This window comes from Copadichromis virginalis, linkage group LG7 (assembly GCF_057382275.1).
Source record: "Copadichromis virginalis isolate Kocher_CV1m ecotype Utaka linkage group LG7, C_Virginalis_male_GT1.1, whole genome shotgun sequence".
Classification (NCBI taxonomy): domain Eukaryota; kingdom Metazoa; phylum Chordata; class Actinopteri; order Cichliformes; family Cichlidae; genus Copadichromis; species Copadichromis virginalis.
The window spans coordinates 52,779,332-53,067,689 of NC_140624.1; the positions used below are offsets into that span (position 1 = coordinate 52,779,332).

The following is a 288,358-nucleotide window of genomic DNA, read 5'->3' on the forward strand; positions in this document are numbered from 1 at the left end:
TTCAATCTCTCAGGTCGAGTGCAGAGTCAGTACAGACGTGCATGCAAACTGTAGTGATGTCAACACCAAACTGAGACGCTGTATGTATGTTTTTCTTTTAATTTGCCACCCCTTTTTTAAAAACTGGCCTGGATTTTTATGTTTGGGATTTGATGTCCACTAAGCTTGAAACACAACACAAACTTGTGTTAATCCAGGAAAGGGCTCTAGTCGTCTGACTTCTGTGAAATAAATGAGGTAGTAGCTTCAGTTTAATATTCTGATTCATCTCCCTCTTTTTTTATATACCTCACTGAGGTTCTTCTGCCTTTAACTCCCAAAGAGCCCCCCCCCCCCCCCCCCCCCCCCCCACACACACACTTCTAACGGCTGTCACACCAATTAGAAATCCTAGGTAATCTTACGTCTAGTCATTAAAATCCAGTCAGACACTGGATGCAATAATGTTCAAAGGGTGCTGTGACAATCTCTGAAATATGAAGCAACCTTTATTAGATTTCCACAAGGAGGATTCCGTCAGCAATCTGTTCTCAGGATTGTGTTTAACCGCCTACAGTCTGTTGTCTCCACATTAGAAATATATATATATATATAATCTATGATCTGCTTCTGTTTGGGTTGCAGCGGGATAGGAGGGTTTGCGCTGAGGTGGAAGTGAAGCAGTAGGCGGTGAGGCGGTGGCACATCTATCGAGGGCAGGGCGATACTGGGGTGGAACGTTGCCCTGGAGCGCGCCGCACGTACCGAAGGGACGCGCTGATTGACAGTCGGAGGCACGGAGCGCCCCGTGCGGAGCTCGCAAGCGGAGCACGCTAATCTCACCGCAACACGTCTTGTCAACGGCATTGTGTGAAATTCCCAGATAGATCAGCCTGGCGCAGAAAAGAAAAAGAGCAAGAGTATCCGTCCAGCGGCTCCGTTATTGGAGGGTTTCTGGAGAAGTGGAAAGGACGCGGCGGCTCTGCAACTCTCTCCCCATCTTCTCTCTACCTGTTCAGTGATAAGTGGAAACAGTCTTGGCCAACCTGGCGCCTCAAAGTGTCCGGATAACGGGAGTGGGTGGACGCAAAGGTCAGAATGCACCAAGCAATCTGAGCGAACAAAGATTTTTGTCGATTTCTTTTTGTGGACTAAAAGGACTGCGCTTGGTGCTTGATCAAGATACATTTTTGGGGGGAGAGGTTGCTCTTTTTAAAAAAAAAATTGTTAAATGCAAAATAATCGCGTTTGTGAATCTGTTTTTAATTTCCAGGCGATTGTAATAGAAGAAAACTCTTTCTAATTGGAATATTGGATACAGAAGCAGGAAAGTCTGGAGGAATTTAGTCTAAGTTCCCTTGGTGCGTAATGTGTGCAAGTGCCACATAAGTACTTTTGCCTTGTCCGTTTTTCTACGTCCAGTACCCCCATTTTTCTTTCTCATGGAGTAGGCTGAATCGCAGGTAAAGACTTAAAAAGAGTGGGCTTATTCCCTGCCGCCCCGAAACACAGGCGGATTCGATGCGCCGATTCTTCGTGTGATGGTAAATGACCGATGGGGAATCATGAACAGCTCTTCTGAACTCGAAGATGGAACTCGGCATAAAAACCAGGTATGTTCCGCACATTCTCCACTCGATCTGTGGGCTTTTTTAAATTACTACTATTATTATTATTATTATTATTATTATTATTATTATTATTATTATTATTATGAGGAGTGGTGCATCTGCTTGCTGCAGTGTTACCACGCTGAATTTGGTGATGTGCCTCTCGGGCGAATCACTGCACTGTAGAGACAGAAGCTGCAGATGAGCTGTTATTCCCGACTCCCCGAGCTTTAGCACTTCTGTTCCTGTCATAATGTTTCAACCCACCCGCGGATCACACGGTCCCCACGGCTACTTTTTATTTATTTTTTTATTTTAATGTGTCACAGCGCGCGAACGTGTTAGTTAGCCCTACTTAGAAATACATTAATTAAGGGGAATAGGTGAAAATCACTGCAGGAGATAATTGCGCATCTCGGCTGCATCCTCACCACATATTGTCAGATTACTTCGGGCTGCAAGCTGCTCGCTTGTCTGAAAATCCCGTTTGTCTTGTTGAAAATGCCGAAACTTGGCGCACAGACATCCTCCCGACAGTCTTGAGTTCAGCCTGTCTCCCGCTCGGGTGAACTGGGACAGGGTCGGACGTGTATGGTGTTGCATGCACGAAAGGCTTACTTTGGGGAATAGTCAATGTGTTTTCACAAGGTCAGTAGAGGGTTATTGACAGCCAATGAGAGAGAGAAAGAGACAGAGAGAGGAGGCGAGAGAGAGAAAGGTCTCCTCGGGAACAAGGGATCGGATTTCGGGGCACTGATGCAGCTTGTGGCCTTTGCAAAACACACAGAAAGGAGAAAACACACGTTTTCCTTTCCTTGTTTCTAAAAATGTAGATGGCTTTTAATAAGAAATGTGAAAGTGCTGAAAAGTTCCTCAGAGAAATCTGAGACAGTAAGAGCAAATCTGACGTGAGCCTGCAGTTTGGCGACCTTTCCATTGCTGACGCACCTTTGATTTGTTTCAAAGGAAATCAGCTCACATAAATCGCACAATAGATTTTTTTAAAAATATACGACAACATTATTATCCCAGTGAGACTAATCAATAATATGTGCTTTTAGAATGTTTTTGTTTTGTTTTTTGTACTGTGAATTGCGAATGGTGCCATTCCAATTGTTAGAAAGACGCTCGACTTTGGCACATTTCTAATACTGCTTAGGTGTTGGATGTGTGGCTTGCTGCTCTCCTGTAGATTTCAGGGCTCAGTCAGAGTCACTTGCATGGTGGCACTGTGGGCCTGTGTTTGAGTCTTGCTGCACGAGTATGGACTGATACCGAGATGAGTTTAATGTGTTGTATGTTACAGCTGGCAGATCTTCATGTAACCTGCTTATAAGTGAAGTCGAGGCCAGCGTTTTATTGCCTACAAGCTCCCCTGTCTATTTTATAAGCACTTAAAGGTCACGTGAACACCAGATAGCCTGCCCTGGGTTTTAATGTGTTGAGTGTGTGTGTGTGTGTGTTCTGCAATGCTAGCCTCTCTGTGTCTGATCAGTAAACTAAACTGAGGTTGGGGGGGTGTTGTTGATGAATGAATGAAAAGTGAAGAGTCATGTTTAGATTTAAAAAAGAAAAATCTGAATGACTCTAATATTGTGAAAAAGCCGAATGTTATCCATAACTTCAACACTGGGTGAGAGGAGATGTTGTGGGAAATAAGAATGCCTAATGCTCCAATCTGTCCCACTCCTCCCTACATCAATCTGATCTGTCTCTTTCTTCGGCACTTGTTATGTTACTATCACACACAGGCAGACATAGCCATTCTCTCTGCCACCCCCACCCCATCCCTCTTTTTCTGTCAGCCAGTCTCTCCCTGCAATCTTTAGCAGTAATACCAATCTTTTATCTCCAGTCTCGTGCTATTGACACAGTCATTTCAGACCCAGTGGGGAGGGATCAGGTAATAGAGATCTCTTGCGGTCTCTGTTTGTCTTGATATTACAAAACATCGCCTGGTATTTGTCTGGTAACTCTGCATATTTGAGTCGTTGCTGTAGGTGGGCTGTCATCTGTGCCCTTTTGTAACAGATGGGTGCCATTTAGAGAAAAGCGGAGATTCAAGTGCGACTTAAAAACCGGCTTTGAAATCTTCGCCAGATACAAAGCAACTGTGTGACTGTGGCCACATGGTTGGATGTGCTATTAACTTGGGAGAATTTCAATAGCGGAGCATTCATATTAGGCTTTTTTGATGAAAAAAGTCAGAGCTGAGAAAAGTCAAGGCAAAAAAAACAACAGAAAAACAAAAACAAAATATGATAAGAGCAGGTTGCTTTGGAATGAATACACATCCCCAGAGTAAGAGCTTTTGGTCGCATGCAGTCCAAATGATGAAAGCCCAAAGGACTGGATGATGATTATAGGAAAACAGAACTTGTTTTCAGTCATTTACATAATATCAAAAAGGTATCCAAAGGACAAGGAAGTGAATTATCATGTGACTCCTGAAGCCAATGACCTGCTTAACTGTTAGGATTTAACCTCCATTTTCTCTCACGCTCCGATGAAAGCCGCTCGCCTGAATCGTTAACCTGTTTGCTTACATGGCTGGAATGAATTGATGAAATTGTGATTCATCAACTCTCTGTTTTAAGTTATGTATCAGTTTTACATTTTTGTAATTCAACACTGGAATAAGAAAGGTTTTGTTCTGTACAGAAACCCCATTGTCCTGTAGGTCTTCTTTTGAAAGGTTAGCTATTCTATTCAATTCAATTTTATTTATACAGAGCCAAATCACAGCAACAGTCACCTCAAGGTGCTTTATATTGTAAAGTAGACCCTAAAATAATACACACAAAGAAAGACCCAACAATCATATGCACCCCCATGAGCAAGCACGTTGGCAACAGTGGGAAGGAAAAACTCCCTTTCTATATCAGATTTATAGATTTGTATATTAGTTACTGTGATGTGATTCTTATAGCAGGTTAAGGGGCATTTTCTTTTTAAATTTCATAGTGTGATATAAGTGCATACACATGTGCTAACACCTATGGTATATATAAATGTACTGCACATAGGATATGTCTGTATATTTCTCATCTTTACCACACATGATGCAGAAACACGCACACAGTACAGCTTTAAAGGGAGATAAGCCCAGTGGGGTTGCCCACTTGGGCTGGAGATAATCAATAACATTCTCTAAACTTTCCAAAGCATTGAGGAAAAAAACCTTTTTGTTTATGACTAGAAAACCATGGAATATATCTGACAGTTTGTCAGCTCTTACACCCTAAGCTTCACTTTAGAACCACAACCAACACAAACTGATCAAAGTCAAGAAATGGAATCAATGAGTCAGCAAAGCGTGTAACAATAGTTAGGAAGTCTATCTATCTCCAAAACATCATGAAGGAAAGCTATATGAAGGAGGAGGATGTGCAACACATACATGCAAAGATATGTGCACACACACACTATGTTTATCACACACAAGTATCAAAAACAGACTCAGCAGCAACCCATATCACAAATTATGTCGACACCTCTGCTGGTATTTATCAAACTGCACTAACTCACTTAATTAGATGTTGTACCCACACGCAACTGTGGCACAAGAGTCAGGCTCTGTAGCACTTCATGCACACACTGATTTACGCCTACAGCAATAGTGGAAATTTTTTTATTTCTAAGTAACTGTGTGATTATTTTATTTCCGTCCTGTACATTAAACTGAAGTGCCCTGAAGTGAGTGCAATCACTAAGTAATCTTGCTCATGTACTAATGGAATATGTATCATATGTATTTTTTAAGCACCTTAACCTCAGTTTTTAATGGAAGGGAAACGTGCAATATCTTCTGGTCAATGGGAGGGGGTGTGCCAATCAACAGTAGTCTCATCCTTGATATTGCTCAGTAGCATTCAAACATAATGAAGAAGTTCCAAAGTGCCTTTAGATTTCTGGATAACAGCACAACACGATTGCAGAGTGGCTACTCCATGATAATAACGACAAGCAGCTGTTAAGAGGCAAATGATGGTAATCTTGATATCTGCAATCACAAAGCACGCTTCTTTGCAGCTCTGAATCGTTCAGGTCCCGATTTATAGCGTTCATGTGACGAGTTCAAAACAGTAATGTGCGTACAACTGAGAAGCCATTTACACTCGACAAACAAACACATGAAATTGCCATGATCACTGTACAAAAATGGTAATTATTCTTTTTTTCCATATAAAGAATGCGTGAAATGGCAGCAAAACCTTTCCCACATAGCGATCAATACAGAGAATTATTAATCTCCTCTTCTCTGTAGAGCCTTTTAAACCAAAAGCCATAATTAGTGAAAAAGAGTGAAAATATAGATGAGTGCAGCCTGTAAAAAGTCAGCTACTTCCCAAAGGATTTGGTAAAGACCAAAAACATGACTAAAAGAGAGTCGTGGCTGTACTTACATTCCCCGCTGCTAATTAATGATCAAATTAAAACTGCTGGCATGCCCACAGTTAGCATACTAGCTAGGATGATAGCTAGGATATGCAAAGATTTAACATTTATTAACTGTAACAGAAAGAATTTGCAGTTGTCATCATAGTTTAAACTTTTACTCGCTACGGCTTATTTGTGTTTAATAGGGCAGCATTTGCGATTGGAAAATTGCGGCCTTTCATATCGTGACTTTGATTAATTGTTCGGCCCTAATAACAACGCTACACTGGAAGCAGACACATGTGAAGTATATGTTCTATACAGCCATGCCATGATACTTTAATCATCAGCATAACAGTATGTTGAGGGCTGAAGATTGTAAATGCATGCCGTCTCCGTGACAGATGTGGGCTTGCTGCTTCTGTGGGTACCCTTGTCGAAATAATGAACCTGCTGAGCTGGCCAGAGGTATAGGAGGCCATGTGGACTGGAGCAAAACAGAGCAGAGAGACTTCCCTGGATCACTGGGCCTGTGATTTCCCTGTGGGGGGTCTTGCTGTGGCAGGACTACAGCTCTAACAACCTCGGCCTTGGTCTCCCCTGCCTTGCTCTGGCTTGGCATCGAGGAAGCACCTGACACCAAAGGGCTTCGTGTATTTGTCACATCACCGATACGGATACAATAATAGCTACACATTCTGCTTTCAGTCAACTTCAGCGCATCAATTACAATGATAATGTGGAAGTTGCTTTCTCTGTCTTTACATGTGGGCACTTTTGTCTGTACTGTAAACATCTCAAATTAGGCTGTGTTAAGAACTGTACAGTACATGAAAGTACTTATAGTTTGACATTTTCATGCGAGGGTCTATGCATGTTTCTCTTGTGTGATGACTTACTTTTATCAATCCTTTCAAACTTAGTTGGGGGAGGGGGACAGAATAGATATAGTAACTCTATTTATCAAGAAGAAAACAAAAACAGTCCCTCGGTGTCACTGATTTCACTTTGCTCTTCATAGCAACATCCCCTATAAACTGGCGCGTGTACTATAATGAATTTCAAAGCCTTAATTTTTTGCTGTTTCTCATCTTCCTGTGGGTACGTCTCTTCTCACATAAATGCTTTTCTAATTGCCTCTCTCTGTTTTTATTCTTTGTATCGGTGCAATATCAGCTTCCTTCCAGCTATAAACACATCCATGCGCTATAGATGCTTTCCATTGTTTTAGTATTGTTGAATTGTGGGTTCAAAGCCTAAGTGGTTCACAGGAGTGTAGGACTATTGTTAGAATGAAGGTATGAATGTGTGAGAGGACCCTGTGTGTTGGTGGATCAAAGAGGTAATGAGCCATTACTGTCAAGTTGTTATATAAGTGAAGAGTGCTTTCTCATAGAAAGTGATTGAGTGTCGTAATGGAGCGGCATGCAGTTTTGTTTAGGTTTCCGACACAGACAGAGCCATTTTGTGTAGCATCCCAGCACACTCCATGGTTACAGCAATAGAAATGGTCACTGTTCAGCTGCAAAATACTGAAGGGTCATAATGAGCAATGAGGCCAGAGGTGGCCAAAATATTGGTTACCAAATTGCTATGGAAATAAAAAGCAGATGCATGTTGTTTTTTTATATTTTTTTAATATTTCCAACTTTTTTAGTTACAAAATGGTTGTAAACAGATAGTCTTAATATGTTGAGTTATTTTTTTTAATTGAATAAAAAAAAATATTTATGTATGTATTTCAATGTAGAATGTTGGTGGTTCAGTCCCTGAAGAACCAGAATCCAATCCAATCTGAACCCCGAGCTGATCCTGATGCGTTCATCGGACTCTGAATGTGTGTCCGAATACTGGATAGGAAGTACTTATGCAGATGAGACATATTGTATAAAGCCACTTAAGCGCTTAAGTACTCAAATGGCACTATATAAGAACCACTCCCATATTTGGAGTTTTCAAAATCCAATACATAGGCTGTATTTTTTCAAAATATTGGTTTATGTGTAGGGATGGGTATCGTTTAGGTTTTATCCGATACCGGTGCCAAACCGGTACTTTTCAAACGGTGCCGGTGCTTAAACGGTGCTCAAACCGGTGCTCAAACCGGTGCTTAAAGAATGGAGAACACAAAATTGGTCCAAAAACCTCTCATGTTCAGCTGTTTTTTTGTAAAAAGATAACAATGTTAGCCTTTTCTGCAGCTATAGGGGATTTATGGCATCACTCTGGGCTGGAAGCAGTGCTTAAACAATGGAAAAAACACAAACTTTGTCCAAAAACCTCTCATGTTTAGCTGTTTTCCACTTTTTCTTTGGTCATTTTAGCCTTTTTGGCCAGGGTGAAGGGAGTATCTGCCATCAAACAAGAAGACAGCCGCATGTAACTACGACGGTGTTTGCTAGTTCACCTTACATGCATTAATGTAATAACGTGGTTAGCCTACTCAACGTAAATTACACACAAACAACATTAAGCTACTCACGCAGAGAAGAACGGCTGCTGCTGCCATCATCATCCGTCATCATTTCTGCTACACTGGCAGGGCTAGGGGCCAGGACTCTCTTCGGGTTTTTGGGGGATGTTGCTAACTCCGGGTCCGATAACAGGCACCACACCCGCAGTAGATGTGCTCAGTGTGAGGTCTCGCAGCAAGCTATCAAATACGCGCATTTTTCAGCTTTTAAAAAAACGCTATGCGTCGCCAGGTGTTTCATCAGATTCGAGGTGTTACCTCTTTGCACAGTATCACAGTATCAGCTTAAAGCACTTGTTGCAGGCTGCTGAGTTTGCATATTTTGCTGTCAAGTACAGCCAGACTTTTGACCGCTTGGCCTTGGGCATTTTTAATCTGTAGCTCTGCTCTAAAAGAACGTACGTACCTGGACCCGCCTACTATCCTCAGAAACGTAAAATGATTGGCTAGAATCTAAAGTGTATCACAGCTCAGGAAAAAAAAAGCACCTAAATAAAGCACCAAAATGTGCGCTGCTTTTCGGTCTGGTTACTACCGTTTATGTCAGAACCGGTGCCATCATGGCACCGGACACCGGTACCCATCCCTAGTTATGTGTATTAAGTTCTTACAATAATGACATAAAGATCATCTTTTTTTGTTGTCATGACAAGTCGTATATCACTCATGTCTTATAGTCTGCTAGCATTAGCTTGTTGTTATTTTTGTGGTGTTGAAAACAGAGAAGTTGCAGAGCGCCTTCTGATGGATAACTGTGTAATTAATTTTCAATTTTCCACTGTTGTAAATGCCAGTACCAATATACTGACAAATAGATAATACACAAATACAACCCTATGGTTAAATTGTAATTTGGCTAGTTCATGGTAGGATTAAGATTATGAGTCTGTCTCATGATTGTGTTTAATGTTCTCATGTTTCCTACTATTTTTATAAGTATTTCTGTCATCTTTTGTTCTAATACGACGTTTTTGTAAACAAACTGCTTGTTGGTAAAAAGTCCAGGAGGGGCATCTAGGCGATATTCAAAAAGGACATAAAACAGGTCACATCTGGAATGCCTGCACCATTTTTCAAACAAGACTACAGATCCACAATATTGGTGAGCTAGTGGATATTCAGAATAGAAATGTATGCTGGGATGCGTAGCTCTATGAAGATAGGCCTTTGCTCATCTGAAGGTTAAACATGGGAACTGCTTTCCTGTGTGCTTTTCACCCCTTATTTCTATATTTTTTCTCACTTTCTCAGTGTATATATTTCTTATTCACATGAATGTGCAGACTTTCAGATCTCTAGTGCTGCAAGCTGGCCAACGAGGCCTTCGGAGAAAAAAGAGCCATTATCCAGGAAGGACAGGAACACAAATGAAAACAGAATTTGATGAAGAAGAATGAAAACAAGACCTAGAGTAAAGAAACAAAAGAGTAACCCAAAGTGGAGTAAAAATGACACAGGAGGGTTGGAGCGAATGAATCATAGACAGTCCCAGATCAGTGTTGCGTAGACAGCGGGCTAGCTGGGGGCACATGTACCTTTGCAAGATGACGCAGATATATTCCAGCTGCTCAAAATCCCACGTACCATCAACAAAGGGTTGTTATCAGATATACCACACATTGCTTTTGGGGAGGGAACGCAGTCTTTTTCCACACAGTCAACTCTTGGATCAGTTACAAGGCTCATTGCAGATGCCCCAAAGCATCACCAAGGGCTCACTCGCATTCAGGAAAACAGCTGTAATAGGGAATAACTGTACCTAATTGATTCATGGTTCTGGTGATTATGTTGATTTTGTGCACTACATACGCTTTGGGTCAAGTGTGTATGCCCGAAGGTGCACGTGACTCAGTGTACTTGCATGTCCTTAAATGTGTGTGGGCAAACACAACGTGTGTACATGATGATGATGATGGTGGTGGCCTGTTGTATGTTTTTGAACAGTTGTGAGAAAAAGTAAATGCGAGCATTAAGAAAGAGGCCAAGGTTACTCTCTACCAGCCAGAGCACGTATTGACAGACCTGTCAACAAGCTGACCTGATGGGTAGGGTTTTACAGTAGAAGAGCTAAGAGTCCAGGAAAAGACTTGGGGGGAGAGGAAAGCAGGCAGGGAAGGACATGAAAAGTACATCTGTTGGACCTTTGCTGGTCCTGCAGCATATGTTGCAAAAAAAGTCATGAAGATTAAAAAAGGAACACTTTAAAGGAAAGAAAATGTTTTATTTTATTCCAAGAGACTATAATATCACTAATATGCAGCTGATCATTCACCTCCCTGCTAATTCAGCATTAAAAATGCATTGGAAATCACCTGTGAGAGGCAGCAGAGCGAGGCAGATGAGAGGTGTGTGGAGATGGGAGGAAAAGAGTGGGCTAGATGTGAAACGAGCGGTGGGGTGAGGGATGAGAGCGATGCAGCGTGTGCATGTATTACAGAGTTCAGTCATCGCAGAGGACAACTAGCCGGGCTCGTTTCCCTGACAGATTGGACCCTATCTTTATATCTGCAGTGAGAAATGTCCAATTTCCTCCTGGCGATTTCAATGTAAGAGTTAAAGAGCTCTGTTCATGTCACGCTAGCGTCTTGATAAAATAGAGATGTGAGATTAGGATCCTTCTTTTAAGCGAACATACATCGCTCCACAACACCACATAATGGGCTTTTTTTTGTCTTGATGCTCCCTCATCATTAATCAACTATTAAATATCATCACACATGGAAGCACACAAAACAAGTCACCTACGCATTTTTCCTTTCTGATGCATCAAACTAAAAATGAAGCCTGAACAGTGAATTAATTGAGCGAATTCATTTGAAAATCTAGTAAATAATTTATGATATACAGGGAAGTTTAATCAAGAAATCCATCTGCTGGCCACTGGACCTGGAGCAGAAAAAGCATAGGAGAGCAGGGGGTAAGAGGATGATAATGCAGTCTTAACATAAACTAAGCTGAATATGGAGAATGCCTCGGAGCAAGCCACAGCTGATTTTTAAAATAGTAATGCTAAAGAGTGTCATCTCTTCCTGTGCTTGTGTACTGGGGGCCTCTTTTTACTGCCAGAGCACACGTGATCGAGATACTTTGCTCTCTCTCGTGCAGCCATCTCTCCAAAATCACATTATTGGTTCTTCTCTGAGCCAAGTAAAGGCAATTCCACAGCAAACCAGCTTCATATATTTACCTGCTGATGACTTGCTTAAGCTAACGGAGGAAACATAATAGCGTCATTATGGGCCATGCGCCATCAGATGTCTCAAGGTTAATAGCAGCATTAATTGACAACAAGGATGGAGGCTAAGAAAACCTTGTTCTAATTAGGTAGTATTCTTGACTTATGAATTGGCTTGGAAATGTAATTCCTTATCTATTCAGTTAAATGTGTCAGAAAAAACACACTCAGTGGATGGTTAATAGCCACCGACTTTTTTTTTTTTTTTTTTTAGTTTCAAGGACCGGCTTTTACAAGATAATAAGAAATGAGAATTAATTAGATCCTGCACCAAACCAAGCCCAATCCCTTCCTTTAAAATGTACATCACATTTTCTGCAAGGATGGCACTGACCGCAAGCAGTAAAGCATCTTTGGTATCAGTCATTAATAGTAGAAGAGTTCCCGCTAACTATATTTTAAGTCAGTTATGTTTTACGTTTGTGATTAGTAGGATATGAAGAAAACACCAAGAGAGAGGTTAGGTGAGTGATATGAGTATCCCAAAAGGTATTGGAAGTGAGAACAGTTTTAGGAGAGGAATAAAAAATAAATAAATAAAATAGATTTGATCCATGAAATCTATCCAGGACTAATCAGACACAGAGGGAGGCAGGGGGGTATGCAGAAATGTATTTATTGCAGCTATCCAATTAAACAGTTATGACAAACTCATGGCTAATGTATTAACAGACTTATCCACTAACATCCATTATTTATTCATCATCAAAAATTCAATCTGGCAGACTGTGTGCCATTATTCAGATGTGCTGGGGGAAAGTGGCACATTTGAATAAATGAGGATTGTAGGCCTCACTCCCATGGCTTGTTGTTATTCCAAAACCCTCCTTTTAAGTGATTCAAACATTAAATCTGTCAAAAAAAATGTAGGAGAATGATTGTTGTTGCGTTTTGTTTTTTTTTAAAAATCCCTCCCTAGCCCACATAGCTGGATTTACTATATCTTTGGGAAGAAACATATTATTGTTCTCAGCCCATTTAAAAAAAAATCACACAGACACAGAGCTGCTGAAATGGGCTTTGTCATACATCATCTACCTTGCATTTTTTTAATCACCAAAAAGAAAACCATTATGCTTTATGTCAACTTACATCTCATTTCAGAGCAGTTTTTGAGCCCCTCGTATGGCTTCACTAGACAAGAGCATAATTATTATATGTGGTTTGTCTTGTCTCCTTTGGTGAAATTCTGCACGTCTCTGCAATACTATATCCTGAATGTGATTGGATATGGAAATGTTGAGTACTGCAGACCACTCGTTCTGCTGATGCTGTGGAATTTGGCATCAACAGAACGACATATTCCTCAGAGAAACAAACACTCACTCATGCAGACACCTACTGTGCATGAAACCGGACACACAGACTCTTTAGTAATGCAAAACATTACAGGAAAACCAGCTACAGTAAAATGTACACATCTAAAGCTCGGTAGCTAAAGCAGCTCGTGAATGGACACAAATATCCAGGAAACAGCAGATAATAGGCATAGCATTCTGCAATATTCCTAATACTCAATATCACATGCAATACATTTTGACATGGAGTCTGTAGTCCGTAATAAGCTTGTAATGTTAATGCTTAGCATGGACCAGCAAGTTCATCTTGGACTGACTCACTTTGGTTGATCTGGCTTCACTGAGCCTAGCATTAGGTGCTCTGAATAACTAACATCACAGAGCAGGCTGTGTTAGATTTAGATTTACCTATTCAGCAAAAACCATTTTCATGTGAAAGAGGTAGAAGTACATAATTGCAAACTCCATTATGATAATTATGAACAAAGCACCGGGAAAATGGTGTTATAGTTACACACAAATTATGATTTGACATTTAAAATCTGATCTGCAAATATTTCCGATGGTCTTCCTGTCAGTCCTGTGGGAATGATGACTGTAATTTAATCAGTAGTGAGCTGCTGGTCTGATCCTCTGAAGTTAACCCGGTCGAGAATAGCGCTGGGATGACCTTGGTGATCCAACCTGGAAGACCAGGAAACACTTGACCCCTGTTTCAATCCAGGGGGTCAGTGTTGACATTGTGGAGGACTATAAATACCTTGGAGTACACATTGACAATAAACTGGACTGGGCTAAAAACACCACAGCACTTTACAGGAAGGGCCAGAGTCGTCTCTATTTTTTGAGGCGACTGAGGTCCTTCAACATCTGCCAGAAAATGCTGAGGATTTTCTATGAGTCTGTGGTGGCCAGTGCGATCCTCTATGCTGTTGCATGCTGGGGGAGCAGGCTGAGGGTCGCAGATGCCAACAGACTTAATAAACTGATCCGTAAGGCCAGCAATGTTGTGGGGATGGAGCTGGACTCCCTCAAGGTGGTGTCGGAGAGGCGGATGCTGTCCAAGATAAAGACAATGTTGGATAACACCTCCCACCCACTCCATGACATGTTGGTCAGTCACAGGAGCTCGTTCAGTGAGAGACTGAGATTACCGAAAAGCACCACTGAACGACACAGGAAATCATTCCTGCCTGTGGCCATCTCCCTGTACAATGCATCCACTTAACACACTGTTTGCTGCTACAGCTACACATGTTTCTTTTCCAAATATTTATTTATAAGTGACTTATGTATGTATGTATGTATATATATGTATATATTGTACTATTCTTAGTTAGCGTATTGTCTGTCTTGTCTTAATGTTGGTTTAAAATGGAGCACTGTAACAAAAAATAATTTCCCCCAGGGATCAATAAAGTATTCTGATTCTGATTCTGATTCTGATTAAAGTGAGACATCTGTGTGGCAAAGGTAAACACGAGTTAAGCTGATAGTTTGCTGATAATCTTCTCTGTGTGTAAAGTTTACCATGTTACCTTTACCTTTACCTTGGTAACACAGTAGTAAAGGAAAGTACCACTTTTATGAGCTTTCATGAGCAAATATCTGCAGACTGACTCTGCACATATTTGCTCATAACCTTGGTCATATGGGATGAACTGTTGAGATCTCACCATAAATGTTACAGTTTGTCTTTGAGAAACCATGACTTCATAAAAATTAATTCAACTCTATGATGCATAAAAACAACCAGCTGGGCAGAGGTTTTGTATTTTCTTGTTGTGTGAAAGGCAAGCAGTGTCCTTTACTGGCATTTTGTCTGACTTGGCTCTCACAGTGTGTATTGGCGTAGACTTGATAGCCACCTGTAGAATAATTGCAATCTAATACAACATCCATACAGGAAATAGTATAAATAGTTTTCAGGCTTTTAATGTTAGTGTTTTGTTTAAATTGTGCCAGAGGGGATTTTATTATTCTCTGCTGAAACTGATGTCTTAGTTTTGTTATTCTGCTGGAGTGCTTGTTATTTTATCCAAGGACTTAGAAGATGTATGGCCCAAACACTGCAGCATTCAGTCCCTGACTATCAAACAGTTCAAAACAGAATCTTAAGACTATCTTTGCATTCTCTCTGAGCATTATCTGCCCTCTATATCCCCCTATCCTTGTGTTTTTAGTATTATTTAATTTCATTCATCTATTTTTGTGTCTCATGGATGGCATGTAAAAGCACAATTTAAAATCTATACACTTGTAAAAGTTTCTTTTTACTTTCATCTTGACCTTGCTTTAGTAATCTTAAATTGACATTTTCCAGACAAGCTGTCAGATTATCAGGTACAAGTGCTTCCAGTCTAGGTTTGTGTGATATTGTAAAAGCCTTTAGAAAGTCTGTCAGCACAGCAGTGTCTCAGCCATTTGTCTGCCACCTTTATTTAAAGTTTCCTTACAGAATCACTAATGAATTAAGTTTACACGCGACGGAACTGGACTGGATCTGTGACAGCCCTCTGTCTTGGTCAGGGCATGATGTGTTACGGCTGTTTGTTCATTTGTGTTGTCTGGTAGGCAGAGTTAATCAGTACAACAGGAAACACCTGGCCAGTCTTCCCAGAGCATTTAAGAGCTTGGTGTCTCAGCTTTTGCTCCATCTCTCCATTCACCCAACACCATATTATTTGTTTTGTGGGCTTTGGCCTGGTTGTTTAAGGTTATCACAACATCCAAAGCCATATATATTTAACATTCAATCACCCATCCAACTAGTGTTACGATGAAAACGCTGATTAGCACACCTCATGAAGCACGATGTTTGTCTACTTTATTTGGTTAATAAAAAGGTAAATTTTGGTTTAAGTCATTTCTCTCCTATTATTTGTCATGGCACTTGACTAACTGTGACAAATTTGGGGGCTCGTCCAGGATTTGAACCTGGGACCTCTGAACTGGTGGCATCATGTTATTGGTTGGGCGGCTTTTGGCCTGGTTGCTTTAGGTTTTACACTAAACAACACATACCTAACATTCATCCGCCAACATTTTTGGAGAGGCTCCAGGTTCAAATCCCAGATGAGCCCCCAAATTTGTCACAGTACAACTAAAGGGCCATGACAAATAATGGAAAAGACACTACTTGCACCAGAATTTAACAATGTATTAACCACATTTAATAGAAAACTATAGTACTCCATGAGGTGTGCTGATGTGTTTTATCAGTTGATAAAATGAAATGAAAGCCAAAGCAAACAAATACCATGGAGTTGGGTGAATGGAGAGAAGGAGCAGGAGCTGAGACACCCAGCTCTTAAATGCTCCAGGGAAGCCGGCTAAACTTTTCTGTCACATATCTAACAGAAAAGTTTGAAGTCTGGTGTTTTTATAAAAGATGTAGGGTTTGGAGAAAAAGCAGCGAAAAGTAAAGAATAAAACTGAGAGTCTATTTCTTTTTTTGACAACCCTTAATTTGCGACTAGACTGTAGCATAATTGTCATATAATCACAGACAAGTCTTGAAAATTGTTCTTTAGCTAACAGTGTCTTTCTTTAATTCCCACCATACTTTGAACTTATTTTCTCTCTCGCACAGCCTCTCTCACTTGGGGAATGAAATCTGGCAGCCCCCTCACAGGCTCCTATAATGTGCTAACATAAGAAATCAATCAGACTCACACTATTTCTACAGCCACTCAGCTCACATTGATTTATTGCATGTGTTGAAGATGCAGAGAGAAACTCTTTAGCACTATGGGGCAGGGTGGTCAAGAGGAATGGATGTAGGAGAGGAGGATGAAGGAATGACAAGTTTAGGAGAAGAGATGGTGGGGGGATTTGGGGTCACTAACCTTTGTTCTGACAGACTGACTTTTAACTCCAGGGTTAAGGTACTGCCTTCATCAGCTGAAGAGAAAGTGATGATTGTGTATTTTCTATTTTAGGTGGCTGTGGTGTTATTGCTGTGGGGATTTCTGTTACGTGGGGTATAACAGTTGCTTGTCAGCTTGTAGTGAGACGTGTCAGGGGTCACAAAGCTGCAGTGGCTTAGATATCTTCCATATATTATCAATAAATGAACCTGAGAAACTTATAGAACAATGTTCCTGACTTCCCTGTCTAATGGAAGAATTCTGCCCTAATAGCATTTGTTTCTAATCCACTTAACAATTTAACTTGATTCAAGTCTTGGCATCGAGTGTGTGTCATTGATGCATGAGCATCACTGGGAAAATGTGATAAAAAAAATGACTCCTATCTTTGAAACAAAATTATTACTGTATTAAAATCATAATCTTTACCTAATATACTTTGCAATGGCTTTTTGACTGTTGTCACTGATCTGAGGAAAATTCAGTTTTGACATTTTTAAGCTCAAAACAAATTATTTTGCCATTACTAAAAAAATTATGACTCATGCAGGTGAAGGGGAGGGAATACCTCACCAGTAAGTTATATACACCTCCCGAGTGAAAGGCTTGTTTATCTGTTTTGTGAAAGATGACTGTCTTAGGGAGAGACAGAGTAAGTAAAAGCTTAACAGCAGCTTGGTATATTTATATCATGAGCATACACTTAGAGACACCAAAGGGAGTTGATGGAGATGACGAGTGAAGTGGATTACTGAGATAGGATGGCACTATGGGGAGAATGAAATCATATGTTTATATTAGGCTTTCATGAAACACATAAGCAGGAAAACACACGTCATTTGTGGCCATATGCAGCTCCGCTGAGTGGCTGTAGGCGTCTCTCTGCTGGGGCTGCGAGGCTGATGGAAGGGGTTAAAGAGAAGATTAAAGTGATAATGTACATCTCTAATCCGCAGCACATTAGGAGGGCAAAGAGGCAAAAACTGCCTCTGACCACAGAGCCTAACATAAAGAGCATGCATCAGTCGCCATCAGGGTCAGCTGTCACCATGGTAACAGATTATTCTGAATAATTGTGTGCCATATGCGCCTTGTCACAATTAGAAGTTGGCTGTGAGCCGGGCCATGGGTCAAATGGTGATCAGGGTATTAGGGGTGGTGGCAAACACATCCCTCTACAGTGTTTATTAAAATAAAGTTCAGCTTGCTGTTCACATCTGTCACAAGCCTCACAACCCACTCTCTGCTTCAGAGCAGATTTTCTTAGAGCTACAAGCTACAACACTTTGTTGCTGTGGCTTACTCGAAATGTCACTGCATGCTGTATGTATTGAGCTTTCAATAGTTTTTTCCCCCCTTTTATAATAGATCTTCCAAAATGAAAATCTGGAAATGAATAAAAATGGATTTATGATTTCAGTGAGACTACTAAGCTTCTCGAATCAACTTTTTAGCAGACTAGCGAGGAAAGGAAATGACTGTGTGAAGACAGTGCTCAAATGTAAGCTGACAGAGGCTCAAGTAAAAAAAAACAAAATTGTGTGGTGTGTTCTCCCTCCATTAGGAGTCCAGACATTTTAACTCATCACTGCAGTTTTCCCACCGGGCTTATACAGAGAATGCCTCTGTTCCCATAAGCCATGTTCACACTAGTGCAGTGGGAAAAGCAGCAACAAGGTGCAAAGTGGTTTATCCATTATAGTGAATCATTTATTTTGACACTTCAGCCCATGTGTGAAAAGTCATTTAGAGTGAGATACTGTGCTTCCCTGTAAAGCATAAATCCCCAAATCACAATTAATTAAAATAGAAAAGCTGGTCATCCAAATACCATGAAGTAATGCAGCTGAGTTCCTTCTTGGTAACTTAGAGCGTCTTACGTTTGGCTCATTTTCCTAGCCAACATGTGCCATCTGAAACTTAACTTTCTCAAGTGACCCGTGACGATCTCTATTCACATCGAGTTTCTACATCTGATTGTGAATTTGGCACTAAACAGGAATCTCCAGGGAAGTGCAAAATGTGACAGCGGCTTAATCAGTCTTAAAACGCTCGCAACACCTCAGGCTTGTTACTGCAAGCTGTCAGATTGCATGAGTTGCACAATGATACTGCTTTTCTCTGATCAAATTTGTCACATCATGTCAGGCTGGATCATAAGGTGCAGGCGCAGTCGACACATTTAGGAAAGAGCCTAGATGTGTTCAGACAAGTCACTTACATTTAAACACCAATTAAGCCTCGTGCACCACTCTGTAGTCTATTAGATTGTCACCCATCACTATTAAGAGGTACTTGAAAGCCCTCTGGCATTCTGGGAAAATAATTACATTCTTTCTGCGTCATAATTACTGCCTTGAAAGTGGCTCTTTCAAACACTAACAAAGCAGGCTCTTACTCTTTCTCCGTCTCCCCATTTCTCTCCCCCCCAAGGTCTGCCTTTCTCGTCTGTCTGTTTTCTCCCCAGACACTAATGAAGCACTTTAATCTCGTAACTCCAGAGAAATTGTCAGCAGAGAACTCCATTAATTAAGTTCTTGTGTGTCTTCCTTTTAAAGTTTCCTTATTTTGAGAATGGGTCAAATCTATAGGTTTGCCACCTTACTGTTGTTTTGAAATTGGAGAATTGGCATGCTGTAAGGACTGCATCGTCTTGTTTAATTAGTCAAAATTAAACTAAGTTAAGTTTTTTAATTTGATCCATTTGATTTCCAGTTGCCAGTCTTAACTCAAGTCGATGTGTAATCTAGAAACTCATATTAAGATTTGTTTTTGCTAGCTAACAGTAAGCTAGTAGCATTAGGATACCATGTGGTTATTTTCCTGTCACTTCTGAACCTACACTAGCCCTTGCAAGAAGTTGGTATGAAAAACCTGCCAGACATGAGGTGAGTTTGAGTTATTATATAGTTCTAGTTCAGTAAATACAGTGAAAAGCTTGTCTGCTACTTCCTGAGCATGACTGATGTCTAGCACTAGCTAACCACACTCAATTGGTCTGTTTATGCAGTCACTCTACATTTATTTAGTCCTTGCCGTATTCTGACTGTTCATTTGGAGTACTTTTTTTGACACAGCCCTAGTTCATTCACAGGAAAAGTGACAGTTGTGTGACAGTTCCTATTACAAACAGCCAGAGAGCAAGTGTGCTTCTGCTCTCATATTTGTCTGCTTCTCAGTCCCAAAGATTCAGGCTGGTGACTTTTGATCCAAGTTTTCAGAGTAATGTAAAAGGAAAAAAAGTGCTCTATTTCAAATGGTGTGGCCTGCATTTCATTTTTTCCACCTCATCACTTTTTTTTTCTTATTTGAGCACTAGCTCAAGTAAAGTAAAATATGCTAGGTTGCAATTCGGATTGCATTAACTGGCTTCAGTAACTGTTAATGGAACAGCTTAACAGTACATAGAAAAAATTGTTGTATGCAGTGTTGTTCCCGGATTCAAGTGCAAATAGTTATTTCAAACCATATTGAACAAATGGGATGCTTGGATATATCTAACAGGAGTTTTGCAACAAAAACAAATCAAATTCACCACGAGGGAAAATGTCTTACCACAAATCAGAACACTAATTTAGTAAGATTGTTATTATACATGAACATAAATATGTTATATGGTTAAGAAATATATTAAAACATACCACTAAAAATGTTAAGGGAACATGTGAACAACATTAACTTATTTTAAATGCAATATTTAAAGATTTGCTGATTTTGGTTTCCACTGGCTCTTGTTATGACTTTTGGTTTTCAACAAATTATATGTCAGTAAAGATTTTTTAGTTTGATTATTTAACTCATCACAATTTTTGAGCAGTATATACTCCATACCAACCCTGGGCAAGCCATTAGGGTTTTACTTTATTTCCCATTTTTCACTAAGGTGGGTACTACTGCTTTCCTCGTGGAGTGGAAAACAGTGCTTGCAGCGCTTTTATTTTTGCTGCAGCACTGTTTTATGCATAATGCCATTGCTTTGCTTTGTTTTGACTCATTGCTAGGGTATTGCTTTACCATGCAATATGTATTTGCTCGTAAGACTATTCCTTTTCCATTTGTTTGCCCTTTGATAGCTTTAAATCTAAAAATATGCCCTTACTGATGCTGAAACTGTGTCATTCTCAATAAGTTATACAATAACACAAACATTTTCCTGTGACCGATACTACACCTTATAAAGGCAGCGATCAAACCCCCGCACTCTACATGAAGAGCCCCTTAACGATGCATGCATATCCCCATTCTGCAGTACGTGCTCCACTTATTGCCCATAGCTTCTGAAGGGTTATTGTGCACCGAAATTTAGAATGTTTCCATTACAGTAAAGGCCCTATTGACAAAATTGCTTTGGTATTTATGAGTAGTGCCAGCAGCAGTACTACTGTGTTTGCTTTCTGGGAAGCTTTGTAAAGGCTAACAAGACCGAAGCCAGTAATAATCTTTTCACATTCACTTTTGAGGAGGGAAAATCAGATTTAGGACTCCAGGAAATTGACCTTAATGAACAGGTGTGTTCACACATACATGATCATAGTCGAACACAAACACATACTCTTTTCTAATGCAGAATATTGAAGAAGTTTGGTTATTTGTTGTAGAGGATGTCACTTTCAAAGAAAATGTGAAAAGGTACAAATGTCAGGGAGACAATTAAACTTAATGGGTATATCTTTAACAACAAATCTGTTCTTTAGATCTTTAATAAAAAGATATTATAGCAACATATCAGAAGGTACCTTCTGTAGTCTTACAGTTATTTATGTTATGATAAATAATACGAGTTACTGTCTACACTTGTGCTGGAAGTAACTCAGTAAGCATTTCATACTAAAACCTAACATCAATATTACAAGATGTTTAAGAAATACACTGTTATCCACTGTTAAGGATTGAAAGTGAGGTCAAGGACTCACAGATCTTAATAATGCCCTTGCTGTGCTTAGTCTTTCTCAGTGCAAAAAGCATAGAAATGCAAGTCATTGCACTTGATTGGTTAACATAACATCCTATTCTTAAGTAATATATCATTATAAAACCTTGATAGAGTTATTAAAGAGCAATTTGGTTTCCATACACTAGCATTAGCCATTTTTTTACAGTTCTTCTGCACTTTAATGAAAAGAGTTTCTATTTTACCTCTTAGCACAGTTTTCATATATCAAGCTAAGTTGCAAAAAAGCAATAGCAGACGTGATTAGCTATAGAGTGGTGAGCATTTACTCCAATGTGTACAGTCTAGCTTTTTTATGCCTGTCTGATTTTTCTGTGATTTTCCAATGATTCAAAATCAGAATAGAAATTCCTAATACGTAGAGCACAGATTATAAAGTTTTGAGAAAATAATATAATCTTCTCCAACTAAAAACAACAAAAATGATTATGCTACAGAGTGCTAAATATAATAAGAGATTAGTTTATTTGCTGTGTCTTCATGGTAGGCCACAATGATTTGAAAGGAGCAGCTCTGTGTAAAGCTCATGATTGATGAAAATGGTGCACTTTCTTTGGATTCCCTAGCTAATGACTCGCAAAAATATTATATTTCCCTTTTCTGAGCAGTTTATATGTATATACGCATATATTTTCTTAATTCTGCTGGTTGTTGATGCTGTATTCCTACTTAGTCGGAGACAGAACACAGGGTCAGACACATTTGGCATATGTGTTTGGCTGAAGAGCCAATGGTGTGAAGCTACCATCTGTGGGATTATGACTGAATGCCTCTAAGACAAATCCTGGCTAGAAATCACAATATTAGAGCAACGTAGAACTTTGGTTGGTCCCAGACAGCCACTCCAGACTGATTAGAAAAAAAATCCCCAGGTAAAAATAAACTTAAAAAGTCATAATAAAATGCATAATATAGTACCAAGGCCTAAGGAATAGTTTTTATGATAATGTTTAAAATGTTTTATATGGTCAGAATAGTATATATAAAATATACAGTATAAGTATTTATATCTCCGTTGGGCTAAAGCAAATATGTAAATTGTGCTGTAGCGCTTTGTTTAACATACAATATCCGTATGTGAATGTTAATGGCTTATTTGAGGATCTGTGACCTTGTGTAACTGTGCACGCTACACAAACTCTAAATTCGGAAAAGACAATATGCTGCATCAGCTAAAATGAATGCATGCAAACACTGCAAGAAATGTTCTTCACCTTCAAAATAAGACAGCATGCAGAGAAAGAAGAGGAAGGAGAGGCCAGCAGGAGAGCAGGGGGATGAGTTCAATCCTAAGAGACAAATCACCCGCTCTACCCTCCACTGCCTGTCCTTGGAGCTCACACTGCAATTGGCCACACAGAGACTGACTCTGTCACCAACTGTCCCTGAGACGCACACACTGGAATGCAAAAACATATCACTGCAGCCACGATTATAAAGCACGCAATCACCGTAAGGTCAGAACGGCTTCTTTGTAAGCATGAAGTGAAACAGCAAGATTGAAAAAGGGCTTTCAGTTTCAAAAGGCATATATTGTTACCTCTTCTCTCACAGGTTATGTGAGACTAACCAAATGGAGACAAAATATGAACTTTAAGTAAATATTTTACATCTACTTTATGTCTTGTAAGACCTATATGTCCTATGCTGTCGTTTAGTGATAAAAAAAAAAGTGTTGCTTGCAATTGTTAAACACATAAAGCCTATCAGTATGAGGTAGGGAAATATTACATATTGAATGAGAAATGTGTCAAAGCAGTAAGTTTCAAACATCTTAAAGAGTTTTTAATAAAATAAAATGATTTGAAATTTCTTTAAAAATCATGTCTCTACCATATGGGTCTTTTTTGCAGACAGAAAACATCATATTTCAAAAGCTCAACCTACAATTTTTGCAATATTATGTTAATTTTCCGTGATTTCTGTGAGTTTTCTTCGACTTCTAAGACATTTCAACTCATAATTTTCACTTTTCTCTTTGATTTTTTTTGTTCCATGTCACTGACATCCCCTCGTTCTTTAAGTTTTTCATTCCTTTTTCAGAACAAAAGCAACCAGGCCTTGCTTTGGTGATATGATGACAAAGAAGACAGTGAATGTGAGATTGGGCTTCACAAATAAACCTGACTTGTCTTGACTTGAAATTAAACTTTAATGTGCAAGACGCAGGTCAAGTAAGGAGGATTTGAGCATGATTGCATAAAATGTCAAAAACATAATGCTCATGCACATATGCACATCAAGAGGGGTGTATTCTATTGGAGATTATACATGCACCAGTCATGCTTTGTTGACAGCAACAGCATCCTAATTGCACACACAAACACAAGAATATCTTTGGTAAAGGCACACCTTCACCATTCAATAAATTATTGTGGAGTGAAAAGGATAGATTTATAGTGCTTTTCCTGTTACTCTCGTCAGGAATAATCAAAATAATTCTCATCAAGGACTCCTCACAGCTGAACTTCACCAGCTTGCTTGTCTTTCTTCGTCCTTTCTACTCCCACTTCAATTTTTCTCTTTGAAATTGCAGGCCACTTAGAGTTGTGATTGCTGTTGCAAGAACAGTTAAGTGCACAAGCACAATCATGCAAGGACAAGAAACACACTTACCTGGGCACGCAAGTACACTCCTACCTGGATGCACAAGCACATTCACTGATACCCTTATGAACTTCATGCAGACACACACATGCGCACGCACACAAATAAGACGCATCATTAAAAAGCAAGATGAATCTCCACCCCACAGTGTTGCTACTTTAATAGCAGCGTGATAAGAAGGCAGACACTTCCTCAAATAGGCAAAAATGAAGAGCTGCGTCTCCTTAATGTATACATTTGCATATATCACTACGTGTAAACCGTACAGGCACTCATAAATAATACATGCATGTTAGGGATACTGGTGGCCTGCTTCATGGTACAGCTACCCTGCAGAATGACTAATGACTGTAGCTCAAATAGCACTACTGGGTCCCCTTACTTGTGTGTGTGTGTCCATGCATGTGTGTGTCTGCCCATCTATCTCTCTGTGTATGTCTATGTTTGCGACTGCGTTCGCACAAAGGGGGTATCCTACATCTTAAAAATTTGACCTTGGCAAGGAGATCAGATTTTGATGCTGATGGCACAAGACAAATGTAGCGTTTGCTCCTTTACTCGTGTTAGAGGATATGTGCATGCATGTGTGCGTGTGTGTGTGTGTGTGTGTGTGTGTGTGTGTGTGTGTGTACATGTATGGCAGTGCACGAGTAAAAGATGTGATGGTTGAGTGCTATCGGGTGGCAAGTGGTCATGTTCACTCTCTCTCTGAGGGGATGCTGTGCTGCAGTGGATATTGGTCTTCTAATATCCACAAAACTATAGTTGTGCCATCATAAAACACACAAAACCATTATTTTAAGGACACCAGCACCTAATCAATTTCACCCTGCTAGATATTTGTTAATATGATTACTTCCATACATCTTCAGTCCTGCATAAATAACAATGGGAAGGACAAGATCCATGAAAGATGGATATTGGGTGGTGGTTTACTGGGACTCAACAGATAGCTTAACATTTGGACCAGTGACTGGGTACAGTAAGTTCTACCCCCATACTGACACTCTGGCTGACTTCTGTAAGTAGATGATGATAGCAGATCATCTGCAGACATGATACAGTGCAGCTTTGGGGTGTCTTTTCTTTTAGTTAAAGTTGGAAGCTTCCTTTCATCTCAGGTAAGCATCTGTAAGACCATTAATCATCATTATTCTGGCAAGGCCGGCCTCAGAACTTGTTGAATTTTAAATGTAAGTCCCTGAATTAATGATTAGACAATGTTTATTTTGTTGGGTTGTGACATTTGAATCCTCAGAGAGAAAAAAAACAAAACAAACCCTCAAGAAATAAATGACCGTAAATTTAAAAAAAGAAAAGATTCGGATTAACTCCCATTTAAAACAGCCCCAAATTATCTTTAAAATCCAAGAACTTAATGAGTTCTTTGTGATTTTACATTGCCATATTTTAATGTAAAATACACTCAAAAATGATTCAATGCCCTCATAAACAGGACGCAATTGTGTGAGTAAAACACAGCTGATACAAATGTATATAAAATCAAAAGTGTATCTATTCAGATAAATAATCATTAAGGAAAAAAAGCTTCATATAGACTGAATGTATATCAATCAAGTAGATTTGTTTTGATGAGATTCTGTTAAATGTAATGTTTTACATTGTATAATATATCTACATGTAATCAAATTACTTTAAGTCATTATTTTGGGTATTAATATTTCCTTGTGGGTTTGGAAAATAACTTGTTGAAATAACTGCATGAATTGTTATTAAGGTATTAAAATGTTAGATTAAATGTATATTTTTAATACTAATCTGTCTCATTATAGATTTCAAGGTGTATTATAGTTTATCTTCTTAAGATCTGATTACAAGCTAGAGAACATCACAATTTATTTTGGAGGAATGGCACAAATTTATACACTTAGTCATTATTTTATCACTAATAAAGTTTCCGTTTGGTTTTGAGTGTTGTTTGGTATAGCAGTGTCTACAGAGAATGCACACTTAAGTAGATAATCTCTTATATGAAACACTGCTGAACTATGTAAGGGCGTTCACCCCTACACAATATCCTTCTGCTTTTCATCCTGCTTTATATACCCCCTTTTTCTGCTTTTTTCATCATTCTGTCCCCTCATTTACCAATCTGCAAGTCCCATTAAATGATTTGTAAGCCCACAAGTGAATATATGCAAAGCCTCTTTTACTCCATCAGCTTAGTGAGCACTAGGCTAAAACACACCTTGCTAAAGTCCCTGTCACACAGTCTCACGCAAAGGTATTCTGCAAAGCGAACTAATTATCCCAAGAACAACACGTTCACACAATCCAAATATTCTTAGATAGACTGGGGATACTGGCCTAAAATATTTATATTCACACACTATCCATGCACTCATGCAAATACATAGGTACGCTTATTGAAAAAGCACACACGTACACATTCAGGCACGCCCAGGATAAGTCTGAGCCCTCTCTGTCTTATCGAGACGTGCCTCATCAGATAGGATTCTGCTTGTAAGGTCCAACCAATAAAAAGCCCAAATATTCCATTAAGTGTAAATCCTCTCCGCTGGTGGAGCTTGTGGAGTCAGTTTAGGACTAGACAAACACTGCCAAGCAGTCATGCCCAAGCTGGGACCACTGCCAACAAGAAGCTCCACAGATATTGGTGTGTCACTGTGGGGCACGTGCGTATATGTTTGTGTGCACGGGCAGCATGAAACCCCAATGTGAGCATTAGCAGGCAGGGGAATGAACAAACTAAAGCTCTGATCCATGCTGCTCAGTATAATGGAAAGGCAGAGTCTCAGGAATCTAAGTGGGTTGCAGCTGCAACACATAAGCTTTTGTTCTGTGTGTATGTGTTCACATGTGATGTTTTTATAAATTTTTTTCCCTTTTGCAACAAAACTGGGAGTACACGTTGTGCCCATGTGTGTTGGTGCACACAAGCATTTACGCATTTTGTATACTCACAACACATTTGCCTGCTTTTTATTACTAAAATGAATTTGTAAGACACACAAATTCAGTAGCTTTCACTCTACTATGTAGCTGATTTGTTAGTGCGTTGGTCATATCACTGTGGAGTCTGTGTTTATTTAGTAACGCAGCTCTGTAGCTCTCTGTGTACTGCACAGACAGCTGCAATGTTTTAGGCAGAACAGACATAGATTTCTATCACTGACCCTAAGGCTGCTCATTAGAATTCTGCACACCTCTCTCAAATCTCCCGCTTCCCCCATCCACCCACCCTTAACTTTTTTCTCTCTCTCACTACCTTCCTTTATTTCTTTCTTGCTGTCTTACACCCTGGAAATGAATGCTTAGAGCAAAAAGGTGAGCTATTGGTTAGCCGAGATAACAATGACTGTGTGAGTAGCATACGCGGCAAGTCGCAGCTGACAAAACATACACAAAGGCAAGCAACGCTGCACAACTGCATACATGTAACTGCTGTTTGCATGTTTACAACATGCACTTTCACAGCTACTATATTTGAAATATTAACATTAAAAAGCTCAAGGCATCCATCATACCTGCATTAATCTGAGAGAATTATCAGCAGTCTCCCAACTTTAAGTGGATTTCAAGACTCTTTTAAGTGTGGCTTTTTCAGAAGGCCCACACAGTAACTGTGTGGCTTTGTATAGCTGCCACACTTGCCCCCCATAAGCAGCCATTTCCACATTTAGAAAGCTTAATGTTTAGAGATTTCTCATTTGAGGTCATAAGCCCATTGCTCCAGAGTTAGCCATATTGAGCGTCTTGCTGCCACCAGCTGCAAGTGTAAAATGTGTATTCTGTCATTGGTTGACAAGTAGTTGCCCGAGGTTGCCCATATGGAAAAGATATATATAAATCTTATAAAGTTTGTATCTGTCTTGTGTGAAACTTGTATGAAAAACATACAAGAGTGAAAACAGATATAAGATCCCTTGAAAAATTATATAAATTGAACTTGTATTTTTTGGATACTTACTAAAACAATATATGAAAGTAATGAGAAAGTGGCCACTTTCACGAGTAAAACCTTATATGATTCACTATATGGAGTAGGCCACATCTTATGCAAGTCTTTTATAAGTTTTTACTATTTCTTTTCCATATGGTTGTTGACTGACACTAGGTGAAATTGGTTGCAAACTTATCTGCAATCACTTGCAAACTGCTAGCTAAGCTACTTGAAAAAGTGGACTTTTATTTTGATGGGAAAAGTTCTCTGTGTCTATTTTGTGTCGCACTTTTCACAGTTTCACTACAACCTTAAAAGTAGCTGCTCAGTGTTTTTCCACGTTTGTTTTGGGGGTTTTTTGTGGACTTTGGATGACTGTGCCAATCTCCGACCAACCAAAGCAATTCCAAAGAGGCTTTTGCCACATCTTTCTTTAGTGTCAGGGAGTCATTGACTTGTCAGCAGATGTAGGTGACTGGGGCTTTTAGCAGTCGATTTCCCAGCAACTGCCATCAACCTCCAGCAACCACTCACCAGCTGGTAGGGGAATACATATTTTTCCCTGATGACCAGTGGTTTTTAGTTGGTTGTAGATGGGTCTCTAGGTTTGTGTGACTGGGGCCTTAATCACTTGGCCACATGTTCAAAAACAGAACAAGTTAATGGTATGTCGTTAGAAGTCATGTGTCTGCAAAACCACCATATGAGTTATGAGCATCACAACAGTCAGACAAATCAAGTTAGCTTAACAATTAGCACACAAATAGTTCTAAGGCCAAACCAGAGGTAAAAAATGAGTGTGGGAGGGTGGACATGCCATGTCTGCTGAATATAAGAGTCAGTGGTTCTTTGCCAAACCAAAGCAAAACTTAACCAAACCCAACTTACTTCACCCCCTGGTTACTGAAAATTACTACAGCTCTAAAGTGATCTTATAATACTGCTCATAACAGGTGTAAAGACATATAGTCTTAGTCATATAAATTCACTAATGAAAATCTTATGACACCAGGCTTGGATAGAAAACTCATTTTGATATATTAATTGCTAATGTTTGCTGCATCCATTCTTAAGTACTCAGCTGGGATTGGGGATGTGTGCTTTTGTGTTGGGGTTATTGTCCCTAGCTAATTGAGCAATTCCAGTGGGGGAGGAGTAGTGTTTAAGGTCATGGAATAACGTGGTCTCTGGAAGCAGTTAGAAAGCTCACACTTCCGTAATTACTCTGCTTTTATCTGTGTAGCAGCTAGAACCGCTAGACAAACACACATATAAGCAGCACTAGGCACATACTGTATCCTGAAGCATGTTCAAATTTCACACTGCACACATTTACCTGTATGAATAAGTGCTGCTTGCACACAGTGTTTTCCCCGCATGCAGTTAATTAAAAGTTACTTTTTGATATTTTCTATTTTAGAAGAAACTCTGTCCATGATTTCTGGAAATTGAACCTGTCATAAAAACTGAATTTAATGATACGTTTGAGATGTAAAGGAAACGTTTGAAAAGTCATGCTGAATATTTATACTGACATTGGATTGGGTAATGTGGAATGACAGGATGCCACATCACTTGATGGAAATGAAAATGATGAATCTACTGTACAGAAGGCTGAATTCGGACATCCCGAAAATCAAAGTGGAAAAATGATGCAGCAGACTCCATTTTGACAGACCTGAACAGTCTGAGGTGCAACCTGGCAGCGTTGGACGGCCTAAAACATAAAGTTCCAGAGGTGTTCGATTAGATTTAGGTCTGGCGAGTGTGGGGGTACAGTCAATTGGTATCAATTCCTTCAATCTCCAGGAACAGCCTGCACACTCCTACCACGTGAGGCTGAGCATTGTTGGACACCAGGTGGAATCCAGGACCCACTGCACCAGGATGAGGTCTGACAGTGGGTCCAAAGATTTCATCTCGATACCTAATGCCAGTCAGGGTGCCGTTGCCCATTGGCTGTAGAGGTCTGTGCGTCCTTCCATGGTTATTCCTCCCCTGATGATCAGTGACCTACTACCAACCCAGTCATGCTGAATGACGTTACAGGCAGTATAACATTCACCATGGTTATCCAGACTCTTTCAGGTGTGCTGAGGGTGAACCTGCTGTGATCTATGAGAAGCACAGGGTGCAAGTTTTGGCACCAATTGTGGTATTCTATGGCAAATGCCAATCTGGTTTCATTGTGCTCTGCAGTGACCATGAAGCCCTTTAGAGGATGTAGGTTCCTCATAAAGTCTTTTTCTGATTGTTTTCTCAGACACATTAACACCAGTGGTCTGTTGGAGGTCATTTTGTAGTTCTGACAGTGATCATCCTGTTCCTCCTTGCAAAAAGGAGTAGATGCTGGTCATGCTGATGGGTTAAGGACCTTCTATGGCTCTGTCCGGCTCCCTTAGAATAACTGCCTGTCTCTTGAAATCCCCTCAATCCCCTCAAGGTCCAATGTGCTAGGACCTTTGCACCCTCTGTACGGTCCAGATTTCAGCTCACAGTACCAGTAGTGACACTGGCCCTAGCCAAACAGTCAGAAGGGATGAGGAGGGAAAAAGTCAGTGGCCTCCACCTGTAAAACCATTCCTATTGTGGGTGCTCATTGTTACCCCTCTAGTGCACCTGTTTTTAATTTCATTAACACCAAACCTCTGCTGCCAGATCAATATCCTACAAGTTTAATTGACTTGATGCTAAACCCTGATTAAAAAGTATTCCTTTACTTGTTTTCAGGAGTATATATCCAAAGCCTGTGCGTCTATGCATGTATGTGTGTGTTTGTTTGCATGTGCACGCATGCTTGATTGCACATGTGACTTGAACAAACGCCAACACTAGTGGCCCTATCTGTTTGTCCCATGCAGACGTTCTGTGAATGTGTGCCCAGCTCCTCTCAACTCAAACATCGCTGGTCAGATTCAGAAACAGCCAGGGAGACCCCAGCTAAGGTAAGGCCCCGTTATCACAACATGTACGCACATGTATACTTGAGCAATTTGTCTTTTTAACTGGTTGAATTTACACAAATCAAACAAATTATTTTGGCTAGAGTTTGAATTAGATTTCTGCAGAATAATATGTAAGTTGATATGGGGACTAGCAAACACTGAAGTGGATAGAAATGGCTAAATAAAAATAATCCAAACTGATATAATGTATAATATTATAATGACACAAATTAAATCCCCTTATTTCTTCCTCTATACTACGTGCACTGCTGTATACACTACCATCCACCATCCTCCTTTTTAGTCAAATCAGGGGCAGACATTGAATAGTTACTTGCTCACCTGTGGAGGAGATTATGTTTCACCGACAATTATTTTTTTAATCACCAGCCACTATCTCACTCCTTTAGAAATGAATCGTTGTGTGTAACACATTATATTTTGCCACTGAGAAGCAGCAATTGCACAACCTCAGCTCAAATACCCAGACGCACAAGAGGAAGATGGATAAGACCCTGCAGATACTCTGAACTGAGAGGGGAGGTCATGGCTACACTGGGAAATGGAGCCTGATTGTATAGCAGATTATAATGAAGAAACTGCACTGAATGCTGTTATGAGTCAGATTCAAACCGCCAGTGAATGAAAGGAGGGTGGAAATGGTGAACATGACTTCTTTTAAAACCAGTCCGTGCATGCCAGTTTAGCTTCAAAATATTTTTGTACCTTTCTGCGTGTATTAGTTTGGCAGCTCCAACGTGAATGTCTTCTGTGTATACATCGATTTGTGTCAGCATGTGCGTGTTTGTGTTTTGAGAAGAGGGAGAGAGGACGAGAGAGTGAGGATGCTTGGAAGAGTTTTGCTAGTTTCCTGCTTATCTAATGAGCAGGCAAAACCTTTTGTCCAAGAACTGTCTGCCAGTTCTCCTGCGTGGGAGGACATCATTTCCACAGAGAGGAATTCTCTCTAATTCTCTGCCTCTTCTTTCCGATCTATCTATCAGAATTCCCCAGTTCTCCTCTCAAATCCCATGGTGTGGCTTGAGTACAGAAAGGAGAGGACGTGAAAGTCAGCCACTAATTACAGAGTGGTCTCCTGCTGTGAGATCGAGAGTCTCATTTACAAAAAAAACCTAACTGTTAAGAGGCTGCTTGCATCCTGTTCTCACTGTCATTATGCCACTACAAATCTCAACCTGAGGTGGGAGACCGCGTACTCCAATGGGGCATGAAGCAGGTTGCTGTTTCATTTCATTTTTTACTGACCATCAAAACACAATGCAAAAGAAAATCTCTGGCTCCAGAAACATTTTGGTTGGTTAATAATGCATAAAAAAAGGTTAAATTAGCCACCTTTGTTTCTAAAGTGGAAAAGATGCCTGGTTAGTTAATTTCTTTTTACACTTGCTCTGTTTTCTATTTCTTTTCTGTTGTCTTATCCCTATGCCATGTTTATTACTGGGAACATTGTTTGCCACAGCACAATAAAAAAATAAAATCATAAAATTATAAGATCAACTTAACTGAATAACCACCTTGTTGTTGAGCCAGTGCGTTTCTACAGACCAAAATATTACCTGTAAACAGAAGAATGAGTGCATTTCCTGTGATTATTCTTCTGTTGAAAAATAAATAAATCCTCATCCTGTACTTGTTTGAGCAAACATCCTATAATGACACATAATTATGTTATTGTTAAGTGACCTCGTCTTTTATTGACATTGTAAGTTGTAGGAAAAATTGACATCCAAAGCAGTAGAACTTCCCAGGAGAAAAAAGGCCTTAACAAAAAAAAGTCAGCAAACCTTTTAATCTTTTTTTTTAAATTTGATTTGATGGAATACGTGTGTGGTGAAGTGTGGTTTGTGCAGGGGTGGGGTGGAGCAGTGGGTAACTGCCAGGGTATCCAAAAAGAACTATAATAAAGCACTGTTGACTGTGACACACTGAGTGAGTTGTGTCCTGTCTTCACAACATGCAATTTTGATGATTTTTGGTAATGGTTCAAAAAACTTTTCAAATAAGTGTCTATGGGCATTTCGAGATGGTGCTGAGTAACACACTTCTACAAGGACTGTGTCTCTATCAGTGAACTGAGAGGTTTTCAGCAGTATTTCAGCAAATGCTTCCCAACAATGCAGTGTCTGTGGGCAGGAGGGTGAAATCTGGATTGACAGATTAGCAAAACACAGAACTTTAACACTGAACTGCACTTTTGTTGATTCATTGTTGTATTCATAAACATGAAAAACAGATTCTGCAGTCACGTTAGGGAAAATGGTGGTTTGAGATTGCAGCAACACCAAAGTTACTGCAACCATGTGCAATGAATTTGTGGTTTTGTTGCCCTTTGAAAATGTTTCTTTGAAGACGAACGGCAGGTATGTGTATGAGTGATCAAAGCAACTTTGGTTCATCAAACCAGCAATAGAGCAGCAATAAGACAGACTCAATAAGACTGAATTAGATTAATAACACTTAATAAGACACAGAGTTGAATGTTAGATAGCAAGCACTTAGATGTAGAAAAAAGTTCTTATATAAATGTGTGTGAATGAGACATGTTATATGAAGTGCTCTGAGTGCTCAGAGTAGAAAAGCACTATGTAAAAACCAGCTCATTTACCATAAATGAACTGGTAAACACAAAAGTAGAGATTCCTAAAAAAATAGGATTATTGTACAACAGCAATTTCATGGCAACGTAACATAGGCACGTTCTTTTATAGAAACCAGTTGGCAACTAGTTAGGTCGAGTTGGGAGTCTCTCCACATTTATATATTATATGCCAATTAAAATTGGCATATAATATAATTATATTATATTATATTATATATAATATAATTATATTATATTAGCCTTAATTTTTCAAGACTAAATTATTATTACAGATTCGATCATTGTCTAGTTACGGTTCAACATGCATGAAACACATCTACTCCTCTGTGTTCTGAATATGTTTTAATGTATAGAGGTCTGCCTGTCAGCATAACTATGACTATCATATATCTTTTCCATTCTACGTTAATAATCAGTGTGCTAGCAATGAATATTTAGTGTAGTGCCAGTGATAGCTTTCACTGATGTCTTGGCCCGCTAGCGATAGTACTCAGGCAAACCGTTCTAATGTTACGTTGCTGTCATTCTGCAGAGCAAGGCCATTATACACATTATGTACGACACAGACACCCCTCTGCACACACATCCATAGACACAGCCAAGCCCAGTGAGTTAAAATCACTGAGCCGCACCTCATACAAACTGGAAAAAAGAGAAACACAGTTTTGATATGTAATGAAAGATTTTAAGGTAAATTCTAAGTATAGTCATAAGGCCTACATGTTGAATTAGAGCAAGCAAACGAAAAAAAAAATGCTATGTGCAGTATTATTCCCCTGGAGCTCATTTCTACGATGATGTATATGGGTGAAAAAATAAAGCAATGCGCCAGTTTTTTTTATGTTCTTTTTCCCAAAAAAGCATTATGGTCAAATTATGTAGGTCTCCATGCAACTATGTGTCCATGTGCAAATATGCAGTGAACATTAAGTGGCATAAATGTGTGTAGTGTATCTAGTGTCTAGTTGTACAGTATGCAGTATGTTGCAAAATATTACATATTAGGACATAATAAAAAATTATCTGGTCATCACCAGCTCTTAAATTAGATAACAACAGAAGACACATTATACGGTCTCATTACTTATTTAACTAAAAAAAAAGTACATTTGAAAAATTAGTACACCAGAAGATTCAGAACTTTTAGCAACAGTAACTAGATGGCTTTAGTCTGTCACATCATTGTGGAGGAATTTGAGCCCATTCATTACAATGTTGTCTGACTTTATTGAGGTTTGTTGGGATTCATTTATGCACAGCTCTCTTAGGGCCCTGCTATCCAGTCATTAAGTGATGACGTGACGAATCCTACTTCCGGGCCTAAAGTAGTCTGCGTTTAATATGGCTTTTGTGTTGTTAACATGTTTAATGCTTTGTATTTTCTTCTATTTAATCTCAAAAAGCTCCTAAAACAGTCAGTGATCACTGTTGACCTCCCTCGGCTTTTATTACCACTAATCATTTATTTAAGCTCAGTTTTTAAAACCTTAGGATGTAACTACAGCCCAGTCCATGCAGCAGTATATGAATGACTAACCTCCTATTGTGGATGGATTATCTCAGTTGTTCTCCTGGCTGAAGTTTGGTCCTTTTACAGCATCCTGCCATGCGATTACATTTGTTCCTGACCACCGAGAACACTAACGTTAACTTTTATCGAGTGGGAAAAAAGTTAGCTTGTTTATATTACGCTAACATAGCTGAGTCGCTAGCGGTCACATAGCACATCATTATATACTAGCTAGCCAAACTTCAGTAACCCTACAAACGTCACTGCTGTTTAGTTTTCTGTCTTCATTTATGTTGGAAGTGATAACAGAGCTGTACGCTTTAATTTGTTTCCAAAACCCCGCAGTCTTGACATGCTATATTGCATTTAGATAGAAGCTAGCGAGCTAACTTCCTGCTAACTTCTAACTCCGTTAAATGTCATAAATTCTGTTTTCATTGATGCCTGGATGTTAAACTCAATTGTTACACCTGGTAGAACAGAAGTCTGATCATTTTATTAAAGATGAAAGACTTTAGACAGTTTTTCAACTCTCAGTAATGCCATAGTGATTGTTTGATATATGGACCTGCAGCAGAGTTTAGGCCCAGACACGGCTAGTGACGTCAGACTTAACGACCGGATAGGAGTTCTGTCAAGTTTAGGTCTGGACTTTGACATCTTGGTTCTGTTCTTTTTCAGCCATTTCGCTGTAGATTTGCTGGTGTCTTGGAAATATTATTATTATTGTCCTGTTTGCCAACCCACTTTTGCCCAAGTTTATTTGTCACACAGAAGCTCCCACATTTGACTCTAGAATATGTGTGAGTTCAAGGTCAACAAGTAGCTCCGCAGAGCGGATCAGCCACTAACCAGAAGGTCAGTGGTTCGATCCCAGGCTGCTCCAGTCTGCATGTCATTGCTCTCCAATGCATCCATCGGAGTGTGAATGTGTATGAATGTTAGGCACTTAAGCTTAGAATTGCTTGTGTGAATGAATTAGCTGCATAAAGCGCTTTGAGTGCTCGGATAGAGTAGAAAAGCGCTATATAAGAACCAGTCCATTTACCATTTAACTAAGGGACTGCAAAGTGCTCAGGTCCTGTGGCTAAAAAAAACTAGTCCGAATCAACATGCCTCCACCACCATGCTTGACAGCTGGCTTGATGTGTTTATGCTGACATGCTGTGTTTGGTTTTTGCCAAACATATTGGTGTGCATTAAAGCCAAAAATTTCCACTTTCATCTTGTGTGTCCAAAGGAAACAGCTTTGCAAATGTAACCTTTTTTTTCTATGAGCATTATAATTTATTGAGCTAACTGAGGCTTAAAAAGTCTGAGATGTAGCGCTTTGGTTTTTTGTGGTCCTTTGGAAATAGGCTCATTACCTTCCCAAACAAATGGGGAGGATATAAGACCGTAATGAAGTAGCAACTGTTTCTTAAAGATCATTGCTAATGTCTTTCTTCCTTGGCTTTGTGTTAAAACACCTGAATGCCTCAGACCCACAAAACTGCTGCTTTTACTCAAGTGCTCACACTTTTTGATGATTAGTTAATCAAGTGTATTTGATTAGCAGCACCTGATTGCTTCTTACCCTCTTAAAGCAGTAAAGGTTTTTGTTTTTTTTCAGTTCCTGCATTTTGGCTAATTTTTGGTTAAATAAATAATGTCATAGTGAAATATGTCACATGTTGTTCATCTGAGAGCATCTTTTTTCCCATTTCAAAATCTGCTATGGACTTTTTTATTTTGTCCCAATGTGTAAAACCTTACTATTGAAAGAGGGTGTACTTTCTTTTTACCATACCTGTACACCAGTTAACACCCTTAACCTACTAATGTTGAGATCCTCATCATTTTTACCTGTCAGGGCATGGTTGCCCATGCCCTGTAGGATGATGCCTTATAGCATGTTCTGAAGCATCCCATCCCTCTGATGCTAAATCAAATTGGGTATTAGAAAGTATGGAGGCCTGGTACCCTCTGACACTTTAGCTGTCAGTAGTTTTAACAACATTGTTTATCATTACATCTGTACAGCAACTCATTTTAAAAAAATTTACGCAAGAGAGTTTTTGCAGCGACAGTGATCACACACATGTGAATGGTATCTCAAAAACAAAAGCCACATTAAGGTGCTTTAGTAAGCAATGATTCATGAAATTTCACTAAATGTAATCAACAGATTCTACTGGAGACAGGAATTAAAAAGAAAATAATAAAATAAGCCAAGTGCGGTTGAAGTAGTCATATTGGTTGTGTGTCTTGTGTGCTTCAGGTTTACAAAATTGGCATCCCATGTACACCTGCACATATCCAGGCAGTAACAACGTTTTATGTCTTCTATCCAAAGACTGTGGGTAAACAAAGTTGATAGGAGTACTTCCTGCACAACACAATTGATTTTCCTCACATTAAAAGAACTGTAAACCTCTCTCGTAAAGCAGGCCATTAGCTGTCTATTAGTGTGCTTCGCCGTGCTTTGTACAGCCAATTTACATATTAATGTGCTCACTCTCACTTTCACATGCTAACATAAACCAAAGCCCACATACAGTCATTGAGAACAAAAAAAAATACAGACTGTAGAAAATAAAAAACAAAAATCACTTAGACATCAACTGGTGATTCATTTGTTAGAAAGATATTGGGGAGCTAGGAACTATTAATCATTCATATAGGCGGGCCATAGTGCTTTCTCCTATCCATTGCTTAACCTAAGTGGGCCATCATAAAAAAACATTTTATAGCCCAATTATTGAAGACTATGTTACCGGTACAGTTCCTCCATTTTTTCTCTAAGTGGTTTCTGCTCATTTATTTGCATCCGACTGGCCGTCCACATCGTCTTTGCTTTACTCTTTCTCAGTAGCTCCAATTTCTTCATGTTTTCTTGTTTTCTTCTCCATGTTAGAACTGAAAAGAAGGAGCTCTCAGGTCCCTGAGTGGTTTCCAGACATGTATGAGGCTAGTATCCTCCCCCACACTGCATCACCACTCCAATGATAAGCAGGGTCTTTGGACAGAAATTGTCTCTTTGAGTTTTAATAAGGCCGACAGTTGATGGGATCTTTTTTTTTTTTTTTTGCTGCATAAATAATTCAAAACTACACTTTATCACGGAAATATGGTTACATTACTTAAAACTATGGCCCCGGTGATTGAAGAAAGTCATTTCTTTTTGAATAACTCAGCTTTTTTTTAAATGTCATTTTTGGTGTAATTGCATTTACTTTTCTAAAACATACCTTTTCTCTGCCTACCTTTCTCCCTCTCTTCTTTCTGACTTACAGAGGATGAGCTGCAGCTACCTGCTCTGCACTATCCTTCTCTTCGTGGCTGTATTGCTGGCTGTCACTGTAACTGGCACCATCCTTTTCATGAATCACTATCAGGCTCCACCCATGTCTGATGGCCTACCCCACATTTCTACCAACCAGGATGAAGCCAATGCCCTGGTCACTGTTGAGAGAGGCGATGGCTCTCGCATTAACATCTTCATTGACCCCAACTGTCCGGATTACAACAGTAACTTTATGCGACTGGAGGGTGTGCAGACCTCATTGCTCCACTCACTGACCGACCACGACTCCGACTTGAAGTCTGTGAAAGGACAGGATCGGGCTCTGCTTGTCAGTCTGGCTGAGGAGGTGGCCAAGCTGTCAGCCCACGCAGGCCAACTGAAAATGGACTATGAATCTCTACGCAGGGGGCAGAGCAGCCTCGGGCAAGACCTTAACACACTGCAAACGGAACAGGGACGCCTCATACAGGTGAGACGCATAAGCAGAGAAACATTCCTTATACCTCAGTGTGATGTAAAGATCAATACCTCTTTCATCACAGCTTTTAGTTGAAGTATAAATATATGAAACCATCCAGAGTAGTAAGCATCTTCAATTTTTTTGTACTTATTTTGGCACATAGAAGATTAGAAAGGGTTTTATTTCTTAAGAAGAAAGGGAAATTCATGCAGTTTGTGGGAAAACTATCAGTTTTGATTTGATTGTTTGTTTAGTTGTTGTTGTTGTTTTCTTAATCAATGAACCAATTTGTGAACTGTATTTAAAGCAATGCTCCTAAACCCTTGGGCAACACCCAAGTCCTGACTTTAAGTACTGTACTGAGGTGTTCAAGGACTGGATTGTGACACATCTATCAATATGTATCGATTGTGACACCACCTTCAGGAGCGTGAGACAGCATTGGACTTTCTGGTGTTATTTAGTTACTTCCTTTTCCCGACTAGAGAATCCAAACACCATCACTGACTAATCAAATGCCAAGTAGACTGTGTCAATTTCTTTTTAGACTGTTAAAGCCAAATAACAGCTAATTTGAAGTGCAAATAGGGCTCATGTTCCACTGGGTACAACTCGCTCACTGTAGTGTTTGAAGACGAGGTCACGGGGGGAAGAAAATGCCCATCATGTTTCAAGAAACAGCAAACACATTTGCACATTAATGCAGTAAAACAACATAATGTTTCCCAGTGTGTAAGTCAGACTGAGCATTGGATGTAAACATAATTAGACACCTTTTAGTTTCGACTGTCCACATTGATTTATTGATGATACATTTCCCAAATGTGCGTGGAGAATCTTCACACTACATGGTCTTTTAATTTTGGCCCATCAGGCTCAGTCTCTCTACTCTGCAGTAAATAGATTTCATAGCTGCCAGCCATATAGCTCAAACTACTGAATTCATTCTGCTTCTGCCAGTCCCCCTTTCTTTTTCTTTTTTTCTTTCTTTTCTTTTTCTTTTCTTTTTTTGTTAAGCCAGACCTTTAAAGCTCACAGATCAACATTGTATAAAAATCACCCAGAAACTCCCTAGATGAGTCTGCTCTGGACCTGTTGGCTAAGAAAACATGGGTGCTGATTGAGCACACAAAGAGAACGTAAAACGGTCCATTGCCTTTGCTCCTGTTAATTTCTGGTGTGGGTGGCATCGTGCAGTGGGTACTGAGGCTAAGTGGAGGTGGTACTAGCAGCTTAGACAGTCCAAGTGATTGATTTCCTCTTTGGAAGCAAGGCATGTGGTGCGGACATCCGCTGTTTCTGCCTGACACTGTGGTGTGACTATGTGATCTATGGGCCACCTGTGGCCAAGACGTCTGATTTATACGATGACACAGAGCTGACTGTGCCAGTGTTAGTAATGGCTCTGTGTGCACTGCAAGCCCCCTGAAGAACAGTTTCACCCAGCTACATAGGGAGAGGCCCTTCCACATCACCTGATGTACAGGGAAATGTGATTGCAGCGGGTTTAGGACCAATCTTTTTCGATCATTGAAAAACTGACATTCATTTTTCACAGTAAGTGCTTGCAGCCTCAAATAGAAAGGTACGCCAAAGCCCCCGTATTTGCATCCAAATAAATCACTGTGATGGGAAAGGCTCGTGAAATATAGGGATATAGCAATGAGGCAATACATCCAGCTCATGGTCAGGTTTCAGCACCAGCAGAACACAGGCGGTACTTCTCGTTAGTTCAATTTTCTTTCCTTAATTTGAAAAACGTAGCTAACTTTGACAGCGTTTACTGTGCTGTAGTGTTACTCTAATCTAAAAACTTTAATTGGGAATTTAAGATTTAGAATTGTGAGCAATGACGTTTTGACCACCTGATAATGAATGCACATATCCATAACACTTTGTTCATTAGCCCATGTTCACATTTTAGATAACTGATTATTTAGATGTGCGTGCATAACAGGCTGCTAGCATAACACATCTGGAGCAAGAGCAGATGAACTACAAGCTAGGCAGTCGAAAACTCTGCAGTTCTGCCTCTGAACACTTTTGCTGAATGTTTTGACAGATTTCTCATGTTCCCACCTTTACAAGCAAAAGATCTGTTGCATTTGTGACAACACTGTCGGCATCGACTCTAGCAAAGTGCAACCGCACTTTTGAGCATTTCATTCTCTCCTCCATCTGCACAAAGACCAGGATCTGTGTGGTATGTGCGAGACAGAGCTCCCCTCGCCCCTCACATGCAGGCTCTGAGAGAGATAAAGAGACAACTGTCCTCAGGATAGGGAACAGGGGAAATGCCTTGGATTAATGGCTTAATCAGTAACAGAGGAGGTCAGATAAAATGTGAAAGATAACTTTTATGTACCAATAGTAAATCTATTTTCTTAATTTTTTCCAGTATTGAAAATAATACAGATAACATTGGAGCTTACTGATACTTAAATCGTTTTGCCCTGGAGCCTGTTTAATATCAGATTTCAGTACCCATTCCCATTTAGCATCATATTTTTGCTGCTGATCAAATACAGTTGTTAGGATAGAGTGCCACTATTTCTGTTGTTTTTAGGCACAAATAATCATGGTACCCTGTTAAATTAACACTCTCTATTAATGTTACAGACAGGCAGGAATGATAATGTTAGCTGCCAAGGCTCCAATGTTAACATTATTGTTTTATTACTGAGCTGTAGCCTTTGGCAGCTACCTTAATGATAAAAGACAGCTAATGTTACTGTCAGGCAGTTGCGAATGGTGAAATGAGTAAAATTAACGTGTCCGTCAGCCAGGTTAACGTTAATGATAACTATTTAATACTTCAGTGTTGTTGAAATGGGAGCTTTACTGACCTCTCAGAATTCCTCATGAAGAGTAACTCAGTGTTATGAGCCTCAGCTACTTCAGCTGCCAGTGAGGGGAGGGGCTGTGCGCCTCACTGCCCACGGTGGTGCTATGTGAAGTTGTCCGTTAGCTGGAGGAAGAGTAGACTATCATAAATTAGTATCTAAACTGGTCGTCCATTAGTATCTGAGAGGTGATTTTTCTTTGACAACCCAGTTGCTTACTTGTTCAGAGTACGGCAGTGAGTATTCATTTGGAAAATATTTAAGGGCCATGAACAGAACCCTGGTGGACTCCAGTTTGCTTCATTGCTGAAATTCACATATGCAGTGAGGTGATGCCTATAACTTCTAGCTACAGCTTCATTCAGACACATGTGATTTATTACTTTCATTGGTGTGGCCTCACCAGCCTCAATGCTATGATGTTATAACAAGCCAGAATGAATACTGTCAGAAAGGTTACATTTCTATTTAGGTCTTTATTACACATACACATAAAGGTGTCACACCAAATTACTTATCTGTAGGTTTAAGCTTTACGTACTAAAAAATATAACTATAGTGCTTAATATTCTTGCACCCTTTTCTCAAGCACCAACTCACTGATTTTGCCTTCTGTCATTTATATAACATAGTTGTACGCTGTAACTGAAGATTACACTTCTGGTTACCGCAGGGACCAAAAGTCAAGCTAACTTTTTAGTTCTTATTGTAAATTACCCAAGTCCCAAAGCACTCCAGTGCAACACCCTCACACTACTGCAGTGTAGATCTTTATTTCCTGTGAAGTGTTCTTACCGTTAGGGGTTGTCTCCATTAATCTTTTTTTTGTATTAAGTTAGAACCTGTCAGCAGCGGTATGAATTACATTAAACATTTTTAATGTATTTTATTTTTAGATCTGACCAGCAGTGGCAGCCCTGTGCATAAGCTATGATGTACAAAGTAACCGTAAAAACTGAAGGCTATGGCCCATTAACAGAACTCCAGCGCCCACAAAATGAGCCTAAATATAATGTTTGGCACAATATATGACTGCAAAAACTCAATGAGGAAAAAGCAACAAGGAAGAGTATGACTTGCTGATATCCTTGAACCACAGGTCACAGTTTAAACTGAATTATGTGCCTGTGGAATTTTAATGTTGTTGACAAGCAAAACTCAGCAATAGAAAACCGTATTGCTCAAGATGTTCATTAAAGTTGATGCAAGTACTGTAAATAGCTGAGGAGTTTAATATTTTCTGCCAGAAATAAGATTTAAAGAGCTTGAAAAGCTAAAGCCTCAGTCACAATCAGTAAAACTAAGACTAGTAATTGGTTGTTTATTGATTGTGGAAGGCTGCCAGCTGTCGTTGGATCAAATCAGCTACAAAGAAGGCGCCACACTAAAATCCTCCTTGTGATTCGGTCTCTCACAAATTGCATAGATGACACTTAACTTCTCATGAATATGCGTTAACTAACAACTGAGCTGTAGTGAAATTTGAAAAAAAAAAAAACATAACTTAAACTGGAAATACAAACTGTTTTCTTTTATAATAAACATTTTTCTTTTCCTCCTGAAGCCAACATGTTTCATAAAGGAGCAACTTTTACTTTGAAGGCAAAATGGCCTTCATTTCCTGCATAACACTCTTTATAGTTTCACAACTGCTTAGCAAGTAGGTGTGCATATGCATCTTTGTGTCCAGTTTCACTGAGCTACAGCACTACAGCAAGCAACTGGTTCCCACCACTTGTTAACCGGTTGGGGAATGCACATTTTCCTAGGAAAAGTTGGTTTCCAGGGGGTCGCTGACTGGTCTCTAAGCCTGTGTGACTGGGGTTATATTAATTTAATAGATTACAGTTACCAACCAGTTTCTTGGTCTGTGTGACTATGCTCTATTAACAGTAGGTATTGATGACTTCATAAAAAAATCAATTGCAATTAACAGTTTAAAAGGAATAAGGAAAATGTATGTTTTAAGAAATAATTGAAACAATACAAATGCTAAGATAACCTTTATTAGTCCCACACGTGGGAAATTTGTTAATATACCATATTAAGCTTTTAAAAATATCCAAAATACAGTCAGTAACAATAGGTCATTTGCCTCTAACATGAATGGGATCATTTAATTCAGTGGATTAAAATTAGAACTGATGACTGTTTTTGTTAAATCTAATATTTTGTAACAAAACACAAGACATCATGAATTTCTAGGACTGTGGAAAACAACTCTGAGACAGAAATGAAATGCAGTACTTATTTATGCATGTGTGGGCCTATTTCGCAAGTGAGACTTAGGACAAGTATAGCAGAGAAATGTTGAAGAGCCATTGCACGTCTTTATTTCATTAACAGTGATTTAATGGCATAGCTGGGCTCTTTGCACTCCACCCCAACAGCAAGCTACATATAGAAAAAATCTAAATCCTTATCAGATATTACTCATATTTGATATGAAAACATCCTGTTTATGTATGAAGGCTCTCTCAATCATCAGGGTAATCTTTTATTCATCGTTTCTTTGCTTCAGAGGCCTCATATATCTAGAATCGCTGACTGTTTAATTAAATGGATACAGGATAGGAAGAGGTCGGCCTAACATTTATGAAACACTTTAATACAGCGAATTAAGTCAAGCCCTTGTTGATGGTCAATTTAAGCACTGCTGAATTGCTTTCACATAAGATGTTGGCATATCTGTGAAAAGTATATGTAACTTTTTCCCCCTTAAAAGATAAAATGATTATTTTAAAACTGCATTTTTGTGTTTACATGGGTTATCTTTGTCTAATATTGAAAGTTGTTTAATGATCTGAAATATGTAAGTGTGACAAAGATGCAAAAAAAAAAAACAGGAAAGGGGACAAGTACTTTCTCACACCGTAAACTCACAGGCCTGTTAACTAAAGATATGTAGTAAGTACACATGTACAATATGATACGCAAGATTACATTAATTTACTTACGCATAAACTTTTAATTGAACATTTGCACACATCATATGCTAACACACTTATTTCCCATACTATAGTATAGTAAATGGTAAATTGTGAATGACAGACAATTCACAGACAAGGTATCAACATAAATTACAGCTGACAATGATTATGCGCCTTAGATGTGTTACAGTAAGTTACAGGTGTTTCCTTTTTCATTGGAAATACTTTGTGGAACCATTTGTATACTACCCCGGTTGTCTGCAAATGAACTGTCACTGATTACGCCGCTTGAGCGCAAAACAAAATCTTAATATTTTCCTTTTGCATTTTAGACCTGTTTGAAATTATATCTGAGGTTCGGAATAGACAGATATGGCTGAGAGTTTCAATTATTTCTAATTTGCAAAAGGAGAAGAGGGTGACTTTGTGAAGTGAAGATGTCATATTATGCAGATGGTGACTAAATGACATTTTGTAATTGCCCTTTCTAGCCTTGCTGTGCCTCTCTGTTCTGTGACTCGGCACCCCAGGGATGAGAACGGACTCTTTATTGTGTTTTGCCACAAAGTTTCAGCAGGTCAGCATTTAAGTTTGCAGTTTTAAGAAACAAAGCATCAGATGAGAGTGGATTTTATCGATGGTGAGAAGCAAAGAAGCTGATTTTGAGTGCGAGTGCACTGCACATTATCGTCTGAATTGTGTTAAGCTCTAAATAGGAACACTTACTAACAATTTGACTTTAACCTTGACTCATGAAACAAGGCTCCATGTGTTGAGTGCTGTGGTGTAACTGATTTTGTAAGACTGTGCAAAGGCTGCCTAATGAGAGGTAATTACTTCATGATCCTAATTGATGTGTCAGTCAAGGCTTAGCATTAAGACCACAGACAATCCTCTGTTTTTGGTACGTACAAACAAACAAACAACACCAGTAATAATGTTAAATGTGCACAAAAACAACATTTACAGGGTAACTCAAATCTTTGATAATTTCCCTACCTTTCTCATTTTTAAAAATGAATTTTTCTGACCACACAATGGGTTTGTCGTCAAACAATCAAGATGTGCTTGAAGTGCAGACTTACAGCTTTAATTCAACGGGTTTAACAAAAGTATTCCATTAAACTTTTACATGTTACTGACATTTTTATATGTAATCCCTCATTTTTAAAGGCTCTAAAGTAACTAGCCCTCCTTCACAAAAGTAAAGAATTGCTTTGCATGAACCAACTAACATCACCAAATGCTGTTTCCTCTGTTGAGAAGAACTGCAGCCACTTTCCATTGCTGTGTGTTTGTAGGTCTCTTTGAACTGAACTGAAAAGCTCGAGCCATTGGTTTAAGATCAGGTGACTGGCTTGCTTACTGAAGAATATCTCATTTCTTTGCCTTGAGAAACTCTTGGGGTTGCTTTTGCAATATGCTTTGGGTCATTAACCATTTGTATTGTGAAGCACTGCCTGATCAGTTTTGCAGCATTTGACTGAGCATTGCCCAGTACACCTTTGACTTTATCCTGCTATTTCTAGAAGCAGTTTCATCATAAATATATTCTAGTCACAGGTTCAATTGGCAACCATGACTCAATATCATAAAAGGGTTATTCTTAACCAAAGAAACAATTCTGTGACCCTGAAATAACAATCTCTCAAGCCTTATTAAGAATTTGGCTATTTAGCTGTCTCTCTGAATTTTTCACCCTAATAATGGCCTAACTTCCCTCCCTGTGGTCTCTTTGGACCTCGTATTGATAGTACCTGTCACCAGTCACCAAATCAAGTTCAAATCTTTAAATTAATTCTAGCTCTTAATATATAAAGTCTTTGTCTGTCCACACACTCCTTCTAGACAATCAATAGCTGACCAACCAAACTTGCCACACAGGTTCATCTTAGACCTCTGAAGGTTTTTCTTGTATCTAGTCTAGGTGTAGAGTAAGTGATACCTGTATGGAAGGCATGCGTCTTCTTCTTTTTTTTTTGCTTTTAAATTAAACACAGCATGCTTATACAGATTCAACTTAGGACAATTACTACATTTAGCATTTGTGAACTTATAAGCATGGAAAAAGGAAGAAAAAAGAGGAGGAAAAAATATAGCAATATTAACTAAATAAAGAGTAAAATAAAATAAAATAAAATAAGAAAATTCACGCGGGGTGTGAGGCATGAATTATGAGCAGTTCATTTTTAAGAATTCTAGAAATGGCTGCCAAATCATACAAAAACTCGCCAGTTTCCCCTTTCTATCACTTATCTGTTCCACCCTGGCCACAGACACCGTCTCATTAAGCCACCTTTTAAAACACGGGGCCGAAGAAGACCGCCACTGTAAAAGCATACGTTTCTTTGCCACCAGCATGCCCATTGTAATTATCTGTTTTTGTGAAAAGGAAAAAGATTCGATTGATGCAAATGATCCAAGTATAGCCAGTGTACCATCAAGTGGTACTTTTTTCCTAAATTGGTTTGAAAATCACGTAAGAATTTGGCTCCAAAAAGCTTTCAAGACAGGTCAATGCCAAAATAGATGTGCAAGGGAACCTTCACCGATATTACTTGTATCACATAAGTGGGACACAGAATTATAGATCCGGTTAAGTTTAAGTTTAGAAAAATGTGATCTGTGAATGACTTTAAACTGGATTAATTTATATCTGGCGTTTATTGAGCCTTTCTGAATATTGGTAAAAAAGTTTGACCATTGGTCCTCAGACAGAGGAACGCCGAGGTCTTCAGCCCATGTACTCCTAATTCAATCAGAGTCAACTGGGATTGTAAAGCACTTGACAAACTGAGATATCAGATGTTTAAAATCTGCTTTCCGAATTATATCAAAGTAAGTATGACTTAGTGGCTTCAGCGGAAAGTCTAAAAAGTTTCATTGAACAAAAGGCATGCGTCCTCTTTGCACTGACATGGAGGCATGCATGTAAATGTGTTTTTTTGTTTGCAACTTTGTGTTGTGTTTGTGCGTGAGTTAAACCCCCAGTGTCACCATGATATTATTTCATTTTAGGTTGCTGTGCCTCAGAGGTGTGTTGCATGGTTATTGAGGGCAGGGAATGGCCACTGGGGTTTCTAGCTAATGCAGTTTTAGGACCCAAATATAGCTGCACAGACATACGTTTGATAGAAGATTCTGAATCCCCTATACATGTCTTTGAACACTGCAGGTCTCGGTGTGTGTTTGTGGGTGTGCATGTGTGCATTTGGGTACAGGTAAGATGAAAGAGAGGGAATGAGATGAGGATTGTGTCCGTGTACAAATAACAGCCAGACTATTTCTCCTGTCTGCACAATATAGTGTGCAGTGTTCTCAAATGGAGCTTAAGTCCTGGCTGTGCATACACTTTGGCCAACTAGGGCAATGTGTGAAAACAACCTTTCTGCAATGAAAAGCACATTAAGGGCTGCAGGTATGTGGCCGTGGCAGATCAGAGAGGTTACACTGATCTTTGCAAGTCCTAGCATACATATTCATCAGCATCCTTCCCACAGGGCTCTTTGTGTTTCACAGCATAGTTGATTGCTGGGAAGCATTACCAACACATATTCTGAGTCCAACCTGGAAAAGAGCCAACATGAACGTGGTAAAATACATCGAGTCTTGCATTTAACATACGAATCCCAATTATAGAAATTGGACTGCTAGAAATATTCAACCATAACATCTAGATCATCCTTGAGAAGACAAAGGAGGAATTTCAAAGTCTGCATATGTAACATTGATTTTACATTGGAAAAGTTCAGAGAATATAACATTTTAGTTTGGGTTTATGAAGCGGGTAATTATAAATGCATCTTTCAAAGCTACACTGTTAAAAAAACATCCTAAAACAACGGTAATATTCCGGCAGCTGGGGCGCCAAAATACGACCGTAAAATAACAGAAAATAACTGTTCCATAAAAATACGGTTATTTTCAATAATGAAAATAGAGTTTGTTGCGCTAATTTGACATGGGATTCTGCCTTTTCCAAGTGCTTTTAGACATTAAATTAGGAACATTTTTACGCGATCAAACAATGAAATTACCTATAAACAAGGTCACTGAATGTGGAAATATGAATCATAATACGTAAATGTACAGAAATATACAGTTAGCAGTTGGTTTAAATAATAATTGATTGCATGCCCTGGGACAGACTGACAGAGGCGAGGTTGCCATATCGCTCCATCGGCCCCTTTGGCTATCACTAGTAGGCGGTAGGTGAAGAGTCTTGACCACGGACACAACGACGGCGAGTGTCCGAGCCGGGGCGCGAACCGCCAATCTTCTGATCACATGGTGAACTGCCAACTCTTGAGCCATGAACGGCCTAACTAGCAACGATAATAATACTTATGTGATGTAACACAAGCTTATAGGGCTCATGTTATATACTTTTCCATAGCATTACATTTGAATTCAACAGTTCAATCTTTCAAATAACGGACAGATATTTGTGAAATCATGATACATTTGTGAATGTATTTTAACAATCTAAATATGCATATGTACAGACAGATACATTTAATAATCATGACAATTATGTTGTATTACATTACAGTGATTTAACGTTAATTTACATTCAAAATGTGAAGTTAAAGTCTATTTACGTAACTTTAATGATATTCTAGAAGAACAGAGCATTACTGTAAAATGCACAGTAAAATGCCTTCATATTAGAGTTTTTTCCTACGGTCGCAGCGTTACCCACAACCTTGTTGTTAGTTCACATTCATTGGCCAATGCTTAGCGTCATGTTATTTATATTAATTGCAATTCCTACCTCTACATTTCTTTTTTCAAAATATATAATTAGCACAGCGTGTCCGTGCAATGTTTTACATTGTGGCATGCAGAGAAATCTTAACAAAGTAGCTCACAGAGAGAGATTGAGCTTGTTATTTAACCCCAAGCTGGTAGGGGGAGCTCCTTATTAAAACACTTACCGGTGCTACAATGTGCCTCAAGGTTCAACAACAGCACAACAGAAGTCACTCATGGTACAGCACTCTCTCTACAAAACAACAACTGTCAGTGACTCTGCACCACGGCGTAAACACAACATTCAAGATAACAGTTAAAAGTAACGTAACCATAAACAGTAGAACAAGAACATCTAAACAGCAGCACATGTCCCAAGGCATGATGGGAGACATTTCTGGATGTATTTTTACGATCTAAATATGCATATGTACAACAAAATATATTTAACAAACAAGTAAATTGTGTTTTATTACATTTACAGTGATGTTATGTTATTTTACATTTGACGTGTCAGATCACAGTCTACTTATGTAAATGTAATGATATTCTAGAAAAACAGTACACAACTGTAAAATACACAGTAAAATCATTTGACATTACTATTTTTTGGAACAGTGTAGACTCTTCAGTCCACTTTGGTAGTGATGAAATTCATAAATCTTCCTTATGTAGCTGTATCTATAGTTGTACTGACAAATATGAGGAGATTAAAGGGAATGGCATTATTTCATTTGAGGATAAATTATGTTACTGCACTTGGACTCTGCACCTGGTTAGCTCCTGCCTTCCAGATAATGTGTAGTACGTGTATTGTTTTCACATGGTATTTGAATCCAGTGCAGAAACCACTGACAGTGCACACTTTTCTGAAGAGGGGTTTGTTATGCTGCCAGAGTGTAAATACATTTCTGTCAGGAAACAGTCTAAGTAGCATTGCTATTCCATATGCATTAATTCATATTTGGAGGTATGGCTCTGTTCTGGGACTCCCCAGCTGTTCTATTTGCATTTGTAGAAAGATTAAGTATGGGAGAGCACACACCTCCTCCCCCTCCATTTATGGACATGGAAAGCAGGAGGCAAAGATAGATTAAAGACACTGAGCATGAAGGTGGAAGTGGGATTGCAAAGGGGCTTGCCTGTATGCAGGTTGATGAGGCTTAAATAGCATTAATCATTTTATATTTACCATATCAGCTAATGTTGGCTGGCACTGACATCAGCTGATCTGCGGGGATTGCTGGCTGAGCTCAACTCTGCAGCTTGCCAGAACTAATGTCATGCTCAATTGATTGTTTATAACCGAATAAATTCCAGCCCTTAAGAGGGTCCAAAACTGATTTCTTTTATGAAAACTTCAAGAACCACATTTTACCTTAAGACTCACATTCAGTTTTACTATGCATATCTAAACAGTAATGTGTATGACATGTTCAAAAAGGTAGAAGAAGCCTGGCTGTCTAGGAGGTAGTAAAAAACCCTCGGAAAGCTTTGGGAAATGGTCTGAAGCAATGTGCAGAGTAGACAGTTTAAAAATGTTCAAAGTAAATAGAGACGACTGGCTTGTGTGCATTTGCATTGTAATTACGAGTGTAACGCAACATATATTTAAGTGTTTTTCTCTGTCATTCCCTGTTTGTGTGTTGCAGCTGCTGTCAGACAGCCAGATCAACATGGTGAAGGTAGTGAACTCGGTTAGTGATGCTCTTAATGCCATGCAGAAGGAGAATGTGGGTCTGAAGGCACGTGTCAAGGCTGACTTACAAAGGGCACCAGTCAGAGGTGCCCGCTTCAAGGGCTGCTCCAACGGTAAGAGAAATGAAGCATGGTTGGACTTTATGTATCTGTCCTGTGGGCTTGGATTCTTATACACTCAACAAAAATATAAACGCAACACCTTTGTTACTGCTCCCATTCCCCATGGGATGGACGTAGAGACCTAAAATTCATTCCAGATACACAATATAACCATCCCTCCTAAACAGTGGTCACAAATCAGTCCAAATGTGTGGTAGTGGGCACATCTGCCATATTGAAATAATCCATCCCACCTCACAGGTGTGCCACATCAGGATGCTGATCTGACATCATGAGTAGTGCACAGGTGTACCTCAGACTGCCCACAACAAAAGGCCACCCTGGAATGTGCAGTTTTTTGCGCTATTGGGGGTCTGGGGACCCAGAACCGGTCAGTATCTGGTGTGACCACCATTTGCCTCATGCAGTGCAACACATCGTCGCATGGAGTCTATCAGATTGTCAATTGTGGCCTGTGGAATGTTGGTCCACTCCACTTCAATGGCTGTGCGAGGTTGTTGGATATTCGTGGGAACTGGTACACGCTGTCGTATACGACGGTCAAGCACATCCCGAACATGCTCAATGGGTGACATGTCCGGTGAGTATGCTGGCCATGCAAGAACTGGGACATTCTCAGCTGCCATCTGCCCTGAACAATGTGAACCATGATTCATCCGTGAAGCGCACACCTCTCCAACGTGCCAGACGCCATCGAATGTGAGCATTTGCCCACACAAGTCTGTTACGGCGACGAGCTGGAGTCAGGTCAAGACCCCGATGAGGACGACGGGCATGCAGTTGAGCGTCCCTGAGATGGTTTCTGACAGTTTGTGCAGAAATTGTTTGGTTGTGCAAACCAATTGTTCCAGCAGCTGTCTGGGTGGCTGGTCTCAGACGATCTTGGAGGTGAACCTGCTGGATGTGGAGGTCCTGGGCTGGTGTGGTTACACGAGGTCTGCGGTTGTGAGGCCGGTTGGATGTGCTGCCATATTCTCTGAAACGCCTGTGGAGACGGCTTATGGTTGAGAAATGAACATTCAATGCACGGGCGACAGATCTGGTTGACATTCCTGCTGTCAGCATGCCAATTGCACGCTCCCTCATTGCTTGTGGCATCTGTGGCATTTTGCTGTGAGACAAAACTGCACATTCCAGGGTGGCCTTTTGTTGTGGGCAGTCTGAGGTACACCTGTGCACTACTCATGATGTCAGATCAGCATCCTGATGTGGCACACCTGTGAGGTGGGATGGATTATCTCAATATGGCAGATGTGCCCACTACCACACATTTGGACTGATTTGTGACCACTGTTTGGGAGGGATGGTTATATTGTGTATCTGGAATGAATTTTAGGTCTCTACATCCATCCCATGGGGAATGGGAGCAGTAACAAAGGTGTTGCGTTTATATTTTTGTTGAGTGTATGTAAGGTTTTCTTTTTCTTATATTCTGTTTTTACCTTTGTCTCTGTACATGTAATGTATACATCGACACATTTGACCTTTTCAAACTCTATTCTGCTCCCCGTCACGATCAGTCCTTCTCTTCTTCCATCTCCACCATTCATCAAAATTTTATTCCACAGACGTGCGTCTACCATCGGTCTTCCCACATATTTATTCAATCCAGCATCTCCTCGTGATATCAATATGTTTCTCTGAGCTACATCTCATCCACCTCATCCACATTATCCACTGGCCTTGGTAGAGATGTGGATTTTTTTTTCTCGCTCTCAGCATGAGAGATGACTTGCATGGCCACCGGGCTGTGTTGCTGAAAGGCAGAGAAGGGCCTGAGGCATCATCCCATTGGAAGGCTTTCAACCAGGCATAGTACACCCAGTGGCATCCCCCTGTTGGATTTGCGCTGTCTTAGGTAGCCAAGGTCACAGATTGAAAGCTGCCCGTGTATAGCGGGTACGATGCCAGAATAAAAGAGCAACCATTTGTGTCTTAGAGGTACAATTTGAGAAGGTGCAGGTGTTTACATAAATCTGTAGACATAAAGAAGTAGGCATCGTCTAGGAATTGCATAACAAAGGGATATTTTGAAGTTCAAGTTTTGCTTATGCTCTAGAATGCTTTATAAAAAAGTCATGACTAATATTTAGTATATTTATTATATACTTTAATATTAATATATTGCAGGCTTGTAACATCATCAACCTAACTGTTGCAGCTGAGTAAGTTCTCCTTGATGCTGATGATGGGTTTCTAAATTAAATCCAAGTACCATATTTATTTATTTTTACAAATATAACATATATACTGTTATATTTTAGGTAAGTGGGTCAACGATGTTCAGAATTTTTATATTTAATGTATCGCATTTTACAAATGTATCTATAATACATTTAATATAAATACTAATACTTAACAGTTATGGTAAATGGCCTGTATTTTATATAGCGCTTTACTAGTCCCTAAGGACTCAATTATATTGAATTATAATCAATTTGATCTGGAATCCATTTAAGCGTCACTGTTAATTGGAAAGCAGGTCTTTAGGTTGAATAACACTATTGGAAACATTATATATTCTTTAAAATTTAATCTGTGACAAAATTCATAGTCAAAACTCAGAAACTCACAGTCAACTCAAGGTTCAGTTCAGAGGACGCCGCGCTAAGGCTCTGTCCATGGCGCCGAAGGTTTTAACCAGTGTGCCAGTATATTGTTTCATGATGATGGCAAGAGTTGTCATCCAACAATATGTAATACACTTCAGTTTGGCTTTAATCTACTGTCTCCTGGCTATATATTAATGGCAACAACATCCGAGACAAAAACATTAAATTCCCCTATTCAGTCAGGAGATCATTAGTCAATTTATGAGCCGCATTGTCATAGTCCTGTGTCTCCCACCGAGCCGGCATCTCCACCCCTGGGAGGGGCCTCAGTGTTCTGCTGATTGCTCGCACCTGTGGGTAATGAAGCCGGGGACTCATAAGGCCAGCACACTCAACCTCTCTTCGCCAGATTCTCAGCTAACCCTACCACGCACCAAGTTGCCAGACACAAATCTCCGCCAAAGAGCTCCAATCCGGACGCTGGACCTCCTGACAGTCCCACGGGCTGTTCACCCGACTCACCTGCCTGCCTCCCTGCCTCAACGCCAGTAATTTCGGACCACTCACCTGGCCCACTCACCCCTTCATGCCACTACAGACCACCCACGGCAAGTACGCAGTACTAAGGAAGATTCAGAACGAATAGCTTGCCCGTATCTCTCCCGAACCATACCTGAACGTCTGTACTCTATTTACAGTGACTCTGACCCTTGCCCTGGACCCAGTTTGACTCTCCCTCCAGCCCAATCCCCGGAACAGCTGTTTCCACAGACCAACAACCAGATTGCTTTCTTAGCCCAGGCTGCTTAAAACCCTTTTGGTTTAATTGTGGCATTTAGCACTTGTTAAAGTCACATCCCAGTTTTCCTGATTGTGAACACTTACTGAGAAAACAAAAGTTGTCACTGAAACTACTTACGAGCATTTGAGTCCTTTCCCTTTTGAGGCGGCCTCGGCCGTGACACGCATAGATTTCCCCCCACTCAGTTTGAAGGAAAAATACTTTCAAACTCTAAAGAGTCAAAGAGAGAGAGTCAAAATAAGACCCACAAGGTGCTATTTATTCGATAACTTCCATCATATTAAATTGTACATGTATTTGCGTTACTGTGATTATGCCTGTTCAAATTAAGGAGTCATCATGTACAAGGTATATGTTTTTCCTAATTCCGTTTCTGGTTTACATCCAGTACGGGGTTGTAGTGATGATTACATCAGCCCTGTTGTGCCTGCTGGAGTAGCTCGCAGGCTGCTGCCTCTCTCCAGTTTTCTTACGGTGGAGCCTAAAAACAGGTGTTGAGTTCAGTCAAATATTTGTCACGCGTTATCGCTCATTATTAATAGTTTTCCACATGAGTAATTTCACCACTTTGCATAAAATTTACCAATGCAAGATTTTTTTATTTTTTTTTTTGCTAAAAGAAAAGTTTAAAGCCAATTTAAAATGTGCATACATTTTTATGTTGGAAAAAAACATTTTGTGTTTTGGGACTCACATGCTTTTTGGAAGAAAGAAGAATACAGTCTGCAGATATGCTTCATGCCTGAATGTACTATTCTTTGTCCCACTGATATAAGGGAATACAGGAGAATTATTTAATTTATTTATTACTCCTGTTTACTTCATCTATCATTTAGGATGAGCGTTCCAGAAAAATTCTGGTGTGTGTATTTCCAACAAATCTTTCCCATAACATAATATATGTTAGATCCTGTTAAAAAAAGCAGAAAAATGACCAACTCTTGTCTTAAAATTGGAATAATAGCGTACCATAACGCATAACTGTCATTGCCTGTAAGGGTGTAGGCAATGACAGTTTGACATCAAAGCATCTTAAAGCACAAAACGTCTGTTATAGTCTACCTCTTTTTAATAGCGCCAAGGTATAGAGTATAAATGCAGAGTAAAGATAATTAAAATACATGCTTAGAAATCCCATAGCACTGGTTTAGTTCACAGGTTGAGCAGGCAGCCATATGCTGGGAAGCTAAACTGTAGAATCTCGGGTTTAACTTTTTTCTTTTTAACTAAAGAAAAAAGGCAGATACCTTACACAGCCATTACTTCAGTGTCTCAATGACATTAAGACTTGGATGTCTGTTAACTTTTTTAAATTCAGTGATAAAAAGACAGAGGTGATGGTTTTTGGTAGCCCCACTGAGACCCCCAATGTGTATGTAGATTCCCTGGCCCAGTATGTTAAGCCAACTGTCACAAACCTGGGGGTCAAAGTGGACTGTGATCTGAAGTTTGATGGTAAAATCTAGCTTCTTTCACCTCAGGCAGCTGGGAAAAATAAAGCCACGGCAGCACTTTGAGACAGTGATCCACGCCTTTGTTAGCACTCGGCTGGATTACTGTAATGCATTTTATATTGGGGTCAGCGCTTCACATATTAGTCATCTACAGAGGGTGCAAAATGCCGCAGCTCGTCTTTTAACTGGCACTCGAAAGTTTGAGCACATTTCCCCTGTTTTAGCTTCATTTCACTGGCTGCCCATTTCTTTTAGGATTCATTTTAAAATTCTTTTATTTACTTTTAAAGCCCTCCATGGCCTAGCCCCATCGTATCTCTCTGAGCTGCTACAGCCTTATACACCCACCCGCTCTCTCAGGTCAGCTGATCAGCTGCTCCTGAATGTACCCAGGACTGGGCGTAAACTTAGAGGAGATCGTGCTTTTGCTGTAGCAGCTCCAAAACTGTGGAACGAGCTTCCTTTAGAGATTAGACAGGTCAGTTCTTTATCTGTTTTTAAGTCACTCTTGAAAACCCACCTTTGACACCACGTGAGATGTTGGTTTTTATTTTTATTTCAGTTGTTTTTAGGTGATTCGATGCTGTTTTATCTTGTTTTTGTTTTAATATAGGGCTGTTTTAATTTTATGTTTTATGTGTTTTATTTATTTATTTGCTGTTTTCTGTTATTCTATTGTTTTAAATTATTTTCTGTACAGCACTTTGTTCCTGTGCTGGGTATTTTAAAGTGCTTTATAAATAAAATTGGATTGGATTGGATTGGATTGGATTAATGCTGACATGGAGCCTTGTGTTGCGTTTCTTTCCCCACCCACTCACCCATCATCTCTCTCTACCTGCTTTCCTGTCTGTAACTGCACTGTCTAATAATGGCAAAATCAAAAATAATTAAAAATAAAACCGCCTGCCCTATATTAAGAATTTTACAGGAGTGGAAAGACCTAAAAGAACGTCTGTCTGTTATTTGCTTTTTAATTTATTGCGATGTGAAATTTTTGTGTATTTTTCAAGTTAAAAACACACACTCACACATAGTGCTTCACAGAAACCTGTTTTAATGGTGCTTAACTTGTAGCTATACAAATGTCAAGAGTAGAAAAGGCATTCATGCTAACTGATTGACCAGCTTCAGGGTTCAGCACCCTGGACAGAGCTTCACATACTGAACCGACTAGATTCTTTGAAAGGATGTTTAAGCTTGAGGCTCCATTTTTCCGTGCTTTTTATGTCACTTTAAACAGGCATTAGTCTTTTTTTCCTTTTAAATCTGTGCCTATTTGGTGACAAGGAAGAAAATGAAAGAAAAGAAAAACCTCTTTGTATGTGACCTCTTTCAGATGGTGGCACATCTTGGTATTTGATGCAGTATAGTATTTTATTCACACCGAGGAAGTTTTTCAGCCTACGCTGTCATCTAAATATGTAATATGGTGAACCGTAGTCTCAAATTAATGTACATACTGATACTGCAGTTGATGAGCGCGGCATCTTTCACCAACTTAATACCAGTAGTCATCGCACTGCAGCAGAAATGATCTACAGTTGCTAATTTCAGACTTGCTGTGCATAATTTGAAAGCATGACATATTAGGAACTTTATTAATTAAGACTGGTGTTAAGCATTTTTCTAAATGTCACTCTACAGAGGCAGACTCCATGCTCTGCAGACTAATCATCTAGAGCAGTGTGCAAGACGACTTCTGATATTTTTACAAACAGGACAAATTTTCAAAAGAAAAAAAAAAGTGCAGGATTTTAATAGTGGGAAGTTGAAATTTAGTGAAACTTTAGTTCCTAGTTCTTTTCTGTTAACAAACAATAAAACCGCATCTTTAAAAGTTACTAACTTATTAAATTTTGGTTGGTAGAAGATGGTCCAGGTGGTTATTGTAGAGTGGTAACTGATGTGTGCAAGTCTTTGTAGAGACAAAACATTGTGTAGTGTATTTACCAAGATTATTTGCTTCACTCCTGCTTCACTCAGTGTTTAGTTTTGTTTTCACTTGCTGTTTACTTTCACCTCCACTTACTGTTTGGTTTAGCATCATAATCTCCAGAGGGGTGTGCTGTGAAGAAAGTTCGACATTACCAAGGATATCTTTTCTTTATCCTGGCTTCACTAACCCTAATATATTTTATCAGGCTAAGCAGTTACACACAGGCAGTTATCAAGCCCTTGTTTGTCAGTCCAAAAATGGAGCTCATTCAAATGAAAGAGGTAGTCTTGGCAGCATATAACAGTCCCAAACTACAATACTACAATATGACAATAAAACAAAGCAGTGTATTAACAGTGCTGTGTGAACGTTCATGTGCATTTAGCACTTTAGTCCTTAAGAATGGAAAAAGCACTGCTATATTAATAACGTCTTACATGTTAGTAGCAAGGAAAGCCAGCCAAATTGCAGGCTGTGTAAGTTAATAGACTTATCAGTACTGCAGCTCCATTATTAAGACACAGGGGAATCTGACAGATTACAATTACGTATTCCATTAAATTAATGTTTAGATGTATGTAAGACAGTTGTAACATTATTCTTTCAGCTACAGCCCCAGTGGTGTTTAAAGGTCTGAGAGCAAGTGAAAAAAAATTAATAAAATAAAACATAATTTAAACATAAGCTTAGACTGCCTTCCAGTTTGGCATAAGTTGAAATAGGTATTGAAATGGGATCATATGATAAGGCTCAAAGAACAACAAAAATGTTTGAAAATTACTAACAGCAACCAGAGAAAAAGCAGGGTAAAGTTGGTGGTCAGAATCTGTATTTCTTACTGATTTCCCAAGACTGAGCTCTTATATGCAGTTTAGGTCTGCAACATAAATGTTGCCTGATACAAATCCTGCTTCATAGCACAGGTCTCTGCTGAAGTTTCACAAGATCACAATGTTTACATTTGGAAAAATTGAGAATACACATAAATTATGACGTTAAAACCATTTAACTTTGGCATTTATTACAATTTTATTGTTAGGAATACAATAATTATTCATTAAAGTTGCATTAACTGTAAATTTACCATCTAATAATAATGGTTATCATAAAAGTAATGCTAGCCACGCTACGTGCGTATTGCTAAGTCATACACAAAAGAAGGAGCCAGAAATTCAGGTCTGAAATGTTTGGAATTAGTTTTTTTGTATAGAAGCTGCAGAACAAATTAGATTACTTATTGTCAATTAATTATTAATTTTTAAACTGGTGTCATTAAAAATTTGTTGTTGTTTTTTTTCCAAATTTGGGATAAATGCAGTATAGCTTTTCTGATCTTATCCCATAACTTCATTAAAAATTTTTACAAGAGGTACCAGCACAACAAAAAGAACTCATTTCCAACTGAATCCATCCTTTTATGCAAGCTCACTGCAACATGTTAAAAAGCAAAGAGAAATGCAGAGGATACAGGATCTTTTTGAGCAAGGAGGTAATTTAAAAAAAAAAAAAGACATGATTGCTCTTCGCTTTTTAACATGTTGCAGATATGTTCATGGTAGGCTCCTGTTTCTCTCTTATTATTTGATCGATTTCTTGAAGAGGAAGAGGGACGCACATGTGACCGGTCATTACTGAAGCTCACCCTGACTCCATCTGCTTATTCCACATTCCTCCTAGTAATAATGTATTCAGCCTCTCTTCCAAGCTGCATCCAGCTCCACCTGCTTTGCTCCTGCACCTGTGCTCCCAGAAATTTCAAAAGTAGAGTTTGGCACAATGCTGTGAACCAGTAGGCTTCAAAATAGCTAAATGGTATGTTTACATGTGCTTATAGACTATAAATATGCTCTACATTAAGCTTGTGAAATCCTGAAATGCAGTTTGATGCTGGGTTTTACTGCTTTTAACCCCTAGAGTTACTGTCAAGATAAAGTACATCAAAGCTGCCGGTGGTAAATCAGTGTTTCTTCTTTTTTGGATTGTTTTGGGGTTTGTTTGGTTTTTTTTTTCCTGTGTGTGGAGCAAAAACATCTAAACTAGGATAGACAGCAAAACAGCACCACAGAGCATCAAAAAATGATTTTTTTTCCACCTAACCACCCATACTCGTTAACTACATTGATTATTTTTATTATTACTAGCATTAGTAACTCTTGTGGTGGTTAAGTCCAACTCCAAAAATTTGGATTTACATACTAAATGTTAAAACCAGATACTATAAAAGTTGTGTGTGCACATATTTTATGTTAGATTTAATAGATTTACATGCAGTCTTTAGGCAAAAAGTGATCTTTGACTGGCTGTGTGCCCATATGTAAGTTCTCATGTTGAAAAGCAACAGAAAAGCATATGTAGTACATGTACTAGACAGACCTGTTGAACCACATTTTAACGCAAATATTCATATAACCAATCATATAACAGCAACTCAGTGCATTTAGGCATGTAGATATGGTGAAGACAAACTGCTGAAATTCAAACTGAGTACATCTTTTTGTACATCTTTTCCATATGGGTGTGAATGTTTTAATAATTCATGTCAGTACTGTTTGCTCTATATTCCCAAAAGAACATATTAGATTTTCAAAGATATATGAATGCAAAACTGACAGCACTGAAGTCCGTCCCTGCATGCAGCAGGGTTTCTGATCAAACCGCTCTATTAGTCCTGCTCTGCAGCTCTCAGCGAGCTCGACTTGCTGTATTGTTACACGTCTCTACTGCATTAGACGCCAGTGTTGTTTCAAATCCATGGCTGGGAATATTCCCCCAACAACTGAACCAACTGGAAGCTTACATTTATGGAAAAACTATAGTGGTTACTTTGCCGCTAAAATAGATTCAGAAACCAGAAAGTCGATATATTGTACATGTTATAGGCAATGGTACATTTTAACATTATAGGTAATGTTTCTAAAAGATCTGTAGAGATCTGGGCGACATTATGTTTTAAAGTTGATGAGGTAGATTTTTTTAAAATCCTTATAGTAATAATCAACAACCACATGATCACCTAAGCAACTCAGAACCCTGCAAATGAAGCAAATTTGTGCCTACAAAGTACAGAAATGCTATAAAAGACATTCCAAAAAGTTTTTAAGAAATGATTGAAACAAATTCTTTGATTGAAACAAAACAAAGAAATAGTGGGCAGGAAATGCAAAGCAAAGACTCCTTAATGACTGCAAAAAACCTGCAGGAAGGTTTAGCTGACACAGGAGAAGTGCTACACCATTTCATTATGCAATTTCAGTGCATTGACAAGGTTTACATGGATGAGTCACTAGATAAAAGAAAAAAACCTACAGTCTCATCGCAGATGTCTGAAGTATGAAAATCGTCATCTCAATAAGCCGTACATGCTGTTGATAAAAAGGTTCTTTGCCCACAATCATCAAATATATTTAGAGAAATGTTCTTCTTTGGTGTTTTGTAGCAGACCTTCAGGACTAATTGAAAAATGTATTCTGATAAATCTAAGTATAACAGTGCAAATTTTAAATTAAGAAACAGAGATTGAAAGGAGGCTGGCTAATTCAAAACAGGTAGATGATCCAAAACTCACCTCAATATGCTGAAACAACTTCCTGAGCTGAAGCTTTCACAGTAACGCTAAACATCATTAAATGTTTAGCGTTAGTGAGACTGAAACACAGGTTTCAGTCTCATTGCCAGAGGTGTATAAAGTCAAGCACGCGCATGCAAGTCTGCCTTCACAAAAGAGCTTATTGATTTGAAAGCGATACTGAAATTTGATGGCACAGTTGCAACAAGTCATTTGGTGAAATTTGTTCTATACTAGACATTTCTTGATCAACTAAAATTTTAAGTGATGTTATTGCAAACTGAAATCTTTTTTTTTTTTGCCTGTCCCGTTTGGCTCTTTTGCCATCAGAATTGTTGTCTAAAGGCAAAGAAAGATGCCCAACGGATTTACTTTACCAAATGGACCGTCCCAGCCTTGCCGTAATGGTCTATTTGATTCACCTTTTATTGTTTATTTTAGTTTTTATTTTCACTTGCTAGAGATGGGACAGACTTGAATGAGGAAAAGAAAAGGGAGAAAGAAAGAGGGGGAAAAAACAGCAGAGAAGAGGGACGGGGATAAAGGGCAAAAAACAAAAACCAACAAAATAAGCAGACAAAAAATACATAAATCAATCACCTGGATCACCTGTTGAGAAAGAAAAAAGAAAACAAGCATTTAACAAGAGATAAACAACATCATGATGATCTATGGGAATATAACAGTAAATACTAAGTGTTAAACATTATTGTGCAGCACGTAAGATCGACAGCGCACAGTGTGCTTTAAGGTAGGAGCCAAAAAGGGTGTAGTTTGTGTGTGTGAGCACCCGTGTGTACACCTGTGAGCATGAACACACTTGTTTTTAAAAGGTTCCTTCATGTAATAATCTGCTAGAGGGTGTGGGGAGCCACAGCCCCGTCCTCCAGGGCATGAAGCAGGTATGGAGGAGATCAAAACTCCAGACATCCAGAGGCCCCCAGAACACAAGAGACCAAGGAAGACCAACAGAGGGGCAGCCGCGCCACTGTCCCAGAAAGAGCTGAGGAGAGTCCCAGATGAGGGCTCACTCAGCAGCCGTGGAGCAGAAGCCAGGAGGGGTTGCAGTGACGTGCCCGTGAGCTCCACCGGCAGCCAGCTGTGCCAGAGTGAACGAGCCCCAGGCCGAGCCAGCTCCCCCGCACCCCCACACTCCGCAACCCGCCAGGGAAAGGGGGCCCAGGCCCATCCGGACCGGGGCCCAGTACAGCAGTGCCGCCTGGCCTCACAGAGCCCGGGACAGCCCACCCGACCCCACCACAGAGAAAACTGCACCCACCCCGTCATCCACTCATGTTCCAGACTACATGAGACAATAGACGCCCAGGCTGAGATCTTCCTCCACCTCTCCTGTATCTCCCCCTCCTCCACCTCTCCTGTATCTCCCCCTCCTCCACCTCTCCTGTATCTCCCCCTCCTGCAGAGTGAGGTCCTGAAGAGAGGAGAGCTCCTGCAAGATGTAACAACCTCCCCCACCAGTCGAAGAGCCCCCCAGGTGGCTCGATGCACCGGCGGCACCCTGCGCAAACTGAAATCTTATAAAAACTACAGAAACTGCTGAGTCCCAAACTCTTCTGGCATTAACATCAGCACAAAACCTGTGCCGGGAGCTTTGTGATGCCTATGGCCGATCTGTAGATGTAATGTGTAGACGTCCCAGTACTTCTTCCCATGTAAGGTGGTTCTGGGTAGATCTGATAAAACTTGTGTGTGAGTATGTGTAAGTGATCTGCAAGTAATGTTCTTATTTATTCCAAAATATGCTTGCATTTTGGAATATCTAATGGGGCATTCCCATGACTCATTAGACTGATAACTTTCTGTGCATGCCACAATTACTGTTTAATTTTCTGCGTTTACTAAATTAAAAAAAAAAAGTAATTGCATTCAATGAAAGGGCCACATATATATCTAATGCAGTGGGGTTGTATTTAAAAAAATAATTAACAGAACATGTAATTTGATGATAGATGCGCAGACATATGCATACAACTATAAGACATCTAAAGTTGTGAATGTAAAGCCTGTGTCACTAAGTCTTGGAGAAAGATTTGAAAACGAGTGATTCCCATTCATTTATTGCTTCCATTGTATGCTTTTGTATTAAATATCTTGCAGCCATAAAGCAGGTCAAGTAAAAGCAGACCTAGAGTGTAAGTGCAATCAATGAAGGTGTTACTTGGAAGGAAATTTTCTCGGCTCTAAGGGATGATTAAGCTGAAAAAGAAATGACTGTGTTAGAGAATTCCTAAATAGCGACTCTTCTATCGAACCTAGACACCCCCAGTTTCCAGTAATGAAAAGAAGTAGGAAATGTTACCATTTATGTGTGACGGTGATGAAAGTTCGGATCTTATTAGCCGAGGCTTACACGGAGAAACTGAAAAGCTTCGGGGAGAGCAAACATTTCCTATCATGTAGGGTTCTGTAAAAAAAAATCTTGTATGGTCTTTTTAAGAAGTCTCCTGGCTGTTTTAAATTCAGGGGTTTGACCCGGTGAAGGCATAATCTATAACACTGTCCTCATCACAGAGTTTCTCTCCTGCTTCCTGGTGAATAGATTTTGTATCCCTTGTGTAAGAAGGGTTTCTCAGTCACAGACAAGGGTGCTACTATTCTGCTCTGCTGTGGCTTACAAGCTCTCTCTGTCACTGTCACCTCTCCTCTTCACTAACTCATCTCGAATTCTGCCTGTTATATACTTCTCTCCAATCTTTCTGCCTCCTTGTCTGTTTTATATCCCTCAAATGTATATACCTCCTCACTAAGATATCCTTCTTTTTCTCTAACTTCCTTTTGATTATTCCTTTCCCAGCTACTTGTATTATCTCGCATCACGGTGCTGTATATCTGCGCTCCACCCTCGTGTCTTCCCAGCTTCATTTAACCTACTTGCTTTTCATATTTTTCCTCCCATGATTTCGTCTTTGACAGACTTACAGTGTGTTTTGTTCCACTTTTGTCATCCATCACCTGCTCGTCGATCTCATCATCAATCTTTTTTTCACAACACTCAAACTGTTCCTTTACAATTCCTGTGTCTGTGTGTCAGTGGCAGTGCCTGGATTTAAATGGAAGGCAAAGCAAGACTCGTGTACAAGTGCATGCTTTGCCTTTGAAATCCATATTAGAGCCAATTTATTTAATGACTCGCTGTTTTTGCATGTCCCCAGGCTCACGTCCCCGTGACTGTGGTGATCTGTATGCCAGTGGACAGAGAGAAGATGGCATCTATTCTGTGTTTCCTATTCACCACCCTTCAGGCTTCCAGGTCTACTGTGACATGACGACAGACGGTGGAGGCTGGACGGTGAGTCAGAGAAAAACACACTTTTGTATCACAGTGAGCACACACCCACACACAGCTTTTAACCCCTGTGTGTCTCTCCCCGAGGGAGCAACATTCACTCTTTTGGTGCGCTAGGGTAGTAATCAAGATGTATTCAGGGAATGCAAGGTACTAGAAGGTCATTTTATTAGGTCTGCTTTTTAAAATCTGCATGTATGAACCGATTACCTAACCCTTGTCTTGAGGGAAGTTTTGCAATATTTTTTTGGACAACGATGGACTTATTAAATGTTGCTGGTTAAATATAAAGTTAACAGTTACTGGACGAAGCAATGTGTGCAATATGTCATGAACACCTTGAGATTTTTTCAAATTTGGGAAAGTCTTTACTTTAAAAAAAACTGATTATAATTTGGTGGTTGAAGCATATATGAATGAAATATGAAATATAAATAAAATATATTTTGTGCCATACAGTACCATGCAAACGTCTTGAGTCACCCCATCCATCCATCCATGTATTTTCCTCTGCTTATCCAATTCAGGGTCGCAAAGGGCTGATGCCTTTCCCAGCTGCCCCCCTTAATTCTTTATGATTTCCTAAGGAGTCGAAATTCCTTCCAATTTTGTTAAAGTGGTCTTGTGCAATAGTTCTCCACACTTTCTGAAGGCCTTTCAAAGTCTTTCTTTGGACATTACCTGCTTTTTAAATTACTCCAGTAATTGTACTTGATCTTTTTGTTGTTGGTGTTAGCTACTTAACACTGATCTAAGAAGCATTTAAGCATAAAAACATCACCTAACTCAAGGGATGAACCGCTCTTGTGCATACACATAACATACAACAGCAAAGAAACTATTTAAATTGTATTGTATCTTTAGGTACTTTTTACTACTGCAAAAACACACAATCTCTTCCCAGTTTATTAGCTGAATCTCCTAAATATGACAAAGGTAACGTAGTTTGACAGGTATAAGATAACATTTTTGCACTAACAAGCTGATTCCCAAAGACCTATTGGCTGAGAAATGTCTTCGCATGATTTACAATGTGTCCTTAAAAAATCTGAAAAGAGTTGGAGACAAAATATGATGTGGCAGTTCTAAAAGAAACTAAGTACAGCAGATGAACAGGATCTCACGATCATGTCCATAAGAAACAGGAGAAAATCCAGCAAAGACCTGAGACATGACTTGATAGAAGCATCCATCTACTTTTCACTGAAGCCTCATTAGAAATGGTGTCAGTGGAAGGGTGTCAAGAAGCCATTTTTAAGGAAGTAAAACGGGCGGGAAAGGCTGACATATGCCAAATTACACAAGAACTGGACTCAAGATCATTGGTACCATGTTTTATGGAGTGATGGGCAATGGGTGGAATTATGAACACAGAAAAGTCTGATTGGCAATGGCTTCATTTTTCAGCATGACAAGGAAGTCAGAAGAACCCACAATGGAACAATATGAGTCATGGATTGGCCTCGTCAGAGCCCACCCCTCAACATTATTATTAAAATTGGAACAAAAAGGCAGCAAACATCCCTTTAAAAGGCTTTGAAGGTCTTCAAGAAGCCTGGAGAACTGTTCCTGAAGACTACTTAAAGAAAGCTGCCTAAGAGACTTCGCACTCTGTTGGCCTGATATATATATATATATATATATATATATATATATATATATATATATATATATATATATATATATATATATATATATATATGCTGTATATCAGCGTATATTTGCACAGTACTGTAGCTCAAGAATTTTCACATAGATACATGTCTAAACTCTGGTAAAATTATGAAGTTGTGACATTTTATATCCAAAAGTATTGTCTAATTACTAAAACAGAGGTTTCCTGCTCATGATTTGCTTTTAATTTCAAAAACATAATATTCGTGACTCATAATTTAGGTGACAATATCAAATGAATAAAGCAGAAAAGGAAAGCCAGTATTACAGGGGCAGTCACAGCAGAAGATGATGACACCTTTTGTTTTGTAAATGCTCAATAAAGGTTAAGTAAGTGCTGTCATCATGAGTAGAGATTCAGATACTCTTTTGCTTTGCCCGTGCTGAGATTTCTTGTAGAAAAAATACAAAGAAAGCATATTACAGCATCTGACTTTATGCGTAATTCCATTCGCTGTGCATCAAACTCACCGGAGAAAATGTTTTCATTATAGCTGACAAATTCCTGCACTGATTGTGTGTTTTTCGCTTTGTAATTCTTGCAATCTTGTCTTTGTACAGTAATATTTTGTATTTAATTAAGAAAAAAAAAAGAGATATTTTTGTTTCCTAAGAATGTGGTTTTTCTTTGATCAAATACATGTCAGCAGTCTGGCCTTGTTAAAGCAAACATCACGGTTTAAGTGAGACTGTATACTGGATGCACTGCATCTTTGGGGAATGAAAGACAAGCGAGGTGAACAAACATTTACACAGGGATGTTTGAGGTTATATTTGGAAGCGTGGTTTAGATGTATCTCACACAAAACACACACGGAGGCACACGCACACACTCTTACTGGTTAGAGCCATTTATGTCTATTTGTTCTAAAGCATAATGTAGCAGCTGTCAGGAAAGCAGAGCAGTTTTTAATGGAGGACTAAGACTCTGAAACTGAAGCTGCACAATCCAATATTTTGATATATAATAGGTTGTGATACTTGTAAGTAAAACCAAGAGCCCAGTTTTTCAGCTCTGTCCCATGTATTTGAATGGATAGTTAAAAAAAATCTATTCAATGAGCTGTTAAAGAAAAAGATTTCTGCTTCTCGCAAAGTAACATAAGCAGCATTAAAAGTCTTCTACATCCTTTAAGGGAATAATTAAATCTCTCCCATTTATAAAGGTTAGGGTGCAATGCTGCCTTGCTTATTCTTTTTTTTAAATGGATAGTTAAAACTCCTTGAAGGCTTTCCTCCTGAATGTGTGCAGAACTTTCAAAGGTTTAAAGGAGAGCGCACAGTTTCAAACCTCCAAACTACTTTGCTCGCAGTCTGTGGCTGCAATCACAGCTATATTGTCTGCATTTTACGCACTAATTGACTGTTTATACTGGCGGACGTATTATGCCGCTACAGTCATTATGCACATTGTCAAGCTTAATAAGGAAAAGAAGCACAGCAAAGGCAAATGTAGTCTGAAATAGGTATCCTGTTATACTGCGTCTGAGTTTGCTTTCCACATCCGCGACAGTGACATAAGCACATATAAAATATCAGCTCAAGTCGCTGTTTAATCGGCATGTCAGTGAATTGTGCGTGCATGTGTGTGCACTTGTAAACCAGTGACTAACTGCGTGAGATAGGCAAGGTCGTACCCTCCTATCATCAAATAAAGCCAGACTGTCAGAGTGACAGAGTGCTTAGCCCAGCATGATGGAATAGAGCTACATACCAGCCTGTCAGTGGATAGCAGCTTGTATGTGTGTGTGTGAGTGGGAGGGTGTATGTGTTCGTGTGTCTGTGCATGAATTACTGTTTGTGCATTAAAGCAAGCATACTTCCACAAAAACAGTTTCTGAACGTGAACGTGCTTTCCTGTCAGAGTTCCCGTCCGTTTTCCGAAAGATGCAGCAGTGTCAAAGTGAGCAGACTTTGCGTATGGTCCTATAAAAGGATTAACAGCTCCGATTGAGGTGATAATATAGCAGTTACTGATCCGGCCTGGTGTGTTGAGCTGATTGTGATAACGCTTGAGCCTCATTAAGAGATCAGTGTGGTGTGATCCAACTGGGGCAGGTAGGGAGAGGAGATGCATGGTGAGTTGAGTGGCTTAGTGCCTGTCTGACGGCTGAGCTTAAATAAGGAATGAGCCATATGCTGCCACCTCATTAGCATACTGACATACTGTAGCACTGTTGCAGAGGCTGCTGCAGACACACTGAAAGATGAGCAGGTTACTCGCAGAAGGGAGGGAACAGAGGAGAGCGAGTGGGACTCGGAGGAGACAAAGAAGGGAGTGGGCTTGATGAAAACATCAGAATCCAAAAGGGAGGAAGAGTGATAACAAGGATGCAGGGATTTAAAAAAAATAATACCATAAGTGAAAAGGAATTAGATCGCTCCCCGTACTTTGAAATGGATAATTCAAATGCAATCAAATGTTTCTGTTCTGCAGTATTTGCAGTGAAAAGGTGACCTTTAGGGAGCCTTGTTAATTGTACAGCTGTCTTACATAGATTTAGATGTCAGTCAGCAGAGCTGTAGCATCAGTCAGTGATGACCTTTAGAAGAATGTGTTTTCAGGGTCTGTTCACTTGTCTGTACCTTAATACAGCAGACAAATATGTTCACCGGATATCACCAATAGCAGTTCCCATAGTTAATGTGTGGGTTCGCCTGGACGATTTCTGTTTCATTGTTCTAATAGCACCCTATAAGATTTGCCTTTAGAAAAAAGGGCAAAAATTAGAGACCACCAGCTGTTTTAAATGGCAGCATGTTCAAAGAAAATGTGTTCCATAATGCCATGCATGACTCATAATCAGACCAAACCAACACAGCCACCCACAAAATCCACTATTTCTAACATCACGAATCTCTTCTGAAACTATACATTAATAATAACACATAGTTAAATTCTAGTGTCTACTTTTTCCATCAAGCTGTCCACACTATGAAGGGTGATTTTTGCAATAATCTGGTTATGAGAATAAAATATTGGTACTGTGTCAAACTACAAATATGCTGTGATAATATTAGGATACACATATAATTAATTATAATTATAATTAATAAAACAATTAGGGTGGAGTTTACTGCAAAACAGAAATGGGAGATAATTAAAATCACAGAGGATAATTACAAGCAAAATTAAAAGCATATTTGAAAATAAGAATGAGACAGTTAAAAATTGAACTAAAATTAAAAGGTTAAAGAGAAAAGATGAATTTTTAATTGAGATTTGAAAACTCTTAGTGAAGCAGTGTTGATCACTCTAGGATATAAGGAATTGCATTAATCCAGCCTGGGTGTGATAAAGGTGTTGACCACCTTTTCAAGGTTTTAAAAGAACAGAAGGGTTTGGCTTTAGCTAAGAGTCTTGACTGAGAGAAGCCAGCATTGACGACAGATTTAATCGGCAAATCTAATTTGGGAGCAGAAGTCAAGATTATAACAAGGTTCTTTACATGAAGTTTACAGCATGAAGTTAGAGATCTGAGGGATGGAGTCAAATTTGTGAACTGAGCTGCCTGGCAATGAACAGGGTTAATAAAAAACATATAGGATTTTGGTTTGGTTTTCACTGAGGGTTAGAAAATTCACTGACAGCCAAGTTTTAATCAAGTAACGCCAGTTTTTTTATTTTTTTATTTTGCGCAATAAAAACCAAAGGAAAACAATGCATTACATAGCTAACAAATTTGGGAGCCATTGCAGTTTCAGGAACCGGATGCATTAAAGCTGCGGTCTCGTTACATACAGGAAAATCTCACTTAAAATAAAAAAATAATAAAACAAAAACACACAAGTGTGCAAAAGAAACAGCCAGTTTTTTCTCTGTTGGGTCTTAATGGCTTAATGTAGAAGCCTTTACCTTACAATAGTCCCCCTGGGGTGACTGCAGCTGTGATTTGGCCATTTATAAGTAAAACTGAATTGAATTGAACTAAATTGGCTGCTTGCAAACTGCAGATGCTGTAAAGTAGGTTGTAACGTGGTGAATACTTAGAGAAAGGTTTTTGTTTGTTTGTTTTTTTACTATAATTAAAACATGTAATAACTGGAAAAAAAACAACAGCCTTTTACACAATCAATAAATAAAGAGTTTAGAGACTGCATGGGAAAAAAATGGCCGTGTACCAGGTTGATTCAGAGACTGAGATAGAAAATTGTAGATAAAGACTAAATGTAGGGTTTTAGTAACTGTCAAGTGAGTAGAGTGGTGGTACCTTTATACGAAAGACAAATCAATAACTAGAATAACATGCTGAGTTTTCTCGACTGTAAGATACTATGCAGAATATGAGTTTCCCGCACTGCAGGGAGTATCCTCTATAGCACGATGACTCATATGTCAAATAGATATAAATGTGTTTTTTCCATTTTTTTTTTTAAAGAGAAGACGCTAAACAGGATAAAAATCAATGAGCAGCAGCAAAAAAAGATGTATCAGATCAAATCTATGTTGATAAATCATAATGATATTGTTAGTCAGAGTTAACATACTAGTTTTGACAGAGGTGCGCATCTTGGATAGGGCTGGTATAGTACACAGTAACCACCATTAGTGTATTTTAGTGCTTGAAGAGAAGAGAAGAGAAGAGAAGAGAAGAGAAGAGAAGAGAAGAGAAGAGAAGAGAAGAGAAGAGAAGAGAAGAGAAGAGAAGAGAAGAGAAGAGAAGAGAAGAGAAGAGAAGAGAAGAGAAGAGACATTTCATGCAGGTTGATGTGAATGGTTGTCAGAGGAAATTGGTCAGTATTTCCTCACTGCCATAACTCATGCCCCAGAGACTGTTGGACAACAGAGGTAGGAGGGATGATGGCAGATAGGACATAAAAGAAGAAAGCTGTCATTACCTGCTCCCAAAACACACACTCAGCACTCATAAAAATAAGTTATGAAGTGTTCAACTATCTATACAAATAATCAAAGAAACAGAGATGCCTGTACATATATATATATATATATATATATATATATAGCCAGAGTAATCCTTTGGGCAAGCATTGCCATCTGCAAAAGGGTGATTTCAAATGCCATTTAAACACATTCTCACGGCTTAGGGTAATGTCTTCTATTATTACTATTTTATTTGTTAAAAGGAAGGGCCTAAAAATGACCACAGCATAAATAATTAATGAGAGTAGATATATCAAAGTGCTCTGCAGGTCTGCATTATCAAATGGTGCTTTTATCGAAAGCACTGCAATCACTCTCAAATATTCAATTCAGCTAAGAACTGAAATGTAAAAGTTTTTGAGATTGAATGTACGATTGTGTGCATGTTGTATCACTCCTCAGGAGGCTTAGAGTGCCTTTTTGAGCATGTCGGAGGCGACGCTATAGGCTTTTCAGCATCTCTATCTGACTCGCAGGTTCTTCAATATTTCATGCCTGTTAGTTTATTGGTTTGAAAAATAAAGCAAATCCAGGATGGAAGTTTCTCCAGTTGTTTCATATCTCTAAATGATCTGTAAGGCACAGAATTGAAAACCTACGAGTACAATCTCACTTCTGTTTAAAGCATGCATTTTTCTTTTTAATGTTTAGTTTGCACACTCAACAGTCACTCTATCCAAATTCAATTTACTTTTCTCGACAATGAAGCAAACCTCTGTTTTCACCCTAAATATCTGACATAAAGAAATAATATCGTGGTGCTGAGACAGAGCATGAGCTGTCCACTGGACGCATTACAGCAGGCAGAGTCAGACATGTCCTTTAGGATATTACTGCCTTTAGGCTGGGATGAGTGTTTTTTGGGAATGGGGAAGGTTAGACGGCTGTGGGAGAGATGCTGCACAAACATTTGCTAATTCTACATTTCCTATCTGAGCAAGCACGCGAACAGGACTCTTGATATAGCTGCTGCTACCGTTTAATGGAAAAGCCTCAAGCCTCATCTCGAGCCACTTTTCATTTCTTTCTGTTTTGCTTGGAAACACATAGCAATACATGAAGTAAGGCAGAAACAGAGGTCGTACAGCTTCTTTAAGTAGTCTTCAGAATTTTCAAGGACATTCAAAGCTCTTCTTTGAATGTTGGCTCCATTTTGTTCCAGTCATTGTCGTGATGATCCCACACTGCTTCAGTAATGTTAAGGTCCGGGCTCTGGGGAAGCCAAGACTGCTAGTGTCCCATCGTGTATTTTTCTCTTCAGGTATTTTACAGCATTGGCAGTGTGTTGAAAGCACGAAAAATGAGGTCACTGACAATCAGATGTTTTCCAAATGCTGGATCAAAATCTAATGGTACTTTCATGGGTTCATAATTCAACCAATTTTAACAACGTATCCAACACCACTGAATGTAATGTAGCCTCAATCCATGACAGCCGTCACTGTGTTTTACAGATGGCTGTAGATGCTGTTTCACTTCTCCCCTGACCTCCTCAGTACTTACAGAATTTTCAAATTTGGATCCATCACTCCGTATGACCCGTTGCCACTGATTTTCAGTCTAGTTCTTGTGTAAATTGGCATGTGTGCACCTTTTCTGCCTGTTTCCCCTTCCTTATGAATGGCTTCTTGACAGCCATCCTTGCACTGAGTGAATAGTAGATGAACCAAATGAAGGGCCAGATGTATTTCTCAGGTCCTGTGTCAGGTCTTTGCTGGACTTTCTTAAGAGCATGACTTTCAGATAGTGTTCATTTGCTGTGTTTTTTTTTTTTTGTTTGTTTGTTTTTTTGTCTGCCACCTCTTGTTTTGTCCTCTAAGGACACACTGGATGTCATCTTGAGTTATGGCAAGTGTTTAGCTAACAGCTCTTTGGCAATTACCTTGTTGGTGCAAACTGTGCAAGCCTTGGCATTCTTCATAGATATAACTAAAGCGGTGGGAACAAATTATGTGTTATTACAACAGACTAAAACAGTTTCATTCTTTGTCTTTTTGGCGCAGGTTTCTGTCGTGCAGACACAACAATAGTCCCTCCTTGAGTTAGGTCCATTTTTATGCTGGAATGATTCAGAATTCAGTGTTAAGTGGCTAAATAACAAATTTCAAATGACAAAATAGAAAAACAACTGCTTTGTTTTTTTGTTGGTTTTTTTTTTCTTTTAATAAATTTGTTTTTAGCTCTTTGAATGCAAAATATAAAACAACAAGGGCTGGCTTTAGACTTTTGCACAGCACTTTATATAAGTAAAGCTTATACTGGCTTTAATAAATAAATCAGTTTTAGCTTCTTGTATCTTGGCACGCGCCACACCAGTGTGATGCTAAATCCCAAAGTCTTGTACTGCCCTTGAGCTTTGTCTACATGACTTTAGAAGAATGTTTACAAGCCCTAGCAGAGATCTACCTGTGTTAACCCGGTTTCTCTTAATCCTTTCACCCCACCCAAAAAAGGGAAAAACAGATTTCTTATTTATATGATGTTTCTGAAATCAGGTTACCCCTGCAAGCCAAGAATAATCTTTTTTACTTAAGCACATGTAAATGCAGAAATATGTGTGTAAGCAGGAGTGAAAAAATAAAAAATAAAATAAAAAAATGCTTGTGGATTGTGTTTGTCCTTCTGTTCTCATTTGCTGCTGCTGTGTTTGGAGCACATCTGTCTTTCTGATAGGATTATAAAACATTCAACAGCAGATGTTTGCACTCCTCTTTGAAGATAGCAATTGTGCAGACTGTTGTGGATTTATGAGTGCTTTCATCAGACAGTGTTGAATTTGTCACTATATCATCAATATTCTTAACAATGTAATCAAACTGTTAGAAGCTCCTCTACCAGTCTGTTTTGATCCATCTTATGAAAAGGAGCACGGAGCTGCTTTTGGAGCTGATTTTATTAGCATCAAGTCATGTTTTGTGTATTTATTTTATTTATCTTATTTTCCTCCTGTCTACATGTCTATCTTGGCTATTTCCACATTGTGTCTGTTTTCCATAAATGCTGCTTTAAAAAAAAAAAAAAAAAAGATCATTCCTGTGTGATTCAGTTTGCCTTTATAGCAGATATATTAAGCGCTCAGGAAGATGTTACCATTTACCTTCAGGTAGTGAGCAGAGCAAGTGACATCTGTTGCCAAAGCACCAAACATATAAACATAGTGTGCTCACAGCATGTAGCCTATATGCCAAGAGCTAACAAGCTATTGGCATAATGCCTTTTTTCCACCCAGTCACATGCCAGACTGTAAATCTCCCAGAATCAGCTTTTGAGTGCTTGTGTTGATTCTTCCCTGTGTTCTGGTCTGTCAGTCAGGGTGTCCGTCTGTGCACGCTGCAGGCTCCCAGTAGTTGACAGAAAGCCTGCTGAAGAGCTTAAGGCAGCTTGTTAAGTAGCCTCCATCTACTGCAGAGATTACAGGGAGCTTAATGTAATCATGCCTGTGCAATAGCCCGTGTGTTGGGTGAGATGGTCATTAAGGAGTGGAGATTTGCTTGTTAACGTTGTTTCGGCCATTGTTTTTTTGTTTGGTTTTTTTCACTGCATTTCTTGTTTGCCTGTTTAAACGGTCCTCCTAAAACTACTGACTGTATTTGCATAGAGCATTTAGATGTTGGCCTGATGCTAGTCTTGATTTATTTTTTTATTTTTTTTGCATGTGTGTGTGTCTGTGTCTAGCCAGTGGCTGCAGGCCCTAAACCCAGAGTCCCTAAATGCAGGGGTTACTTTTTTTTCAAAGAGGTGTCAAGTGAACTTGACTTTTACATGTCTAATACTTAAATGATGTTGATTTGGTGACACAGACACTCTGACAATACATGTTACAGGAGCTGCTGGCACCCTCAAAGCTATTTTTCTTCATCTGTACAGCCTTGTAAATAACTGCTCCTCAAAAAATAAGGAAAAAAAACAAGGGAACAAAGATCCACTCCACTGAGTTAACAAAAATACAGCTGTTGCCACTGCAATTCTGACTTGTACCCTGTGACATACTGTCATAAACAAAATAATACCCTGTTAGTATATCCACAATCCAGCTATATATATGTGTGTGTGTGTGTGTGTGTGTGTGTGTGTGTGTGTGTGTGTGTGTGTGTGTGTGTGCACCTGGAGACAATAATAAACAGCTCAGTGCCATAGCTGATTATTTTCTCTTTGGAACTACAGTGTACTAGTGGCAGTCTCAAAATTTTATTCTAATATTCCTAAGGGAAGAATCCCATCAAACTTGTGTAGGTAGGGCCAACTTGTCAGAGTTGGCAATCGGGAACAGGTTTATTTAACACAGGCAGCTCAAGGCTCATATTATCCATGTGCACTGTTTCATTTCAGCTCAGTGCATTTGACTGTCATTCACAGATGCACTATTTTCTCCGTCTGTGGTGTGTTTGTGTCACGGCAGAGCTGTGTGCTACCTTGCTGTAAGTGCATTAATAAAAGCTTCCAAACATGGGTTTATCTGTCTTAAGGCTTTGTTTGAGAATGACAGTTTTGTTTAGACTTAACAGCTGGCACCTAGGTCTCGTCCGATGTGGTGGAGGGACTGTGGATTTTTTTTTTTTTTTTATTTTACTGCCTGTCCTCTGATTTATCAGAATAGCCCCCTCTGTGCATTTACAAATCAACGCTGGGTTTCACTGCCTTTTAGCAAAACATATAGTTTGACGGCATGGACTGGCAATTCCTATAGCTTGCTCGGGGAGTCTTCAGATGAAGGGAAGAGAAGTGAGCCTTTATTGAAATAAATAAATAAATCAATAATGCATGAGGGATGAACCTTAATAATCCATTCAGGGAACTTGATTTATAACAGTTACTTACTTAAAGAATTGATTGTACTATGCTATGATACTTTTGGTTTTTTTGTCTCAAGTTTCCTTTAATATTGACTTATTGTTGTGATCCCAGCCTGTATTCACAGTGGGCTTTGTAACTTCGCTTTAGGGTGGTTATATACTTTATGTTGTGTTAGTAAACCCCAGCATCCGTTGCTGAACCCTTTAATAAAACTGCTGCTGTATCATAACTGCAGTTCTCAGTCTGTGTACGGCGGGAGCACTGCCTGCCCCTCACCCACATAGAACAAGTCAGCTTCTGACCTTAGCAGAAACAACTTTGATGTCAGGTACAGCCCTCTAGCCAGACATTGTGTGTGAGGATTTGTCATTTGGGATGTTAAGCTGCATCCTAGTGGAAACTGTGTGCGTGTGTGTGTGTGTGTGTGTGTGAGCGTGTGAAGAGGCATACACTCTGAACTGGGTGACTGATTCCATTTCCTGTTTTTTGAAGGTGCGGATGAAAAGCTGTGGGGGTTTGGGGGGAATTTTTGTGACACAAAAATTCTTTTACAATGCGTTCTGACACAGTGCTGACCAGTGTTCGGAGAAAGTTCTGCATTAATGATCATAATGTAGGGATCAGAGTAGGGTTGCCAACTCCCTGAAAAATAAATAAGGGACACCTCGTGGCCAGGGCCGGGCGACCCAGTTGTCTTCACCCTTCCCAGTGTGGTAGCTCTTTTTTTGTGTGTGAAATTATTTTTTTAACCCTTTGACTTGAATTTGATTTAAGTAGATGTGTATTCTTTGTGATATGAACACATGTGAAACAAATGATCATTTAGCCATTTATTTTTAGCTCAAAATGACAACATTAACACAATAAAACAGGTCTCCTTCTTAAACAGAAGCCTGTCATGCTTAACTTTTGAGAATATAAGTAAATCTTTCTTTAAAAGAACTCTGTCCTGCTTAACTTAAAATAATAGAAAACAATAGAAAGAAAAACATTCTTGTAACAGTGCACATTTAGTGCATTTAGTACAATTGGCTTAATGCTAATCAGCTGCTCCTGTTTGTAAACCCGCTTGTTCCCATGATTACGCATCATAACTCATCATCATTATTCATCTATGTATTACTTTTATGTATTAGTCATCTATTTGTTGTAATCATCTATCCTTACAGTTGTTTATTACACAAAATAAATTATATTATCACACTTCTGGCCACATAGCGCTGATATTAACGTTTTCCAGCCAGGTGTTTTCCTTTTCCCATTCTTCCCTTTCTCTGAGGGGAACAAACATTGCTGCTCTAATGCTGGGCTCACACTGTGCGGTTTTAGGCCCATTTTGAGCCGATTTTTGAGTGATTGGACCGATTTTGGCCTTCATCGTGCCTCGTGTAGTATACGTGGGGTAACGAGAAGTGATTAACACCTCACGACCAACTCCCGATCATCAATCGCTCGTGAGGGTGTCACCACAGCCGCTCACACTGCTCGCGCGCAAACACGTAAACGTTGGTGTAAAAGATGGAGCAGCACGGCTGTGCAGCGTGTGATCTGGACACAAGCGATGGAGGCACACAACCGTGAAAATAGTTGGATTTACATTGCTGCTCAGTCACAGCTGCCCGATCAATGTTTTTCATTAGCAATTTAGCAAAGTTGATGGTGGTGGTGTGTGTGTCTGTGTGAGTGAAAGACGGAGAGAGAGAGCGCGACAGATTTTCTGTTATAACCTTCATTTTATGGAGGCACAGTGTTTGCCCAGCTTTAGGTGTACTGTCGTCCGAGACTTGCACCGCCGTGTCGGCGTTTGTTTCCCTGTTGGCCATGCTTCTTGTTGTGGTCATCTGTTGTCTTCCGGTATTTTCTCCGTAAGCGACCTTTCCTTGACCAATGAGATGAGCGGTAATCTGAATTGTCATACTCGTAAGTGTGCTGTCAGCTCATTGGTCACAAAGCAGGAGAGGGGCTGGGAATTATGTTTTCAAACAAAGCGTTAATTCCATTAAAAGTTATAGACTACTTTTGATTCTCACTGTATTACGGGACAAAGTGCGTCCCTTATTAGCTCAATACGGGACGTGTACTTTTGTTTCGAAATACGGGACGATTCCGTATTTTAAGGGACGGTTGGCAACCCTAGATCAGAGCAGACAGCAGTCAGTCACAGCCTCACTCAGACTCTGTGTGCATGTGGATGAGTGAAGTGTGAGGTGCTGAATTTAGTGCTGGATGCTATAAATCAAATCAGGGGAGTGAAGAGCTCCACTAGGATGGATGATTCATAGTGCGAGGTCCAGGAACACATCAACAGGAGAAAACATATTCAGGATAAAGAGGCAGCTGACCGTCACTGGCCTCAAATTTCTGCACATTCTTTACTCAGACATGTCAGCGATGAAAGAGGCCAGAGACAGAAAGTTTGTATTACTCATTGACTTCAAAATTAGAGTGGGAATAGACACATTTTTGCTTTTATCACCATGAAGTAAATGTTGATTGCTAAATTTAATGGCTATAGAGTTAAAAAAATAAAAAATAAAAAAACACCAATGGCATTTAGATTGGTTCCCTTCGAGTCGCTCTTTCACTGCGCAATTATATCTGACACCAGGTACTCAATCTCCTGGGAAAATGAAGGGTCGATTTTGCATCCAAAACAGACAGCGCACTTTGTTTATATTCTCTCCAGGTAGTGGAAATGGTGGAATTTGTAACAACCTGTTGAATTGTTTAAACTTTACCTGGTAAAAGAGAAAAGAGCTCCGTAGCTGGAAAAGACAGTGAAGCCGAGGAATCAGAGTAATGGGAACAAATGTTGACTGTAACCTATTTAACACTCATTATGTCATAATAGAACACAAATGCGTTACAATGGCTGGAATATATATGTAAAATAAATAAGTACATGAATATTTAAACTCATTGGTTGTGTTTAGAAGCAAATTAGCAGTGTTTCAAATGTATCTGTACTCATACAGACAAAGGTTCAGATTGACTACACGATCAAGCACCCACTTTAACATCTCTACACATTTTTTTTTCCCCACTCCAAAAAGCCTCGCTTCATTCCACCTCCCAGTGTTGATCAGTGCCTTTCCCTCCTCAAACATGTGAAAGAAAATGATTGGTGTCTCTGCAGAGGTTCATGTCTCCAGGGAAGATACACACACAGAGAGAGATTCTGACCTTCAGGGTCAACATGCAATTAAACCTCAGATGGGCTCTCGAGTCTTACAAGAATACTGGCTGTGGAGGGAGACATGGCTAGCAAGACAAGAATGTTAACCCTGATATGAACTGAACTGCTTGTTGGTTATCCTGCTTTTGTAGAGTACTGCTCCACGTGACCACTCACCAATGCTGCAGAAGTGATTCACAGTATCGGGGTAGCTGGTACACCAGTATCTCTGATTTTGTGTCAGACAGCAACCCCTGAATTACAGAGCTAGTGGGAAAGGTTAATGAAGACTCGAACATCAGCTCCAAGGATGGCTGCTGACCTTTTGTATAGGAGCTAACAAAATGAATTCTAAAGCAGTGCCTTCATTTCACCCGAGCAGTTTTTCCCTTTATGTTTCAGTGTCAGCGGGACAGATGTTTGAAAGCATCGTCATCGTTGTATTTTTACTCAGTTGTATATAGTATTTGTATTTGTATTCTATTTTTATCTTATTGTATATTTATTTTATTTTATTCTACTGTATATAGTATTTTATTTTATTCTATTCTGTACAGTTGTGTACTGTATTTATTCTTATTGTATTCTAATTTTTGCCTCATAACTTTTGCACTGTCCACTTCCTGCTGTGACAAAACAAATTTCCCACGTGTGGGACTAATAAAGGTTATCTTATCTTATCTTATCTTATCTTAAATCTCTCATGTCTATCTTTTATCCGACATGTGTGTTATATGTAAGCATGTAAGCAGCTAGACAGATTTCATTTGAGAGGTAACGGGAAAATAAAAGTCATTTTTTTCAACGACACATTTGCTTCACTGCTGTAACACAAAATACCACAATTTCTATTTTTATTTATTTATTTTTTGTACATAATTTACATTATAAGCCAATGTTACAGCAATTAATATCATTTTTTTTCAAAAGTCTTTATCCTGTAAAGCCTTTTTTTAATGAGTGAAAAGTTTTGTTTTTTTTAAAAAGGAGAAACTTGCAGATTTATTTTTTCATTTGTGTAATTTTTGCGACATCTGACATTTTTGTGTAATTTATTCCCGTTTTTCCAGAAAACAAAATCACACTGATGATGTAGAGGTCTGGAAATCTCACAAAACACATGTATTAAACATGATAGATTTGGTGTTACAGGGTTAAATATTAGCTGCTTTTGTATCAAATGTAAGATGAACATTTATGAATATGAGCTCGGGTTATGTATAGTAGCTCAGGTTGCAGATCAGGTTTTCGTGGATGACAGTTTGATCTTCAGCCGCTCCACTTTCAGAGGTTTCCTTTGACCACTAAAGTTGTTCCTGATAGCAGGTCATCTGCCATGCATGGCAGCTGTGTCACCACTGGTGTGTGAATTTTCCAAGCTATTATTTCAAGTAAAAGTTCAAACTTTCAGAGTCTTGGAAATGCGGAAAACGCAGCTTAAATCCCAGAGATTACATGTCTGCTATTTTCAGACAGCTTCCCTGCATACGCTTGACACCATGTGGTAATTGTAGTAAGCAGAACATGTTAACACAACATGACTGTCATTAACTCCTTTCTGACACAAAATGTACAATATGTGTTAATAATAATAGAACTGAATTATAGTGCATTTGCCATCCATCCATCTGTGCTTTCAGCTGCTGGGATGTGGAAATGAGCTACACTCTAACCCTGTGTATGAATGATTAATAATATTATTTACAGTCGAGACAGTATTTGGACAGTTATATGCGCAGCAGTGGAGTGCCAGGTTTCAGCTTTAATTTTAATTTCTGTTTTGCATCAATATTTAACAAAGTGGGTGGTAGTCGTGGCCCTTTAAAACACATGGAACCCAAACTGCAAGGGTTCAAAATAAAATTGGACACTTGGTTATTAAATCTTTCTTGGAGAGCTATCTGTCATTTCAACCGTAGTTCACAAACCAAAAACTGCACACATGGCTCATGGAGAGTTTATTTAGAGTTGCCATTCAGACTGAGGGGGAGCTGTCTGTGAAAAAAGCTCTGCCTTGCTCTCTGATATATGTGAAGACTGTCATAGCGAGAGGCAGGGTACACCCTGGCCAGGTCGCAAGTCTTTCACATTTAATTCGTGGGGTTGAATTAATGAGCTGCATTAACTGTTTAGGCATCTGGGGCTCAAGAATAATTAGACAGTTGACAGATAGATTTAGATAGAGTTTTATGCCCAGGTGAATTCCAAATTAAGAAGACAAAAGACCTGGAGTTTATTCCAAGTGCTGAACTTGCATTTAGTTACTGTTCACCACAACTCTCAATATGAGGTCCAAGGAGATGTCGATGCAAGTGAAAACCCAAATTAATCTGTTAGAGGGAAAAAAGTTTAGGAGTCACTTTAAAAAGGCGTGTGATGGAGATCAGGGATTCTGTTACATTTCCCAGTATCATTATTATTATTATTAATTTAATGGGGGACTGATACAAAATTATATATTTTATTTTTGGTAGTATTATTTAAGTGATAGTTAGTGGAAGGTGAAGAAACGGGGGGTGGCGGTGTGTTAATGTCAGTAGAACTTACCTGTAAGAGTAGAAGGAGTTCAATCACTTGCTTATGATGTCACGGTCCTGGGTCTTATGACCCAGTGTTTTGAGTTTTAGTTCATTTTGATGTTTATAGTTTATGTTAAGCCCTTCAGGTTTTCTAAGTTCATTTGTTACCATGCCTAGGTGATTTTAGTTCTTATTAATTCCCCCTCGTGTTTCCAACCCATGTTAAGTCTCCCCTGCTCTTCATGTGTTTCATGTCTGTGTCTTACGTTGTCAAGTTCTGGTTGTCATGTCTGCGTTTCATTATGTTTCCTGTTTTATTTTGGAAGGAGTCATGTGTTCTTGGTTCTTTGTATTTAGCTTCACTGCTCCTGTCATTAGGTTCATGTTAGTCAGCTGTTTCCTCATGTGTCTCCACTTCCCCTGATCACCTCATGTGTGTATTTAAGTCCTCTGTTTTTGCATGTCATTTGTCAGGTCGTCTGCTCATCCATGTCTCATCTCCAGGTATCTCTGGCAGTTCACTATGCTTAAGGTTTTTTCATGTTTAGTTTTAGTTCACCCAGTTTAGGTTAGTGTTTCGTGTTCACCTATGCCCTATTGTTTGGTACCCTTGTTTCTAGCCTCAATAAACGGCTTGTTTTGTTAATCCACGTCACGTTTTGGTCTGCGTTTGAGTCCTCTTCTGCAACACATACAGTCTGCCCCAGCCAGACTGTGACAGTTGAAGCATCTGGCATAAACCAATGTGCAAGGCTAGGGGAGGTTAGGTTAAGATGTTTCTGATAAATATAACTGATTAAAGCATATATGTTGTTGAACTATTTATAGGAATGTACTTTTTTACTAGGCTTTACTACCCCAAGACTTGACCTGAGGTAGATAGAGTACTGCTGCTTTTCATAGTGGCTGGTATGTGTTGTGTTTGTGAACACTCTCACTCTTGTATTCAGCTATTAAAAGGTTTCTGGTCAAGGTTTGGGTCAAACTACTGTAACTCTTGATCCACTAGCACAGTCGAAAAATGTTAACGGCTCTTGAAAGCATTAACTCTTTTTCAGTGATATTAGCGTCATTGCGGTTATCCCAGACACGGCACCACAGAAACATGGTGAAAAGAAGACAAATGTCTCATAAAATGTCTGTGTTCTGTAGAGCTCCATCACAAACACTCACACTACTGTCTCGCAACCAACCTCCGTCTTTGCGGTGCTGCTGTGACACTGTTCCTGGGTTTCCCGTAATCACCCTATTACCACTGAAAAGCACAGAGTCACTGCTTCGAGGAACTGTTGGAACTCTTTCAATTGAGCAAGTGGTTCAGGAGTTAAAGAAGTTGATAACATATTGCAAAACAACCATCTGACACCCGACACAGGTTTCGCTGTAGAGGGTTAAAGACCACAAGTTGGTGAATGACTTTTATCTGAACTCCATGCCTTTTTGTTCAAACCACAAGCAACCACTGGCTAAACTCAAAGGAGTGAACTACCCAGTGCATTAACACCATGATGTCTAAAAGATGGCAAGAAGACAGATAAAATGGATGATCGCAGAATTCTTTCCTTGGTTAAGAAACATGTGTTCTTCAATCACATCAAACACCAAAAAAACATATTTGTCAGAAATTCCATGCCTACATTCTAGTAAGAAATCTCACCTTCTCTGTCAAATATGGTGGATGACAGATTTTTAATATTTAGCAGAAAAGGAACATAAGGTTAAACATAAGGTCAAGTAACAAAAGTGGCTGAATGAAGGCCGAGAGAAACTAAATGCTGAGGAAGAGCTAATGGTGGCTACAGTAAAGGTCAGGGAGAGCATCACCATACAAAGATGCAATATCTGTGGGATATGATTTAAAAATTTAAAATAATTTGTGATGTAATTTAAGATAGGAGTCGTGTTTAGGCACAACAGAGACTGTACAGTGCACAGTAAAGAGAGTTAAGATACTTATCTGAGAATCTTGGTCAAGTTGTGCAAGTTCCTGGCTCACACGTTGAACGGCCACTTCAAAAAGTTAATTCCGAGAAGGTTTCTCATGAGCAGGACCAAGAGATCTCGCATTGCTATCATCCACCTGCAAAAATCACTGCCATTGTGGGAACAGTCAGTGATGATGGCCGGGATTTGGGACATCGCCAAGATCTGCTGCACTCTGCACATTGAGGATTACCAATGGTGCATGTGTCAGAATGCTGAAGGCAGGAGTTCAGATGACCTTTGACCAGCTGGCTTTGGCTTCTCCCAAAGGCTAAATGCTGCCGTCACAACCCAAGCAAAAACAGAGGGCTGGACGGGCTCTTTGGAAAGAACTCTTGGAACAACCTCAAAGCCGTAAATTAAATGTTTTTTGCTGTCTATGACATCTAAGACAAATAAAAGGCTGGCTGCACTAAATAAATGAATAAATAAATAAAGAACACATCACTCCTACTAGTGGCAGTCAGTCACACTGCTTTCATACTAATTAGTAGATTCAGAGTTATTATAAGCAGCAACATTTCTTCATGTCATCTTGTGGAAATTAAGAAGTGCAATCACTGCCATCATTACTGGCAGCTGAGACACTTGCTCGATGGTCTAATGTGCCACAACCAGAGGAAAGACAGTCTTATGGAAGTGCTGATACAAATCCCTTTGTTTCACTTTGAGTAAATGGTAGTTTCAGATCTATGCAGTCCTTGCAAAACAATGAGCTACACTGTTTATAATGCATGTTTAGAGGCAAAAGAAAAAAACAGCTGTTTAGTTTCTACTGAAAAGAGGATAAACAGTGGCTATGTTGCATGAGTCTTTATTTTTCTACTTTAAATGAATCCCATGAAAAGAAAAACGATGCTGTTTTATTGTGAAATATGTATATTCTTGGCTTAAGTCGTAAGCAGTGACTCTGTAAAAGTTCTGTTAGCTCAACATTAAATCACTCACTGTCCTTTAATAATTGTTGATTTTATTTAATGATTGACAGAATGTTTTTTTCTTTTTTTACTGTAAGCCCATAGAAAAAATCATAAAATGTTTTGAATGGCTGTAAGGAAGGTCTTTATGAGTAGGTAAAGCTGTAAAACGTATGTAAATGCATTTTCCAAAGTCATCCAGTGGGACAGATTAGAGTCTTTGGTGGACCATGTGTTTGATATTTCTGAGCTATAGTGTTAGAGCTCCTGTTTTATCCTGCTTCAGTACAATGTCTCAAACACTTTAGTGTCACATAGTATTAGGAAATGATCTAGTCTTGTTAAAAACAAATAATAATAATAATAATAAGCGATTAACTGACAGACATTTTTAAAGATTTTTGTTTACAGCTTTATGTAAGTTATAGCAATAAATAAATAAAAACCCACATTTCCATTACTGACTTCAGATGAACTGGGGCAGCTACCAGTATTAGAGAACATATCAATCTAGAATGGGGAGAAAAATTCCTGCAGTGATAAGTGATGATGATGATTCAGTAATGAAGATTAAGACAATTTTGTAGACAATTATCAGGATGAAGATGATTAGGACGTAACCGTCGCTCAGCAGGGTTTCTTTGTCTGTGCGGATGTTAAAAGCAAACATGGCTGTTGGTGCCATCTGGTACCTTGTGGTATGCTTGGGAATTAGTCATGCTGAATATATACTGTCTCAGGGAATTTCTTTTGTCATTTTGCCATTTACATGGTCTCCATCTGCATGCATTTCTCTTCTGAAGCACATTTCCAATTTCCTTTCATCTTGGGCCTGATGCTTGGGATGTCAGCACTTGTAATAGATAGAGTGTTTCATTTGGCGCTACAGATGCTGCACCCTCACACATGCATATGGCTAAGCTAAATCGCTAAGTATCTGCTAAGGTTTTCCTTGTTTCTCATACTGGAAGGGATGCTATAAAAAGCTCATCATATAATTTCACTGTGCACCACTGTTTTTAGAGACTTTTATGATACGTGGTGAAAAGCAATTTCATCTTTCTGTGTGTATTTAGAATTATCATTTTATGAATATCATCTCTTTTCTGGGATTTTTTTTTCTTTTCAATTACATATGCAGATTCCCCTGCAATTTGATTCAAAGTCAGTCAAGATTTAATGGATTCCTTTTATTATCTTCCGACAAATTGCCTTTTTAGTGGGAAGAGTGTTTGCATTATTCATTTGTGAAAGAGCAAGCATTTATGAGTTCATTTAGTTTAGTTCTGGATGAGCTCAGCGACCAACAGAGGGGCTCAGAATGAGTCATCACAATGGATGATGAAGCACACCGCGTGTGATGAATCTCATCTGACCCCTGAACTCTTGTCTTGCTGTCTTGACTGTGTAGGTGATTCAGCGCAGGGAGGACGGCTCAGTCAACTTCTTCAGAGGATGGGAATCTTATCGTGAGGGATTTGGCAAGATCACCGGAGAACACTGGCTGGGTAAGTGGCTCAGGTGTGTGCGTGTGTGTGTTCCGCAATGTATGACTCATGCGCAAGACTGCCGAGGATGGTGAGCCAAGCTCGGGGGAAGGAGAATTCACACAGTATATAAATGTTGGTCATCTTGTGAGTTGACAAAAAAGTAAAAGAGAGAAAAACACTTAGTCATGTCAGGTGATGGAGCAAGATGAAAGAGACACCCAAGAAGAGGCCGACAGATAGAGATGAGTTTGACCCTTCATAGCATCAACAGAGCAGCAATAGCTGTATTACTGACAATGAAAAATGCTGCGGTAACAGAGAGAAAGAACTACAAGGATGTTTTATTGTGATAGCCACTCAGAACAACACAGGCCAAAAGACCTGCAATGCAATAACAATATTTTTGGTTTTTCATATGCCAAAACACACAACAGTGTAATTATTATTGCAGCTTTTTCAGTGGTCACCGTCTGCTTAAAACAAGTATTTTTTCAACCAGCGCCTTTTCCAAATCCTTATATTTCTCACTGGCAGCCAGGCATATTAGTCTATGCCTCCCCTTAAAACTTGACAGGCGAAAGAATGCCAACAAAAGAATTCATTCGACTGTGAAATTATCGACTTTTCCGAAGCCAAATTCTTTGCCTTCACACCACTTCTCATTAAATGTGCCAAAATATTTCTTTGTGGGGAGGGGGAGTTGCGAAGGAGGATCCATGCACATCATGGTCTAAAAGCAAGTTTCTCACAAGGATGAGGGCAAATTCGTGATAGCTGACTAAATTAGAAACATTTCCGGCTGTAGAATTAAATTCTGTGGCGACATCTAATCACTTTTTTCGCAGTCATAGTCAGCGTCTTTATAGGATATCAGTAATTGCTACATGGCGTCAGCTCTTAACATCAGCCAAAGTCATTGTGAAACCTATAAAGTCTTTTTCCTATAAATCTGTGTTTTTATTAAAAAAAACAATATGTCATCCATGGAGAACAGTGACCTGCTTCGTATATTTTCTGAGTGCATCACTAATTCTGAAAAAAAAAAAGGGCAGCTCATTTTAGAAAGGTTGAGCAGCCAGGTGTTAATGAGCTATCATCGTAGTAAGTGCGGGTAACCACCTCACAACAGTTTGCTCAAGTTCAGACTGGCAGAGTAAGTGGCGCTCGAAGAAATCTATTTGTGTAAAAGCACACATTCACAGTCAAGGTCATGGACGTGCTTACCACAGCTGAGATATTCTGCCATCGGCTCTCTAGATTAGAGCTCTCTTCACTCAAACGCACACACATATGCACGAAAGAGTAACACAACATAAGCATCTGTGGGCAGCTCAGCTTTTGTACTGTAGATTAATTGTAACGTACTGTAAATGATTTTTTTCCCTTTGTGCCGCAAATGTGGCTCGTGAATCACAAGGCCCAGAGGGTACCCAGAGTTTCTGCCCATTTGTGCTCTAAATAGAAGCGTAATTTACAAAATGAACACCATTTAGTATCAAATTCATCTTTAAATTAGCAACTGAAACCATAAACTCATAAGGAAAGCATAGACTTCTATCGATTATGATACATGATGAGTGTCAATAAGAATTAATAACTCATAGTGTGTAAATAGGCAGCACTGCAGACCAACAACATGATATGGGCGTACGTGGTTTTAGGCACTTCACCACCTCCACGCTATGTCCTTGCTGGACATAGGAATGCTTGTGTGTGGTTCACAGCTTTTGCAGAATTTATGTGAATTAATGGAGATCTAGGTCTCTTTGCTGACCTGAGGCCATTACAAAGCGCAGCCCATAAAAAAATAAAAAAATAAACGTGGGTAGGGATCTGGTGAGATGGCACACAGTGGAAGTATAGTGGGAATATGGAAAGCTCAGGTTTTAGCAGACTGAATTTGAATGAGGCTACAAATTACTTTGAACCTTTCAGCACAGCCTTGGTCATTCAGGCTGGGCTGTTTTCTAGTCACCCCCCCCCCCCCCCGATCATCGATGGCAAAAATGAAAAATGGATTCATGCTCGCCTGGAGCCTAAAAAAAATCATTGCAACTCCTTCCTCCGAAACCAGCACTGCTCACAGCTACCACCCACCACCTCGGAGGTTTTGTACATTTCTCATTAGCATGAGTTTCATTGTATTTACTGAACTACTGATAGTATGATAATAGTGATAAATTTTGGAAAAATTTTGGATAAATTGATATAAATATAAATATAAATATAAATATTCACCAATCCAAAGAAAGAGTGCAACAGCCTTTTCCACTTGGGATTAGCTCTTTTTCTATTTATGACAAACTGTCATTCACACTGGTGATTTGAAACAATCTGCTGACTGAGTTTCATAATGACTGTCGAGTTTTATATTATATTATTTATGTTACATTAGCATTTGTCTCTTGATTCTGTTGTATTCTTTAAACCTTCTTTACACTGACGTCAAACATCTGTAGTTATAAAGGTACAGTTAATGTCAAAGTAAAAGATAACTAATAAAATTTATGCCTGACAGAAAAATGCTTCCCACATGTTGTGTGTATAAAGGTAAAACCAACATATTGCTGAATAAACTCCCGGAGGAGTAAGTATAAAGAGCATAAAACTGGGTCAAGCAATTCCATTGTCACAATCAAATCTATTAGACACCTGGTCGCCGATGCTGATGTAGGCTTGTCTACCTGTAATATAGGTCCTGAAACAGTTTAACGTGGTCCCAAAGGAACCAACCTAGTTTTCCAGATGGCCTATTACAATAACAGAACTTGGTCTGCAGTGTCAAACCCAGCATTAAAAGTATAGACAAACGATCTGTTGTCACAGTCATGTCTTCTCTCCTGCCTCCACTTCCTTAAAGTACACCTAGAATAATTTTAATGTTTTACTTTTTCTTTTGAACAAAGAAAATATTATATAACTTAAAAGCTGTGTAGTAGTAGCTCAGGAAGACACTTTTGCTCACATTGTTAAGGATGTGAAGGTCTAATTGGAATAAATCCCAGAATAAGCTTGCTCAGAATTACATTACATACAATCTAAACACTCCAAGTGAATGATTTAAAGTACGTAAATGAAAGCATTAACAACTTTCCAAGTGTTCTCTTACATATACATGCATCTGCATATTTTATTGTTGAAATGAGCATGAATTTGTTTTGGTTTCCTCGTCTCTATTAAAGAAAACAGAAACACAACATTCTTGAGCAGTACTCATTTCATTATCCAGTGGAGCTTAAACTGCTTAATCAATGACAAAATGGAATTCTAGTTTTTGGTAACTGCCTGTAAAAACAACAGCTTTTCATTTCTTTTCATGCAACTGCTGGACTGAATTCCAGTTATCCATTTATTAATTTACAATCAGAGATGTATGTCTGTGAAGGTTCTCAGTCATCCAGGTCATCGTAGTCAAAGGAGCTTGCAAAGAAAAGCGTCTGGACTTCTTTAACTTGCTTGAAGGCATTTCACCTCTCATCCGAGAAGCTTCTTCAGAGATGTACTGTTCCTAATACAATAACAATCCCGATACCATTCAGTGCTGGCTTAATGTATCAGCTCAAGGTATCTGCAGATAATGGATAATGATCTGATATCAGTGTTGATCTGATACCAGTAAGCTGTAATAATAAGCTGTAATCCATGTAATTCAGCAGGCTTAACTTGGATATTTATTTCCTGACTTGGCAAATAAAAATATGGCAAATAAATATATCCAAGAATATAAATGTGCTAAATGCAGTATAGAAAACAACATACTATAAAACTGAGTTAAGTGGAAAGCTCATTTTCACCAATATCCTATACCACAGCGTTTAGAGTTCATGATCAGTCCATTAGCCAATTCAAATATAAAATCGGTGCACCCCAATTTAAAATAGATGTTCATTCCTTTTATACTGCAACCCCTTTGCAGCTTATATTTCACTAATCAGTGCACATTTAAATGTCCCTGCAAGAATAATCTGTAAAGCAAGAGGCATCTCTAAGAAGACACTAATCTGATGTGGCAGCTGGTACACAGAACCATCTGAAAAGTTGTGCAGAGCTGCTTGAATAAGAGCAGGCACACAGCGGGCCATTTGGCCAAAAGTCCATTTACAGTATCACTGTCTACCGCAAGCTGATAAAAAACCAACCACGTCAATGTACCACAAGGCACAGCGTGACAAAGAGAAAACTAAAATAAAACCACAGTTAGGATTTCATTAGATTACTTTTTAGCATGTTAGATTGCATACAACTGACACTAGCAGGATTTTATTTATTTATTTTTCATTCTTATTTCAGAAAATGTAACTTTGGATGGTTAGTGGTTTGATACCAGCTCCTCCAGTTTTCATGCTTAAGTCTTCATAGGCAATCCCAAATTTCCCCTCATTTACTAATAGGATTAAAAGAAAAAGAATATATATAAAAGTCCATTTACCTTTAACAGTTGATTAGATAAACAATCTGCCTTTTATCAGATTTAAGAAGATGCTGATTGGTCCAACCCAACTGTGGCTTTCCTCGTGAATACAGCTCTGAGAATCCAGCTGCTTTGTCATGTAAAGAAACTGGCAATTATAAAATCACAAACTGTATGATGCAGAAACTTGTACTGCTCTGTGATTTTCAACATTTCTGAGGGGCAGAAATACATCAGGAGATGCAGTCCTCTGTTTGAGACTTGGACCTGTATGATACCTGCTTGCCTTGGCTTTATACTTCAAGGAGTGTGTATTAAGAGAAGATAGAATCAGCTTTTATATGAGAAAAAGTCAGTTTTATTGATATAACAATGTAAAATCAAATCTGTTGCCCTCACTGTTAAGCTCTTTCCATTAACGTTAAGCCATTTTATCCACCGCAGGAGTTTTTCCCTGTTATTTTGGCGAGTGTTTACATCCTGCCACAAGCTGATGTGAGTGCTGCACTGCAGTGTGTGGCTGCCCAGATAGCCAGTATGAAGAAGAAACCAAAACTCTCTTCTCATTATTTCAGGGGATTTTAACAGAGCAAATTTCAGCAAAGAACTGCACAAATCCACACAGTATATGAAGAATCCCACTGGGCAACCTACTGTCACGGAGTATTAAAGGATGTATACTGCCCTGTTCTTCAGCAGCTTTTAGACCCTCTCATCACTCATCTTCTTTCGGCTCACAGGCAAAAGATAAAGTCTGCAAAGCCTACAGTAAATACAGTGGGGAAATGGGTCTGATGAAGCTTAGTGAGCATGCAAAAGATGCACCGCTGATTAACTAAAAAATCAAAGCTCGTACCTCTTCCTGGCACCAAGCCATTCAACTGCACAACTTACAGCTCCAGCTAATTTTACTTCACGTGTCCTTGTGGTGACCAACTAGCTCCAGTCACAGCTCTGCAGCAAAAATAATCAAATACTCAAATTCTTTCTCCAAATTGTTCTATGGGCCTGCCACACACATGTAATCCTGCATCACAGGGTCCTGCCTCACATCTGTAGTACAAGTCGGTGTAAAGCACATCACAAGCCCTGTGCCGGGTTCACTTATCTTCTAGGTTTTAAAAAAAGTTGACTACTTAGGCAATGCTTAGAGCACTGTTCATAATTTTTATGCATCAGTCCCAGTTCTTGTCCTGGCACTCCCACTGCTTAAAATTCACTCCCGCAGCTTGCACACAATGTTCCACTTCAACCTTTGGATCACAAACTTCCATAACCCCCCCCCCCCCCCCAAAAAAAAAACAGGATGGAGTGAAGAGAAAGTAGGGAAACTTGCATCCAGTTCTGGCATTCTCCAGGGATGTGTGTTCTCCTCACTGCTCTTTTCAGTGACTACAACTGTGGGCACACTGGTCTTATCTGAGACTCAGCTTTCACCACAGCCTTCATACTTCACACTGTGGCTGCCATGAAAATTTCTCGGTTTAGACCAAGCTGTTCTAGAGGGGACTGTTTACACACTCCTACATTGGCCTTGTCCCATTGGATTTCCAAGCATTGCAGCCCACCCACACAGATGCACCGTGCTGCTCCTTCCTTTTTTTTCCTGCGGAGATGCTGATCGCTGTCACCGCTGTCACAATACCCGCTTTCTGGCGAAAATCTGTCTGCCCCATCCTGCAGGGAGCACATTTAGCCCTTATAGATTGTTTTAACCCTCTGATGCATAGTGGTCACTGGAGTGGACAGCTACTAAAACGTACATATCTCTTTAATGCATTGGTTTCTATGGTGGAACTGCATATTAGCCTCTAGAGTGCTCTCTGCTGCCATGCTCCATTGAGGTCAATTCAGTGTTCAGTTAGTGCAACTGCAAGTAAATTTCCTCTGAATCAAAGATGGCAGACAAACTGTCACCCCTGCCGACCACTGCTGGCATATCCTGTCAATCCTTCTATGCTAAAAGAGCCCAACAGGTAAAAAAAATATGATGATATGCAGTAACATCTAGGGAAGGATATTATCTGTTTGGAATAAGAAATTGTTATGTCTAATATGTAGAAAACTACAATTAACCATGTGTCCACTGTAGTGGACATCATGCATTACCCACTATATTTTTTTAACATAAGTCATAAATTGTCTCACTGTTTTTTGGGACTGTTTTGGTTATAATTAAGCATATAATTGTTACATTTATAAGCTACTCATTTAAAATATATATTTCTGTGCAGATCAGCTGTAGTTTGAGTTACTATAATAATTATTTTATCATATTTTGTAGACTTCAAATGCAGCAAAGAATAAGGCAGCGTACAGAATAGTCCAGGAAATTCCATCCAGCTCCAGTGATGATGATTTCATTGATGAGTGCAGTGATGAGGAGTTCAGTGATAAGTCCAGTGATGATGAGAGTGGCTGCCAGAGCAGAACAGAGACATAGGAACTACGGATGATGAAGACACAGACAGTCAGGATGCAGAAAGTGAGAACGATGAGGGGCAGGATGAAGAGGAAGGTCAGTATGATCAGGGAGCTGTGGGAGATGGGTACATGGCACCTGATCATACTCAAGCCCGCAAAAATATTTGGAAAGTCCAAGACAATGACTTGGTTGGAGACTTGCCTCCTTTTCTAGGAGAGTGGAAATTGAATGTGGAGGGGAAGGATCCCATAGATTTCTTCAGACATCTGTTTCCAGCAGATCTAATTGATAATATAACATACAACACCAACTTGTATGGGAAAGAACTGTCAGTAACAAGAGAAGAGATTCTCCCTCCAGCAATGCAAAAGAGGAAGACCCAGTGGGACCCCACAACCCGTGAAGTGGAGAGCAGTCACCAAAGTAGCCTGTGAGGTCAGGTTTGCCACAGGATATCACTGGCCCCAACTGACCGAGGTGAAAAATGCAAACAGGTGCCATGATGTTGTGTGCACACGGAAGACCAAATACATCTGCATGCAATGCTGTGTGCCATTGTGCCCTGGATGCGTTGCAAACTTTCGCACAGCCTAGGTGTGATGAACATAGAACTGTTTGGAGATGCAGAGACTAAGATGTCAGTTTGTGTTTTCTTCCAGCATGCTACTAAGGGCTTGGTAATACTGTCCTGCATCGTTATAGAACTGTGTAGACTCAAAAATGTTTCTCTTGTTGGAGATAGTTTGCCATATTCAGGTGTAGGATTCATAGCTAGGACTGTTGATTGGTTTTGTTATTTACGTCTAAACATTGGGGCCTTATGAGTTGAAAGTTCCAAAAAAATTGCTGAGATGTTTTTCAAAGGATACAAGCAAACAAGTGTTTGTATATTTACAATAGAACACAAGGTAATTAATTTTTACAGTAAATTCACAGTATTTCATGCTAAGTGCTCAGGCGCATGTAGTCCACTGGAGTGGACAAGTTTATAACTTTATAAAAAAAACATATTTTTGAAAAAAAAAGAGTTAAACATTTTTTTTCATGTCCTGAGAAGAATAAAAGCACTTAAGAAAAAAATCTTGACCAAGGCTTTCATAATTCATGCATCAGAGGGTTAATCCAAGACAAAAATGTTAATGCAGTTACTCAGCTGTTTAATAAGCCAGCTGTAGAAGCTGTGAGCTGAAAATAAGCTTTATTAAATTCCTTCTTTATAAAAAAAGAAAAAAACAGCTTCAGCCTCAGGCTGTTCGAACTAAAAGTGGATGGTAATGTTATGGATCGTGTCCTTGTTTCTCTGACAATTTATGTTATATCTTATAACAAGAGATGCAAATCAGAGTCTGCAAAGCTAGAATTTAGAGCAGGAATTATTACTGTGAGATATTGTTTCACATAAATTTTGGCTTAGGGATTAAAATGGTTACTCATGTTGAAATAGAATGTAGGGGTCTGACTGTGCAACTATTATACACAATACGGACCAAAGTACTGAACCTCCTACACAATACACCTACAGGAGCTGGTCGGCCTTATAAAGCCATGCCATGAAGCTCCCAGCACAGTTTTTGTGCTGATGTTAATGTCAGAGCAGATGTAGAAAGAAAAGTGATGTACAGCAGTGATGTGATGCAGCACTGGGGTTCCTAAACACACTACTTGGAGTCGATTGTAGTTTTATTGTTATGTAGGGAGGAAATTTAATGAACTATCGTCCACGCTAAAATTCAGTGAGCGCTTTACAATGACCCATTCTTTCACGTACGAGATCAGAAGACTTTGAAGACTAAAGGCAAAATATAGGGGGGTTTCATTTGCAGCAAATTTATGAAAATCTAGGAAGAAATGAGGCAAAATGTCAACAATTTAATAAAAAAGAATGAATTATAATAATATTAAGATACAAATCAATGCTATTTGCACTTTTAAAAAGATGTCTGAAAAGAAATGTTTTCAGAAATTCGAGGATTGCACTTTGTAGCCTCAGCTGAGATTTTTATTATTATCTTTAAGCACCACTAAATTTGTTTATTCCAAGTATTCTATGAGCCTTTATTTCCTAAGCACGCCCAGAGAATGTCACATCATTTTTGCGATGGTCCCCAGCAGCGCGAGCGTAGAATTTAATAAGACCCATGCATCTCGACTGCTCTGCCTGGAAGTCGTCCTTTATTCGAAGAGTGCCTTGTTGTGATCTAACATTCCTTGGTTGCCTACCTCAAGATACACTTACAGCAGCCACTGGGAAGAAATTAAAAAAAAAATAAAGTATTTTTTTCCTCCTCTACAGTCCTTTCTTCTGTCTGTCACTAAAATTGCACGCAATTCGAAAATTGTGTGAACCACTTTACATATTGCTCACCTTTAACGAGTGGGGCACATGCAAGTGCTGTAATTGAACTCTTATGATCAAGCACTAGATGTTTGTTACATATATATAAAGCTGCATTCTAGTGCCTCTCAAAAAACAGAAAATTCTTTTGCCTAGTTTAATTAAAAAAGTAAACTTCAACATATCTCATATTCATCGCATGTAGAGTAAAAAAAAAAATTCAAACCTTTTTTTTGTTTGAATTTTGATGATGATTGTGGCTTAGTGCTCATTAAAATCGGAAATCCAGTATCTCAAAATATTTCATGAGGGTGAGAAAATTACTATTCAAACAGTACTAATACTATTTATCTCTCGGTCTAGTTCAGTGCACACAGCCACAATCACGGGGAAGACTGCTGACTTGACAGTTGTCCAGATCACAGTCATAGACATGTAAGCCACAGAAAGTTCATATTAAATGTAATGTAAAGATAACTGGAAGCTGATGAAAGGGAAGTGGATGGTCAGGACATTTTTATCTTTGAGAACTTGGGAGAGCTTTACAATGACTGCATTGAGGGTGGTGTCAGAGCATCAAAAGCTACCCCACACAGAGTTCAGGAGCTGGCTAAAACTGTTATATAGCTATTATCAGCCCACTCCAGAAACAGACATTCTTAGGGATAAGGACAAGAAAAGAAAACTTGACTGTTTTCCATTTGGAAATCAAGGTGTCTGTAGGAATAGTGGCGAAGCATTGTACATGGCAGCGAATACTTTTACCACAGACTCTTAAGCACATATGCCCAAGACACAAAACAAGGAATTTATAGACACACTGTTCACACACATTCAAGCATGAATGCAAGAATTGGGGAGCATGATTCACACGGTTAAAGTATTACACCCATTATATTCAGTGCACATCTTCACTTTTTCTACCTACAGTATGTCCCAGTTTTTTTTTTCATTCCTCCTCATCTTTTTTCTTTCCCACACATTCGTGCATAAGCACGTCCTTACACACAGTTATCCTCCACAGCGCGCATGTATCACAATGCTGCATCCTGAAGCTTGTATTTACATTCTCATCACCCAGTAGAAAATCTAAAGGAGGACTGTATCAACAAAGAGAGCACAGCTCAAAGAACATCACTATTCCCATGAGGATGACAGCTCATTTTGCTCTTTGTGTGTGTGTGTGTGTGTGTGTGTGTGTGTGTGTGTGTGTGTGTGTGCGTGCGTGCGTGCGCGCGCGTACTTTTTCCCCCACCCATCATTTTGACTGTGGACAGTTTCTTGCTGTTGCAATAAGCCAGGGAAGTTTTCATGGGTTTGAACAAACATTTGATCAACTAATAGGGACAAGTTATAAAGCTGGCCCTTTTCTTTACTTTGCACAACGCTGCAGTCCAAGACGGAACTGGAAAGGTCAGGCAGACAGCAACTCCAATTACACTACAAGTAGACCTGTTCTGAGAGAAGCTATGAACCCAGATTGCAGTAGATCGTTTCTTCAACTCTGACAATCTGTCAAACACTCCAGTCATGTGGTCCTGCATCTTCTCTCAGCAGTGGTAGGGCTACTGACAGCAGCAAGGTCAGGGGTCAGTATCTCCTGCTGCCCACCAGTTAGTGGACAAAGGAGGATGGATTGCTGATTGATTGTGCTCTGGAAGATTTATTGCTCCAGTCTTTAACGGATACGCGACGCCTTAACCTCATTTGAAGTGAAGGGATTTTGGCTGGACACCCTACTGTGCCCATGCTCATGAAGCAGATTATATATTTAGACATTAAAGGAGTTAGATAGATAGTAAGGTTGAAAAAATGTACATATAGGTGTTGAAATAACCAGAAAAGAAAACAAGCGTCGATCAGAACAGCTCACAGTGGAGGAAGAGAAGAAAGCAGTGGTTAAGGAGGAAAATCCAGTGGGTTGTGAAGATGAAAGAGACGTATAAAGGGAATTAAAAGAGAGACTAAAGCTGAAAACTAAGAAAAGTTAGATCAGATTTTTTTTCTTTATAATGAACAAAGTTAATATTTGACTGCTCCCAGAATTTCACCCCTATACAAATGCATATTCTTGCCAGGGGTGTTGCATTGCACAAGTAAAATACGCATACATGCATAAACATAATGTGCATAAGAAGACGATTTGAAACTACTGTACCTTACAGGAAGGTCGCCGCTTAGAGAAACTCTCTAGAAGGCTCTACACAGTCTACCCCTGAACTCTCACTGTTCCCGTTAGAGGGAATAAATAGCCTCATTATTCCACCAGGCGCTCACCATCCATGCCCCATGTGTCGCTTCCATTGTTTCTAAAAAAACTCCTTTTGCATAGCTGTGAAAACTCTTCATTCTCTCTGCTTCGCACAATAGCCCCCATAACCATACTGTATGAATGATTGGACATTAAAAATGTTATATATAATTTGCCATTTGTCTTTTCTATAATGCAGAACTCGTCGCTAGATGATTTGTTCTGCCTGAGGAGGCAAATCTTAAATTCAGAAGCCTGCGTTATTTACAGCAGGTGACATTTAATCCTCCAGTCTCCACTAAGAAACAAGTTGCCAGTTTATATATAAGAATATATTAGTGGGATTTTTTTGAAGACAACTATGAGGTAGTTAGCTGTTAACCTTTCTGTGGTTCATTAATCAAACACTATTGTGTTTTGTTTTTTTAGTGTATTTTTTGTATAAAGAAATAAAATTTTGTTTGCATGCCATTAAACGATAATAAGCACAGTGAATCCATTTATCACTCCCACCTTTGGGTAAATACTCCCACCTTATAAACACGGTATGTTGTTCATCTGTAATTATTGTTAAAAGCCTGTAGCTTGTAGCGTCATCATTAAATATACCGACACCGATCGATTCATTGCATGAAACAAAATTGGAAATGGAATTATATGGTGAGAAGCTGGGTCCTCAAAGACCTTTCCGTCACTGTCATTAAGGGGATCTATTCAGTAATTCCTCAATAAAATTTTCAATCGTCTGAAAACACAAACAAATTATTTTCACATGCGGGGATCACTCATTATTTAGCTGAGGTGTTCTTTGACTTAGGGTGTGCCTTGCATACTGCCAAGTCTTTAAAAGCAAAACAAAAAAAAAACATCTGACCTGGCCCATCATACAGTTGTTACTCCCAGATTTGTTCCCACAACAGTAATTTACTGAACAGTCTGAGGAACCTTTACTCTTAATTTCCCCAGATCCTAATGTCATCTTTGTCTTTTCCCGATCAGCCCAGATTCACACTTTATCATTAAAGAGTCAGGCATTTGGAATTATGCAGAGTAATGCTAATTCTATATCCACTAAGTCTTTCGCAACAACATACGCATTAGAATTCTTACTTTGATCACGTATGGATGAAGCCGAGTGTTTTTTTCAGTGCATTGTGCAGCTCTTTACCTCCAGTATCTGCCCACCAGCAGTGGGTCTGTGTTTTTTACTGCCATTGGCTTTCTACCCTGCAGATTTCCTCCCTCCAGCCGTACCCGCTAGTAATTATATTCCAGAAAACCATTTCATGAGTTAGTACAACCACGGCAGTTTGCTAACACTATATTTAATTCCTCACTGTGACACATTGTACAATTTTAAGAGTGTTTCTGCAACAGTGTTTCATACAGTTGCTGCCATAATAATTGGCTCCATATGAAAGGGGCTTTATAAAGTACATGTATTACTTTGGTCCCTAACTATTCACTTAACACTCGGAAAGAAGAGCATAAAGCCTTGGAAAGGTACAATACACTTAAAATGCATATACTGCGCTAGATAAATGATGTCTGTCTCAGGTCATTGACTTGTGTCTTTTAGTGTGGGTGTGTGGAAGCTCTGTTTTGCCTCCTTCGTAGCCTTCAGTGTGCTCATTGAACTGACTTACATTAATCTCTTTCAACCAAGATGTTGCGTTTCAGATCAATGTTTCTCTCTCAGTATTTAAGCTGTACATCTCTCTGTAGATCCTTGTCCTTTGGAATTACAAATCATTTAATTCATACTCAGATATTTGATACTACTCACTTTTATATGTATGTGATGAGCATGTGTTTCTTGAAACCTCAATTCTAGCTACTCTGCATTTCTTGGAACACACCACTTAGACTACATCTTGCAGTCTACTAGGAAATCTACTACAGTTATACAGGTATGAGTACATTTGCATTTGTGCGCTAAATGCATTTCAATGCATGTTGATTAATGTGGCAGCACAAGCTAGAGAGTGCAGTTCAACCCAGGGGATCTGATTAAGATTACTCTGGAACCCAGCTGCCTGAAAATACAGTGAAATATCATATGATACCATATCCCATATGACAAAGGGAAATAAAGACTACAATCCCCTGCAATCTATTATTTAAAACACTTGTAAGTGTTTTCAGTTAAAGCTCCTCCAATACTGCGTTCATATTCAATCAATTATTCAAGAGTATGATTCCTCTTCAGTGAGTCTGACATAGTGATGTTGGCTGTCCGGGGAACCAGTCAGCCAAGCAACCGAGGCCTTGCCAATCACTCCTGACGCTGACACAATGATGCTTTGGCCTCCAGCTCTGCCTGTGCTTCCTTCAGGAGGGTACACTGTCTCTGATTGGTGCAGCTGTACCCTGGCAGACACTCCATCTGCACAAGATTGCAGTGCTGAAGTGGAGATAGCTGCAATTTGGAGCAATTCTCCCAGTAATTTCGATATGTATGAGGACGATAGCTATTCGAGCTCCTCTCCACAAGACCCAGGTACTTTATTTGAAGCCTCTCTTTACCAGCCTACAGGTATATTGCTCCACCTCTCTACTTGTGCTGGTACCAGAGTCTGGTGTGGTCCATGCAGCACAGAAGGATCTTTAAAAGGGGGAAGGGATTTTTTACCTTCCAGTTGATGTACAATCTTTATGAGCAGAATCTGCTCATAAAAGAATGTCGAACGAGCACAGATGGGACGATTGAAAATTTTATTGAGGAATTACTGAATAGATCCCCTTAATGACAGTGACGGAAAGGTCTTTGAGGACCCAGCTTCTCACCATATAATTCCATTTCCAATTTTGTTTCATGCAATAATTCATTTCATCATTTGTCTTGCTTTTCTTGAGGGCTTTCAATTAAAAAGCACATAACAGCTTTCGAGTACACATAGCCGTGCGTCATTGTTCATGCCTGGTCAGACATTAGACAACAGAACAACATATAGATTAACAATTTATGAATTCAAGCACTGCTTCAACTCCTCTGAGCCAAGATAAGCACACACTTCTGCAGGGTCTCATCCTCGCTTTGCGCTTGTGCATTGTGAACAAGAGTCTAAATAAGGGAGGAGGCTATGGTAACTGTGAAGAGTAGGTTTCTCTCACTGAATTAAACATATGTCAGACAGTCTAGTGCTACTTTAGACAGTAAGGGTTCCTGTCTCGTTGAGAATCTCTCGATTGTCATTATCTCATCATTAACCGAGAACATTCTTGGGAATATTCTGCATCTATAGCACTTTTGTAGGTCAGTATCGGTCATTATGCAAACTTCCTTTAAAATACCTCAATTTGGCTTCTGTTTTAGCCTTCATTTTCAATTAGGCAGGGATTTTTTCTTTTTTTATTTGCTTAACGGTCAGAAAAAAAATCTTTCTGTCCATATGACAACTGAGTGCACTGACTTCTTGAAAAGTCAAAGATTTCTAATGGCGCCTGGTGCTTAATTAGCGGTGACCTTTCAGCAACCTCATTACAACCAAACAGTGCTGGAGGGTCTGAAGATGTGTTGCCCTGTTGGACACTTTCCCTCTCAAGCCTCTCATTACTTTGACCTTGGAATCAGAGAGATGCTTTGCACAGTGCCCATGCTTAGCCCAGAATTGTGTCATGTGCATCTGATCAAAGCTTTCATTTCAGTGGCGTTTCAGTAATCTACTCCATGCAGTTCATGCTTTGCTGAATAAGAACCCTCTCTCCCTCCCCGTTACGCTTTCAGACGCTTTTTCTTCTTCTTATCTAATACAATCTTTCTCCCTAGTTGGATTTCCTCCTATTCATTCTCTGGGCTTTAAAGGGACATATCTGGTCTTTAAGTCTGATGTCACTAGCCGTGTCTGGGCCTAAACTCCGCTCCAGGTCCATATATCAAACGATCACTATGGCATTACTGAGAGTTGAAAAACTGTCTAAAGTCTTTCATCTTTAATAAAATAATCAGCGTTCTGCTCTACCAGGTGTAACAATTGAGTTTAACATCCAGGCATCCATGAAAACGGAATTTATGACATTTAACGGAGTTAGAAGTTAGCAGGGAGTTAGCTCGCTAGCTTCTATCTAAATACAATATAGCATGTCCTGACTGCGGAGTTTTGGAAACAAATTAAAACGTACAGCTCTGTTATCACTTCCAACATAAATGAAGACAGAAAACTAAACAGCAGTGACGTTTGTAGGGTTACTGAAGTTTGGCTAGCTGGTATATAATGATGTGCTACGTGACCGCTAGCGACACAGCTATGTTAGCATAATATAAACATAATATAATATAATAATAATATGTTAATAATAATAATAATAATATAAAGTTAACGTGAGTGTTCTCGGTGGTCAGGAACAAATGTAATCGCATGGCAGGATGCTGTAAAAGGACCAAACTTCAACCAGGAGAACAACTGAGATAATCCATCCACAATACGAGGTTAGTCATTCATATACTGCTGCATGGGCTGGGCTGTAGTTACATCCTAAGGTTTTAAAAACTGAGCTTAAATAAATGATTAGCGGTAATAAAAGCCGAGGAAGGTCAACAGTGATCACTGACTGTTTTAGGAGCTTTTTGAGATTAAATAGAAGAAAATACAAAACATTAAACGTGTTAACAACACAAAAGCCATATTAAACGCAGACTACTTTAGGCCCGGAAGTAGGATTCGTCACGTCATCACTTAAAGACCGGATATCTGTATAATTATATAATAAATAATAAAGATCATTTTGGCAGCATAATCCAAAACTGACAGTTTACAGATATATGGTATGGTATGTGTCGGGGGGGGCACATGGGTGGAAAACGGGGTAAGCTTCCCTAGAAGGATCCTAAATAAGAACAAATCAAGGTCAATTTTCAATAAATTTTCAAAGAGCTCACATTTCCTTTGAATGTACAAGTAAGAAGGACAATAGCTGCTGATATAACTGGAAATATTGTATATTAAAATAAACAATTAACAAAGTCCTTTACATTCATATACCCATATTGTATGGTAGTGAAGTTAAAAATTAAACTACAACTGTAGTATATTATAGTAAATTACATTTAAGCTCACTTTTAAAGCTCAGAGGAAGGGATTTTTTGGTCTTGCTTAATTTTGAAGTTAACAGTTTCAAACTTTGTAAAGCATAGTTTCAATCTGATTTGATTTTGAAGCTCAACTCACTAATTCCAAACTTCATAAATGTTGTGCTCAGAGCGTTAAATGTCATTTCAAGCTGTATAAATTTACAGCTTTTGATTGTTAAACTGTTTTGCTTAATTTACTTTTGAAATACCAAATCAAACCTGATAGCGTAAGTTAAAATCACAAGTTATCCATTTCAAAATTGATGTTACTTTGTGTCAGGGATAATTAAACTGAACATTGTCCAACAATATTGGGTGTCACATATCATTTCCATCACATGCTGTCATGCTGCCACACGATGTCATCTCCATTACAACACAAATTTCGGGGGAAAATGTTCGATAAATAACACAATTGAGAAAATTATATGTTGTAGTTGTGAAACTTTTGCAAGAGGGTATATGCAAACATATATAAATAAACTATAACCATAACTGCGCAATTTTTAGAATATGCTATCAGAAATTATATATTATTTAAATTAATTCATCAAAGGAAGTTTTTCTACACTATGTGGAAAAATGAAACATTAGGTATGTTAATTTCAGCGCCTAATTTCAATGAGTTTCACAATTTTGGACTGCTTGTTAACCTGTATGTGATCTTTTAAACATCCTATTTAGCTTGTTAGAAAATTGCATCTTCCGCTGGAAAACCTTAAAGCATTATTCTTGTGTGAATACTCCGCACCCAGTGGATCTTCATGCCGTCTGTTGCCAGTCCTTCCTGTCAAGCTGGGGCTGCTCTGCTCATTTTGTTTTACCTGAGAGCACCTCTAAATATTAATGTGGTCTTCTCCTAGAATTACATCCTTGAAGGCCTGCCAAATCTCTCAGCATTTGTCTACCTGCCTCTTTTCCTCTCCTCCACCTTCCCTCTGTGTCTCCCTTCACCACTCTTGGCTCAGTCTTTTCCACCCCGAAGGTTAATTTCTGATGATATCAGATGTGATGGGTTGTTGGCTCTCATTCTTCTCTCTCATGATTTTATGACTTTAATCTTGCCACTTGAGCAAAATCCTTTCCTTTATTTTGCCCGGTGGATGGCATTTGGAAGTGTTTAGTTTCACAAAAGCGTGAGGTTGAAAGCAAACCCGAAATCTAATACTGACATCTATGTGAGGTGGATAAATTAATCTTATGTGACGCGAGCCAACATTAAAATCAGCATGACTTCAGAGATTTAAATTTGTTGTATCGCAGCGTTTTACCTGACCTTCTTATCAGTAAAAAAAATGAATCCCGTTTAAGTCGGATAAACAAGCGAGCTGTCTTGGCTGTGGCAGGGACCTCAGCAGCAATTTTGAAGATTTATGTTTGGCACTCTCATGGTTTGGGAAAAATACATCTGAAATGGTCCAAAAGGATAACATTCAGCCTCCTTGCACACTAACGCTGTCCTTGAAATACTCTGTGAAGTGAAGTGCTGTGAGTAAATCAAAGTAAATTTAAAAAATTAAACATCCTGAAAGAGCAAACAACCAAATGAAAACAAATCATTAGGCAAATAAACCAAAATTGTAATGGAATTGAAATTCACAGACAAAAAGGTGGAAATGAATAGAAAAACAAAACACCTTAAATGAAATAAATGAAAGCAATAATGAGCAGAATCACAGGTAGTCATCCTTTGCCTTAAGTGTTAATAAAACAATACATTCAGAAATCAGCAGAGGTTCTGCCACTGTAGTAGCATTTTTTTTTTACCTCCTTTCCTTGTTAAGTGTTTAATATGTTATGACAAACCATGTCCTCCACATACAGTACACTTAAAGTGGTGCATGTTTAGTATAAAAAGTTGATGGTACAGAACATTTGGGATTTTACACAATGCATTTTTTTCTAAAAACACAGAGCTAAAATATAATGAGCATCACCCATGGCCGGCCTAACGCTGTGTGCATTCTAATGATGTTAGTTCTTCTGTTACAGTTCAGATCAGTTTGTGTGCCTCAAACCAGAGAACAGTAATCCTAATTAATCATATCCCTGAATAACCCGTTATCTACACTTGTGCCATCAAAGGCACTAATTCCCTACTGAATGGCAGTCAAACCTATGGCACCTTGCTTTCACTGCTAGCTCTGCTGACTTATAGGTGTGCTTGATCTTCAGCTGGATTTTAGTCAGAATGAATTAGTTGGGAAATGGCCTATTAATTTTAAGGTCACTGTCAGACAACTGAGTGTTGTATTTCTTGTCAAAAAAAGGCCACTTTTAATTTCAGCAGTTAGATAAGGAGAAGAAAATGCACGAATAGTCTTTTTTTTTTTTGCTGATACTGCAATGAAAATGAAATTGCAAAGTGATATTTGATATCTGATATTCTATTTACATTTAATTAGGATAGGATTAGTTCATATAGGCTTAGTTGGTCAAAAATGTGTTAACAATAGCACCTCTGATATTGAAAGTTACTTCTTTATCCATGTGAATGCTAACATGTGCAATAAGATTACTATCAGTAATCACAGGCACATGTATTATTATAGCAGACATTTTGACATCCTTGTTCTGTCCTGTGTTTGGTCTGCATGAATTATTCTTTGAGCAAGTGCAATGTTTTATGCATCACATATCATATCAGGATCACATGGATCTTAATGGTAAAACTGTCACGGCGAGTGCGGTGAGCCGTGTGGAGGCAATGAAGGAGGATCCAAACGCAGGCAGTCATGAAGGTGGTTTATTGAGCATGAAAGTAAATACAAACGGCAAAGGGAGCTATGACTAACTAGACTGGGAACAAACTAACTACAGAACACGAACCTGAACATGAGCAGAAACACTTAGCGGTTGACAGCAGGGAAACACACAGATGACGCAGGGTGGAATACACAGACGGACCAGCAACTACAATGACGGCAGACATGACTTAAATACACAGAGAATCACAGGGGAATTACACACAGGTGGTGGACACAGCTGGGAATAATCAACAAGACGAGACAAAGGTAAAACTGAACACACTCACATGAGACGCAGACCATCACAATAAAACAGGAACAAGCAACCATCACACTAAGACACAAACTCGACATAGAGAGACAGACAGAAAATGGCACATGGAGCTAGACAAATACTAAGCAGACACAACTGAAGAACAAATCCTAAACACCACAGAAACATGAAACTCAAATAATAAACATCATCATAATCAACACTACAAGAGAACAAGAAAACAATCCCTGATGCAAACTAAAACCAAAACATAATAAAACTCAAACTACTGGGTCCGACGGACCCAGAACCGTGACAAAAACACTGTCATGAAGTAAAGGAAATAAGCACAGAGCCAGCCAGTAATGAAGTGAAATAATTATTACCTATCTTAAGATTATAAATCCTTCTGTTTGTGTATCAGACAGTAACAGTATATGAGCTATGTATTCTTAATGCACTGCTGATTGCTACGGTTGCTTGGTTGAACTATAGCGGAGAGGTTATTTGGATAGGAAAACGCCATTAGTTTTAATCAAGACTCACTGCCATGACTACATCACAGTACATCATTGTGACCTGCCAATTAGCTTTGCATCTCGCCTGTTACACCTTTGCCTGTCCTCATCTATTTAAAAAAAACATACCCAGTCATTAATAATAGTCATGATGAGAAAATGCATTGGGTGGAGGAAGAGCTTTGCGAAACAGACAGCAGTTTGCATTGGAAGAGCTCCAAATCAAGCTCGCTAGCAGTAGCTGAACCATACAATGCAAACATGCAATTAAACTGTTCAAGCTACATTATAAGCAACATGAGCAGACTCGTAGCAAAGTTAGTGTCTTACTGTGAGCTGTCACTAGCAGCAGCGGCAGGTACTCATTGTTTTTCAGAGATTTCAGCAGAGCTCAAATACAGAAGTGGAGATATTTGCAGTTATGGTGGCTTCATGTACGCAGTAGGAAAGACAACATAAGTAGACATTAACATGATATGAAGGAAATAAACAAAGAGATAAAATCTTTGGAGACAGTAATACATGCCATTATTACGTCTTGGTTTGATTGCTGGGTCGCACTTTGTGTTGGAGTTAGCCCTTCTTCCGGTTGGTTCAAAATGATGCTTTTTGATTGGGAACACATAAAAAGAAGAGCACATTACACATGTTCTGACTTTGCTCCACTGTCTGTGAACTTTAGAGTCCATTTCAAGTTCTTGTATTTGTTTGTAAATCCTTAAATGGTATAGCCCCGCCTTACCTCAGCTGCTTTACCCCTGCACTCCTGTCTGATCTCTCAGATCATCTCACTATTTGCTCCTACATACTCTGCACATTAGACGGTCACCTACGTTGGCCAATTTTAAAAATTGAAATTGTGTTATAGTTGTTTTTGTAGTTTTTTATGATGTTCAATTTTATTCAATTTTGTGTGTAGCACTTGTGCGGCATGGTATGGTAATCATGTAACACCACCTTTGTCATTTTACTGAAAATTACCAATAACATCCCAACATTTTGATATGGTAATTATAACTGAGAGCTACAAGTTGCAGTTCAAACTATTTACTAAAAAGTTAATAAATGATTAAATAACATGAAAAATGGGGAACAGGTTAGATAACTAATTAATCATCTGTTGACTGTCAGTAAATGTTAGAGAAGTAGTTTTTTTTTTTTGTTTTTTTTTAAATGACATCAGAAACAGCAGTATGCGACATTACGTGATGGCAGAGCTTCAGTTCATCCTTTGTCATTTTTTTTTTTTTTTTTTTTTTTTTTTTTTTTATTAATAAATAGGACAGGGGGAATGAATGAGAGAAAGAGGGGGAGAGAAAGAAAGAAAACCAAAGGGGAGAAGAGACGGTGAGAAGGGGGGGGAAGAGAGAGAAGAAAAAAAAGAACTCCTGGGTCACCTGTATGGAGGAAAAAAAAACAAACAAACAAAAAAAACAAACAGAGGAGACAACAAACAACAAAGAGCAACATAATAATAGAGAAAACAAAGCACCATCACAATAAACTAGCTAGTCATAGATATCAATATTTACTAAGTAATAAACGATATTGTGCAGCACGCAAGATAGACAGCGCACAGTGTGCTTTGAGGCAGCAGCCAAGAAAGCTTTAGTCCACGTCTGTGAATACCCATGTGTGCATACCTGTGTGGATCAGCATGCTTGCATTCCAAAGGTTTCTCCATGTAATGATCTGCTAGGGAGTGTGGGGGGGCCTCAGCCCCGTCCTCCAGGGTGTGAAGCGGGTATGGAGGAGATCAAAACTCCAGACATCCAGAGGCCCCCAGAACACAAGAGACCATGGAAGACCAACAGAGGGGCAGCCGCGCCACTGTTCCAGTAAGAGCTGAGGAGAGTCCCAGATGAGGGCTCGCCCAGCAGCCGCGGAGCAGAAGTCAGGGGGAGTTGCAGTGACGCGCCCGTGAGCTCCGCCGGCCCCCAGCTGTGCCTGAGTGACCGAGCCCTAGGCCGAGAGGCCGGGGGCACCCCACCTCCAAAGGGGCCCGAGCGAGCCCCAGGCCCCAGGCCCCGACAAGCGGCCGCCAAGGAGTGAGCCGGTGTGTACCCGGACGCCCACCCCCAGACACAAAGAACCACCAACACACCGACACCTGAGGGAGTCCGCCACCGGCAGGGGAAGTGGTGGTGGGTGGAGATAGGCCTCCAAACCTTGGAGGGCCTGAGGTGTCCCCAGAGAGGTGGCGTCTGATACCCAACCTGACATATAGACACAGACATACAGGCACACACAGACACAAACATCCATTCCCACCCTCATGCTCTCATATGCACTCACTCCACACTCAACCAACGTGGAGACAGACATAAAGAGACGCTGTACACACAATCACACTCCCCAAGCGTACTCTACAAACCGGGTCTAGGTACCCTTGCCCCTGGAGGGGGGAATTGCACCCAGACCCAGGTGGTGTTACCCTTTTCCCTGCGGTGGGGAGAGGCAGACCACCCCGACTCCGCAGCAGCAGGGAGGCCCCACACCCCAGACCGCAGTCGGACGGCCAACTCCTCCTACTAGCCCTCCCGCTCCAGCAGGCCGCAGAGAATGGGGGTGGGAGAAGACTCCAAACCTCCCTCCACCCGCTCATTGTAGTGTTGATGCATATGTGTTCTAAGGTGCAATTAAAACCCAGGAGGGCTTGGAGCTACCTGCCAAGGAGCAGCAGGCAAGCGCATAGTCCCTCCTGCTAGCCCTCAATGACTAAGTGTATTTAAAATTGAGAGGTGGGCAACGACGTCAGGGGTGAGGTGTACACCCTGATGGTGATTTGGAGAGAAGTAGTTTTTAATACACAGTTAAACATGCTTGACTTTTGTCAAATAATACTAAAATAATAAAAAATAATTATGAACAAATTTGGGGAAAAATATTAATTAATGTTACAGATACATTATTTAAACATGAGGTAAAAGTAAAAAATAATTGGTAGACAGATTCCAGTTTATTAGCATAAAATTAGATTAAATAACAATCTATGCAGTATTTGTTGTGTTGGATCAGAAAACTAGTGTTTCGTTATTTGACGACATGGTAGGTTTTTTTGTGTGTGTTTGTTTGTTTTTCCTGTCTGTTGAACATATAATATTAATCCTGCATGATCATTTGTTTAAACCTTTAAACTTCCTCTGCTTTCTTGCCTGTGTGTTTGTTATATTCGTTATATATACAGTTCCTGTTTTATCACACGTTATACTGAAACTGATAGCAAACCATTCTTAAATAGTTAAATTCTGTATTTGCATTTTGTTTTACTTGTACATCATTGAATACCACTTCAGTGGTATCCCATTAATTTTCCATCATGTGCATGGCAGTAGTACTTGCGATCAAGTTAGTCAGCAACCACTAACACACACCAGAGATTTAAACAAAAAATAAAAAGATGGTAATATCACAACTGGCTTTTATCTGTGCAATTTAGAAAGACCAGCTGATTTATATTATAATATTTTCACATTATGCAACAAGGTCACTTTTAATATTGCTTTTTGAAGCAGATAAAAAAAGACCAATTCCCACTTAAAACTGTTTTACTGCAGTATGAGATGCCCCTGATTGAGAAAGAGAATTTTAAAGTACACATATTTTGCAGCGGATTAGCATTTAATTATACGTTGTATTGGAACACTGCAATAAGACTCTTTTGCTCATCTCTGCCACTCAACAGCTCTGTTGGGCTGCCAGACTAACAGCATTGCCACCCGTCGTGATCCTTCATTCTATAGCTTTGTGTGTCAACTCTGCCTAATTAAATATGACCCTTGACCTTGAAATAGTAAGAAATATCCTCCCAGTTTACAACTTCATTTAGTGATGTCACGCTTCAGTGTCGAGTGTCATGGATTAGCAGTGTAATTCTTTTTTTTTTATGCTGTCATCCTACAAACCATTTATCGATTCTGCAGAGCCACATCTTCACACCTGCAGCCATGCTGAACCACCTCCATCTGCGGGCACCGCGAGACAACTTCCATTAAAGCCGCAGAATTTAATTCAGTGAAAATGCTGGAGGTCTTGAATATGCGGCTCAGTGAGCTTTTGTCTATTCAGAAACCCATAAGACTCAAAGGAAACAATATGTATTAATAATATATTGCAAAATGTATCTATCTTCAAAGATGAAGCAAGTGACTCCTAGCAGCAGTAATGAGGGCGCTGTGGGCAAAGTGAACAAACATTCCCAAGATCATTATTCCCAAGTTAGACTCAGCCTGGGGAACGCTACCGTGTGTTTGTTGCTGAATAAATAGTACTACTGAAGTGTTCGTTCAGCTAAAGAATATTCTGTATTCACTCTCGAAATGCTTTTGAATATTGTTAAATCAGGCTCATGTGCACTTGTTCGATCGGTTAAAAGCAGGGTGTGTGTGTAAGGCTTCTTACCAAGCCTGAAAGATCTAGGACCATGTTAGCCCCCACGTTTCAGACCATATCTCATTTGATCTAGAGGCAGTCGGAACATCCAAAAATATGAGTGTGTAAGGGGAAAAGATTTTCCACTTTCCAGTTCCAGTATAACCAGAGAACATGTATGAATTAGCATACATTTTTAAAGCGTCCACATGCCATCTTCCTGTTTATGATAAATAATATCAAGTTTCTAGAACAACTGACTGATTCGAATTTGCAAGAGGAAAGTTTTCAAACAGGCAAAGCAATGTCAGAGGTGTGACAGTTAATCATAAAATTCTTTTGCTTTTGTGTCCCACCAAATGTCACAGTTGGCTCGGAGGGAGCAGCAAGTCAGAGAGTTCAGTGCACACCTGTCTCTGTTTTTCTCCCTCCACTCCTATCTTTTGATGACAAGGGGAGAACCAACGATAGCAAGCCCTTTGTATTCCCTAAGAGGAGACGACAGCAAGCTTTTTCACTAGACGCGTGTTCGCAAACCCTTCAACCAGCCTAGCCTCTGATGGCAAAGGGCAGAAGAACTGTCCTTGTGGCTATGGAAATAACCGCTCCTCTTCGAGCGTCCGCTCCCACCCCCAACATCCACAATCTCTGTAGAATAAAACTGCTTGACAGGAAGAATAAGGAAAAGACAGCGATGGAGTAAAAGAAAGACAACATGAGGGAGGGGTTGAGTTATCGTGGGAGGGTTAGAGGAGGAGGAGGAGGAGGAGGAGATGGAAGAGTGCTGCTCCTTTTCTCCTTTTTCTACTGAAACAGTCTCAGGAGCTGCCCCCCAGCAACAGAGGGAGAAAAGCATGATGAATAATTAACTTCGAGAAATGTCACAAACGGCAGAGAGAAGTGTAATCATTCCTCTGTTGGGTTTAGAGATCTGGGGGTTTTTTTAAATTCTTTTTCTTTTATGCCCCGTAGAGCTGCGTGCACGGCACTGAGACTCTGAGAGCAGGACTTTAACCCTAAAAGCATCAAATACATTCCCCTACACATTTTTCAAATAAAAGGAAATAAATCATTAATATTTAGCCCTTTTAGCAAGTATCACAAAGGCATCTCACAGAGGTCTTCTGCATTTTTAATCAAACCATTGATGTCAGTCTCATTAGCTCTAAAATCACATTTAGGGAGCGAGAGCCTCTGATGGTAATGGTTTAATCAATGTCAGGAAGGCTTGAGCTTTGCTTCCTTTTAGTTTGGGAGAAGCGGAACATGCCCTCTCAGAATGAATAAAAGATTTAAAAAAAAGACAAATTATTGTCTTCATGTTCTAAACAAGCTAAATTTGTCCTATATCCCAGAAACCTGTTGTGAAAATGAGTTATAGATTACCATGACCTAGTTTAATGAGGTATTGCGGGTTATATATATCATTTCTATTGTCATTTTCATACATTTATCGCCAAAGAGGATCGATAGCTGGCTTCCATATTTGTGTGTTTTAAGTTTAACGTTGGTCTGCTTTTCATATATTTAGCAGAGAAGACTCTTTCTCTTCTGTTTACCTGATGTGCAGTCAGCTGGATGAAGATGTTAAGGCGCAGAACTTTTTAGCTTTGCAACTTTGTTGGTAAAGACATTGTGAAAAAGAAATAAGGACATCGATAATTGAAAACCAAAGAACGCTTATAGATTGTTCTTCCATCATTGTGCAATCAGGCACACTCTAAATGAGATTCCCTGTCAGTAAACACATTGATTGTTCAAAATAAGAGGATTTTGCCAGTATTATTTGTCCTCTTTTCATTACACAGAGTAATTATCCCTATACGGGTAGTTTTGTATAATGTAGAGATCCATCTTATGAAGAAAGGTTAAGGAACATTGCTACTCATTTATATTGTGTTTGAAGCGCTGGATAGCATTAGTAGGAGGGGGTAGATTACCTCACCAGGACATTTTTCTAGCATCATAGAAGCTGGTATCGATGTCCTTGCTTTGTTGGTGATGGCGATACTTTCAGTAAGCTCACATTCATTTCTGATATGCAGGAATGTTTGATTTAAACATTTATAGTAAAAGGAATCAAAACTTGATGTTATCCAAGGTGGCCTTGAAAGGGCTGTAACTTTTGAAAACACCAGCAAATAGGAAAAATGCTGCAAAAGTTCACAAAAAAAAAAAACAAATCACAAAACACTGTATTTGTGGTTTTTTGGGGGGGAAAGACAATAACGTGTCTCACAACCGTGACAAGCTAATAGTAAACACCTAATAGCAAATATGTGTCTACAGTAATAAATAAATCGTGATTAAAACACACATTACCTTGCTTCTTTTTCTGTCTCACAACAGCAAAGAATCCTCTGCTTCTTTTAAAAGTGCCTTGGTGCTTAAATCCTTTTCATGCGTTGTTTCTCTCATTTCTACAGCTGTTCCGTCACATTAATGTCTCCCCAAAAACACTTCCATTGTGTCCATTGGTTTTTTTTCTACTTCTGATGTCTCTTAAAGTTTTGTTGTTGTTTGTTTTTTGTTTTTGTTTTTTTTTTTGGGGGGGGGGGGGGTTGTGTCTTTTACTGTTTCTGTTGTCTTTCATTAAACTTCCTGCTTGCTTTTCCAGCATCTTTCTGTTTGCTGCTTTTTTTTAAAGTTGCAGTGCATCTCACCTCTCAGGGACAACGTAGTACAGGAGCTTTCTATGAAACCTCACTAACAGGACTAACCAGTCTACCCTACCTTGTTATTGGTGTTTGAAGTAGGAGAAAGTTCCACATTGGACTTATAGTATAACTAGTGTAATTTCTTTTTCATGACTACATCATCCAGTTTGTCTAATGTTTTCTGACGTACCAGAACATTTTTGAATTTCTTTTCCCAGCCAACTCTGTTCAGTAGCGCAAAACCAAGAGTGTACTAACAGACAGCTTGTGTTCTGTTGGTAATTTGAAATGTTTTATATTTAAATAGAATAGTTGTCAGTCTGTCAGTCCACCACTTTAGTCCAAACTGAAATCTCTCAGTAACTATCAGATGGGTAGCCATGAAATTGGTACACATTTCAATAATGCCCAGAGGCTGAACCCTACTGAATCTTGATCTCCTACGTTCTTCTAGAACTGCTATCATATCTGTCCAGTACTCTGTTTTGTGACCAATTAGGACAAAGATACAACTTCCCTCACACCCTCGGGTGACAGCTGTACATCCACAGACAGTATGGCTGCGTGACATAGAAACATATAACTGCTGATTAGTGATACCTGAGTGACTTGGGTTAGGTGCCCAGCAGGCAGCCTGTCACTCAAAGTGACCGCATCTCTAATAATGCAAAACTTTAAGACTTAAAATTTGGGGTTTTGGAGGGGTGTAGCCTATCCCAACTGTCATAGGGCAAAAAGAGGGATACATTCTGGATGGGTGAGAGAAAACCATTCACGCTCTCATTCATTCTCATATCCACACCTAGATTTACCATTTAATCTAACAGATATGTGGGAGAAAGCCAGAATCCCTGGAGAAAACCCACACAGCGAAAACATGCAAAATCCACAGAGAAAGGAGCTTATCCTGTATGTGCATTTAAAACTAGGACACTCTTGCTGTGCAGCAACCGCTATAGCTGCAAACAGATGAGCTCGGAAGCATCATCCTTTGTGGAGGTGACTTTAGCAGAAAATGTGTGTACTATGTTAACATGTGAGTCTACGGAAGAGCAGGTCGCCTATGGTCAGTCGAGCAACTGCAGTTTTTTGGCATTAGCTTCATTTTTCAGCCTCACAGGCTTCCACAATGTAGCACTACCAACCTTGACCTCACCGATCTCATTCCGCTTCTATACAAGAAAAGCAATTCAAATCTAAATATTTTACTGGCTCTGAAATAAAATCATTTTGTATCTTTTCTCTTTTTTTGGCATTGTTATAGAAAACCACATTTATTTTCAGCTATTTGTACTGAAGATCTAATTATTGCATTTCCCATGTATATATACATGGGTTTAGTCTCTGGTCAGTTGTAACATTTTAATATTAACGGGCTGCAGAAAGGATACAGTACATCAAAATAGATAATGATATGCCACTATAGCTAGAACAAAGGGAACAAAGAAAGCATGCCCTAATTGCTCGTGTGAAGCGCGCAGGAGGACAGGAGGACAAGTTTTCTGACTGCCTCCTTTGCTTCTCTTAAATGGCAAATCAGCGAGAAGAGAGAGAATCACTGCCCCAGCAGAGCAATCAGCATGTTAATACTGAAGCAAAACACCTCAAAATCCTCCCATGTACCAGAATCCATTTTTAAATAACCTAACAATAACATTTAATTAACAGAGAGAGTTACACCTGAGCATTTAGATTTTAACCAAAGAAGTCTCTGTTGTTATTTCACTTGTCTTCCTCTTTAATTATTCTGAATTGGAGTCTTGCTGAGATTCTCTGGGGCTTTAATTAGGGACTGAATGAAAGTTATGTAAATACAGTTGGAAGCCGTAGAGTCTTTAAATAGAGTTGTGTTGCATCTGGCATTCCCCCCACCTGAAAGAGAAAACATCCTAAGTCTTTCTTTTGAAGTTTGTCAAATCACTCTGGGGTACTTTTCCCTTAGGTGTTTGTGTGGATTGATACTTTTTCTCAAAGGGTTATGACACAAAAAATATTTCTGTGAATGTGCCGGGTTTTTCTGTCTGAAGGCATGTAGAAAACAATTAATGTGTGTCGCGTTCTCGCTGTGTTTTTACTGCTGTGTAATCCCGAGCATTTGTATACTCGTATAAAACTTTTAACTATTCACTGGAAACCCGCACGCATGATGTTACCTGCCTATGACTGTATTAATAACTGATTCTCCAGCTCCAATTTGCTGATCTACTGTGAAAATGAAAAGAACGGGATCAACCTCCCATTGGGCTAGATTAAATCCAAACTAAGTGCCTGGGCCCAGACTGCGAGCTTCTGTCTCTGAATAATAATGGGTTCTTTCAGCTGTGTTTGTCATCAAATTAGCCCTCTACTTCAGTCGAGGCACTCTCAGAGAGCAATTCTCGACAGCGATGGAATTCAAATTAGGCCGAGTCAGTTTGAGGTTTGTAAGCTTTAAAAAGGAGAATGAGTTTCATTTGTGGAGGTGATGATTGCCGTAGGAGGTAAAATGACAGTGTTTAGGTTCATAAAAACAAAAAAAAAAACATCTTCCTTCCTCTGGTGAAGTACCTTTAATGGTGATTTTGAGTCATGTTACGGGACAGACAGTAAAACAAACCCTAAACCAGAAATTGTAGCCTGCAGCATGCTCCACATGCGCTAAATCCAACTCTTATTCCAAACCATAAAGCCTTTGAAGCTCTTCCATCGGTGCATGCACTCATTTCAATTTTTTTTCCTCTCTCTTTTTATTCTCTCACATAAACACTAACAGTACAGAGTACACTTATAAGCATAGCGGAGGATGTTTTACAAACTCTTGAGGCAAAGTTCACTTTTGTTTGTCTTCCTGCCTTGTATTTGGTATTAAGAGGACCTAGACAGAGTTCTTCCTGCTTCTCTGTGCCTGACACTGTGTAACTTGTAGCTTTGATCAGCTCAGGAGAGGAAAACCTGCACTGGGAAGCGCCATCACTACAACGCAGCAGGGAGGACACGTAGAGCAGGAGGGGGCAAGGAAGAAGGGAGGGCAACCCTGTTTTCCCTCTGGCACTTTCTGTCTTGCATACGTTCGTTTAAGGGTTTAGCGATAATTAAAAGATCCATCCGGGGGATCGGGAGAACGATGACAGGCATGAATCTAAAACAGCTGAAAGGGTTGAACATGGACTGTGAGTTTATAAAGAGGTCTTTGGAATATGTCTTGGATATGAAAGCAATACACAAACTTAGAACATATTGACAACTTAAGATTTTCTTGAAACTGAAAATGCTTTTTGGATGCTATTTTTAATTTGCAAAGAATTTCCAATCTAGTACATTTCTTCCTTTTGGTTCTGAGCCTTAATGAGCTGGGACTTCACACGTCAGTAAAATCAGACTTAATCTGCGCCTCATGCCCAGTTACACGTATTGATCTGATTCTTGCTTTAGATAAAATTGTGTTCATAATAGCAGCTTATTTTTTGTTAATACCTCCCTCACTTTCTTTTTTGAATATCACAGATTTGATAAGAATTGAAATGATTGCGTCCCTGACATCTGAGAGTTTAAATAGTGTTTTATTAGTGCATTTGGAACAAATGTAAAGCAAATTACAGTCATGTGAAAAGGACTCTATGCTGGCCTGTGAAAATGTAATTACACCCCATGATTTAACAGCTTCTAGAACTGCATTTGGTAACGACACCTTGACATTCATTTACTGTATGACTCTATCAGTCTCTCGTTGTGGAGGAATTTTGTATCACTCTGCTTCACATCATTTCAGTCCACTGAGGTTTGCTGCTGGTTTGGTTTGAGGTCTGGACTTTGACTGGGTCATTGTGACACCTTGATTCCTTTCTTTTGTAGATTTGCTGTTGTGCTTGAGATAATTGTCCTGTTGCATGACCTAATTTGCCACAGTGTGAGTCTTGACTCACATGTGAGTCTCGAATACCTCACTGACTGCAGACTGTCCAGGTCAAGTGGCAGCGAAAAAAACCCAAATCAGCACCCTTCCATCACCATGCTTGACAGTTAGGCTACGTTCACACTGCAGGCGAAAGCGCATCAAATTTTTTGACCCTATGCGACCCATATCCGATCATGGTATGACAGTGTGAACGGCACAAATCCGATATTTTCAAATCCGATCTGGGTCACTTTCGTATTTGGTACTGAATCCGATACATATCCGATGTTTCAGAAAGCGACTGCTGTGTGAACAGTCATGTTGCATTAAATCCATCTTTTACGTCACTGACACAAGACAGACGCTAATTATCAGCGCCGGAGAAGCGCCAGATAGGACATTGCGAACGCTTCCTGGCCATCCGGTGAACCTGCTGGGAAGACAACGTTGGAGAAATGTTAACGTTTTATTTGTACTGCATAATCTGCAGATTCTGACAGAAATCTGCAACTATCCTTTGAAGCACCGCTCCTCTCTAAAACAGCAATAAGGATCATTAGTAGGTTATTTACATCATTATGTAATAACTTAAAGCAAAAATTGGGAAACGTGAAGTCCGAAGTCTTTATATTAAGGGCCATCAGTCAAACGATATTGTTTGCTCTGGATCTAAACAGAGCGCGTTGTGTGTGACATCTTCTTTTGCGCATGCGGGCCGCTTTGAGCGTTCACACTGGAGCGCGTTTGCTGTCGCATTTTATTTGTAGCGTGAACGAGCAGACAAAAAGATCGGATTTGATCAAAATATCGGAATTGAGCATTAAGACCTGCAGTGTGAACGTAGCCTTATTATGAGGTGTTTGTGCTGATGTGTTGTGTTTGGTTTTTGCCAAACTGGGAGCTGTGTATCATGACCAGACCACAGACCTCTCCACTTTGGCCCGTCCAAAGGAAAAGTCTTGCTGAGCCTTGGTTGTTCAGTCTTCATATAATTGTCCTGACATGAACTTTAACATTTAAAATGTCAACTGAGGCCTGTAGAGTCTGCAATGTAGCTTAATGATTTTTTCCAGTTTCTCTGGGACAGTCAGTCCTTGGAAGATTGGCAGCATCAACACATACGTGAATGCTACAGATCAATTAATCAAGTGCACCTATGATAGCAGTAAAGGTGTGCTTAGTTTTTCTCACAGCATCTTGTGAAAAAGTACTTCTAAAAACAACTGTGGGTGAGCCCAGGATTTACAAATCTGTATTTTTCTATCATCCAGGGAGCAGCGATGTTGTGAAATTTGCATTTAATAATGCATCCTTTGATGATGAAATGATAGGTTTATGGCTGAGTATGCTTGTTGTCCAAGACAGCAAGGGGAAATAATCTAGAAATTGACTTACGGGACATTGGTACCCTCTTCTTTTGAAGAAAGACGATCTTCTCCTCTTAAAGTAAGACACTGTCCCGGATAAGGCTGCCCAGCCTTGCAAGCACATGATAAAATACAAAACGCAGCCTGTCTGCTTTGAGAAATCCAGGACATCGCCACCTTATCTGGGAGCCTTCAAAATAATGTCAACTGGTAATCAATAGACTTTGGTGATTCAAATGGCTTAAAACCCATACTGAAAAGTCAACATGCTAAACATAAACACGGTTCTTATAAATAAACCAATATTATCTTGTGATACACGAACATGATTAATACAATTTTGAACTACACTTGAAGCGGGGTCAGTGTCTGGTGCCATTCATTCAAGAGGAGAAACGCTGATGGATTCAATAGATTCAGCTGGGTTCTCTAACCTCTAAGCATTCAGCAGTGTGAGCAGTCCACACCCACACAAAAGAAACTCTAATCTTGTTTTGGAAAGAAACCCTACACATGCAGGGAGAGACTCTAAATGGGACAAAAACCATGTTACAGCTTATTTCCAGAAAATGTATGGCATTGAGAGGCTGCTGAAATAGCTTTATATTGCTTGCTGAGAATAACGGCAGTACTTGGTAATGGATTATTTTGGTCTGTGTCTCGCTCTTTTTTCTCCCTGCAGGGCTAAAGCAGATCCATGCCCTGTCCATCCAGGGGAACTATGAGCTACGTATCGACCTGGAGGACTTTGAAAATAACACAGCGTACGCCCAGTATGGCACCTTCGGAGTGGGCCTCTTCTCGGTGGACGCCGATGATGACGGATACCCTTTGACTGTGGGAGACTATTCAGGCAATGCAGGTATGTGCTGTGTACTCAGTGAACTCATTAAGGCTTTTCTTGGAAGACATACTGTGCACTCTGATTAGTATACACCATATTTGTTTTGCACATATTATTTTTTTCCCCTTCGTTCAACCTAATGGCAAACACAGCAGTGTGCGAAAGTCCAGCCAACGCCCCTCGTATTCTGCATTCCAGCAAATATAACTGTGCATTATTTTTGCAGTGCAGTAGACGTGTCCACTTGTTAAGCTTTGCAGAGAGTGCTCAGAGTGAGGGACTGCTAGTGTCTGTTTCTCTGCTCACTCATCATGAGATTCAAGCCAGCTACCTGTCACCTTAATTAAATTACTGCCGTGCTTGACCTGCAGCGTAAACAAAAAAGCTGCCATTGAAATGAAGAAGCAATTTAAAGAAGCTTTGGGGAGCAGTGCTTTGAGAACAGACAGAGAGAGAATGGGGACAGATATGAGAGCGGGGAGGAGAGTAGTCGATAAGAAGGAGGGCGACTGGAGGAAACTGGGATGGGAGAACTAGGGGGACAGGTGTGGGAGAAAAAGAGGTAAATAAAAATGAGGATAGAGATATTTAAGGGACAGAGAAGGCAATGAAGCGAAGGAGGAAGAGAAAAATGGGTTGTATGTATGATGGGGATGGGGGGGTGTTCCTCCAGCTATGGCTCTGCTAAAATTCCTGTAAAACTCCAGGCCTGTCCTCTTCAAAGCCTGACCTTGAACTCGTTTGCCTGCTGGACATTTGAATCCAGTCAAATTATGGCTACTCCAACTCTCTCGGGATAGTCACACTCTCACGTCAGCTTCCCCCACAGCAGCTCTACTGTTATTATTAGTAGTATTTTCCATAGCTCTGGCTGCTTTTGATCAGCAGACAGGTGCTCGTTTCTACTGGGAGCAGCTGGATCTTAATGGGCATCAGAGGAGGCTGCCGGCCCCCAAGCCACCCAAGTGGCATCCTCTGCCTTGTAAATGAGCCTGTTTTTGCGCCCCTCCCCCACCCTTCCCCTTTTCTTCCTAGCTCTGGACATCATTGTACTGTTGACACCAGTAAGCATTTTTTTCCCTTGTTCTACTCCCCCACTATCTAATTTCTCCTAACATCAAGCGGCACACAACGTGAATATCAGACATGCCTGTCAAATTATTTTTCCTACCAAGCGGTTACCATAGTAATGCCAAATAGCAAGTGGACCAGGGCAAAGTGAGAGGGTAAGAAGCTGTGCGGCCACATCCTGGGCAATTAAGGGCTGTTTGATGCCCTGACGAGCTGTTAGGCTTCACCTGATGACTGGTGAGCACTCTTTCATTCTGCTCACCACTTTATCCCTCTATCCATTTCTAGTCACAGTGTGAAGCCTGCTTTTTTTCCAAAAAAAAAAAATTTTGAAGGGGCAAAGAGTGGAGGAAATGTATGGGGAGTTTATTGGACATTATGAGCTCTTTCAACATCCATTTGCAGGAAACTTTTGGTCTACCGCAGCATCTGCAAGGGCGTTACTTTCATTTTCCTGGTGAATTTACAGCAGCGGCTCGCAAAACAGTTGTCAGTGTGAGAGGATTTGCCAGTAATAAATCTTTAAATAGTCAGAGCGATATTTTCAGCTGTGTGGATCAGATTGACCTTTCAGACCACTATTAGGTCCACTTAGGTGATGCAACTTGGCTGCGCCACATCCCTGCAGTGGTCTTTCATCACTGCCATAATCACAATGAGAGGTTATGGGAAAGAATGCCCTCTTATAGAATAAGTACGCTTTTAAAGCTCTTTGAAGCTGTTACAAAAGTTACATTATTATACTAAATTTCTTAAAGTGGACAAAATACCCTGACTTAGCAAAAGACTGAGGGGCAAGATGTAGGGGTAAACACACACCACATAAACAAACACAAAGACATAACCGGAATGAGGGCACAGAGGGCAAGGGGATGTGAAAACACTCAGACCTCGAGGGAGGGAAGAACAATATGGCCGTACCTAAAACCATGACATCAACATATGTGAGACAGACCATTTAGTATGTCTCATGTATCATCTGAAAAATTTGTATCCATTAACAACCTAATGAAATAATGAAATCATTTGGGGAGTGTTATTAAAAGGTCGCCACAGAACCTTTGAGTAACTGCCTACAAAGCCGTCTGACCTACTGCTTCAGCTAATGACAAGAAATACTCAGGAGGACACTGGAGCTGTATTTTTATTCCTTTATCTCTTTCTCTCTACAAAACAAAAAAAAGAATAATTGGAAAGTTATGAGGTCTTTTGAAGTTAATCGCTTGTGTATATGTCTAATTACAGGTTTCTAAACCAAGAATGTTCTGATGAAAGATGTAAAGGAGATAGCTATTATTTCAGTAACACTTAATAATATATACTTTACTAAGAGAGTAAATCCCGATGGAATTCAATGGAATTTCACTTTCATTTATTTGAACAAAAATGCAATTATATTTACCTACAAACACAAACAAGTTCGGTTTTTGCAGGAAACAAAGACATAATTGTAATGTAAGTAAATTTAAGTACTATGTGGGTAATTTTGAGTTGATTTCACTTCTATGGTCATTTAGCAATGAAATCAGATTAATTATGTCACATCATAAATATGTTATACTTTTTGGGCCACGGGCCATAATATGGAGGGTTTTTTTTATTAAGAATTAATTAAGAAAAAACAGGTCCCATTAAAATATGGGGTCTCGTGACATAATGATGGGGAGAAACCCTTTTTTAACAATGACTGTTCAAACATCCTCGTGTCCTGTAAAATATCTGATAGTTAGGCAAAGTTTTGCCACCACATAATACAGTCCGTGTTCCAAAAGGTACAGTGTGCTTACAATGTACGATGGAAAAAGTGGCTGTGGGGGTGGCTGTAGCTCAGGCGGTAGAGCAGGATCAGTCATCTACTGATTGGAAGGTTGGTGGTTTGATTCCCGGCTTCCCCTCGTCTGCATGCCAAATATCCTTGGACAAGATACTAACCCCAAGTTGCTCTCTGATGCATCCATCGGAGTGTGAATGTTAGTTAGAAAGCACTAAGAAAATTGTGCTTGTGCTTATGGGTGAATGCACTAGTTGTGTGAAGCGCTTTAAGTGCTCAGAAGAGTAGAAAAGCGTTAGATGAGAACCAGTCCATTTACCCAAAATGTTCTTTGTTTTTCCCACAAAATTACCAAGAAATGATGCAGTACGGAAAATGTTCTAACTGTGCGATTTGGATCGCGTTTCTTGTAAAATACCCAGAACTTAAATTTACTTACAGTCTAATTGTTCCTCTGTTCCTTCTAAAAACCTGATTTGTCACCGCATTATTCTAGTATTTCTACTTTTAAGTATTTGTAGGCAAGTATAATTAAACTGTAATTTAGTTTAAAAGGCAGTTTAAATTTCATTTAATTACAGTTGAATTACACTCTTAGATGCAGAACATATTTTTATGAAGTTACAGATTCATCTATGTTGTTTTATTCATTAACTTCAGTTATACGACTATTTTGTGTGTACTGACACATTCAAATTTAATTGCCGTTCTTTTCTTTTTTTTAGGTGATTCTCTGTTGAAGCACAATGGAATGAAGTTCACCACCAAAGACAAAGATAACGACCACTCGGAGAATAACTGCGCCTCCTTCTACCATGGCGCGTGGTGGTACCGAAACTGCCACACCTCCAACCTTAACGGCCAGTACCTGCGCGGTCAGCACACCTCCTATGCCGATGGCATTGAGTGGTCCTCCTGGACTGGCTGGCAGTACTCCCTCAAATTCTCCGAGATTAAGATACGCCCGACCCGCGACCCAGAGAATAAATGAAACTGACACGAGAAGGAAAAAAAAAAAGAAGAAAATTTTCAAACATTATAAACCACAGTTTCTGACAGCTTGATGGAGTTACTTGTCTCGATATTGTTTATTCACTAAAACGTGCATCTTTGACTTTAGTTGACTCTGCTGTTTTCTCGTGATGTCTCTCTTCCATTTTTTTGCTCCTCTTCCTCGCTCACTCAGCTACTAGTCACCCTGGCTACCTTAATCCTTCCCGTGGTCCCATTCTTTGAGAAATTAAATAACCCGGACGCTCTTATTTTTGAACGTTTAGTTCACAAAAACAGCTTACCAGAGCCCTGAACCAACAACAGTCCACTGCTCCGGGTCTGTCAATGTGGTCCAGCCCCCCTCTGAAGTAAAATGGGTCCCCTGACATCAACCTGACCTAACCTGTGCTGACATGGCACTCAGTTCCACTGCCCACTCCTGTAAAATATGTGAAGACAACCCCCGTTCACAAAACATGAAGACAGAATATGGAAATTATTCAACCCCGCAAACCCCACCCCCACCCTCTGCAAAGAAACTCTCAAGTTTTACCAGGGAGAAGGGGACAGGGCAGTGGTGCACTACGTCACATTTACATCTTTGATCTGTCCGAATGAGCCCCGGCAGGGAAAGTGGCGAGAAGTATGGGCGCTCCGATAATGAGAGCGAGACGGAGAAAATGAGGAAACAATTTGACAGGAGCTAAATTGGTGGAAGGAATGGGGGGGGGGCAGAGTGAATCAAACTGGGGAGATGAAGTAGGTGAAGAAGAAGAGGTGCAAGAAAAGGATGGGGGGGAAAAGAAGAGACAGTGGAGGATGTCATTCATCTGACTTGGACCATTAGGGAGCATATTGGGCACTTTGTCTGATCTGCCTGCCAGCTGAGTACTGGCCAACTGATGCAGCACTCACAGATGGTAACCCAGCACTTTGTGTGTGTGTGTGTGTGTGTGTGTGTGTGTGTGTGTGTGTGTGTGTGTGTGCGTGTAAGAGAGAGAGAGGGAATGTGTGTGTGCCTGAGACAGAGAGAGACAGACAGACAGAGTTCTCTAACACTCAATTTCCTGTCACGGGTTCAGTAGAGCATCTCGATTGACTACAATGTTTAGCACAGAAAGACTAAGCATGATGCACGGCTGGCTTACCTGCACTCTGTCCAACTAAGTAGCTGAAATACGCCTGCAAGGGATGTAACGAATTAAAGCAGGAAAAGACAACAACTTAGAAGAAACTGATGGAGCCACTGAAAGAGACCCGAGGAAACTTCACGCCCCCCTTTCTTGTTTGTCCTCTCTTTTGTACGTTTTTTTTCCTCTCTCTGTTGTTTCCAGATGATTATTGTGGAATCGGTTTGTGCGATACGGTTTTATCTTGTCATGCAAACGGAGCGAAAGATGCTATAAAATAAGATTTGACGCTCTCAACCGCCGTCTTTTTTCTTCAGAGTCATGGCAACATCCAAACTGCCTACAGAAAACAAAGCAAAAAAAGAAAAAAAGATGAAGTCAGTTTAAAAAAAAAAGGAAAGAAAAAATTCACAGCACATGGGCGGAAAACAGTGCAATCCCGATTTTTTTTCCCGTCTCTTTTTTAAAGTCGGTGAATCAACTTTTTTTTGGATGTAATAAAAGCTTTAAAATATCTGTAGATTTTATTGTACAGTGTGTATGACTTTTAGAGCATGAGAATCTGTTTCTTACTATGCTACAACACAAAGAGAACTCAAACACATAGACTTTACAAAATCCACTGGTTCAAAAAAAGAAGAAGAAAATGCAACATGTGGAGCAAAATAACTTTCCCCCCCTTCTTATAAAATGAGCAAAAGGTGGGGAGTGGCGCTCCTTAGGCCAGATCCAAGTGAAGAAGAGTAACATGATTATCCCTTAAGCACATGCCCGCTCTAATCTGCAGCACAAATTTCAGTCTTTATGTCAAAGGCACAATGATAAGAGTTTTTTGAACCTCCTCAGGCACAATAGCTGCCTTGCTGGACATTTGCGACCTTTGTGATTACTTGGCTTTGGAGAGTCACTTGGAAGCAGTTTTGAATCCGTGCTAAAGGGTGTCGCTCCAGCTGACAGTGAGTTAACGTGTAGCACCGAGCAATGTTGCACTTAATACCTCTGACACTGGAACAGCTGTGAGTTTTTCTGTCATCCCCGGTGCTTTGATGAAGGATCCCGTTTCTGTGTGTGTTTCTGCTAGCGCCTCGGCTGTGCACACGCGGTATATGTCACGTCGTGGTGGTGGACTCCTGCCACGTCTTTTCATCGAAGAAGCGCCGAAGACACGTTACACATGCCTGCAGATGTTATTGTGGCACAGAGTGTGCGGTGCGCTATTGTCAATTCCGAGACAAGCTGGAACTGTGCGGAGTCGCTCGAGGAGAGGGAATTGGACCGCTCGTTGAGTATGTGTGCGAATCGTGAGTATGTGCGTGTCTCTTTGCCGGACGGAGCGTCGGTATGCGTGAGCGCAAGCGTGCATCTGCAGTGTTTCTGTGTGTACACGTATATGCACATGCGTCGGTTTGTACACGCCCAACGTGCATGAGCCAGACAAGAGAACAGGAGGCTGGGTGTGTCTCTCTGTGGAATTCTGAAGTAATGTGATGCCTATGTACTACATGCCTCCCTCGCTATTTGTGTTGATAACAGAGAGATTTACATAATTCTAATAATGAACTATTACTTATTGTGATTGTGATCCCATTAAAATGGACACCACCTTCTTGGTACTGTGTTGAACTGCGCTTGTGCCCTCGAATCCTGACAACCCGCTCCCGAATTCTCTGTTCGCCTCAACATGACTTTGTGCTCACTGTATACGTTAGCGCTATGTTTCCCTTGTTATTTAAGTGTAAAGACATGTATTATTTGCCATGATGATCCACCACCCCACCCCTCCTTCCCTCTGTGTTAAAGGCCTTCATTGTCACTCTTTGCTGCTGCAGCTTGCTAAGTCTCCGATGGAAGAGATGATAAAAGAAGTGAAATCAGAGGCTCTGATAATTCCCAGTTAACCCACTCATTACAGAGTATCCGCACCCTCTCCATCGATCCGCCACGTCCCCAAACCCCTTTCTTACTTTGTACCTCCTTAATTGCCTTAGCCTGTGCTGCCAACCCCGGCTCCTAAATTCCTCTCTCTGCTCTTTCCGCTCCTAACTCCTATCCCCTTTATTGCTCTGTTTTTCTTCCCCTACTCCCATCTCCGCTCTCCCAGCCCGCCCATTCCTTCATTCCCAGCGCAGAACTAACTATGTTTTTCTTTTTTCCTTTTATTTTTGGTGAAGTACTATAGATTGTTTTGCTGAATCTTGATACTGTGTTTTAATGTTCTTGTCAACATTTAATAAACATTCACATTTTATAAATGGAGCACACGCCGAAGCATTTGTGTCTCTCTCGCTGTCTCTGTCTCTAGCAGCGCATCCATACACATCTATAGGCGTGTGGTTCTGTGTTTGTAAGAAGCATTTAGTAGCCTTCTGCTTGTCAAAAGAAAAACTTGTTAACGTTTTGGAACATCAACCACGATAAAGTACCACAAAGCATGTCCTTGGTTTTGAAAGGTAGACTAAGCAGACAAAGAAAAGAAAAAGAAAAAGCTTTGGGTCTCTGGGGTCGAGCCACGTAGTTATAGCTTTGCTCGGCGAGGGTTTAGATAATATCAACTTTCAACAACTTTTCTGCTGCAAACTAAATGCAGAGGTAAATTGAATTTTTGTTTGTCAGAAATGATGCTGCAGCTATTTTAGAGTTGTTCCACAGAGTTGTTCCTTGGGAAAACTAAAGAAGACCATCACCATGCTCCATCAGGACATATAACTGCATGACTGGACATTGGCCCCATTTCTAGTATAAGTTCCAAGTTAGTTTTAGCATTAATTTCACATAAGCGTATACCTAAGTGCACGGAATGATCCAATACCTTGTGCAAACACCTTTAGCATTAATAACTTGAAATAACACATAGATTTCTGTATGATTTTATCAAACTCTGACATCATTGTGGAAGAAAGAAAAAAAAAACTCAAAGTACAAGTTTTCTAATTTATTAAGCATAATAACAGTGACTGTCTCCTCCTCTGTTCAGCATGCCAAACAGACAAAGTGCACCACACCCAAACAGTAAACACTTTTATTATGAGACACAGAAACAGAATATTAATGTCATTGTTTAAACTTTGGTTTAGCCTTGGCTTCTTCCCTTATATGGAGCTGGACCCAGTGCTTGGTTCATCTTATACTTTCTTTACTGGACATCTCCCTGTAAGAGAAGAGCAGAAAAACAACCCCTCTCTAGACACAGAACCTGGTATCGCATGGGTATGGCGTTCTCTTTCAACACTCTATTCTATATCACTTATTTGTGTAATAAAAGATGTGACATAAATGTGATAACTGATAAAATGTAAATATGTGATATGAGGTGTTTGTGTTATCTAAAATAATGAGGTATATTTGTATTAAAGATAAAAAGTAAATTGCTAACAGTTTTGGCCCACTCTTCTTTACAGGATAGCATCAGTTTATTAAAGGTACTGAGGTAAGTTGGTGAGGATTTCCTGAACTTTTCTATCAGTGAACATTTCCTTTGTTGCTTCGATTAGCTGCTGTTAGGTAGCATTTGTGAAACTTTCTTTGAAATGGATCTAACATTGTTGAACTCAGGCTCTTAGCAAATAAAGTCTCATAGAATCTGAGAATGTAATCAAAGTGCATATCGGAGGAAAAACGTGATTTTGATTTTCAGGAAAGTTGAGCCTAATATTAGCTGCCTTAATGTTAGCAGGTCTGATCTTTTTTTCTATAAAACCTGTATTCTATATTTCTATAAAAATCTACAAAAACTACTACTGTTGAGAGGATAGTGCCAGTTTTTTAACACACCCAAATGCTTCACACCTGCCAACTGTCAAAATGTCTGCTTTAACAGAGGTGATCACATTTGCCAGTGGTCAGTTAATCAAGGGCATTTGGTTATTAGCACTTGGCTGCTATTTACTTCTTAATTCCCATGGAAGCAGTAAGTTTGTGCATAATTTTTCACATGACTGCATGGGTAGAGTAGCCCAAACATATTCAGAACAAATTTAGAGAGAAACATTCAAAACTTAGATCGCTGGAAGGACAAACATAATACAATTTGATAACAGCAAACGAGCAAGTGATATTTTCAAAGGTTGTATTGTGTGTAATTTTATTACTGCTCTGAAGAGCCGAGTGAAATTGTGAAAATAACAACTAAACAACTAAACAGTAACAAAATAATATTAGTCAGCTTTATCCTTCACTGGGCTTTCAGGTCTTTGTCCTTCGGCTCATTTTTAACTTGGTTTGAAGGCCACAATAACAATGTCTCATCCTGTTCTACGGCAGCTCAAGATCAAAGTTTACTCTAAACACTACATATGACTAATATCCAAATTCAGATCCCCCCTGTAAAAACGCATCATCAATAGAGCTCTTGATAAGAGGAAACCTCTAGAGCTGGAAAATAAAGCCAACGTGGAAGGGGCAAAAATTGCAGGTGGTGCCGCTTGAGGCTGGCTCCAAAAGAAGTCAGTCCCCACAGACTCCCCAGAGAGTTAAAATGTCTAAATTTTTATATTTTTATAGTATTAAAAGCAGATTTACAGCCTGGTGAAATGACAGTTGTGGTCTCCATAGTCTCCACCTTCATAGCAAGTGGATAAATGAATAAGGGGCAAAGACATGTCAATTGACAGGTGTCCCAACACAGGCAGCTGGAGCGTCTGCTTGGCCTCGTTAACAACTTGGAATCTTTAAATTGGACCAGTAAGTGTGTGCTGCTGTTGCCTTGTGGAGCATTTTTCATTTTCATGCAGACCATCCTGGGAAGTTTGTCCTACAGTTTTAATTGAGTGAAATTCTAGTGTTTTATCAGTTTGTTCACAAATTTTCCTCTTTAGTTCATCACACAAATGCTTATCACAAATTTATCATCTGAATTTTAACGAGTTTAATTATTTGTGTTTATTTCTTTCTTTTTTTTCCCAATGGAGAAACAATCTCAGACTCTCACAGTCACAGCATCCAATTGTCCATCGTGTAGTGAGCACCATCTCTTTGGGGGAAAATATCTGCCCTTTTATCTGCATTGCTAACAGTACCTGTGTTCCATTTGGTGCTGAGTAGGTAGTATAGAGTGGGGGTTTAGTCTCTTTTCTATTACAAAAATATATATAGCAACTTCCTTTTTAGGGATATAAAGGTTGCTACAAAAGTGAAAGGGCATAAAAGAACACAATGAACTGAAAGATGCTACATTTTCAGCTTATACATCTTCAGAAACTGCAGTGAGACAGCCTGTTGACAGCGTGACATTTTCGACAGAAGGAGTTTATTTCGTAATTTCACTGCCATTAGCAGAGTACCCATTCAAAATGTCCCTGTTAAGATTATGTGGTTTAGGTGTATAATTAAAAAAAAAGCCTGCTGAACAGAGCTCTCTACTCTTTACACTCAGCACAAAGAAGGAACAGGAATTAGCTTTAAGAGCAGAGCTATATAATCTCATAAAACAGCCAAATATAACTTCAGCATTTTATCCCCATTTTTACATGAGCAGAGTAATATTTAGTAGTTACTACAGACTGTAATGAGTATGATTTTACAGGATGCTGCACTGTATATAAGGCCACAGTCACACAGGTATAGAGAAAGCTTGGTAATTACTGGTAACTTTTACTTTGAAGGCCTGGTAACTACTGCTTGTTTATTCCCTAAGCAGTTGTGAATCATTGCTGTTGGTTGCTGAAAACTATTGAAAACCTACTTGTGAGTGCTTTGATGACTAGCAGATCACCCATAGTTTGTGTGGATGAAGCAGCATCTCACCAATCTGTCACCGTAAACAAAGACTGTTTGCCTTCAAATTAAAAGTTGTGCTTTCTGAAGGTGTGTTGGTTTCAACAGTAATGCAGACATTTTGCTTTGAAACCAAATGTTCTCCATTTCTGCATTGCGTTGAACTTTTGAACCCCTTTAGCTGTACAAGGCTGATGGAAAAGGACAACTTTTTCCAGCTAGGGTTTGACAAAAAGCAGCATCTGGTATCTTACAAGCACTACAAGCAATTGCCACAATCTACAGAGCCCTGCAAGGGACTTTTGCGCGATCCTGAGAAAGATCCTGCATTTATCGTACTTCAATAGGTACCCGTAAAGTTATCCAGGGTACTCCAGCTAGCTGTTTATGTATTCTACCAACCAAGTCCACCAGGTCAGAGTACACTTTGCCTCAAGTGTTTCAACTGGTACTAAGAAGTCTCTTCAGATGTCTCTCACTTATATAAAAACCATGACCTGGAAGTGCATGGACTTGAATTAAAAACTCTCTGCGGGATCTTCAAACCCACAATTTTTTTTTTTTTTGGGGGGGGGGGGAGGCTCCGTAGAAGTCTGCTAACAGACAACACAATCACAAAGGGATTTTTTGGTGAAGCAGTCTCTTTGTGATTATTACACCTAATTAACCTCAAACAACCAGTCAGGAAACACACCAGGGGTTCCCAGAGGTCAGCCAAGCTCTATACATGTGTGATTGAGACCAAAAAGAAGAAAGATTTGAAAAGTGAAGCCAGTGCAGCCTTCAAAATGGGATCTCACCAACCAATGAGTTGATCACAGTCATTGTTGGTGCTTCAGTCTTTTATATACAGTGTTTGCAGCCACTGCTAAGGCATTTGTTCTGTCTCCTCCCCAGAGGGAGTGAAGAAGACAACTGCAGTATCAAACAAATGGCTGAAAGTGTGACGATGACTGACGATGTCACTAAAAGCTGTTGTGAATGAGCCGTCATTGCCAGTGTCAGCTGAAAACAAGAGTTGGTCACAATATTAGGACGGCTTTATCCAAAGACCTCATTTCAACTGCTCTACCTCCTTAGGCCCTTAGCAATGCACTCATGAAGGATGAAGCTGATCGGAGAAACACACATATCCATACAGACAGATACTCCTCCCTCGAGAGTTAGATGACAGCGGTAATAAACATTTCATATCCTGTCCCTGCTCACTTTGGCACCAAACAGAATTCCTAACCAGCTAAACATAAATAAAGGATGCAGAACAAGTCAATGAAATTAACTGCTACATGTTAATTTGCACTTCTTAGAGCATTTAGAGCAATTATTAGTGAAGCCAGTGGGTGAATAATTAAATTTAATTCTCTCAGTAAGATCACACACTACAGTGTAGCATAAATATATCTCCAGTGTTGTTCAATTAACATATTGCTACTGTTGTCACCAACCAGTTATTTCAGGACTTATCAACACTGACATTACTTTAAACTTTTATAATGTTGGCCCACAAATAACATTTATGCATTAGTTTGTTGTCATAAGAGAAAATGTTTATTTTCCATTTCTCTCCCATACACCGCACTAGCGTGATGGCTAGCATGTAAGAATGGAAGACTCTTCGGTTGTTCAGGCATCACTTCTTGCTTGAATGATTTTATTGCCCTTATTGTTTTCTGTTTCCTACATCTATTGCTTTTCACATTTTGGCTGTGTCATTAGAGTCTGTATCCTTTTGTGCGCCACTGAAACATATTACTCGTTGCAGCTCTAGCAAACATCATGGAAAAGCAATTGTCTTGCATTTAATTTCAAGTAAAGTTCTGTTTCCTGTTGAAAACCCCACATGTGAAGTGAGTTCTCATACCATGCACATGGAACCAGTGCTGTAATAAGAAAGCCAGAGAAACCCCTGACGTTGAACAATCTTCTATGGATCCCGGGGGTGTTTTGAAACTGTGCACCTCGATTGCATTTCAGTTGTCTGTGTGTATAGCACATCTACTAATTACCCTGAAGGAGTGTGAGCTGCGATAGGGAGGGTGTCTGCTTGAAAGACTAGCAGTGGGGAAGGATGCCAGCCTTGTGATCGATCTCTTCAATTCATAGCTTAAAAGACCGCACATGATGTCAGGGACCGAGTTCTTATCTCTGGAGAGCCACTAGATGCGCGAATACATTCTCGTCTGGCCTTGACACAGCATGCTCACTGGTGGCGTCGTCTATTCAAGCTGCTTCAAAAGTGCCGAATTGGCAGGGAAAAATGTGGCTTGCTTATTTGTGAGGCTGTGTCAGGTGGTTTTAAATACCGTTTTTGCTCTTCCCACAGAGATCAGTCAATGAGCGGTGATGCAACATTACTACTGTTTTGTGCAATTCAGCTGCTATCCTGTGCAATTTGAGAACTTCCTTCACTTGAAGCCTGCTGCATACTTTCATTTTCTTTTGCAAATGCCCACTGATTGGCCTTACCTTAAACAACTACAGCATTGTCCTGTCTCATTTTTAATCTTAGGAATGGACAAAGCCCATGTTATTTTTTCCACATCAGCTTTCATTGTGGATCACAACTGAAAAGACCTGTTAGAGAACTGTCCACGGAGTGCATTTAGTGCCATTCTCTTAGCAAAATCCAAATCAATAAAAGCACAGGGTGGCAACGCAGAGGTAAGAGGCGTAAAACAAAACACAGTAGTCATTCTGTAGTTATTTTATTTTACTGTGGCATGAGAATCTCAGTAAGACTTACCAACATGCTTTACATCTCCCATTTATTTGAGAATAAAAGCATTCCTTCCCTGCATATCTTTTTAATATGGTAGCAGTGTAAGCGCACAGATGAAAGCAGAGCCATTAAACCCAACTAAACGCATGGCCACCTGCCTGAATGAGAGCATTGTATTAGTTCAGGCAGAGCACCCATGTCATGCTTTGCTAATCTATCAGCTAATCGCTAATCTCAGGGCTTTGCTATTAATAACAAAAAAGCAAAAAGAAAACTGTTCAAATGGCGAGTACACTGATCGTTGCTGCTGCTGCACTCATCCTCCTGCACAGTAAAGCTTTACCTACACATCCCTAATGCTAAATTTGATATAGTCTATCCAGTGGCTCTGACACTGACAACACAGTATTGTTGTTGCCCTGGCTTCACTCTGTGAACACCCATGGGGGATTTACATTACAGCCTGCCTATATCTTCAGTGTGTCTCCAGAAAGGCAGGGGAGCAGCTTACAGGAGAGCTATGAAAGTCAAATAGAAATCTGTTGCCATTTTCTTGCTATAAAAAGGCTTCATCTTTTGGCTGCTGTCTTTCTGACTGAATTAGACGCATCTTTTGTCTCGTGTTTTCGTTTTAGAAATTCTACCATTGTGCATCAGCAGTCATTATTATGCAGCCAAGAAACGCCACAACAAATGCAATACATATTAAAGCAAAAAAATAAAAAATATGCATAAAACAGATGCACAGATTTGAGCTATTTCAATGGCTTTGCACAGGGAATCTGCACAGTCTGACAGTGAAAAATTATTCAGCCTTTAGATCATAAAAACTTAACAGTAAGATGGAAAAGAGCAGAGTGCATGCCATGTTTAATGTCTTGAAAAAGCCTGGTCTGGTCTTACTATAGTTTTTTTTTTTTTTACAATCATGCCGTGTTTCCTTAAATCACCTACATTATTTCCAAGCTGATTTGGAGTCATTTGTATAAAGGATCATTTAACAAAATCAAACCAGACACGGCCAAGTTGGTCCACATGATGTGGTGCTTTTAAAGTGGTTTCCAAAGTCTCACTAGTTGAGTCATAGCTGGAATTAGAAATGTGACTGATATTATGCTGTCTAACGGTCTTGTATTTTGTTTTGTTTTTTACAACATGGCACAATTATCAATGTACTGCAAAGCAGTTTCAATGCAGACAGGTAATTATGCCTCCTCTTCTCATTATATTGATTGAACCAATGCAATGAGTAACACTGAGTGGCTGCGTTAGTGCTTTTCGAAGACCTTGTAATGAGAATGTGTTGATGTTTTTTTCAGAACTTTGAGGTAACTATTTGAATTTGATGATCTAATTATATGAAGTAAAAAAACAGTTACATTACTGTCACCTTCAGTCTAAAAGCAATAAATAGTCATCAGATAACAATGCATACTGAGGAAGACATGAAGGCTGTTTTTTGTTGTGCATTGATCAGATGCTTACAGAACTAGCTACTGTGGTTCGATTATTTTTTTTCCTATTTATATCACAAATGCTCCTTTGTTGTCAACAAATGTTGGTAAGCCAGCAACCGTCACCATATACAGTTTGACATCTGAGCTGCAGATGGAAAAATGTTTTAATTTGGAAACAGTTATGTACACATAACAAAGAGGAACTTCCTTTTGACATTTTACACTTTTATTTTGTAAATCCTCGCCACTGTGATTAATTGTAAAAATGAAGAATACTTAAAAAAAAAAAAAAAGCTCATTGTTACATACACCCTTTTCAAGACTGTACGATTTCAGAAGCATACATGGCATATTCTGTACTTAATAACTACAATATACTCAATTCACTACAGCACTAAATCACAACAGATGTCTCATGGCGCTGTATATTTCAAGGTAAAGACCCTACAATAACACAGAGAAAACACACAAAACAATTGGACGACCCTCCTTATGTACAAACACTTGTTGATAGTGGGAAGGAAAAACTCCAGTTTAACAGAAAGAAAGAACCAGCAGAACCAGACCCAGGTGGTGTGACCACCACTATTTTTAAACATAGTCTCAACTCTCTTGGGCAAGCCTTCTTTAAACAGCCTAAAGTATTCTTCAAGAATAGTTTTCCAGACTCCTTGAAGGACATGTTGTTTTTTGGATGTTGGCTGCCTTTTGCTCCATCCTGATGATCCTACACTGATTCAAAAATCTTAAAGTCCAGGATCTGGGGAGGCCAATCCATGACTGATAGCTTTCCATTCTTTTCTTTTTCCGTCCACGTATGTTTTAAGGCAGCGGTCTCCAACCTTTTTTGCGCCACGGACCGGTTTATGCCCGACAATATTTTGACGGACCGGCCTTTAAGGTGTCGCGGATAAATACAACAAAATAAAACTAGTACCGGTACCGAAAAAAAGAAGATTTATTCATAACACACGTGAAAAGACCCAGGAAAACCGAGTTGACAATCAAAACGATAACAAAATAACGCTGAAAACCGATAAAAACCCTGAAAACCATACATTTCACACCTGAGCCTCAACTCTCGCGGCCCGGTACCAAACGACTCACGGACTGGTACCGGTCCGAGGCCCGGGGGTTGGGGACCGCTGTTTTAAGGCACTGGCAGTGTGTTTGGGATCGTTGTCATGTTGAAAAATGAAGCTATTAGCAATCAGATGCTTTCCAGATGGTATTGCATGGTGGATTCAAATTTGACGGTACGTTACTGCTTTCAAAATTCCATCAATTTTGACAAGATTCCCAACACCACTGGAGATAATTCAGCCCCAAACCATGACAAACCCTCTATCATGTTTTACAGATGGCTGTAGGCACTCACTGTTTGTACCTCTCTGACCTTCTCTGTACTGATGATGATTTGAACCAAAAGTTTCAAATTTGGATTCAGCACATTTTTACTAATTATATTTATCTCTCACTTCTGTGTTAGGTCTTTGCTGGATTTTTCTTTCACAAGGCACAAAAATGCCTTATTCAAGTACTCTTGAAGTAGTATTCAAGAGCACTTTAGTAGCGGTGCAATCATGTTTGGCTCCATGTATGAAAATATAAATAACATTTTAAAAATACAAATGAAAATAGCAGTCTACTTTGGACTACAGTGGCCCCGCCTGAAACATATTCATGAATTCAAATCAAAGTGAAAATTAGCCTGTTGACTGCTGCAGACAAATACTTTAATAAAGGTTCAGTAAACCTGAGAAATGTTGTCAGCCAATCAAACACACACTGTGCTTTAGTACTTTTTCTGAAAACTCACTTTGAAATTAATTAAAAAGCATTGCCTATGCAGTGACAATAACAGCTAGACTAGCTGACCGAATAACCTGATTGTATGCTTGCATGTAAAAACTAGGAAGAGTTAGATGTTAGTGTGATGTTGTTTTTGCACAGCTTTCTAAAAATGGCTAACAAAATGATAAAATGTACCCACATAACTGCACTAAGCCAGCAGAGATTTTTTGTGAAGTATAGATAAATACCATGACATAGAGGGAACAATGGACAGGGAATCAATCCCACAGACGGGGTTAATTATCCTAGGCCGAAAAACTAGCCCTCTGCAGACCTCAACCTTTCCCCTGGTGGAGCCAGATCCAGAGCAAAGGAGTAACACAATAGCACTCAATGCACAAGCAGTTTGTGTGTGCAGCCAGAAAAGCAGAGCAGATTGTTCAAAACTGGCTTCTCAACTAAACAAGACGGAGAATTTTGTGGCTGCTTCTTAGCCAGATGTCAAGGAGTGTTATGAATACATCCTCAAGGAAAATATGAAGGGAGTCACAGACACCCGTCCCGTTTGCTGGTTAGCTAGAAAATTATTGTGTGAATCAATATGAGCCACTGATTTAATCCGTTAAGAGAGCCGGGGTTAGATATAATATGCGCACGGAACAGAAAGAACTTTTAACGGGTTCAATTTAATTTAAGAAGAAGTCTGTTATATTAGAAAGGCTTACTCCATCTTTTTTTTTTTTTCAAATGTTCCAATATGTGAATCGTATAAATACTGAGTCAACTAAGATTTTTTTAAAGAAAGAAACTATTTTATTTTAGCAGTTTTACATCAAACAAGCAAAATACGAAATTATCAAACAGGTGTGAAATAAACTGAAAAAGGTGTGGAAAAAACAACAACACAGAATCACATATAACAGCTGGAATTTAGCAGTTTTGCTTTTTATAATTTTGCTTATTTTACCTGCTTGCTGTAGTTTTACTTTTTACATTCTTATCATGTGCAAGCTGGGCAATTTAAGTTAGCAATGTCATTCACTTATTCATAAATGCAGATGTTAAAAATTAGCTGTTATATCCATCAACCCCTTTTCTCAAAATTCCTTTTATGATAATCTTTCTGTACTGCAGCTCACCAGAGGCGTTTCATCATGCCATCGTCCTTTGAATCCTACATGAAGAGTTTCAATGATGTGTACGACAGAACAGTGACAGGGACTTACTGTAGTGATTTTCCTTAGAGCAGGAGCAGAAACTGTCTCTCTGGCCTTTTCTCAGAGCCATGGTTTAATTTTATTTTTAATTTTTAAATACAGATCTTTTTTTCTCCTTTGCAGAATTCACCTTGCTTTTAGCAATGCTCTGGGCATGTCAGCACCTTAATTGGAATGATAATACAAAGAGAGAATAAGAATGGGTTGATGAAATACTGAGGCAATACTGAGGCTGGTTGTTTTACTTTGCTTTACCTGACAGACATCGTTCTACATAAATCAGAATCATGAAAGCATGATCCTTGAATTTGTGATCTGACTGACTATTTCTCATTTTTTGACAGCTTTAAAGCAGCACGCAGCAGAGTTTTTCGGTGGGAGCTCATTTAGAAAAAAATCCAGCTTAGAAATATTATACTGTAATACATTTGAGACCCATATTATTCAGCGAAACAGTAGAAATTGATCCCCATTATACTTGCTTATTATTATCAGTTAACTGGGCCTGGACTGGAGCAGTCACTGAATTAAATTGAATTACTAATATTTTTCCAAAAGTACTTTTTTAATATTTCTATTGATGATAATTTCGATCTGGATATTCTTTAAGACACACATATCAGGTCTCATATCTACACCGTAAAAAAAAAAAAATCCTAAAAAAACAGTAATATTCCGGCAGCTGGGGCGCCAAAATAATACCATAAATTAACAGAAAATAACTTTCCCATGAAAATACGGTTATTTTCAGTAATGACAATACAGTTTGTTGCCCTAATTTTACATGGGATTTTGCATTTTTTAAGTGCTTTTAAACATTAAATTAGGAACAATTTCAGTCGATGTGTCCTTGGGCAAGACACTTCACCTACCGCCTACTGGTGATGGCCAGAGGGGCCGATGGCGCGATATGGCAGCCTCGCTTCTGTCAGTCTGCCCCAGGGCAGCTGTGGCTACAACTGTAGCTTGCCTCCACCAGTGTGTGAATGGGTGGATGACTGGGTGTGTAAAGCATCTTGGGGGACTAGTAAAAGTGCTATACAAATACAGGCCATTTACCATATTTATGTGAATTTAATGATATTCTAGAAGAACAGTACAAAACTGTAAAATACACATTAAAATACTTTTATATCACAATTTTTTTTTACAGTGTAGAACCATCCTCTCATTAAACCTGTATTGCTAATAAATAGCTAACCATAGACTGTATATAAAAGATGGATATAGTCACATGTTGGTTTGGAACAATTTTTACACGTTTTGATATTTAGAAGCTTTAGAAAGTTGTAGCTAGAAATCTTATATATAAACTCCAACAAGGTGATTCTCAAAGAAAATCTGTCAAATCTTGTCATGGTGTGCAGTGGGTCGTAAAAAAAAATCTGAGGATACTATTTGCTTGAAGCCACATCAGAAATGCTCTCAGTTGAAGTGTGGCTTTTGCGCCACTGTTAAGAATTCTTAACAATGGTGTCTTGAGGGAGAACACGCTAAGGTTTGCCGATTACACAGGACTGAAAATCAGTGACAACAATTCTATGTAGTGATGGACCCAAATTTGAAATGCTTGGTTCAATCTGCCATCAATATCTAAAGAGAAGGTCATGAAAGAGGTACAACAGTGACCATCCACATCTGTAAAACACAGTGGAAGCTCTCTCATGCATTGGGGCTACGTTTCAATCAGTGATATTAGGGATCTTCTCAAAACTGATGGAATTATAGCACACAGAAAAGATCCAACATGTGCTACCTTCTGGAAGACGTCTGATTGGCAGCGGCTTTATTTTTCAGAACCAAAGTTCCCAAATACACTGCCAGTGCAGTAAAAACTTACCTGGATAGAAAACCACACATTGAACACTATCAGTCATGGACCCTCACACCCCCACCCAGAGCCTGGGGCCCAGACCTCAACATTACTGAAACAGTGCCAAATCATCTTGACAGAATGGATGGAAAAGCAGCCAACATCCAAAGAACAGATTTGGAATATCCTTCGAGAAGAAATATTTCTGAATATTAGAAATGTGGGGTGCCTCAAGACTTTTGCACATTGGTGTAATTCCATTAAAAATCCTCGAAAAGGCATCAACAGTGTTAACACTATTGAGAGATTTATAATCTGAAGGAAACACACCTTTGATTAGTCAGTTGCTAAGACATAACCACCAAGAAACAAGTTGTACATGGAAAGAATTGATAATAACAACAACTTCTCACGTGCAGAGATTTAAAAAATACATTTTAAAAAAGCAGGTTGTTAAAGTTAGTGATTGAAGTCACACAAAGCAGCTGAGCTCCAGTCTGTCACTGAGTTGGAGGGTGTAAGGAGCAGATTGGAACGACTCTATTACATCACTTCCTCTATTGCCTCCCATTACACTAACGGAGGACACTATCACAGAGACCACATAACCACACAGCGTAATAATGTGCTTGAGCGAAGCCACCCATGGGGTTGATTTTAGATGGATGGACACTTACCAAGTTATTCTTGTATTATTTTCAAAAGCTTTAAGTTAGTTCTGAATCAGCTGCTGTGAAAACACATATTATTAAACACCCCTTCAATTCTCCTGGAGAAAGGGAGAGTTTCTCTCTCAGAGAACTATTACTGCAAAGAATGCATTCCACCTGTGCCCATTCAGGCTCCCTTCAGATGAAAGGGCAAGGCAGCCTGACCCAGTTGCTGAACATCAAGCTGAACCTTCCAAACAACAGAAACTGTGACATCCTCTCTACACAAACACAACTAGAAACCTTTTTTTCTCAGGGTCCAGCTTTGGCAGCAGCTGTGACAATCTCTATAAATGAATGCTCACACCATGAGTGACATTGAGAGAGAAACCGAACAGTAGTCATTCATCTCAAATGAGCACTCAGACATGAAGAGCACCAGAGAGCAGAGCGGTGCTGGGTTAGAGATCTCGGCATTTTTGGCAGAAAGTTGAGCACAGTTCAATTTGATGCAGCGAGGAGCAATTTAGTGCTGTCACAGTCAAGTTAAGCTCACGGATGGGCTTCTATATAACTTCTTAAACTTCTGTTTGTTCGCACCACTTTACGGATGACTCTGTTCAAGAGTAAGGAAATGGATTTTGGGTTAGAGTAAGCCTTCTGGTTGTGGCATGTATGGGTGTGCCATTCTCAAGGATTTAGACTACCTGTGCAACCTTGTTAGGGTCCAGGTATCTCTTCATGCTACCAGGAGTGAAACTGACTCCAACAGAATTTGATTCATCTCCAGATGTAAAAACCATTCCTATTTTGGGGGTTTTGTCATTGTTGCCCCTCTGGTACCCCTGATGATGAAAACCAAAGCAGCTGAAACTAATTAACAACCCCCTCTGCTACTTAACTGAACAGGTCAATATCCAGGAAGTTTAACTGACCTGATGCTATACTCTGACTAAAAAGCATTCCGTTAATTTTTTTGAGCAGTGTATTTGGTTCAGATGTATTTTAAGTGTGCTGCTGTATAGCTGTACACATAAAATACTTGAAGAAAATGCAACAATCAAAGTAAAATATATTTAGGTATCATCAGTTGGACCTGTGGCTGATTGCAAATTTGAGCACAATTTAGTAACTGCTAAAAATAACCAACCACCTTGGAAAAATAGCATTTCTAATTTTACTGTATTCTGTAAAGTGACAAAAAGCTTTCCATTTTATTTCCATCAGATATTTCTAAATCCTCACTTGCGCACAAAAGAACATAAATCTCTTTCTTCTAAATACATCCTCTCCTCTTCATTCCAAGTGAAAAACAAAAACACCCACAGAAATCTCGCTTCTAACCTTAGCTGAGATTTTTTTGATTTATGTAAGACCCCACTACTCATAATGAAAATGTGTTTTCAGGGCATTTATTGGTCTTTATACTTGCAATGTTACATCTTTGTACTGCCGCAGAGAAAAGTTAGAATTAGACGCATGAAGCTGTTTTGGTGTCGCTTTTTAGTGATGGATAAAGCTCTTGTACCAAGGTAGAGCGTTATTTTTGTCAGACAAGAGTCTCACAATCTTTCAGCGCATTCTGTGTCAAATAATTGTCCCTCCATGCATCCATCCACATGTGCCACTATGTGCAAGACATATATTATGCGGTTCCCCTTCTCCTGCTAGGTATGTACAGCATATGTGAAAATATCTCAGGCCAGGCAGCCTTGTCTCCGTGTCCCCATATCTCCATGGAGTGTGACATTATTGTACGTTAGGCTAATTGATGGTGCTGCCAGGTAGAAGGTCCCAGTGGGGCCTTGTGGGAGCTGTGGAACTGATATCCTGCCTGACAGACACAGGCAAAGGTAACCTGGAACCTGCTTATTACTGGTGACACCTCACAAATATGGAGCACTGGCTAATAACTAAGTAGACCCCATGAGAGCCTTTGATGGAAGGATGTTGGCAGGAGATTTCAGCTACAAGGCTTTTATTCAAATTTCAAAAAAGGCTCTCACTTTTTGGCGGGTATAAAAGGGTGAACTCAACTTCTACTGTTTAGCCTAAATGGTTCTGGACTGGTCCTCTAAAGAAGTTTAAAGGAACATACTTGAGGTAAGAATTCATGCAGACTGAAAAATCTTACTAACTATTTACTGGAATAGATTGTCAGTAGTTTATGGACAGAAATTTCTCTCCATGGTAGTTGGTCAAAATGTTTTCCCTTATTCTCACATGAGGTGTGATCAAAATATTTTGGGACCCATAAAAATTAAAAATGGTAAATGGTCTGGTTCCCCTCTTTGTCCATTGCATCCAGTAATTTTCCACTACAGGCTTGTGTTATATGGATGTGTTATTTTCTTTCAACACTCTATGTTAAACTGCAAAATGTAAATGTGTAATAGAAGATAAAACATAAATGAGATCATCAAAGATAAAGATACATGAGGTATATTCCCAAAAACCCCAAATGATTAATAGTTGACCTGCTCCACCTCCTGAGCTACAGCAACCCAAAAGTGTAAAACTATTTTTAGTTTCAAGTTGGGTAATCATCTCCCCTTCAAAATCATCTTCTTGTTCACCTCCAAACTATTTTTAGCAGGTTTTCTATTTTTAGATCAGTTCCTGGGAGTCCTATTCTGTCCCCTCCACGACAGTATCTCCCCGAGTAAGTCGAAATGGCATCTCCAACATGATTTTCATTTTGGGAAAGCGTTGAAGTCCTGCATTTTCAATGTGTCATGTTCCAATGAAAAGAAAATAGCACACACCACATTTCAGGTCATTTCTATTAAAAATCCTCCCACAGACATTTCAGGACAGTAAAGCTTTGTGTTGACAGTCTCACCCTCAGGGTTGTATTACTGTTACACAATTGTGTGAATGTCAAAAAAAACCCAAAAAAACCCCAAAATGTTTCTGGTTACACTTGTTCATAAAGTCTGCTTTCAGTTATGGAAACTGTGGACTGTTCAACTGAAAACAGCTGGGTTTAAGTCAGAGCTCCAGCTCTCATCGCCAGTGATGACTTCCATGCAAACGTCATGTTAGTTGAATAAAAAACGTTGGGAACAGCTTATAATACAGCTTAATGTCAAGGCAATTAAATGGAAAGTCCTGGTATTTTATTTGAAATTAGCCCTTTCACGCATAGTGGTCACTACAGCGGACAGCTATTCAAAGGCTGTTTTCTTGTATTTGTGTCAGTGTTGATGGTATACTTGCACATAAACCACTACATTGGACACTGATGTGTCAGTTCATACCCTGCCACCCACTGTTTAATGTTACTATAGACATATGACGCGTTTCATTGTAATTATTGTTATTTAACCCTGTCATGCATGAATTATGACAACCTCAATCAGGATTTTTATTCATCTTTTCATGCCTAAAGATGAATAAAAATACTTAAGAAAAACATCATGATTGAATGTAATGATTAAATGTAATGAGGGTTTGATGGTTGACTTTCCATCTTGAACTATATTATAGTGTTATAAGAGTTTGAGCTTTACTGTAGACAGAATCATATAAGGAGAAACTGAGCTGGGATCTGAGCTAGGAGCCTACCAGAGAGAACTCAGTATTGTGCGGTTTTTTAAATAAGGCTGTTTGGTCTGCACACAAGCACCTTGTAGCTCATTACTGATCAGGTGTCACCATAGCATTATTTTTCCAGTGCATCATACAATGTGGAATACGCAGTTCTAATAAAAACAAATGAGCCCCTTTCTCAATTCTAAGGTTTTACATATTACGTCTTTACCAAATATTAAAATTAGGTAAATAAAACTTCAGGCATATTACGCTGTTTAAAAATAGGGAAAGAGTAAAAAAATAAAACACAAACAACCAAAATTTAATAAAGAATGAATAAACTGTGTTATTATTTATTGACGACTAATACAAAATGCAGAAGCAGTGTGTGAAAAAGTAAGTAAACTCTATGACTCAGTAACTTGTAGAACCATCTTTAGCAGCAACAACTTGTAAATAATTCTTTTCTGTATGACTTCATGAGTCTGTCACATTGTTCTGTAGGAATTTTGGCCCATACTTCTTTACAGCATTGCTTCAGTCCTCTTTAGTTCACAGGATTTAATTTACACAAAACTCTCTAAAGGTCCCACCATAGCATTTCAGTCAGGTTAAGATCTGGATTTTGACTGGATCCTTGTGACACCTTGATTCTTTTCATTTGCAATTAAATGGAATGTCCTGGTATATTTGCTGCTCTGTTTTCGTTTTTTGATCTTTGTCCTATTTGACGACCCAGTGCTGGCCAAGCATTAGCTTTAGCTGACTCTAGGATACTTTGGTATACACAGGAGTCCACTCCAGTGACATGTGGAGACTATTACAGAAAGGCAAGCAGAGGTAATGGTATCCCTCAACCCCCACCTCACTCCCCACTTCCTCCACTGTTTAACATGACAAATTCGATCAGAATAAAAAATACGATTTTGTGCTGCCTGTCTTTTATTCTTCTATATGTACTGACAGCCTCCTTCAGCTTGCTGCACGTTTCCTGAATTCCGTCACCTTTCAGCACTCATTCCTGGCTAAAACATTGTAAAACATTAAAACTTCTATAGTTTAATAAATATTTACTATGTATCCAAATATTTAGTATTAGCTGACATGATGAGTGCTGGAGGAATTCTAAGAAGCATTACTGGAAGATTAGCAAATAAAACCCTGTGAAAGCATCTCATTACACATGAAACGATATTATTGGCAAATTGTTACTGTGATATAAAATTATATGTTTAAAATATGGCTGAACTGTGACTACTATCTGAAAAAAAACTGCTGTTAAGGAGCTCAGAAAAACAGACCAAAACCTTGATTTAACAAAGCATAGTATATATATTTATAATAAATCACAGCTGAATAGAATAGAATAGAATTCAACTTCATTGTCATTGCACATGTCACAAGTACAAGGCAATGAAATGCAGTTTGCATCCATCCAGAAGAAATAAAAGGCATAAGCAGTGTGTGGGTTAGTTAACTGTATGTACCTACAGGGGGATTCACAATATTAATGAAAAGTGTTGGCAGTGTTTTAGCAAATCAGCTGGTTAAAATTTGTATATTTATTCAGCCGAGTGATTTCTCAGACATGTTAATCAGAAAGTGCTGTCTGAGTTCAACTTGTCTGTTTTATTAAACCAAACATTTTCAGGGGTGACCTTCCCTCTCCATCATAAAGGCTTTATTTACTAGTGTAGATAACTCAAAGAAGCTCATCTAGCTGCAGCTCTTTTCCACACAAAGTGCAGCTCCTAACTGATCTCAGAGCAGGGACAGCAAAGCGATCAGCAGCTTGTCTAGTACACTAATCTCTCATCAGCCTCCTGACAAAGACCAGAGTTTTATTCACAATGCACACGTGCAAACAACCAGAAAAAGCTAATATGCTGTAATATGCTGGCCTCTCAGCTTGACAAGCTCAAACCTTTTGTTAGCAGGACAAGGACATGCCAATGAAACGAGACATGCTAGAGATAGGAGTAATGTAAAGAATGAATGCACACAGGCAAGAAGCTTTAAGACAGCACAGTGTGAGATTAAAGTAGAGGGTTCGCTTTCACTTTGGTTTTAACTAATGTCAATTTTTATTTTTCCCTAGACGAGCACTGCCTGCCTTGCTTGTACTGTAGAAATGCCACTGGTTTACTCCACGACTACCACATGCCCAGATCCTGTGGCTGCAAAACAAGCACAAGTCAGCACTTTTCCATCACCTTACTAACATGTTTGTGCTACTATACTGTGTTTGGCAAGCATTGGGATTGGTGAAAGTCAAACATGTCCACAGATATTTCCATTTTGGTCTTGTCTTTTCAAAGAACCTTCTTGCGGTTTGTACTTGTAACCTCTGACCTGCAGAGTATAGCAGATGTTGTTTTTCTAAATACTGCACAGCATTGCCTGACCTTGGGGTGAATTCCCTGGGATGTCCACTCCTGGGAAAATGGGAAACTGTTTTGAATAATTTCCACTGGTGAATAATCTTTCTAATTATAAAATGATGGTTTGGCAATGGCCTTTTAATGCTTCACAGATTGATGCTCCAGAGCAGCAATCTGCCAAAACCTCTGCTTTTTAGAAGTGCTCATACTTGCTGATGATCAATTTATCAACCGCATTTGATTAGCAACAGTTGTCTGCTGCTTACCTTCTTAGTTTCTGTGGAATTAGTACGGTTGTATTTAGTTTTTTTCTAAAATAAAATACTGTGTAATGTTTCATTATTTTGTCATTATTTTTTTAATATCCAGAATTAGAATTTTAAGCAAGTGTGCTGACTCTGTCAAGGTCACCTGAATCAAGGTGGGATTTGGGTTTAAAATGAACAAGTTTTTTGGTGAGTGGTTTTAAAACTGAAGAAGCCTCTTGAAAAAGTGAAACATCTTCACAAACCCAAAAAGGGAGTCAAGTTCTTTTCAAGAACTCAGGACTAATGTCAAGAAAAGAAAATGCACAGATAAGATGAAAATCAAACATTCAATATTCAACTTGCTTTATTCTGCGCATCTTATTAACAGTCTCTGAAGCTGAAGTTAAGTCACTGTGGGGGGAAAAGACTAACATAGGCATCACATTTTTCTCACAAAGGTTCTTCCCACAGAGAACAAGGACTATTAATATTCATAAAATTAGCTTGAAACCAGTTAGAAGGATATATCTGAGCATGGGATGGAGTGAATTTCAATGAGAAAGTGCAATTGTAGTTTGATAATGAATACATGGATACTGATTGAATTTACCGCAGTATGAGAGTTCCTGTATTGTTATAGTAAGCAACAGAGTCACACAAAAAAAGCCATGCGTCATTAAAAGTGAGACATCTTGTAGATCCTAACTCGGTGGCACTTACACCACTGTTAGTGAGAAGCAGATATTTTTACTAGCCTGATTAAGTACCACTATGTATGTGTGTGTGTGTGTGTGTGTGTGTGTGTGTGTGTGTGTGTGTGTGTGTGTGTGTGTGTGTGTGTGTGTGTGTTTAATAACTGACATCATTAGGGGATGAACATGTACACATGGAACCTTAATTTCCCCTTTGCTTCCAGCTACATATGGGACACTGCAACAAATAATAAAGCAATAACTCAGGTAAGCTAATGTGCCAATTGACTCTGTATTTATACAGCCATAATGTGCATGTCAGTAACCATACAGGTACATGTAAGTTTCCTCTTTCATGGAAAAAAGCTGATATTATATATTAGAATTCATGTGAGGAATCATATTTTTTCCTCTGAAGCAAATTGACCTCCACTCCTGTGCATCAATCATCAAAATCAATTTCAACAAAGTGTGGCTAAATAAGACCTGCAGCCAAAATGTATTCAAACTCCAAAGCATAACTTCAGAATCAAAGTGACACTTTGTTGATCCGACTGGCTGTATGCAAAAAAAAAAAAAATGCTAAAAAAGATGGGCACGCAGCTTGTGTCAAACATTATGCGCACATGAAATTATTTTTGATGTGTACCAAATTAATTCACCAGAAAGTCAGTGACGAGTATGCTGCAGACTTTCCAACTCTCAACTAATTTGTGTTCAATTTCCCTAAAAGCTAAATTTTAGTAGAAAAACCGGAATGTTGTATGTGAATGTGCTCACATCACTGATCATAAAATTTAACCAACACATTTAAGATTTTACTGCCCTTGTGAAGGTCAATGACCCATCCCTAAGACTTGTCTCTGAGGGGTAAGGGGAGGAAAGATATGCATTTGGGGACTGCTGAAAAATAAAGTGGTGATGTATTCAGAGGTGGCTGCCAGCATCTTCTTCTGAAAGTGAAAGTCCTTACTGGTCCTCCTGTATATCCCAGATGAGAAGCTTTCCCAGAATTATTTGGCACTGTATTCAAATGTCAGCACACATCTTATCTTACATTATCTTTTAATCCAGATTTAAGTATGCAGCACAGCATCAATGACTTTATGGGGCCCTTTACAGAAAGAAAGTTTACAAATCCCCTGTATGAAGCTTGGTTATGGGACACATTTGATCTTAGATTTTGTTATGTTATCTGAGGCTGTACAACATACCTGCATTTTCAGTCACATAAACTGCACAGATAAAACCACCAGCCAGATATGCTTCAAAGGTTTTGTGACTTTGTCCCTGATATAAGGTTTAAAGCTTTTTGTACGCACATACAAAGTTACACAGCTGTGTGTCTTTGTCTGCAGCTAATGTGGGAGCGCTAAGGGTGCGATCAGTGTCTCTCGCTGATCCCACCAGAGCACTTAAACAAATACACGCTTACCTACATTTTTACAACATTCCTGCAACCACACTATTGAAACTGTTGCAAACCTCAACTGTGAGCATGCCGCAGTGCAACAACGTGATTAGCTTTAATGTCCCCCGGTTCGACTGTTGGAAAGCAGATGATTGGGTCTTTGAGGGAAGGAGTGGGACAACCACGTCTGGCATTACAGAAATTTCCCATAGATTTCTGTTTGGTTTTCTCTGAGTTCTATGTCCCCACTTTTGCTGTCCTTTTTAGTAGATTTGCAGGCTGTTAGATACTGTTTTCCTTTCTCAGATCCTACTTTTCCTCACCTTTTATTCAAAGTCTCTTTCTCACTCACACATACTCTGACACAAACTCAGCAACACTTTGCATGCCTTTGAGTCTGATGTGGGATATTTAATACAGCAAGTAGTCACACTGCAGCGGGTTTTTATTTTGGGGTGTTGCTTTCATGTGTTTCACACTGGTGTTACCTCGCTTTTTATGACAATAAGAAGTGAGCATTTCAGCAGGTTTTACAGCTTAATTCAGATACACTTCAGGCGTGTCTCTTTATTTCTGGTCACACAATTGTGGATGATCTCTTTGTTGCATCTTTGCAGAGAAGTCAGATTCTAAGCATCATAATTATACTCAAATCAATAATACACTCAAATATGTATTTTTTTTCTGAAAACACCACTTTAGCTGTCACTTACCACAGCCATTTGCAGATGTAGTACTGCATTGTTCTTCCTCTTCAGGCTTTATTTCTCTGTGTTTTATGATAAGCCTCTGGATTGTGAGATTGTGGCAACCCTCCACATAATTCAGTTTTATTCGCATCATGGTACTTATTTGTGAGTTTGGTTTTAGTTTATGAAACTTTCCAAATGTTTCAGTTCACATGTTGGTAAGTAGAATGTCTTTCATCTCTTTTTTAAAAATCTGCAGATCTTAGCCCTGTACTTTACTCTGACTACGGTAACATTGATCTCTGTTCCTGGGTCTGAAACACAACCTACCAATCCTGATACACCGCTGAAGTGCTGCACGTTGCACGCATGTGTCCACTTTTTACACATGCGTGCAAGAATGTAGGCTTATCTTTTTACATTGGCTTTGCTGATTAGAATCTACAGAGCAAAAGGAGATAAAGATGATCCTTACGAAAGTGCTCTATGGATCTGTACACTACAGTGACAACCTCCTTAATACCAAGAAAAAATATCAGCAGTTGTCTAATGTAAATATTTTTACATTCAGGAACCAATTGCAAAGAGTTGCAGACACCAACTAGTCGAGCGTGCCACATGGTCTCCAAACGGTTGCAATCCAACTCAGACTGATTGGAGTCATTCTGAGGCAATTATTCTCAGACTGATGAAGGTCTGCAAACTGTTACTGTGTAACTTATAAACGATTGCCAAAACACTGCAATCAGTCAGAGTCAGCCTGGACTGATGAGCACTGCAGTGCGCCTTTTAACAATAGGGGATTCAACTCATCGCCAAGTGATTGCATTCTTGTTCCTACATAGAAGCAAGGTTGTGGAGAGTCTCTCATTTTCCAGTTAAAACAGCAGCATACTGCAGCACCTACATTGTTATTTGTGGAGGTGTTTCTGTTTCAAATGTGTGAGGTTCTGGCTGGACAATGAATTTAAGAAGTTCATATTGATATTTGTGTATGAAGACAGCAACAGCTTTCCAAAAGCTGGCAACATCTCCATTAATCACCATAATATCACAATCACACATTGCACATAACTGCCAAGTTGACCAATTTAAAGGCAGACTGACAGCAGACTGAGTGTCTTTTTGCTTATGACTAAAGTCTGGGGGAGGGTGTGCATCTATTTGAATGTAGCCAAAAAATAAAGAGCTCCTTGCTGACTGAATTTACTGTATACTAATATACTATACTATACTACTTCTGCATTTACCTAAATCTCACTACAATACACTGTTAAACAAGAGTATTACATGTTTGCTGTAACCAGGTATTACCACCCACAGCACATTTGGCTAGCACATGGCTAATTACCATGAAAACATATACCTGTTTTTTCAATATATACAAAGTTCCCTTTTTGCTGTCATAGAAAGTTTTCAGACGTACATAAGCACATAAATGCTTAAACATTCATTTCACAGCATTTCACCACAAAACTTGGCTATCTTACCAACTGGAATTAGGTACAGTGATAAACAGCCCTCTGTACAGTGTTCACCTATATATCCTTATTCTGACCTCATGCACTTCAAATCATTTTTTATCCCTCTTCTTAAAAACTTCCTATACTCGGTCTTCAACACAAGACCACAGATGATAAATAGATGAATAAATCCAGCATCAGTTTCAGAACCATTATGCACTCATTGGTGTTTTTGTGTCTGTGAGCTGGAGATAATAGTAACACTTCTTATTTCAGTACGTACAAAATGCTATAAAATACAAAAAATAGAGGAAGGGCATGTTTTAAAAAAGGAGTAAGATAGGGAAATTATTTAGGTTTTTTTTTTTTTTTTTTAAAGGTGTTAAAATCCTTCCCACCCCTGGCAGCTGCTCTTTAGCTAGCTGTAGTAGTATGGTGGTTTGTAAATAGCAGAGATGAAATGCTTCATATTTTACTTATTAGACACCCGTCTTTTAAAAAATGACAAGTTTCCTAACTATAATTTGAACACCATCAATACTCATGAAAATATACAGTTGATCAAAGAAAGTACTTTCTTGGTTGATTTACGAATGCTTCTTCATACAGCTTCCCAGTTTCTCATGCAAGGGCAGGGAAAACACTGAGTTCATAATTCATAATTCTTAGGTTATCCCTTGTTAGTGAAAGTGATAGTGTTGCATTCTTTGTTACAACCATCCCCGGTCTCTTTTACATTCTCCGGTTACATAATGCTGTGAGTGTGAATGTAGCCATCAACAGTGCCCTATCACACATAAAGGAAAACTCAACAACATCGTGAATTTCTAGATGGCTTGATGATTGTTGAACTGCGCTGCTCCCACAGGCCTCGTGGTTGTTCACCCTAGAGGTTCTGCAACTGTTGCACAAAGGTGAGTTAAGCATAGTGATCAAGATGCAACACAACAAGTGTCATGGTCTGGGTGTGTGGCTGTGAAATTCCATTGAAGGTCTGGACTTCCCTGGTATCCAGGGGCAGATCTAGAGAAATTTTCTTAGGGTGGCATGAGGGTGGCAAAGAAATCAAATGGGGTGGCAAAATCAAAGCCTTTTTTTCCCCCCAAACACATATGCAGGTGGTTACATATGGTTAAAATGATTCAAATGCAGTAAGTATACACGTTTTTCATATAAATATAGTCTATAACTTAATTATTATCTGTAGCCCACATAATTACACACTTTAGTTACATAAAACATGTAAGTTTTGATGTTATGTACTGTATAGCCTGTGTAATAAATAAATATGTAGCCCAATAATGATAAAATCCAGAAAGCTACACAACATTGGGCGGTTCATTTACAAACACAAGTCTAACTTAAGTTTCACGCTGTTTTTTGTTAGACAACAATCACATTGTTACAGCTTAAATTACACAAAATGTCAGAAATCTGCACTGTCATGAACAAAAATGTAAACCTAATTTTTCCTGATTTGTTGGATTAAACCACTGAGGTCTGAAATACAACTGGCCATTTTTGACTCCTTTTGAGTTTACGTTTGTATTTCACCCTCAGATTGTTTCATTTTATTTTTTCCCACTTGCCTTGTTTGGTATCTTTTCAGCTCAACTGAATTTAGTTGTTTTTTTCACTGACATACTGCATTGGTACTACTATTACTATTACTGATCTGAAATCACACAAAGAACTTAAAATTCCCAAACACTCCCAAAGCTTTTCCCTCTTCCTAAAAAACCAAATCCCACATGTTGATTTTTTTTTAATTGGTCGACATGGTACATTTTTCCACCAATGGAAAGAGGTGGCTTTTTCTTCCTTTCTTTACTGTTTTCGTGCTGTCCTTAGAAAACGCTTAAAACACACACACACAAAAACGTGACGACAGTATTTAAAAAAAGCGTGGCTTATATATATTATCATAACTCTGGCCTGTAATTAAAATGTAAAAAACTTTGAAGTCCAAACTTTCAATGTGGGCTGAAATAGAGAGTCAGCGTGGCTGCAGCTTTTTGCTATGTCAGCTTACATCAGTCATGTGATTTGGAGGTGCAGTGTGTCCGTGGACCACAGAGGGTTAATAACACTCACCTTCCTTCCATTTCCAGAGTGTAACATCCAACCACCTGTGTAAAATCCGAAATTCCCATGGTGTTGTTCAAAATGTGCTCTGGCACAATCATAAGCATCGCTTGCTACTGAAAACAAGAAAAAAGCCGGTCCTGCTATGGGCTGAACCATTTGTTAATGTGGAGTAGGGGGGGGGGGGGGGGGAACGACATTATCCAATATATTCAGTTTTAGCATTTATATTCACCGTTGACTGTAACTACGCTCAAACTGTTAATGCTATCTTATTTTAATAAACAACACTGTCATATGGAAAACTGGGGTGGCACTTGGGGTGGCAAGGGATCATTTTAGGGTGGCACTTACCACCCCATGCCACCCTTCTAGATCCGCCCCTGCTGGTATCCACCCATGGGCAGGGCCTACAGCCTCTCTCACCTGAAGCTGATTGAGGCAATCAGGTTGGAGATTTAAGCTGCTTACTGACACTGCGTCCTCGCCAGTTTGTCAACTACCCTATTTACTCCAGGAAAACTCCATCACACTGAAACACTCAACTTGAAAATCTGGTTAACCCGCCTGCTTTCGGAATTATCTCCTTGCCTCACCTGCCTGCCCTCCTGCCCTTACACCACCTCGGGACCTTCACCGCTCAGGACGGCTGCCACACACCACCAAACCCACCTGGACCGCACCACCTCTCCCTAAACGCTTCCATCTCCCACCTACATACTTAGTCACCAGCCAGCTGCCATTGTTAGGATGCCTGGGTCGTTGACCCAGGGTTTTTGAGTTTATTATTATTTATAATTTCTAGTCTTTGGTTTCTTTGTTAGAGTTCTGTCTTTTGGTTTATGTCTCTGTGTTATCCTTATTTGCTGTCTCCCCTGTCGGCTATATCCCCGTGTCCAGTCAGTGTCTGTGTCTGCCCTGGTCCCACGTCTCTGTTCCCTCTGTAGTGCCCAGTGTTGGGTAAGTTACTTTAAATTAGTAACTTAGTTACATTACTAGTTACTTCCATCAAAAGTAACTCAGTTACTTCAAGTTACTCGTTACTTTCAAAGTAACTAGTTACTAGGGAAAGTAACTTTGAGTGCCAGTCTTCTAGCTTGCTTACTTGCCACAAGTGCACTGTGCCACCTACCAAAGGAAAAAATAATGTGCATATTTCCACGAGAGAAATCCCACACCTGGACCGTCATTGACTGCTGCCATGATTCTAGCCTACGTTACAGCGTCATGTGCGCTTTTTACATCCAACACAAAAACTGCAGTCGTGGTGCTTTCGATTGTACTCAGAACTCTGCCTTCCGAATAGGAAGATGTAGGCAACACCAGACTGCAGATGAGCTGCATACAGAGCTGGACTGGGACAAAAAAATCGTCCCGGGCATTTTGACTAGAGACCGGCCCACCATTATAGCAAAAATCATAAAGCCTTTGAATGAAAACAAACACTGTTGTGACAGTGATGTACACTGTCTTGATGGTATATATGCATCAATCTATCAATCGTTTGTTGTAAGACTCAGATAATTATTTATTAAAAGCTAGACATTTGAAATGAGAATAAGAAAGTATTTCTTTGTGCCCCCCTTTCCCTGTTAATGCCCTACATGGAACCCTGGCAACACTTTGCTAGATCCGCCCCTGCACAGTTACCAGCTGTCAGCTACATAAAAAAGGATCCTGGTGTTATTTGTCTCTCAGAAACAGTTCATAACTTCCCTTCAACTCATTCATGTCACCTAAAAGGTAAACCTGTTTCTCCATCACAGCTCTGATGATTCAGTAAGGACGTCTCCTGGTTTCATCTTCATGTTTCCCACTCACCAGATATACAAACCCATATCATGACCAGCAGGTTTACAGCTGTGGCCCCAGCAAACATCAGCTGATACTAGAGAGTAATATTAAATAAATTCTAACAACAGCTGATCAAACGTGCTGCTGTTGGCGCAAAGTGGGCGATAAATAAACAAGAGGGAAAAGCCGATCAGCTGATCATTGATCAGTTTCATGATTGAAGTAGAATCAGGAGAGGGAGGGGAAGAGAATGAGAGAAGAAGAGGCAGCTGTGCAGCAAAGACAGAATAACTCCAGCTTTGTGTCTTTTTCATTGTAGCTGAAGTCCGGGACAAACTGTTCCTTTTCACCCCAATACGAAACGCGTAATAATTTCTCTGAATACCAGACGATTCCGTTTTTTAGGGAACGGTTGGCAACTCTACTAACCGTATGAACAAAATTAAGTTCAACATCAGTAACATAGCACCACCCAGCTGTATAGAAACCCCGTCATGCTAGCTAGCACGCAGTACGAAAAAGTCAGCACAACGAAAATAAACTCCAACTAAACTTGGTTTATATCTGACCCAGAGAGACTGCAGGTCATAACTTCTTACCTGAGTTCAGTTCACCTGACAATCGGACCAGCGGCCGCTTCGGGTCTCTCCTCTTGCCTCCCTTTCTCTCATCCACCTGCTGGCTTCCACTACTTGCTAATGTTACTGAATCTGTGGAAGCTCCGCGATAGCCACCGCAAGAAGTAACGAATAACGAGCCTATCTAAATCCCAGTAACGAGTAACGTGTTCCTGATTTTGGCATAATAACTAGTTACCGTGCTCGTTACCACAATAATAACGTAGTTACTGTAACGCGTTACTTAATAACGCGTTAGTCCCAACACTGGTAGTGCCTGCATGTGAGTCTGTGTCTTTTGTTCAGTCTGTGTTTTGTATTTCCTGTTTTACTTTGAAGGTCTCTGTCTTATCTCAGTGTGTTCAGTTTACGCTTCCTTGTCTCGTCAGTTCTGATTTGCCCCAGCTGTGTTTCCCTCCTGTTACCCATTCCCTGATTGCTCCCTCTGTGTATTTGAGCCCTGTGTTTCTTTGTGTCTGTGTCGCGATCTACCGTTTACCTAGCTGTGTGTTCTGTCAGTCCTCTGGTGTAAGTTTATTTTGATTTTTTCCAGTTATGTTATATTTGAGTTTAACATTAAAGCTGTTTTGAGTTCACATCTGTCTCCGGTAGTGATGGCCAAATGAAGCTTTCCGAAGCACTGAAGCTTGTATTGAAAAACGGTTCATTACTCGAAGCTTTTCAACACAGTCCTCTCCGGTGACATCTGGTGGTGAAAATTTTGAAGAGCAGCTTGAATCTGCAAAATAAAACGGACTGCTCAATTATCACTGCTCACTCAAGAGTGGAGTTCTCTCTGATATTGGGCCACCGTTCCGTTGCTTTGAACATGTAATTGGTTTTGTTTTCTCGATTGGGGGGCTGAAAAAAATGTAATGCGTATTTGCGTAATACATTTTGATCAATAAACTTTCCCTATTTAAACATGCACTAGGGTGTGGCCTTTCTTTGCTCATAACTCCTTGATGTTGGTAAATACAATAAGTGAGCAATATATATAATATACATATGATAATGCACAGCACATTATGGAGTATGCCCCTGCTGTGAAGTCCTGCCTCCATCTACTTGTCGTTTAATCACTGGACAGCTGGACAGGTTCATACAAAATATTAGATTAGGCCAATTCCTATACATATTTTTGACCTAGGGGTGGGATTGATTGTGAACTGGAAAGGGAAAATGCTTAGGGAGCTGAGTACGGCTGCATCGTCACTGATTTGTAGAATCCTTTTGATTCGATACAGGATCCGATTCAATTTGATTGGAATCTGGAAAGTTTTGCCTCAGTCAGAAATATTACAATTCTGATCATTTAACAGTATATATCCATAATTTCGTATCTATTAAAAGAAAGCTGACACATGTGAGACTTAATTAGAGATGTAAACAGAGAGTTATGAAACCTGCAGCTGCAGAAGCCAGCGCAAAAACAGAGGCAAACACAGCGCGGACCCGACGACACACCAAAATCTGACTCTGACGCGTCGGGTCCGCGCTCTGTGTTCACGTTTGTATGCAGAATCCGTAAACCTGCTCGCAGTTACTGTTTTAGCTGCATGGTGTTTGACGACATGTTGTGAGGTTTAACCTGAGATGCTGGCGTTTCAGGCATAATAACGTTAATTTACAAATCGACACAGGATTGTAATGAATCAATATCACTTTATTCAATTTAGCATGGATTGTAATCAGAAAAGCGATAATCAAAACCCACCCCTAATCAAGAACTTGCAAAGTAAAAACATGATCTATGTAAGGTAGCCCTTTTGTTATTTACATTTAAAAAGAGGATTAGTGTTACTGTGCGCTGGCTGAGTCTGTTTCTTTTCTTAGAAATAGTTTCTCCTGCCCTGGAGAAAATCCACTTGCATGGAACAGAAGAGGCTGTGGAGTGCAGGAACTACACTGCAAGCTGGTAGATATGCAGGTATTCCTGGGTCCTGCAGACTATCACCTAAAAACAATAAACAAAATGATTTTCTAAACTGTAGCAATGTAATGTACGTATAGTGCCAAATACATTTTTGTAGTCTTCATTAGCTTTAATTCACATGGAAGTGTTCCTAAAGTCATATGCTGTAATGATATTTACATTATGAAAACATGATTTTGGACATTTCAAGTTTTTCACTTCGGCAGATAAAATGAATTGAGCAAAATCAACTCAAAATATTTCCACACGCCATAACGTCCTCTCTTCCTCGCTGGCTCCATATCTGTCAGTGGAATGATCACCTCGTCGCTATCTGTCACCATCAACACACTCCACGAATCCCGTGGATGATTCACTTCCTTATATCCGTTTGAATCAGGTACCGAAGCAGTTACGTGCGTAATGAAGCTTCGGACGTCACTGGTCACGTGACTTTTGCCAAACGAAGCAAGCCTCGACACAGTGCTTCTGAACCAGTGTGTTGTTTTTTTCGACACACGCTCCGGAGCGTCAGCTTCAAGCGGGCCATCACTAGTCTCCGGAGTCTGCACCTTGGGTCCTATTCCTGTCTGCACACAGCCGCTCATAACAGCCATTGCTTTCTTGGACCTGTCCCCTGCTTATCCCACTCACCTGGCCAAGACCCTCATGCCCCATGTGTCAAGCCTTAAATCCAATCAACATCATTTTTTGGTGTTAGTTAATAAACCTTTGTTAAACCCTTTACTTTGCCTCCGCCTTGGGTTTTCTGCACGTGGGTTTGAATTTTGGTGCTCGGCCTCCGGCCGTTTTGTGACAACAAGGCAGAAAGTCCGTTCATAACAAATGGAACAGTGTTTCCATTATCATTGAGTCCCTCGTGTAATTTATCTATTTATCAGCCTCAGCTGCTCTCTCTCCAATAACTTATACTGCTTCCATGTGTGGGCGTGCTTGGAGTTTGAAGCTGAAGCTTGGGATTTACCAGCCCATCTATGCTCCAGCTCTCACCTTTAGTCTCGAGCTGTGGGTCATGACCGAAAGGATGAAACTCCAGATATTAGCTTTTGAAATTAGTTTTTCTGTGCAGGCATAGGCTTGGGAGCTCAGATTCTGTGATACCCTATCTAAGCTCCTAACCTCTTCTTGCAACAGTTGCTATTTTATGTTGAATGGAGCCTGCTGAGGTTGTGGGGGCATCTGATTAGGATGTCTCCCTGAAGCCTCCCTGTTGAGGTATTCTGGGCATGTCTGACTGGGAGGAAGCCCAGGAGCCCCAGGAGAGATTATGTATTCCAACTGGTCTAGGGATGCCTCAGGTTCCCCTACACAAGGCTTGGAGCACACGGATGGGCAAAATGATGCCTGAGCTCCTCTTGTTAGTTTGCTGTCAATGGAGCCAGAACCCTGATATGTTGATAGACACATGTAAAGGCAGATGTCGTTGGAAATCTGAAAACGCTTCAAGGATTTTGTCTTTTGTCAAATTGTGGTTGTCATATGGCAAACAGCAGTGAGGGGCAACTCCTTGAGGGCACACCCGACTACGGCATTTTTCTAAATGTTATTGTTTAGAGAAGTCCTTAAACTCATCGTGCATTTGTAATACATAATTGCATTAAAAGGTCTCTATCTTGAACAACTCTGCATTTTTAACTGTAGTTATTTTTCCCTTTCTGTCAAGATTTATATTCCAGTATATTAAATAGTTTTTCAAAAGATCCTGCTAAGAGGCAAATGGGGTCAAAAAAATTGTGTGCTGAAAGTAATTGCAGAGCATTTACTTCACTCAGAGCTTTGACTACCTTTTGTATTGTCAGCACTGTGTATGTATTGTATGTCTGTGTTCATTTGTGCGTGAAAAAATTGACAGTTGCATAAGGATGAAATTGGCTGTTGCTTGTTTGAATAGAAAGCTTCCAGCATGCAGCATAATTGTCCGTGACCTTCCCTTAGTGTTGCTTTAATTCTCTCTGAATTATGAAAAAAGAATGGTTACTTAATGTAACATTTATTAAGTTAAATTCTAGTGACAATTTTTACTTCATTTGAGTGAAAGTATATTGAGCTTATGCAATGGAGAGGACTCGGTCGTAGATTTTCTCTGTTTGTAATTCACAAGAATCACTACTCGTCCTCGAGTATTGGTCAGAATTTTATCAAACATACACACAGAGATTACGGATGGTGTCTTTACCCAAACTGAGCTCAAGGTCAAGATCACATTTGTTGTTGTCTGGGTAATAATCTGTGAATTGTGATGGATCGTGAGTCAGATGAGCTACTGCGTCACTGACGTTCTGATTTCTGATTGGAAACAGCACTTAGGATTGTTTTCAGACATATTTATGAAAGACAAAAAACGATGAGGATACTCTGAGCAGGCAAAAACAAATAAATCCCCCTTGTATTTCAAGGCAGAGATCCGAAGAACATCTTTCGACCATTCATCACATCTTGTCATATCCTATCAGTAGCCATCCATAGTAAGCTTCCTCTCTGAATACAACAGCATGCATCGATTGACTTCAAATTCCACCTTCCTCGTGACTGTGACTTTTGCAACTCAGATTTTGATGTCAGGGATGCTTTGCAGGGCATTGCAACATGTTTAGCTTGAATTTATTGCTAAAATAGGATGCTTTATCTGGATGAAATACACAATATGGACAAAAGTATTGGGCCATACCTCTTAATCTTTGAATTCAAGTGTTTTCCATCCCATTGCTACAGGTGTATTCAAGCACCTAGCCATGCAGTCTGCTTTTGTGAAAGAAAAAGTCGTTCTTACTGAATTTGAATGTGGTACTGTGCCACTGTTGCAACTAGTCAAGTTGTGAAATTTCTCACATTCTAGATATTACATGATTAACTGTTAAGCACTATTGTTGCAGTGGACGTGTCTAAATAACTAAAAAACAATTGTTAAGACATTTTTCAAATGTTCAAGATGCCTTTTTTGCCCAACACAGTTCATCGATGAAACTCAAGATGACAGAACGCATGACGAAAGTCCTGCACATGGCTCAACATCACAAAGTCTGAGCGTGTGTGAAGAAGGGGGGGAAGCCTCAGAAAAAGAAGCGCTTTTGTGTGTATCGACACATCGTGATTTCCCATAGTCAGTATTGGGATTTACTGAAAGAACTGAGACTGTCGTTAGCAGAGATGGGCGCGTTACTGTAATCTGATTACTTTTTTTAAGTAACGAGTAAAGTAAGGGATTACTATTGCAAAAACGGTAATTAGATTACCGTTATTTTCCCGTAGGAACGCTGCGTTACTGCTTTACTAAAACCGTGATTTTTTTGCGAGAATGCCTCATGACAGTGACGTAAGCGAGTGCGACATTCGTGACAACAGCTGTGTGCAGATCAACAATGGATCATATATCGATTGTGTCACAGATTAGTAGGCAGAGGACTCACTCGCAGGACTCTGAAGTTTAGAGAGAAGGTGAGGGTTTATTTGCAATGTGACACCAAGTGAGAATATATACATATATACAGTGGAACAGATAACACGGGGCTCCAGGGAGTAGGGCGGGGTCGGAAGGGAAGGTCCAAGACGGGGGTACACACACGCTCTTCTTCCACTTGATCCGTAACTCAAAAATGTCCACACTAAGAAGCTCACGCTCACTCACACACATCCACAGAAATCCAGACGGCAGGGAAGACGGGCAGGGAGTCTAGAAGGCACTTGGTAATGTGACGATCCAGCGAGGAAGCAGCCTCTCTTGCCATCTTAAGTAGTCTGCCAGGATCAGTGTGAATGAGCCACAGGTGTGTGTTCAGGGTGGGTTCAGAGGTGGGGAACCAAGGTCCAGTTCCGCCCTGGTGGGAGAGGTTAAGACAAAAAATACACACACCACGACCTCTCCAGATCTTGAGAACCATGACAGATTGTGGGAGAGAGTATGAGCGTGCAGCGTTTAAAGCGTGGAAGTACTGATCTTACTTTGAGTTTGATTCCATAAAAAGTGACAAAAACATTAGCGTCTGTTGTGCGTGGGAAGAAAACTTCTTTTTACAGTGAAAAAAACCCTAAACAAGCTCCGAGTGCGCTACGACGTAATGGGAAATTCACAGAGAAACTCGCGGAATCTTCCACTGACCGCTGCGCCACACCTGCACCAGAGCACACCTCCGCCTACCCCACTCCTGCTTTACAGGTGAAAATAGAGCAACAGGACCGCTGAGTCTTTGACTTTATTTATTTTCTGCTGTGTTTTACTTGCATCTATTTGAAAGACTGAGTGTAAACACAAAAAAAAAAATTTTTATGTGCTGGAATGTGCAGAAAATAGGTTTAAATGTTAAACTAACTTCTTCAAGTCAGAGAATGGTGCATATAATTTAATTTTTGCTTGATGCATAAAGTTAAAAGATTAAATGGATAAAACAAGTTTAAAAAAAAGAGACTTTTCCATTTGATTACATTTTGTATGATGGATTATGCAGAAAAAGTAGAATTGGGTTGAAAGATCTATCGCTTTATCACCTATTCAGGTTGTAAATCATGTTTTTAAAAAGTAACTAAGTAACTAATTACTTTTGAAAATAAGTAATCAGTAAAGTAACAGGATTACTTTTTGGGGGAAGTAATCAGTAATTAGTTACTGATTACTTTTTTCAAGTAACTTGACCAACACTGGTCATTAGTGGCAGGTTTCTGCCTACACATGCATTTCAGCCGCTTACCGTACACCCATCACTTTCAGGTTCTCATATGAAATTACATATGTAGTGCTGAGTGAGGGCCTGAGAGGATTTGAAGGGGAAGTGTATACAATTTAGCTTACAGGCTCTACAAGTTGCATTCAGTAAAGAAACTAAAAAAACATCCAATGTCAATGTGACACCGCCCGAAAATGCTGGCCTTTAATAGAAAAATTCATAATGTCTCCTCTGTAAAGGATGCATAAACCTTTGGTTGTCTTCAGAAGCCAACTATTAGGTCTGAAATTGTTTTTACTCGTATGGTATGTACAGTTTATTATTATTACAGTGACTTTTATGCTGCCCTCTAAGCCAGAGCTCTGATTGACCAATAATTAAAGTTTCAGTAGGCTACTTATTAATTAATGCCGGAAAGACATTGAAACTGTCACTTTTTACTGGCTTTAAGCCTGGAGGTATTTAATGGCCTTCTCATTTTTATTCACAGAGGACACATTTTTCAGTTGACTCTAAATCCTGTGTGTGTTGCATAAATCTAGAGTCAGCAGAACCTAAACAAGAGGCTGGTGACACTCATATATCTCTTTTATGCAGCATTACATACACTTTTAATCTCACAGAGAGAAAAAAGTTTTTAGAAATTAAACTTCAAGACAGATTTACAGCTGAGACATTTTTGTTAAGGCACAATAAATCTTTATTATTGTGTTTAACCATTCTTTGAGCATTTCCCTGTGGAAAATACTTTTTGTGTCTGACAGCATTTAGTGTCAGTGAAAAATCAGAGTTCAGAGGAAGTGGCACTAGGGCTGGGCGATATGACCCAAAATTCATATCTCGATATTTTTTAGCTGGATGGCGATATAAGATATATATCTCGATATATTTTTTTAAAGCCATAAAGTAAGAACAAAAAGAGAGTTCTTAGTCAAAGCTGTGTCCCAGATGTCACACAGGCACTTTTATTAACATAGAGCAGATGTACATAAAATTTACTCAAAAATAAATTATGAGCATTTATTAAATAATAATGCTCCATAAATAAAAGAAAACAATGTTGTTTTTGTGCATAACAAAAAGCTCACAAATGTGCAGTCAAAATGTAAACTAAAAGACGAGCACTATAACAAGGACAGATTTCACAGCTGCTCTGTTCCCAACTTGTACTGCGTGACTGACAGCCTGGAGTTTGTAATCCGCTTCGCAACCACGTCTCTTAACAGGTGCCATTTATGGTCCTTATACACAGTAAGGTAATATTACGTTGAAGCACAGTACGTATCACTCCGCGAGGCTCAGCCGTAATGCTCCGACAATCCATCAAGCGCTGCAGCTCCGTAGCTTACCAAAGTCGTACTAAAACATTTTTTGACAGATTGCTGAGCGCCGTGTTCCACATAAAATCGGTTCGCGGCCATCAAGCACAACCAGAATTCATACATAAGGCGCGCTGTCAACTTTTGAGAAAATGAAAGGATTTTAGTCCGTGCAGCACCTCTGGGCTGCATGGCGTTAGCGTGGTTAGCTCGTTAGCGTGGTTAGCTAGCTAACACGTTGACGCCGTCCAGCCCCACGCACGGGGCGATGCGCAGTAACTCGTTAACGGATTTGCCGTGTCCATCTTGTCGCTTCCTGCAGGTGAAGCGATGGGGGAGGAGGGGGAGTTGTGTTCAGTGAAGGAGAGGCGAGGCCGAGTAACGTTGCGTAAAGACGAAAGTGGACGAAAGAGAGGCAAACTTGCGGCTCCGCAAGTATAATTATAACGTAACATAGACTATATCGATATAAAGGATATTGTCACATCTTATATCTCGTATAAAAATATATCGATATTTTTTAAAAACTCGATATATCGCCCAGCTCTAAGTGGCACCATTACGGGAAGCTTGTTTTGTTGACGCAACGTGAGTTTTTAGATGGCAGTTATGTACCGCCACCCAGAGAAAAAAAAAGAAAAGAACCTTTTGGAAAGATGCTGAAAATGATTCTAACAGACGTCAGAACAACAATCTGATGTGCTTGAAAGGTGAAAAGCTGTTTTCTCACGTCGATGAAAAGATGTCCAAATTTGGGTGAAAGCGAAAACACATTGTTTCCTCCTCAACACCTCTGCAAACTGCACAGCTGACACGAAGATTCAAGTCTGTAAGCTTCTTGTTGTGAGGCAGCAGTTCTAATTTCTCCACCGCCACACCACCTTTTCATATAATACATAGAACCAGTAAGTTTAGATTAACCAAAAAGTCCATTATTATTATTTTTATCCTGTTTTGTGACTGTCTGCCATTGCACAACCAAATATAACGTTATTTGTGACAGATTATTGCACTATTATTTTTGTCTGTGAAGGTTCTCAGTCATCCAGGTCATCATAGTCTAAGGAGCTTGGAAAGAAAATGACACCAACTGTCTGCCATCTATAATCCAGTTTTGAGATCCCTTCCCAGAATCCTTAACGCCCACTCACATCCTGGGCCATCTGACCTCAGGAAATCACATGATAGGGTGGGGCCAGGTTTCACAATGAGCTCACCCGAAACCCTGGCTGATTGGGACACACACCCACTTTCACACCGTGGCGGATGTGATTAGGTAGAGGATCATCAGGGGGTCCTTTGTCCCTCTTTGGGGGGAAATTCCCACTGGGTTTAAATCTGGGACTCTCCACCATTGACCCTTAGAACTGAAGAAGCTTCTCGGATGAGAGGTGAAACGTCTTCAAGCAACTTAAAGAAGTCCAGACGCTTTTCTTTCCAAGCTCCTTAGACCACTATTATTTTTATTTCTTTATTTTGTCTTTGCTTTTCGGTGATGTCAATGTCTTTCAAAACTTTTGGGACTACCAGTTACAGCCCAGATGAGGTCAATGTTAGTTAGGTTATAGCATGGACTCATCGACAAGAGCTCAAAGTTCTTTCTTACTTTTTTCTACTGTAGGAACCACTGAGCTGCATTCATTAGCTAGTTTGTTTCTCTACCAACAACCCGAAAAGCACTGCAGAGAGTGGTAGAGGCGGCAGAGAGCCGGGCAAGATCCTTCCTTACATTAAGGACATCTACATCCAACAGTGCCTGAGTGAGGCCCACAGTATCATCAGGTATCACGTCCATCCAGTATAACAGCTACTCTACTTTTTACTGTCAGGCAGACATGGGAAGTGGGACGTGTAAATTCAAGAATGTTTGTTTATTTATTTATGGATTCTTTTATCTTTTTTTATTTTATCTACTTTTTTTCATATTAGTTTTTAAACTCATATTGCTTTAGTTTTTTTTATCCTGCAGAATTTTCAGATGCTGCGTGACCTGGTTTTTGTCTTGTCAAACACATTTCATTGTAATGCTGACCCTGTCATAACTTGCTGTCATGAGCTGCGGAGTGCGCAGCTCAAATATTGCGGCATGTGAGGACCCAAACACAGACACTCAAAAGTAAACTGTAGTAAACAAAAGCAAGCCGTTTATTTAGGCTGGTGGTCTGAGTACAAAACAAAGCAGGGAGATAAAATACAGAATAGAAAAACTCATGCTAACAGAAACTACACTGGAAAAGGAGTCAAGAATCAGGGACAGTGAGGCTACATGAGAGGAAAGTGACTGACATTCTAACAATGGACAAATGGAGACTTGAGACAACATAAGGGGTGGTTGGGAGAATGACAGACAGGGGACACTACCAGACCATACAGAGAAAAGACCAACATGAACAGGACACAAGAGGGAACTAACTAAGACAAGAAACTAAGAACTAGAAATGTGAATAACTAAACTATGAAACACTGAAAATACTAAAGATAACCTACAAGAGATATAGGAGAAGTTCTAAAAGAATACAAGAAATCTAAACTTAACAACATAAAGATATTTCAACAGGCCTTGAAAACTCTGGGCAACAGATCCAGGACCATGACACGTACATGTAACAAATAAAACCGAAACTGAACATAAGCAGTAAGTTGGTAAATGGGAGAAAATCAGTTTAAATTCAAGTTTGTTTGTTTTTTCTTTCAAGCATTTTTTACTTGTAAACTGATTTAGAGGTTAGGGGAAACTGGCTGATGGACGTCTGATGTTTAGGAAGTTGTGTTTACTTTTCTCTCTAGCTGCTTTTTATGAAGATATGCTTGAGTTCCATCTGAAAAGACTTTATTGAACTTTATAAGGAAGGCTAACCATTTGCACATGAAGGATGTGGACACTACATTTGCATACGTCATATTTTCTAGATCTTCTGTCCATAAATGACTTAAAATTCAATCAGCGGGAGTCATCATGAACATGTTTGCTGTCTTAATGTTAGTCAGGAGACAAAAAAGTGCTAATGTAGTCATGCAGCCACTAGTGAAGCAAACTGATGTATACTGCTTCACCACAGTGCTGCAGTTAATAAAGTTAGCATTTTAGCATTTCTAAATAATTAAACAAAATTAAAAAATAATACATCTATCCCTTTTGAAAAGTAAACATTACAAGTTTAATAACCTGAAATGCAATTGTACAGTGGAATGTAATGCATTACAGGCCTGGCATTGGTTATTATGTAGAAAATGCATAAATCATTGCACTGAATTAAAATGTTATCTGGAGAGTGATCTGTGCTATAGAAGTGTGAGCCTGGGCTTCCAGACCCTCGTCTCTTTTCCATACATTCAGCTAAACAAACTGATACTGCAGCACCGTAGAGCTGATGAGACTGGTGGAACTCGTGTCTCATAGCTGCGACTAGTCTCTGTACTACACCAAGATTAAACCCAGTGGATTTTAAATGTAGCAGAGCGAATTAAGTTACATAATTTAGTCTTTTTCTATTAAAACAGGAATTTTGAGTCATTAAAGCTGCCGTTCCTCTGGAAATGCCATTCATGAATTCAGACTTCAGCGACATCTCCATTTGTCCATATATGAAAGAAAAGGTTGTTACCAGTCCCCGTGCAGATTATTGTTATCTGCTGATACAGCTTCCGCTGCAGTCTCAGCTTGTTTTTCGTCTATCTGCATGACCTAGGAATGACTTCGGTTTTGGGGAAATGCCTCTTTTCTCTCCTCTGTTTTGAGAGAACCCTTATCTCTGTTTAATTTGCCACACAAACATCTTTCTTGCTCATCCTTTGTTCCCCCAGTCTCTGCATATCATGCCACGGAGAGTTCAGTCACTCCTTTCTTGGCGGTGCTGCTGTTAGAAAACCTTGCTGTGGCTCTCTGTTTAAAGAAAATGCAAATGATAAGAGCGATAATGGATTTTTTTAATGTATATCCTTCTCAATCATCTTTTCTGAGTTCACCCAGGTACACATCCAGCACACGGACTTCAAATGCAACATGCATAATGCAGACGGTTTTTCTTTGATAATGGCACAGTGCAGCTAAACGAACAAATTGAATGTAGCTAAGGCTTCTTCAGATATTGATTCACGGTTTCAGCTCAGTATATGAATTTGCACAAAGGGGATTAGAAAGACTCGTGCGCATTAGAACACGCCGTGGCATGTCACGGATGCATATGATAGATGAGTCATAGCATTTGTTCGTAATTTCCTCATTTGTTTCCAGACATCAGTAATAACCTGCAGTGCTGCATCCCCATCTGTAACACACTGTACAGGGCCAGGAGTTCTGCCGTATCCTTTCCTGTAAACCATATTTCCTGAATGAGCGTGGTGTTCAAGGTTATATATGGGATAACGTTAAAGTAAATGATGAGCATGCTTTATTTCAAGTATTTGGGATATTTTTCACGTCCGCGACTCCACGTGTCAATCTTATCTACATGCAAAGCTAATCTATAGCGAAGGCACCGGGAGTGTTGCAGTGTTTGGCTACGTCATGTTAAATCATTTGCAAGTCTGCACATGTGTGATATGAGCTGCCTTTCATTAATCATTCAGGTTTCACCAGATAGCAAAATAGCAAAGGCAATAAATAATCACTATTTTATATATGTTCTTTGCTCCTTTCTTTAAAACCAGTGAGATCTCAATCTGGAAAACATTCAAACAAGTTTGCCCTGATTGGAAAAAAACAGTGAAGGAGGCTTCTTTAGCTAAAATGTGTTCCTCTTTTATGAACTGAATGAGAGGTGATGTGGCTGCTGATGCAGCTCCCTGCTAAGATAAATCTCGCTGATCTCTGGGGACCTGCGACTGTTCAAATGGCATATACACACATGTATTATCGAAGCTAATGTTTTCCAATATTGACACGTTCGTTGTTAAAGTTGTTTGAATTGAATTAAGCTGGGGTGCACAGTGTGAGGTTACCTGGCTGATATTAAAGCCTTGGCCTTGGATCAACATATCTGGGAGGTTTCCAGGAGATTGGAGTAATGCATGTCCCTTTATACAAGAAAGTGACCTGAGGCGAGAGAGTCTGGCTGAGGCAATAAGGCAGAAAATCTAATATGGTGGCATGGGCTCTCCCACTGGGCTAAGCTCTCGCAAGCAGCGACGGTGGGTGTCTCACTCTGAGTGTTCCTCCTCTTTTTTCACCCACCTCCCTTTCAATTTCTGTTTCGGTCTTTTCTTCCTGTCTCTCTTTCTTCTTGATTTTCCTTACATCATGGCTATACACTCATTAATGCATGCTTACACACACACACACACACACACACACACACACACACACACACACACACACACACACACACACAGTGACACACAGGTAAAGTGATGATCTGAGGCCTGTCAATGACCCTAACCTCATTGCACAGTATATTGGGCAGCTTCACTGGAGAAGTAACCTAATTCTGCCTGGAGGAATACAGAGTCAGCTATTTGTTTGGGTGCTAACAACCCTCTTCTTTCCTCACACTATCCTCTAGTTTCTCACCCCAGTATATCAACCAGCATCCACCATGCATTCACAGACGATCTGCACAGGATGGTGTTGTTACAGTTGCGCACCTTAAAGAGCAAACAGTTTTAGGAAACGAGCTGAGCAAAATCACTTCCCGAAATGACACGTTCTCCATCAGTTGCAGGCTAATGTACTGGGATGCACTCGTTCACTGAGCAAGCGATGCAGGTCATTGATTTATTTGCATCCTGTGACTGATTAAGTATATCCCTTGGAGCAAATGTTGGCTATGTACTGTAATCCCAGATTCTGTGAACATAGGTGTAGCCCGAAGAGATGATGGCCCAAGTCTTCAGGTGGTTACTCTTAGAAAGCCACATGATCAAAACTTTAAAGTACCACTGTACTTGAAATAGCGGAGAGTCATTATGCCAATATGAAAACATTATCTTAAGTAACAGTCAGAACTGTAGATCAATGTGAAAAAACAGCGTTTCTGATACTCTGAGAGATGCCGTCTAAAATATTGAGATTTAGATGCTTTTTTTAAAACCATCCATTCATACATTTTCTTCTGCTTATCTAATTCAGGATGTTCAGGGTCGCAGGTGCTGTAAGGGACTATCACAGCTGCCATGGGGTGAGAAGTTGGATACACCTTGGACACAATGCCAGCGTGTTGCAAGGCTAACGCAGAGAGGCAGATGATCATTTACACTCACACTCACATTATGGGGAATGTAGAATCCCCAGTTAACCCAGTCCCACTAACATCATTTCTTTGGACAGTAGGAGGAAACCGGAATACCCAGAGAGAGCCCATGCATACACAGCGAGAATATGGTTGATTATGAGGAATATAGCTCAGTAGCAGTGTTTCAGTTCACTGAGTGGGACTTTGTCGTCGGAGCGCCAGTGTGGTATTTAGCGATGGGCAACACGTCTTTTGAATGAACCAGTTCTGGTTCAGACCACTGAATCAACAAGGGGCGCTTTGAAAATCACTACCATAGATGATGTGGTTCAGAACAGAATAAAACTGGCAGCTTTCTGCTAAATTGCTGATGTAATGTTCGCACCTGATGATGTGGAATTGTCTGCAGTCAAGCACGGGTAAAAGCCAGTCACTGCAGTGACCTCTGAAATGGTCTTGAGTGAAAACAAAAGAAGCTAACTGCAATAACTTAAATGTATTATTCTCAGAATCAAAAGCACTAAGAAAGGGGGGGAGACATCACTCTGCCTAGTTCTTTTTAAGTTTGCATTGATTTTTACGCACTTCTCTGTCAGAGCAGTTTGTTAAGATGCTGGCTTTCTTCTTTTTTCCATGCTTTCTTCATTATCTGTCTTACCACACTGTGAGTGTGTGAGTTGAAGGGCGGGTCACATGGCGGATTATTCATTTGAGGTCACGAGAAAGACTTTTCCTGCTGTACAGACAGAGAATTATGGACTTATTTCCATATTTCTTTAAAGCACTCTCCACTAGCTTCCCCATCGTGCACAGCTGACTGCACGGTGAACTCCCAGGTCCTCCACGTGCACCAAGTCCACCACCTCAGCCTCCACCCTCAGGCATTAAGCTGTCATGCATGCTCGCTGCATGCACCTATCATAACTGATGTGAGGAAAAGAAAGACTCAGATGTTGATTATAGAAACACCAGACTAGTGTACACGCATAAAGAAGCCAAGAAGTAGAAGTGCCTGAATTTGGTTATAGTGCTTAAATCTACTATTAGCCTGATCAAAAACGTCGAAATTCTTTATGGGATGATCATATTGGGAAGGTAATCTTTTTGTAGGACTTCAGTCGCATCCTCTCTTTTGTGGAATTTAAAGAATGGGCATTGTACTGTATCAAATGTTAACATTCATTCAGGAGTATGAGGTGTTTGTGCTCCACTCTCATTAGTGTCAAGCGGGTGATAACAAAAGGAGAACAAAACATCTTCAACTGCACTGAATTACTGATTATGTTAGCATCTAAATTTCCACTGGTGTGGGACAGGGTACAAGAGTGACTTTATAAAGCACCTTTTGAGGCACACAATGGGCTCATACATCTTCTTTGCTTTCCTTACAGCCCTGATTAAATGAGTGTGATGGATCTCGGCATCATTAGGGAGACTGAGGGCTGGCGGACTGGAGCCATCACAAATCAGCTTTATGTGAGAAGAGCATGGAGTGGCAGTGACAGCTTTACAGCTCCTGTGATATAAATGGAGTGGCCTGTTTTACATTGCATGGCCCTGAAGCCTGTTCCACATCAGATACATGGTAACCAGTGGTCATTATACACCTCTGGGCTTCAAGTTATGAGCATGTCCATTGCTGTTCTTTACCTTAGTCAGCACATTACTGGTTGTCCACAAGGGTGTTAATCATTAGCCATGTTATGAGAATGCTGACCTAGTTCCTGCCAATGTAAATTATGTCTAATAGTACTGTGCCAAAAAAGAAAATGCATCTATACCCAGAACTTACAAATAATTATATTTCTTGAAACTCCCTGTACTTATCCTCTCTGAGAGTTGAAGTTCTCTCAGAATGCCTTCAACCAGCGTATCGTCTTACCGCAGATGGTGTCGCCTTCTTTCCCCTCATTTGGCACAGCTGGTACATACGTTTTCCATGATCAATATGACATGATCAAATGATTGTTTAATGCTTCATTCATAGTAAAACACAGAAATCGTTTAAAGAAGTCGTTTAAGTTGCACAAATTAAGAATTCATCTTTTTCAGAACTGCATTTTCTATCCTTTTAATTGCAGTTCAATTTTATTTATATGATGCCAAATCACAACAACAGTTGCCATAAGGCGCTTTATATTGTAAGGTAAAGACCCTACACTAATAGTGAGGAAACCCCAACAATCAGCAGGAAAGAAAAACTCCCTATTAACAGGAAGAAGCCTCCAACAGAAGCAGGCTCAGGGAGGAACAGCCGTCTGCCATGACTGGATGGGAGTGGTGGGATGGAGACAGGACAAAAAACACACTGTGGAAGAGAGGCAGAGATGAATAATAAAAGACGATTACCGTTAATTGAAAAATGGGAAAAGAGGTGAGGGAATAAAAAAACATTCAGTGCATCATGTGACATTCCTAGCAGCCTAGGCTTCTTGCAGCCTAACTAAGGGAGAATTCAGGGTCACCTTTGTCAAAAAGAAAAGTTTTAAGCCTAACTATAAAAGTAGAGAGGATGTCTCTCTCCCAAATCCAAACTGGGAGCAGGTTCCATAGAAGAGGGGCCTGAAAACTGAAGGCTCTGCCTCCCATTCTACTTTTAAATATCCTAGGAAGCACAAGAGTGAAGCTTTGCTGTGGCGGTATGGTGCTATGAGGTCTTCAAGATAAGGCGAGCCCTGATTATTCAAGACCTTGGGCTATTGGTGATGTGACTTCCCAAACTTAAAAATGTATACAGTGATGTAGCCACACAGTAAAATAAGTTACTTTGAGACAACAAAAACTAGGTGGGGGGTGAGGGGAACATGTGGGGGAATCATAGCTTTACTATTAGTTGATGTAAAATTGTCACAGTGATGTTTTTTTCCGAATTTGGCACATTTTCAGAAGCTTTTATCCGTCTACTTTGTCAGGACTCTTTGATCTATAATGCAACATAAATACAAGTTTCTATCTAGTCTTGTTATAAGTTCATTACCTTCTGCTTTCTACTGAAAACAAAACATGAATTTCACTCAAGCTGCCTTTTGCACACTTGTTTGTTGGTAGTATGATCAAATGAGGAGATAATAATACAGATTCTTTTATCAGTGCCTTCAGCCCCCTTTTTTCCCATTAATCAGAGAAGCATAATGTGTAAAGAAGGCTTTTCATCTCTATCATCCTCTGTGTCTCTTGATATATGAATGTGTAGGATTGTTTTTATACCACGACCATATGTGCATGTTTGAATAAGCAGCTAATTATGTCAGGCTTTATCACACTTGATCTTGAAATATCCCTTTAGCCACAAAAGGGAATCAACTTCCTTGAAGATGCACTGCAAAGAAATTGTTGTCATTAGATTGCAGGGATGGTGGTGGGAGGGAAGCTCTGACAGATTCACCACACCTGGAGTGGAGGTCACCTTTCCTGGGGAAACTGGCATTACAGCTGCAGTAAATTCAGGCAGATTGCTCTCAAGCGAGCAAGCTTGGGAATTCAATATTAGAGCAGCGGCAAAACAAAAACAAAACTAAGCCAATAGGAGACACAGTGGGTTGTCAGGCTTTTGCTTTCAGAAATGAGTTATATCCAAACCATAGGCAGCCACTGAATATAGAGCAGCAGCCCCATGCCCACGAGTATGCAACTTCCAGCGAACAAAGTGTTCCCTAAATCTGTGTTTATTTCTGTGTGCGTATGCGCACGCACGTGTGTATGTGTGTGTGTGTGTGTGTGTGTGTGTGTGTGTCTGCGTTCCTTTGGTATGTGTGAATCACAAAACAATGTCTCTGTGTGAAACCTCTCTGGCAGAATTTGCCTAGTGTGAAAATCCATCCACCCAACATGAGCTAACATTTTACTCATTAATGTCTTGAGAGGTTTGCACCAGAAATACCAAACAGCCTGCTGAATGCATCTCTGTATGAAGATGACAGGATGATGACAGGATTTGCAGTGTTGTTTGTGCCTGTTTGCGTGTTTGTTTGTTTGGTTGTTTTTGCCATGTGCTTTTTCTTTTTTTTATCCCTTTGTGTGTTTTGACATCCACATTGCACTCTCAGTTTGAGGGATTGACTGTAATCTACAGTCTATTGTCACTGAGACGTGTTTTTTTTAGTGCAGCTTTTCATGCATATTCAATAGCTTGTCACCAGTGAAATAATGATTAAAAGAAAAGTCCATGAAAATCCAGCTAATGTCATGGGATGCAAAATCCACCCAGCCAACAAAAGTAGCTCTGGAAACTATGTAATGCTCAGGCTTATCACAAAAAGTACGAGTTAACTCAACAGTAAAGCAGCTGGCAAGTTCTGTTTTCTGTTGTTGACCGTATTGGGATTACAGTGCAATCAGTTTTAGCTCATCTATGCTGAGGACCAATGAGCTCCTGCCATGGCAAAGAGTCGCTAGGCCATTCGTCAATAATCCCCAAATTGGCTATTTGTACTACAGTACAGGTCAGAATTTTATCAAACTTTCACACAGTGATGAAGTAATGGGTCTTCACCCAAATTGTGCAAAAGGTCAAGACGACGTTTGTTGTTTCGTTTTCGTAACATAACCTTCATGAACACTTCAAAATGTTCACTCTTGATGTACTTTCTTTTTATTTTTTAGTTCAAGCCATTTAGCAAAGTCCTTAACATACGATTGTCGATCTTACTAGATTGACAAATAAAGACTTTCATGAAATACGAAATGACAGGCTGAAAAATGTCACACGTTACAGGTAAGTTTCATCCTGTTAGATGGTAATGACAATGATCTTATTGGCCGTGACCATGGAGGGAGTTGACTCCTACATTACCCCTTTCACGCATAGTGGTCACTACAGTGGACAGCTATTCAAAGGCTGTTTTCTTGTATTTGTGTCAGTGTTGATTGTATACTTGCACATAAACCACTCCATACCCTGCCACCCACTCCAAAGGTGATGCCGTCCACCTAAGTGGACATGTAAAAAGCTCTTTAAAAAGTACCTGCTTAAAAAAAAGGAATTTCAAAAATCTTTTTTTCATACCTAAAGATGAATAAAAATCCAGATTGTTGCCATGCATAAAAGGGTTAGGTGGGCCTGCCTATCACACTTACATCAGTAATATGTCAGTGCTATGACGTGCTTTACATATTTTCATACTAAGAATTTAAATTGATTAATTTGTCTGTATATGACTGTTTTCAAGCCTCCTCGACTTCTCTGTTAATTTTAATTCCCGTTAGTTTCTGCCAAACGGTCAACCAGTGGCAAGAAAGCTGTTCACTGTCTTTCTGAACTTCACACATAATAACCTGTGAAATGTTGTGGATCATGGACCTGGATGAGCTACTACATTGCTCCATGATATGGTTAGAAAGATGACATAATTACCCTGGAGTGTTTGTGTATGTTATTTGAAATTGCAATGTAATTATATTTACATACAAATACTTAAAGGTAAAGTAAACAAGACCAGTTTTTACATTAAACATAGAACTGATTATACTGTAAATAATTATAATAGTATCACATAATTTCCTGAAGTTTAACTTCCTGAAGGTTAAACTACTGCACAATATCCCCAAAAAGTACAGCATACTTATGATGTAAATAAATATTGCTTGTTTTTAAATTGCCAGGAAATTAGGCAGGACTTAAATTTACTTGCAGTATAATTATTTCTTTGTTTCCTGTAAAATCTGACTTGTTAACCCCTTATTTTAGTGTACCTACCTTTAAGTATTTGCATGTAAATATAAATACATTCAAATTTTAAATATAATACAGTGAAATTGAATTTAATTACAGGGAAATTATACCCTTTAATTACACATAGCTTGTAAAGAACTGAAGAACACAAGTTCTTATTGGCATAGTAGAATTTGAGATTAAGATCAACAGTGCATTCAAACTTGTAGCTGCCTTTATTTGTCCTGAAGGGTCTTTCGTCTAAAAGTGTGTGGTCTAACTGTAACAATGCAGCCTTCCGCTGATAAATCTGGCATTCATGAACATGACATGTACTCTCCCAGCAGGACAATGTTCCCCGCTACACTGCAAAAACTACTTTGGAACAGCGAGCCAAAGGTACTGAGCAGTTGTCAATCTGGTAGTCCATGTGCATCCTACAGGATGCAAAGGAACTACTGCTGTAACCCTTCTGCCAGAAACCCTGGGACACTAAGAGATTATGTCCTGATCTGTTTTGTTTTGGCACGAGGGGGACCTACACAATATTAGAAAGGTAGTTTTCATTTTGTGTCTGATCACTGTGTATTCCATGAGGCACAATTTACTTAATAGCATTGCTGACTTGTATTTGTATTTGTAACTGTTAACACCAAAAGGACAGCACATATCCAAGTTAGGGATTTTGGTCCTGTTTATGGGCTGGAGGTTATCCTGATCTTTGGATCAATTTAATGTGTCCCTTTTGTACGGCTGTAGTGTGTCATGCATGAAAAAAATTTGCATCAAATTCAGCCTTTCTAAACTTTCCTAAATTGTATAGCCGAGGGCTTTGTGAGCCTAAGTTCCGTTAAGGATAAAGACAGGGCATAATTAAATGGAATAGGGACCATCAGAGACATATTTGGGAGTGGCACGCTAGTCTCAGCGAAGCTACTGAGCCGCACAGACATGTTGGCATGCTAAAACGCTATGATAATGTAAATCCCAGTATTAAGCAGCATGCTAACATTTTCCAATTTGCATTAAACACAAAGAAACACTGATGGGATTGCCACTCATCTGCAGATGTTTAGTCACAAATAAATATTGAATACATAAAAAATTTGACTTACGCTGAAGGTATTAAATAAAAATGCAGCAATAAATGTTGTTGTGCACGTTCTTGTACCAAGTATCCTTTAAAGGTTTAATGAAATTCAGTAGATGTTAAAACACTCATTGTTGACTCGAAGAAAAGCCACGAGTCACCGAAGTCAGTGGGATACATCTTTTAGAAAGATGTCTGAACAAATGTTCATGGTAACAGATCTGAACCTTGTTAAGATATTAGACACTGTTGTCATAAAACTGATACCGTCTTCACCACACTCCTAATGTAGTTTCTCCCTGCAGTCACAGTTTACTGGAGCTGCATTCAACACTGTGACACTGGCATGCATGAAGATGATATATAGATGTGTGTTAATATATGCCATTTACACTGATGGCACTTTATCTTCCTATCATCACAATCTATTTTTACACAGACTGTGAACCAGATCTTCAGTCCACAGTTCATTAAAAATTCCGACACTTACATGTAGATCTGGAACATGAATGTTGTAATGAGATAAACCTGGAAAAAACTGTACCTGTTCTTTAAGGTGACATGCTCCTCTCTACTTATCCAACCATTTTAAACAGCCAAGGCTTTGTTACACTGACCATACACAAAGTCGTCTGGGACAAATCTGGCATATCATCCAATCCACCTACTAAGCAGGAGGTGAGAGACAGCAACAGCCAACTCATGCAGATCGTAAAGCATCAGCTCTGTATGCCTCCTACACAACAAATCTCACATGCCCACTGGACTCATCTCAGATCCAAACCTGAACCTTAAGGGAGACCTGAACACAGCACCAGACGGTCAAGAATATATTTCCACTCTCTACCTTTTCTTCTTCCTGCAAAGCAGAATGTGGGAGGAATAGTGAGCCAACCAAGGCAGGTCTAGTCAATTTTGCACATATGTCCTCCTCACGTTCCACTGATTTAGCCTGCTGATGCCAACACAGACTGCCTTTGTCTGCCAACATGTAAGCTTGCTATGCCTATCATAGGGACAGCAGGGAAGCCTATTTTTAGACCTAAGGCTTTAGAATGTGTATGCACAAGATCACCCTCGAATCACCTACAGTATTTATTTCAGTTCAGCCAATACACTCTGTGGCTGTTATGGGACTCAAAGTATTCCTGATTTGAAAAGAAGCTTTGTACTTACGGTTGTTGATTAAAGGCATATTTTTTATGCTCTAGATCAAGCAACGGGGCTGGGTGTACTTTTATAAGGGCAGTTCTCTTGGTGTTGCTGCTACCACCCAGCCTCAGTATCTTTCTAGCATGCCATATAAGATTTCTGGAAATCATCCCACCACTGCTGGGATCTTGCTGTCAGTGACTAAGTTGACACTGAAGGTCAATCTTGATGACCGTACCTACAGCAAGATTTTCCAGATGGCTCAAAGTGTACCCAGGAAATCATAACTGTTATCCAAATAATACTGCTTAGACCCATGTATCCTCTAAATTGCATTGTTTTTTTTCTTCCTATACCACAATGGCATCCATTCTGAGGCTTCACTCTGATCTATGTCCCTAGAAAATCCCCACTCCCCAATTCAATAGATCATCTTTATCAGACGTCAAAACGTTCCCAATTAGTTCTTTCCTGCATGACGGAGCAACATTTGTGCTCCAGGCTCCTTCAGCCTGTCCAACATATTCTCCCCACAGCCCAAAAAAAACCCCCAAAACAAAACAAAACAATCATTCAAAACATGCCTCTTCTTCATGACTGTCACCACTTAAACAGCCCTCTTGCATCCTTGATGCTTTCTTCGACAGTTTCTTTGCTCGCCCTAATGCAAACTCAATAAAAGTGTTATTTTTTGTAGCAAACTTGCAGAGCCACTAGAGTAGGACAGCCCTTGGTGTCTCTGCAGCAGCAAATTTTAACTGAACTAAGACGGAGGCTGTCATCGCTGAGTGTATTAGCTGAATGTGATTCGGTATTTTCTGCTTTATAGCCGTGGCCCCCCTCGCACTGCTATCTGGCAGTGGAACAGAGGACTTGGGGCTGTCATTTTGCATAGCATAAGCAAAGACACTGAGAAGATAGTGTCAGCACTGGAAGATCACAGGTAGAAGGAGGTCTTTTTCTGTGGGATGGGTGCTGGTAATAAGACAGCATTAGAGAGGCAGGAAAATACAGGCCGACAACTAGAACTTATCTGCACTGTCACTACCTCAGCGTGCACACTTTATGACATAAAAAAAGAGAGATTGTATATAACAAAACTAAATCTGTTGCCAAAGAAATGTAACCAATATGTGGTATATATTACAACCAACCTATGCATCCTTCTAGTACATATTCAGGTCATATTTCCATCATATATAAATCTTACACATTTTTTATTTTCATTTAATTTTTTTTTTAATTATTTTACTGCGCTTATATAATATGTCAACCTTGGCTTGTATTTCCAAGTCACAAATATAATTATATTCCCCACATGTGCACAGGCAGTTTGAATGAAAAGGAAAGCGAAGGCAGTGAAATATGAAAAATACAAGATCAGGCGATGAAGGACAACAAGGGAAAAAAATGATTGGAACATGAAAAGTTAAAGAGAAATCAATAAGGGAGGGGGGGGGGGGGGGGGGGTAAAAAAAACGCTAAGGTTATTTGGTGTGTCCTTGTGAATGCGCATAAAACCTTCCATCAAATATCTACCGACACTGAATGATTCTCTTGCAGTTAGCCATCTTTTAAAATAATTGGTCATTTGCAGTCGATCATAATCTTAATTAAACTTAAAAAAAAATCTGTCTAAAACAATCTGCCTCTTTTTCTCCCTCTCTGTTAGCTTTATCTAGTCAGGTATCTCAATATACTGCTCTGTTGCTCTTGACAGATTGGACCTTGTTTGTTTGACTGCAGAAATGTCAGACAGAAAACAGCCAAATGTCACTGGTAGACTTTCAGCTAGCAATCTATCTTTCTGTCTGTCCACTAATACTCACACACACACACACACACACACACACACACACACACACACACACACACACAAGTATTTCATATTTACACCGAAGTCATCCCAAGACCGCTCTCCTGAGTAGGCCAAACGCGTTCCTTAATCCATCTGCAGAGGAGAAATCAATAGTGTTTTGCTCACCCACTTTGAAAAAGATTGTGAACACGGTCACATCTGTCCAGCTCACATAACTAAATTGTTCCATGTTATTAATCCAGACATCAGGGCTGATGGCAGACAAGATTGATAGGGTTCATGGGATAATGTATAGCCTAATAATATTTGTCACTTTTTTTCCCCAAGAAATAGACTCGGACGGCCTTTTCTTTGAAATGCCAAAACCGCTGACATCTCATTCACAAAAAATCTCCTCTTCCATCTCCTGCTTATGGCCACAGTAAGATGGCTATCATACCTTCATAACTTATCACATGTGCTCAGGATTTATCAGTGTCATATTAACGCACTGGGTACCTTTGGCATGCCAAGTGCCATTTTACTTAATCTGACAAGAGCTGTAGGCTTATTTAACCGCATCTAAATTTGCTAAACCAGAGCAGCTATTTTTGGTGTGTAACTCTAAACTCTCAATAAGCAAAAGCAACAGTTAAAAATGAATGCAAATGAAAATTAGAGAGTGGAAACTAAGTCTAAACTGGAAACAAACCAAAACATCTAAGCTGACAAATGGATTTACCACATTGCTTCGTCCTTAGAGTACTAGCTAAAGCTGTGACACATGTGAGAATAACCCTGTTTATTTTATTGGAGTTATTTTGGCTCAGGGCTTAGAGACATATTTAGAAGACAAAGCCTGGATTCAGTTCTAAGTTAAAGAGGGGCTTCAAATTTACTAAACTATCAAGTACCATTATGTAGGCTCCAGTGGTTTTAGAGGGCAATTCACATTATGAAACAAGACCCATGATGCTTATTATTTTAATTCCTGTGTTCTGCAAAATAAGCTTCTTTTTTTTTCTTTTTTGTATTTTGTAGTTCAAAATAAGTCTCATTTATTTTATACTGGGCCTTGGTGAAGCCTTGATTAGTTGGATTTGTGTGCCTGGGAAGACCGTATTAAGGTTTTCACTCCTCACTGACATACAGAGCTAAGAGTTGAAAAAAGTGTGTGAAACCAAGAGCTTACAGAAGTCTGAAGCCTGAGATTGTGGCTCAGAGGAATCACTTGTACTTGTTCCTTATTTTCTGTCAGAAAATAAGGAAAAAAGCATAAGAGATTCCTCGTCAAACCCACTGAACAAGAACTGATATTTTTCTCCCCTCTTTTGCCACATGGGGCTTAAAAGTGAAACAAGTTCATACTGAAAACACACATGATTTCACGATGATTAATTTTTATGGCAATTATCAGTGTAGATCCAACATCCTCTCACTTTTTTTGATCTGTTTTTTTGGCACCTAACACCTGAGGAAGGAAAATACCATATGTCACTGCATCTGCTAAACATGCTAACCAGCTAGCTGCTAATGTCATCTCTGCCATTTAGCATTAAGCAGGTAACGAGCAGTTGGTTTTTAGTGCGTTTTCACTGAAAACAGCTGCCTGCTATGGCCGAAATCAACAGAGAGCACTAAGAGTGAACTATCACATCAAAGTCGTGAGCCGTACAGCTGAAAATGACTTAAAATTCAGTTAATCACTGCCAAGCAGATTGGAACAGCAGAGTCGGGTGATAATTATCTCTCTAGTTTTAATAATTGCTAGTGACAGCTTTCGTATTGTTACATTTTTCTACATTTTAAGTGGCTACACTTTTATTAGAAGAGTCTCTGGCAGCTGCTGAACTAAAAGAAAGAATGTCATGGTGTCTTTTTGCATATTAGTGGCTTTTATATGTTTGTTATTTTAGAAATTCAACTTATAAATAACTGGTACGAATCTATTGTACAAATATATCATGGTTTGAAGCACGGAGATGAAAAAGTTTGGATTTGTTTCAACGACTCATAATCTCCACTATCTTTATATTGATTTTAAGACAGTCGGTGCGATCACTTTATTTTTTTCTCTCTCGTGTTCTCTCATGTATGTCCATAGCTGCTGTGTGACATTCATCTTTTCTTGCTGCATTACATGTCTGCTCACACAGATGTGCTCAAAGGTAACGCTTTACTGGTCTCTTTCTCCACCTACTTCGATCTCGCTCTCTCTTTCACTGCTAATGCGTGCCATGTCGGTGATAGACAGCCATGTAAATGAAAAGGCATGAGCCTGGGATGATGCTTTGATGCTGGTGATTCATTCTCATAAAGAAATGTCATCCCGTCAAACAACCTGCCATGCGTGTATTTTTTCACATGCCGAAAATCTTAGCATGAGAACCCAGATGTGTATTGACATGCTTCATATTTCACCAGCATTCAGTCTAATTATGCATGTGTATGAAGTCAATTAGGATAAGTACAGGATTTTCCTACAAGCCGTGCCATAAAGTGGTACCGTACTCTCTGCTTCGAAAACCTCCACAGCTTTCAGTGCTTGACACCAGAAACATCAATGTCTTTTACATCAGCTCAATTGGTACAATACTGAACTGACTCACCGGGTAACTTGGGGACATCTCTGCATTGTATTGCTATTGATCGTTTAGTGGTGCATCACAGAACCACAAGTCCCAATCTGTAAGGTCAAATTAGTCCTGGAAGTATTCTTCCCTTCTGCTTCTGCTTGCATTTTTTTGTCGAGACAGAGTCATTCGGACTGCCGTGGTACAATGAGAAGATGTAATGCTTTTTTGCATGATGCCACTCAGTTCAATTAGAGATGGTGTTCATTTTTAACAGTTCTCATTTTGGCGCAAGTCAGCCGCCTACAGTGTTAAAGGAGAAATGGGACTTTGGCAGTTGGTGTTTTGTTGCCTACTTCTCTTCTCAGTAACAGACACACAAAACCACTGTTATATCTGAGAAAGTCAACAGCTGCAGTATAAGAGAACCAGCCGAGCCGCTGCAGGAATAATGTTCATAATGGACTTTATGCAGTACATGATTTTGCTACAGTAACAGCAATCTTCTACCAATGCCACAGAGACTGCTGTGCTTTCACAGAGTTACTTTATATGTTGTGCTGATAAAGACAAGTTTTCCCTAGTTCCCAAGTTTTACCTAAATGTCTAGTGTGTGGGATTTGAAGAGTTCCAAGACCTGCTATTAGTAGCATTGATAATATATACTGGAAAAAAAAGAATAAGATTAAAAGAGATTTACATTCCCAACCCAGACTGAATTCTGTTAAAAAGGTAAATTTGCAGTGAGGCAGGAGTTATGCCGTGGTGACCTACCCATTTTCCATGCTTCTGTATGCAAAAAGATAGCAGAGCCCAGTGTACTAGAGGCTCGGCTTAAATGTAAAACCACAAGAAATGAATAGTTATGGTGTCATTTTCAAAAAAGTATGCCATCTATGACCTTGAAAAGTACAGTCGGTGGGGAGAAAAAAAGAAAGTTTGTAAAGATGGACTTAATGTTTCAGGGTTCACAGTTTATTGTAATGTTGATGACCTGGCTTGTTTTTATGGAGATAGACTTGGGCTATGATTGAAGGGAAAGAAAGAGCGGTGTCAAAAGAGCCCTTTTTTATACTTGAATGGTATACACCTGGTAGATACACCTGGTAAACATTGAGCCTACTTTCTTTTACCTCTCTTTCAGTTCTTTCATCAACTCCTGGGAGAACTACATTATATGGCCCCACTGGCACAGGTGTATAAACTCAAACTCCTAGCCACGCATGCTTTTACAAAATTTTTGAAAGAATGAGTCGTTCACTGGAAAACACCTATTATAGACTATGGTACTGCAATAGGATGCTGCTAGTGCAGCAAGTCACTTTGTGAAATTTCTATTCAATTTTCAGTTCAGATAAATTTTATTTAAACAGCACCAAATCACAACAACAGTCGCCTTAAGGCACTTTATACCATACGGTAGAACCTACAATAACACATACAGAGAAAAATCCAACAACCATATGACCCACTATGAGCAAGACTTTGGCGACAGTGGGAAGAAAAAACTCCCTTTTAACAGGAAGAAGCCTCCTGTTAAAAGGACAGCAGCCTTCGACACTGTAGATCACAACATACTGCTAGCCCGCCTTCAACACTGTGTCGGTTTAAAGGGCACTGTCTTAAAGTTTTTCCAGTCCTATTTGAATAATAGGAGTTTTTCTGTTCACCTTGGTGAACTGTCATCTCCCAGAGCTCCTTTAACCTGTGGCATACCTCAGGGGTCCATACTAGGCCCCCTGTTGTTTATTCTGTACTTGCTCCCTCTGGGCGATGTGCTCCGTAAACATAATGTGTCCTTCCACATCTTTGCCGATGATATTCAGATCTACCTTCCTCTGAGGTTAAACTGCAATGTTTCTTTGCAGCCGCTACTCTCCTGCTTGTCTGACGTTAAGACTTGGATGACTCTTAACTTCTTACACCTTAATGAAAGCAAAACTGAAGTCATTGTGTTTGGGCTTCCTAAAGATCCCAACTTCTCTCTTGACTTTTTGGGACCCCTAACCTCCGATTGCACTTCTTCCATTAAGAGTCTTGGAGTTATTTTTGACAATGCTTTTAAACTTGATAAACAAATCAGCTCTGTAGTTAAGGGATCTTTTTATCATTTACGGATTTTAGCCAAAGTCAAGTCTTACCTTTGCAGGAACGATCTAGAAAGAGTGGTCCATGCTTTTATTACTTCACGGCTGGACTACTGTAATTCCCTCTATGCTGGCCTAGATCGTTCCTGTCTACATCGCCTTCAACTGGTGCAGAACGCTGCCGCTCGCCTGTTGACCGGTTCAAAAAAAAGAGACCACATCACTCCGGTTCTCTGCTCTCTCCACTGGCTCCCAGTTGCTTTTAGGATTGATTTTAAAATCTTACTGCTGGCTTTTAAGGTTTTAAATGGCACTGCACCTTCTTACCTGTCAGAACTCCTTAGTACTTATCGCCCCAGGAGATCTTTGAGGTCAGCCGATCTGATGCTTTTAGATGTTCCCAGGTATAAATTAAAGACAAAGGGAGAGAGGGCGTTTGCTGTGGCTGCACCCAGACTGTGGAACAGTTTACCTCCTCACGTCAGATTCTCCAAAAGCCTAGAAACTTTTAAAACTGCTCTTAAAACTCACCTCTTTTCATTGGCTTTTAGAAAGGTTTAATTTATTTGTTTATTTATTTTTTATTTGCTCAGCGAGGTGCTTTATGAAATTGTGTTCTATTGTATTTTTATCTGTATTTACTGTACAGCACTTTGGTCAGCCTTGGTTGTTTTTAAATGTGCTCTATAAATAAACTTGACTTGACTTGACTTGACTCCGTCAGAACCAGGCTGAGGGAGGGAGGGAGGGGGTGGCTATCTGCCGCAACCGGTTAACAACAACACGGGAACAGCAACTTAAGTGGAAGGCTTGTATAATGTGGCCAGTTTTCTTGGTTCTTGGGAGAAGTTGGGATCTAAATTATATGTAATGATTTCTGATTGATACCTGGTAAAAGACTATTACAATAATCTAACCAAGAAGAAATAAAATATGTTAAGTGGTATTACTGTGAAGTGGAAGTGTTTAGGGACCATGGCAACATGACTGCATTAAAATACAGAGCAGGGTTGCTGAGTGCTTAGGAACACAGACTGGAAAAGTCAAAAAACACTCTGCGGACTCAAGATTTCCAAATTAGCATTAGCACAAAACCTGTGCACCAGGTTTTGGTGCATGGGTTTCAGTGGCCAAATAGCTCCCTGAGGTGCAATATGAAGGTGGCCCAGAACTTTGTGCTTATATGACTCATTCTGACTCATTTCTGCTATCTCTGTGCAGTAGCCATGAAAGGTCAAATTCAGTGCAAATTAAGAAAACACCATCAAATAAAAAAAAAGTGCTGCAAAAGCAAACAAAAAAAAACAGAATTTTAAAAAAAAAACAGCTCAGAAAAGGCAACAAAAGTGTTTTGGGGAAGACAACAATGTGAGAGAACACTTCCTGAAGTCACAAGCTAATAGCATATGTACCTATGGTATTATATGTATCATACGATTAATACCCAGCACTGAATCCTCTGTTTCTTTTAACCATGCCACAGAGCCTTGGGTTTCTTTCACTTCTGCAGCTAATGTCTAAGTTTTGTGTGCGTTTGTAGTGTTTTTATGTTTGCTGGTGTTTTCATAAGTTGCAGTAAATTTGATTTCACCATATAACAGCCACGTTAAAGCCATCATCAAGTTGCGTAAAATATTTTCTGAGACCTCCAAAAGTTGATTCTGTTCATCTGGATGTAGCGTTTTGTGGGATAAATGTTTCGTCACTCATCCAAGTGACTTCTTCAGTCTCAGCTGACTGCAGGTTTCCCCAATCTTATAAACAGTACATCTGCATAATGATGCAAATGTACTGGAGATTTACTTTCCTGGGTGATTGAGAATGCATCAAGATATATTTTCAGAGACCTCTTTTGCTAACAACAACTAGAGTAGGTACTATGGTTTAAAAAGAAGTCAATTAAAGTGATCAGGATCGAGCCCAGAATTGTAAAACTGCTGGCCGTTAAACCAAAACAGCAAGTTAAGAGATTGTAAAAGCCACTGCACAGCTGAGGCTTAATGATCCCCTTCGTTATACAGTCATTACTTCTAAAGGAGAATTCAAGGCATTTCTTTGAAACTCTGAGAGCATGAGGGCTACACATTTTATATATACTAGTAGTTACTCTATAGTTTAATGTAGACTTAAGATTAATGTAGCATGTTCTTTCTCACTATCTAAATAGATGATATTTACTTGATGTGACTGTGAACGTGCACACACTGGACTGCTGTGTTTGTAATGATTATAACGCCCCACTTTGGGGGATTATTACATTATGTTTTGTCTTTCTTGATTGCTCACATTGCCCTATTAAGGACATCTCTGTTTCACTAGAGGAATATGACTAGTTAAAATCTTTACGTCTGTTTCATTTAAGGACAAGGTGGGTAGGATAACAGGGTTACATTCTCTAATGTGAAGGCTGCTGTTATGTCTGCATTTCCTATAAATAATGCATGGAATTTAGTATTTATGTACTGACTAGACAAAACCTGTCAAAAAGGGAATGGGTCGCTCTTTGCCTTGAGGGCCTTGCTCACTTGACCTCGTTTTAACCTTGGCTGCTATGTCACATAGAGAGCCTGGGAATGAGATGTGAACTCTAAAGCTGGCATATCGTAATCTTTTACGTTGAGAGGGAATATATGTCAGAGACTAATTGTTTATTAGGACACAGTTTACTTGTACTCTGCTTTATAATGCCTTGGAGTTTCACATGAGCTGGATAGATTGCTACATGACGATGGCCCCATGTCTATTATATCACTTTTCAAAGCAGGCCTTTGGAAGAAAATCTCAGACCTGATGCATCAGGATCCACCTGCTGTTGGGTATTATTATTAACCAAAATTCTTGTTAAAAAGAAAAAAGATCCAATTTAACATGGCTAAATGCTAAGCTTGTCAACATCTGCCTCCAATGTGTTATCTAGGAGGATGGCACCTCCAGATAACAGCAAAATAAGACTTACCAAAGCAAGCACTACTCTGACAAGGCTGAGCCAGTGAGAAAGAGAGAATGGTGCTTGTGTGGGTTCATCCCATCAACACAGCAGATCCCGTCAAAATGTGAAAACAGTTAATTCCTCAGTTCCGTCACATCTGTGCAGAAGTAGGTGTTCGCCACAAACGTTTTCCAGGTAAAAACACCAATGTTCCCAAATCTAACAAGTGCAGAATATTAGCATTCATTTGTCTCATTACTGGGCGTATAGATGTTAAAGTGCAAGGCACCATTAACAGCTCATCCTCTTACTTCCTGTCACGTTTTCTGTCATGATTAAATTTGATTTAAAATATGTATTGAAGTTGTTCTAGATTTTCTAAAGTTGAAACCAGCAGTTTTCACTGCATGTCAGTAACAACCCATCTAGTCCACACATGCAAAGAAATCAAACCACAGATGTCCATAAATGCTGTGTAATAATGAGAAATGACACAGGAGGAAAAGTATCGAACACGCTTAAGGCCTTTGTTTATGATGATACTTCAAGACGCCTCCTGTATGGAGGAGTATGGGAGAAACTAGTCACATGCATTGTTCAGGTGTAATTTTGGCCCATTCCTCCACACAAACAGCCTTCAAATCCTGAAGGCTTCATGGGTCCTGAATTCTATGAACGCTGAGCTTTAGTTTTTGTTTTGTTTTTTTCAGAGATTCGCAATTGGATTCAGGTCAGGTGCTTGGCTGGGCCATTCTAGCAGCTTTATTTTCTTTCTCTAAAACCAACTGAGAGTTTCCTTGGCTGTGTGTTTGGGATCATTGTCTTGCTGAACTGTCCACCCTCATTTCATCCTCATCATCCTGGTAGATGGGAGCAGATTTTTATCAAGAATGTCTCTGTCCATTTTTCCATTCATCCGTCCTTCAATTATATGAAGTGTGCCAGTGCCATATGCTGAAAAACAGCCCCACACCATGATGTTCCCACCTAATGTTCCCAACTTCACTGTTGCTATGATGTTTTGGGTAATATGCAGTTACTTTGACCGGCAAACATGGCGTAAAGGGTGGGATTCAGTTCATTTAAATTTTATTTATACAGCACCAAATCACAACGTCAGGCGCTTTTCATTGCAAGGTAGACCCTACAATAATACATACAGAGAAAAACACAACAATCATATATCACTCCCTATGAGCAAGCATTTTGGCGACAGTGGGAAGGAAAAACTCCCTTTTAACAGGAAGAAACCTCCGGCAGAACCAGGGTCAGGGAGGGGCGGCCATCTGTCGCGACCGGTTGGAGTGAGAGAAGGAAAACAGGATAAAAGACATGCTGCGGAAGAGAGACAGAGATTAATAACAGGTATGATTCAGTGCAAAGAGGTCTATTAACACACTGTGAGTAAGAAGGTGACTGAAGAAAAAAATACTCAGTGCATCATGGGAAACCAACACATGGGATGGTGTGAGACTGAACCAGCTGATATTTGCACAAATTGGCATAATGGCTTCCTAATTACTGAGAGGTTGCAGCAGGTGCCATGACTTTCCATGCCTTTTTGCCCGTTTCTTCATGTGTTCAATACTTTTTCCCTGTATCATTTCTCATTCTTACACATGACCTAATTTATGGACATCTATGGTTTGATTTCTTTGCATGTATGGATTGGTTGTGAGAATTTCTTGTCAATAGCACCTTAAGAAACATATTTCCTTAGAAAATTTGTGAAGTGTTCCATACTTATTTTGCACGCTGTTTATGCTACTAACCAAAATATATTTCCATTTGCCTTCGCTGTATTATGTCTCCGTTAAAATGACTGACAGTCAACACTTAGTACTACCCACACGATTGTGTTTTTAACACATAACAAGATGACTGACATGTGTAGACTAGCAGAAGCTTGCTGAGTACCTTGCTTTTGTCTAGCAGACTTGAAGTAAAATAGGAATAAGCTGGTGCCAGTAATGCTTGATTGATATTCACACGAAAATATATATTTGCAAACCATCTGCTGACTGCTTAGCATGCTGGTGGGGTTGAACTGCTGCATAGGGGTTTTCATAGCAACCTACGTGGGATTTGAGTAACTAAGACCGTGGACTGTGTATTGTTATAGTAAATGCACTGGATATTTGTTAGATAATACATTATATAAGTTATTTTGTGTTATTGAGTCTGCTTATTAAAATGACTGACAGAGTTTTTAGTTGTTTTTCTTTATAATATCTGATAAGATTTGTTTACGAAACCCTGGCAATGACAGCTGAGCCTGACAATGGTTTGTTTTTTTCACATTCACTCCCCTTTAAGTTTAAAAATTTACATTTTTAACTACTGATTCAACTGCAACGGCGACCATGGCTCAGGGGGTTGGGAAGCGTATCTGTAACCAGAAGGTTCGATCCCTGGCCTCTCTGTCCTGGTCGATGTGTCCTTGGGCAAGACACTTTACCCTACCGCCTACTGGTGTTGGCCAGAGGGGCCGATGGCGCGATATGGCAGCCTCGCTTCTGTCAGTCTGCCCCAGGGCAGCTGTGGCTACAACCGTAGCTTGCCTCCACCAGTGTGTGAATGCGAGAGTGAATGAATAGTGGCATTGTAAAGCGCTTTGGGTGCCTTGAAAAGCGCTATATAAATCCAATCCATTATTATGCACAGACGCTGGCAAAGCATGTCTTCAGGCAAGATATCACAAGCTCCCATCATGCCTTTACACCTTTCAGGACTACTTTTTTTTCAGCTGCACGATTGAAAATTTCCCGTTAACTTTGGGAAACGTATGGAAATCCCATGAGCATTATAGTATATATGGTGCACTTACAGGAAAAGATGGTGAACTGGAGCTGATGGCTGTTTCTGTATGTTTTGTAGCTTGTAGCTGAAGCTCTGACTTCAGGAAATCTGGTCATCGGGGCAGTCTCATGCATGACTCAGCAATGTGTCGAGAAAACATTATCTCAGCCGTAATGTCCCCGTTTCTTTCATTCGTGGGGCGGTTTAGCAGTTTTTCCAACATCTCCCACTCCTAATCTGCCACCTCTTCAAATGTCAGAGAACGCGTGCCTGCTGCATGCCACTGCCTCTCGGGTAGCGCTTGTGTTTTTCATCTAAAACTAATAATAACGAGACAGGCCCTCAGAGGCGCTTTGTAATTTCTCTTCTCTTTTTCGCTCTCTTTTTTTTTTCCACAGATCACTACGTTTCTTTTTTATACCGCCGCACATAAAATCCCTATTACAGGGCAGCCGGGGAGTACTGCCATCTCTAATTTTCACTTGGATTGTGATTTTATTCCAGTCTTATGCCACAATATGTTCTACAAAGATTTTCTTCTTTTTTTTCTCAAAGAGCCTGTGAAAGTTTTGCTTTATTTATATATTTATTTATTTTGTGGAATGCTCAGGCTGGGAAACTTTTCCTGTTAGAGTATTTGCACAGTAAACAGAGTCAGAGGCTATCACATCTGACTGAATTTGTGTTACGGCCCTTATTTGTCTAAACTTCAGTAAACTGTGAACAAGTGGTGCCAAATCCCTTCAGGTGTCAACGAATCACTGATATGTTCGATGGTGGGTCAGTTGATGTATTTTGCTCTAAACAGAAAACGCTGGGAGTGGCGAAAGGTTTTCATTATTATAGACATCGATTTTCAATACGCGCGCTGCCGATGAGGAGACGGTGGCGGCAATCCTCGAGTCCACTTGATGTTATTGACTGCATCACCCGGCAAAACTTATTGCCCGGATCGCCGCAGTCAGCAAAATATTTTGACAAGTGATGAGATTAAGTGGGTGGAATGAGCCACTGATGGACTGACGTGAAAGAGCTGAGAGAGAAAATGAAATACTGTTGATAGCTGTTTTTTTGCAGTTTGTCCTTACGTGCAAGGTTTTTCCGGATTATTTTAAGGTTTGAGTGGAAATCAATGAACTCATTGTATATCAGGAGTCCATACATCTAAAAGAAAGTGAAATTGCAAAAGCAATATTCTGGCTATGTAGCAAAGTCTCCTGTGTGACGCACTTAGCAATGACAACAAAACTAATGGTCCTCTGTATCAGTCCCAATAGGCTAGGAGTAGGCCAAACACATGAATCAAAAGCTATACTTGGAGCGTAGCTACTTCCTCGGTGTGTGAAGTACATCCTCACTTCATTACTCAAAGCCAATGAGTTGCACTCATTCATAATGTAGCCTACATTACAGGTTGATTATCTGAGACATTAATAACACATGGAGCTCGATCCAAGGTAAATATGATTGATCAAGCAAGTGAAAGCCGTTTTTCCACATAATTTGCTCTTTATATACATGTATTAAAATCCCATTTTCACTATTAATTTTTAAAGACACACATGCAGGAAGACATGATGTGAAAGTCAATCATTACCGATTATGTGTGTAGGTAAGCATGGCACACTTATGCAGAGGGCTGTGTGTGTGTCTCTGTGTGTTTATTTCTCATGTAAGTGTTCACAAGCGTTCCATGGTTGTATAGAGTCCAGAAAGGAACACATTTTAAATGTAGCCCAAGCAGGCGTGTGGCAGCAGAAACCCTCCGAGGGAAAGATTGAACAAAACAGAGCACAGAGCAAATCTCGGGGCAGCTCGGCCGTCTTCATTGTGTCACATTGGAAAAGCAGGCTATAGAGTTTTTAGTTAAACCGTGTGTCTTAAAGACATGAAGACCTGGATGAACTCTAATTTTTAGCTTTCAAATTCAGATAAAACTGAGGTCACTGCACTCAGGCCAAAAAATTCTAAAAACATGGTCTCTATAACCCAGTACTTAATCTGGGTGGCATTACCTTTGCCTCCACTGTGAGGAATCATGGAGTCATATGTCTTTCAGTGCACATATTAAACAAATATGTACCACTGCTTTTTTATTTGTGTAATATCTCTTAAATTAGAAACATCCTGTCTCAGCCTGATGCTGAAAAACTAGTTCATGCATTTATTACTTCTAAGCTGGACTATTGTAATTCATTATTATCAGGATGTTCTACAAACTCCTTGAAAAGCTTCCAGTTGACAAGGACTAGAAAGAGAGACCGCATTTATCCCATATTGGCTTCTCTTCAATAACTTCCTGTTAAATCCAGAACTGAATTTAAAATCCATCCCTTCACATACAAAGTCCTGAATTATCAGGCCCCATCTTATCTTCATAGTATCGTGTCAACACATTAGAGCACTTCGATCTCAGACTGCAGGTTTACTTGTTGTTTCAAGGTATTTAAAAGTAGAATGGGAGGCTTTCAGGCCCCTCTTCTGTGGAATAATCTCCCAGTTTAGATTCAAGAGACAGACACCCTCTTCTTTCAAAAATAGACTTAAAACTTTCTTTTTTGATAAAGCTTGTAGTTAGGGCCTGTGTTCTACCTTAGTTATGCTGTAATAGGCCGAGTCTGCTAGGGCTGGAGTGTTTCTTCTTCACTCACCTCTTTTCACTCTCTGTGTGTTTATAGTCCATTCTGCATTTAATCATTAGTTAATATTAAACTCTTGCTCTCTTCCACAGCGTGTCTCTTGTTCTGTTTTCCTCCTCTCACACCAAACCAACAGATGGCTGCCCCTTGCTGAGCCTGGTTCTGCTTGGGGTTTCTTCCTGTTAAAAGTGAGATTTTCTTCCAACTGTTGCCTAGTGCTTGTTCATAGGATTGTCTGATTGTTGGGTTTTCCTCTCTATTATTGGAGGACCTTGACCTTACAATATAAAGTGCCTTGAGGTAACTGTTGTTGTAATTTGGCACTATATAAATAAAATTAATCTGAACTGAACTGACGAGATCATGCATGCCCAGGGTGGTATGGCAGTAGTGGTGCAGTGGTTAGCCTCACAGCAAGAAACTTCTGGGTTTGAATCTACTTTCTGTAGTTTGCACGTTGTCCTCATATCTGAATGCGTTCTCACTGGGTAATTTGGCTTCCTCCCACAGTTCAAAGCCATGCAGATAGGGTCAGGTTAATTGGTCATTCTAAATTGCTCATAGGTGTGAATGTGAGTGTGAATGGTTCTCTGTCTCTTTGTGTTAGCCCTGTGACAGACTGGCAGCCTGTTCTAGGTGTACCCTGCCTCTCTCCCTGTGGTAACTGGGATAGGCTCCAGATTCCCCACAACCCTGAATTGGATAAGTGGACTGAATTGAATTGAATTGAATTGAATTGAATAGAGTCGCCTTAAAAATGAAGCTGATGTCGTGTAGACAAGCCAAGAAAATTCTAAAGAACATCTTATACTGTACATAGCCTCGACTTTACCTACAGTGCAGCTCATTCTGTCTTGTTTGCTCATGCTGTTGACATTCCCCTCTTGCCAGGCAGCTCTGACAAATATAAGCTAACTGATGCAATAGAAAAACCTTTTAAGGTTGTTTTTTTTCCCTTTCTCTTTTTCCTTCCTTTCATGCAGTTACACACTAATGGATCTATTTTCCAGCTAAGAGCATATCTTACCTAATGTCTTATACGGGATTAATAAACAATTTATGACTATCAGTCTTTAAAAAAAATGATAGGCAGGTTTTCCTACAGAATGTAAGTGCAGAGTTGTTGCGCGTTTGTGTTTGCATGTGTTTGGTTTTATTTATTAAATTATAAAAACACATGTCAGGTAATGCTTGCAATGCCGTGGTCCATAAACTGACAAGATTTTTTTTTCTGTATACATATATGCACATCTTGCTAATCTTAAACAAATCAAGTGGCATTGCATTTATAAATAAATCCCCAATTACCTTTGCAAATGTCTTTTATGAGAAGATAAATTCTTTGAAATTGGATGTGGGATTCCTCCAGCGATGGAAGCTAGCCATGTTTGCAAATAGTTAATAAAATGTTCTGGTGGTTTAAAAGCCTACAGGGCATAGCGTTGGAGCGCTCATAATTTCTGAAGATTCCTATCTGCGAAATAACCATATTATTGATACTCTTTAATATCTCTCAGACGTGGCGATAATAGATCCAGCAGGAAGCTCGTGGAGAGAGGGAGCAGAGATTAAATCTCAGCTGGCAGCCCCCTGTGCAACTTTTACACACAATCGGCTGACTGGATCACCGCCAAGATGCTGCAAAGAATCGAGCAGAATTGGAAAGTGGTGAAACATTTGATGCTGGAGTGTGTCGTGTGTGTCCGTGTGTGAGTCTCTAGGTGTGTGCAGAGGATGCATGTGATCTTCCCATTTCTGGAGGATGATTTCTGTTTTTGTGACTCCCACTTTCCTCAGCCATCTGTTGCTCTGTTCCTTCTCTCATCTATATGGATAACGAGACATGCATTAGAATACCTAATACTACAGGCCTCAGATGGTGACTGTGCACTAACAAGGTGGTACAGATTGCAGGGAGGTCCGTCGAGGTTACGCTCTGCTGAGGTTAAAGGCCATGCCTGGGACTGCTGAGCTACAGCAGCATGGTGGACTTGTGATGTGCCGCTCTTGTGGGAGGTCATATTTTATATGCTCCAGACTGAAGACCTGCAAATAGCTCATGTTTGACCTGTTTTTGCAAACAGTAAATATGGCCACCTTTTAAACAGGTCAACTATGAGGTCACACTGTTAGTGGCTGTTTGGTGAAGACTCTAGAGAGGCAGGCCAAGCCATGAGGGGAGGATGTGGTAGCAATGCTTCAAAAAAGAGCAAGATAGATGGAAAATAAAGAATGGGAGATGAAATGTTGTTGAGGGAATATTCCTCAGTGGAGCCTCCAGTGGTAAAATAGAATGAGAGGCCAAGGGGTGGGCTGAGAGAAGCAGTCTCCCAGGATGCTATGCTAAAATGGAGAAGTGCTCTTGTATGTCCTGAGGGAAAGGCTGTCCACATCCAGATGTTGTGAGGCACAGTTGATGTCTGACGCCTGGAGGGAGAGTAGCGACCGTAGACGATGTGTAAGCACATACACAAGCGCACACTTAATGTCTGTATGTGTTAGTCACAGATTCACGCTAAATATTTCAAAGGGCCAAGAGAGAAAACAAAGGGAAAATGGGTATCAGAATCTGGAGCAGCAGTCCCACAAGAGACACCGAAGGAGCCCCATTCTCCCAGTTACAACAGAAATAAAAATCGTTTGATCTCCGCCGCTCCTGCTTCCATTGTTATCTCCTGCAAAACCTCCACCCGCCCAACTCTAATCATCGTAGCACTGTGAATGTGGTGAGGCCAACAGATACGCGCAGATAAATAGGCAGAATTAAGAAACGTTTTCTTTTTTTTCCCCTCTCGTGCAACCTGCAAAATTCTTGATACCACTGGGACACAGCTAATTTGTAGCATTTTTAAACACCTTCCCACTTTAATTAGCACTTTCTGGAGAACAACCTCACCCCAGCACGGCAGCTGCACCTGATTCAGTCTAGCTTGGCAAATCGTAGCCACGTCATCCTCCCCACGGGAATCTCGTTAAGCCAAACAAACCTATTATAAGGTAAATAAATGTGTGGTGTTTCTCATGTTCACGATGCAGCTTGGATGGTGTTTGTGAACAAGCTGCAGCTGGATAAAGATCCACTGTATTGTTCCACATGACAAAACATAACAGATTTTGAGAGGCAGAGCAAACCGAAGCTTTTTCTTTTTTATTCTTTCTTTTTTTTTTAAGTACAATCTGTCCATGTTGGATGAGACTAAGAAGTGTGAAAGTTGACATAAAACTAAGGCTTTTCCAAACATGTTTTGTTTGGCTCTTTCAATTCTAACTCTGGTATGAGTTCATATTTATTTTATTTTATTGGTTGAATGGTTGATTTATTCATTTTGTTTCATTCCAATACACATCACAAACCAACAAAATATCACAGACACGTTTAGAACTATTTAGACCATGATACTCCCAGGATAAGGAGCGCTTAAAAGTAATCATAAAGATCCATTTTTGGACCTTTTTCTGAAACATTTTTTGATAAGAAAACATGCCAAGCAACAGCAAGGTAAATTAGCCACATTCCTCAATTTGCTAAGTAATTCTTTACATCTTAACTGTAAACATATACTTGGATGGAATATTTATTATATTATATTTTAAATTTTGTAGCACTGCATCTAAGTTTTGTGGTTTTGCCCTTGAAATAACATATGACATATTTATTATTGCTCTATTGTTATTATCAAAAGTTATGTAACGAAAGCTTCTTTTTTGTTTAGCTTTTTTTTAGCTTTTTTTGAGCCAATTCCTAACACATTCTGGAGACGATTTAAATTCAACATCCTTAAGAGTTTTGTTCCAGTAACTATTAGAGTAGAATCATCTGCATAAAGAAAAGAAACAAGAAAAAGCCTGAGATATATTAATATACATAGAAAAAGTAAAGGACCTAAAATAGATCCTTGTGGTACACCAAAAGTAACACTGTAGAATTATTGTTTAATTCCATATACTGCTTTCCTTCTTCCAGATGAGACTTAAACCACATTAAACATATATCATCTAAGTCAATATCTTCCAGGTTTGTTTCTAACATAGAATGTATAGAATGGTCTACAATATGAAAAGGACTTTTGAAGCTCAATCAATACAGCACCAGTGTTATGTTTTTATCAGAAACTAATAATAATCTGCATCAGCTGAAACATTTCAACCACAGCAAACCAGTCAAAGTCACTTAATCAATGCAACACTCTAGATATTGACCAGGCCTTTAGTTTAGACTGCTTCCTAATGGGTCTGGACACCTGTGTTTGCTGTACTTTGCAACACTGCTGTTGTCCTTCCTTGATGCCAAACATCCTTATTGGTTTCTGGTCACACACAGATACTCACACACACACTCTGCAGCATCCTCTTTAGCTGGTCATTTCCTTATCGCCACAAAGCTTGAACCAACCCATTCATTAGCATCGATTTCCTTTTGAATGACCACAAAATGGTCCTCTGTCCATCCCTTCACCCACTTATCTCTTTATTCTCTGTTCCCATTTTCCTCCTGGTTCTCTCCTGGCCTTAACTGCTCTATTTCTCCTCTGGCTCAAAAGGGCTCTTTTCCTTCCTGACTCTATACAGTAGAGGCAAAGTCTTCTTAATTGCTCACAGCACTTGGAGGTTATCAGCTGACCAGCAGTGAAGGTCTGAATAATAGGCTGAGCTAAACAAAGCTGTTGTGGAAAAAACTTTATCCAGGAGTGGAACTGCTGCTTTCTTTGCAGAGAGGATGAAGACGGAGGCGGGGAGATTAGATGAAGTGGTTGCAGGTTTAGAGGTAACTCATAAATAGGGTAAATAGGAGCAAAGGCAGTTGGCAGGCTGATTACGGTCTCTAAAAGGTTGCCCTAAGCATGCCTCTGGCTGCCCTTTTTATGGTGATTCCAGCATTTCCATAACATAGCGTCTCTCTCACACACATGCACTTCCAGCTTGACTACACACAAAGCTCAAAGTTAGATCTGCACTGGATGGTGCGTCAATGAGTGTATTGATTTTTTCTTTTCTTTTTTTAAGCAGCATGTTTTTTTCCAAGTGACCTTGCCTTTGCAGGCAGATATTTTGCAGACAGGAACCTTTAAACATTTTTTGCAGGAAATACTTATTATGTGCAGTGATGGAGACACGAGAAGTATAAACCCCTGTTTCAAAATCCCCACCAAAATCATTATAGATTTCAATTCATGATTTCAAATTCAGATATCATCAATCACTGCAACCGCCGTGGAAAAATATTTAAAGTACACTTAAGGATTAGTGAACTAGGTTTTTCCTCTTTTTTCTGTTGCAGTTGTAGCCTCCTTTCACACATGCACACAGCCCTTTAAGTCCACATGTTATTGCCTGCAGCTACACTAACTTGGAGCCTGAACTTATTATGCCTTCTCCCTTCTCTGAATTTTGGTGCACTCAGCCTGTGAATGGAGAGGGGGAATGAGCTCATTCTACCTGCGTCAGCACAAGGAACGGTTATGCTGCAGACGGCTCGGTGAAGAAAGTGTAATAAGGAAGCCCGGGTCTTTCTGTGGCGGAGGTGGCCGCCTGCTCTCAAAAAGGTTTCACCCTGTCGACCAAACGAGAGTGATGTGATTTAAGCCCGTCGCCGTCACTGCAGGTGAACTCTGCAAGAACAGAATTATATTGTTTAACTTTTCTTTTTTTTCCCTGTAAAACTGCTCCAGGGCACTTTGTCCTCTCTCAAACCAAAAGAAGCAAAACTGCTGCACATCTCTCTCTTGTCTCTTCTATTTTTTTAATCTTCCCTTCATTCTGCTCACTGAAAAGCACCGAGCTTAAATTCAGGCTCTGGATCTGGAAAAATGTGGCTATGTTGCTCTACAGATATAAAAAAAAAAAAAAAACTAAAAAAGCTCTGGGTTTTCTTTTTGCAAGATTTTTGACAAGTGCAGAAGAAATATATAATGTGACAGTTCAGTTTTCTGAGGAATGGGCTTTGTGTGTTGCACCGGTTGTGACATAGGGGGCAAAAGAGAAGGGAGAGAATAGGCAAAAGATGACAAGATATGGTGTTTTTCTGATCCTTGAGAGAGGATGGGTTTCATTACCTGAGGGACTTCAGCAGGGGATGTCTTCTTTTTTCTTTTTTTTTTCTTTTTTGCTGCTTGTCAGTGTTGTGGCGCCGCTATGCACTCCTGTGTTTTCAGCCACTCTGGGATTTCTGTAGAACCAGCAGGAGCCAAGGCAGCCCAGAAATCAGCTGTGACGGATAGCCATGTCTCTCTGAGAGGATGGAGGGGTCTCCGGGGTTTGCAGCAGTGATAGAGACACTTCCCTGCTCCAGCCCCTGTGACTTCTTTAATTAACCTCTTTGGGAGGACCAGCCTAGGTAATCACAGCCTAGAAAGTCCAACAATTAGGACCTATCTGACCTTTGAGTGTCCAGTAGTGTGTCCAGTTTCTTTGTCTGCCTGTTCCCTACCTCTACCCCCTCCCACCCTCAATCAATGCTGTAATGGCACTGCCACACAGGGAAGAAGACAACAGCAGACACAGGCTGCAGAATTCTTGGAACTGTAGCTCTGTAGTTTTCATTTTCCGTGACCCCTGTTTCCTTGTTCACACAGAGTTATCTGTTCTCTCTCTCTCCTAAACTCTCCAGTTCTTGTGGCTATAATTTGTTTTCTTTCAGCGATTCAGTTTAATGGCAAATTAGAAATGGCACCCGTTGCCACGTCCTTCTGTGCTTTTTTTTCCTCCTTCTTTCCCCCCCCCCTCTCTTCGCTCTTGTACCGTGGACCTTGTGGCCTCATTACATACAAACAGTCAAGAAGCACGGACAGAAATAAAAATTTATCTTATTTTTCACATTAGACTTCTAAGGGACAAATAGGCCTCTACGCTTCTCCGGGGGGAGGGCTTTGAGTGACGCCCTAGAACAAGCAGATCAAACGCCTCTTCGGCCAGCTCCTCAGCTTTCTTCCTCTATCTCGCTCTATTTTGGTTGCTTTCTTTCATTCATGTTGGGGAACAGTGGCTTAAGTGGCTCTATTGGAGCTCTCTCATGGGCTCTCAAATGAAGCCTGCGTGAGCTTCGGGGAAATAAATTGGTTTGTTCTGAGGCGTTGTCTCTTGTGGCGCCCCCTGCTGTTCAAGCTCTGATCTGTGCTTGTCCGATGGAGGAATTGAAAGGGTTGGGTGGAGTGGCGGGGATGAGCAAAACAAAATACACAAGCCAGCAGTGGGAGAGGTCAAAGAAAAAAAAAGCTGGGGTGGGAATGAGATGAGTCATGTGTTGGAACATTTACATTTCATTTTAGTCGAGAGTTTTATACAAGCTAAATGAGCGCTCTGCATTTGATTTATTCACAGTGGAAGTAGAGGAGGCGACAAGGACCCTGTAGATGCATGAATCCACAACTCCCCCATGTGGGCATCCTGTACAAAACTGCTTCTTTTTCTCTTTTTCTTTTTTTGGGAAAAAAAGTATATAAATCTTTTTACTGATTTGTATCAGCGGCATCTTGTCAGGGCCTAATATTAAATTTATGCCCCGCAGACAAATTTAGTGTCATGCAGACGTAATTTCCTTTCTGTTTTTTCTATTTATAAACTGTTTCCACCAGACTTGGCAGTTTCACATGCCAACTGAAGTTTTTTTTCCCCCCTTGTTTTCTGCATATGTTATGTGAGGCGTTGCTCACTCGCATATTCTGTGAAGCCGCGCGGTACCCGTATCCCCGTCTGCATGTCTGCGTGTGAGTGAGTCACAAAAATGTAAGATTAGGATTTCTTTGGCACAGCATTTTTGTTTGTGTCTGTGTTTTGTAAGTACTGATTATTTTCTAAGAAGATGAAAATGTGCAATGTGAAATAAATGTGCTTGTTTATCACCACATGCCACTGAACGCAACAGACTGTCAGGCTGCTGGTATACTTTATACATTAAAAAGCATTTGTTGGTGCTCGTTTAGCTCCACAAACACAATCCCGTGGCTGGAACACAGTGGCCTGGGTCCAAACCCAACCTGTGGCTCACTACTGCATTTCCTATCCTTCTATACCTTCTATCCAAAAAAAGAAAAAGTATTTGCCTTAAAGGTGTCTTTGGCATTTTAACATCTGAGCACTAGTTTCGATTCTTTAAAGTTGAGTGCAGGGGGTTGTTTAGAGGTGTGATGCTGATGGTTTTATTGTTTTTTACTGCCTTATTAATATTATATGTGGACAGTTTGTTGTCATATTGATTTTATTTTTAAATCAGCCGTAAAACTTCTAGGTATTAGGAATGGGAACCAAGATGTTTCTTGGTTGTGTTTTTTGTTTTGTTTTTTGTTAGTAGAGGTTTTTTGGCAGAACTTCATCTCCTTTCAAGGTGCATGAAAAAAAAACTCTGAAGAGGTTAAGCTGTAGCAGCACTTGCAGTATAGAGAAAAACTTTAATGCTTGACAGGATTCAGAGTCATCATATGGTCTGCGATGATAAGCCGAAATGCGTCAGTCGAGGAGGAAAGTTGTTCTTTATGCTGCAAGTGTTGCTGAAGATTTAACCTCGTCTGACCTTTTTTAACCACATGCATGTAGAAAAGCACTATGGCAACCAAATGTTCAGTTTGCACCATTGGCAGGTGATAATGTAGAGAACCTAAACAGAGCAGTTTAAGGTAAACAGTAAATATGCTGGTACTTATAGATCACTTTTCTACTGTAGCCGAGAACTTAAAGAGCCTTCTTCAGACAATCACGCAGCACTTTCATGATATGTCTTTAACAGTTTTGTTTATGAAAAGCACTCACAGTGATATTTGTTCGAGCAGCATTTCAGTGTTGCCACAAATCAAGGTACTCTATAGTCAACAACTTTACATGACATATTATTGCACAGTTTATGATGCAAAATATGTTGCAAAATGTATCATATTTTACAAGATAATACAAGGCAAGGGCTTAATCAGAAAACAAACTGAATGACAGAGTTGTCATGTAAAGATCCTTACTTTTTTTTATCTTTTCTCAACACTATGCCAGGATAGTTGATGCTCAGTAAGGATGTTTATACAATGCTACGAAAATCTGCTTGTTTGTTTTTTGCATATTTGTCACACTAATTAACAAACTACTTTAATATTACACAGAGATAAAGTGAGTCAATACAAAATGCAGTTTTTAAATGATCATTTCATTTATTAAGAAGAAAAAGCTATGCAAACCTTACTCGGCTCTGTGTCGAAAAAGTAATTGTCTCCTAAACCTAATGACTGGTTGTGCCACCCTTAGCAGCAAGAACTGCAATCAAGTATTTGCGATATCTGGCAATGAGGCTTTCGCTGTGGAGGAACTCTGGCCAATTCCTACTTGCAGAATGGTTTTTATCCAGCTACAATGGAGGCTTTTTGAGCATGAACGATCTGTTTAAGGTCCTGCTAAAGAATCTCAATTGGATTTCAGTCTGACAAGGTCACTCCAAAACCATCATTTTAGCCATTATTTTTTCATTAATTACAGCAGGTAGCCTAGCTAACAAAGCAGAAATCTTTAGTCCACAGGATATTTTCCCAAAAGTCCTGGGGATTATCAAGATTTTTTTGGCAAACGTGAGATGAGCCTTTGTCAGCAGAGGTTTTCATCTTGGAACTCTGGAGTAATTTTAATATGCCAGCCACTCCTGGGAAGTTTCACCACTGTTCTAAGATTTGTGAATAATGACTTTCACCACGGTTCACTGGAGTCCCAACGCCATAGAAATAGCTTTATAACCCTGTCCAGACCAATAGAGGTCAATGATTTGAGTTTCTTGAGATTGTGGCAGGCTGCGGGTTCGGGGCTGCAGCCCCTGTGTCTTCTACACCGTGGCTGCTGGGTGCAGAAGGTACCCCTCAGCTCTTGGTGGGTGGCACAATTGTCCCTGCAATGATCCTCCTTGGGCTCTCGTGCCTCTGGATGTCTGGGAGCCAGATCTAGCTCCCTACACTCACTATTATACATTTACATGAAAAAATCCTATGAATACAAGCACACACAGGTGTGCAAACAGATGTACAAACAGGTATGCACAGGCGCTCTTTAGAGGCTGCTGCCTCTAAACATATCATGTAATCCTGGTACTGTGTGCTGCTCAGTAACATTCAATATATTTATTACTCACTGTTCCTTTTGCATATGTTGTTTGTTGCTGTGGTTTCCCTGCTGTGTTGTTTTTGTTTTGTTTTTGTTTGCTGTTTTCTTTTCAGCAGTTGGTGATTCAGATTTTCAGTCTTTCCTCTCTCTATCCCTCTTCTCTATTTTTCTCTCCCTCTCCTTCTGTTAACTTTCTTTCTAAATGTTTCTTTCCCTTTTCTTACTCTTTCCAGTCCCCAGTTCTGTCTGTTATGATTATAATAACTAAAAATAAAATAAAACCCCTAATAAAAATCTAATAAACTATGACTATCAAGTGGAGGGGTATAGCAAAAGGCGTAAAGCTCCACTTGGGAAAGTAAATGTGCGGGGCATTTTTCTTGGCCTTTAGACAATAAAGGGGGGTATTTTTTCCACGCAAAGGTAAGGTAGGTTTTCCCCTAATACATGAAATAATAATTTTAAAAACTGCACTTATAAACTCATTATATCTTAACATTCAGATTTGTTTGATGAGCTGAAAGGTACAAGTGGGACTAAAGAACAACAACTATGAAATCAGGAAGTAATAGAACAGGTTTTTCACAGCTCTGCAGACTTTGTGGGTGATTGTTTTTTGGAGTTTTTTTTGTTTTTGTTTTGTTTTGTTTTTGAATACTTGTGCATAGTTGACTTTGTTACACATCTTGAATATGTACTTTTATTTTAACAAGTCATCTTTTGTCCTGCGAGATCAGTGATTTTGTGCATGGTGCCTGACAAATAAATAGTAAACTAAGTCAATATGTCCCTAAATGGATAGGGTAATATAAAAACAAGCCTATAAGCTTGATGTATATAAAACGTCATATATTTTCGGGGGTTGTGGATAAGAGGGCATTATAGGAGATTAAATAAGAAAAAAGGTCTTCTGACAAAAGGACTTTATTTTTCTATTTCAGCTTGAAATAAATCAAAGTAAAGATTTATGGATTTATCATAGTGTTTTAAGTAAAATCCATGGGAGACGTGTTTATCTAGCAAGATAAAGCCGATTATGCTCCAGGCCCGGAGGCAGCGCACTGGACGTGAACTAGCAATTTTATTGGTCGCCGGCGTGGCAGGAAGTCATAGGCAACCAATGGAAAGGGGCAGAGATTCGTCACTGTATTTCTCCATTCAACCTACCTGTCAACTTTACTGTATACCCTTCTTATTTAACGTTAGCAAGTATTTAGCGTGTTTTCACTCACTAAACTCGTATTAAACAGGACTGACAAAGTTCTAAAAAATAATGTCGTAACACTAGTTACAACGAGTGAAAGTGTTAGCGGTTTAAATGGGCGAAGTTCAGCACAGTTAGTCCCCCCTGCACTGTCTAAACTGGCCGGTCTCCGGAGGAGGATATTAGTCAGAGCCCGCAGGATGGAGTGGCTCTTCCAGCGATGCTATAAAGAGGTCGTCTTGAGCTTTCGCTCCGTACTGCTCGTGTCGTGTTTGGTGAGATACTGTTTTTGTGGAATTACATGAACGTTTCTGTTTTCGAAAAGTCTCGTAAAAGTTGTGACTTGCCCTGGTGACAGCTGGTGCTTTAATGTTGGCCGCTAATTTAAAATTATAAAAAAAAAAAAAAACTGCCTGCTTTACAATGACTTGTTTGGGGGGAGGTGGAGGATTTTACGTGCATCTGTGCCGGGCTGTGAAGCAGCGCTATACGGAGAAGTAGGGCAGCTTATAAATTGGTCACTGTATCCAAGCCAAGTCCAATACTAATTTATCTGTGACAGACAGTGCCAAATAATAAGAGGATAAATACTGAATCCAATCCAAACATGGCAATCCCTACAGAGGCCAGTGGATAATTAAATTGAGTTATAAGTTTCCTTCATCCCAGCATAAAAAAAGAGGGAAAAAAAGAAGTTTGACATCTAAATGTGATAATAATTATAGACAGGCTTTATAAACATTACCCAGCTCTTGCAGTGTCTTGAGATGTCAGCATTTGACAGCCCTGTCCTATTGCACTCACAAATCCCCTTCTAGTTCTTGATCCTGCTGGCGTGCCTGTTCCCCGGGCTGTGGTCCATTGGGGTCCAGCTTCATTCTGTATGCACAGGGAGCTATGTACCAGGGCACTACTCTGTCCTTGTCATCAACACTCCCAATGAGCAAACAGCAAAGGACGTTGGCAGGTATGGTGCTTTTTTTTTTTTTTGTCTTTTCAAACACTTGCATTGCATTTTGCAGTCTCCTAAGGTGTCATACACCGTTTTTTTTTTGTTTTGTTTTTTTCAGTGTTTCCACAGAGTGAAAGAATATTTATGCCTTTTCTTGTTCAGCTGAAAACATTATTATCACCCTTGTTTGGCGTGCGCAGTAATTATAAAAGTGCCAGCAGCCAGTTAGCTAAGAAATTGGAAACACCTCTAACACTTATTAATTAGCACTTTTGCTCACATTTTCTTGTTTAATTATTAGTTTTGTTTAGTTTTTATAAAACTGTGCAACAACAGAAGTTTCATTTGCTGCCAGTCAACAAGAAGTTCCAAATAGCTTCACATTTATTAAACAGAGCCTTTCCAATCTTCCCATCTGATTTAAGAAAAATACTTTTCTAATTGTAAAAAGAATAAAATAACTGAGTATTGATGCTCATCTCCTTTTTGGCGTGTGACTTGTGGTTTGTGAAAGATTTGAAGTGACTGAAGTGATTTCCCCTGACATAAGTTTGCCTTTTCTGCTCGGAGAAGAGATACAATTCTGTCAAACCAACAAGTGGAGCAGAGCACTGTGTTTGCACTCTCATCTCCCTTTGTTGGCATTTTAGCTGCATGCAGATGAGATTCCATCTATTAACCACGTGTCAAGGAAAATAGCCACAGTGCGCTTTCCATATATGTAAATCACCTCCTTCACAGCTCCTCGCTCAGGGAAGGGGGGCAATGCAAAGGTGGTAATAAAATTTAGTTTACCGTCTTTTTTTCTTTTCTTGAATTCCCATCAGATGTCCTTCCCCTTCAGCTTGCTTCGTGAGTCTTGACAATGAAGGGCCCAGTTTTAATAGACAAACAGCTGTTGGCTTGTGTTTGATTTTTTTTTCTCTTTTCCCTCTTAGCCCCCTTCATTTCATTTCCACCAATACATCCAACCGTTCTCGCCATTCTCTCTTTCGTTTTTTTCTTCCAGGGCAATCATGGAAAGGCGGTTGGCGGCCAGCGTTAACATTCTCTCCAAGACCTCCACAATGTAAATTACACCTGACCTCCATTTTTGAAACGCCTCTCTACCCAGGCGGCACACAATCACAAAAGCTCCCCTTAGTTACCGTGTCCATCACATGTATGCGCTCATAAATACAATGAATGCACATGCTTCTTTGTTCACAAAGGGGAAGCTGTTTTCTTCACAAACCACAAAGCAAATGGGCTTCACCTGAATTTATTTGTTTAGCCTTATTGGAAGGCTACTGGAAACTTGAATGGCAGTTAGCCTTCAAAGTAGGCGTGTTTTTGCATGCATGGATTAGCTTTCCTGTCAATGCATAACAGCACAAAGGCGGGGGGTGGGGGGCGATTAGGTTGGGGGCAGGGGGAGGAAGCTGAACTTTGGACAAATAAGAGTAACTGAATAGAAATGTCAGTGTTAACACCTGTTTACAAAATAGAGGTGAAAATACAGGTTTGGCTTGGACTTGGCGTGGTGTGTTATTGCAGGTATGCCGTGAGCTTTCGGTTATCTTCGTATCTTAAATGTCAGCATAAAACTTGTTGACATTCCTGTGCTTTAAAACCACTTTTTAAACAAAGAGGGGGTTTTGCACCTGACACCACAGGAGCATATCAAGAACAGTCCGACAGCCACTGTAGGGTGTAATAAACTATTATTAGTTCTTTGCATGAAAGCTCTTATTTTGTTAAATTTGAAGGCTCCATTTGTCTGCTTGTACTTTCCAGTCAGTAGCCCTGCAGTGCTTCAGTTCCAATACTTTCTGTCATTTTAGGTTCTATTGGAAAGGAGAAATCCAGGATGCAAATGAAATCCTGATGGTAAGCTCTCGGAGACAATTCCTTCTGTGATCAGCATGCACTCAGGCATGTCGAAATACAAGACTGGTGAGATGAGATGTGTTTGTTGTTGCAGCTGGTGAAAACAAAGACTTCCAGGATCCAGAAGGTGGTGGACTACGTGAGGTAAGCTTGTCACGTTGTCAAATTCACACTGGACACTGTGCCTTGTGCTCTGTGAAGAAGAGTTATTAAAGGGAGAAAAAAGCCAGGTTCGTGGCTTCAGTCTGAACATTATTTTCAGTTCAAACGTTCACATTCAAACACTGATACTTTCATGTTTGGACAAAAAACTAGAAGTAATAGATAATGAGGTTTTTCTTGTCAGCTTCTGCAATTCTGCATCAATATTTCACACTATTTATAATTAGAGATTGGCTCATTCTACATGACAATTCACGTTTTCGGGCTATTCAGTATTAGAGCGTTAAAAACACTGCATAATTGCAATATATGCACACATCTTCAGTGTACTGTCAGCATTGTGAGGCTTTTAAAGCACTGCAGTGCTTTTAGTCCTAGGTGATGGGAAGAAATTGAATCAAGAACCACTTTATACAGATTTGAGTTTATACGAACACGTTCTTTGCGTGCCTTTAGGTCTATACATCCCTACGGGAACCCAGAAGTCCTCAGTCTTGCAGTAGATGACGGCAGCTTGGCATACATGAAATGGATGGACGAAGCCATTCCAGATGACTGATATTTCGTTAAGGCCAAAGCTAATCTCAGCGAGGACTGCCGTCAAACAAGGAAACTGAGCCATGTGTGTTTGTTGCTCTTAACTTTTTTTTTCCAGGATTTGGAGAGTTTTAAAAGTTCAGGAAGTGCTCTGTAGCATTAACGTTTAATACAAGGAAGTTTTGTAGGCCTGACCTTCTTAACCGGAAGTGTACTGCAGAGATTGGATTTCAAACACTGCTTGTAAAAAGAAAAAAAATTACATGAAAGAGTCAAAGTTCCACTCAGGTAATCTGTTGTAAGGAAATGGACAAGAACTCATATGGTGCTTTTAAGCATATCAGTTCTTTTTTATGGTATGTTACCAGATCATTCTCTCCAGTTTAAAAAAACAAAAAAAGTATAGTATGTGGCAAGTCACATAACCAAGATGTAATAATAATAATATGAAATAACAATAATAATCAATAATCAAGACCTATAATGTGATAAAAGTCATAAAAAGTACAGTCAAATTGCCCCTTATTTCCACTTTGCCTTAACTCACCTACATGGTAAAGGCCTTGCGTATATGCTTTACTGCTATTGTCATATAGGAAGTGAAAAAAAAAGTGAATTTTATGGAACCACAGTCTGCAGCACTTCTCTTTATGCCCACCAGTCCAGTAGGGCCAGGAATTAAACACACTGGAATGTAGCCTGTGTGCATTTACATAATTTGTCTCAACTTTTAGAGAGTTTTTGAGTTGACCCCTGTATTATGTTAGACCCAATTTTTTCTATTTTGCATCTGCAAAAGGCTTCAAGGAGAGACCAGCTGAATGTCAATAATGTAGAAGGCCACTGAGTTTCACCCTATTTTGGGTGAATGCATAAAGAAAACCCTCTATGCAAGGTTAAACTTCACACTCGCTGTAAACCTATTGGCTCATCTCTCGTCTGTAATAAATGCATCTATATTTTATACTATTCCGCTGTATCTCTTGAATTATTTTTTCCGCTCGAGGACAAACCTTTTCTCTCCGATATTTCCATACCTGTCATCCATACATATGCTGTGTATAATGAAATAATGGTAAAATACAGGTTTAATAACCTATTTCTTAACTTAATGTAATTTATGTGCATTAAGAAATGTTTAAACAGCTCAGTACCAAAGTAATTAGTAAATCACTGTCACCTAGATAACATACCATGGCCCACGGTGAAATATTACCCTATAATATATTTATTGTTATGAGTTATGTATTTTTAAAGCCCTTCCCAAAAGCATAGGCACACTGAGAAATCTGTGCATGCAGCAAGACAGGGTATCAGAGCAATCTGTGTGTACCCACAGTTTATAGATTATCTGTCAGGCTCTAGAGTAACACTTGTCCACATGCGCACATCCTTTATTAGTGTGAACTGAAACACAACAAAGAACAGCACACCTACATGTTGCATAAGTGTCCCAGATTAGCTCTGCCTGTGTTAATAAAACATCTACTACCAATTAGCACAACCTCACCTAAAGATAAAAATATGTCTTTTTTATCTAACTTACTATGGGTAAGTTCATCTATTTGATTGTTATATCAGTTTTCCACTTTTAGCACTCCTTCCTAATTCTAAAAGCTGAAAGAACTGCTGCTGATCTGTCCTTGATCTTCATAGATGAGTCCAAAAGGTTTTTTATTTAATTTTCTAATAAACGGCACTTGCACATTATGTGAACAGACCAGGTAAGAGTCTTGTTGCCCTTATGAATTTTACAAAGTGTACATGAGCAAATATGCTGCCTGTAACCTTTCAGATACTATTAAAATTTAACTTCATTCAATTTCAAAACCAGGTAACTTTAGCTAATCTGATAGGTGTACCACCCCACATTTGCACTTTTGCAAAAATTTGTCAGCCGTGCAAGCTTACTCATTAAACCAAAGTATGCACTAAGCCTGAGTGTGCATAAAGTGTTTCCAGCATGAGGCCTCAACAAAGGAACTGCAGACATGGTTTAGTTTGGTGTTGTGTCTGTGGAGCCAAAATAATCCTGCCTGTCAGGTCCAGAGTTTAGGCCATTTGGTGGTAGTGTGCAAGTGTGGCTGTTAATTCAATGAATTTCCTCTTGTTCAACTGTAATTACACCCACACCAATGCATAGGTATACATCCCATGTTTTTTAGTAAGCCACATTCATACTTATGCATGTGTATACAGTGTTTGCCTTGGCTGGTAAATATGGTTGTGCAATGACAAAAGATGCTATATAAAATATAAACTGCAGTTCACGTTGTGACAAAAAATAATAATTATCATGCAGTTTGATTAAATGTTCACTAGATGGCAGTGTTTTAATACACAAACAGACTCGACATCATTCTTAAACAATCACATGTGAGTCATACTGAATGAATGCCTGTAGTTTTTGCAGTGATAGAGCTCAAATATAATCTATTCATTTCCAGTCAGTGTAATTCTTATTAGTTAAAGAGTCTGGCCCCAGTATTAGTCAGTGCTACTTTAAGTATTTTGAAATAAAGTTCAATAATGAGCCCTCTTGCACAGTGTGCTCATTATAAGACACATTCAACAAAGTGTTTAATATAGCTGTCCCACGTAATGATATCATTATTATTATAATGTACTGAGACACTATAAAATCTCTGCTATTAATATTTAATACATGTGACTATTAAGAGTTATCCTTTAACTAATTGACAACTGAAGAAGCACCATTTATATCCTTGCACGAATATTGTCATAAATTGTGTCAACACAGAGACATATGGCTGGCTGTTTTTCCTTCCTGTGCTTGATTAAGTTCTCCATTGGATGCAGAGCTCAGAACATGATAATTAAAAGTAATCTGTAAGAAACAGACGCTTCTAACATGACGCTCCCGCTGAGAAATTCAATAAACTGAGGATAGCACACATGCAGAGACAACAAGATGTCCAAGTAGTCAGCATTTTCCCAAATTTTGATTTTTTTTTTTTTTTTTGCTATGTTGATTAGTACCTTATAGCTGATATGTTATTAAATTGAGTGTTTTTACTAGTTATTGTAATTGTTTGTATTATTATATAGTATATCACAGTGGTTTCAAATTTTAGTATAAAGGTAGGTTTCTCTTATGTATTGTTTCACAGCTGATAAGCGACAAGATCAACTGTATTTAGATGACAATACTGCGCATAACATTTTATATACTATATTATTTATTTGAGATTTTTGGTCTGAGTGTAATCTTTTTTTGTATGTAACCCACACTATAATCTTTTCCTGACTCTAACCAAACAGCAATACCTAATATATAATTATATATAATAATATATATAATTGCTAATACAGCAATAAACCTAATCAAACAGTTAGTGAAAGTAAAAGTAAACGAAAAGTAAAATAAGACCAAACAGTGAGTGAAACGGACAATTCCTCCACCCTCCTTTCTATCTTATGAGTTTTGATGCATCATCATTCAGGTAAGTAAATCCCCAAAAGTTGATTCTGTTCATCTTGATGTAGCGTTTTGTGGGAGAAACGTTTCGTCACTCACCCAAGTGACTTCTTCAGTCTCAGCTGACTGCAGGTTTCCCCAACCTTAACAGTACATTTAAACAGCACATTTGCATGATGACTGAAACTAGTACCACTGAGGGAACAATGGACTGGTTCCTTGATCATTAATATGCAAATTCCATGGTCTCTTGTGTTCTGGGGGCCTCTGGATGTCTGGAGTTTTGATCTCCTCCATACCCGCTTCACACCCTGGAGGACGGGGCTGTGGCCCCCCCACACTCCCTAGCAGATCATTACATGGAGAAACCTTTGGAATGCAAGCATGCTGATCCACACAGGTATGCACACATGGGTATTCACAGACGCGGACTAAAGCTTTCTTGGCTGCTGCCTCAAAGCACACTGTGCGCTGTCTATCTTGCGTGCTGCACAATATCGTTTATTATTTAGTAAATATTGATATCTATGACTAGCTAGTTTATTGTGATGGTGCTTTGTTTTCTCTATTATTATGTTACTCTTTGTTGTTTGCTGTCTCCTCTGTTTGTTTTTTTTGTTTGTTTTTTTTTTTTTTTCTCCATACAGGTGACCCAGGAGTTCTTTTTTTTTTTTTTCTCTCTCTCTTCCCCCCCCTTCTCACTGTCTCTTCTCCCCTTTGGTTTTCTTTCTTTCTCTCATTCATTCCCCCTGTCCTATTTATTAAAAAAAAAAAAAAAAAAAAAAAAAAAAAAAGACAAAGGATGAACTGAAGCTCTGCCATCACGTAATGTCGCTTACTGCTGTTTCTGATGTCATTTAGGAAAAAAAAAAAAAAAATGAATTTGTTATAAGCATTCTCACATGTACATCCAGAGCACTAAATGGAAAAGCTCCAGGCTATATATCTCAGCTTCTTGTTAAATAAATACATTTTAGTTACTTGCTTTTTCCTCAGTGGCTTGGGTCACAATGTTTTTGAAGATTCTGAAGATTCGTTTTGAGCTAATGCAGTTGTTGAATCAACACTTTATATATAACATCCAAAAAGTCTGTATGCAGTTCAAATCCATTACATTTTTGTCAGTGAACAAGTCGCTGCCACCAAAATGAAAAGTTCCTTTGACATAAGCAAACAAGATGCTTAGACATTTTTGCCAGAATGACACAGGACGTAACAAGGATGTTACTCATCTTCTAGTTTCCTTAAAATCTTGCTCACATGTATTCACAGATATTGATAAAACTAATATTTCTTTGAGGATAGGAGAACTGCTGTTTTGTCGCAGCAGTACATGAATGTGTTGTATTGGCTACACAGTAAAAACAATATAACAGGTTACACAGAACTTTAAAGAAACATCAACTACATAAGTACTACTACACATACTTTGTTTCTTCATAATATATAATAGTAACAAAACAGGGCTAGAAATCACTGGAGAGCCTGTTGTCATGTTCCTTTAGACACAAGTAACAAGGGAAGAGCTGCAATGTCACTTCCCACACCTTACTCCGACACTTTTAATTGTTTTTACGGGTATGTTCTTGAAATAATGTTCTTTCTGACAGTTTGCCGGTCAACAAGCCTGCATGGTAATTTTGGGTTTAACTGGAGAAACTATTCACTTTGTTATGGTAAGAGTGTGGAACTGAGCTGAGAGCAAAAAGGGATGAAAGAAACACAAATAGATAGGGGAATTAAACTACATGAAAAGAGAGAAAGAGAGGAAGACGAGACGTGCTGTATATTGATAAAAGGTTTGAATGTGGCACAAAGGTAGCAGGGAGGGAGAAAGGAGATCAAGGTCTATCATAGGGGCTGTAAAGAAAAAGAAGAAGAAGAAAAAAAAAAAATATGCAAATTCTCATGACAACAACCACTGATCAAGGCTCATTGATCAAACACCACTGATCAATGGTCATGAGTACCATTCACAGAGAGTTGGGGAATAGCTGCAATCACACCATTGTAAGATGGTGAAAGATGTACCCTCGGGCCCCCTCCTCGATGACTCCCCGCTCAAACCAGTGTTCCTCCCTGTCCAGGATGTGTACATCCTCATCATTGAAAGAGTGTCCACTGGCCTGTAGGTGTGAATAGACTGCAGAGTTCTGGCCTGACGAGGTAGCTCTTCTGTGTTGTGCCATCCACTTAGCCAGAGGTTGTTTGGTTTCCCCGATGTATAAATCATGGCAATTATCCTGGCACTTTAAGAGTACACTATATTATTTTGTTTGTGTCGGGGATCACTTCGGGTTTTCACTTAAGCTCCAGCTGTCCGCTGATCAAGGAACTGACCTCCCAGCCCATTGTTCCCTCAGTGGTGTTAGTTTCAGTCATCATGCAAATGTACTGTTTATAAGGTTGAAACCATGCTGAGGCTTCAAGAACCCTTTCTCATCGCTTCATTGTATGGCTGATCAACTTTATCCTTCTGTGGTCACTCCAGCCCTGCTCTTAAAGATTGGTACCAGTGCACTTTATCTCTACTCACTTGCCAAGACCGTTGGTTAAAAAGTCCACTGCCTTCTCTACTAGACATCAACATACCGCCGCAGCTATGTCATGTGGACCAACTGCCTTTCAAGTCCACATCCTCTTCATAGCCGCCCTGACTTCCGCCTTACTAATCCTCTACACGCCCTTATTTATCTTTTCTTCTATCTGTCCTCAGCACTCTCACATTTTTCTTCATTCGTCCTGTCCTCTAAGTATTTCCATCTTTGCAACCTCTCTTTGAACTGCAAACTACTCAAAGTATATTTTAGTACATATGAAAATAACAAAAGGAACCACCAGCCACTTATGTAACCTATACCATTATCGTAAAATAACAAAAAAAAATGTATAACTCACCTGCTTTAAACCTTTAAACTTGCTTCTGTAGCCAGCCTTAAATGGCAATAGTAGGAACTGCAGCCCTGGAAGTCACTACTTACAGTAACCACTCTAGGTCTGTGGGGAATCTGTGGGAAAAACCCCACTTATAAATTAGTTATTAAACATTTTCAACTGCAGACAACAAAGCTGCTTTCTTATGAAATTGGCAAATGCAGGACCGATTTATTAATGACCTCTGAACAGTAAGAATTCGACAAACTGCTGGCCGTGCAACCATTCAGCACAGCACACCACATAGTGTCAATATGTCAATATGGTGTTGCTTTTGTCCACTGGTGTTTCCAAACCCATACAAGTTAGAAAACTCAAACACATTATACACTCGCCTGATATATTTTTTTATATGGTTTTCAAACACTGACACTGGCTGTATTTGTGCCAGTAGTCTGCTCAGTTCATCGGTCTGCCATTCACGGGGGTAGATTAAAGAAACAGGCTCAGCCCTGAGGCTATATGTAACCTATGGAGAGATGACAGTGAGCAAAATGGCATGCAGTGACATTCACAGAATTTAACATTTACCACTAATAGCACATGATCTTCAATTTTTTTAGATGCCTGGATCCTCGGCATGGTAAGCACCACATTGTTTGGTGCATATTTATTGATAAAAATGAGAATTTTAATTTTAATATATTCTGAGATAAAAGTTTCTCATCAGTTGTGGGGAAAATGGGCTATTTATGTTGTTCTTTGCCTGGTTTTAAATTCCCTGGAGGAGCACTGTACTGTATCTGCATTAACCTGCAATAAAATCCATTTGGACTCTCTGAGTCTGTATATGTTTCCCAGAACATGTTTAAATGAAGTCATTTCTTTTGACCCTGTTATATGTATACTATCGTGGCACATTCTAATCAGGGTGAAGGAGTCGGGTGAATGCATCGTAGGTAGGAGGAATATATTAGTCACACGCACTTTAGTAATGGGATGGGAGGGAGAACTCCAGATCTGCTTCCCAGAGCAGAAAGTGTGCTCTTAATTTAGAATAATGCATTCACATTAAAATTCTTTCTGTAAAGCTTTGCTTTAAGAAAATCTAAATGTTTTATTAATGTTGTATTAAATTATATCCTATCACAGTGGACCAAGATGGAACTTTTAGAAAGGCTGAGCTTTTATATTTCATAACCGTAGCACATAAAGTAACATGAATCCAGTTGCCAAATTCAACCCAATTTTTTTGGGCTTTTTACTTTTTACCGAGGAAGAGGAACTTTGCACGTATTTCCCAAAGCTAAATAAATCTGTGTTGGCAAAGAGGAAAAAAAAACCTTCCAGTTCTGCGGCAAATAAAAAACAGAAGTATGATAAATAGTGATGTGGGGGTGGGAAAAAAGCAAACCTTACATAGATTTGTGAAAAGAAAAATATATATTCATTTCCAACTCCCTGCTCTTGAGCTGCAAATGACGCAAAGCTGGTTATACTTTCTCATTATTCTTTCTTTAAAACTTTTACATAAACTTTTATTTAACAGTTATCGGAAGGTCAACAACATATGGTAGTTAACTGAAATGTATCAGCTTACTTCAACAAAATATCTTTACCTACAAACTTACCTGAGGCTTGACTAGAGGTCAGGCTGCTGGCCTTTCAGTACAGTGGTATAAAGCCTGAAAGCATGAAGGAGTCAAAAACATCTCTCTTACACTGAGTGAAATGCAATGTTAGTCCAACTGAAACGAGGAAATACAGTAAGGGAGCATCATCATCAACAATGACGAAAGAAAGGTCACACACACACGCACATAGGAATTACAAGAAATACACACACATGCGCTGAGAAGCCCCTAGTGATACTGCACAGGATGTTTTGAGTTGAGTGTTATGAGACAGAGTTGAGCACTTTGATGGCATTTGGACAGAGGCTTTTCTGTAGTCTGGAGCCGCAGTCTTTTATTGATCTGTAGCATCCTTCAGAGGGCAAGTGAGTGAAAAGGCGGCACCCAGGATAAGAAGAGTCCTTGATGATGTTCGGGGTCTGACATGAGCACCGGGCTTCTGTAGATCTCCTCAAGTGCAGTGTGAGTGAGTGTTGTTGGTTGTCTGTGCCGATTGGATGGTTTTCTTAAGAGCCTTGTTGTCAGCCTCATTGCAGCGGGAATGCCACACCAAAACTCCATAGCTGAGTGCACTTTACACTGAGCTACGGAAGAAGGACACCAGCAGCTGTTTGGACACTTTGGCTTTCATAAACATCCTTAAGAAGCTGAGCCACCTCTGAGCCTTCTTTACCAGAGAGGCTGTATTTATATTCTATGTGACATCCTGAAGGGATGTGTGTGTGCCAAAGAATTTAAAGTTGGACACTCTCTCCACAGTGTCTCCACCCATGTGTAATGTGACAAGTTTCTCCTTCTGTCTCCTTAAGCTCAGGATCAGCTTTTTTCTTTTAGAGGTACTGAGTGCCGGGTAATTGATGGAGCACCATACTGACGGTTCATTCCTGTAAGCAAACTCATCAGCCTTGTGTATTAATCTCACCACATCATCTATAAACTGACCGTGTTAGTGATGAAACTCATTTTTCGTTTAAAAAAAACAATTTGAGGTGATTTGAGTACCAAGAGAGCCACACCATTCCACCACCAGTAGCAGCCTGAACCATTGCTACAGGGCGCGATGGCGCTTTCATGTTGTTTATACCAAATTCTGAGCCTATTATCCAAATGTCACAGCAGAAATCAAGACTCAATAGACCAGGCAACATTTTTCCAGTTGTGTCAGAACTGTACCCCTGATTTAATGTCCTTAGTTGACAGGGGAGCCACCACTGTGGTCTTCTGCTCCTGTAGCCCATCTGCATCAAGTTTCAATATGTTATGGATTCAGGGATGCTCTTCTGCATATCTTGGAAGTAACAAGCGGTTATTTGAGTTTCTGTTGACTTCAGCTTGCTGCAGTCTGGCCATTTTTCATCTGACCTCCGACACCAACAAGGCATTTTTACCCAAAGAACTGCCAAGAACAAACTGATTTTCTGTAAACTCTACAGATGGTTGTGTGGGAAAATCCCAGGAGATCAGCAGTTTTTAAAATATTTAGACCCGCCTGGCACCAACAAGCACGCCTCGTTAAAAGTCACTTAAATGATCCATTCTGATTCTCAGTTTATAATTTAGCAGCTCATGCCTACATGCCTGGACTGAGTTACTGTCATGTTTTTTGCTTAGATATTAGATATTTGCATTAATGAGCAGTTGAACAGATGTACCTAACAAAGTCACCGGTGAGCATAGACACACATATATAAGCACACGTGTCTCCTGTTGTTAGACATTTGGAGGCAAATAGTCTAAACTATGTATGTTTGTGTTTTTTAAAGAACAATTAAATCACATTTTTTGGTCAGTTTTGACAGCCTTAATGCATAATAACAGGTATGTTCGCAGGTGCAAATAAATCCCGCAGTGTTTCAGAAACATGGCGCATTCCTTGAATTGTAGAGTCAGTGCACATCTGATGTCATCTAATGGTCACGCCTTTTTTTAATCAAGTGAAAGCGAAAAGTCATTCATCCTACAAGCCGCCAAGGTTGTTAAGAATTTCAGTTCTAATCTCGCTTCATACTGGAGACAGAGTTTGAACAACAGAACATTAACCGACCTGTCTCCATACAAACATCAGCTTAAGACAACAGAACAAAGCTTTCTGCACTTGCGGCTCTTCTTTGTGCACTATACTAAGCTCCCCAAGCCTTAAGAATGTGCATGTGGATTTCCTACGTGCCCTCATGTAGACATGCTGGTATTATACCATTTAGACTGCAGTTTCACTAAAGATTGGATCTGTCACACACAGCCAAAGTGATGCAGTACATGTAAGCTGTGAACTGGCTTAGCGCTCTGCGTTGCAAGGTTACACAGAGGAGAGGAAAGAATAATGTCTCAGTGCCTGACTGAGTAAGCCCACACTAGCAGGTGATTGCTTTCTTCCTCTCCTCAGCACCTCCTCTTCTTCAACCTTTGCAACTCCTCTCTCTCCTCGTGCTCCTCCCATTTCCCTGCCCCTGTGTACCTCATAAATCTTCATCTGCAGTACACGTGCTCCGTGTAAGTCCAACACATCCACTTTCGCAGCAAGTGAGAGCAGGAATGAGAGAAAGTCAGAATGAGATTGGAGACACTTGACGAGGCAATAAAAGCAGCTCATTTCTTCTCCCGCACCTTTCTCCTGGCTCTGTTTGCTCGCTCACTCCTCGCTCACTCCCCGAGCTGCTACACAGACTCCGTCATCAAAACACACACAGTGAGGCGTGTTGGCTCGCTCACTCTACAGCCACACAATCTGGATCAAGCGTTCAAGATGCAGCAGCAGGGAAAGATGTCTTCTGATTCCCTGTCAGGTAAAGGCAAGAATAAGATCTGTGTTTCTCTGCCTTCCTTCCCACTTCTTGTCATCACTATTCATCCTGTTTCCTCTCCTTACTTCAGTGTTAGAATTCTGGTTTCTGTTTGTGTAATTCTTTGCTTCGTATGCAAGCCCATGAGTGCAAGTGTTGCGTTAAAAGAGGTGATAACCATGGTGATTGTAATTGTAAATTACATAGTGTGTGTGTATGTGTTGTATTTTTTCCATATGGCAGTGCTAAAAGAGTACATTAAGGTGGAGTTGCTCGTGCTACTATGACTACCTCACTTCACAGCTTAGAAAGTGGATACGGACTAGAAAACATTGCATTCTTCTGACCTAGATATACTGACAAGGCTTGTGCTGCTTTTTCCTTCAACTTACTGTGTTTAATAGGTTGCGGCTGATTGCCAGAAAGTGTTGTTTGGGCTTGCTCCTATAGAGTGACAACATAATTTGCATGCAGGTCGTATGTGAATTTTAAACCACGAAAGATCAAAGCAAGTAGCTCGGGCTGAGGAAGAGTGCATTTACATTTGCTGTGCTCGGTCTGTGGAGGTTGATAGCTGTCCTCTGTGATGAGGATGCTCCTGCTGGGTATTGAGTTGGGAACTAGACTGTTCGCACTCATTGGCTGTTTGTTGTGTAATCCATTTGATTAGAGCCAGAGGGATAGATTCGTCCTCAGTGAAGCCTACTTTGATTTATTGTACAATGAAAGGTTTGATAATTCTGTTAATGTGTCGTGGGAATCTCAGCATCAACCTAATTAAGGCTACTTAGTGAGAACAAGAAGTTTGAAAAAAACTTGGCGAGGTGTAGAGAACAAATTGAAACTGTAAATGTAAAGAGGACCAAGTTAAAATATATATATATGGATAAACCAAAAGTGCACCAAAAACAAATATAATTTGGCACTGATTAAATTAAGAAACGTAACAAGATGATTTAGTTTAATTAGCATTAGTATTTTTTACAGTACTGAGTGTTGTTTTCTCTGTTCTTTGAGCTACATTAGCTCAGCACCTTACTCTATCAGTCTCCTGACTCATTTCTGTCTTGAGCTTTTCTTGACCAACTAATAGGTACAAAGCTGAACCTATGACAGTCCCATCATTTGCCTACTGAAGAAAATAAAGAAAAGCTAAATCTGGGAATTATTAGAAAAGAGGAATACAAGTAATGGAAAATTGACATAGAAACATCAGTCCATGTTACATTTTAAAAACAAATCCTCGTCTATTTATTTATTTATTTATTTTTAACACATTGATAAAATGTAACTTTCTTTCTTTCTTAGTTGGCAGTTTTGATCCCCCACAGGTCTTAAGTAGTCTTAAGTAGGATGTGAAGACTTCTTCATACACTGAAAATGATTATGTGCAAGTTAATAGAGCCTGACCTGTTTGTCACATGTTATTATCGGCCGATATTACCTATCTGCTAATATATTGGTATTGGCATTTATAACAGCTGATTAATGACAATAAAAAAGCAACGTAGAGCTGGGAGAAACACCCATATTCAACAATTGAATATTGGTGTTCCATAGTTTATCCTCGTCCCTGATGGCAACACACGTGTTTGAACACCACAAATGCAACTTGCTAAGCAGTCGAGCAGAGTATAAACGAGTGAATATATAATACACGTAACAAATGAAAGGAAAATCTGTTTATTTCCTTTTATTTGATATTTTTATTTAAAAAAATATCCACCAAAATATTGGAATATTGGCTTTTTCAATAACCAAATATTGGTATTAGTCTTAAAAATCCCATATCAGTCGAGCTGCATAACATAGTTCTTGACTGATGTATTTATAGTTTGTTTTTTTTAATCACCAAGTACATAAAAAACCTATCAATAAAATATTGATAAGTTGTCTCTAAGTGTTAAATAAGGGTTTTGATGCCTTTTCCCATCTAGCTATGTTTAACTTGTTTGATCTTAACATTTAGTCCATTATTTTGGTTAATGTGGGCAAGGGGGACTTTTATGATTAAGAGGATGCATGGCAAAAAAACAAGAAATCAAGAAGGGGGAAAATATTTTTTCACAGCACTTTGAGTTACAGTTAAGTAGTGAATATCTCCATTGCACTCTTAAAACAGTGACTTTGCAGTTGGCGTTTGTTTAAATAGCTAACATTGCTGTATTGTGCATTATGGCAGTTGGAAGACAAAATAAAAGTGGCTCCCGCGGTGTTCTTTATTACTTACTGACACATTGCTCCTGTTCTGACATGACACCTATCACCCATCGCAAATTTAATTCAGGCTCCAAGTGAAATCCCTCTCATCTCCTTTGCTGCTCTTCGTCTGTGAGCAAGACAACAGCAGAAAACACAGCTGTGTACTTCCCGTAGACGAAAGGCTGTTATTAGTAGAGCCATCCTTATATGAACAAGAAAAGCAGAATCTACTCTGTGTGTTGTATTGGAACCTCAGCACTGACAATAATAGCTGGTCAGAAGGGTTACATAATCTGTGTGAGTGCAAGAGAGAAGTGTGAAGGTTCACAGGAAGCTAAATGCAAGTGGAGAAAAAAGGCAAACATCAGCAAAACCATTTATTCAATATAGAAATAAAGTAAAGAATCGTCCCTGTCAGCCTCTTTGCATTTCAGCTGCATGCCGCTGTGGTTTCCCTTTTTTGACAGCAGTTTTTTCTGATTGCCTTGGCACAGATTCTACAACAGTTTGAATGTGAAAAAAAAACTCTTAATCAAAGAACCAAACTGTACTGAAAGCAGCTGGCAGCAAGCACTTCACTGAAACAAACTCCATTTTCACAAAAGACTCTGACCATCTTTGTATGTCACAGGAAATGAAAACAGTGTACTCAATAAAATCAGCAATAATAACAAAGCACATAAAGAACAATTCTCTCCTCTTCCCCTTGAAGAGGGAAAACATTTTCCCCTTGATTTAATATATTTCGTACGCAAGTACGTGTATTCTCAAACACAGCAGCAACAAACCAGAGAAACCATCAAATATGTAACATGGTTAAAAAAAAAAAAAAACAGGGTCCTCAAAGTACAAGCCAATAGCAGACCATTTAATGTGACCAAGGACAGTGTGCACTATTTTACATTTTATTCATCAAAAGTTCATGTTATACAAAATGAGACCAAAGCTGAACGTCTCTTAACCCTCAGCCCATTCGTTGTAACTATCAATGCGGACTAAAATTTTTCCTAAGAGCTAAAAAAAAAAATGTAACAGCCACTTCAAATACAGTGAAAATATTTCCAACATAAATCTCCACCTTCTGATACGACACGTTCACTAATGTGTCTGTCCGCCTGCGTGGCCGCCTAAATTTGCATGTAGTCATAAAACCCTTTTTTTGGTAAAAAGATACCATTCTTAATCAGGATCGGGCTTCATAAAGGGTTAAACGGAGCTGTAATTTGTGCTTAACTTTCCTCATGCATGCTAGGCCACAATTATCAAAGGAATGTCCATCAGCAAAAAATCCACAGAATGATATGTAGGGTTACAAAACTTGTGGAGCAAATTATTGATACAAATCGCCAACCTAGGCAAAAAGTTTCGCACCATTTCCTTTCAATTATATGGTAAACTCAGTCTGAAACATATGGCAGTTTTTCTTCTTTTTGGTTTTGCGGATTTGAGGTGTAACATTTCAATCCAGTGGCAAATCTTAATTCAATGTCAGTGCAAACACACGCCAGTTCTAAACAGCTGCTTGAGTTTTGAGGCTGGGGAGCTGTTGTTATTCATGCATAAACAAGAGTCGCTGCAACAAATAGAAGAAAAGCCTGAAAGAAGTGCAACGCTGTCTTCCACAGAGAAGAAGCAGAAAAGTTAGTTTGAAGAAGCGCAATAGGGAGAAGCAAAAGGAAAAGATGTGGTAGGGTAAAATTGCATCAGCTGTCCTGTCCTACATAAGAACAGTACATAATCAAGAAAGCAACTGACCCTGAACACAGCTTCTTTCTTTCCACTAAAACATCCCCACTCTCTAAATGGCCTTAGCTAACTCAACGTCTGCATCTCAGGCTGGTTATAAATGGCAATGCTACATGAACCGACCTTATATTGGAGCCAAGCAAGTGCCAGCAATTACGCCTGACTGCCTGAAGGGAGAGAGAGCCAACCTACTGACACCTTAGCCAGGATTACAAGTTGTTGTAGTGAATTAATTAGGGAATGGGTCCAGAAATATTTGTGTCCAGGTCTGTGGTGAAGCAGAGCAAACACACTTCCAAGTTACATGATTGGCTTTCTTTGTCACCCCACTATTCCAAATAACACATGCTGCCTGGCTTCAGCCTCGTCTCTCTTCCTTGAGCTGCCTTGTTTCAAAAAGTTTGCTTTTCTCGCCTCGTCCATAATTGTTCTTGACTGTCATCTGCACTGGCTTTATATAAGAGGAAATCACAAGCCCCACAATAAATTTCAGTCTTTTCGTACCTTTGGGTTTGTCCGATGTTTGTATGACAAGAGGGAACAGCCTCATCGAAGTCACAGTCTGCAGATAATCACGGTAGCGCCACCTACTGTAAGCACACTACACTGTTTTATGCATGCATCTTGCGTGTAGTCAACACAATTGCCTCATGCTTTAAAGTTAAGTGTAACTAAATAGTGTAGAAACTACATGATATGCAGAGAGGGTATATTCAATTGTTCATATCACGTTCGAGTGAAGAAAGTCAATAATATGTTAAATCTCGCGACAGAGCATGTGATTTCATCTCGCGCACTTCGGATCGTGGTTTGATCCTCGACTGCTCACAATCCGAAGCACGGACAGTCGAGCAGTCGCCTCTACTTTTTTCGGTATACCAAAAAACAGGACATTGGGTGGTTGTTACATTTACAAAAGTCTAACTTGTAATTTGAACAAAAGTATTTCATGTTTCTATGGTGAACATAATGAAATCATGTACCGGTAAGATCTGTCAGTATACAAGATTTATTGCCTAAAACTACTACAGTACGAAAACACAGGGAAGCTCTTTTCTTCAGGGTCTCCAAGGCCAGAACAATAAACAAAACACCCCCCTTTAGCTAGAAATCAAAACCAAGTACTCACTAACCAAAAACAAAATACAATGGCTGAGCTCCCTGTCTAACCAAACCAGGAGAAAACAGTTGAAACAAAAATGGCAGAGAACCCCTACCTGCTTCCACAATGACAAACTAATTATCACAATAAGGGCACACCTTCGCTCACAATAAAAGAAAGAAAAACCAAAGTTCACAGAGGGTAAGTTCTCACACACATACACACAAAGGCCCGCTGCCCAAAACTCTACAGCTCACAGCTCTGGCAAACATGGGGAAAATGGCAGGGGGTGTGGCAGTTTAGGACGGCAGACTATATGCCGTGGCTGACGAGCTGAAACACACCTCAGCTGCGGCTCATGAGGCAGACCTGCAACACAAGAAAAGGAGAAAAACAACTCTTCGACAGAGGGAGAGCCACTAGAGGTCAGCGACCGTAACAGATACTAAAACAATATATGAAAGTAATGAGAAAGCGGCCACTTTCATGAGTAAATCACATAAGCCTAGTAAGTAGAAGTAGGCCACATCTTATGCAAGTCTTTTATAAGTTTTTACTATTTCTTTTTCATATGGGTTATGCCCCAGCCCCACTGCAACCCAGATGATGATAAGAGGATGGTAGTTGTTGTAAATCCATTCAGCTTTTATGTTAACCAGACTCTAGACTTTGTTGAACGTTATGTAATAGAAGACAACATTTATTATTTAAGTGACCAAGTAGTATTGGGGTAAAAGTTAATGAATAGTCTTGGAATAAAATGACAAAATTGTGAAGGATTAAAATATTCCAAGAGCTCAACTTACTTCATCTAAACACGTTTCAATCACGTTTTATCAACACAACATGCACAGGTTTATTAAATATGAATGAGTTGTGTTGATTTAACTCAGTTGTTTAAGTTTCTGCCAAAGCAAAACAATTGTTTGCAACTAATGTCCACTATTGATTTAAGTAAATCCAACATGCTCTTTTTTTCTGTGCATGGGGGATGATCTTGCAGCTTAGTTTCACAAACTTTTTTAAAAGGGCCTCCAGGTTTCTGAATTATCTCCAGCAGGTATAGTTGCTCCACAACTTTAAGTATTTACATTAGTGGAATAAAAGGATTGACTTTAGGAAATAAGAATAAAGAGCTTCCTGTGCATTTAGACATGATTAATTCAGATGCTCAGATGAAGCAGGTCAGTTAAGAGGTTCAGTGTCCAGAAATAAACATTAACAACATTTCCTTTTTGACTGAGGGGCAGACAAATGATGCTTAAACAGTAGCTACCGAGGAAGTACAAAGTCTGGATCGGTGGAAAAAAAAAAAAACATCCTCCATTAATGTCAAGTGTAGCACTGCCTACACAACTCCTACTCACCAGCCAAGAGAGATGGCTCAAAATCTACTCTATTGTTTATTGGAGGGGGGTTGCATTCAAGTATGATCCATAATTGGTTTATAGGCTTTTTTTTGTTTGTTTATTTCTTCTTTGTCATCACATACAAGCTCACAGGGACACGATGTTACTTGTGCACACACGGGGTTTTTTTCCACATATAGTTTTCACAGTCCAGTTGTTCCTCAGAGAACAAGAGAACTGTTGACAAGTTGGGCCACATTGCTTTTTCAAACATTGCTTTTTCAATAAAAGCCAGCTAGAATGGCAAAAATGACTGCTCATTTTTCCCAAGGAGCAATGAAAGACAAATTGTGAGCGTACTAACAGGACGGTCATCCTGAATTGAAACAGATGTGCCAGCAGACACAGCAGGAGGTACCAGCTCACCTTCCTCCTTCCGATAAACAAACAACCATCCAAACCATCAGCAATAACAACTTGTGAGACTTTCAGGTCTTTTCTTCTCTCCATGCACATAAATCAGATCATAGAGAAAAGGTCCACAGTTTTATCCGTCTCTTGATAAGAGACTGATTACCAGTGGTTACATACTTTAAATAATTTTAGAAAACACATGCACAACCACTTCACTTAAGTGCCATGTGCTCAAAAATATGAATATACTTGTCTCTATTTATCATTTGTTTTTCAATTTTTTCTTCATTTAACCTCTGAAAGTCTAAGACAAACAAACAATAAAAGCACCTTGCTGTAGGAAAATGAGCAACTGCTAGACCAGAGGGGTTTCCTATGACCCAAATTTAAAATAACTAGACTTTCTTTGTGTGAGCTAGCTCAACAAAAGCTAAAACACCAGCCAGAGACGATGGCTAGTACAATGGTTGCGGCAGATGGCCGCCCCTCCTTGAGCCTGGTTCTGCTGAAGGTTTCTTCCTGTTAAAAGAGAGTTTTTCCATCCCACTGTAACCAGAGTGCTCGCTCAAAGGGGCTCATGTAATTGTTGGGGTTTTCTCTGTTATCTCTGATTTATTGTAGGGTCTTTACCTTAGAATACATAGTGCCTTGAGGCAACTGTTGCTGTGATTTTGTGCTATATAAATCATACTGAATTGACTGAATTGAATTGAACAAAGCTTTCTGTGTGCTTACAGAGAAGGAGGCTTGCAACACCTCCCTTCTGCACAAAATGGACTGATCCAGTGCCACCTGGAGGAGAATTGGAGAGTTGAGATGTATCTGTAAAAATATATTACAGCAAAAACAGCTACAGAGTGCAACCACGGAATATTGCTATTCTGGTAAATTTATGAGTTGATGTCATTAATTTGAAGCACATAATTATGCAACCATAATAATGTCATGGTTGCACACCAGAGCTCCAAAACATTAAATTGTACCAGTGAAAAGCATGACACTCAAGAAGAGAATTTAGTTCTGATGTAAACCCATAATGAAGTTTTTTTTTTTAACAAATCAAGGTTAAATTCATCAATAAATACAAATATCTCTTAATATTAATCCATCTGCTCTTCTTTTTTTTTGAAATTCTGAAAGTATTAAAAAAAAATACAGACCTCCAGACTTCCACTACTTTTTTAACTCTTTCATTGACATTCATGCTTCAACGACACTGTCATGGAAAGGTTTTTGTGTGATTGCGATGCTTTATCTTTCAAACCGAAGCTTCGGGTTATGTGTGGAAAACACGTTATCTTGGTGAACTAGGCAGTTTAAAAAAGAACAACCCTTCTTCTGCACCCCTATATGAAGATTTGTGATGAAGAGTTTGAATCTACAAAGCATCTAGAAGCAACAGTGCTGGCTGCTATATTGTTTTGTGCACTCACCAGTCATGTTGTCACACCTCTTCAACTGCTCTTTACCACGATTTACAGAAGAAGAAGAAAAGAAAATATCTAATTAGTGGCAGTTCCCCAGGTTAAAATATCTTTTTTATGCTAGAGGTCAAAGCAAAATGGCCAGACTGCTTCAGGGTTATAGGAATGCAACAGTAACTGTGTTGCCATTTACATTTGAATGCCTTGTATTAGAGGTTCAAGCTGGTTAAGGTGGTGCAATGGTGTGAGGGAGACTTCTTGGCACACTTAACTACTAACTGAGCATTGTTTAAACATCATAGCTTACATAACTATTGTTGCTGACCATGTCCATTCTTTTTAATGATCATATTGTACAGATTTTCTAAAGGCTGCTTTCAGTTACCAGGGTTGTATCTGTCTGTTTTTGCCAAGCGTAGTGACCGTTCTTCAAAGATGCTTGAACACTGTCACACGTAGAAGATTTGTGATCGTTTTCTCACTTGTCAGAACTGTACATTACATTTTAACTGATGCCCCATAGTCACAAAATTGCTCAAGCCTAATGTATACCATGTGGAAAAAAAGAGCTGCACATACTTCACTTCTTTTCGCGAGCTTTGCACCAACACCGTGTGGTTTACACAGCAATTCTAGCCTTATGCCAGTAGTAGCTTCATATTGCTTAAGTGCCTTTAGTATGGCTTCATCTTTGAGTCTGTTGACAGCAAAAATGAGGAGTTGTCAAGAGTATCGTGACAGAGCTACAAATGACGCCTGTAAAGTTCTCCAAACCATGTGGGAATAAGACTAAAACGTTATTTATTTGTGTGCTTTCTTCATGTCTGTCACTTCTTTTTAAGTTGTGATTGGTGGCAGTGCACAGCTTTAAGTCACAGGCAGGCCCGTGACATTTATATGCTTGCATGGCATTTCTGAAAAGCTCTGAGAGGAGGTTCAATCACCGTCTCTGCATGTGGCCTTAACTTGTGGCCTTTGCTATGTAGCTTTGTATGAGCAGAAAAGAAGATGAAGCTTTCGATCACAAGTGGAGCCAATCCAGCAGCTCTAAATCTCTCTTACTGCTGCATTAGGGCAAAGGTACTTGTGTAGCCAGCAGCATGTAGACAGGCGGGATTTATTGCTTACTACTCAAAAGGATGCATCTCTTCTTAAGTGCTTCTTCAGTAGTTTATGATGAATGCGTATTACCTTGTAATATCCCATTCCCAAGTCAGTTTCCATCTTAGAAACTTTAAACATTCTGCAAGCTTTGTGTGTAGTGGGATATGCAGAATTTGTTACATAAATCAAGGCTGCACTCCCAGTTTTTGGTATCTGAAACTATACCACATTCTAATTAGTCAGGACATGCAAAAGCAAGGTCTGAATGCAACACAGCCCAACTAATGTCACTAGTTTCACCTGAGTTTGTTTTATCAGTTTGAGCAAAGATACAATCTTACCAGAATGTCCTTATTCCCTCTATGTTGTACTGCTCAAAAAAAGAAAAAAATTAAAGGAACACTGTTTAATCAGAGTATAGCATCAAGTCAGTTAAACTTCTGGGATATTGATCTGGTCAGTTAAGTAGCAGATGGGGTTATAAATCAGTTTCAGCTGCTTTGGCGTTAATTAAACTAATAAAAGGTACAGTAGAGGAGCAACAATAAGACAACCCCTAAACAGTAATGGTTTTACATGTAGAGACCACTGACTTTTTTCCTGCTAAGATTGGAACATTAATGTGTGCCATTACCAGAATGTTTGCTGTGTGTCCTAGCACAGTCTCAAAAGTAGGAGGATGAGGAAATTCCAAGAGAAGAAGATACTCTAGGAGAGCAGGACACAGCTATAGAAGGTCCTTTACCGATCAGGAAGGCCGATATCTGATTCTGGAGGACCAAAATGACCTCCAGCAGTGTTACGTTTCCCTAAAAGGGGTCCAGGCGATGAGGGGAAGTAACAAAAAGTGTCCGGGTCAGAAAAAGGAGACAGAGGCAAAATGGTTAAATTAAGGAGTTTTATTACGGTTTCTAATAAAACTTCGTTTTTAAGTGGGGTGTAACAAGCAGGAAACTGGTGTGAATATCTTACCAAACAAACAGGTGGCCCGAGGGCCTGGCATCCACTAGTGCCACTCCTCAGCATTGTAAAGTGCGATTGGTATTTGTCATTGAATTCCAGAATTGGCAGGCTCCACCACTGGCACCCTTTGCTCTTCACAGGTTCCCCCTGAGCACATGTGACAGATGTTTCTGGAGAAGCCATGGAGAACACTATGCTGCCTGTGACATCATTCAGCATGACCAGGTGGTGGTGAGTTTGATAGTCTGGGGAAGCAAATCCATGGAGGCACGCACAGACCTCTACAACATAGGCAACAGCGCCCTGACTGCCATTATGGATTAGGATAAAATTTTGAGCAGTCTAAAGACGCGATCATATGAAGAAGATATGTGGGTCTTGATACACTATAGCAACACTGGGAAACATAAACAAATTAAGCAAGCTAAAAGATGGGTCTTATTTATACGTCTGGAACTGGATATTATCCGAACTTTGTAAGACTCTTGTAAGAGTTTTATTCGGATGAGCTGGCAGGTTAAAAATCCATAACATGTAGGAGTTGTAGGTGCAGTGACTGTTCTCTCATGGCAATTCAATAGTAACCACAAACAAAACGGAGAACATCTACAAAAGAGGAAGTTAAATTTAAGACCTCGCTGTAAAGTTTCGTCAGATTAGATTCCAGCCAGAGTTGGCATGACATTTCCACCACTCAGCCTAAACACCTGTTTTTGCTTCCAATCTCTCAGTTTCGGCCATCACTCACTACACTGTTCACAGAACAACATTTCAAACTGAAATTATTGATTTCATATTCTTTTTGCCAATACACCATGGTGGAAGGCCTCTGTAGCAACGAGTCGTTTTTATCGGATTGCTAAGCGCCGCTATCGATGCAGGAGTAATAAATGCTAATCTTCTGCCATTATTGATCTACTCAGTCAGCCAGTAATATGTAAAATACATGAGGGAGCAACACAGCATGGCCATAAATATATGCAAATCCAATGTGGCCAAGCATGTGTCATCTGGGTTAGATTTAAGCATATATCTGCTATCCGACTGGAGCACTCCTTATCTTTAACACCCAGAATGAAACACACTCATCTGTGACACTGGACTTTCATGGACATACAAATATCAATGCACACAAGCCCAATGAATATGTGATCTACTGTCTTTCGATGCTCCTGTTCATTTGAAAAACATGCTTTATTACATAACTGTGGCACAATGGAAGGTAACACTTCACAAAGAACCAGTGTGAATGTGCCACTTCTCATTCAAAAAAGCACTTTGTGGCTTCAGGATGGACACAGCACATGGGGAACCAATGCTGTGTGTGTAATCAAGTGACCTATTTAGACCTAATGGTTCACTGTAATGTCGTAGGTATTTTATATTGATGGAAATGTTATGTAAATGATGTGAGGTGCAAAGTGTAAATAACATAAAATGGATGGTTACATTTTTATATCTACAAACGCGTCTCAAAAAAAGTAAAATGGTGAGAAAAGTTTGTTTATCTTCAAAAATTTGATTAAAAAACAAAGTTCGCATAATCTGGATTCACTGCATGTAAAGTGAAACATTTCAAACTTTCATGTTTTATTTTCAATAGTTATGATGTATAGCTGATGAGAATATGAAATCCAGTATCTCAAGTTATTAATAGTTCTAACAATCAATTAAAACACTAATACAATACAGAAATGTCCAACTTTTGAAACATATGTTCATTTACAAATTCTGTACTTGTTCTTAGGTCATTTAATATAAATCGAAGTGATTGGATCGTGTCACTGCTGAGGTGTTATTAAAGCCCAGGCTGCTTTGACAGTGGCCTCCAGCTTGTCTGCTTTTGGGTCAGGTGTTTCCCATCCTCCTCGTGACAATATCTCACTGGGTTCCAGTCGGGCGACTTGGCTGGCCTGTCGAGCAGGGTAATAGAATGATCTGTAAATCATTTGGCAAAGCTTTTGGCACTGTGGGGAGATGCTACGTCCTGTTGAAAAAGGAAGTCAGCATCTCCATAAAACTTGTGAGCAACGAAGTGCTCTGAAATCTCCTGTGTTGATGTCACATTTGATATAACACAGTGGACCAGCCACCAACAACAGCAGCATGTCAGACTGCAGAGATTTATGCTGAACTCGAGACACCTTGAATTAAATCCCTCTACACTCATCCTACAGACTCTAGTTCCTTGATTTCCAACTGAGATGTGTCTGTAGAAATCTGTAAAAGACTGCCTACAAGTGCTGACAGGGTGAGGAAATAGTCTTCCTGTGGTGCTGTAGGACGCCCACTTCAAGGCCTGTCTCTGACTTGGCCTTCAATTTGGAGACGGTACTAGGGCTCTGGTCATAATAATGCTGAGACACCAGCTTGAAGTTGCCCTGTGGCACAGGATCTAGTCTGCTGTATTTGTTTTTCCTTCTGTGATGAAATATTGTTTTCGTGTTGGGTGGCTGTTTCTTTGAGTGCTGCTTGACTAAAACTCCATATGTAAATCCATATATTCTCCACTACCCAGATTTTTTACCAGGAGATAGCAGTACTCACTCTTCTAACTTTGTCTATTATGACATAGTGTGCACAAAGTTATTTATGCATGCAAATTATCAAAGTATGTTATTTATACTCAAAAGAACCTAGCAAAATTAGCCTAACTTGCTAACTTTCCCTAGGGTATGCCATAAGGCTTGTTTATGTGTTGAATGATGATTTTTCTTTTTTCCTGATACTAGTAAAGTTTGATAAGTATGTGGTTAATGGTTAATTATCAGCAAGTAATGTATTGGTTGCTGATACTTAGACTTTGCTAGTTTTCTTTTACATGTAACAGTGTATGTGTGGGAGCTTGTACTATAACTTCTGGTTAATATGGCTTTTGAAGAAAAAAAACAATTATCTGTTTTCCCACAAAAAGATAAGAGCCTTCTGCCAGGTTGTATCTGTGTTGTGCATTGTCACAGTTCCTTCAGTCTCTTCATGTATTCCCAGAATGATTCAGTGATGTTGTTATCAGTGTTTTGTGTGGACCATACCATCTGTTACAAGGATGCTTGTGCTTATTAGTTTGGGATTGTTGGCATGCAGCAGAATGATTTTTTGAATAAATTGGATTCCTTCCTGGTTGTGTTGTGATGGGTAACAATCTAAAGTAATCATTCTCAGAACCAAACCACGTCTCCAACTCCTTTTGGAGAAATACGGGTCCAAATCTGCGAGGAAGTGCTTCACTGTTGCCTGCAGACATTCATTCTTGTGGCATTCACCAGGTGACAAACAAATTGTTGTCTTTCAGAGCCGCAACTGTGTTGAACTCAATTTCATTAAAGTAACACTGAGAAAGGATGATCACACTGAGGGTCACAGGGGGGTTAATTTGATAGAAAAAGTCAAATGTTCACAGTTATGTTACTGCGTGTTGCAAATAATCTTCTCATATACAGTTTGGTTCACGTGGCCCTCGACAAGTCACCAAAAGTAAACAAGCTGCTGTGGCACATGTGAAAGCCAGCTCACAAAAGCCCGATATGTCAGATACAGGTAGGTAGTGTGAGGCATTTAGTAACCAGCACCATGCAGTAGTGCTGTCCCATACTGCAAATTTTTGATTAGATCCAATACCAAGTACATACAGGGCCGATATTGCTAATACTTTTAACCTATAAAGTCAGCTTATGTAGGGGATGGTTTACACATTTATCAGCTTTCTTATGTATCTTGAAACTGGGCTTTTTGAACCACTGGAATGTAAATGCCTGTCTCTAAAGTACTTTGGCTCAACTTCTGTTGTTTAAAATTACTAGAGACTATAAAAATAGATGTTATAGTCAATAATAAAGGTCCTATCCTGCTTGTATTACTCTGATACAAATACCAGCATTGGTCTCGATATTATGGATAATTTGGATCAATCCACCCACCTCTACCATGCAGCCTGGCCCTCTCTAGAACCTGGCTGGACATAAAAACCCACAAACACCGAATCTGCATTTCCCCATCTCTGAACGACCTGCCAGACTCATCCTTTTCCTCTACTATAATGAAACTTGTCATTACAGCTCCATCACTTTGAGGTTTGGTGCAGAGACAATTTTTGGCCTCTTTTTAGTTGAGCAGCTCACATAAAGCCTCCGCACGCTGCACAAGGCTCCATATCTCTGCTGGTGTTAGGATTCGAAATGACAACACAGAGAATCTGAGATCATCTTGTGGAAAATGGATTCACGGGATTCACTTTACACTCAGGAAAAAGAGGGAAAAAAAGTCCAGGTTTACTTTTTATCTTAAAATCGTCTGTTTTCCTGTATTGTGTCAGTCTGTGTTAACGAGCTGGTACTTCTGAGGTGCGGCCATCTGTTCAGTTTGTGACTGAGCTGCTTTTTTCCAAAAGGGATCACCACAGCAGTTACAGCCACATGTTTGAGTTGGCAGATTTTTACACCAGATGCCCTTCCTGAAACAACCCCACAGGAATTTTTGTGCCCTGCTGGGACTGAACCGGGGAGCGTTGAGTTTAACAGGTGACTGGGTAAACCTCTACACTAGAGGAGCCACTGACAGTTTTGGCTTTGACACATGTTAGATTCACACTCACTGGACCAAACATGTGCTACCATTTTTATTGACTCATTTGGGGGAATGCCTTGCCAGTCTATCAAAAAGACACTTTATTTGGTTCATATTGTATGGTTCTTATATAATTATGTCCTCATGCAGTAGACATCCTATGACTATAGAGTTTTTTGTGTGTGTATCAATTATTTTAATTTGGGCTGTGTTTTGTGTTTCCGAAGCATGAATTTTTAAAAATACTACCCAGTTGGTGTTTCCCATCCACAGACACCACTGTCTCTTGTCCCAATGTTGGACAGATTTTTACTTTCACTGTTACGAACTGCTGCTGGTGACAGAAGCCTTTTTCTGCAAGTGAGAGGGTCACTCTTACCCCAGCAGGTGAAGAACAGGCTAATGTGCCACTACACAGAGTTCCCTGAGGCCACAGAGTAGAGCAAGGACTCCGGTCGCCCGCTGCTCTTCAGGAAGGAAAGGAGTCAATCTGTTGGATGACAGACACACTGAAGAGACAGTTAATTACTGTTCTTTTATTTTTTACAAAATATATATTGATTGTGGATGCACCTCGTGTTGCACTTGTGCTTATGTACTACAGTATACTCCTCTGAGGAAAATGCAGTATGTGCATGTCAGCTGAGGCTTTCACCTGAGGAAGCAGTGCTGTACTGACTGACAGCAGAATATGTACCCGTCATAAGCCTGGAAAAAATCAGGCGGGCCATAAAAAAAAAATTTAATCTATATTTATATCAGTGAGTTGGCCTTGGATCTGTCTGTATACACAAAGTCAGTAGGTTGTCTTGAAGATCTTTTTTAGAAATGTGGTGCACTTTTATAGCTTTGAAAAGGATGTGTGGGCCTTTTATTTCTGTCCTTATTTTCTGTTGGGCTACATACTGAAAAGCAGTGTTTAGGAGATTTAAACTGTTAGTCTTAAACACTTGGAGCACTTCCGCTTCACACGAGCTCTGCCTTACCCTCGTTGCTCAGTTGAAGGAAATGAAGGTAGACACACTTAGCAATGTCCTATCACTCAGAAGACTTCCTTCACTTTGATCTTCTCTGCCATTCTGTCTCTGTATCATAATTTAATCAGCACCGGGATTAGAAACCTGTCTCTTAAGAAGCTCTGGCTAATGGAAAACTATCTTTGACCTGGCCTGTCCACTGACTGTAAGCTGATCACGCAGTTGCCATATGCTGAAAGTGTATCTCTGTGTATGTTTGCACATTAATTTGTTTGTGCACTCGGGACTTACTCTCTAATTGCATACTTATGAGGCTATCTGGGATATGAGAGACACAACCATAAACCAGTAGGCAGTGTACACAAGCTCTAATTACATAATATTGCAACTGAGATTATTAAAAAATGAAATGCTAAAAACTTGTCATTGCATCGCAGTGCATTGAATATTCTCGTGACTCAGCATGACTGTAGAGTATTTGACAGCACTCTCTCAGTTTTACATTTCAAAGAGCAACAATGATAACCTGCAGTTTCAAGGATGCTACCTGGAAGCATAAACACATTTTTTTGTGTAAAAGAAACAAGACAGACCTCTGGCTTTTTCTTTTAAGTAAACTGAGACTTAGGTGTTTTTGTAATTACTTTTTAAATCAATTTTGCCTTTATAGATACTGCATGTTATATAGTTAGGTCCATAAGTATTTGTATGACTTTATTATTGCCTCTGTACAACACCACAGTAAATTTTAAAGGTGCTGTAGGGCCACTGAAACATGAAGGCGGAGGAGACGAGAACTTGAATTTGACTGCCATGGAGGGATATTTTAATTCGTTTCTGCAGACATTTCTATAATTATATGAATCATGATACCTACGTTGTATCTTCAGAGATGGGGTCCCTTTCACCAAAGAAGCAAAAACAAGAAGAAAAGAGACGAGCCACCGGCATCTTAATAAATTCCTCTTTACCTCAAGCCTCATCTCCTGAACTGAAATCAGGGCTCTAACACACAAAAACATGCATACATGTTTATTTATTACTTATTGTTAGAAATACTTATTGTCAGTAGATTAGACATGTGACCCTCCTGTCCGGCGATTATTCACTAAGTTCAACAAAGTTATGTCCACTTCCAGGACAGTTTCACAGCAAAAAGCAACTAACAGAGACTAACAACAGCTAACAGAGGCTAACAACAGCTAACAGAGGCTAACAACAGCTGTCAGAGGCTAACAAAAGCTAACAGAGACTAGCAACAGCAAAAAGCAACAGCAAAAACAGCAAAAAGCAACAGCAAAAACAGCAGTTTTACTGTCAGAAAAGTTCAGTCTATAGTCAACAGCTCACAAGTGAGCTGTTTTTTTCTAGAGAAAACGAACTAAAACTAACGAAAATATATCAGTACTACTGCCACCACTGTAGCTATGATTATGCACTTTTATTAGGAAGGGTAAGAAGACCAGTAGGTTTAATAAAAATATTGCATTCACTGTTTGGGAATTAGACATTTTTATACATAGTTCCCCATTTTTGGAGGCTAAAAAGTCCTTAGACGATTGACTAACAAGCAGTTTTATAGCCTTGTGAGGAGATTAAGCAGATAAAACAAGTTTTTGAACTTATTTTCTGTAGCTTTTCACTCAAACTATCAATAAAAGTTTAAAGATCTGTTGATGCGAGTAACGTAGGCTTTCATTAGGCTGAAAGGTTGCAAATAAACCTGAAAAATAGCAAAAACATCAGATGTGGCTATATCAACAACCTAGTATGTTCTTAAAAAGAAAGGAATACACTGGCAAGACAACTACATGATCAAGATTCTTTTCTTGGTCAAGAAAAACCCGTCTAACTAACGTGAGAGGAGATCCGTTAGTTCATGAATGAAAATGCAGAGTTTACAACTAGAACAGGAAGGCAAGATTAGGCTTTGCTTGTCATGTTTCGGCTGTGTGGCAGGCAGGAGAGGACCCAAACGCAAACTCACGGGGACAGAACTTGAACTCAAAAACACAGCTTTATTGCTGGGAAAACAGAACACAAGCAATACAAAACTAAACTGGAAAAAGCTAATTATAATGCATACCAGGAGACACGGGGAAAATCACACACAGCATGAGGGAGAACGCGACACAGGACTGAGGGAGACGCAGACATAAATACACAGAGGGTTAGCGAGGGAAGTGGGAGCACACGGGGAACACAGGTGACACTGATAATCGTAACAAGACACGGCAGGAGTGAACGCAACACTGACGGGAGACGGGCAAAGTAAAACAGGAAGTACAGAGGTTCAGACAGGAGGAGAGAGCACGGGGAGAACACAGACATAACAGGCTGGGGAAAACGTGGAATAAAACACAAGGAGAGACGAGGGCTCACAAATACACAGAGGGGCACACAGGGTGTAAGAGTCACAAGGGGAAAACACTTAGGGAACAACGTAACAGGGCAACCCAGGAAGCATGGCCTAAATAAGGAACAAAATACAAAAATACATGAAACTAAGAATACTGGGCCAACATGGCCCAGGATCATGACATTGCTGGGAAACCACTAAAAGAGCCTGTCCAGGTCTGTGAGAAAAAAAATTAAACTGTTGTACAAATGAACTGATATGATTGAAATGATTAATAAAACCCATTCAAGATTAAGTGACACCAGAATGATGGGATGAGAAAAGTGTTGAGAACTAAAAGAGCATTAAACATGAAGAAGGGAATGTTTTGTTATGGACATGTATGGCTGCCAGTGGAACTGGGTCACCAGTGTTTACTGATGACTTGACTGCTGCTAGAAGAAGCAGGATGAATTCTAAAATGTACAGAGCTACACTCTCTGCTGAGATTCAACCAAATGCAGTGAAACTGATCGAAAGGTGCTTCACAGTGCAAACGGATAATGACCCAGAGCATACTGCAAAACCAACACGAGAGAGATTGTTTTGCGTGAATCCTCTAAAGCAGGGGTGGGCAACTCCAGGCCTCAAGGGCCGGTGTCCTGCAGGTTTTAGATGTGTCCTTGATCCAACACAGCTGATTCAAATGGCTAAATGACCTCCTCAACATGCCTTGCAGTTCTCCAGAGGCCTGGTAATGAACTAATCATTTGATTCAGGTGTGCTGACCCAGAGCGATATCTAAAACCTGCAGGACACCGGCCCTCAAGGCCTGGAATTGCCCAACCCTGCTCTAAAGGAAGAGGACACAGTGTGTTGAGTGATGCAGCAACATTTATTACACAGCATCCCTGCATGTAGCTACCTGGTTTGGTGAAAGCGTGGGAATATACAGTAACATTGGAGTAGCACACCCTGACCCATATGCTGCATTCACTTGCCTCTGGCTGACATTCACACAACACAGCAGGTGATTGTTACTATCAGTGAAATGTTGTGGTGGATGCTAGCCATGCAGTGTGCAGGGAGTACAGCTGAGAAGCTTAAGTGGTTTTTTTTTTTTACATTTTAATCACTCAAGTGAAGTCGAATAAAGGTCTTTCAATGTGCTCAGTGTTGATTGACGTAGTGTAACGGTAATACAGAGTGTGGGGCTTGATGAATTACATATGCAGTGCCTTTCTGAGATTTATGTCAGATGCTAGAGAATCCAATTTACGCATGTCTCAGTTTCTTTTTTAATGGGTTCTTTCTTCACCTGACATCCACAGAATGATTGAAGTGAAAAAAAAGTGGAGAGCGTGCGGTAGTCATTACCTCTCCGGTGGCATTTGTGATTAAGGAGAGTTTGGACGTTTGCTCAGCAAAACAGTTATTTGGACAAGTTCTTCTCCCAGAGATGTGGGGCCCATTAAATCTGAATCCTCCTCTTTTCAGCTTAATTCATCACTTTTTAAAGAATATAATTATGATGTCTTATTCTACTCTATTATCAAGAGCACAAATACTAAATACACAATGCCTCTTCTGCGCCTTTATAATTGATATCTTTCTTTGTTGCTGTGCTTTGTCTCTTCTTTCCCTCTTCAGACACGCGGTGTCCGCTGAGACACCGGATGGCACGTGGTCATTCCTATGAAGAGCGAAGTGTGTGGAACCCAAAGTACTGTGTGGTTGCTGACTGTCAGATGCTGCTTCTGAATGAAGAGGAGGTGGTGAGAGCAGACTTTACAGTCCAGTCTCTTGTCTGTCATCTTTCTGTGTCGCTATTGTTTTTCTTCTTCTTCCTTTTTTCCCCCTCTTTACAAATTTATTTTCTTACATTAATTTGTCTCCACATAGATTTATTGCATCTCCAAATTTGCACGTTTTTTTAGAATGTTCGGGCAAACCAAACATTCTAAGTGAAACCTGAAGTAACACATTTAAATTCATCTTCGTGCAGGGTCTGTAAGTAGCTGGGTGAGCTGGCTCTTTGCCTCCATTGTTTTTATTAGTGTCACGCCGGATTATGCAAGTCTCGGTAAGATTAGAGGTCCGGTTCAGCAGAAATCAGGAGTCAACACGCTAATCTAAATTGCACTGTCCGCTCAGCAATAACCTGTCCTTGTGAAGCAACTTTTTGTAAGCCTGTAATCAAAGTGTCCACATACCCACAACAAAGCACATTTAATGGTTTTTAAGCTGCTTTGGTGTCTTCATCACATTCAATGCATACATCCCTAGATGTAGCAGGGATTGGACAATATACTGCCAAAAGTATTCACTCGTCTGCCTTCACACAAATAGGAACTTGAGTGACAGCCCATCGTTAATCCACAGGGTTTAATATGATGTCAGCTCACCCTTTGTAGCTAATATAGCTTCAACTTTTCTGGGAAGGCTTTCCACAAGGTTTAGGAGTGTTTATGGGAATTTTTAACCATTCTTCCATAAGCGCACATGTGAGGACAGACACTAATGTTGTCCTTGTTGACCATGAAGGAGAGGTCAGACGTCAAATTATACATGATGTTTTAAAATTTTATAGAGTACTTTCTATATGTTGACAATACACACCACACTTGTAAGAATCATAGTTTCCCCACTTTCCGCTCCCACAAAGTTTTATCAGAATTCACTCAAAATCTTTTAAGCTATCATGTTTACAGACAGAGAGAATGACACGCACACAAATGCTACGTAAAACATAACCTCCTTGGCAGAGATAATATTGTAATATTCAAGGCCTGTGATACTACCGACCTACGCAGCCAGTTTAATATTAATGGTAAAAAAACACTACTGTCTAATTGTTTGCTCAAAGTAAATGATTATTTACACAGAGTAACATGTTTTCAATAATTTATTATGATCAGACTGACCTTACAATGCATGGATTTGCGTGTGTGTGCATGTGTGTGTGTGTGTGTTTTGCAGTACCAGATTGAGCCACAGTGCGGCTCGGCTCACTTTCTGTATAAAGCAGCTATAGATAAAATGATATGATGATTACAGTTGAGGCTGAGGCTGATTCAAGCCTGCAATGAATGGCACAAAAAAAATCACATTATATAAGACCCCTTTTAAATGAATAAATACTGGAATAAATTACTCAAACTGGGACTTCTGAAAAAGTAATTGAATATACAGGATGCTCAGAACATCTCCTTTGTCCTCATAGAGCTGTCTTTTACTGCAGTGGTGTCTTAGGGATAATGTTGCCAGGCAGCTCATGTTTCAGTTTCAACAGATGTTTTGATCTAAGAGCCAGCAGCAGCAGCCTGCAACATCCCCTATCGAAGGGACTACAGGAACCTTTGCATTAACTTTTAAAATAGTGATGGCCAAACGCACAAAAACAAGGCATGGCTATTGGATTTACCAAACCTTTTAATATAACAGTGTGGCTACCGAAACTGGGAAGAACAGCATGGCTTCAGTGTTTCTTTGTATGCAATTACCCGGCTATGCCACACTGAAACAGAGCAATAATTGCAGGGAGGAGTAATTTCAATCGACCCACTGGCAGTCTTTCCTCCACAGTGCTTTTTGTTTCTCAACAACAAAAGGACAACAGCTTTTAAATGCATCCATCTAGAGACCCAGCCTTGAAAAGGTTATCTCTTAGCACGGCTGGATTTCTGTCATGTCAGCAACCCGTAACGGTGTGATGACCTGGCTCTGACAGCTAAACAAGCTCACCTCTAGTGAACAAGCAATCATAAATTCAGGGTCAAACCATTATATACACTTAATGGACATTTATGTAATGGCAACTATTTTAGTAACATTTTCTTCTGAGGTGAGGATTATACTTAGTCACAAAGTGAGTGGTTTGACTAAATAACAAGAAGACAATAGCTTAATTAATGCTCATTTAGCATGCATTCCTGTAGAGATTGCTCTTTGTATGAGTATTTTATGATGTTTATGTGCAGATGCATGTAATGATGTTGATAGATCTGGAAAGAACTGGAAAGCAAGAAAAAAAAAGCAGTTCAGTCTGTTATTATTGACACTCTACACACAAATGTACTGGACTACATGTTGCACTTAGAGGAGATGCTCTGTCATGGAAACCCAGGCTACGAAGCTCTTGGCACACTACTATTCATGCTGATGTTAATGCCAGAGAAAACTGGAACTGCAGCTGCTAAGTCAGCAGAGCATCTGGGACTTAAAAGCACTATGCTCCTGAGCATTTGCTAACCCACACTCTGTAACTTTATGGAGTTTCTGTGGTTATTAAACATTTATACATTGCAATAATACTGCTTACAGCTGATCGCGGAGTATCCTATTATAGTGCCACACCTAAACAGAATGACCTGTTCTTTTACAAATGTTTGTAAATGTCACGGCTGGTAAGGCGAGCCGTGTGGTGTGGAGGAAGCAGGACCCAAGATGCAGGCAGTGGATGAAATACTGGTGAGGTTTATTTACAAAGGTGTAGTGGCAAACAAGCAGTGGAGCATGACAAATAACTGAAGACACCTAAACTGGGAGAACTAAAAATAACAGACCTGGGAGCATACGACAAAGGGGATGAAAAGTAGAGAGACGCAGACGAGGAACAGGACACTGTGGCACGCAGGGTAACGCAGACTGACACGAAGTAACACAGACGAACCGGCAACAGGTAGGAGAACACACAGGGCTTAAATACACACACCAGTAATCAGGGGATGCGAGACAGGAGGGCAACACAGCTGGGAGAAATCTGGGCTGACGGGACAGGGGAAACGTAAACTGATCACACTCACATATGACACGGACCTTCACAATAAAACAGGAAACTCAGATACATGGAACCAGACAAGACATTGAACTAAACAGACAGATTCACAAACAGATGGGGAGACACCATAGACAGACAGATACAGACGCAGACTCAAAGGCAGACCAAATATAACACACAGAACTCAAACAATAATAATCATCATCATCATCATCATAAACTGGAAAATGATAACTAAAAGCGCTGGGTCACCGACCCAGGACCATGACAGTAAAAGCAGACTGCATAGCTCGATGCTTGATTTTTAGTCACCTGCGTCAATGGGACTGAGCACTTGAATTCAAAAATTAGAAGGCGTAGCCCATATAATGTGTCTGCTAAATGTGATAGATATACAACAAGCAGGTTCTGTCCACATATTAATTACTTTACATAGCATTCATCAACATTGTTTCAGGCCTCTGTTTTTCAACATTGATATGGTGGTTTGTTCAGACTGTGGATGTCCTATTTGTCTTTTGGCCACTATGGCGGCCCTGAAAGGTCAAACATGCTGCAACTTAAGAAAACAACAGCAAATAGAAAAAAATGTAAATGCTACAAAAGCAAAAAATAAATAAATACAAAAGACGTTGAATAAAACAAAATCTCATAAAACACCACGCAAGTGTATTTGGCGAAAAGATAATGTGGAATGATAACTATGGAGGTGACAGAAATAAAAATGTGCAAATGATTGCACAGAGAGAGAAAGGTACATGTTTGCTATTAGCCGTTTAATATTAGCTTGTCACTTTAGCAGCTCTACTGTCACGTTGTTGTCACCCCACAAACACTTCACCTGTATTTTGTAAGTTTTTGGTATTTTTTATGAGCCTTTGCTCTGTTTTGTGTGTGTGTGTGTGTGTGTGTGTGTGTGTGTGTGTGCTTTTTATTCTTTGTTGCATTCAGTTAGCTTTAGCCAAGCATTATGCTACTAAAAACTATTGTTAGCAAATCAACATCAGCAATGTAAATTTGGCTAAAAGCTAAATCTAACTTGATAATGTATTCAATATATTATCAGTTGAAATACTTAACATTTTTATATTTTATATGAACAAAAGAAGCACTGCATGATGTTCTTTGGGCATACAGGGTTACATATACGTTCAGCTCAGACCAGCATGGTCCAGCATGGTATTTAGCTGGTCAGGCCTACAATCGTGATGTGTGCCCTGATACTGAAGCTCAGTCAGAGGTGAGCAAGTGGAAAAACAAAGCAATTCAAATTGAAGGAATGAAAAAAAACTATCCAGTTTCTTCATTCTCCGTGTTCAAAAATAAAAAGTGACATAAGAAGATTAGAAGAAAACATGACTTCAACCTCAGTAAAAGGTTTACAGCTCCATTTATTGTGGGCTTGTCTTTTTTTTAAAGTAAATTAAGTCTTAAGCTGTAATTGTGCTGTATAATTTTTCTGTGTTCATCCTTTAGCTTTGCTACCAAAGTGGAAAAAAAATGTGGAAGTGAAAAGAAAAAAAGTAATCAATGCGTAGAAGTACAGCGAGACTCAGTCTTTGAACAAAAGTTTTGATTGCTTTCTTTGCTGTGATGATGTTTGCTGTAGGGCTTTTGGTAAATACTCGCTTTTCTTTATTGTTTTTGTTTCTGACTTTTCGTTTCATCTTTTGTCGTACTCTGTTTTTCTGTCTTGTTCGGTTCACTTAATCTCTGCTTTCATCAGTCCTGTCTTTTTACGCCTGTTCCTCTTCCTTATTTGTGCGTTGCAAACCGTTAAGAGAAAGATGTGAAAAATATAGCGTGACGACAGCCGATGCTCGCGTAATCCATGCAAGTCCTTTGTGATTTGTAAAGCCAATTTGTTTCTTCCTTAACACATGACAAATTAGAAACAAACAGCAGGCAAAAAGAGGCAAAGCTGAGTGGATACCAGTCTTAAATTTGTCAGGCGTTTAAAATTTTTGAGGGCTGCACTGCGAACTGTAGGTGATAAAACTGAAATGAAGATGTGATATCTGAAGGTTTTCTACAGTCTATACTATCCAAGCTTGTTGTGAAGCCTTCCTTGGGTCTATAGAGCACACTGTGATCCACTCAGTCATTACACTAAATCTGCACAATGATTGCACCGTGCTCATAAAGACATGGGCACGGTCAGTAATAGTACAGCTGTGATGCTTTCCATTTCTCTCCATTTCACAGGAATTGCACCCAGTGTGGTCTTCTGCAGCAGAAGCGTATTCAGAGATGCTCTTCTGCATACCTTTGTTGTAGAGAGTGGTTATTTGAATTAACTGTTGCCATTCTATCAGCTTAAAGGAATCTTGCCATTCTCCTCTGGCACCAACACGACATTTCCAGCCAGAGAACTGCTGCTTACTGGACATAGTCTTTTCTGGACTATTCCCTATGAACTCTAGAGATGGTTGTGTGGGAAAATACCAGCAGATAAGCAGTTTGTCAAATACTCAGACCATCCTATCTGGCACCAACATTCACGCCACATTCGGTCACTTTTCTTCCCCATTCTGATCATCAGTTTAAACTTCAGCAGGTTGCCTTGACCGTGTCTACATACCTAAATCCACAGAGTTGCTGCCTAAATGCATGTAACTGGTCAATTAGACATTTGCATTACCAAGCGATCAAACAGGTGTACCTATAGAAGTGGCTGTGAGTGTATAATTCTAAGCTGCACAGTACTGCCCATAAAAGGGGTTCTCAATTAATAACAATGAGAACTTTTATACTGGTATAAAAAATAGTTTTAAAAAAAAAGCCCAAGACACAAATTCAACAAGTTAGCATGGTTTTGTCAGGGGGGGAGGGGGGTTACGGCTGTAACCAAATCAGTGCTCGCAGTGCTTTATTAGCATTTCTTACACTGATTTCCCTGTTTAATCAGGTGACCTTTTATGCTTTTAAGCCTTTTAAGCTAGATCTGTAATTGAATTTACTCAATTGACTGGGGGAAAAAATACCTCAATTGGGAGAGTGCGTTTCAGGTTAAGACCTTAGTAGAGCAAAGGAAGCACAGGTTATGTAAAATCGCATCTCTAGTCTTTCAATATTTTAGGCATCCGAATGCAGAGTACGCTCACTCTTCAGATAAATTATTACACTGTCACTGAGCTTGAAAAATTAATAGCTTGATGAGAGGGTGATTAAGATGATTTAAATAATTGATTATCACAACAAAGCTGCAGATTTTACTCCAGTCGCTGCTTAAAACCGGTGTTCTAGAATCTGCAGTACTGTAGCACAAGTAAGACTGCAGACTGTGTCAGAGAAACGTGCTTCAAGTTACAGCCAATATTGCAAAGTCATTATTGCCACCAGACACTATCACTGATGCTGTCAGTTCGAGCTGTCCTTAAAACTCGAGTCCCACGAGGCAAAGAGAGGGAGAGACTCAGAGAGGAACTCGGAGAGAGAAAGAGAGATAAACAGATGGACATGAAACACGGGAACAGAAAAGCAGACAGACAGGGTGCTGCATTGAGTTGAGAGGTGTGAGGATGTTCGATAAGCTATTATCACTCCACTTCGAGGACAACAGGTCCTTTCTGTCTCTCTTGTTTTCTTTTTCTTCCCACAGCTCACCACTTTTCTCACCGCAACCATTCTTTTCTTCCTTTGTCTGACTAATTGTTTGGAGCCAAACATTTGGTATGCAAGCAGTCGGATGATATGATCAGACACTGACTGATGTGCCACTAATGCCTGCTCTGTTTTAGTCAATGACTTCTAATTTATCAGGACTGCTACAGCTATTGTGTGCTGATGACTTAGCACGACATTAAAGATGGTGACCAGAATATCCACAACAACAGATAAGGAGACTCAGTGACGCCTGTCTGTGTAATTCATTAGTTTTTTGGTTTTGTTTTTTAACACCACCATTTATTTAACCATTCTTCTGTGTTATCTACTTTGCGCTTTTTATTTTATTGATTTTTTTTCACTTGAATTTATTGAGGATTGTATCTGTCTTGAATTATTTGCTCTGCCTCTGTGTCCCCTTGAATCACTCTTATTCTCAGCTAGATGCATTTCTTGTTTTTGCAGCAGAGGCGCTCTGCGTCATCCAGGGGACATCTCCTGCGTCGCACCATCAGCGTCCCGGTGGAAACACAGTTTCCAGAATTCCACAGCCAGCTGTCCACCGAGAGCGGTGAGTTGCCCGAGGATACACACATATGCTTTCATAAACATGCACTTATTAGTAATACTCCTGTTGCTTTCTAAAAGGCATTCACTTAAAGTAGAGTGATTGATAATTCTGTTAATATGTTAAGAATAGAGACTTTTGATGAGGTTTTTTTTATTTAGATTCAGTCCTCTGTCTCCAAAGCTGCAGAATTTTGGTGCTCAACTTATCTTGAGAAGTGCTTTCTTTGTGATATAAACAGTCGCATAACTAAATGAGGCAACTGGGTCTTGTGCTGCTTACATGCCTGGGTGAGACTTAGAAAATTCTTTTTCTTCCACTGTATATCCACTAGATGGAGAGCTTGCTGCTTTGTAGCACTTCTCTGCACTTGTGCCGTCTCATGTTAACGGCTAAGAGAGATAGGGAAAAATTCTTTCCAAGTGCTGCAGTTACACTGGACTTTTTCCTCTTGCTTTTATGACAATGTGATAATAGTGTGTTGAATTCTTTTTTAAAGGTACATGTGTAGACAGTCGTGTCACTGAAAGCTGTCAGAGTCTGTGGTTGTGTTGCGATCAGTCCAAATGAGACGCCACTATCAGCTTTCCAACCGATGCTGTGCCGGTGTGGAGCCAGCTCTGCTATGGTGCTTTTGGATGACAAGCTCCGACTCCATGATTGCTGCACATGCTTTATGCTCAAGTTTTTAGTTTATCTGTTTTAGTCTATCTGTTTTAGTTTTAGGGAAAGATTTAGAGATGTGTATTTTTACAAGTATTTACAACGACATCACAGTTACAAGATTGTGAGCAAGGGATGAGACCTCAAGAGACTGTTGCATATGCATTTTTGAGAGTTCCCTTCTTGAAGGTGAACTGATTTTATTATTTATTTATTTATTACACTTATTACTGAAATACACGTTTTAAAAAAAACTTTGAAAAAAACTTTTGCAGATTGCACTCACACGCTGGTGCACCCTGTTTAGTAAATCTGGCTGGTGTTTAAGGCTTGGTTGATTTGGAGTGGAATTTGCAGCTTTAACCAACCATCACCATCAGAGGGCGCCATTTAGCTCATTTTAACATCTAACTCTACTTTCCCAGACTAAGTCAGTTTTACATGGGCAAGGGTGGGCTGCAGATGAGTGCAGATGAGTCAACATGTTGTCATTTTAGTAGTGAGTGGCTCTGGTTTACTTGTTTTATCAGCTTTTATGGATTTGTTTGGAAATTTGCCAATATCTCCACTTGGCTGATAGGAAACCTGCAACTGTTTGCATGTAGTAACTGTGCTCTCACATGTGTGTTGTGTTGTTCGAGTAGTATTGCTCACATTCTTTACTTTTTATAGTGGGACTGCATCAAATGTACACCCTAAACACCTGAAGCTTGTCTCCGTATCTATTGCGGACCTTTGTTTTTCCTCTGAAGAGATTATTCTATTTACATTACATTTTGTTTTGGTGAATATTACCTTGTTTATTTCCATCTTCTTTTTTTTACCGCAGCTACTATGAGAGCACTGTTTCTTTCAGCATGCACTTGCTTTTATTTGTAGCAGCATTTCTTCTAAGCACTGAGTCACAAACAAAAATCTGGGTAGTTTTTCTTGCCGTGAGGTTTTTGAGAGAGTCTATTTCTATGTTTGTGAGTGAGTGTGTATTTCTGCTTATTTGGAATAAATGTGGCTGCTGTCTGTCAGCTTGTGAGCTGATACATATAGCTGGTACATATAGATTGAACCCAATTAGTGTGCTAAATATAAGCTTATGCTTATTTTTGTTAGGGGTCATAGAAACGGCTGCACTGTTAAACCATCACTAGTGGAAACAACTTTAAAAAAGTACAAAAAAAAGCATGGATTACAAATGTTTTCATTTATTTTGTATTCTCAGCTAAAATGTCTTAAATATTTGACATTTTTCTTCCTTCTTGCATTCTGTTATTGACTCATATCGTTTACTTTACCGCCGAAGTAAGGCCGCATTATTGTTAGAATAATGAGAGCTAGATAATGTGACAAGCAGAAAGGTCTTTCTGTCTGTCTCAATGTTACGGCCACATTCATTCTAAATGAGCTGACAGCCCAGAATGCCATACACATATAATATTTTCTTCTGCAACATGTGTTTCCCATTTTTTTGCCATCCATTCCGATTGATTCGAGCGATGACATGAAAATGGGAAATCAGCAGAAGACACTTGATTACACGGCATCTCTGTGATTAGGTTGATTTTGTTTGGGAAGAGATGGAGGCTAAACGAATAAATAGTCTGTCGACTTCTCCCATAGTTACAGGGTACCTTTGCAACTTTGCCAGTGACAATCACAAACATTTTCCATGATGATTATGTAACACAGTTTCAGAACTGCTGATTCGCATTTCCATAGTCACCATAATCTATTCTGAGTGTTAGGTAGAATACATTACAATACATTAATACTATATTAATGCAGCAGTTATTATATCAGAAGTTAAAATGTAGCCTCATTCTTTATAGTCTTCTTTTACCTTGAGTATGTAGGCAAATTCATCTTGTTATTCTTTAATAGAATTGCCATAATACACACAATTTGACTGTAAAGATAACTTGATACAGTTGGATCTATCCATTTTGAATGCAGACTGGAGCCTATCCTCGCTGTCACAGAGGCCAGTTACACCTTACACAATTATTCACACCTATAGTCAATTTAGAGTCATCAGTTAACCTAACATGCATGTGTTTGGATTGTACAGCAGAGAGCTTAAGCAGGCATGACTTGCAAACTCCACACAGAAAGTGAGCAGTTTCCAACTGTGAGCACAAACCACAACACCATGCTAGCTGAAACAATGTCATAGCCAATATTTTTTTTGTTTATATGCTGTCAAGTGTTTTGTAGTTTTTACATATTTGATTTAAGTTTAAGTGATTCCTCTGATGATTAGTGGATATCACTTATTAGACTTATTATAAAGTCTTTAATAAGACTCCAGATGCTCTTTCTAGCAGTAGAAATAGTTATGTACATGTCATTACCAGTACTGACTTAATATACAATAAAGTTATTATTGCATGTTGTTGATCTGCGTACATGTGAGCGCCTGACTTTTTGTAGCTTGCGAGTTAATATTAAGAGTGTAAACTAGGGGTATCCAACTCCAGGCTTCAAGGGTATCAAGATGTGTCCTTAAAAGGCTAAATGACCTCCTCAACATGTCTTGAGGTTGTCCAGAGGCCTGGTAATGAACTAATCATTTGATTCAGGTGTGTTGACCCAGGATGCTATCTAAAACCTGCAGGACACCGGTCCTTGAGGCCTGGAGTTGGACACCCCTGGTGTAAGTGTATAATTTAAATATAGATTGGTAATGGCGTGGCATTAATACGTTAGCCAAAACATTTACACCAAAATAAATGACTAGCATTGTCCTCCTTTTCTTGTCATAATCTTGTTTGACTAGATTTAGAGCATAGATGTGATTACTATATTCGGCCACGCTCAACTAATCTATTGCTCTTGAAAATCCATTAGCTACCAGGGCCACTTGTCTTTTGGCCAGCATCTTTTCCAAGTCGGACATGTGCCCTGTCATCTGCAGGGCTATGTAGCATTTGTGTGTCTACTTTGTCAACAAGCCCTCTTGCAACTAGCAAGAGGTAGCATGTTTGCAACCATGCCAATCATTTTGTTACTATAAAAGTTGAAATGAACAGTTATAACCGCTCTTCCCTGAAGTAGAGGCATGAGAGCATATAGAGCATATAATATCCGTGTCCATGATATCCTATATGGTATGTTGTATGTCTTAATTGAGTGAAAGGGAACAGATATACACAATGTGTCATTATGTCTGCTCTTATTAAAAAAATGCCATTATTAGATTATTAATACTAATGAAACAGAGCATAGTATTAAAAATAAATCCATCGAAAGGCTACCATGAGGTACTCCTGAGCAAAGTACCGTCCCTACACACTGCTCCCCGGGCGCTGAATTGGTGCCTGCCCACTGCTTCTCTGAGTGAATTGGTTAAATGCAGAGAGTAATTGTACTGGCAATCAACTGCAATTTACATTTTAGATCGACAGCATAATTTTCATAACCCATTAAATGGCTACTACTGCAAAACCGATCTAAGTCTTTCAATCTAAGTCCAACGAGTCATGATAAAAAAAAACTTATGTTACCTTATCGAGTGCAGATTTGCAGCAGAAACATGATGGTCTTCAAAACTAAGTGAAAACTAATAGTAAATGACTCTTGTTCACTGGTACAGGAGCAAAAAGAAAAAATAAACTGATCACTTCAAAAACCTAAACTGACACAAGGGTTTCTAAATGTATTCCTAAAGCAAGTAGTAATACAGGGAGTGCAGAATTATTAGGCAAGTTGTATTTTTGAGGAATAATGTTATTATTGAACAACAACCATGTTCTCAATGAACCCAAAAAACTCATTAATATCAAAGCTGAATGTTTTTGGAAGTAGTTTCTAGTTTGTTTTTAGTTTGAGCTATTTTAGGGGGATATCTGTGTGTGCAGGTGACTATTACTGTGCATAATTATTAGGCAACTTAACAAAAAACAAATATATACCCATTTCAATTATTTATTTTTACCAGTGAAACCAATATAACATCTCCACATTCACAAATATACGTTTCTGACATTCAAAAACAAAACAAAAACAAATCAGCCACCAATATAGCCACCTTTCTTTGCAAGGACACTCAAAAGCCTGCCATCCATGGATTCTGTCAGTGTTTTGATCTGTTCACCATCAACATTGCGTGCAGCAGCAACCACAGCCTCCCAGACACTGTTCAGTGAGGTGTACTGTTTTCCCTCCTTGTAAATCTCACATTTGATGATGGACCACAGGTTCTCAATGGGGTTCAGATCAGGTGAACAAGGTGGCCATGTCATTAGTTTTTCTTCTTTTATACCCTTTCTTGCCAGCCACGCTGTGGAGTACTTGGACGCGTGTGATGGAGCATTGTCCTGCATGAAAATCATGTTTTTCTTGAAGGATGCAGACTTCTTCCTGTACCACTGCTTGAAGAAGGTGTCTTCCAGAAACTGGCAGTAGGACTGGGAGTTGAGCTTGACTCCATCCTCAACCCGAAAAGGCCCCACAAGCTCATCTTTGATGATACCAGCCCAAACCAGTACTCCACCTCCACCTTGCTGGCGTCTGAGTCGGACTGGAGCTCTCTGCCCTTTACCAATCCAGCCACGGGCCCATCCATCTGGCCCATCAAGACTCACTCTCATTTCATCAGTCCATAAAACCTTAGAAAAACCAGTCTTGAGATATTTCTTGGCCCAGTCTTGACGTTTCAGCTTGTGTGTCTTGTTCAGTGGTGGTCGTCTTTCAGCCTTTCTTACCTTGGCCATGTCTCTGAGTATTGCACACCTTGTGCTTTTGGGCACTCCAGTGATGTTGCAGCTCAGAAATATGGCCAAACTGGTGGCAAGTGGCATCTTGGCAGCTGCACGCTTGACTTTTCTCAGTTCATGGGCAGTTATTTGGCGCCTTGGTTTTTCCACACGCTTCTTGCGACCCTGTTGACTATTTTGAATGAAACGCTTGATTGTTCGATGATCACGCTTCAGAAGCTTTGCAATTTTGAGACTGCTGCATCCCTCTGCAAGATATCTCACTATTTTTGACTTTTCTGAGCCTGTCAAGATAAGATAAGATAACCTTTATTAGTCCCACACGTGGGAAATTTGTTTTGTCACAGCAGGAAGTGGACAGTGCAAAAGTTATGAGGCAAAAATTAGAATACAATAAGAATAAATACAGTACACAACTGTACAGAATAGAATAAAATAAAATACTATATACAGTAGAATAAAATAAAATAAATATACAATAAGATAAAAATAGAATACAAATACAAATACTATATACAACTGAGTAAAAATACAACGATGACAGAAAGGATTATTGCACTTAGTATTATTGCATATGTATGGATGTGTGTGCTTGATCAGTTAAAGTCTTTATTATGGAGTCTGACAGCAGTGGGGAGGAAAGACCTGCGAAATCTCTCCGTCCCACACCGTGGGTGCCGCAGTCTCCCACTGAAGGAGCTGCTCAGTGCTGTCACAGTCTGCTGCATGGGGTGGGTCCTTCTTTTGACCCATTTTGCCAAAGGAAAGGATGTTGCCTAATAATTATGCACACCTGATATAGGGTGTTGATGTCATTAGACCACACCCCTTCTCATTACAGAGATGCACATCACCTAATATGCTTAATTGGTAGTAGGCTTTCGAGCCTATACAGCTTGGAGTTAGACAACATGCATGAAGAGGATGATGTGGACAAAATACTCATTTGCCTAATAATTCTGCACTCCCTGTATGTGCTTTAATCAGTGTGTAACCTTTAAAGCTGGATTTTGTGTGTGTGTGTGTGTGTGTGTGTGTGTGTGTGTGTGTGTGTGTGTGTGTGTGTGTGTGTGTGTGTTTTGCACCTGTAGCATTTTCTAATCTTGATCCACATCACAACACTACAAACACTCTCACCGTCTATTTTTTGCTAAATTATTCATTGGCATAGGTCCCTACCTCTCTTGTCCTTGTGTGACACGAGCTCTAAACAAGCAGTGTGATGAATAAAAACTTCACTTTGATGAATAGGAATCTAACACAAATCAGAGAGCGGTCTCATCTCATCCTCAGACTGAATAGCGAGTGGCTGCCGCCTCTATTCTTTTGAACTCGTCGAGTTTTCTGCACAAACACCCATAAGAGCGAGAGCCTTCTTATGCTCCCACCAGAACAACTGAGCTTAATTTCAAGTTTTAGCCTCAGAAGAGTTCTCAACTTTTGGTTCTTGGGCACATGCTGCCCTATTTTCCTCCTTTTTTCTTGCTGTAAGCTGTAACATTTAGATAGGATTAAGTAGAACCACATAACTGACCAAAGGCTGCTGAATGATTTATACAAGCCTTACAGCCCAAATACTGAATCACATGTGTTCTAAGTCCCTCAAGTCATTTTTCTTCACAGAGTGTCTAATTACAATTAGCTACTATTAACTAAAAGTGACAGTGTTCTTCACATTGTGCCACTTGACATTGGGCTGATTGGTATTTGATAATTTTGCCTTAAAATAAAAACCATCTGAAATATTGTGGAGATATAGCTCATCTTATTTTAGATCAGCTATATCTTTCTATATATTTTCTTAACCCATAGCTATATAAACTAGATAAACTCAAGTGCTGTATGTATAGAGATTAATGGCTCCATTTGGTTGAATTGCTATGCTGAAAGGATTGAACAGAAACGATTGCAGTGTAGGTGCTGACTCATCCTGTTGCTGTACACTAACCTATTTCTGCAATAGAAATAGGTTCATGTACACTCAACGGCCACTTTGTACATCTGTTCATCTGCTTTGAAATGCAAATATAAAACCAGCCAATTGCATGCCAGCAACTCAGTGCATTTAGGCATGTAGACATGGTCAACACAAACTGCTGAATTGCAACTCGAGCATCATAATGAAAAATAAGGTGATTTAAGTGACTTTGAATCTGCCACGCTTGTTGGTGCCTGACGGGCTGGTCTGAGTATTTCAGAAACTGATGATCTACTGAAAGCATAGCTAGTGTGTGCAGAGAATGGTCCGGAAAAGAGAAAATATCCAGTGAGCACAGAATTTGCCTTGTTGATTCCAGAGGTCAGCTGACAGTTGCCAAACTGGTTCAACCTGAAAGGAAGACAACAGTAACCCAAATAACTACTCATTACAACCACAACCCTCACCCACCTCAAATTTCTTTATGGTTTTTTTTTTTTTTTTTGGATCAAGACTTTCTTGTAATTTCTTTTTAAAGTGGTCTTGACCAATCAGCCTGTCCAAAGTGTACCCCGCCTCTCACTCTATGGTAGCTGGGTTATGCTCCACACACCCCCGTGACCCTGAATTGGATTAACAGAAGAGGATGGATGGACAGATAGATGGATGATTCTCAAACAGCTGTTGTTTGTGCAAAAATATGGCATATCTCAGCATGGTGTGCAGTGAGTTCTTAAAAAATTGAAGAAGCTGGACAACTAGAGGGCAAGAGAGGAAGTGGCAGACTTAAAAATCTATCTACAGGAGATGAACAGCATCTGAAAGTCCTTAAGAACTAGGACAAATCCATCAAAGACGTGACACCGAACATGAGAGAGGTGGCTCAAGTGCGATATGTGTAGATCATTAAGAAAATTCATTATGATGATGTAAAGTAGATTTAATCAAACTAAACAGAACAGCAATAGGATTAAATATGTAAAACGGTGAAAACTGAATTTGGTTCCTATTCAAATAAAATACACTTGCCAAGTTGAGGTTGTAATATTAAATATATAAGGAGTTTTACAAATGCAAAATTCAACTTTAGGTTGAAAAACCCCTAATGAGCAAACATCTTTAAAACCACTGATCATACAAACATTTTTATAATTTTACTGTCATGTGTGGAAAGAAGGAGATTGGTAGTTATGTAGAGGCAATAATATTACACATAGTTCTGACACTTCTTGATTTTATTGGAATTTGAATGTTTGTAGGTCTTAAAGCAACGTTTAAAAACATTCAGTATGACTTTTTTAAATGGTGCAGGAACTCTGAACTTAAATGTGCTGTTTTGCGCCCACTCATAACTCCAGAGTTATAAGCAAGTACTTTTTTCCAAAACTGATATTACAAACTTCTTGTTACTTTTTTAATGATGAGAGAAAATACATATAAAGTGTAATATTGATCAAAGTGGAAACACTACCAACACTCCCTCCACCCGTATCTCTCGCTCTCTCTCTCTGTGTGGAAACTGCTTCTTTCTCTCCTCCCTCCCATTCTGTGCTCTCTCTCTCTTTCTCTCTCTGCCTGCTCTCCAGAGAGGTTGCTCAGTCAGACAGATGTAACACAGCGGTGGAAGCCTGAGCTGAGCTGGCAGGCTGCAGGGGCCATACCAGCGGCAGCACCTCCGAATTGGGGGGGGGGGGGGACGGCAGAGCAGAGACGGCACTGGCAGAGGAGATAAAACAGGACTTGCAGTTGTAGTTCCAGCGGTTGCAGCGGAGTTATCGAGTAAACTTTGCCTCAGGATATGGGTGTGTTGATCCGAGCGCTCATCGCTCTGTGAATTTAACATGGACACTGACACCAGCAATCATCCAGAGGCACAGGATGGTAAGTGGGAGGAAAAAAGATGAGAAATGATGGAAGTGATACTTTAAGTGGAAAAAAGAAAGAAAGTTGAGGCACATATGTAAAAGAGAGTTCGGTCACTTGCTTTTCCTGTCAGCTTTCTGTTATGACTAGGCTTTTCGCTTGGCTCTTGAGCTGTTGACTAGGGCCTCAGTGGTCAGTGATGAATGGGACTCCAGTCTATTCTTCTGAGTGAGGGGGTTAAGGGGTGAAGGGCGTTACATAGCAATGTGATGAAATGGGCTGCCTGCTAAAGACGCTACTTGTCTCAGCAGGATTTGCTTTTGGCTTTGTTGTATGTGAGCAAGTTCAAACCTCTGTGCTGTGCTGATTCTCTCTGGGATTTGCCTTCAGTTGTTGACTGCATTTTGGTATGAGCTTCATGCAGCTGGAAGCTCTCTTCTCGGTCTTTGAATAGAATAATTAAACGTGGAATATGTGAGGTCCGTGGGTGGACCAGTTAATTTTTTTTGGTGTTTTTTTTTTTTTTATCTCAAATGCACCGAGATATTTCAATCTGAATATTTGAAGGCTGTATAGTGGTTGTACCATGTGGGTGTTTGTGTTAAAAACACAGAGCAGCAGGAACAAATGAAAGCAGGAGACAGAGGGAAAGAGAAGGGGGGGCAGAAAGAGAAAGAGTTATGTACACAAATAAATCCAGGGGGATCGAAACGGCACTGTAGGCCACTCTTTCTCTCTCTTCCCCCTCATTTTCCACTGCCTTTTCTTCCACCACTCCAAAATGTTAGAGCCTAAACTAGATAGTTAAAAAGAAAAGGGAGAAGGAAAAAAATTGGTGTGTTATTAACTGGGCCAGAAAAGACGATGTTTTGTCTTCATGACCAACGGGGAAGGACTCTGCTGTGCTGCTGATGAAGAATGCGGTTAACAGAATGAGTCAACAGAGAGCATATTTCCAAGAGACCATAGTTTCCCTTTGCCAGCATCTAAGCCACATTGCTTTATGCACTGGGCTGTCTGCCACGACAGAGAAGGAAAAGACAAAGAAAAGGGGGAAAGAAAACCGTTAGATGAAACTTTGGCATTTTCATCCATCCCTTGAGACGCAAAACGTCTGGTAAAAGTTGAACCGAAATAAGCGCGAACACTGAGCTCTATCTTGAGATAAAACGCCAGCTTCATTGCTCTAACATCAACTGTCTCCTCTCAACCGCACTCTCCTCACATTCCTTTCAAAAGGTTTAATATACAAGGAAAAGTTGGTGTAGGAAAGGCAATAATCTGATATCGTCCAATTACATTCTCACTTCAGGCTTGCAAGCTACAGGAAGAATTCACACTTCCCGAGGTTTGCAGGCTTCAGTTCATCTGTCATGCACACACACTTTCACGCACACAACAAGTCTAAGAGTAGTGTATTTATACAGTATAAGCTTATTATTTACATGTTGTACCCACTGCATTACGTATTTTACATTTAAAGTAGATGTAGAGTCCTTGTCTGCAACTGGCTGATTGTTATGGGACTGATCTGTGACTGAATCTACCTGTTTCCCATTTCTGTTGGCAGAAAGCAGAGAAATGCTGATGCTATGTATTACTTTATGAAATAGCACTGGGTGGAAGTGGGACTGCTACCAGACAAGCTAATAAAAAGAGATCAATAGTCAGACCTATTACTGTTATATACATATATATGAAAAAATGCAACTCTTTTTTTTCCATGGATTTCATATTTGTAGTTTCATCCCGTGCTTAAATTTACCCCAGTAAAGTTTTTGACCTTTTCAGCACTAAAGAAACCACTCTCACTCTCAGCAGATGCTCCCCAGAGTTTCCATGTCGTTGCTTTGTCTCTGCCACCAGCTTATACTGAAGTCAGTATATACTTGTTTCTTTTCAGGTGCCTTATATATCGGTCATGTTGAAAGTAAGTCTATGTATCCATCCTGTGACATGCCAGCACTGCAGAAGTGCACATAGCCAAAGGGCTGTCACTTTCCTGTGTCCCTGTGTATTTATCTTCTACCAAGGGCAGCTGTCATAAAGGAGAGTAGCTTTTTAAATATAGACAAAAAACACATTTATCTGTCATGATATGATGGGATAAGTCATAATACTGCTCCCGATCAGGTCGGCACATCTTTTAATTATAACACAATGTAAAGCAAATGAGTATAAAGCAGCCTTGCCGTTTTAGGCATCCAAATAAATACATGCACTGTGCTAGTTTATAGCAGGGGCATGCGGTGAGGAGTGGAGGTCTCAGGAAGGGAAGTAAAGAGAGAGAGAGTCCTTATCCATGGCCTTCATTGACATGTAAATAGGTCTGCATGTTTTGTCCTAGATGAGAAAGGTTGAACGCCTGCTCATGTACTGGAGGACAAAATACAGCTTTAACCTGTCTCACATTAGACGGGGAGACTGGACCAGCTGAGCTTTTTGATATTCCTGAAAAACAGTGGGCTTTCTCTTTGTTTTCCATTTTGACCCCATAGTCTGACTAACATTCTAAATATACCATCCAGAGCTGTGGTTTTATGGTTTAAAGTGCTGTGGGCTTTGTCATTAAAAATGCTTGGCTTTTAATAAAAGATTTATTCTTACTCCTATTGTCATGTGCTTAAACCTCGCTAGTAGACTGGAGCTGGGTGGTACAGCAGGAGCAAATTTAGGAACTGGGCTGTCAGCTTAACACTTGTAATCTGGTTTTAATAAATGAGACACTATCTTGAAAAAAGGCCAAAAACTGGTGGAAAGACAATATGCGGTCATTCTGTCCCACTTCCCAAAAGGGCTGTGTCAAAGTTTCAAGGACTCAGATTTAAGGTTGTGGGTAACGCTGTCCCAGAACACCGGACTTGCAGTAAACCTGCAGAGCTGTCACATAATTTTTCTCATGTGAATGATGAGAAAGTGGAGCTAGTGACTGAAACCTGACTGGAGAAAATGATCAAAAGGAGGTAATTTAATTGAAAAATGTTGATGACTGCGGTGAAGTAAATTTTTTCTTGACGAGAGTTTGGGGTTTGGCGGGTGTTTTTGGTGGTGGTGGGTTCGCACCTTTAGAGTCATCATGGTATTGCACTTTAATCGACTTTCTCTTTGGTTTCACTGAACTAAACCAATGGCAGCTTCTACTTTTAAATTCAGTTACTGTTGTGAACTAATTGAGTCTGATATAGCAAACTCATTTGAGCACAGTTGCTAATTGAAAAATCCAACAGTTATGGAAAAACATCTGCAATTTGTCATTTTCTTTTTCAGCTCTTGATGATTGTATATAACTAAATGATACACTTCAAGTGGGATCCTCTGGGGAATTTTATCACTGGAAATGCCACTACCCACACTATACAGACCTTATGTGACTTCATATTAAATTCAGTTCAACTGAATTGTATTCATATAGCACCACATCAAAACCAAAGTCACCTCAAGGTGCTTTATATTGTAAGGTAAAGACCCGACAATAATACAAAAAAAACCCCAACAATCAGACGACCCCCTATGAGCTAACACTTGGAGACAGTGGGAAGGAAAAACTCACTTTTAACGGGAAGAAACCTCCAGCAGAACCAGGCTTAGGGAGGGGCAGCCGTCTGCTGCAACCATGTGCTTCACATAGTTGTAGCAGACTTGAGACAAGCTAGGTTTTTTCTAAACCTCAACTTTGACTGCTGTGGTTGTCCTTGTGCTTTATATGTTTCTCATGCTTATGCAGTAATGCCAAATAATATCATTGTATCTCACACGCTTCATCTGTGAGGCCTGGTAGAGATCATAATCTCACCCGCTGTTTTTGTGAAATTCGGTTGTGAAGCCTCAAGCCATTTTCTTACCCCTCCCTTAACGCTCCCAATTCAAGGGAGAGTTAGTTGTCAACATGTGTCCATTGTGAAAGGAGTACAATACGAGTCAATGAGTCAGTGAAGCTCACTTCACAACCAGAAGTCTTTTTGCAACCATTAGGTATGCCCTTTTATGCTGCCTATATTAGGTAATAGCATTCTTTACCACCAACTTCTGCCTCGCTGATTCCATCCCACCAGTAGGGAATGATAATATTGTGACATAAATGATTAATTTTTATTACTTAATGATTATTAGAAGATTAAAAAATAATCGCATTTCTATATGGTACAAAAATACAAATTACATCATAATAGCAAATAAATAATTAATAATTAAACAATAATAACATTAAGAAGAAGAAGAATATTTATATCCTTATGTTTACAAGTATAATAATAAATGGTTTACCCTTTATTGTCATGGCAAATGATAAATGTTAGAAATTATCCAGTGAAGTTACAAAGAGAGGCTTTAATGTTTAATACCATTACCCTTCTATTCAGGTAAGAACAAAGACTATGTCACATTGTGTACAAATGTCAGCTTTGATTTCTGGATATTGAGAATTTAACATGATGACCTCATACTATAATTTAGGGCAGCCAAATCTATCGGACAGCCTGTTATTAAGAGCCAAAGTATAAACAAAGGAGCACCTCTTCAACCTGCCACTGGATTAGCTGGCAAGGAAAAGAATATCAGGAGCAGTTTTCAAATGACAGGCTGCGTGTTGTGGCAAAGGCGTTTCTTAACTAAAGAGCCTCTGATGTTATTTTGAAATGAAAACCAGGCATTACCTTCAAATATAACCACAGTTGTCCACCTCTCATTGGTACTGGACTACATATGTATTTTTTTTTTTTAAAAAAGAAGAAAAAAAAGAATATAGCTTTGTAACTTAAGACCTTGCGTCATCCAGATCCAGATTGTATCTATTCGAGCTGATTGCATTTCACACTTGGATTTAAAATTCTCCACGAATGCATTTCAATTGATTGCTTATGATGGGATTCTGCTTCCACACTTAATAGTATATTTGACTTTTTCTGTGGGGAATAGTGTGAATGTTTCTGAAGTGAAAAAAGAAACCATCACACACATTTGTAGCTGTGCAGCCACACAAGAAGATTGCTGTGGGTATTTGCATAATTGCATAATGGATAGTACAACATAAAAAAAAGAAGGGAAAAAACCAAGCAACAAAAGACCTTGAAACCACAGAGAAGGCTGAGTCTTCTGAGCTTGAAAGTTTTTCAAGCTGTCTGTATAAAACTTAACTAGGTGGTGCTTTGAAAGAAGTCAGTGTCATGTTTGCTGTATTTCTTGCAAAAGGGGACACACTGTTCCAACATTTTAGGTTTAAATACCAATAAAAAGATCCAATACCAATACCTGTCCTTTGTCATCGTAAATGAATAAGCTGTAATCCTCACTGTAAGGAAGAGAGAAGAGAGGAAGAGCCTAAATCTTGCTTTCCAAATACAGAAATACTAGTACTGTGCAATACTCCAAAATTTGGCATTGATCTGGTACCAAATAAACACATGGCCAGTATTGATCTGATACCAATACTGATACAGATACTTTTAGCCTAATTTTCATAGAGCGTTTTTAAACTATGTTTTTATTTAAAACAATTCAGTGGGCTACAAATTGAACATCGAGGATAGAAACAAAGTATCAATCTAATACCAATACCAGCTTTGGATTCAGTGCTATCGATATTTGGATCTAGCCACCTCTTCAATGATAGTGAAATACAAATACATTGTAGTATACACATTAACTTAGGTAATCTGTTTTTAAAATAATGCATAACCACAGCACCAAGATAGAGAAATGAATTGTTTTATTTGCATTTGTGTTAATTCTGCTCAGTGGGAGTCTTTATGCACTCCTTCCTTTCTTTCCTCTGCTCTCAGTTTCACTGCATGTGCACAGGGAGTGGAGCAAAAATAACAGTAATCAAGTTGAGGACAGCTCATTATGTTAGTGAAGTACTGAGACTTAGATACAGGAAGTGAGGGAAAGACTTGGAGCAACACTATGAATGGAGCTGTTTGGTTATCAAAATCACTTGCTGACTGTTTGTGGTTATATCTGAAATTAGTGGAAACTTGAAAAATATATATATGCATAAATGTAGAACGTGAAATACCTTCAGACTAGTGACCCACTACTGTTGGCTTTCTCGTGCACTTCTGGTGACCGGCTGCTTGTTCAGTAAACTTAGTAAACAAAGCGTAAATAAATAGATTGGCACCATAGATTGAGGATAATCTATTCATTACTCACCAATAACAGATCTAGCTGTTTGAGCTGGTACTGGACTGGCCGGTGCCTTCCTAGCTGTAAATGTGAATACTGTTGTACAAACAGAGCAGAGCAGTCAGGTGTCCTCTGTGCTTTTTGAGATGATGCTGCTAATAATTTTCCTAAAAGACAATTCCATTTTTTTTCACTACAGTGAAATCCAAACTAATCACACGTTATAGCCGCCGTATGACTTTTATATGCACACTTTTTTTAAAAGTGTGATTTGCGATGCCGTGAGCAAGACGTTCAGCAGAAGACATGCCACAAACATTTGTTTCTTCTTCTGCTGCAGTGCACAGTTTGCCTCTTCATAGAATAGAACCACAGAGGACCATTTGGCAGATCTTTAACACTTGTATCCTCCCATTTGCTTTCTCTCTATCATGCTTGTTTTTAGACTCTTTAAGTCATTTTACATGTCATTAGTAACACCAAAGTAAAAATCTGTACGCTGATTCAAAATCATTACTGCGTCAGATATGCTCTGCAATCTCCCGGCCTTAAATGGCGTGTTTGTTGGTGGCTACAGGCCCAGTTAAAAAGTTCCACATTTGTCTGAAGCAGAAACTAAAATTTGAGATCGCTTTCTCTAAGACGTTACACACAACAGGTGGTAGATGGATGCTAGAAGCACTCCATTTGGTTAATGTGAGCGAGGGCACCCTAATGACGTTTGCCTGCTCTAGTCTTACATGGACATGGAAAGGTCAGGGCCGTGAGCCTCTAAAGTTCCTAAAAAGACCATCAGGGAAAAGAAGCTTTTATTTGGAATGTAAACAGCGGTAAAGGAATAGCTGCATAATATATATACATATATATATATATATGAATATATATATATAACTAGAGGTTAAGTGTTAACCAAACGTTTCAGAGTTATACACAGGAGATCACACATGAAAAGTTAATCAAACACTTAAACTAGTCTGGTGGTGTATATGGTGTATATAAATAACACTGTAAAAGCTGAGCTAAGCAATAACCTCAGAGAGCTGTCTTGTGGCCAGCAGCAACAGTGGCACAACTCCATCTGGCCCCATTTGTCAGAAAGCCTCCCTGATGGGATACTGTCAGTCAACAGAGCACTGCAACCAGAGGGAAAGCAGAGCTTGTCTGAGACAACAGAGGGTTAAAAAAAAAGAAGGGAAAATTGGAACGCTAATGTAGAAATCTAGATGATGCCTTTGCAGCGTGTTGTGTAGATGACAAGTGTGTTGGTGTGGTTCGTGCGTACACGTGTGTGCGAATCTGTGGCGTGTTTTGCTTTTGAAGTGTGTGATGTGTGTCTAAGATGAAGTGACTGCAAGGGCCAGGAACGGAGCCAAGTGCAGCCGTGAGCGCGTTACATGCTCACAACAAATTTATGTTGGTTGTATGCTTTTCATGTCTCTGTAAATCTTCTGTAAATGGAGCACACTGAGCAAAAGAGAAGCCGAGAGTGGCGAGGGAATGAGCCGAGGAAAGAGAAATGGAAAATACTGACTGAGTGACGGGAACAGTAACTGCTAAAGTAACAAGGAATGGCACACTCGGGCAACTCCCCTCCCACCCCCCCTATAATCAAAGTAGGATTCTCAAATTTTTTCAGGTAAATTGATCTTAATTTGTGTTTATCCTTCCTTATTGTTTATTTGGTTTACTCAGTTACAGATTTGTCATGATCCACTGGAGCACGTGTTTCAGTGCCAGTGCTGGTGGGAAAATCCGATTATTTGAGCCTAAAATTAGACCTCTGGAGTAGCAGCAACATACAACTTAAGGTATTCACTATAAATCCTTTGTTTTTATCTTTACATTCAAATCAAGTGAAGTGTCACAGGCTGTAAACTGTATGTAAAAGATCTAAGAGCAGTCACGGGGACATTAAAAAAAAGATACGTTGTAACAACAGTAACAATGTCTGAGATAATCAGTGTATATGATAAGTTCTTGGGAAATTCAGTTAGTAATGTCTCAAGTATTCCAAAGGGTTAATGAGGTTCTCTTTATAATGATGTTGAAGATTCTGTTATAAAAACTTTATGAATCTGTAAAGCTTCTTTTATAGTTCAGTTAAATTCAGATTCTTACAGCTCTCATTTGCCTTCTTGATAGTAATATACCATGTAAACAAAGTATACAAATAATAATAATGATTTGTAATATGTAATAGACTATAATTGCCTTTGGTTTTCTCATAGTGCTAACCCAATAGGTTCAATTTGTTCTGATTCGGTTTTTACAGCTCCTCTTCTTTGATAGTTTGAAGAAACAACACGGTAAAGAGGATTTTAGAATTTCATTCATTTTTCTTTTTCAGGAAAACAAAGGGTGGAAACGCACAACAGCAACTCAAGTGTTATTGTGCTGGCTGTAAAGTACTGCAAAATCACATTGCCTGTTTACAGTTACAGCACACAGCTGAATAGTAGAGAAGTCTCAAAAGCTTTGGCATCTAGCTAGCGCTACAGAAGAGGAGCAGCACATGCTAACGGGAGATAAATTCAGATAGAAAACAAAAACATGCAAACAGCGAGAGATGTAGAAAGATATAAGAAAGAGAGGATGTGAATGGAAGATGAGAGATTATGTTCAAAGGTAAGGACTGCCCAGCGAGTAAAATTTTATAAACTGTAAACCTAAAACTAAGTGAATTATAACTAAATGAATGATGCTAGGTATGCTAATTTTGTTTGAATGTACCAGGCAGCGTACTGCAGGCTAACCTGGTCAGTTTGAACTATTGTTTTAGGCTTTGCAGTGATTTCTGACAGATGCAAGGCCAGCTGTGGTGTTAGTAAACATCAAGAGTAAAAGACATCAATTGAAATCAAACATACAGCTCTCTGCTCAAACCTTGTTGAATGCAGTTTTCAAAATCCACAAAAAACAGTGAATATCAACAACAACAACAACAACCTTTATTTATAGAGCACATTAAAAGCCTTAGGCATACCAAAGTGCTTTACAAAAAACAATAAAATAATACAGTTAAGAGCATTAATATCAAATATAATAAGAACAGCAGACAATGTTCACAGTAGAAAGCCACTAATAAAATGGACTGCAGCACATAGATTATAGCAGACCCAGTGCCGCATGATAGAGAACACCAAGAATGAAGGAATAGTAAAAAGTTAATGCAATAGGTCGCAGTTAACAGTCAGCATTTAACGGGTAGAGAAGGCAAGTTCAAAAAGATAAGTTTTAAGGCGTGCTTTAAAAGAAAAAATAGAATCAGACTCCCGAATGCCAATCGGGAGGCTGTTCCATAACTCAGGTGCAGCAAAGGCAAACGATCGATCGCCTCTAGATTTCAACCGAGATCTGGGCTGAACTAACAATAACTGCGAGGATGACCTTAAAGCCCTGGCAGGGACATAAGGGTTTAAAAGTTCCTTAAGATAGGTTGGTGCAGTATTATTGATAATTTTAAACGTAAGCAGCAAAATTTTAAATTGAATACGGTATTTGATAGGCAGCCAATGCAGCTCAGCAAGAACCGGAGTAATATGGTCAAACTTCTTGGTTTTAGTTAGAATACGTGCCGCAGCATTCTGAACTGTCTGTAATCTATGTAGAAGGGTAACATGGAGACCAGAATAGAGTGAGTTACAGTAATCTAGTCTTGACGTTACAAAAGCATGAATGAGCTTTTCTAAGTCATTATACGGGATATAGTGTCTGGCCCTGGAGATGAGACGAAGCTGATAAAAACTAGATCTGACAACAGCAGACACTTGTTTATCAAGTTTAAAGGAGCTGTCAAACAAGACACCCAGATTCCTGACAGTATCAGAGAAAGAACTAGTAAGAAAGCCAAAGGCATCTTGAAGTTTGGCGCGAAGGGCATTACTGCCAAAAATCATGATTTCAGTCTTTTTTTCATTCAGAATAAGAGTATTTGCCAACAGCCATTTCTTGACCTCACTCATGCACTCACGAAAGTTATTTAAAGATAAAGCGAGATCATCATGTAACTCAAAATAAATCTGGATGTCATCCGCATAATAGTGAAAAGCAATGTGGTATTTCTCAAAGATAGCGCTTAAAGGAAGCATATACAGTGAGAAAAGGGTCGGGCCTAACACAGAACCCTGGGGGACACCACAGCAAACAGGTACAGGGGAAGAGGAAGATGAGGCCAGATGTACCGAAGAAAGCCGATTGGAGAGGTAAGATTTGAACCAGTCCAAGGCAGTGCCCTTAATGCCAACAGAGTGCTCTAATCTTGTGACTAGGATGTTATGGTCAACCATATCAAATGCAGATGAAAGATCCAATAGAACTAAAACAGAAGGACGACCATTATCAGCCATAAGTAAAAGATCATTAAAAACACGAAGCAGCGCTGATTCAGTGCTATGATGTTGTTTAAAGGCTGATTGGAATTTATCATTTATATTATTCTCGTCCAGGTAGGTCTGCAGTTGAAGTAGAACCACCTTCTCAAGGATTTTAGCCAAGAAAGGAAGCTTGGAAATCGGTCTATAGTTGGCAAAATCACTATGATCCAGGTTATTTTTCTTTAAAACGGGTTGAATAAAGGCATGTTTAAGAACTGAAGGTACATAACCAGAAAGCAAGGAGAGGTTCAATATAGACAATAGACAGGGTCCAATTACATTAAAACAATCCTTGACTATACGAGATGGAAGAACATCATGTACACAATTAGTATTGTTTAGTTTCTCAGTTATACGCTTCAGAGTGGGAAGTGAAATTAATTCAAATTGATGTAAGGCAGCAGAACAGTCAGGATTAGACATACTGTCAGCCACCAAAGGAAGCGTAGATCTAAGAGATAAAACTTTATCTAGAAAGTAGTTTGAAAATTTTTCACAGAGACCTGGGGAGCACGAGAGTGGCATAGAGGGACGAGGATTCACCACTGAGTTAAAAATTTTAAATAGGATGCGAGGATTGTCAGTGTAGCAGCCCAGGCCAGCGGACCACAGCCTGTACAGGAAAATCTATTGGAACTCACAAAACCCTTTATTAACCCTGTGCCGATCCGATATTAGATTATTTAAAAAGCTGATATTGAAAAGCTGATATATATGAAACCTAAAATGATCTCTCCAAGCTTTGTTGTATGTTCTTATTTATTATTTTCCCCTATTCTGCTGAGATCAGCTGGTTGTTGTGTTTGTGTGCCCAACAGTGAAGTTGTTTCACTTTCTGTCCCTCTGGTGGAAAATCTACACCCTCATAATATTGTTGAAGGATCTTTTCCCATCTGTTTTCTCCTTTTTTCATTTGTATTTATCTTCTGTCATAAATGTCAATAGTGATAAATCAGAAAATACCTATTATCGGCCTCCCGATAAATCGGTTGGGCTCTAGCTAACAATAGTGTCAGAAACAGTTGGGGGGAGATGATTGACTTTGCTACTAATCAAAGTGAGGTCTGGATGTTATATGGTATGTATGTTTAACTGCTGGTGCACAAGTTGCTCCAGTTGAAGCCTTTGTAGGAGTTGAATTCCCTTTGGTATTTTCCTGCAAAAAGCACTTGCTGGCCCAGTGGACACGGTAGCAGCCTGACCCCACGTGTTCCACACAATTGCCTTTGTCCCTAAAATGGCAGATATTGGCATTCCTGGCCGTCCCACGTCCAGCTCTTCCTCCAGCTAAAAAAAACACACACGTTGTCTCTTTTGTGCCGCTGTCGGCGAGAGGCAATCTTAATCCAGGCAAACTGATTTGAATTGATGTAAGCCGACTGCTTTATGTGATAATTTTTCTCTTACTCAGCTTCCCGAAGAGAGTAATGTCGGTTTTGTTTATGCATTAAGTTGTGCCTCAGCATTTTTTTTTTTAAAGTACCAGAGCGTCGAATGGAATATGCAATGACAGAAGTAATACTTAAGGCTCATCTCTCCTCTTTATTTTGTTTTTCTCCATTGTTGCAGCTATTTTCTTCAGTCTGTTTCAGCAGAATAATCCCTGTTGCTTTTCACTGTACTGCTGTGAACCCAACTTACACGTGGTGCTAAAAAAAAATGTCAAAAATCTATTCATAGACTAAACAAAGACGCAGGTTTAAACACGGTCTTCACTGTTTATGCCCATAGCTTTTTACAAGTTCCTAGACAGACACACACACACATGGGAACATAAACAGAGTGACAGGGGCTGAGGGATTAAGGAGACAGAAAGGGAGACAAACAGGAAGATAAAAGGAGAGGTGTGTCCAAGTTGTCAATAGGAGTGGACTTCAGTGCTTCACTTTTTGCCCCTGGGTAACTCTATAGCCTACATACCAAAGTACTCACTGTGTCATTTCACCCTTTGGGTTTCTGTCTTTCCCGTTTGTACTCTCACCCCCACCCCACCCCTCTCATTTCACCCCCTGGTTTTTCCCGTTTGTTGCCTGACGAGTGGGAGATTAGACCTCATCAAAACATGCTCTACTTAAACATGCAAGCTTTAGCTAGAATTTCTTGGATACTGAAAGCTTAAAACCTGCAAATGCCTGTGAGACATTGCATGTAGCTTGCAAAAGTGGGGGCAATATGGATAAAAAGCACCACTAATTGTCAAAAACTGCTTTGGAAATTTGGAATTCATTAAGCAGCAAAAAACAACAACAAAAAAAGTTGCTACATGCCAAATGTGTCAAATAACTCATCAGCGTGCTTTTGTTCAGTACCAGCAAAGAGGAGCTCAATGACATGAGGTCTTAGAGAGTTTTATCGTTGCACTGTGGAGGGCTAAGAAAGATGAAACATGTGAAAGTAATAGTCATATTTGTCACAGACTGCCCGGGCACCAGTGTACCAGACCAGTCAGCATCTTTCTGCATTTAGTGGAGCAAATATGCAGCAGTCTGTCATCACTGCATCCTAACCTGTTGACTTTAAAGTGTTTCTGTAATCCCGGGTGGCTTAGCTATTAATTTAACAGCAATTCAGTTGAGGAAACATCTTGTCACCGCAAATATGTGAAATCCTCAGCACAAATCGTTTTACCTCCCATTACAAAATAAACAAAAATATAGGTTTATTTTGCTGGGATACTGTAAAAAAAGAGAAAAAAGGAGCACAACCACAAATTTTGCACAGCATTCAGCAGCACAGAGGCGCTTTTGAAAGCCTCACATGATTTCTTTTTTCTTATTACACACCCCTAAGGCTTTAGTTAGTGTGACTAGATGTGGTGAGAGAAGAGTGAGGAAAGAAGGTAAAGTGGCCAGAAGAAGAAGTGTGAATATAAGGAGGGGGCTGGGAGTGGGAGTGGGGGGAATCTTCTGTTGTTTCTATGGACAAATGCCTGTCCAAGCACAAGAGCAGAAACATGAGAGTGCTGTTATTTAGTGGGGAAGGAGGGAGGGAATTGTGGGTAGAGAGAGGGAAAATTTTTCAAAGTGGGGTTCTCGTATTTATAGTGAGTTGTGCTGCGTTTAGTTTGGCTGTGCCGACTAGTTTCTGAAAAGTTTATCTCCTGCAGAGAGGAAACAGATTTGACTTATTTGTAGATGTAAATGTATGCCATATGTGTTGGGAGCGGCTTTTATGCAATGTACAGATTTCTTGCCTGAACTATGCTTCAATATGGAAAAATATGACTTTTCCTGTGCATCCGACAGGGTAAAAAGTGTTGTTGTCATTATCGTCACCATCATCAGCAACACCTTTGCTGAGGTTTGCTGAGTGCCCAGCCAAACTTCAGCTAATGCTTTAAAGCTGGAGTGTGGTAGTGAGGCCCGGCCTGGCCCTGTGGTTTTTTGGTCAGCCACAACAAGGCCTCTGATTGGTTGGAGGTGGGGTAGGAATTTGGCTCTCCGAGCTCTAAACTCCACCTCCTCCTTCCCAGCCCCGGGTGTTGAGGCACAGCGGCATTCCCTGTGCACCAGTGTGCGCACACACTTAAACATTTCCATGTCACTTGCTTTCCCCTATGAAAGGGAGCTTCAGAGCAGGGAGTTACAGATATTTCAAGGAAAGTGAGAATAGGTGACAAAAGAAAGAGTACTCTCCTGCCCTGTGATTATGTGTGTGTGTGTGTGTGTGTGTGTGTGTGTGTGTTTCTTTTCCTCCCTCTATGAGTCTGGGAGAGAAGGGGGAGGACCTGAACCCTGCTAAGAAAGAGTCAATACCCCTGTAGGAGTCCACCAGACCATACACACTCTCACTCGCACCCTGACACACACATACATGCACACACACACAGACACACACACACGCATATACACACATCCATACACACACATGGCCACATACTTATTCAGTCCGCTGCAGGTACTGCAGCCTTAATAAGTTCAGAGCAGACGGACAAAACCCAGCAAGGAAGCGTGAAGTATAGAGTGAGAGAGGGGAGGAGGGATCTCTGGAGTTACTACTTGTTGCTCTTGGTTTTGCGAGTGGACTGAAGATGATTTTCCTTCTGCTTTCCCAGCGGCTGTGGGACCTTGTCTGAGGTGAGCACCAGCGCCACGCTTTTTTCTTCTCCTTTCACTGCCTCATAATTGTGCTAGAAAGGAGAAATAAAAAAAGAACAGGGGGGTAGAGTTACCACTTTTGTGAGTGTGGGATTGCTCTCTTGGTGGAATGGCGCATGGTTGGAGGGTTGGAGTGGGGGGAGCTGAAGGAAAGGAGGTGTGTGGAGGGAAGCTTTTCACATGTCAGGCAAGGATCATTATCAGACTGATCTGTCAGAGAGAGAAGCAAAATATAGGTGGGAAAGGAAAGATTACGCTTTCTTTTTTTTTGCGGTACTGCTGCAAAGGACCTGTAGCATGTGATTGCGAGCTGGGGTTCCAGCAGTGGGGCGACAGTAGATGAAAACAGGAAAAATCAGTTCAAATCTCAGCTTCTCCAGATTTTCTTTGTTCTGATTAACGGCTCCCTTTCTTTAGGCGTTTGTGCACGCCTCTTGGGGGCTGCTTTACCTGATAGAGCCGTGTAATATAAATTATACATTTATACACCACCTCTGTATGTGTCTGTATGCGTCTCTGTGTGTTTGTACTGGAGGAATATTCTCATTCCACTACCACCTTGTGGCAAGGCACAGGGTGGTGTTTAACTACTTTAGCCATGTGTAGTCTTCATTTATCAGCTCCTGTGTGATTACAGTGTCCTAGTAAGATAGTAGCTTTACTTGAATGTGCAGCCTCATCATCATTCTTCCACCAACATGTGTTTACATGCTTCAGTCTTTTATCCACTTACATAAGGGCAGAATGTCAACACTTTAGATAGTTACACTTTTGAGGATAGATATTAACCATTTACTTTTATTTTGTTTGCATAAATAATTTTGCCTTTTTTTTTTCAGAGCTTAATTTAGACTCAATTTTGTTGAGTGCCCCCCACCCCCCAGCTCTGAAGTAGTAGTGCAATGCTGTGTGTCCGGGTGTGCGGCGTTCATTGTTGTCCTATTATTAGAGCAAGCTGGGCCAGCCAGCAGCTGTGGGGAAGGAAGTAGGTTCAGAACAGCCGGAGGAGAGGGATTACTTGGAACACTGAGTTAAGAGTTATGGAGTGACTGCTAGAATGGCATTCCTAAGTTGGCAGAGTCGTTGGAGAGGGAGATGCGTGAAGCAGAGCACCAGACAAGGACCGGTGCAGATAATAAGAGGGACTGGAAAAACGTAAGAGGGTGGAGGTCAGCAGTGATGTGGACCAGTGCACTTGGCTGTATTTGTAGATCCTGTTTTTGTTGGACCGCTTGATTGCAGATTTGTTGACCTGAGTTTTTCAGGGCGTCAAATTTTCTATAATTTCTTTCTGTATTTTATTTTATTTTTTACAAACACTCGAACAATCCAAAACAGACACAAAGCAGACATTTTCGGCAAAGAACACTTAAAACGTAAAATCTGTAGAATCTTTGCATTTAGTGGCCCAGGCTGGGAGCTGATTAAGTGTTCTTAAGAAGTGAAAGTGAAGGATGTTTGCAGATAGGGACTGACTGCTGTGATAAATTGCCACCGCTCTGGCTAAAGGCATAATAGAATTCCAGTATTGCTCAGTGTCTCTGCTATCTCTCCCTCTCTGACCTTCTAAATCTTTGGTGTGTATTCCAGTGAAGTGTGCCACTCAGCAGTGGTGTTTGATAAACTTTGCTCCAGTGCTTGTTTTCTTGTAGCGCATAACTCTTTGCAGATTTCATTTTGAACTTTATTTTTATATGTATGACACATGCTGAGTTTTCTGTACGTTTGCGGGCTGTGACGTATTTACTGAAGAATGAACTGTTTGGTCAAAATGTGCCGTAATACAATTGTCCCTTGCGCACAGAGATTTCTCCAGATTTTCAGAGTCTTTTGATGATATGATGACTGAGCCTGTGCCCGTCTTTACTTCTGAATGATACAAATCTGAAATAGTTGAGACCCTGTAATAAATGTAAATAAAAATAAGATACGTGGATTTACAAATTCATACATCAGTTGACTTCCTAAATCCCAAACATCATGATTCAGAGAAGATTCAAGATAAACATCTTTTGTCTTGATCATACCTGTTTCGAAGCTCCGATCATTGTGAAATCAAACCACCTGCACCCATTTGTTGTTCTCTTTCCAGCTTTCCTTTACCTTTCCTACCCAGTCCTTGAAAAAAAAAAACTTGTGTAATTAGGAAGAGTCATAAATCACAGACAACAAAAGGGGTTTTTAGCACATGTTTGACAGCAGGATAAAGAGGTGGTTTCACTGTGTATGTGGCTTTTAGGTTTGGGGCAGAAGAGGGTACAATTATGACATCCAATTACTGAACACATGTTTTGCAGGGCACACTCTGTGCATGCGCTGCGTGTGTCAGATTGTGTGTAATAATCTTCTCGGTGTGTTTCTGTGTATTTCAGATTACATGTTTGGACACGTGAGTACAGCTGTACTCTCACTGCACTCAATGCTCATTGTTATCAAACTCAATTAGCCATTTCAATGTTTGCCCGCTGGATGACTAATCACTACTATGTAATTTCTGAATTTAGGGCTACCCCCTAAAAACACACAAAAAACAAAAAAGCAATGAGTCTGTAAGCCTAAATTCTTTATATTGCTTTTGGCATTTTCTGCCATTATTTAACACTCCAGTACAGAGCGAGTGGGAGGAAATGGACGTGTAGAATAAACATACACTGTTTGCTAATTCAGTCATTTTCACAACTAATTCAGGAGTTTGTCTCAATCGTCATGGGAAGATGCATGTATAGATCCCTGTATAGCTTGCCAGCCTATTGCACAAGTTAACTCAGCTCAGTCTTTGGACTCCAGAGTACCAGCTAGAGTATCATTAAAGATGAATATAGCGTTCTTTAAAGGTAAAGCAGTGCAAAATACTCATTTGTGATCTTTGTGGTGTGCTCTAAGCCTTCTTTTTTTGTCAATATGTGGAGAGTAGTTTTAATAAACATACCAATACTAATCCATCACCCTCAACATTTGTACCACTAAGGAGTGGAGGTCATTTAAGTACCTCAGTCGCTCTTTACTTACATTTGTTTGTCTTGGACAAAAACAATTTTACATCAGACTTCGAACCGCCCAAAAGTGTGGCTCTCTAACTTGCGAATTGTAAACACACAATGCTGCACCACCTTTTAATCTGTAGTCTGTAATCTGAGGTCTGAACACTATGTGTACAAAAGTACTGGGTCACCTACACATTACTGACTCCTACACTAAAGGAAAAAAAAGTTACATGTAAATTTTCTGTGTAATTTTGTTGCACAAGTGCAATGTAAAATATGCGATTTAATGGAATCTGTCAAATTAAATTTACTTGATTGCTACACAGTCAGTTTATATCAAGCATATTTTCCTTAATTAGTAATTTTTTGAATAAATAAACTCAGATGACGCTGCCCTTGAACCACACCTTTATTATTACCTATTAAACTGCCCGTGGAATAGACGCATGTGCTCTTTATTCGTCAGGTTTCATTCATGGTGGGTTTAAACTTGCTGTGTCATCATATGTGCAGTGTACCACCATGCTGCGTGCAGATGTTGGTACTGTAAACTCTGATATGTTCAGATAAAACTGGCCTTATTAGACTGTGGGCTGTGATTTTTTTTTTCTCTTTTTAATCTAGAACTTTATCCATAATTCATTTCCTCGTCTTCCTGGAAGCTGTCGTCATTACCGTCTGTCTCCCAGCTGGAAACCTAAAATGAGTCTCATTCAGATTTCATTCAAATGTTGAATGTTGCCACTAAAATAAAGCTGCTAGACCCTGTACAGTTTGAAATACAAGTATTGCTACTGCAGTTCTTTGTGGGGAAAATCTGCTATATTGAGCCACAGCAATTTGGGGTCCACCTAAATTACACATGCTCCTTGGGAGACAGATTAATAGATTTTAAAAAAGATTATACATCTGTGGGTGTTACCAGCTGTAGTGTTAGTTATGGGATAATGGTGCATTGGTTGGAACAATCACATCAAATCAGGCGAGACCTTTTCTGTACGGAGTTTGCATGATTTTTGGGGGGTGTTTTTAAATGAGATCTCCGATGTGCGGTGTGGAAGCGAGAGTGTGTCGGTCCGTTTCAGCCCCGTTGATGGACTGGCAGCCAGTCTAGTGTGCAGCCAGCCTTTTGACCTACAGCTGCCGGGATCGGCTCCAGCCCCACAGTTGGTTAAGCAATTAGAAAAATGGAGTAATGTTTAAGAGACTTTCTAAAAACGCAGACTTTGAGAAATATTTTGCGCACTTTGTTTATCAGTTCCCTTCCAAGGTTTATCTTACAGTTGTTCTCTCAGTTTATCGTTTACGTACGAGGACGTACACAGACCAGAGAAAGCACATGGGTGACGTAAGAATGCGGTCAAATATGCTGAGGCGAATCAGAAAACAGGAAATAGGGGAAAATGAACTCCCGCCACAGAGGTTCCCCATTCCCTGCAGTGCACCTCACTTCCTGTCACATAACTTCCCACCACTCATTTTGACTCTTTACACACAGACACACACACACACACACACGTACTTACACATTCCCACAGCTATTTTAATGACAAATAAGCCAAATATTAGTGATACTGATATAAAACCTGCTTTAACAATGAGCTACAGTTGAATGGCTTGTTAGTGTTTTTGTTTTTTATATAGACCCAGCGGTGTGAGACTGCACTGTCCTAGATAGTTACACTCCTCCTGTGTCCTGCCCTCGATCTCTCTGAATAGCTCCACACACAGCAACACCACACAGATGAAAGCGCGCCTGCCCAGTTAGGCGATTGAAGCTGTTCAAATACAGAACTCCAAATCCATCTGTTTCCTCCCTTTCTAACAAGTACCATTTCATCAGCGGAAGGATGCGCAAATACACCCACATGTGTGTGTGCTAGAGAGCGAGACTCGAGAGATCATTGTTTATAAGCTGGGATGTGGATTCCCACACAGAAATGGTGCTGATCAGTCGGATGCCTACGCTTTTATGGGCAAATTATGGGAAACATAATTTAAATGTCTGTTTCAATGGGTTTTTTTGATTTTGCTTTTTGCTTAATGTGTTTTCTTCCATGCATCTGTGTGTGTTTAGACTTGTTGACAGATTCCACTAGCTGTGTTGCCTACAGTGCGCCTCACTGAAAGTGACTGAGATCAGAAGGCACATTTTCTTTTTGGACAGCTCTCTTTCCACACAACAGGAAATTGAAAAGGTGATGCTCACGTTGATCAGCTGTTAAAGCTTTAAGGTTTTGCCCAACAAAAACAAACACTTTCTTTTGGTCTATCTGGTTTGTAGATTTCTTTTACAAGCTTGCTGTTACACTTGATTTTACAAACAGAACAGTTTCATGCTGGTTTCTAAACTAAATATATAGCACAAGATCAACTTTTATAGTGCCAGCAACTGTGAACACTTACTTCTCAGTAAATTTTCTTTCATTCCAGGGACTTTTTATAAAAATATATACTGCTGATCAAGTCATATGAACCAGGATTAACCACAATATCATAAATTACAAGTAAATCAAACCAGTATTCTTCCAAGTGCTCTTGGAAGTCTTCTTGTGTAGTGATTGTGTAATGAAAACAAAAACCTCCCAGTTGTTATGAATGGGAAACTTGCCATGGAGTCCACAGCTGTTTCTCTGTTCTAGGCTTATAAACATCTTAAGTTTAGGCATTTCAACATCAGAGTCTATGAGACCATCTCTGGAGTTGAAAAAGACAAAGATTGGTATGGCGGTAGGGCTGGGCCATATCATACCGTTCACGATAATACCGGTATAATGTCGGGCAATGATAAGAAAATGAAATATCGTGATAAAATATGGGTAAAACGCGCATGCGCAGTGCCTTTGTTTTCATACGCAAACGGCGTAAAAAGCGTGCTGGCGACAGAGAATAAGAAGGGCGAAACCGGATCGTTAAAAGAAACGGATGAACCGGAATTGGTTTTTAAAGATGCTGCAACTTCAGTGGTGTGGAACTGGTTTAGCTTTCGTCCGTCAGATACACAACAAAGCACTATTTTTGGTAGCGCATGCTAGCTGGATGTTTTTTGGAAAATACGGCACACTTAAAATCAATCCTTTGATTTTTCTGAAAATCGACAGTGCCCCTTATAATCCCGTGTGCCCTATGTATGAATTCTGGTTGTGTTTACTGACCTCGAAACGATTTTATGTGGTACACAGCGCTGAAAAATGTTTTAGTACGACTTTGCTAAGCTACGAACCTGCACCGCTTGATGGGCATTACGGCTATCGTAGGCAGGAACCTTGCGGAGTGATACGCACTGTGCTTCAACATAATATTACCGTATTGTGTGTGTATAACCTCTTTTTAAGTTTTGTGGATATTATACATGGTTATGCTGAGGATATGTCGGCCAATTTCCACTGGAAATGCCTTTTGGTTAAACTGTCAGCAAGGAATTTGCATTTGCACTGTTAAATTTTTATATAACTTAAACAAGCAGCTATTTTTTATGTGCATTAAAGTGAAAATACATTGATGGGTTTTTGTTTTTTTTTGCACTAATAAAGTTGTGGAGTTCTAAAAGTATTTTGTCTAGTGTCAATTATATCGTCAGTTATATTGTTATCGCAAATTTTCAAATGTAGATCGTGATAAATATTTTTGGTCATATCGCCCTGCTCTATATGGCGGTATCACAAATGAGAGCTACCAAATCTAACAAAAACCCATCCTGTATGGTGGGTTTTTGCTAGTTTTGCTAGTCATCTTCTTTGCAAGCTACACAGTCAAGCTACATAGAAACCTGTTGAGTTTTAAAGTAGTGCTGTCAGTGTTAATCTCGTTAAAATGACATTAACGGCATAACCGCATTAACGCAGCAAATCTCCATTAGCGAGTTAACGCGAAGCGCCCCGTGCGTGGGGCTGCACGGCGCTGATGCGTTAACAAGCTAACTGCGCTAATGTGCTAACGCATTAACGAGCTAACCGCGCATAGGGCGATCCGTGTTAACTTGCTAATGGAGAGTTCCCGCGTTAATGCAGTTATGGCGTTAACATCATTTAAAAAAAAAAAGTATACATCACTATTTTAAAGACAAACTATGAAATACCATCATTATAGTATGGTCGGTGATAGCCACCAAAAAATATACAGCTAGGGGACTTAGTACATGTATTGATTTCTTTCTTTTTTATCAATAATTTGGTAATTCAAACATGCTACCATTAAAGCTTTAAAACATGGAGCTGTCTTTTATAAAGTGTGGAACTGATCAATTTCTCAAGCTGCAATAAAAGGAACTGCACTTCCTCATTGGTTGCATTTGTTGGTGCCACCGTGCTGATATTAAACAGACCTTATGTTTATGTTTTTTCTCATTATTACAAAGTAGTGCTCCAACCGATGGGAAGGTGGATTCATCTTGATGTTAATCAGGGTTAATTGAAGAGGAACTGGGCATATTTTCTGTTTTATACATTCTCTTACTTTGCCATCGGATCTCAGTACATTTCGTTTAGCCCTGCAGGGGAGCCCAGAAATACCCTGCTGTGAATTTGTACTGAATACAGATCAAAATGATAAATTATATAAGGCTCTGGAGTACAATACCTTCACACAACTCAGAGTAAATCTCACAGTTGCCAAGTTTGCTGCGTGTGCTGCAGGCATATGGGTTGTTATAAACATAAAGATATATGGAGAGAGGAGTGATATGGTACAGCGAAATTTTATATTGATTTCTCAGATACACAAGGACCCACAGGAGGAGGTACAGGTTTGGAGCTATGTAAGGTAAACCATAAGAGTGATATAATGGAGCCGTGGGTCCATGCAAAATAATATGCCACATATAAGAAAATATACTGGTAAATGTGATCTTTAGAAGATCAGGGACAGGGAGCATTTATTCTGACCTCCAGTGTATTCAATGTAATATTTATGCTGTTCCTTGTGAAGCCAGAGGAGAATATATGGGATTTTCATTGACACCAAATGGGTTTTATTGTCCACAAAGTCTGAATTTGAGTCAGCTGAAGAGCAGACTTCTGATTTTATGCAAAAGCTTGGACACCCCTTGGGAAATTACAGACATTTTTGGTGCAGGGGTATTGTAAGAGTCATTCTAATAGCATATAGCTTATATAATGAATTCTGGAATAAGCCATCCTGTATAATGTGTTTTTCCACCATCTGCCCCATAACCCCAAAGCAGAATATAAACAGCTGGCAAGGCCGTGTTCTTTAATCGAATACTGCTTCTTTTTTTCTCTTCAAGTACTTTGAAAATTGTTGCTAAAGTCCATTTTTGTCTTCATCTATCATTATCTGTTGTTTAGCAAAACAGAACATCCAGGTGTTCCTTTACATGCTATTGTGACAAAGTGGTTAGGCATGAACTCGTTTACCACTTGTCCCTTAACCATATTGATAGTTTATTCCTTGTTATTTTACAGTCAACCCTAATGCTTTAATTTATACATTGCTGGTTTAACTTTGCTTAACATACTACCCAGATTTTTTTTTTTGTGGTAGTTGCATCCATTACATCCATGCATATGTTTTTTTAAGCAAATACTATTAACCATTAGGTCATTTGAATTTTCTTCTGTTCACAGGCAAATGCCTGGTAAACTATGTTTCTTTATGTTGCTTTGGTTATACTTACCATGTTTTTCCTTTAATCAGGTCCTATACCTAAACCAGGTGTGTGAGAAAGGCTGCCCCAGTACTTCCTGTTTATATAGGGTCATGAGGTCATATATTGCATCACTGGGTGTAACCAAATGAAGGGTTTTTCATTTTGTATAGTATTGTTTATTTTCTTTATAGTCTTTTGAGTTGTATTGTATGCCATGTTTTACTTTCCAAACCATTTAGCTGAGTAAATGAGTTTGTCAGTTTCATGCATAATCTTATTCCTGTCCTTTGTTTAGAATCGTATTGTTTGGTCTGACCTATTTTTTTCGATGGTAGAGACTAATGAGGTTCAGGTGTGTGTAAAGTCCTGTATAAGGCAATTGGGATTTTTGCCTACCAGCTTGGTTGTTTCATAGTAGAATGGAGATGCCAGAAATAAAGTATACTTAAAAGAAACTTTACTAGTATGCTGATGATGTCCACTTATCACCTTCCTTGCTGTTTATGTTATGCTACCTCACAGCTATAGATAGTGATTTTGTGAAGAGGTTACAGGTGAGGGTAATTTTTCGATGTTTGCACATCAGGGCTGCACAGTGGAATGCCCCACCGCATACCTTTCTACATTGTTAAGCTATGTATTATATGTTCGCAGGCTTTAATGTGATGTTTGCCTGCTGTTAACTCTTGGATAAATATTTGCCCTTATCCTTTTTTTTTTTTTTTTTTTTTAGTGGATAAGATGCACTTCTTTAGTCTTTTGTTTTAATTTGTGTGAGACTATGAGATATAATCTTTCAGGATTGTTTTCTTTGGGAATCCTAAATAGTTTAGATTTTAAAAAGAAAGGGAACTAATGAAGCAAAGTCAGCACCTTTAGAAAAAATTTAGTGTCATTCTTTATTTTCTAACTTTTAATGCTAAACTCCTCTTCTACCTTGTCATTAGTTAGAAAGAAGTAAAAGGGAGCAGTGGCTATCAGGTTTGAAATTCTAAGCTGTGCTTCTTTGGATTTTAAAAAAAATATTGTATACTGGGGTTTCATTTAAAAAAACCAAAAAAAAAAAACCCCAAACAGACATCTACCTATCTAAATATCTTCTAGGCCCCGTGGCATCTCTCACTGTCAGACCTGATCGTCGCTCTGCAGTTCACCTTTTTTTTTTTTTTTTTTTGCGCTCCAAGTGTGTAATCTAGAAATAACACTTTTTAGTAACCCTTCTTCAAAAATGCGCCCAGCAAAAATGCTCCGAACACTGTGAAGCTCATGTTCCTGTTGCTCTTCCATTCCTATGTTCAATCACTCTTCAGGCTTCTTCAGCAGCTTCCCTTTTTTTCTTTTTTTCCCCTTTTTGATAAGCATCAAGCAAAAAAAAAAATGTGTGAACTCTTGCTCGAGCTCGGAGTGAGGAACACCTCCATCTGTACTGTTCAGCACCCAGCAGCAACACCACGGGAGTCTGTGCGCTTTGCGAGACACTGAGAGACACTGTGTTCCTTCAAATGTTCTGTGAGTTTTGTTTAACTTGCGCATATGACTTTGTCAGGTGACTTTGCAGTTATAATATCCAAAACCCCTCTGGGAGAAAATCTTTGACTGTTCCCAGTTGATTGTCGTCTGTTTTCTGGAGCTTAATACAGCCCAGGGCTGTATAAAGTACACATGTGGGCCTAAATGCGGGGGTGCTAACACTTTAGAGCCAATCCTCCTATGTATGGGCGGGGGGTATGGTACTACAGGGCCCCCACCATGTTTGTTTGAATTCAGGGGCAACATAACTGGTAGCGTATCCCCTGTCCAAGTGTTATTGACCCATTGATGTAAGTCAGCTTGATTGGGCGGCACAGCTTGTGGGCCTTTGCTTGTGCTTTAAGAGGACCGCCTCAACAAAGTCTAGGCTCAGTGTTCATGCAGACAAATTCTTGCAGTGCACCGACTCATTGTAGCCACCACAGTTGGAGAAGAAAGTGGGTGATTGCATGCCAGATGCAGGTGAGAGACCCATTAACGGTTGGCACATTTGCACACATCAAAGGTCAGTGGTTTATGGATAGAGAAGCACTACCCCTGGGTATCGCTGCCAAATCTCTAGTGACCTCCGTAACCTCCCTCTGTGGACCACTTAAATTCCACATGGCCGTTTAACAAATTATGCCTATTGTTCATATGACAATGGAGCCTCTGTGACTGAATGGATAGCAGTGACCCTTACATGGGCTGTGACTGAATTCCACGCATTCCAATATGAAGAATGTGAAGTGGAATTAAATAAAGTACGAGACACATAAAGATTTTATTGGTCTTCTTCTGTGCAGTTCTGTGCAGAGGCTAAATGTGAATGAGAGCAAAGAGAAAGTGAGTAATTAAAGGAGAAGTGAGAAAATGCTTTTTTTATTGCAAGGGCAAAGTTAGGGAAAGAGCAATAAAAAGCTGAGGAATAGCGTTTTTGAGGAGGATAATTTGAAGCAATACGGTTCTGCTTCTGTAATGACATGTTTCTCTACCCAAAAAATCCAACTTCCTGGCTCTGCCTGTCCTCTAATGTTTTCTGTCTCTAGAGCTGGTCTTGTCAGAGAAAAGAGAATTATAGATTCCTGACAAGAAAGAAAATGTCGTGTACGCTATTTTAGAAGTGTGTATGCATAATTTAGCTACCTTGGTTGATAGCTGTGAAGCAAGAAGACTGACAACACTTTTTTGTATACTGTTTGACATCAGAATGAACAAGCTTTCAGTACATCATGTTCAAATGAAAGTTCAAACGTTTGCTTTGAAGTTACGTTCCAACCACAAGCTTTTAATGGCATATTGTTCGGTTTATTTAGTATAGAAGTTTCTCATGCGGCACCAAGCACACATTCATCAAGAGTTGTATAAACTAAATGTCGCAAGGTTGACAAGTGGTTGCTGGTGGTTGTTGCCAGGTGAAATCGGTTGCAGAGTAATAGATTTGTATTTTCTAATTCGTTTTTATTTTAATTTCATTTTGACTTTTTATTTTTAATTCAGTTTAGTTTTATTGAGTCTCTTTTTTGTTTTAGTTTAGTTTTTATTACTAGCACTTTATTAAAGTGTTAGTTTCAGAGGCAAGATTTAGTAAAATTTAGTACATTTTAGTAAAATCAGCACTGGTGTATATAATACCAATAAAAAAACAACAACATAATTTTATGAAAGCAGTTGAGTCTCAGTCTTGTGAACATCTTGTGGTTCACAAAACTGTATTAGTTGTTTTTTTTCCCAGAAGTTTAGTGTTTTATTTTTGTCATATTGTGTCTTTTAGTTTGTAGTTTAGTTTTAGTGAACTACAATTACCCTGGTCGCTAGCAGATTGCTTTGGTGACGTGTAGCTTAGATGGAAGATGGCAACTTGTCTGCAAATGCTTGCCAACTAATAACAAAGCAGTATTAAAACTTGAAATATTGCAACTCAAAGTGGAAACAGAGAACTTTTACCTTCAAGTTTAAGGTTGTTTGCCAACGCTGCAGCTAAAAAACTTTCAGAAAAATTGTACTTTCAAGGCCACCAATCACTGAATGCACATTTTTCAATCACTGGTGGTTGCCAGGAAGTCACTTGCTGGTCTCTAGACCTGTGTTATTGGGGCCTTATTCACCCAACCCTACATTCTCACACATACATTCTCTCACAGACAATTTAGTTGTGTGGTTTGTTGTCATGTGATTGCAAAACCTCAATAGTGTTTGCTTGAAGCGCTCTAAAACTGGCTCTGAAAACACTTATACATATATATTATCCTTTCCAATTGTTTTAGCCTTTTGTCCACACATACAGAGTTTTAGGTCAAAGAAAGAACTCCAGAGTTGATGTGTAGATGAGGTAGACTTGAGTCTGTGAGATCTGAAGAGAGTACAGCACAGAGAAGGAGGTTCGGATTGGTTTGCTTTGTGTTCATTTGTGTTTTTACGTGAATGGAGATTTTTTTTAAGCCTTTATAATGACATGATTATTTATTTATTTATTTGAGGACTTTTATTCTTCCATTCCCTTCCTGCAGGAACAGCGTGGTATTTGACATTTAAAGGGGACTTTTCCATCTGGATTATATAAGAAATTGCTAAAAGGAGATGGAAAGTGAAAACCTGTGGCGAGCTTAACATGTATTATGTGTCTGTGCGTCATGCTTAGAACATGCATTTTTCCACAAAGGATTGATCCCATTTGCTTGAGTAAAATCTCAGTGTAGTTGATGGAGATGTTTGTACTTGTGAGTTAGCGGGTTGCTAGAATCTGACCAGCAGTCTATGGCTCGATTGGAACAGATTTTGCTATGTAAGCGTTCGCTTAAACGTCAACAGCAGAGTATGGTCTTTTCATACTCTAATCCTTACATTGTCTCTTTGATATGCATTGCACACAGCCATGCACGACTGTGTTCATTTACTGTCAACCTGCATGTTGGTATAGGAAGGACAGAATAGTAAAAGAGTGAGGTGGTCAGGAGGGAAGCCTCCAGTATAATGACAGTATGCTAATAAGTTGATCAGCAGGCGCCTGATCCTGCTCAAATGGAACACAACATGTTCCATAAAGGCTGTCATCTAAGCAGCTGTGCAGAATGTAACATTGTGATCAGGCTATAATACCACTTTCTTACTCAAAGTACTGCAGAACCAGAGTTATTTTAGTTTTGTGCTTTCCAGTTATTAGAATTTTCTTTCCTTTTTTCAGTTTAGTTTCGTTTCAGTTAGTTTCCAGAGTGAGTTTGCTCTCTTCAGTTTTGTTTTTATTCTTTGAAAGTTTACTTTCAGATTTACTAGATTTATTAGTTTCGAAGTGAATCTGTCATGTAATTATAAATTTTCTGGGGCTTTTTTAATATTCACAGTAGGTATTTTAAAAAAAAAGCACTTTTTGGAGACACAGTCGAGTACACTGTCGCAAGTATTAATAAACAGATGCACAAATCCTCAAAAACTAAAACACTGGTCAAAGATAAAGAGTATCACAATGGACTTTCTCTGTTAAGTCGGGCTTTCTGCTGTAGGGTCTGTGTGCCTTCACATAAAAATGGGCATTTCACAGGTCATATGACTCTTTTTCCACACAAAATGATCCCCCTGAGTGCCGCCTACTACAGTCAGAGACATTATCAAATGAAGATGATAACATGGTGATAAAACCCTGTAAAGGACATAAACAGTAAAACGAAACACTGTTGCAAATAATGCAAGTTAATCTGGCGATTAGTCACACAGAGCAGTAAAATCAACCTTTTAGTTTGAGTTAATTGCTTTACCGCTGAGTGCCCTCTACATGATGCAGTTTAGCAAGTTTAAGAAGTTAAGTTGATTCTTGTATTGTTTTTTCTCTTTTGAACCTAGAACCTATTTTGCACAGTAGTCATCTGCTCAGTTTTTTAAATAGTTTATTAGCAGACAGAGCCGCTGCTGTGTACTGGGATTGCAGCCCTGGTTTGTGGCGGGTGGTATCCTAACATAGCTGAGCTATGCAGCCAATTGTTTTTTTATACCTAATAAAAATTTAATTAAATACTTTGACCAACTAGTATTTCTGGAGCAAAGCAACTTTGAAATATCCAGTCCCATTCAGCCAAGCCAACTTTATTTATAAAGCACTTTAAAAACAGCTAGCACTGACCAAACTGCTGAATCTTAAACAAGAAAAAGTATAAATACTAAAAATAAAAATACAATAACAATAAACAATATAATAAAATTAACAATTCTATAATGGGTTTAAAGCCAAACCAAAGAGGTGGGTGTTCAGACTAAAAATATCGACATTGAGGAGACCTTTCTAATTTCTAATGGTCACAATTGTTCCACAATTTGTGATCTGCAAAAACAAATAAAAGAATTTTAAAATGAACTCTAAAATGAACAGGCAGCTGTGAGCAGTGAGGATAAAATGGGAGTTCCAGTTGAGTTGTAATAAAAGCATGGATTTCACTGCTGATCTCACTTTAAAACCCAATTCAGTTTTATTTATATAGCACCAAACCACAACAACACTCACCCCACGGCACTTTATATCATATAGTAAAGATCCAACAATATTAGAGAGAAAACCCCAACAATCAGAGGCCTACTTTGAACAAGACCTTGATGACAGTGGGAAGGAAAAACTCCCTTTCAACAGGAAGAAACCTCAGACAGAGACATAAATCTGTGAGAGGATTTTGTAAAGCCATGGCAGGCAGTTCTCCACGGCTGAATTAAGCCATAGTGTTGTGTTGTGTAGTGTTCTTTGTTTTTTCAAATGCCTCTCTCCTCATTCATTTAATAAAGGCTTCAAAATAACTGCTCAAAGGTGTTACCACGAAAGCTGCCGAGCAGCGAGACTTGCCTCTGGAAGGACTTTCAAAGCAGCTGCTTGTTACTTTACATAATGGATATGACTGTGCATGTGCCCTTTGTGGCATTTTAATATTACATTTGAAGACAACACTGTCAAAGGTCCCTCTGTGCTTTTCTCAAGTGGCTGTTTCATAAGCGAAGGCTCCCTCTCATCTCTCTCCCTTCGTCACTGCTGATTTGCGCTCTTCCTCTAATCAAAGCTTAAGAGGAGTTCATCTCCTCTCCTCTCCTCCCCCTCCATCTCGCATATCTGTTTGTCTCTGGCCAACGGTGTCACACAGGCTCGCCTGTTCTCTTTCTGTCTCTAGGCTTGTATAATGAGCTCTGCTTGGGACAGGACATTCTCCAGTTTGGCCTTTTACTCTCTGGCCAAGAGGGAGTGGGAGGCTTGAATAAGAGGAGGAAGAAAAGAACGCTTAGATAGATGTAAGTAGTCTGTCACTATAGCAGCATACAGGGGTAGGTTGAATGTGTTCAAAGAGAAAATTTAGATCGGCTAACTTAATTACTCTCTGCATGGAACAATAAAAAGTATGAGTAGGTTGAGATGGTTTCACGGTTCCCCGTCTCTCTGCTGCTTCATGATTACAGTCCTGGACATGAATCCTGCATATCATGGTAAACAATAGTTTATTTACTTATATGTTTAACCAAAGGCTGATACTGTGTTTAAAAGTCTGTCATAAAAGTATGCAGCATTTGAGTTTTTCCTACACCGTGGCACAAATAGACTGTTGTCAGTGTCACCGAGTTGTACATTACCATGTTTTCCAGTAGGGGTCAGTGTTGATACAATTATGATCTACTGTTTAACTGAATCGTAATTAAGTATTGTATACATACTGACTCCATTATAAATAAAAACATGTACTTTTAATAATATTTGGATAACATAACTAACTATTTTTATAGGAAAACAGAATTATGAAAATATTTTGGCAACATTGAAAAAATTTTAATGTCCATTTTAAGAGAAAACGTAGTGAGTCAGTAATGCCACAGGCCTGTATATAACTGTACATTGTTAGCCTTTATTCGGAAGAGAGATATAGAGGAAGACAAATGATACGCAATGTGCTCCTTGCTATCTGATCAGTGCTTGTTGGCAGTAGCTGGGTTCAGGCTGAACACAAAATGAGACCGTGGCTTGTGAGAATGTGGACGTTGCTGATAGCTTTAAAAAGAAGCTGAAGACCTGCCTGCTATTATTTAGTTTTGTCCATTTATACTGTTTTCATTGCTGTATCTTACTTGATATTGTAGAGCAGCTTGTGACTTTTGTTCTTGTTGCTCTTGATAAGTGCTGTATAAATAAACGTACTCCCTTACTTGTAGGACGAGTTTGTTGCTGTTTACACCAAACCCATCGTGACTTTATTACATATAATAAAGTCAAGCTGTCTTTTAGAGGGGAAGCTATGATCTGCCCAAGGAGACTCCAGCAGCAGTAGCAGTAGCCATCAGTTTCAGCCTATCCACTGCTTGTAATCCATACTAATGCATTTCTCAATTTCCAGATGAACGAGACACTCAGTCCTTGAATCTTTACGCTTTCTTAGAGCTGTCTAATCCCTGTGACTCTGTCTGAGATGTTTCGCTTTTAATGGCTGGCTGTATTTGAGCAGTAATGGCCACTGTGCTCCCCTTTTCTGTGTTCGACCCTGTATCCGTGTGGAGACAATAGAGTGAGCTGTGTTGAGAATCAATACGTCTCCCTTTGTCTTTTTTTTTTGTGCGGAAAGTGGAATTAGTTCCATCTTCAGAGCAGCAGTATTTTAGAGAACAACAGGCTCACTTAGTGCCTCTCTGGGTTTTAGGTCTCACTTTCAGAACTCTGAAATGTCATTGCTCTTACCATCTTAACACTGATGGTTTAGGTTGAGTACACCTTGCTAATTACACCCTCTCAAGTAAAATACTCTTGTGAAGTCAGAGTTAGACAAAAGCAGAAACTTGTAAAGAAACAGAGTGAAACATTAGTCTTTAGTGCTAGTTGGACAAACTTCTACTGTTCTTCTATCTTGGATACAATGTGGTCAGTTCAACAGGTCACACTGACTTCACATTCCCCATGTGGTGTTTTCACTTCTGTTTCTCTCAGGTACCATTCAGGCATCTTCTACTTCATTTTCTAAAGGATTTTGCTGTTGTGTTTGAGTAAATCGAATAATTTACCCTTATTTACTGTAATACACCCTCTTACATCAAATCTTGTTGAGCCCATTATTCGTTAGTCGAACACAAGAACACTAATAGCCTTTTTCCAGGAGTACCTACTTGGGTCAGCTTGGCACAGCTTTTAGGGTTTTCCATTAGGTGGTAGTACTTGGTACCAGGTACTTTTTTAGTGCCTACTCGGCTGGGGTTCCAAGTGATCTGAGGCGATTCGAAAATGTGACGTCAGCAGACTGCATGTCACTGATTGGCTAGTCAGTAGTATCACTTGTTGAGTCATGAGAGCTTCTCCTTCACAAAAATCCAGGCCGCTAATTTTGAAACCTGAAAATTCAGGAAATAGCTACACAAAAAACAACATGGTGGTCCCTGAGTCTGACAAAAAGCCTTAGACTGACCAGCACGTATACCAGCGCCTCGATACCCGTTGCTGTGGCGTTCGTGTCTCATAGAAATGATGTCGCAAGACTTTCAGTCGCATGCTGTAACAACCATAAGCACATTACATTTTACGAGTTTGTAAAGGAAAATGACTGAAAACAAGTCAAGTCAAGTGGAGCAGGCACTAAAAGGCTAAAAGGTTTTGCAGGACTCCACCTGCAGACATCATTTTGACTCTTGCTTAATTCGTTCTCACTGCCCTAAATGGCTTGTACAGTCAGTACAGTCAGTGCAATACATTTATCATGATAGATTGAGTCATTACTCTGTCTGTACACTGCAGGACTTTTTTTTATTTAAAAAGCCTTTTCCACTCTGCTGCTCTTGAGAATAATCAATTCACATGGCTGACTGACTGGAAAATAGTCACTTAAATAACTCCTAGTGATTCTTGGGTTTGAGGAAAGGCTGTCAAAAAGATTGTAAAGAAACTTGCACATCTGTATTATCTCTATAGTGCATATTTGAATGTTCAAGTAAGGTAAATAGAGCAGGCAGTTTTTAGATTTCATGTTACTGTGAGCTAGAATGACCAAAACCAACTAACACCTAGCCCCAAGTAATCGAAAACTTCCAATAAACTGCACTGCAGATTTTAGTTTTCGTAGGGTAATTGGAAGAAAATTCATCACAACTTGAAAATATGTTGATTATTGTTTTGTTTTTTTATAAGACCTCAGATGTCCTCTAGACCTATGAAGACCAGTCTTATCAAAAACTAAGTACACCTTTTCAGCTTTTAAAAGATTTAAACGGGTAAGCAACAGCCAGGTGCTACTGATCAAATTTACTTCACCACCTCTATAAGAGCACTGATCTGGTGCAGGAATGCGTCTATACAACGCCACAAGGAGTGACCCAAGAGCTACAGTTAAAGTTCATGACAGTAAAATTAGAAAAAGACTGAACCAGTGTGGATTGTTTGGAAAGCCTCCCCTGTCTAAAAATAGCATGGCAAAGTTACATCTGAATGTACCACAAGACGTCAGGAACGATATTATTTGGACAGATAAAACCAAGGTGGAGATGTTTGGACAAAATGTACGGCACCACATTTCACCTCATAACAGTGGTTAAGCACGGTGGAGGAGAAGTGATGAGTTGGGCACCTCATGGTCATTGACCTGACCTCTGTATTGCCTCTGTATATAATTCGAGAGTCAAATATGAGGCCATCTATCTGGCAGCTAACAGCTGGCTAAAATTGGGTCATGCTAAAGCACATGCAATCTCAAGCATATCAGAATGACTTGAAAAGGAAAGAACCAAGGTGTTGCAGTGCATCAGTCAAAGTCCAGCTCTCAGTCTGATAGAATACCTGAACGTCATGTCAGGAACTTAAGAGGAGCTATGTGATCATTAACAAAAAAAAGTAAACCTTGCACATATCCTGAACTCTCCTTTGATTGTTTTTTTTAAGCTGTTATTCTCAGATTTATTAGCATTTTGTTCTGGAGGTCTTATTTTGAAAAGCAATTTGAATTCTTGCAATGTTTGCCATATTCATTAGTACCTGCGAAAGCTTATTTGGTCCTTTTATAATGCAAATGTTTTTAGCCAGCATACATGTGTATGCCCAGAGTTTGGGCCGGTAAAACAGATTAAATGTTCCTGCAAAACAGGGAAATGATGAGACAGAGACGACTGGTGAAGTTTCTCTTTGCCTCGCTTCTGCCATATTTATTTATACAATCACATGTATTTTTAACTTGCAGCATCACCATTCTCTATATACAACAGAAATAACAATAAAACCGTCTGTAAGTTCAAGCTGCAATACCACGATCTTTTCATGGGAAACAAGAGTACTTCACGTGTAGTGACCTTCAAATCATTTACTCGACAATTCAAAACAATATGAAATGCATGTTCAAATACATTTTTACCTCGATTTAACTCTTAACCCAAATACCTATGTATTCTGATTGTTTTAACCAACATACCAGTGCTTGGTCTTAAACCAATTTAGCTTAGTAGCTCACAAATACATGAAAGAGTCATGTGTATGCTGGCAGGCTTAGCTTTAGCTTTAACATTCTCAAAATCACTTTTCAGAACCAGTAAACAGTTGTTCTTCACTGCCAACAGCAGATTAACATTCATATTCACAAAATCAGGACACGACAAGGAGCTTATTCAGCTAAAACGACCTGAAATAAGTGGAGAAAGGAAACCAAAATGGCGCCCGCGGCTGGCTAGGCTTTGGCATTTTTTTCCAGTCCTTCTACTTCATAAAACGTAACAAATAACAGCGTTTACCCGCTGATTTATACCCCCACATTTAGCTATGTTTCTTATCAATATTTTACAACCGTTTTACTATAGTTTTACCGGTTGCAAACCTGCAAAACAGGGAAATGATGAGACAGAGACGACTGGTGAAGTTTCTCTTTGCCTCGCTTCTGCCATATTGGAGAGGAGGACCTATGACCTCGCTATTCTGTCTCACTGAACAATGCGCCACCCGGAGGCTGGGGGGTGCAACTACCTCATTACACATGGTTCACTTCGGTGACAAGTCTCTCTTTCTTTTAACAAGTACTACTCCTGATGTGACCACACATTAGTGTGTCACACGCGAAAGCCTGTGGTTTACTTTACTTTTTTCTTGGCCTTTCTTCCTTTTGGCCCTTTGACTGCCCACTGGTGTGTTTGTCATCGAGGCAGAGGGGAGCCACCAGCTGTACACGAACTCTTCCTG

At 39.6% G+C, this 288,358-nt stretch overlaps 3 protein-coding genes and 1 pseudogene across 6 annotated transcripts in view; all 4 read left to right on the plus strand.

Moving 5' to 3' along the window:
- The first annotated feature begins 643 nt into the window (after window positions 1-643).
- On the plus strand, window positions 644-126,892 carry fibcd1b (fibrinogen C domain containing 1b). Of its 2 annotated transcripts, XM_085464130.1 has the most exons (8): window positions 644-1,592; window positions 31,189-31,272; window positions 38,678-39,157; window positions 51,326-51,485; window positions 64,980-65,116; window positions 86,469-86,565; window positions 119,510-119,689; window positions 123,239-126,892. In XM_085464130.1, the coding sequence occupies exons 1-8, from the start codon at window positions 1,521-1,523 to the stop codon at window positions 123,502-123,504; spliced, it is 1,476 nt and encodes a 491-aa protein (XP_085320256.1). In that variant the 5' UTR covers window positions 644-1,520; the 3' UTR covers window positions 123,505-126,892. The 2 variants fall into 2 exon arrangements, with proteins under 2 accessions (XP_085320256.1, XP_085320257.1); XM_085464131.1 differs by lacking the exon at window positions 31,189-31,272.
- LOC146706114 (uncharacterized) lies at window positions 92,672-94,494 on the plus strand (annotated as a pseudogene).
- A 76,097-nt stretch (window positions 126,893-202,989) lies between the features above and the next one.
- Window positions 202,990-207,467, plus strand: LOC146706115 (protein CutA homolog). 2 transcript variants are annotated; one of them, XM_085464134.1, is made up of 6 exons: window positions 202,990-203,253; window positions 203,797-203,945; window positions 204,940-204,999; window positions 205,754-205,799; window positions 205,894-205,943; window positions 206,418-207,467. In XM_085464134.1, exons 1-6 carry the CDS (start codon window positions 203,179-203,181, stop codon window positions 206,518-206,520), a joined length of 483 nt encoding a protein of 160 aa, XP_085320260.1. In that variant the 5' UTR covers window positions 202,990-203,178; the 3' UTR covers window positions 206,521-207,467. The 2 variants fall into 2 exon arrangements, with proteins under 2 accessions (XP_085320260.1, XP_085320258.1); XM_085464132.1 differs by lacking the exon at window positions 204,940-204,999 and having other exon boundaries at window positions 203,123-203,253.
- A 36,791-nt stretch (window positions 207,468-244,258) lies between these two features.
- The window catches only part of LOC146706116 (disabled homolog 2-interacting protein-like), a 175,456-nt gene continuing 131,356 nt past the window's right edge, over window positions 244,259-288,358 (plus strand). Inside the window, exon 1 of one of the 2 annotated variants that reach the window (XM_085464140.1) lies at window positions 244,259-244,364. The gene's annotated coding sequence lies outside the window, so the exon portion shown is untranslated. Of the gene's footprint in view, window positions 244,365-267,759; window positions 268,087-288,358 lie in introns of those variants that run through there. The other variant, XM_085464137.1, reaches the window with a different exon arrangement.

Excerpts from the sequence above, each read along its gene's own strand:
- LOC146706115 (XM_085464134.1), top strand. The coding sequence starts at position 203,179 with ATGGAGTGGCTCTTCCAGCGATGCTATAAAGAGGTCGTCTTGAGCTTT. Across the intron at positions 205,800-205,893 it reads ATGCAAATGAAATCCTGATG|CTGGTGAAAACAAAGACTTC; the intron begins GTAAGCTCTCGG and ends TTGTTGTTGCAG. Across the intron at positions 205,944-206,417 it reads AAGGTGGTGGACTACGTGAG|GTCTATACATCCCTACGGGA; the intron begins GTAAGCTTGTCA and ends GCGTGCCTTTAG.
- fibcd1b (XM_085464130.1), top strand. The coding sequence starts at position 1,521 with ATGGTAAATGACCGATGGGGAATCATGAACAGCTCTTCTGAACTCGAA. Across the intron at positions 51,486-64,979 it reads CTTCAAGGGCTGCTCCAACG|GCTCACGTCCCCGTGACTGT; the intron begins GTAAGAGAAATG and ends GCATGTCCCCAG. Across the intron at positions 65,117-86,468 it reads CAGACGGTGGAGGCTGGACG|GTGATTCAGCGCAGGGAGGA; the intron begins GTGAGTCAGAGA and ends TTGACTGTGTAG.